Source organism: Brienomyrus brachyistius, chromosome 23, assembly GCF_023856365.1.
Source record: "Brienomyrus brachyistius isolate T26 chromosome 23, BBRACH_0.4, whole genome shotgun sequence".
Taxonomy (NCBI): domain Eukaryota; kingdom Metazoa; phylum Chordata; class Actinopteri; order Osteoglossiformes; family Mormyridae; genus Brienomyrus; species Brienomyrus brachyistius.
The window spans coordinates 3949312-4216198 of record NC_064555.1 but is presented as its reverse complement, the minus strand read 5'-3'; the positions used below and the strand labels follow the sequence as shown (position 1 = coordinate 4216198).

Sequence of the window (266887 nt, the reverse complement as noted above, 5' to 3'; positions counted from 1 at the left end):
AGGAAGAGATAGGTGCTATCGCTTGGATTCGCATTTGTATAGACGTGTTGATGTCCTGCAGATGGGGGGGGGAGGGCGGGGGGGGCTGACGTGCTATCAGGCTTCAGCGTCGGCTGGAATCCACTCAGGTAGCTGTGAGACTGCCAGCACAGAGCTGTCCCCCAAACAGTCTTATCTCTTAGCTGTTTATCCAGAAAAATAGAGTTAAAACACAAACACAGACACACAGAATCGCATATGATTTACAAACTTATGGTCTTTCGGTTCACTGTCCCTTACTAATGCCAGGGTCCCATGGCTGGGTAGAGTGACCAACAATCACTTGGGCGACTATTAGCCCCGATTGGTGGGCGATGTCCGCTTCCCAGAACCCTAATCGTGAGTCGCGACACGGTGCATCCCGAGACCTCGTTAGTGTCCGTGAGGAACTCGGCTCCGTTAAGGGCCTTTTAAAGGCCTCCTTGGCTGGGGGAACCGTGGCCTTCAGCTGGGGGGGCTCCTAATCTCCCCATTTCTTTTTTTTTTTTTTGTACTTTGGAGTCAATGGCTCTTTTTCTTGGCTGCCCAGATTTCATGCCTGAACACAGGATGACATTTATATCCAGCAAAGGCCCCTTTGTTCACCCTTCAGCAAGGCCAAGTGACAAGCATCACCAGCCCAGGAGGGAGGACTAGGGGGAGGGGAGGTGGGAGTGAGAGATGGGGGTTTGTGGTCAACAAATTAAAAAACAGGCAGGGGGGGGGGCGGTTTCTCCTGTGTGATTTCATCTCCTCCAGCAGAGGAATGCAGGTGCAGTAGGAAATGCAGTTATGTTATTATACCAATGGTAAATCGCTCACTTAACGGCCACATTTATTTTTAACTGAAAACATATGTTCCTGGTGTGGGACCCTGGTGTGGGACCCTGGTGTATGACGGTCTCGATACCACATCCGTGCCCCCCTGTCTGCATAGCTACAGTGTTGCCATGGCATCTCAAATTCACGGTGGCCTGGGGCATTACTTTACTAACACAAAAGCAGCCGCCCTCCTCTGTCAGCTGTTTTCTAGGAAGTCATGTGACCCAAGGGCTTACAGATTGGGCCACTTCAGCTCAATCCCCCTGTCCAGCCAACTTGTTCACCATGACTGCAAAATGTCAACATCTTACCTGAGTCACTTTGTTCCTAGTTTTGTGGAAAGAACACAAAAAAATAGTGATTCAAGAGAGCAGGAGTGGGAACAGTCAAAGGTGTTGCACAAACTTGTGAAACCCATTGACCACTGATACTGATGCAGAATGTAATGTTTCACGGATGCTGTTGTCCAGAGTGATGTACAAGGGGGAAAGTTTGGGGTCAGAGAGATGGGTCATCCTTGCAACACACCAGGAGCAGTTGGGGTTAAGGGCCTTACTTAAAGGCTTTCATGATATGATTGCTCGGCCGACAACGGGATTCAAACACACAACCATCTGGACATGGGCTTGGATCTCTTAACCTACTGAGCTGCACTCCACTCCCGCCCAAGCATTACCATTCTCGGTTGAACTCACGGTATGTATCCTTGTATTCATTATAGGCACCTAAATCTGTTTGCGTGACCGTTTAAGCAAAAAGTCCTCTGTGCATATGAAGAACATATTGGAATTTACCGCAAGGGCCGCTTCTGTCATTGTTTGTCACTTATTATTACTCTGTATGCAAAAGTCGAGAAAAAAAACATGCTGCATATTCATCCAGTTCACGCTTCGCAGCAACTTAAAGGTGACCCTGCATATCTTATCAAGGTCACGGAGCATGACGTGTCTTCAGATTGAAACGGTAGCCTGCCCTGTCGTTACGTTTTTCACGCTTCAGAAAAGCGAAAAAAAATTCAGTGCGAGTGAAATGCTTTTGTTATGATTCTGCTCATTAGAGTCAAGAATTCCAGGGTTCGGCTTCGGTTTACTGCATGGCCTGATCATTCAGGACTGTAGCCCCAAGTATTTTAAGCTGAGCCCCGAGTATTTTAGTCCTGATGACAGCTGTCCTTCAAAAGCAAAAAAAGTCAAGGCACGGGTAAACTTGACTTAGCCCAGGATCTTTTCAATAGCTCAAAACTCCCCTGCTCTTGTCATTCACAACTATGGCAAAAAATGAAGTAGATTGGCCACTGCTGGAGCCAGCTCTAGGGTATGCTGTCCTCATTTTTGGCTCGGAGGGTTATAGGCCTTCATGGCCCTGATTAGAAGGTCACCAACTTGAATCCTATGCTCAGAAACCCTTGAGAAACGTTCTTGGGCTGCTGGATGGATGGATGGATGACTGGCTGTGTCCTCAGACCCCAAAGTTCACTCCTTATGGCTGTATGTGAGTGTATGCCTTAGAAATGGAGAGAAGGATGGGATATAAAAAGCACATTCCAATCTACCTGTCCTTGTCCAAATGGCACATAAAGCTTAATTTCATTTTAAGGCAGGAGATGGAAACCTTAATCTCTTACAAATTATGCCATCAGCATCTCTCACCGGCAATCATGCTCATGATAGATCATCCATCCATCTTCTGTAACCGCTTGTCCTATTCAGGGTCATGGGGAGGGGGCTCCAGAGCACAAGGCGGGCAACAAACGAGGGTGGGGTGCCAAACCATTGCAGGGCAGACTCCTACGTGTGGAGGACACACAGGCAGAAACTCATGGTGCATTTGATTATCTTGATGAAGTTGCAAATCTGCGTGACGTCACATTCAAACAATCTCCCGCTCCAGCCGCACATCTCGGAACAAACATGGCTCCCTCCACGAACTCGCCGTTGTTGTTGCTTTGCAGTATTTTAGCAGATTTGGTGCGAGACGAGATTCTTTTTTTCCAAGAGACAAACAAACAAGAAACACGAACCAGTCAAATCACATTAAAAGCTTTATAATATTTTCGTAGATCCATAGCGAAATTCTCACAAACAAACAAAAGACACTAACAAGTCTGGTAAAAATCTGATATCGCATGTTGGGATACTGTTTACAGTCATGGTATGGTATTCTCTAAATCGAACACGTGCAATTGCAATTCTAACTATTGATACATTTAACAAAATAAACATTTTAAAATATTTATAAAATATAGTTACTGTTGACTGTGTAAGACGCCATGTTGAAATGATGACACAGGGAAATCTCGTATAACAAAAATTTCTACGACATCAACATCGGAACAGGGGTGTGTTTCTGACAGGAAGTGACGTTTTCAACACATTTTCATGACGTTTTCTACGACTTAGAGGTAATCGAACGTAGGAGCAAACCCAGGTCCCGCAGGTGTGAGGTGACGGTGCGACCTACCACACCACCATGCCGCCCTGATAAACAGAGGAGAGAGGAACGGGCCATGAAGTCAGCATGTGCTGAAGGTATCAGTGGAATGCGCACAACCTCGAATGATGCCGCATAACAGCCATGAAGATGTCTTCCCTAATTGTCCCTCTGGTATTTCCGGCGAGCTTCCCGGGATTTATCCCGAGGCTAGCCAGACATTCCAGTACGTTCTTACTGTTTTCATCTTGTCATAGTCGGTTGACTGTTGTGTAGATGTATGCATATGTGCGTGTAGCCTTGACACTAATCGGCTGGTAAACCCCCCCCCCCCAAAAAAAAAAAACCAGGGAAATACCAACTTAAATGTCTTTTTCCTCTTAAAAAGGAATAATAAAATAACATGTGGAGTGAATTTTGGAGGCAGATGTTTAAGATGGGGAGAAAATCCACATTAAGCTCCGGGGGGGTCTGTGAGAAGATTGGGTCAGAGGTCAGTAGGGCTCTTTGCCTCGTCCTTGAAAGCACGTTTGGGGCCCTTCGTAAAACAGCCGGCAGGATGGGCACTTATGTTCAGTTAGCCACCCCTTACCTTAACGTTAGCTGCTCACCCTGTGCGGCTTTTAAAAGGAAGGGAAGCTGAAATTTGCTGAAGGGCTGCGCCAATCAATTATTGTTTTTGACGTCTTTGTATGCGTCAGATGTTGAGCGATGGGTCAAGTCGAAAGCGAAAGCAGGACATAATACCTGCTTTGTCGCTTTTGACGTGGTACCTGAACGTTTCTGAAGCATAACCAACATGGGAATCCCAGGGAAGATTTAATATTTCTAAAACAACCCCCCCCCCCCCCCTTTGCTGCACTCTCTGCCAGTGTCTTTCACTTCCTCTTTGCTCAGGAGAGATTTCTTGTGGGGAAATTTCGATGGAAATTCACAGAAAAGTCCAAGCGAAGGGGGTGGTGCTGGCGAGAGATCGGCGTGGCTGAAACGTGACGCGGCACGGGAGGTGCGACCTTATGGAGGCACATGCTCACGTTCACTGCTGCACCGGAGCAGCTGCGACCTGCGGTTTCATAACAGGAGCGGCGGAAGAGAGTCGGGTGCCGCTCTCGGGTGGGGGGAAGGCGTCCCCTTGTTTCAGTGTCAACGGCGTTAATATGACCCCGGAAATGCATCTTTGCTTCTCCAGCGAGATCGTGCAAGATCTGGAGGTGGATTTAACGCAAAGCTAGCCAGAGTACACCCACCGAGTCCACCCTGATGTTTCACCTATTTATTATAATTTTTTTGGGTGAAGTGAAGCATCATCTTTGAGGCTGCAAGAGGAAGGCTGGCACTGGAGAAGCAAATTCGGACGGCTCGATCCTGCAACCCGGTCGTGTAAAACCGTGTAAGATTAGTGCGAAAGACCAGCGGGATGATGGTGGGGGGGGGGGATGAGGGGGCAAGGGGGGGTAGATTCAGCCCTGATGAAAAACAGAGCTGCTTACTTACAGGGGACCCGGGGTGGGGGTGAGGCAGCATACATGCATGCAGCCCCCGTGCAGAGCAAGCTTCTGGGCATGAAAGTCGTCTTAACTAGGCCAGTGCTGGTCCCCCGGCTGTGTCGGGGGGGGGGGGTGTGGTTTCATGTTCACCAGCTGTGATCTCCCACCCCCTTACCCGCTCTTATAGAAAAGTGGCAGAGACAGTTTGTGTCTCACCCCCCACTGACTCTTTAACAACTTGGGTCCCAAGGCCCCGGTGGCATGAGGGCCGTGCTGTGGGCGGGGCAGGCAGGGAGGGACAGGTGATCGCGCTTTAATCCCACCGCACAGGCCCGCTGCAGTACCTTCCTCTTTGTCTCAGCTCCAGTCTCGAATCCTGTTCCGCTTTCCTTCTACACATAGTCCCTGATGCTGGAAATGGGGGTTTTGATTTCATGTTTGTTTCCCTCATTCAAACCGGTCCCTTCGTTTCTGTATAAACTCTTGCCTTGCGTCGGCCCTGTGCTGGTACCACATGTATGTATTTGACAGACACTTTTTATCCAAAGAAGTTTTTGAGAGCAGGGTCAGACAGTCTTTGCTGCCATTGGGGGGTTGAGAGCCTTGTTCAAGGGCCCAATGATGACATCACTCTGTCAACCCTGGGATTCGAACCAGGCACTTTCTGATCACAGGCATCGGAAGTGAGAACCAAAATATGTACGCTGACCTCAGATTCCCCCAAACTATAGTTACAGATTATAGGCTATGACCCATTTTCTCTGGCAAGCGTTTCTGCACCTGTGATCCACAAACACACATTATATGATACCACAGAATTTGTGCTTAATAGGTTGGTTGTGTAAGTTAAACGAAACATTTATTGTACTACTGCACAGTAACAATGCTGTTTGATGATTATCTGTGCAAAGATGCAAAGGCCTGATCCCATCAGTCTGCAACGGAGCTGCTCTGGGTGTGAAAAAAATGTGCTGACATTCACTGTTTTGAGACCGGTCCCCAGAATCCTCCGGAATGTCGCCTGCTGCTGGGATGTGGGCCGATTGCCATGAGGAATCACGCTCTGGGAATTAGAGAGGGAATCAGCTGGTGCCTTTCAGATTCCACACAATTTGACCCGTGGCTTCTCTGCCAGCCCAGTACAACCTCATTATGCTTTGAACGGGAGGCCTGAAGGCGCAGAGCCTCTTCGCTGGACTCCGCGTTTACCCAGCACATTTTCTGCGCATATTTGCCGTGTTAGGACCCAAGAAATGTGACATGGGTTAGCGCAGAGCACCTAAGAGAGCTGGACGCTTGTTTGGACCTGCTTGGCCTCCAGTTTCCTCAGTTTCAAAGCAGACAAACCGAAGAACACGAAATCGACACTTATTTTGCTGGTTTTTAAATGCTTGTGTCAGCATTTGCTGCGTAAATAAAAAACAGATCTGGCACCCAAAAGAAGATCAATCAGCTGCCTAGGTTAGTGTTGTAGTGACAGCTGCAGGCTTCATACATTTATTCCTATTTACTTTTGCTTAAAGCGACATACAAGTGATGCAAATAACACAGTAATAGTCAGAAGGTTGTTGGTTCGAGTCCCAGGTGTCATAGACTTCAGCGACACACCTGACCAGGATGGCCCCAGGACATATGTGCTTTGTAAGCTGGATAAAGGAGATTAGGAACAGAATATGTAATTCCTAAATCTGAAGATGGTGGGTTTTATTCCTGAGACCCCTGTGTGGTTAGATGGTTCATAGGAACCGGACTGGGGCAGGACGGCGGAATCAGCACAATCGGGGAGCAGCTGTTTTAAATGTAGCTGGTCCCTGTCCGTCCATCTTCATATGGAACAGGGAGGGCAGTCACAGGGGTCTGGGTCTTAACGGGCAGCACTGCTTCACAGGTCAACACCAGTGGCACCTCGGGGGGGGGGGGGGGTTCTGCGTGTCCACTGCAAGCGTGGCGACAGCAAAGAGGAAGAGGCAGCCCAGTGAGCCCGAGTTGCCCGGTTAAGAGGAAGTGTGTGTTTTGTTTTCCTTTGGGGACAGAGGAGGTGGATGCGGCCCAACGCATATCCTCCTGTGTGTGAGGATGTGAGAACCCCCCACGCAGGTTTGGGCCTTCTGCATGAATACCTTGTTTACCTCTGAGATATGGTATCCGCACACCAGGAGAATTCAGAGATGGGGGTGGTGCGGTGATGACAGGAGCCAGGCGTGGCCTGCAGGACAAGCGCCTCCGGTGTTCGAACCTCGCCAGCACGTGTTGCGTCAACATCGCCGATAAGAGACAAAGTGCATTGTGAGTCTGAACACCTTTGGTGTGGTGTGTGTGGGGGGGGGGACTTCACCCTGACTTTCAGTCTGACTTCCCTTTCAAATCTGAGTGCATTTTACCTCGTTTTTGCTCCCCTGAGTCATTCTGAAATGCTACGGTGTGGGAGCGGAGTTGGAGGGGGGGTCATTTCTCGAAATGCAATTACATAGATCACGAATCTTTACAGGAAAACACTGTTGTGACAGACATGTGTCGCAGGACCCCGGAGGGAAGTGAGCGAGGCAGAAATGAGGCTCATTTTCATGCCGTTGCAGTAACACTGGGAAATTAGGGGGATGCAACACAAGCCCAAATCTTTTTTGTTTTTTTAATCATCTCCTGTGTGGTGGAGCTGAATCTCAGCTGATGACATCACACTTGTCACAGCAACTACACCCCCCCCCCACGCCTACTCCTGGCGCTATTCCGAGCCACGTTTCATGGTTGCTTTTTAATTTCACCCCCCAGTCGCTCATGCCTGTGAGGTCGGTGCTGCGCCGGAGAGACATACTGCTGGCACACTGACCCACTAATGCCACGGCAACGGAACACTGTTCATACACACACACACACAGGCACACACACACACACAGGCACACGCACACACACAGGCACACACACACACACACAGGCACACGCACACACACACAGGCACACGCACACACACACAGGCACACACACACACACACACACAGGCACACACACACACACAGGCACACGCACACACAGACACAGGCACACACACACACACACAGGCACACACACACACAGACACAGGCACACACACACACACAGGCACATGCACACACACACAGGCACGCGCACACACAGTATAACACATGAACAGCACTAAAAAAAAATATTAAGAATATCAATATAAAGCTAATTTTGGAACAGAAATATGAAGCACATCTCATAGATCAGACAAACAGGAATTTCTGTTTTTAAAAACCGTATATTAATTAGGTTGAGCTTTTTTTTTTTTTACAGAACATCATACACAGCAAATGGTTGTCAGCTGAGGACACAGTAACCGTCATCAGGGACGTATGTCTGCATGCCTTGGGGGGGGGAGGGGGGGGGGGTGTGACATCACACCTTCCGATACACACCTGAAATGCCAGACAGAGGGGGCACTGGCGAGCAACGAGGGCCCATGAGGCATAAACACTGCTGTGGAGCGCGGAGTGATGCTGGGTTCAGGCTGGGGGTGGCGGGCCGGGCTGTCGCCAGGGGCTGCCGGGGAGGTTAATTACCGAGCGGCCGACTGCCGCCTCCCCAGATAGCGGGTCATGCCCGGCGTCTGCCAGCCAGCAGGGGGGCCCCGTGGCGGCCGGCTGCTCATGCAGGGAGATCAACCTGACCCCCAACCCCCGTCCCACTGCCATCTACAGCGTCTCAATCTCAGTCCCATACTTCACCTTATTTCTCTCCCCTGAGTCTCTTCTTCCTGTTCCTGTTCCCCCCGCCCCCCCCCCACCCCGATCCCACCTCCCCCCTGCCCATGTCACTTCCTCCCCGAGTCCTCGACGCTTCCTTAACCCCCTCGTCTCCGCCGGTCTTTCAGAGCTGCTTTCCACCACAAAGACACTGAATTACTGCCTAAGGGGTAATTAGCTACAGGTTAAATCCTGCTATTCAGAAGGCCCCCACCCTGTCTGCCTTCCTCAAGAAATGTAGGGAAGTACAGTGTGATGGCCTGCTAGATACAGACGCTAGCCCTTTAATCAAAACACCTTCAGACGTTTGGATATTTTTACTGCATTTCAGCTCAAGCGCTTTGCCCCAGGGTGATAAATCAAGGGCTGTAATCGGTATAGGCTGTGACCCCACACCCACCTGGTCTTACCACTGCGATCCATATATGTTGACTCATATATACTTCATGACTATACCTGCTCTAATCTAATCAGGTGACTGGCTGGTTAATCGGTGGGATTTGGATAGGATACGTCAGCAGGAAAGCCCGCAGAATTCCGGTGCTTTCCAGCTTAATCATCATGACGGGACAGACACAGGCGGCAGGAATCAGCTCAATTGGGAGCTTGCGGATATGGCAAAGTCCAAAAAACACTGCTCACCAGACTGCAGTGACCGGGGAGGAGGGGGTGATAAGGCTGGGGAATCCCAGCGTACCGAGGGAATTTTGATCAACAAGTGGGCGACAGAAATCAGCCCCTTGCTATCATCCATTGGGCGGCAGTTAACTAACCTGGCCCATTGCCCCATTAAATGGCAGTCATCCATTTATCTCTCCAGAGATACTTTGGTTTAGTTAATGTTTGTTTATTATTTGTTTCAGAATTTCCCCCTGGGATCAATCAAGTCAATCGGAATCTTATTGCTGTTTTCAGGCAGAATCTTTTACGTCGAAGGCTCAAACAGGTCCAGCCTTTGGATTGGAATCTCTGGGTACGATGAGGTCACACATGGTCCCTGCCAGAAGTGGTAAAGTGGAGGGACGGGGGACGGGGGACGGGGGAGGCCATAAACAGATAATGATCACCGACGCAGTTTGCAGGGATGTCTTTAATTACTTGTGTAGAAATTCTAGAAGCTCCTCTCCTGAAGCTAATAACTTACACTTGCACAATTATATTTGTCGATGTAAATCAGGTTAATTACATCTGGACAGCAGCCTTGGAATCGTTTTATGACCCTAAACCATGGCTGTGCTTCCAACCTGGTGAAAAAATCGTTAGTGCCCTGAGGCCATCTTGCAATGTCAACATCGAGGCATGGGTCACGTGATCAGGAGGGGTCTGATGGGGTGGAACCGGTTTTTCCGATATATACGCAAACTGACACTTTGCATCGCAATATCAGCTTGCCCAATAGATAACATTGCTCCTGATGGCTGACTATACGAGCGTTTCCCGACTCGCAGTAAAGTGTCTTCCTCAAGGAAGGCTCTGTCGCGTCGATGCCCAGGGCGCTTCCCTCTCGCCCGCTGTGAGACTCCAGACTTGACTCAGCTCTTTCTTCTAATAGTTCAGTCATACTGCAGTGGGGGAAAATGCAGTGGGGTGGAGATCACAGGCTTAAGCCTCAATACCTATGATCGGAAGGTTGTTGGTTCAGATCCCATGTTTGTAGCGTAGTCACATCCCCATTAGGCTCTTGATCAAGGTCCATAACCCCCTGAAAATGCTTCTGCTTTTCACTTCAGTATCAGCATATTAAAGACTAATGAATTAATGAGCAACGGTACCATCAAATGCTTACGTTCGACTGTGATGACAATGAAACTATTTGCATGTGTTGTGAGAGCACTGACTCAGAATGTGAGCAGGTGATTAGCGCAGGTCCTTGCTGAGATACGGCGGTGGCAAAGGGCACTACCCATCTGGCATACAGGAGCTGGGCAGACCTCCTGTGCGATGGTCCATTCTCAGTGACAGGGGAGCTTTTCAGTAGAGTCCTCCGGGTACCTGATGAAATCATGCTTTGTTTGCTGTTTGTAAATTAACGTAGGAATCCCTTAATTTTCACATGTCACATCTCACTCGCCTATGAAACACATACATACCTCGGTGAGAGTGAAACTTGGGTTATAGCACATGGGTAGCCATTTATTAGATGTTTCTGCAATATTTTTTACCAAAGGTATGAGCCACCTTGGAGCCAAGCGTAGAATTTCTCAATCCATTGGCTGGTGCATTATCCATTGTGCTACAAGTACCTTTGATGAAAACCAACACTACATGAGTAAAAATCTAATGCATTTAAATAATCTTCAACATACATCTTTAGGTCATCAGGTCATGTGGGCATATGGTGTCAAACTGTAATCCTTCGAACTTTTTCTTCTAACATAATTACTGTTTATCATTTTTGTTATTGTCAGTCGTCGGTGATCACGGTCGTTTCGGTCCGTCTTTAAATTTAGACCAGAGTGAAACGGAAAAGTGCAAAGATTGTGGTTTTATCGCCTCGCTTCCTCCTCAGTACAATGATATCTGTTGTTAGCAGTGATGCATTGAGGCAGGAAACAGACCGCAAGCACATCAGGGAAACTGCCTAGTAACTTTGGAAGCAACTGTGTTATAACCAGGACCTAACTTCCCTTTGAAGGTGTCTGTAACGGCGCAGCTTTCAAAGATGGGTATGTAGGTAGTTCAAAGGCCACACCATGAGAAGATTGTTAAAATTCCTAGTTTGAATCTTTTCTAAGGCCAAAATCTGCACTTCATTAGCAGGCAGTTAGTTGACCCTTGTGGCTGCATAGTCACTTCCTGTCTTACTCAGAATCTTATTAGTGATCAGCTGCCCTGCCGATGTGTTTAAGACGATCCTCCGGGCTGAAGTTCAGCTGCTGCACGCGCCTCCTAGTCTTCGCGAAACACGTGAAGTGCGATGAGTGGATTTCAGGCTAAAGGCCTCGCTAGTGAGGAATCAGCAGCTTTAACTGGATCGCGCTCACCCTGGATGCAGTGATGAAACATGGGCCTGAGATTAGGCCCTCGTACCCCTAAGCATGGCTTTGTGGTCGGTCACTGGTCTGTGGGCCAGAGCGTCTGTGGTGACGCCAGACGTGCAACAAAACACCACTGACACGGCATTAGCGCAATGCTAGTCTTGTGCTCTCTTTAAAGCGCTTGTCTTTTAAGCAACTGAAAACCTGCGTGCTTCTATCCTGGACAATGGACTCTAAAGCGCCTTTTCAGGGTGGGGGTGAGATACGCCGAATGCCCACCATGAACCGCGAGTCACATCATGAAAACACTTAGTGGCGGCTAACGCTACATGCTACACCCGGAGCCAGGCATGTCCCTATCGCTGGAATCTACCTGCCGGGCACGTCTGCAGGCACTTAGCCAATAAAGAAAAAAAAAAAAAAAACCCTGACAGCCTCCGCCGAGTTGGGGAGGAGATGATGAAAAGCAGCAAGGTCATTAGCGGCCCTTTGTTGCGGCAACAGGAGGTAAATGTGCATGCGGGCTGGATAGGAGCCGCAGACTTGTGGCTCCACACTGGCCTTTTTGTCCTGGGCAGCCGGAGAGAGTGAAATCTTCCCGAGTAGCTAAGGCATGTTTGCACTCAAGCACAGAGGGGAACACCTGGCAAGCCGCATGTTACACCTGAGCAGCCCGCCCCGGTGCATCGTGGGTAGCGCCACTGTCTCGCATGGGCATTGGCAGGATCTGCTGTCGCCCACCGTGATCGGAAAGAAACGGGGGCATTTTAAAGCCGGGACGGTCTCAGAGAGGAGGTGTGTTTATCTTGGGAGATGCGAACGGTGTTTGCCACCCCCGCAGCTGGGCTGGTGGGTACTGGTCGCATCCTGTTTGCGTTCTGCCGCACAGGGCTGCATGGGTGCACGCTGAGGGCTGCAGTCGCTGGTTCATCACTGAGTGGACCCAGACCGGTAGCTCTGTACCACAAACAGGTAACAGCGGTAGGGAAGCACGGGCCAAAGGAACACGCCTGACATCTGACATGCTTTGAGGGCCAAAGGTTGCAGCTCACGCCTCCGTGGTGTTTGCCATAAACACCACGAAGATGCATGATGACTCATTTATAGAGTGAGGTATTTTTAGCCCGATAGATTATAAACTACACATAAGGTTCTGTGATTGGTCGCCATGTGACACGACGTGTTGAGATTGTGGGCAGGGTTCCGCTGCCATCCAGCGATGCAGTGTCGGCTTGGTAACACTGGCCCCTGTGTTGAATGGGGACAATGCGGGTGGGGTGGGTGGGGTTTTGAGTTACAGCCTGACAGCTGCCAGGGGGCCCTGGGGGCCTAACGGAGGGGCCGGTGTTGCCGCACAGACCAGCTGTTTCATTCTCCCCCCACCCTCCCCAAGGAAGGCAGTCGCTACTGGATCGATTTCACTGTCAGCCCTTTGTGTATGCGTGTGTGTGAGTGCGGGGGCGTTTGTCTCGATCTACACGCACGTGAGACAGATGATCAGCAGGGTGTACGGTTTCCCTAAGTGAGGTGTGTGTCTTGGCTATTTTGTTCCGTCACTCAGATGATGCTATCGCGAATGGTGTTTTGCAGAGCAACTTTTACATGCGGCAAAATGCGACAGCATGCATCCAACACTACGCATCTTCCTCAACGCCATTCAGGATCGGGCTGGGATGTGACTCACAGGACAACATGTGTCATGAGCCTGATTCGGCCGTGTTCGTCATGTGACACAAGGACCTTGGCGGCCTATACCTAATAATTGCTTTGGTGGCTGCAAGAGGAATTCAGAGTCCATTGGTACTGGTTCTGTGCTTGTGATATCGCAAACATTGAGTGTGAACGGCTGCTTGAGGCCGTCTGCTGATGACCAGCGGCCTTGGGGCATTCACACCGCTGGAGAGAGAGGGACCTCGTTCACTGGATGAGGGCCTGCTTACTTGATTTGGAAACTGGCTGAAAGGAATCTCACTGCCACAGGCATTAATTGAAGTTAAAGACACAGTTTATTATGCAGTGTAAAACTTAAACGGATGTAAGCCGTTAAAAACAGGAGCAAAGGTCTTGGTGCTAAAAGCAGGCGGGGAACTCAAGTGTCTTTGGGTCCCTGTTAACTGCATGGGGTGGCAGGGGGGAGAGAGACACAGGTCACTTCCTATTGGTCATTATTGGTTTGCATTTCATTTGACCAAAATGTTGCTGGCGACAGCACATGGTAAACCCATGTGGGGGGGGTGAAGCCTGAAACCAGATGGGTGGTAAATTCCAAACTACTGGGGAAAATTGAAAGTTAGCTCAGATTTTGTGCCTTATCTGACATTAGAAACTTTATCATATTAACTTCATCATCTCTGACTCATTCTGAATGTTTTGTTTTTTGTGGGTACAGAAGTCAGGATCCATTTCCAGAAGCACTAGGAGACCTGGAATGTCTGATAATGAATAAAAAGGCTGAGGTTTTCACTTTTTCTTCCTGTGCAGCTACATTCCTTGAGTGAGCCTGCGGTTCCGATATAAGGGGGGAGCGGCGGCATCGATCATGTGACGCGTAACACTCTGATTGGTTAATCAAAACAGGCTGCCGCATAGCAATGGGGAAAAGACTCATAACCGGCCATTAATTAGGGACAGGACTAAAGAGACGGCATGATGCCTGGACTTTCAGGCCGCCGAAGTCACATGACAGTGCTGTGATGGAGCAAACAAGCAGCTACTAACAGAAGACTAATTTGTTAAAAAAAGGTAATTATATCTAACGAGGTGCGAAGGTGTTGACTGACCCTAGAAACACGGAATCCTGTAAATGGTACAGCATGGAGTTAGAGTTGGGGGCAGATTCAGGGGGGTGGGTGGCAAATGCAGAAGGTAAAGCAATCCCCCCCCCACAGCCCCAACCCCAGCAGGGTTAGGGCCCCCCTCTCCAAATGCTATAATAACACAGCAAGCAAGGACTTCTGTTGCTTACTGCTTATTTATTTAGCTGTCCCAGACGCCAGCGTGCTGTTGAGTGAGAGGATGCATCGTGCTCAGTAACCCCCCCCCCCCCCATATATTTTGTGCTTTGCTGTTTAGGTAATCTGCTTACTCAAGCTCTCTTTAAATCATTTGTGGACAATCTTAGCTTAATCGTAGATGAACAAAGTTATTCAACTATAAAACCACAACAGAGACTTTCTGGGACTCAAACCAACAACTTTCATGGTTTCTGCTCATGTCCTTAACCATCATATTACCTGATCTCAACCTACTGAGGTCTGGGACAATGTGAGCCTCTAGCTATAGGTGTTTACCTTAGAGACAGAAAAAACAAGGCCCAGAAGCCCCCCCAGTCAGTGGTATTTACCGTCTGGTGTCAATCACGGCCTGGCTTAACTCGATGGGAGCCTACCAAGTAGCCGGTGGGAGGGGGGTTCAGCCTACCCGCTCACCACGGGGGTCGGAGGCTCAGTTCCGCTGCTGCTGTTTAACTTTCCTCCTCCTCTTCATGATGAGCCAAGTGAGAAGTCGAGGATTAAGCAAGGAATTGTTATTCAGCTCATCCTCCGACGCCGTAAAAGGGGAATGATAATTAAGGCTGAGGAGGGACTGTGAGGGTGGGGGGTTGGCGTCGCTGACAGGAGACACAATTCGACCTAATTTCGGAAAATGCTTCCTCAACGGGCTCTCAGAGAGCTAGTATTTCGAAGGTCCGATGGTACGTGTTCAGTACGCAGGTATCTGCTGGTAATCCACCAACGTAGAGCTAATGCTGTGGTGACTGATGGGGACATCGAAGGGTACGAGTGGAATATATCTACATTTGGTGTGCGCTGCATAATTCAAGATGTTCGTTTCCAGTCTTCCCAAAACAAACTGAAGACAGAAAGACAATGAAATAATATCAGCCTAATATCAGCCTAATAATAAACTGCTATATGAAGCCAAGCCAGAGGTGTGACACATCAACAGAAAGACGTTCCTACGGTGTCAACACTGCCCACACATATTCCTGTTTATACGTTATGATATTTACATAAAATAACAATACCTTCATGCTTCTGTTTGTAGGATTAATATGAATCCTTTACTACCATGAAATGGTGCATCGTTGGTTTTCAAACTGGCGTTTTGGTGGAGCGAGTTACAAACTGTGTTTTCTTACAGGGGAATTTTTAATTATGTTTTTTTTTTATAGTGCTGTTGATTGACTGAATCACTCGAGGGGAAATGAATTAACTGCTGAAGACTTCATGTAATTTTTTTTCCAGTGGAAACAAATCAAATTTATTCTTTTCTGAGAAAAATCTGTTATGGATAAAAAAAAAAAAAACTTGGGTTTGAGGATACAAATCACAATGGTATGAGATTATTGATTTTAATTTAGATTAATAAATCTTTTAGCTACTCCAGTCTTCAAGCACTTAAAAGCTATAATAAAATACATTCTATTATTCGTTTAAAATGTCAGCAGCAACAACAATAGTAAACAAACAAACAAATAAGTAGAATTGTTGTGCGACTTTCTATCCTAGGTGAGTTACTCGTTCTTTCAGCTTTGATTGGGAGATAGGCGACTTGTCGACTAATGCATCCGTTTCATGCAATTAGAGGTTTGACTCATTTAATCAACAGCTCACAGTTGGATAATTAATTAAGAGCTCGGCACCCGCAGTGGGCTGCGATCTCTGACGATACTGAGATCTTCGCGTGAAACTCCGAACCTTCCAGACACGCACTGTGCCCTCGTAGACACGAAACAGACCCTGCAGATGCTTATTATTTTGCTCACTAAAACAGCAACATAGAAAATATGAAGTCCATGATGTAAAGCACATGACTACAATTCAGCGAAAATAATCCCGGCGTGGTCCCGTCCAGCAGAGCGTAAACCTGTTAGATCTAAATGAGTTCATTTTGGGGTAAGTGGCTGAGAGGCAGATCCATCGCGACGTCGATAGGCTGTGTGTTCCTATCGGATCCGGTACTGATGGGCTGTATACTGGCCAGTATCGAACAGCTGGGTTAAGTACGGTCATTCTCTAAATGATGACATCGTGCTTCATAATCCCACGGTTATGAACCACTCTGAATGATATTTTTTGATTTTAAGACACGCATGCCAGGACCAAACTTCAAACATTCTAAGTGACTCCTTTCTGGAATGTTTCAAGGAAATCGACTGAGTTCCAGCATCTTTTCCACGTGTCTGCAATGCTTTAGCCTACTGTTACAAACTTCTTAACAGTGTAAGTTTAATGAGACACAATGATGATGTAGAGAGCTGCAATCTAGCATTTGTAACTGAGAAGTGAGACGACAAGCACAGCTGTGAAAAATCACTCATCGAAACACACGAGTGATTAATAAAGAAACAATTCTTCCTTGTAAGAGACCATGGGGGCTACGCAGTGATTACGCAGATGGTTTTGCGAAACTAAAGTTTTTTTGCACACAGAGAGTTCGGCTCTTGTACCTTTGAGTTAAAAACCCAGTAAAGTACCCAGGTGCGTAAAAGATTAATATTTGCATAAAGGAGTCGACTGAAGGACACCAGAACATCAGCTGCATTGATTCTCCTGGTGCTTGAATGATCATGATCTGGGAGCTAAGAAGAGGCCCCGCTGTTGTACCCTTATACGACCATCTGAAAAGACATTCGATTAGGGACCGTCCCATTCAGTAAACCTGGAAAAAACTTTCAGCAATGTGAGCCACATGAGATAAGAAGATAGCAATAAGCATTATATGAATAACTTGGTTATGCGTTGCAAAATGAGCGTGTTTATATAACCTTAGTGGACATTAAAACATCTGATCAGGGTTTATCGTAGCCATGAACTGGAAAAGTGGATGAATGAAGGAAAGACATTAGCAGAACTGACTTTGCGGTGACCCTGCAAGGTGATATATGCTATTTGTGAGTATTTTAATGTTTGTGGCTAGTGGAGGTGGCGTCCGTGAGGGTAAGATGCCCCCCAGAAGCTGTCTGTCCTGCCTGGTCACTCTCGCAGGAGCAGCCCGTCTGCACTGATAGCTGAAGCCCGCCACCTTGGCATCGCACATCACTTTTACGCCCCTCGGCGGGGGGTGGCGGCACCTGCGTCCCGCTACAAATGCGCTGGGGGGAGGGGGGAGATAATCACGGGGAGCACAAATGTCATTCTGAGCAGAGGCACAGCTCGCTTGCCTGCATGCGACGTGCCATCCACGGTGCGACCACGCCTGTATGAGGGGGACCCCCGCCCCCCCCCCCCCCGCTGCCTTGCTGGCTAAGCCCCGCCCTCTTTTAGCACTCAGAGTGCATTAGGTTATGCACACAAATGCTATATTCAGGGAATAAAAACAAGACAAATGAAGAATGGGGGTCTTGTCCCCTCTGATTAGTTTCCCTGTGTCTGCTGACATTGATCCTTTGTCTGAAATGTGCTGCCTGAACATTTCTCAGCTATTTGCTGAATGAAATGAAGATTCACATGCGGTAGGTGGGGGGGGGGGGGGGGGTTTAATGACATAATGTTAACTGGTAAAAATGTCAGGCTGTTTTGTGGAAGTCGGCGAAAACTGGGCCTTTTGCAAATGATCGGTCTTCTTGTGGTTGTTGTCTGTGTCGTATTAAATTTGGCTGAAATGGGGAAACAAAATTTATATAATACGACAAAATCTGCTCGTTTGACACAAGTTTTCTTCCAGATGGCTGTGGCTGATCAGTAATTTGTTGCCTGAGGATTGTGTGACTCTGTGCACAGTGAGCACAACGGCTGCAGCAGTGAATGATCAACATTCCGGAGTTACACACGGCTGCGGTCTGCCTTGCATGTCTTTGGCTGGACTGCAGCTGAGGAGAACTTAAAAAATTATGAAATACTGCGGAAATCATCTCCAGAAACTGAAATGGTGAATCCACAAGACCAAACAAGCTATTGAATTCTGCCCTAGAAAGCAATTTCTGCAAGCAATGAAAAAACACTGGACCAGGAATTATTATTATTTTTTCGATTGTCCTTCAGGAACCATAGCTGAAGCTAGGCTTCAAGCCCCATTCTTTAAATAGTTCTGTAGGTCTCACACTAACCACGCAGTTGATAAACTCCACAGTATAATTTCGCCAGATAGTATCAATAAACAGCGCCACCCTAGTGGTCAAAACTGGCAATTACTGATTTTTACAATGGATTCCAATAGGTCAACCCTAATGGGTAATGGTGGTTAATTAATGGGAGGAAGTTGCAATGCAAAAAATAATGAGGTTTACTAAAGCTCTTAGTCTCTCATGCATGACAAGAAACATAGCAAATCTCCCATTCATCCATCCCTCCATCATCCATAATATGTTATGTGGTGGTGGGGCTCATCAGCAACAACGATGAGTCGGCGTACAGAGACGAGGTCCAGCAGCTGTCCACGTGGTGCAGTGAGAACAACCTGTCGCTGAATGTGGACAAAACCAAGGAAATGGTTGTGGACTTCAGGAGACCTCGCCCCAGCCACACACTACTCAGCATCCACGGTTCCGCGGTTGAGATGGTAAAAAACACCAAGTTCCTGGGAGTTCACATCTCAGACGACCTCCCATGGACCACCAACACCACCTCCATCCCCAAAAAGGCCCAGCAACGTCTCCACTTCCTGAGACGGCTTAAGCGAGCCAACCTCCCACCTCCCACCCTCACCGTGTTCTACAGGGGCACCATAGAGAGCGTCCTGACCAGCTGCATCTCCGTCTGGTTTGGAAACAGCACGGTTTCCGATAACCGATGGCTTCAAAGGATCGTCAAAGCAGCTGGGAACATCATCGGTGCGTCTCTCCCATCGCTGCAAGACATCTTCAACAAGCGCTGCATCAGGAGGGCCTCCTGCATCGTGCTTGACTCCTCTCATCCTTCACACGGACTCTTCACAGTCCTCCCATCTGGCAGACGCTATCGCAGCATCAGGACTCGATCTTCCAGGCTGCGGGATAGCTTTTTCCCACAAGCCATTAGACTCCTGAACACACTTCCCCCCCCACACACACCCGGACTGCGAACAAATTGACTCCTGCACATCTGCACTTTACACACAAACTCTGCTACAAGCATTTTTGCACTTCTGCCACTTATTTACACATTTTCCATATACAACTATTGTAACCTCTGTTGTAATAACTATTGTAACCTCTGTCTTGTATTGTTGTATTGTATTGTTACATGTCTTTCTCTCGTCTGCACTGAAAAAAAACTGGAGCCACGTCATCTCGTCTCTCTATGACTCTCTTTGACTAACTAGTATATGGTTGTTATTATTATAGCTGCAAAGCCTACTTGAATTGTATCAAAGTGCTCACACATCTTATTTCAGTTTCATTATGTATTTGGGGAGCTGTGAGCTTTCGGGACCCCAACAAATCTCAGAGGGCCAGTAAGGGGGGGTCTGCATCTGCCTGCCCCCTGGATCTGCTCCATCCACCCAGCGAAGATGTAAATAGGAGACGTGATGGAACGGAAGGGAGGCAAGCAGGACTTACAGCACGGCAGAGCTGTCCTCCATGTCTCATACTCTGTTGCCACATCCCTCTCCCCCCGCTGGGGTTCCACCCCCCCCCCCCCCCCATCTGATGTTTAAGCCCGCTTTCCTGTCCAATGTGCCATCTTACGCACGGTAGCGTTCACACACCTCCGGCAAAGCCAATCCTGTAATGGCAGTGATGTCGTTTTGTGATTGATTGGATTTGTGGTGCATAGATGGCAATTTCAGGGAAGGGGGGTGGGTGAAAGTGGGGTGGGATGGGGGGGGGGGGAGCAGGCTACCATCTTGGAGCTTAAAATAAATAATAGCCCCCCCCCCCCCCCCCGCAAGGCCTTCTCATGCATTGTAAATCATGTGTGGTGGCCCTTACTCGGTGTGTCACCCATGCTGCCCTCGCCTGAAAGCTTTCACCACCCCCCACCAATTCACCATCGATTTAGAGGGGAGTCGCTCGTTACAGCAGCAGCAGGGTTAGGACAGCGGGTATCTGTGGGGGGGATTGACCTTGACAGCTAGTGACTGGCTAAGTCATGTGGCCTGGTAGCAATCCCAGTAAACAGAGGAGGGTGGGGGGCCACCTTTAAATCTTAACCCCCACCCCCACACCTTAGAATACAAGTACACCCGTTACTTGTCTTTGTATTCACTTGCACGCCATTTCCAATTGCATTTGTGGGGGGGGGGGTTTAGGCGGGGGTGGCGTTTACGCTGCAGGCTGTGACCACGAGGGGCCCCGCAATCAACTCCATGGCACAGGATCGCAGGCTCGTAGCGCGCTAATGCTAATCCGTGGCACGCCTCAGACATCTTTCACAAGTGAACGGGAAACACTCCTCGGAGGGGCTGGGGGGGGTCATTCACAAGCCAGTGTGTCTGCAGTGATGCGCTGCAATTACTTTCAAACAGCCAAACTCCATGTTAAAAGGTCAAACACTGGGTTGGATAAGCTTGCCTGTCCTGTGCGACTCGGTTTAGCAACAGGCCCATCTTTGGGGTTGTGTTTTTTTTGGGTGGGAGGATAGAATGTTTTATACCCCCCCCCCCCAGAAAAAAAAAATAACTGTACACTAATTAGTTTAAACAGTGTGTTCTCGTTCATTATCACTAAAATGAGACGCCCAGAGCCAAGGCTTACCCTCCCCTTTCATAAAGCTCTAGTGACGCTGCTGTTTTGCGACCAAGCTAAACCACAACAAACAGCCAACACATGGACTCGGGCTGTACGTGGCGGCCGTGTCATGGCAAATAGGATCGCTTCCACGCCGTCTGTCGATCCTGAGCAGGGATTTGGCGGATCTGGAGCAGAGTCGCTATCATCCCCCGGCATGGAGGCTGCCGCTTCCCTCGGCTTCCACGTGCGCTGAATTTTAATGGCCAGCGCGACTCCGGCTCCAGGCAGCGGCTCCCGTTTGGCTGCGGCCGGCTCTCTGTTTACTTCACAAGTCGATTTGCGGCGCTTAATTCGCGGCAGAGAAACCGCGGACCGCTCACCTGAGCCTCATTACGCTGATATTTACTCGCTTGGCAGACGATCCGGCGGCTCTGATTCACACATCTTAAAACGCCGCATATTCTCGCCGCTCTCCCAGGCTGCAGTGCTGCCTGCGTGCTGGGAATCGCACCCGCAGCGTCGCATTAGCAAACCAGTCTCTGACGAATATCACCTGCGAGTAATTAAGCTGCGCTGGAGCCCAGATTGCCACTGAGGCCTCAGCATTTGCTTAAACATAAATGGACACTGAGTACAATAAAGCGAAATGCTTTGCGTAATATTTAAGTGGGAGGAAAGGTTTTATTTTTCCATGCACCCATCCATCTTCTCCAAACTGCACCCCCTCAGCTTTGGACATTTAAGGTTCATTTTACTTTCATAATGAAGGACTAGAACTGAAGAAGAAAGCTTGAGATATTACTGACAGCAACACGCTGTTGTGTTTGCGAGCCTTTCTGGGGATTCTCAAGAGGTACTGTACTTGTTTAGCTGACACTTCTATCCAAAGTAACGTACATTTCTGAGAAAGGGGGGGTCAGCCAGTCCCTAGAGTGACTGTGTGTGGGGGGGGGGGGGGGGTTAAGGACCTTGTTCATGGGCACAAAGGTGAAGTCACTTGTGCTAACCCTGTGATTTAAACCGGTGACCTTCTGGTCACAGTGATGGTACCACGACGTGACTATTGGTAGAAAATGACTTTCGGAGGTGGAGGACACCGTCTCCGTCATCTCGATGGAGAATTTCATGGGAAGACATGCGCCTCCATAATGTGAGAACCCTACTTCCTCCCCCCCCCTGAGCATTCCTTCCTTCATGGCGAGGTTTGCTTGCCTGGGGGGGGGGTTCCTGTGTTTGTGGGCCGTGTGTCCTTGCCTGTGGCGAGCAGGTTGAGTTATAGACGAGACAGGAGCTTGTTTTTGGTTTCGGTCCTGCCTTTGATGTCTCTTGAGGTGCAGCCTGACCCCCATGGAGACCCCGAGGATGGGAGCAGAGAGGATTTTGGGGGATGAGGAGGTGGCCTGGCTCTCAATACCATCTTTGAGAAACACTCGGCTGATGAGACATGGTGTCATGTTTGTTGTCTGAGCACGGTAGGGTGACCGGCATATAGCTGGCTGTTGATTTAGGTGTGTTTTCTTCTGACCAGGCTTGCTTCAGGTCCTCATGGTTTCCAGATGGAATAGATTCCCAAATATTCCAGGATATGTGTTCCTTTTTATTTAGTTCCTGGCTTTGGAAACAACTGGGCTGGATATTGATCCTACATGAAAGTAAATCCCAGTGTCTGCAGAGAATCGGACTGTGAAAATACCCCAAGACAAAGAAAATATGTTTCTTTCACATTTCCTCGCAAGGAAAAAACATCATGTGAAATCACTTCTGACTGCTCAAACCATCCAGGTCTTGAATTCCGTGAAACGAATCGACCTGTGATTGACTGCATAGAATATTAACCAGTGTTGACATGTCTTGCTTGCTTCGTCCCTTTCTGCTACTGATCTGGGTATTAGTTGAAACTGACTGAGGTTGTCTGTGTTTTGTGGCTTTCATGCTCTCTTGCAGTTCCAGATCCTGGGAAGCTTTGGATGGAAGTGGCATGATCTCCGAGCGGGTGTGACCTAATGTTGGTTACGAGTAACGTCACAAATGAACCATACTGAAAGTTCCACAGGAAATGATCTCATCGAAAGTCACGCAGTGCGTTTTTAGGTAAGGTAATTATAACAAGAAATTCATAGTTAATGCAGTGCATTCTGGAAGATGTACTGGTAATTATATGCGGCACCAGTTTGTGCTCATGCATGTTCCGTCATGTTGTCAGGCTGGGGAGAGGCGTCCCTTATTCCCAGCAAACCAAAGACCAGTTCAGTTTGCAAACAGCCGCATCCCTCCCCTTGCAGCCAGCCCAGTTTTTCCTGAATTACGAAGGGTGCGCATTACTTTTGGGCTGTAGTGCTACAGTCTGGGTGAAGTGAAGTTGAGGATATTGTGTTGGGGGGTGGGGGGGGTGTCCTCTGGGCCTCCTTTTGGCATTTCCAGGCGGATTTTTACCAGCAATTTTCCCGGAGAGCCAGTGGCCCCGCGATCGTGGCGGGAGGGGATGCCTCGGGGGGGCGGGGGGGGGGGGGGGGGTGTATGGTGGGAGTTAGTCCGAGGCCAGTGTGGGAACGCGACGGCTCCTGACCCACCCCCAAGCAACACCGTTGCTCTTACTCCCAAGAAGGAGGAGGAAGGAGAGGATACGTGGTGGGGGGGGGGCACACCCCACGGGGGCCAGTAGGGAATGTGGGAACTCTAGAAGCGATGGGAAGCGGATGAGGACCATTCCAAGGACGTCCCACATAAAGCCCTTCGCTGACACATGACACAACAATAAATACTGAAGCGTACTCACACACAGGCAACTCCCACTACAGCTTCATGGCTCTGTGTTCCCTTTATAGGACGATAGTAATTTCTATGATCCATGATGCATATTAAACACTTATAGTGATTATGAACAAGCTTACTTGATAGCGCAACCCCTCCTTCCCCCCCAAGTCAAGTTGCTCTGATGGAACATTGTGTGCAGAGACAACAGGACTACACTAATCAGGAGATAAATTAAGTGTTCAAAATATTCTGAGCCATTGTTATGCGGATTCCTATTATGAAGGAAAACGCGGAGGTGAATATGTCCTTTGGTCAGGAACGCATACCACTGGGCAGTCCATCGACCAATAGCACGCGGGAACGGCCACATGCTGTTATACGATTGGATTTAATCCAGCGGGACGGGATGCTGCTCCAGTCTCAGAGCTAGGGATCGATACGCATCCATTCCAAGGATGAAATTTAATCACAATCTACTGATTTATGCAATTCGATTATATCAAACGCATCATTAAGATCAAGTTACATCTGCTATTTAAATGAACAAGGATAGTGTTCGATTCAATGAAGCCCCCCCACCCCCCCCCACCCCATACAAATGTGTGTTGCGGTTGAGGTTCTCCGTAACATAAGCCTTCGAAATACAGCTATTCCTCCCCCATCTCTCTCTCTCTCTCTCCGGCTTGCAAAAATGAATGGGCGGCATCCACAGCCTAGATCATTGCTATGAGGATGCCATGGCAACCACGGTAGAGCTCTACTCCTGCTCACGTATGTAATGAACGTAATGGATAATGGATCGAGCCTGTGTGTGTGTGGGGGGCGGGTCGGGGGGGGTTGCATGTTGTGTGCAGTTAGTGAGGAGCGTCGGTGGACGGCAGAGGGTTGGGTGGGTCGCCAATGGAGGTGGGTCAGTCCGGATCTGCCAGAAGGTTATTTTTGGAATCCATGCGGTTCCCAGCTCTGCAGCACAAGCTCACCCATCACCTTAGCAACAAAGACACACACTCCTCCCCTGTCACAGGCATCATGGAGGCTGCATCTCTAACCTGGCATGGTAGCATGCAGCCATGCCTTTTGCTGGGAGGGATGAGGGAATCCGCTGAGGAGAAACGGATCGGCCATGTTCATCCTGGCCCCCATCTATTGAGCACCTCCCTCCCCAGCACCATTCGCGCGCAGCAATATCCGACATCGGTATGTGTCTAGGGGGTGCTGGGGGGGTTCGGAGATATAAACTGAGAAAAGGGAGCAGTAGGATAGAGCACTACATCTCCATGCTGTGATCCGTGGAGGAACATGGGGAGGAGAGCCGGGGGGATGGGAGGTCATTCTCCTACTGCAATTCCACTGCATTCCCAGTGAACGTCTTTGGCACGGAGGATGGGAAGGCGAGTGATGGGGTCTATCTTCCCAGCAACAACCTGAATTCACCCTGATGCCAGATCCCCACTCCCAGCCGGGGGGGAGTGAGGTTGCCACTCCCCCCATCACAGCAGCTGTTGCACATTATCTGTAGAGTCAGACTACGCCTCCGAGGGCCCGGTTCACTAATGTTACCGTGTCACGGCCAGCGTGGGCGTCGCTGACGGTGTCACGCCCTACTGGGGCTCGCGCCGCTAGGCTAATTAGCAGATGTTTCTCCGGACATCTGAGCTGATGGGCTCCCCTGGGATCTTCTGGCATGTAGCTTAGAGAGTCTGCTGACACACAGGGGGGGGGGTGGGAGACAATCTTAAGACTCAAAATGAGGAACAGACACAATTCTAGGGCTATGGGTGTTATGGTGCTGTGGGGGGGGGGGGGGCGTGGAATGATTGAGGAATGAAAGAACGATGACACTTATGCTATGACAAATTACATTAGAAGCTTTATCGCGATCACTAGTAACGGCCACGTGAAGATCCCTCTCTGTCCGCAGGCGGAGCGCGGTGTGAAGCCGTCATGAGACTCTCCTATTAAGGGGAAGGTTCGGCTCACACCGTGAGAGCTCTGCTTCCACCTCGGTCACCCCCTCCGCACTTGCACATCACCTCCAGAGATGGTGCTGGAATCTGACTTTAAAATCAGGATTCGCAGCTGGATTTGCCTCTGTAGGCTAAGAAAACACATTTCAGCCACGAAAAATATCACATACCTACGTGATACCTACTGGAAAAACATTCAAAGCCATATGGACTGAGGGGTATCACGGCATTCAAACAGTGTAAACATGCTCATTTATATGTAATAGTGAGGGGGCAGTTAAACTTAATGATTGTAACCATAAACACGTTTGTATGCTCAAACTCCACATTGTATAGATGGTATAATTCAGTCTCGGTAAACCACATAACGTAACCACCGCAGGTCATGATTTGAATATGCTGTATATTGATATGATTTGAAAACGTTTTTGCAATTATGTGCTTTAACTGGCAAAGCCACAAAACGTGCTAAATTAAATCGGTTTCCCCCTTTTCTGGGGAAAACCCGGCATGGTTATCATCACTGCAGAGGGGCCCGACGCAAAGCCAGAGAGCAAACAGTCTTCTGTGGCGATTCTTGCAGGAAATGCCATTGTGGCCCAAACCTGCCCAAGTCCAGGAATCTCAATGTTCTACAAAACCGAAGTAACAAGACACCCTGCAAATAATCAGTTTTATATGGGGGGGGGGGCACTGTTTGCACTGTATGGCTATATAACTATTACATTCCACTCAGCTTTGTGGTAGCTACAGTTTAGCTATGGAGAAATGTTGCGAGCATTTTAGCCGTTAGCCTTTAGACCTAGAATTTAGCAATTACCTGTTAGCATTTAGCCTAGCCTCCAGACAGCCATGAAGTCTTCAGAGAACCTGCCTGACTGCTGAGTGACTCTGGCACCCACAGGAAACGTAAATGTCGACCACACAGTCTATGCTATGGTGATCCTCTGCGCGCCTGAACAGGCCATTCTGACATAATAGCTGCAGAGGATATGACAGAGAGATGACATTGATCCATACAGTTATATGCCCATTACTTAAGGCCCTTTTGCTTGGGACACAGTTAGCGAGTCAACTGTTCCATACTGTTAAGCCACACATAGATTCCTCTGGCAGCTGTATGGGTAGAAATGCGTTATATTCACTGTTCATTGGCATCCCAATTCTACTCCATTTTGTTCATTTTCCGAAGGTAAACATAAATCAGGTGTATTAAAAGCTCACAATGAAATCCCTGTGCCTAAGTCCCCTCCCAGTTAAATCTATAAATCATGTTCTACAAGCCCCTGATTGGTCCTTTCCGTCTTAAAGAGATGGCAGAATCTTTGAAATAACCATTTACTGATTGGTCAGCTTCATCCACATCCAGGCTGGCTAAGGCATGGGGTGATGTGTGGCTGTAGACTAGTGCATTGCACATCCTGGCACCAGCGCAGCCAGGTCACTTTGGCGGCCTTCAGCCATGAACCCTTGGGATGCGTCAGAGTTCAGTTCTTCAGTTTGCATTTCCACAAGAAGGCGGCATAGGTATGCAGATGTGTGAGGAGGGGTGTGTGTGTGGGGGGGGGGTCAAGTGTGAGGGGGGATCTGCTTAATCCAGCACGAGATTGTCCTGCAAATATACAGGCTTTATGTGACCCTCACAGCGCTGGAGAGCACAGCCCTGCGGGGGATCACATAAAGCCTGTCTATTTGCACAGAACTCTCTAGATTACCATCACTGCAATGCTGAAGATTGGGAGGCAACATCCCTGAACTTCCACAAAATTCCACAAGCTAAGGGATGCTGAAGTCTTGAGGGTGGGACCACACACCAGGAAGCTCGGATGAGCCAAACGATGACAGATCGCTTAGTGGCAATTACGTAACTTCTGAGGAAATGGACGCCGAACACTGACATCCCGTAAATCCAGTCATGAATGGGTTTTCTTTCCCTCTTAAATACGTCCATCGTCCCTCACACAAAATCATGAGGAGTCCTGTGGACCTTACGGTGGTTCCTTCTACAGAACTCAGTGTAGAAAGTGTCCTTGACATAAAGGTCGCGTTTGTGTTTAGCGATTGGTGTACTGGTTAGCATTGTGAACTAAAGGTTCCTGTTCCTGGGTGTAATCTCAGGATCAGCATTGCCGTAGCCACCCCGAGCGCGATCCTTAACGTGAGTCTCTTCGGTAAACCATCCAGCTGGATTAACGGATCAGAATCATCTCTATACAAGACGGGTGACTCATTGAGGCGCTAAGACCTCGGGGGTCCCTGAGGACATGGTTACACTTAATTCTCACTGCTGTGAGATCTCAAAATGAAAAAGTTTCTGGCCTGAGGACTGAGGATTAGCTGAGTGTGTGCAGACAGAGATTGGAGAGCACGCCATCACAATTGGACCAAACAAGTAACCACTGCAGTGTCTCTGATTTGAATAAACGAACACTTATGAGACCAAGACACTTCTAAACCTAGGCTGTGCTATGAGTATTCCAGTCTCGTCCAGTTTTTTTTTAAACCATGCTAAATTGCAATTAATGATTCATCTTAGTGCACTTTTCCTATCATTTCTTCATCCATCCATCTTCTAACCACTGGAATAGTCATAGTTATAATGGGACTTGGAGCCGATGCCAGGCAGCATAGGGATCATGGGGGGATGGTTTGCCTGTGATCGGAAGGTTGCTGGTTCCAGTCTCAGGATTGGCAGAATGGTCTTGACATTCTTCTCTTAAGTGAGGCCATTAACCCTCTGTTACTCCAGGGACCACTGACCCTGCCTTTGTTTCAGATAAGAGCTACATAAAATAAATAAAAAGCAGATTTAAGATGCCAAACCACTGCAGGGCACATACACATCAGATGTTTTAAAACAGACTGTACATGTGAACTCCACACGCACCAGATCAGAGATTCAAACCCACAACTCAGGAGGTAACACTGTTGCTCGCTGAGCCGCTCAGTCGCCCTCCAGCATCTCTTCTCCCTGCTGCATGTCTTTTGAACTAATGATCCACATCCGTTTCTCCTCCCATGCGTGCATCTATCTATATACCTCCCTTTAGTTCCCTGCATTTCCTTCCTCCCTTTTTTCCTGCCTTCTTCCTCCCTCGTTTTACTCCTTCAGCCTATCAGAGGGTCCCGGAGTTGACAAAGCAAGGCTAAATGAAGCATGTGCCGACGTGCGCTGACATGGGCTCCCTCCACCAGTCCAGCCCAGCGTCCTGTTCTTTTCCGGTCACGGACACACATCCCAGTACATACGCCAGGACCACCATCCCTGTGGACACTGACATGCCTTCCTCACCCCCCCATGCTAAACCCACATCTCAACATTCCAGCGGATCAGCTGCTGAACATCGCTTACAAATTGCCATGAACTTTGGACAAGTATGTTTGAAGAACATCAAATCGATAGCATTTCTGCTGATTGTCAGGAAACATCAGGGAAATGATGGAGAGGAAGTGATGGAAAAGGGAAACTAATAACTCTGAATTAGCATTAATAAAAACTTCTCTTAGTTCTGTAAATTGTTACTCCTATGAAACCACCAGAAGGCCACGTGTGCAGTGCTCTGGGAAGTACATATAAAACACACACACACACACATACACACACAGGTTTGTAATTATGTCTTTGTGGGGACTCTCCATTCATTTCTATGCGGAAAAACTCAAATCCCAACATGACGACCTTAAACCCCCACCCAGCCCTGACCTAAACCCCCACCCAGCCCTGACCAGCATTTTTAGTTTTTGTGGTTGCATTCATAGATGTTTGTGGGGACCTGAAAAATCCAGTCCCCTCAGCATCAAAATATCTGGTGTGTATCACATTGTGGGAGACATTTGGTCCCCATAATGTAATTTAAACATAATTTTAACACCTTTATTCATACACTCACACACACACGCATACTCAACCTACTCTTGTTTACTGTGTCTGTAATGACATCATAGGCCTTGTGTGTGTCACTTTATGCCATTGGGGAGGCGTGCAGCCATCTTCATACACACACCCCCCCCCCCCCCCACTCCAGTTTTCTATTCATATCTCTGCAGAGACTTCCCCTTGACTCTGAACCAACAACCCAATCGGCGAATAGCTAGATGATATCGATAAGAGACTAAAAAAACCGACGCCTTGTGTTTATTGCTAAGCTAGCTATGTTCATAAAGGCTGCCTTTTACCGCTTAGCTAAACGCGTCCCCACATGTGCGGAGATGGAGACGCACAAACTCAAACTCATTACGGTACAAACGCAGCTGAATAAATCCAGAGAATCCGGGGGGTTTAGCCTGGCGGGGGCTCAGTAAACAGACGCCAGGCAGCCCAGTTAGCTTAGCCAACGCCTCCGTCTCTGAACTCACATTCGGTTACTTTGTGCTGATCTTACAAAAGCAGCATGACTCAAATCCGCTCAGTCCTTCGGTTATTACACTTTGGACCAGAAGTCCGGTTTCGTCAGAACGTGGCCCCACGTGAGTATGCATGTGAACAATCGTGGGTCTGACACACCCAGAGGCTGCAGCCCGGGGTGGCGGGGGGTGGGGCAGGGATGGGGGGGGGGGGGGGTGGTGGTGGTGAGGCATTCCACGTGCCGTCACGCCGTAACAGAGATAACAGCCCACTTGTTGTTTGTAAACGCCGGGACCTGAGGCATCCCAGCTATGGCTGCGTCTGCGCAGATAAAGCACACTGAGCGCAGACGCTGCACGGCTCGAAGCTGGAGGAACGTTTCTCCAAATGCATGGTTTTGCAGGCTTCGTGGTTTGCATTTAAACTATTTAAAAAATGCATGTCTGGCATTAACCGAACAAAAACGAGCTGGAAAACCGCTGGATGAGCAATCTCAGATTCCCCGGAAGTACGTAGGTATGGTGGTGATTAAGGACTTAAAGTCTGAAGCCAGGCAGATATCGATCAAAATCACGGTTTCTTCATCTCCTTCAGATATATGATGCGTGGGTCGTACACTGAGGTGAAATATCAGTCTCGTTGGTCAAGGCAGTGGAATGAAACGAAAAGTAACAAATAGAATATAAATATTCATATAGAAATGACATACTAAGACATGGACAAAAGATTGCTCAAATTTGGCATTGAATTAGACGAGCAATTACAAATATATTTTAGTTTCAGAGTAATACTGGATTTACACTGCTACACTCTCCATCCAGTGATCATAGCCCACATATGCAGCTCAGGGTCACGGTAAGCCTGGAACCTACTATCCCAGAATGCACAGGGCATGAAGGCAGGGAGACGAGGCCCATTGCAGCCGGGGACTGGATTCAGCTCCCCCCATCTGACCCCAATGGCCCTGCCTACGATAAGCAGTTAGCAGATGGAAGGATGGATAGGTGTCATGCAGATCACGAATCACTGAGTGTGATCCTCGTGGAATGATATGCTGTGTGCTGGGTTATGACTTGTCATCGTGGAGTGATTCCGGTAAAAAAAACGATGTAATGGTTGAGTACGTGGCGTTACTACAGTATAGGCTGCTGCAGTATTTCACACATGTTGATAAAGGGAATTAGTTTGACTAATTCAAAGATTGAGTCAGCCATCTCCGAATGATCAACTGGGGAAGTCGTCTTGGACCTGGAGATGGCCCAGTTAGGGGGGGCTGCATGTCAAGGGGTGTGGTTGAAGCAACTTTTGGCCCTTTTTGCAATGCCACCAAGAACCAAGTACCTGAGCCACACTGCACTGATAGGGCCCTGCCCATACTGCACTGATAGGGCCCTGCTAACTAGCAGGGCTGGACGCATGTACAACCCGAGCTGGCTGTGTTACCAGGATCAGGCCGAAATTCAGGGAGATACCGGTGTTATGCAGTTAAATCATCGGAAGGTAAAAAAAGTTATATTCTATATATTTTTCATTATTAGTAGTATCGCACATTGTGTACCGGTGCATTCCCGATAACTCAGAACTTGAAAATTTCCGAACTCCTACTTGTACTGTAGAACAGCTGAATGTAGTGAGTTTGAAATGCAAATGTATGTGAGCGAATGCTAATTCCACTGACGTTTGATGCTAACCTAGTACAGCAATTCTTACAGACGTGCTAACAGATGTTAGCACATAATACGTCATGATGTACACTGTGTGAACAGGAAATAAGTGGCATTCGGTTTTATGTTATAACATTTTACTGTCACTCTCCAACACCGGCAACACCTTTACCAAGCCAACACTCCTGTAGCGGAGAACCAAAGCGAGCTGAAACCGCGCTGTAACTAGCCTCTCTTTGTAGTATGGCTCTGGTACGGTTCCTGTTCGGTAGTGGAAAAGCACCATAAGTCCCTGGCCTGGGAAATTCTTGAGATGGGCCCGATGAAGATTATGCCCTCCCCTCAGCAGCTTAGTTAGAGGTGAGCACTTGGCTCTCATTCTTAAAAGTACTGGTCTGCATGAAGCCGTACATGCGGTGGATAAGCAGGTTTCCCACGATGCCGAGCATGGTGGGCGTGGCTCAGCACAGAGACGGGAGCTCGGGCACGTAGCAGCGTAGGTGTGTGGAACGGCTGAGCGGCGATGGCAGTGCCACACTCCCGGTCAGCAGGTGGGGCGCCATGCAGATACCATCGTTCCTAGAGGCGCCATGATAAGTAAATCGCACGGTGGGCCGGCGTTAACATGTGTCTGCACCATCCGGGGAGCTCACCTCGGGGCCCGGCCTGGCCCCTGTCCCCTGGATCTGGCCTCGATTCTAATCGCCCCTCCGTCACTTGACCCATCTGATCCCTCAGGTTCACAAACTGGTTCCCGGCTGGCTTTCACCAGTTTATTCACACATCCAAAAGTGAGTCACGCGCGTCGTCCCCAGGCTGGAGGGGCGCGTCCGTGGGAAACAGCCCCGATGTCCGAGTGACGCTGGGAATCCGGGCTGCTGGTTCCACCCCTTTGCCCCCCCCCCCCCCCCCCCCCCCAGCCCCCTGTTCCTACACTTCCACAGGAAACCCCGCAGATGTTTGCCTCACCCCACCCCAAAAGCTTCCTACCCACAGTGCAGGAAGTAGACCCCTGCTCCCCCGCTGACCCTCCCCCATCACACATGCCCACCCACAGCCCCACGGTGGACACGGCTTGGGGCGGAGGGGTGGGTTGTCTTCCTGCACGCGACAGCTCTTTGAGGGGCTGTTTGTGGAAAGCAAAGAGCCGCTCGTGCAAATTCCTGGGTTTGATAAGAAGCTGTGGGTGGGGGCGGCTGAGGGGACAGATAGAAACTTAAAGGAATGCACCCCCTTATCTCCGAATCCTTGAAGATGCATTCTGAGGTTTCAGGGTCCTCTTGCTCCTGGGTCTGCGGGATGCTCCATCACTCTGTGACATCACGGGCTGTCGCCCTAATGCTGATAGGAAACACTTTCGTCTCTGTATTATAATGCTCTTTTATCTGCTCTGTGCTTCAAAGCCGATATGTACGGACTTTGTTTTCCTGTCATCATGTCGTCGTAAAGATCAAAGATGCTGAGCTTTGACAGTGACGCTGAAGTCGCGCTGATGGATTTACGGGCCGCTGTTCTCACCGGGCACAGCCGCCCCGTTTGCGAAAAGATAAACATAAATCTGATGGAAATATGCGTAAGAAGGTCAAGCAAGAGCGAGCGCGAGTTGCATAAAGTGCTCATCTTTGTTGGTAAGTTCGTGGTTGATTTTCGAACCCGTGTCGCTGATGTGGGAGATGCACAGGTTCGCCGAGGACTGTAAGGACGTTTCCTCTGTTAAACTATAAACTGTCGTTCGCTGCTAAGTCTGCGCTCTTGCCTCTTCTTGGGACAGACAGATCACCCTCATGCAGACACAGTTCTCAGAAAATGGTTAAATGAATATTTGATACAATGTGACATTCAGTCACACAGAGGACATAAATCCTGAGATAGTCTCGGAGTGCGACCAAACCGCACTTTGTTTCGGAGTGACTATCTTTGTTTTGTTAGGATATGTAACTGAAAGGATTCAAAAGATTTCAAAATATTTAGGTCTGGGAATTTCGTCCTGGCTTGGCCCAGCCCCCCCCCACCCCCCAAAAGGCAGCAAACCCCAGAGCCTGTAAAGCAGGACTGCAGATTGCCACGTGCCACAGGGATGCTGCTGATGGTTGGGTACCTGCAGCCATCCATGGCTTATCTTCAACAGCCACCAAGTCCAGGGGTTACGACCCCCCCTTGTGGGGGCAGTGCTGGTGGGCGACGAGGTGCCACCGTGTCTCAGACGTCATGACGGCCCCGCAGATGTGATGGCAGCGACATCGTTTCCGTAGATCGCAGTTAGTGGTTAATGTCCTGCCGCTGACCGAGCCTCCATCAGCGCAGAGACACGCGTGCCGCTCGTGTGGCAACAACTCCTGAGGATTGAAAGAGCTCGCAGCCTGAATGCTGGAGCTGCTGGGTAGCAGATGCCTTAGTCGGCAGACGTTTTAAAAGCTGAGGAGTTTTTTTGCTATCCCAGATGCCGGGAAAATGATTTTAGAAATGGTTTTATTTAAGCAAACAAACAGGGACACTTTTAGGAATGGGCCTGGTTTTTGAAAATGATGTGTAGATAGCATCTGACCTGCCTGCTTGTCTTCGAGCGAGTGGAGGCAGGATTATTCTGGGCACGGCCTGCGTCATCAGGACAGGATGCTGGTTGAAAGGCCTGAGCCGTGCAGCCAAGTACCCATGCAGTGAGGCACCCATGCAGCCTCATACCCATGCAGTCAGGTATTCACACATCGCCATAGCCATGCAGCCTCACACCCATGCAGCCCTGCACCCACATACCCATGTAGCCAAGTGGCCTCACACCCATGCAGCCATGCACCCACATACCCATGCAGCCAAATGGCCTCACACCCATGCAGCCATGCACCTACATACCCATGTAGCCAAGAGGCCTCACATCCATGCAGCCCTGTACCCACATACCCATGCAGCCAAGTGGCCTCACACCCATGCAGTCAGGCATCCACACATCCCTGCAGCCTCACACCCATGCAGCCATGCACCCACGCATCTCAGCAGCCATGCAGCCACACACCCATGTAGCCAAGAGGCCTCACACCCATGCAGTCACGCACCCACATACCCATGTAGCCAAGAGGCCTCACACCCATGCAGCCATGCGCCCACACACCCATGCAGACAAGTGGCCTCACACCCATGCAGCCATGCACCCACATACCCATGCAGACAAGTGGCCTCACATCCATGCAGCCATGCACCCACATACCCATGCAGCCAAGTGGCCTCACACCCATGCAGCCATGCACCCACATACCCATGTAACCAAGAGGCCTCACACCCATGCAGCCATGCGCCCACACACCCATGCTGCCCTGTTCTCATGCATCCGTGCTCCCACATCCTGAGACAAATTCACCTGAGGTCGGTTCCATTGTTACACCGAATCATATGTTCAAAAGGAATGTCTGGACTGTAGGGATGTAGCTCCGCTCTGTCTCAGCTCTGCTTGGGTCGAGCAGCATTTAGTCTTGTAATCTTATGAAGTACTCAGGTATATTTCTGAGAAGATCCTGCTGTAACTAGACTAGTCACAATCTGTTTAACTTCAATCTGACATCTCAGCCCTGTAGGAAGTGTTGTGAGGTCCTCGGGTTTCAAGCACACAAGTGTGTGGCTAAGTGAGTTACGGAACTATGCTTATGATCAGGAGGTTGCTAGCTCAGATCCCTGAGTCAGCAGAGTGATTTCAGTGTTGGGTACCCTGAGCAAGGTCCCTAACCCTCAGCTGCTCCAGGAACCGTCTCACCCTATTTTCGCAAAAGAATGTCTCAGTAAATAAAATGGGTTAGTATTCTTTGGTGCACACAAATAACCACCGTTGTACAATTTGGAGCTCATCTGTAATCTGCACCTGAACCTTCATCCAGCAGGTACTGGCGGTGGAGAGCGAGCTGTGAGTCACAGTGAGGCGAGCCAGAGGAGGCGGTGGTGGGGCTGTCGCAGATCTGCCGCGGCAGCATCTCCCACCCGTCTGCACACAGAGGAAGTGAGGGCACATTCCAGGCATTCCTGCACCAGACTTCTGGAAGTTGTCCTCAGGGCTCCAGTGGCTCCCGGACGACAGTTTCACCAGATTGTAACACATGATTTTTTTTTTTTTTCAGGTCGCAAAACCATGTTGGTTTTGCATCCCGGATCTCAGATTACATATCAGGAGCGTGTGGTTTTGTAAGAGGACTTACAGCATTTAAACATCAGGATTAATGTAATCGCTTTATAACCTAATATAGTTTCATAAAGAGCTTGTGAGAGAAAAAGGACATTCTATTTCCTGAGTATTTTCTAAACAAATACAAACAAGCTGATCCATTTCGGAGGGCTGGCAAAGAGCTTTTTGTCCGCTTTTATTATCTCTATTTTTCTAGGCCTCTTTCCTTCAGCGGAGCTGCTCCTGGGGTGGAGGGCATGCATTCAGGATGAGTCCGCCCCCCCTCCCCCCGCCCCCACCCAGGTGGTGCTGTTAACACCCCACAGACCTGCCCTGTCCCTGTGTCCCCAGCTGTGTGGCCATTTGTCACCGAGGGATGTGACACATAAGGAAGGGCTGCTTTTCACCACACAGGAAAGTGAGGATGTGAGCTTTGTGCACCCCCCCCCACCCTGCTCAGTTTGGGACATAGTCAGTGAAAAGGAGGGTGAATCTAAACATCTAAAGCTAAAGCTAAAGAGTAAAACATAAAAGCTGCAATGTAACCCTACAGCCTCAGACTCGACCTTAACCAACCTGCCACACATCATAATTATGCTCAGATAGTAGCATCTCAAACGCTTTACACTGGTAAAACACCACGATGCCCATGGTGCTGGTGTGGAGGCCACAGATGTCCCAGCTTTCCAGAACCTTCCTTTGCGGTGAAAAGATTACAGACTGACTTACAGTCTCTGACTCACAACCTATGCAACTCGCACCGACTCGCACATACGGCGAAGATTTTTTAAAAGGATAACTGAAATGTATGTGTAAATAAATTTAGGGCAACAGTACACCCAGCAGTGCCTCGCTACCTAGCGTGTGCTCAGTGCTGTGCGATAGTCATCATGGGACATTACTGTCCCCTACGGCAGAGCGACCATCCCAGCCTCACACACATCTCCCAGTCTCATTCACGCACCTAAAAGTCTGTGCGATCATCCTATTCCAACAAATGTCTCTTTTGACATATAAGCTGTCTGCTGAAACGGGACACAGTCGTAAGTCGGGGACAGTGTATATAACAAAAAGAACAAAAATATGAGAGGCCTAACAGGGGAGACTAGGCCCGGCAATGGGCTGGTGTCAAGGGGGAAGATATCTGGTCCGCTGTGATGTCATTTCCTGCCCTGATATAGGGGTGCAGGCCAACGTATTAGATTTTTTCTCCCGACTCCCAGATCACGGTGCCCCTACATCCCCTCTGCGGGTCATCCCACCCCCTTCGGCCCCCCGAACAGGAAGTTCTGGGAAACCAAACAGGCTGTTTGTGGTCTCCACTATTGATTCAACACCTGCACCAACACCCAAGGATGCAGATGGTCGCCCACCAGAAACCCCTCCATAAAAGACAAAGAATGGCCTTGGGCGCTTAACCTGGGCACAACTGCCACAAGGGAAACACTGTGGATACAGTGTGATTATATACTTCAGCCTCTTTTCAAACTCCTAACTACTGAATGGCAAAAAAATGCATTAGCCAGCAGCAGGGCAAATAAAAGCTAAAAATGATGCGCAATGGAGGGCATCTACTGCAGTCTTGAAAATGGGCATTAGTCCATTACAGGACACACTCCCACAGATATATCCAGCACCAGTTTCAATTCACTAAAGCCACAGGCATTTAGTTGTGGGAGGAAAGCAGTTTGGATGCAGGGAGTGGATGAACTGAGGGCGCAGTGTATGTCTCTGTGGGTTAAAACACTATGTCCATGATCGGAAGGTTGCTGGGTCATATTCCAAGGAAGGCGGAGCAGTTTTGCCATTAGGACCCTTGGCGTGACCCTTAACCCTAACGGCTCCAGGGACTGGCGGACCCTGATTTCACAACAAAAAAAACAACAGCATCTGACAAATAATTGAAATATACACTGAACAAAAATATAAACGCAACACTTTTGTTTTTGCTCCCATTTTTCATGAGATGGACTTAAAGATCTACAATTCATTCCAGATACACAATATTACCATTTCTCTCAAACATTTCTCACAAATCAGTCTAAATGTGTGATAGTGAGCACTTCTGCTTTGCTGAGATAATCCATCCCACCTCACAGGTGTGCCACATCAAGATGCTGATCTGACATCATGGGTAGTGCACAGGTGTACCTTATACTGCCCACAATAAAAGGCCATGGGAGCAGAAACAAGAGTGTTGCGTTTATATTTTTGTTCAGTATAAAACTCCACTAGCACCTGGCTGAGGACAAGCACTTGTGTAATGCAGCTCAGTATTATAAAGCTCTACAGTCATATTCATGGCTAAGTTTGGGTTGGAAGGTCACATCACTACAAACCCTTTATCAACCCAGAGCAGTAATTACTGAGCAGGACAGGCACCTACTGTATCGATTTATTGATTATATTGACTTAACAACAGTGGCCGGTGGAGTGATTTGGCCAGCAGAGATAGAAGTGGAATTTAATTAAGCAGGGGAGACAGCACTGATGCTCCTGATGTTACTGTCTGGAGAGCAGAGTGGCAGTAATTCAGCCGTAGAGCATCCAGACCCCCGGCCTGTAATGGCACCGTGTAGCTCGGCCAAGCAGGTGCGCTGCTGCTGCCAAGGACATTTTAATTAGATTTAAAGACGTGTTAGGAACTTCACGGGTTGGGAGTGAGCTTGATGTTAAAGGGGCCCTCGGCTCAGCCTCTGATCTCTGCAATCCAGTCTGGTTCCAGTGTTTGGTCTCAGTGTTGAAGGGACCAGGTTCTGTTCTCCAGTCGGATAGATTTCTGGCCATAAATCCCAGAATTCTCCATGGATTCTTCATGCCCTGGAAAAGACCACAAGGCAATTGTGCTGTTTTGTAAAAGTCACAACCTCGAGTACCAGTCAAAAGTCTAGACACAGTATTATCTTGTGAAGAAGAAAAGAGATAGATGACAACTCTGACAGATGACCTGGTCCCCACAATGCCCCCGACATAAACCCCATAGAGCTGGTTAGAGTAGAGTAGTCAACATGTGGCCTGAGGTTGTGGAAACTCCTTCAGGACTGTTGGAGAAGCGTTCCAGGTGGCTACATCTGGAAGCTGATTACAAGAGTGCAAGAGTCTGCAATGCTGTCATCGAAGCCAAAGGGGGTTATATTCCCTCGAGGCTTTTTACTATGTGGTGAATAACTTAGATAGATTGAATATTTATTAGGCACATGAGCAAGGTAGGTGGAATATGGTTCGGGGACAGTATGTTAGACGCAGTATGATATATACATACTGTAGGCCCCAGCTAAAATTAAGACTAATACATTAAAAACAGGTGTGTCCAGACTTTTGACTTGCACTGTACATGTAAAGAACCTAGACTGTGACCTTAAGAGGTCAATCAGTTAGCTTTCAGTCAAAAACCTGCATTTCCATTGTTTAGAATAGTCCTGGAATCTACTCACAATATCAAGTCTTAAAGCTCCTAGTTTCAGAAAACCACGTGACCCATTTCTGGGCATCCTTCCATCTTTTTCCCAGAGTGCTGTAGGGCAGTAGGGGACTGCCCCAGCTTTGCTGGAGACCACGGGGCATCTGCAGCTGTCTAGGACGCTAGGAGTGTCTAGGAGTGTTTGCGTGTAACGTCACATATCTGAAAGGAGACCCTTGCACAACCGAGGTCCGCTCTAAGAAAACGCCTGAGACGACAATGGGGAGAGTGGCAAACACAAGGCATTCTCACGCTCAAAACGCTTTAAAGGAATCACTGCTCAGCAACCAAATAATTCTCTGAGGAGCTCTATTCCACCATACTGGAATGGCCCTCATTTTTAATTTGGTACGGTCCAGACAAGCTGCCCTTCCCCTGACCACAGAGGCCCTCTGTATCAGACAGGGCAGCTGTGCCGTTGGTGCGACGCATCCGTCCTGGGCTCCCTGGCAGCTGTGCTCCAGATCTGCACCTCCAGCTGGATCGCGTCCACCCACAGCAGGTGGAGTCGTCCCGATTAGCGGCCAACCATCAGACTAGACACCCTGAGCAGGGAGGGGCTACAGAAGGAGAATATAAGGTCTGGTGTCTAGAATTCGGCTGGCAAGACTTTACTTTGGAAAGAATTTGGTTATTCGTCGTTATGAGTAATTGGTTGATTACTAATTGGTGGATTTATTATTTGTATATCCACTGACATGGTCCCAGAACATGCAAATAGGTGAATTGGTACCTTTGAATTGTCCACAGTGTGTGACCATGTGCCCTGGGGTGGGGGGGGTGGGGGGGGCGGTGTTTCCCCGGATAGCATTCGGCTCTCTGTGATAACGGTAATCAAAGATGATTTTGATTGGAACACTTTACTTGATGGGGCGCAAATATTTAGTAGCGGCTCAGTTACTACTGAAGTACAACTTATTAACAAATCATGAACAAATATAGTTTCTACTTGAGATAAGACGCGTCACGATTCATTAATGATGAACAAACATGAGATCAGTACCTTTCTTGCGTTATTCGTGACTTGTTCCTTCGGTAGTTCCTAAGTAGTTCCTTCAGTAGTTCCTAAGTAGTTCCTTCAGTAGTTCACAAAGGTTTACAGAATTTACAGATATAGTAACTAATATGGCAACTACTTGAGAAAACACGTGTCATAATTTATGAATTAAAATGAGATCAGTATGTAACTAAGAGTTTGTGGTTAAGTAATAGTATAATGCTATATTATTTGTACCCCTTTGAGTGAAGTGTTGCCCTTTTGATTGCTCCAACCCAAAGATATCAGGTCCTAAAGACACGCTTGAATACAGAAAGATACACACCCACCTTAAACAAGCTCTCTTACTTATTCCAAGAAACATAAATTGATGGTGTCTGGCTCGACATCCTGTTTTTGTCCCTAGACGTCTCAAGGGTTGAAGGGGCCTGTGACCAAAAAAAATCGGACTCCCTTCCTGGTTGACATGCAGCTCGTCAGTATTGGGACGACTGGGGATTTGACATGGAGCACAATGGGAGGGATCAATACAAATTGGGTTTGCCTGCCCCAACCTGGATACACACTCAGTGGGATTATGGAAAGTGGCTGGGCCATCACAGCTAAATGGGCTTTCAATGCAGAGTAAAAGGCTTATCCTCTACTGCTATTGTTTTGAAGCAGGGTTCATACCAATGTGTAGGTGGGAGCTCCAGGTCAACATATTAGCATATGCTGTTATCAGCAAGGGAAAAAAACACAATAGAGGTTAAGGAGCCAACCTTGCAAAGTGAAGGTTCCTTGCATAGATCCAGAAAAAGTGCTGCTTTGAACCACATGGCACATAATGTGAGCTGCTCCGCTAAAACACTCAGCTGTTCCAAAAAGTAAAACTGTAAGTTTCTCATGGTGCAATTACGATGTTCGCAACGGCAACAGCGATATACACATCAAACCCTACTGAACCAGATCCTTAGACTTAGAGCAGCTAATGTCTTAAGCATTAGTGGAGTTTAACGCCATTCAAACCATGCATTTGCATGTGGCCCCTGGAGTTTGGGGGGGGGGGCTGTTGGCCACAAACTGTTGCTACACTGGGGAGAAGCAGAAGGTCCCAAAGTGACTGTTGAGTAGAGAAGCAGGACACTCACCCCTGGACTTACGGTCTCAGAGAATCACTTGGGATTATTACAGGTTGAAGAACACAGGTTTCCCCTCAGAACAGATGGGCGAGATCAATAGTGCCCCCCAGTCCATGTGGAAGCCTGGAGGGGAAACACTTTTATCTCCAATTGGCCACAGCACTGGAAATGTTTGGTCCCCGGTTGCCGCACTCAGCACAATAAAGAAGCAGCTCTGATCTCAGGCAGATGATTGGTCATGTAGAACAGAGGGGCATGTCCTGCAGCTGACGTGAATCAGTGAGGTCAGGAACAGTTAGGGTCAGGATTGCGGTTAGGGTTTAGTACGCATAAAGAAGTTTTAAAGATATCAAACTCGGCTGATTTTCAGGTGGGCATTTGAAAGACTGTAAGGAAAATAAAGACCTCAAGTTGGATATCATAAAGACTTCAAACTGGATTTCATAAAGACCTCAAACTGGTTCTAATAAAGACCTCAAACTGGATCTCATAAAGACCTCAAACTGGATTTAATAAAGACTTCAAACTGGAACTCTGTACTTATAGATATAATCTATCTATCTATCTATCTATCTATCTATCTATCTATCTATCTATCTATCTATCTATCTGTCTGTCTGTCTGTCTATCTGTCTGTCTGTCTGTCTGTCTGTCTGTCTGTCTGTCTGTCCATCCATCGGAAGCAGGTGATAAAAGAGGATGCCACCATGGCAGCTTGTCGATCCACAGCTTTCCCAGGCAGCTGTCAGCCTTGGCACTGTGCACCCCCCCCCCCCACCGACCCCCCCCCCCGGAGTCGGACATACTCACGGTGACAGATGCAGTGGTGTGGATGAGAGAGGGAGTGGGGGGGGGGGGGGGGGGGCGGGGTACATAATGCTTTTATTCAGCGATGAATCAGATGGGATGAGGCAGCGGGTACAGCATTGGCCAGCAGCTCTGGCCATATGGGTGGCAGTGTGTGAGGAGTGGGGGGGCAGGGGGGGGGGGGTGAAGCCCCTCAGCACCCATATCGGGCAGCTGCTTCATGTGCGGATGAGAATACAAATGGCCTGGAGGTTCAGACCACAATGGCCACCCTCTCCTGCCGCAAAGCGGTGCGCAAACAGCCGCAAACGAAGGAGGCTCAGGACAGCAGGGCATCTGCATCAAAGGGTGATCCCATTACACAGCCTGCAGGGGGGGCAGGTGGGGGGTAAGAGGTTACCTTTGAGACTGAGCTCCTTCTGAACACAAAGTTATGGATTTGACTGACGCACGGCCCCTCCTGGGCCTGATGTCTGCGTGCAGCACTGTGTGTTTATTCTCAGCAGCCCTGAAAGCCTTATGGCTGCCGCCAGCCTCCCCCACCGTCGGTGCAGCGGCCTGTCAGAGCACCATTGTCTCAGCAAACACGGCTCCGTCGTCTCCGCGTGCCGCTTCCTCTCATTTGTTGTTGTTGATTTTGCTGCATTTCCCCCCCCCTCTCTTCGCCTTGCAGCGCCCATCTGCTCGTCGCAATCAATGCTTTATTTTTAATTCATCTCCACAGACGCCATCTGGTCTCCCGGACCCGACGTGTGATCCAACACCATTGCGGAGGGTCGTCCTGTTTCACGTAATTAGCTTATGTGGGATACCTGTTACTGTAGTCGTCTGCCAATCCCCACGTTCCGTGATCACCTGAGAGAAAACCACAGGGGAATGCTGGGTAAGTGGCGAGAGATTAGGGAGAGCCACTATCCGGATGTCTCCCGCAAGTTGGCACTGGGTGGTACCAATGTGTCCACCCCCCCACCCCCCACCTCTTTGGTATCTCCTGGGCAACTATGTTATGTCATAAGTAGGGCAACCCTACTAGTTAATGCCAGCCTCTGTGACACTGCATCCGCCTAAGCCACGCCACGGAGCAGACCACTGCAGCTGTGCAGACCACTGCAGCTGTGCAGACCAGACCAGCTGTGTAAATAAAGCCAATTTGGGTGGTGCCTGTTTGCAGATGAATAATGAGACCGGGCCGTTAGTGCAGGATCCTCACATCCATTAATTTTTTATGGTGGACAATTCAGGGCAGTATTAGGAAGCAGTATCTGTGCTTTTCAGTCAGTCTAATCAGTGTACGGATCCGGATGGGGCGCTGGGTTGTCTGAAAGTGCCTTTCTGTGCACCCCCCCCCCCACCCCCCAGTTTTCGGCCAGTTAGCGGGAGGTGCTTTCGCAGCACCTGTCTGGATTAATGTGACACGTAGCGGCCGACGCGAGCCGTGCTAATCCACGGGGATCCCTTATTACCGAAGCAGGAGCTCCAGCGGGCCCATTAATCTCCCCGTCTCCTGTAATCTCGGAACATTTGTGCAGTATCTGGCCTTAGCGTTTCGGGACCAAAGTGCATTTATCGAGTTAGTGTAATGTGGTCTCCCCCTCCTCCGGGCGGGTGTCTGAATCTCCCAAATCCAGGCTGCGGACACTCAGGCCTGGGCTTTTCCAGCACGTCCCGAAGTCCAAAATACGGCCACGGGGGCGGGCAGCCGCTGCCAGCTTTCCAACACAATGGTATTTTTTTTTTCCCACTACGAAGCCGAAAACAAGGATGAACAAGGACGAACCGGAGCAGATTTATTTGTTTTCCCATTATAATCCGGAAGCCTGATCAAGCCGTTGGCTGCGAGACGGTGGCTTGTAAGAAAACTGCAAAGGAGTAGCTAAGTTAAAATAGTTAGTTGCTACAGCATTGACTAACTTCGCTACTCTAACATCCAAGTCAGTTGTATACAACAGCAAGCAACCCTACTATAAGAAATAGAATGTGAATTAAATCGGATGCAACCAGAACAGTCTTGTGCCTAGATTTAACGTCAACGGCATTATTCATAAAGCATATGCATGACAAAGGAGACACACTTTATATATTTCTGACAACCTTGTGACTGGCACCTCTAAATTGCCCTCTACAAATTCATGGAAACTATTAGTTCCCTTATTTGTCATTTGCACAAGCAACCTTGCGATCACAGACACAGCACACAATGTACTACTGCATAATTTTATTACACAGTGCAATCTAGTTAATACCGCCCTGATTTTTGGGATATCCATCCATCCATCCATCCATCCATCCATCCATCCATCCATCCATCCATCCATCCATCCATCCATCACAGGGTTTTCCGGTACAGGGCACAGAGGAAGATCATAGATTACCAGACAAAAGGCTGTAATGTGTTCCTCCCTGGACACTCTGGTGTGGTTAAAAACCGGGTAAAAGGTGCAGACTGGTCTCTATCGAAACTTGGTCTCGATCTACACCCCTTTGCGTTTCATGAATGAGCAGCTCCATCGTCCCCAGAGCCCGTCCTCCCCCAGGAAACAGCCGCATGTGGGTATAACCAGCATTCAAACGGCAGGAGCGTCCCACACGCTGCAGAGCATCGCCGTCCTCCCACACCGTAAAAAAGCGTCACTATCACAAGAGGCTTCAGCACATCTGAACACGCTCGAATTCTCGCCCGCCAAACACACCAATCGGCCCAGAAAAGGCCCTCATCCATTTTTGGGAGCGCTTAATTAGATATTACCATTTTTAATCACCGGAGTCACGGCTTTAATTAAATTAGAAGCAATTATTCAACTTTATGACGCCGGGGCCAGGCAGGTATGATAATGATACCGGCTTCAAAGAATTGAATTTGAAATCAATCTGTTATTAAAAGGACTGGTCTCAGAGACTCGGAAACATTCTGTGTTTTTAGTCTGTCTTCCAGCCTTTAGATGTATAAAAAATAGCTCACTTCTCACAGCGTTATGTCTGAACAAAGGATTTAGGAGATTTATTCAGCGGTAAGGAGCGAAAGCCTGCAGCCCGCACAGGCAGGACCCCGCCGGCTCAATCGTTCGTGGTCCCCTCACTTATTTTTGTCCCTCTGTTGTCACCGTAGCCCGAAGTTCTCGCCGGGAGCAAAGACAGCTCTTTTTCCACAACATGGCCTCGTTTCCGCCATCTGTGCGACGACCCATCTTCTCCGTGGCCCAGGAAGTAAGAGATTTGGGAAGGAGTCGCGTATGTTGTTTTGAGTGTCCATAACCCCCCCCCCCTGATATCCACCCAAACTGCCCCCCCCCCCCCCAAAGTGATCAGTATCCACAGGAGAAAACAAAGGACAACCTTCATATCACTTGCTCTCCAAAACACCTCCAAACAATGGGAGCCATTTTCCTTAACAGGTGTTGGGCAGAAGGTCTGTAGGTGTGTGGGGGGGTCACTTAATGGCCAGTGAAGGATTTATGGTCCAGCAACCGTGGCAAAGTGGTCACAGCGGCTTAGAGTCCACAGCAATACATCTGCATCTTGTCGTGGGCTTCAGGCCGCCAAAACAAACAGTGACAAAAGGGCAGAGTCCTGCAGAAAATAATGGAGTCCAGCTGCACTCACGGCACGCGGCTCGGGGGCTGGATTTATCGTGGAATATTTCAGGCACTTGGGTTCAGGACAAGTACAGTGCATGGACACACGGACAGCCTGCTTTGGGATTGTGTGAGAAGAACCTTCCGGAAATCCCATGTGCAAAGCAGGGAGTCATGGTCATTATCTAAGCTCAGGGTTTGGGGTAGTTAGAAGCAACACACTGGGATGACTCTTGGTCATCATGCTTTTAAATCACCTGCCTGCTAACAGGTAATAAATCCAGGGGCGGAGACAAGTGGCCTCTTCCAGTTAAGGCTGGGCGAAGCCGTTTAGCGGAAAGCTAAGCTAAAAGCCCAGTTCCTTAGCAACGACTTGGGTCGTTCTGCTATTTGCTAAGCAAATACTCCAGTTAAACGCCCTGCCTGTAGGCCTGTGTCTCTTGCAGCTGTGTGACATGTTTGCGAAGCCAGTTTTCTCACAGGAGCAGGTGATGAGTGACAGACGGAGGGCTGTAAGTTACTGGGCGACGCCTGGGGGGTAGTGATGCTCTCCAGGTCCGTGATAAAAGCGCTCAAGGTCAAACAGCTAGACCTCGACAGCTCAGCCCGCTGGGAAGTGTTCCCGCTGTCTGGCAAGTTAGAAACGCAGAACACTTAGGTAGCAAGAACGAGTGGAATGCAAAGTATATTTACGACTAACGTGGCTGTGTTTTAAGAATGATGGTTAAATTATATATTTCCATTTTGACGTAAATGTTGCCTTAACCCCCTTCCGCTCATAATTGAAGGTGTCCTACTCTGAAGGTCCTTCAATTAAACATGCTGCCGACCGCTTGCTTGCACGATTATCACGTCGGTAGCAGTTCCGGGATGATCCGGCTGACCCGAGTGATAGAAGGATGACTTGGGGTCTTCCGTGTCCCCCAGAGGGAGGTGAGTGCTGACTGGGTCCTCTGCAGGTATATGACCCCCCCCCCCCCCACCCCATGTATGACCATATAGCCTCCGTCGGCTTAAAGCGACCACACTCCTCCATGGACTTCCTGTTACGCCTGTGACCTTTCAGTCATGTGACCCCCTCCAGCCCATAGGGTGACACATGGCAAGTGATTGACAGCATGCCTTGCTTTGGCTTTCAAGGAAGCAGCGGTTACAATAAGTTCCATCCAGAACAGCATGCTGTAAAACCAGGAGGCCACGATGTGGGCTTCCCGGCATTTTAGAAGCGTTTTTCTCTGTAAAACACTGTGTAATTCCAACATAGATTATCTATTGCGGCTGCCAAGTCGATGTCGGGGTCCGGCTGATGATCTGCTAGATCTGCCAGATGGTTTTCCAGCGAGAAAAAAGCATAAAACATAAATGAAAACGAAACAACGGCCAAATACCGAAAAGTTATTTTCTGATGCTTTGTAAAGAAGAGCATTAAGTAGCATTTTTTTAAACACATCTCCGCAAATATGCAAATCACAGTTCGTATAGTAAGAGCTGCGATTTAAAATATGATCACTTCTTCATTATCGTATATTGAACTTTCAGAATGAACAAGAAGGGGGAAACGATAGTGAAAATAATTTCTGCCGCTGTGCATGCAGCCTGAAGGTACATGAGGAATGTGTAAAGGTACACAGATAGTTCTCATTCAGTCAAATGGCAGATGATTACAATAATCTAATCTGGGCGGCATGAATGCCCCTCTGCTTTGCGCTGTGCTGGGCTCTTTCTGACCTCAGCGATCTGCACCTAACAGCATTCCAGCTTAGCCGACATGCTACCACATTATCAACTCAGCCGGCACGTTCTCGTATCACTCAGGCTATTGTGAGGGAGGCGTCTGCAATCCCGAACGCCGAGGTAAATGAATGAGCCGCAGACAGCCCGCCATTGTCAGAGTGTTCATAATTGAGAATCGTGTGCTGTGTTTACTAGCAGGAAGCCCAGCGGAACAGTCACAAGCTGACCATGTTGTCAAGGGGCCGTGAGGTTGTGAGAAGTTCACTGACAGCCACAGACATTATTTTGGGCCTGAGTGAACATTTAAACTGCTCTTCACCGCTTGTCCCCTTCATCACTGTATTCTGGTGTTTTTAATGCTTGGGAAAATCTCTAAATATGTCTTGGAGTGGTAAACATGTTATTTCCCAGAATGGTGAACCCCCCCCCCCCTCCTTATAAAGTGTTTCTGGGAAGATTTCATATATATTTTCGGGCCTGGCAGAGGGTCAGACCTCTTTACGTTTTAAATCAAAGCTCCTTTCAGCTTTAAAGAGGTGCGAAGGAATTCAAGTTAGTAGTATCTCTGTAGTTTTTACTGGGATTGCATGGAATCACACACTCCGATAACTTGACAGAGCCTGACACTCAGAAAAGAATGTTGGTTTGAGCCCACGAACGCGGATGGTCAAGATGACTAAACAAGAGCTGGCACTGCCCAATCGATCTGCTTATCCTTCTGGGTCGTGGGGGGTCCAGAGCCTATCCCGGAAGCTAAGGGCACGAGGCAGGGAACAACCCAGGACAGGGGGCCAGCCCATCGCAGGGCACACTCACACACCAGTCACTCACACACCAGTCACTCACACACCAGTCACTCACACACCATTCACTCACACACCAGTCACTCACACACCATTCACTCACACACCATTCACTCACACACCAGTCACTCACACACCATTCACTCACACACCAGTCACTCACACACCATTCACTCACACACCAGTCACTCACACACCATTCACTCACACACCAGTCACTCACACACCATTCAAAAGTGATTTGTCACCCAGGGTTGCCACCTGTCCCTTATAATACCGGATTGCCCTGCACTGGAAAATAAACTGTCGCATCCAGTACAATATTATAAGGGACGGCTGCCAGTGCTACTGTCATGTCTCATCGTTAGTGTTATTGTCAATTTGCAGCCATGCTGCATGATTTCAATCCACTGGATCAGCTTAATCTGGAAAAAAAGAATGTCAAAAACACTAAGCAAGTTAGTTGTGCCGACTGGTGGCAATTTGCTTGTTTAATACCACCGAGTGTCCTACTTCCTTCGACGTGTCCCTTAGTCTTCACATTCGGGGCCGTGTTAGAAGAAAGAGGGACTTCAGGGCACTGACTACACTGAAATGACTGCCAAATCTCCACATGCCATCCACACTGTCATCGCCGATCAAGGGTTAAGCCTCATGCCTGTCAAATAGGAACAATTCCCTCAACCAGTCCGGTGTCAGCTTTTTCTGCACACAAACTGCGACTGTCATGATCACAGTCACTGGACGAGTAGCTGATATGCCAAGGAACCAGGAGCTACAGCAGTTAGCTTAGCAACAGAAGGAGTTTCGAAGAGTTAGGAAGCAAAAGTTGTAAACTCGACTTTTATCCCTGTCTAATCGTGTGTCAAGTTTGCATGATCTCCTTCTGTTTGCAAGTTTCCTCTAAATATTCCAATTTCCTGCTGCCATTCAAAAATACATGGTTAGGTAAATTGCTGTGGTGAAAATGCATCCCCTCCGGAGTGCCCCCTGCCTCATGCCCTGTGCCGCCCGGGACAGGCACCAGGCTCTCTGGGATCCAGTGCTGGATAAACGGGTATGGAAGATGGATTGATGAAACGAAAATTGTACAATTAAGAATAGATCTCTGGCAGAAAAGAGCGAAAGCCTGTGCGATGACATGATGGAGAGGATATGGTGTGGGAAACCAGCCGATAGCGGGGACATTAGTCGGGGAATGAATTCGGAGGTAACATTAAAAACAAAGATGGCATTGAGGAAGAGGACTGTGCTGCAAACATCGAGTAGTATGAGATGAAACCGGCTAAGAGACTCATCAGGAAATGGGAAACGAATAACGTGGAACTGGAGTTGGTACATGAGAATGGATGCCAGATATCAACACAAATATCGAAATTGTCAGAATGAAGCTCCCCTTCGGCAGTATGGCCAGAGCCGTCAACCATTGCGGGAACTTCAAACGGGCATTCAGGTAGAGGCAACCCTGCTGCTGTCTGCCGGCACATGCTAGTCTTTCGCCCTGTTATCGGTGTTGCTGTGAGCTCGGGATGTTTTGGCTACATCCCCGTGCTCCTGTTGAGACTACAGCACGCAGCCTTCAGTGGGCAATCAGCAGATGATGGTCCGCAGGCCGCTATTGTGCCCCGAGCTGGGGCTAGGCAGTTCCTGTTGGGTCCTGAGGAAACATGAACATACTCTACTGAGTTATTACCAGCTAAGCACCTCCTTTTGGTTGCAAAGTATTAACAGCCAGGGGGGTCGGGCGATTGGGGTTAAGGGCCTTGCTTAAGGGCCCAACACTGAAATTATTCAGTCGAACCCTGGGTTTGGAGCCAGCAACCTTCTGATGACAGGCATGGTGCCATATCACAGAGCCACAGTCCACTCTTAAGGTTCCTTTTCCCAAGAGGAATGTACCAACATGCAGAAGTCCAGGCCAGGTATTCACACTCGCTCTCTGTGGGAAGCTTCATGAGGTATAAATAATCATGTCAGCCCATCATGCTGTCCTTCTCCAGATTCCGCTAGACGGGATTTGTACAAACTGCCAGCCAGCATCCCAGCGTATTAGGATTTCATGCTTTCTGCAGCTAATTGGCTGCTTCAGGGCCGACTCCCCAAGTCTCCCCCCACAAGCAGGCTGATCCCCAGACATCCTGAGGTCTGCGCACATTGTGTGAGGATCGACGACCTCTGATTCCTTGTGGCGGTGTAGGCACTCGCATCGCCGGATTATACAGATAAAGGTCGCCATGGTGAAATCGGCGCGTGGAGGAGTCTGTCACGTTGCTGGCTTCCAGGGAGCACTCGCGTTAGGGATTTCTGCACGCCTCAGCCTTCTGGAGGAGAGGTTCTCTGAGGAGGAGCAGCTGCATTTCGATTGCTGACCTATTTACATCATGTGACGTGTCATACGCCTACATTGTGCACCAGAACAATACCTGTTTTTATGCCATATATATATATATATATTCAATTCTCAGTATTTCTAATATTTAAACATAGAAGTTTAATGTCTCAGTGGAAAAGGGTGCAGATATTGCATTGATGTTGGATAAATATTTCCCCAGTAATGACTGAGGCCTGAGGTACAACATTGCCTCCCCCCACTCCCTTCTTGGACTTGGAACAGTCCCCCTTCTCAGCCCTGCAGGTCTGCACCATTTTTTCACCTCCGGAGGTACAAGACCAACATGGGGTAATATTCTCATCTAAGTGGTCTGAAGGTTCATGAGTAGCTTTCCTCTGGCCTTTCAGTGCGACCCCTTCTTATCTGATGCTGAATGGAGGGATTATGCCCTGTCTTTACGCCCCCCCCTCAGCAATCTCAGAAAGTAACGGCCACGATTAGCCACTTGTTTGTTTTTGCCCGTTGTTCTTTAAGCCCCCAGGTTCTACTCTGGCTGCAAGGGGTGGCCTGCTTATGGGCCTCTACCCCGAATGAGAAACAGTGCTTCACAGTTCAACAGGTCATACAAGGATAAACAGATTAATATTATTCCGAGCTAACAGACTGGCTCCGACGTCTGTGCTCTGACATCTGTGTCGTTATCGCTTGGAGCGAAGCACTTGACCTGCTGGGTTCCACCTGGTGAAGCAGATAAAAGATGGCTCAGGTGCTGGTAATTAATTAGGCGCCGTACAGCAAAATGCAGGGGGTGTGGGGCGCCTAAGTGGGTTAGGCCTCCATGTCTGCGATTGGAAGGTCATTGGCTTGAAACCTGTCTGCACCCAAACAGTAACATTTGGCCCAGGCCCTTAACCCGAATGTTCCAGAGGTTCCAGGTAACTGGCAGGCCCAGTTCTTATAAGCTTTACTCCCACTTATACGTGCATATTCGTCTTTAAAAAGGAGAGCATGATGGGATATGTGAAAAGGAGCATCCCAATGTACCCGTGCCCATGAAAGTCATTTCATTTTGATAGAACCATGTAAGACGCTGCAGGCTATTGTTGTCTTGAAATAATGACGAAGTCCTTCAGTCACCTTGATGCAGCTTCCAAAAGACCAGGATATGTACCCAGAATTTGCCTCAGGTACAAACCCGACACCCATTGCTTCATTCTAAACATGAAATGGCCGCCCAAGTCCTCGGTCCAGAGGAAGTCTTGTAGGCCTGTACAGCAGTCGCCAGTCACTGAAACCAGTCAGTACTTCTGTTAAATAGACCCAGCTTCTCGCAGCCAATGGGTCACCAAGTGCCTGGCGACATAAACACCTGACAGGCAGCATCCCGACATGGTGCCTGGCCTTGGCCCTGATCGGCAGAAGCCTTTTGTTGTTTTGGAGTCCCACCGGCGGACACAGGGAATCACAGTGGATGAAGTCTGGATCTCCGCCAAGGCACCAACATTCACCCCCCCCAGAAAAGGAAGGAAGAGCCAGAAATATATGTTGGGAAGATTTTTGTATGTCACAAAAAAAACGTTGCAGCCCTTTGCAGGGAGTGAATGCATCAACAGAAATGCAAGCAGCAGCAATATCCAGTGAGCAGATGACAATAAGCCCATACTGTAACGGCAAATGGGGGTTGTATCCATATTTATTTGTATCATTTATCGTACTGATAAGTATTGGTATCAGTTCATTCGCTGTCTGCCTGTATTGTACATGAGTCACTGGCGAGGGTCTTGGCTGAAAGCCAACCTATAGTTTGAGGTCATAAACCCTGTAAACCTTCCCCTTGTCCCATGAATATGACTCTTTCAGATAAGCCAATATCATATGACACTGACTCAAAAAAAAATTATCACAAGACCGTATGGTACCGTTTGGGTGCATAATTAAGTCTTATGCAGAATCCCATACAGCTGCAAAGGTTACAACCTCTGTCCCAAATTTAAAGATGTTGTCTTACAGGACTTCAGATTGGCTACTGTAATATATAATATAATCTCTTTTTTCGACACATTGTCTTTGTTTATATATGACCATACAAGGTATCTAAGCCTGAAAATGAATGAACTACAGAATGAGGCTTTCAAGACCCTGGTAAGTGGGATTACTATGTGGATTCAATCAATGTCTGATTTAGACCAATGACAATCGATAAACCAGCAACCAATGGGAAGCGAGTAAGACTGGGCGGTAAAAGACAGCACACTATTATCACGATCATTATGGATTCTAGAAGCCTCGTTTCTCTCATCGCTACCTGGCATGACCCTCGATTTTCTGTAAGCATTTCACATCCTGTAATGGTAATCAGAGCATTCCAAGAGTCAGCCCCTCCCTGCCACCCCCCCACCACAAAATACTGGCCTCCAGTTCCTGTTTAAACACAACTGGCTAGTTCCTACAAACAGGCCGCACACCTCAAGTCCCTAGAACGTGATCCGAACGACACAGGTCCCTTTCTTCAGAGCTTTAACATGAAGGTCGTCGTCATGCACACCATCTACACGGACCTTGGAGCTTCCTCAAGCAGAACAGCAAACGGTGAGTCGTCCCACCATAAATTCCCAAAGAGGCTTTCAGGCCGTTAGCGAAGCGACAAGGGCCCCACTCCAGAGACACAGAATGACTCCATTATTTTCTTTTCGCGGCCTTGTTGGCTAATGAAGACCAACTTACCCCTCGCGAAACTCAAACAAATAGCCAGCGAAAAAGGCAAATAGACAGACAGACGGGGCTCCGTTTAATCCGCTGCCTCGGATGCTTGTTTACGTCTAAGCAGACGGTCTGAACATTGACATGCCAGAGTGTTCGCTTACACCTTTGTGTTTGTCTTCCTTTGTGCGGGTTCATTCGTTCATGCCAACATTGTCATGGGTCATGTGACACAATTTTACCATTCCGCTCACTCCAGTGTGGTATGTGGACAACAAGAACGTGCCACGTGTTGAGACACAATGCCACACCTGCAGTACTTCTAAGGAAAGGAACAGAACCAAAGTTTACAATCCTCTGCTGCTTCTAGATCATTAAAAATATTTGATTTCTCATCCCCCAAACGAAAACTGTGTCAGAGTCCCAACCCGGAACCCAGCCCCAAAAAAACATGTCACACTGCTTTCTGCCAAGTCCCTTGAGGAACTGCCAGCGTAATACTCTCTATCGGCTCTCCAGACGCCGATCGCTATTGACGGCTTCATCAGAAACCCCTCGGCTCCAGCGTAAGCCAACCGCCCCGCGCTTTTCTAAGCACCAGATGGGTGGGTACAGTACGGGGAGTAAGATAAGGAGCGAAGGGCTGTCACTGGCTGCAGTTTGTGTGAGGACGTCACCTCTGGGGAAGAGAAGCATGTTACTCCTTAGGTCTGATCCACAGCACCAACGTAGGCATCCAGTGGTATTTATTTGGACTCTAAGCCGGGTTGGGGGTCAGATCACTGGCTAAGTAATGCGCAGTTTCAGTGGGGTTGGGGGAGGTATTGACCAGTTGTTTACAGAGGTTGTTTGTGTTGCATCAGCCCTGGCGATCCAGTCATTTGTGTGTGTGTGTGTGTGTGTGTGTGTGTGGGGTTAGGTTCAAATTACAATGTGGGGACCAAATGCCCCCCACAATGCAATAAAAACCTGTTTGACATTTTTCAGGTCCCCACAATGATCTGTGAATGCAATCAAAAAAATTAAAATGCCAAATATCTCGTATTTTGTTTGGTTACTTATGGTTATGGTTAGGGCTGGGTAGGCAGAGTCCCCACAAAGAAATAAATACAAATCTGTATGTGTGTGTGTGTGTGTGTCTACTCCAGTTATTTTCCTAAATGAGACAGAGGGTTGCAGTGAGGTGAATGTTGGACTCACCACTTGAGTTTGCACTGCATTCCACACATAGCCATTCATAACCTAACTGACATGCACTCAAGCAAATTTCCTTCCCTTTTTAAATGTCTTGCCAGTTTATACAATTTCCAGTATCCTTCAGTGTGCTTCAGTGTTGTCACTGCAAGACGAAGAGAGAGAAGAAGTACCGATTTATTTCACAAAGCTAGCCTGCGATGGATTGTAATTTTTCCTTTTCTTGGGCAGAAAATGATCTCAGCTGGTCTATTAGTTTCCCTTGGATGACACACAAATTTTTCTCAACAGTTAATATGGTACTTTCCAAACCATGCATCACAATTATCCAGATTTTAACAGCCTAATCTTAAGATGAGACAACATGATTTGTTTTTAAAATTCCATTAGATTCCACATATTTCAGCCTTGCTCTGAACCTAGAAATAGCATTAATTTTATATTCATTTACTTGCTTACATGTCTTTTGACAGCTTACTGTACCGTTTCTGTAACAACTTTCTGTCGAAGATCCCAGAAATCAAGTGGTCAACCAAGGCCATCTGCACTAATATGTTTACCACATGTTGTCCTGTACATGTCACATGACACCAGTGGCCAATCAGCACCATGCGTCGGCAGGCACTGGGCGCAGAATGAACACACACCGCAGGGAGTCTCTCGGCACAGCTGATTGGTGCAGGATGCTCCACTGAATGTCTGGGCCAGCAGAACATGGGCTGCAGAAATGCGAAAGCGCATTTCCCGTGGAAGCTGGAGGAGTGTGGGAAAAAAGAAAGTGTTAGTTATTACTGCTCTGCCATTCATACGTGGCTCTCGGCAAACCCTGGGTCCTACTCTCCCGATACACAGCCTTCAATATCACTGACAACAAGAAGATTTTTGCGGTCCTACTGTACAGAGATGCATTTACATTGATGAGTCGTCTGGTTTCAGGCATCAGCTTCTTTTGGGGATTTTTTAGGGGGGTGGGGGGGGGGGGTGTGGAGGTTTTCACGAAGCTCTGCTTCTGAAGTCTCATTCAGGCGATACAATGGAGGCCCCATCCAGCTGAGCATGCTGGGAAAGTAGCCCCTAGCAACCATAATTTTAAACAGGCCATTAGCATGTCATTTCTGCTGAGAGGTCAGGACCACTTCCTCTATTTACCCTGAAACTGGCCCAAAAGAGGGGCCACTGTTTTCCCCACTGCATGATCACGCTAACAAGTCTAAGTGTCAGTAAACATTTTTATGGCGGAGGTTTAAAACCAGCAGGACTGCCTTATTAGCGAGCGTCTGGGGGCACACGTGGGTGTCAGCGTGTAATAATTTATCCTTCTCTCTTTCCTGACCAAGTCACCTCTCCTCCTTTACGTCCCCCACCCTTGGACACACACACACACACGCACACACACACGCACACACCCGTGTCAACATTATTCTGAGTCTCCTTCAGTAGACCCAAATAAAACAACCGCGAAGAATAACCAAAACATGGACTCGATGGCCCTGACTGAAGGTCACCTAAGGTTCGAGCGCAGGAGGATGCCCTGGAAGGAAAATAAATATGGTAATATAGAGGGTCGGGGGGAAAGGGTGGGGAGGGACCCTCACACAGAGGCAATTTGCTCCAGGTCACAGCTTGGACCTCAAGGCTCACCCCATCACTCTGAGAACCTCACCTTCACTGCAAAGTACTTCTATGTTTTTACATATGGAACCTAGTAAACTTTGATGCCCCTTTCATCCATCCACTCCTCATTCCTTCATTCCCGTCTCACTCAGAAAAACAAGGGATGGAGTCCGGACGGCGAGCTCCACCCCGGCCGTGTGATCCGAAGAGCGTCTGAGAGGAGCTCCATCACTTCTTCTGTCCTGTAGAATCCTCCCCTCCTGATGGAAATCGTCCCAGTGGATGAGGGTATTAGAGGCACCGTAATCGCGTGTCAGAAAGGAGGGCATCCAGAGGCAGGATGCATGGCCCCAAGCAGCTGTCTCAAGCTACACTTGACACACAGGCTGAGAAAAGAGTCTATAGAAGATGAAGATGAAAGATTCACAGCAGTGTTTCGTCCCCGCTCACCCTCGACATTTTTACAACTTCAGATGAAACATAACATTCCGGTATACACTCACGGCAACCTTTTACAGAGTACTGACTCCGAAAGAGGGCCTATTCACAGGGGGCCTCTGTATATATGATAATAATAAGAGATTTCTGCAGGGAAGCATTTGAACCATAGTCTAGCAGGAAACTTTAAGAACAGGCCATGAAGACGCAATCCACATCCATGCATGTCTGACGCTCCCTCCACAGCATCTCACAGCATCTTCACACTCCTTCCTAATTTACGTCTTAAAAAGGGGGTGGGACCAAGCGACCTTCTGCAACGGACATATGTACCGGCCAGTAAAATCCTAACTAGTGGCAAGTAGACACATTGTTAGTAAAGACAAGTCACAGTGTCCAAACGCTTTTAACAACTGAATTGCTGCAATGTGGCAGAAAATGATCTATCTGTGATTTAAATATGACATGAGCTAATCGAGAGGGTGGGGGGAGGGGGGGGGATGTGGCCCCTTAAGACTTCCCTTAGAATGGGGGCAAGTGTGACTCCCCCCTCCCTCCACGGAAACCACAGTTTATTTCCCTGGCTGTCGAAAGATCTGCAAATATTTATGGAGAAGTATTCCCAACGCAGGATGTGCTTAAATGTTAGAGCATAACACCAGGCCGCAAATGCCAGGAGACATACAGTGAAACACAAGCGAAGCGCTGTAACACCTTTCCAGGGAAAGGGGGGTCCAACGTGTGACAATTCTGCGGAGCATAGTGACCTTCGGATGACAGGAACAGATGCAAAGCCCGCAGAACCGTACACTGGCCCATACATCCAAAAGACGTCGCCTCTGACCCAGATGGGACTCGAACCCACAATCCCCAGCTCCGGAGGCTGATGCCTTATCCATTAGGCCACTGGGTCACTACATGCCCCCCCCCCCCAGAAGAAGATGTCATTACTGAGACGTTTAATGGGACTTCATGATGAACAGTGATGCTGATCATTCTTCTCAACTTGCTCCCTACACATATGTGGGGTTCAGGATGCAGAGACCAGCTTCCTTATAAAAAAAGGAATAAAAATTAGGCTGGATGCTCGTTTGGCACGTTCTGCTTTGTTTGTGAAACCTCCTTTTCCGAATACAGATCAATTTCCGTTTTTCTTCCCCGCAGGGGAACTGAACTAGGCGGTTTGCCTTCTTTTCAGCTCACACCCTGAATAAAGAGCGTACCGTTGTTCTTGGAGCGGACACACAGTCTCTGTTTAGCAGCTAGACTCAGCTGAATCACCAGCACCCAATCTACACTACACATGCTAAAATAGGATAATCTACAGCCTACATGCTAATATGGGCTAATCTACAGCCTACATGCTAATATGGGCTAATCTACAGCCTACATGCTAATATGGGCTAATCTACAGCCTACATGCTAATATGGGCTAATCTACAGCCTACATGCTAATATGGGCTAATCCACAGCCTACATGCTACAATGGGCTAATCTACAGCCTACATACTAATATGGGCTAATTTACAGCCTACATGCTAATATGGGCTAATCTACAACCTACATGCTAATATGGACTAATCTATAGCCTACATGCTAATGTAGGCTAATCTACAGCCTACATGCTAATATGGGCTAATCTACAGCCTACATGCTAATATGGGCTAATCTACAGCCTACATGCTAATATGGGCTAATTTACAGCCTACATGCTAATATGGGCTAATCTACAACCTACATGCTAATATGGACTAATCTGTAGCCTACATGCTAATGTAGGCTAATCTACAGCCTACATGCTAATATGGGCTAATCTACAGCCTACATGCTAATATGGGCTAATTTACAGCCTACATGCTAATATGGGCTAATTTACAGTCTACATGCTAATATGGGCTAATTTACAACCTACATGCTAATATGGACTAATCTACAGCCTACATGCTAATATGGGCTAATTTACAGCCTACATGCTAATATGGGCTAATCTACAACCTACATGCTAATATGGACTAATCTACAGCCTACATGCTATAGAGTCGATGTATAGCACATATGCTAACAAGCCAATATGCAGCACATACGCCAATAAGAGCTAACCAACGGCGAACATGCTAAAGCGCTGATCCACATCGTCTCCTTGGCATGGTTTCCTGTAAACTTGCAGTTGGATGCTAACGTAAGCCGAAGGTTCGGTGGAGACAATATTTATAGAAAATGTTAATTTCAGGAGTTGAGCCTGATGAAAGGCACCCACAGCTCCCCACAGCTCACTCACTTGAACTGTTAATGAGATCTGTTTGAAATGATAATGAAACTAATTGCGATGACACTTAAAAAACAACAACAAAAAAAAGCAAAGACGCAGCCCCATTTAATGTCTGTACAGGAAGACAAGAAACAACCAACAAGATGGATGGATCATCACAACAATGAACAATCCTGAGGATCTGAACAGAACATGCAGGATGAATGAGGTCCTCATGGTCAGCTCTGGGTGACATTGTCTTGATAGCACAGCAGCAATAATAATAATAATAATAATAATAATAATGATAATAATAATAATAATAATAATAATAATAATGGGTGGCATGGTGGTGCAGTGGTTGGCACTGTCACCTCACACCTCTGGGACCCGGGTTCGAGTCTCTGCCTGGGTCACATGTGTGTGGAGTTTGCATGTTCTCCCCATGTCGTTGTGGGGTTTCCTCCGGGTACTCCAGTTTCCCCCCACAGTCCAAAAACATGCTGAGGCTAATTGGACTTGCTAAATTGCCCATAGGTGTGCATGTGTGAATGGTGTGTGAGTGTGCCCTGCGATGGGCTGGCCCCCCATCCTGGGTTGTTCCCTGCCTCGTGCCCATTGCTTCCGGGATAGGCTCCAGACCCAGTAGGATAAGCGTGTTGAGAAATGGATGGATAATAATAATAATAATGATAATGTGTTGGGTCAGTGCCCAGTCCTGGGTTATTCTCTGCCTTGTATCTGTAGTTTCCAGGATTGGCTCCAGACCTGCGTAACCCTGCATAGAACAAGCAGATATAACAGATGGATGGATTGATATTAATATTAAAATGTAGACATAGAAACAAACAAAATACATATGAAAATAGTGAATATGCATAAGAATATGCATCGTGATTATGAGACGGTTTGGGATAATATTAAAAGATTTTTGCTTTCTTTTTTCATTTTTTGTGCATTTCGGCAGTAGTAAATGTGATGAACATTCCATTCTGACGAACAGCAGCGAGATTCCGGGGAATGGGGCTGGTGCTTAATGCAGTAACCCGGGTTAGAGGGTTAGGGTTAGAGATTAAATCCTGAGTACGTTGTTTAACTTTCCATAGTACAGAGTGGAAAATTAGCTATGTTCCTAATCACTGTTTATTGGATGCACTTTAAAAGGTGTTGGATTCTCCAGTAAAAGTGGGGCGGCAGTGGTGTGGAGGAGGACGTCCGCAGGGGGAGAGGCAATGCAGTGCTGAAGAGGCACTGTGACAGTGCCGCTGTGGCCAATGCAGTGAGATGATGGAGCAGCAGACCAATGGCGTGGAGACGGGTCGGCCTGGGCGAAGTGTGGGACAAAGGCTGCTCAGATAAGTCCGGAGGAAGGGGGGGCAGGCAAGGTCAGCACACATCCTGGAACGGCCCGGCACTAGACAGCGAGGGGAGGAAGACGGGCCCTGGGCTGGGAGTCCGGGGGCTGGGGCGGGTGTTGAGGCTTGAGGCAGGATGGAGAGGGTGGGAGTGGAGGAGAGAGGGACGTGTGTTTCCCTACGTACGCGAACGGCTGGAGAGCCACAGGGGACCTGGGGGCCGAATACCGACCTGAGAGCAAAGTCACAGTCATCCCTGCCAGATTCCCGCTAAATGTTTCATCACGGGTCCGTTTAAGTGCTGATCCCGCCCGAGGTGCACGGATTTTCCGGTCTGTCTGTCTAACCCCGCATGCGGAACACTCCGGTTTATGGGGGGGGTGGATGACCCCTGACAGACAAGATGTTTTAATGAGGAAGTTCGGCACCAGCAGTCATCACGATGTTACAGTCGTCGTAGCGCAGAGTTACATTTCGGAAATCTTTATTTGTAGGTTTTATTTTGTTTGGGAGGTGAGTGCATTTTGTATTTAATATAATAAACTAGAAGGGTGTCTGAGATAAGTGGTAAATTAGACTGTTTGGACAAATCCCAAAGCTGGCGGGTAACTGCCTTCACTGAAATCGGAACCCAGCTCATGCGAGATAGCGGACAGATATGAGCTTTTAGGTAGCGCCCTTTCAAGGCCATCCGGGCACGAGATGTAATAAATGAAGCCTGTGGAAATAGTAACCAAAGGCACCAAGCGATTATTTGACTTGTTACTCTGTTCTGCTTCATACCAGCTTATGTAAACAGGGTCAGCTGGCCACATCTCCCCAGGGAGACTCTGGGAGATCAGGGGGCGGGGCAGGAAATTGCAGGAACATGTCAGGGGATTTGGCAGAGGTCAGAGGTCATGGGTCACCACATGAGGGCAGCAGTGGCATGCATGATGATGGGGAAGATGTGGCCCGTCCCACCGGACGGTGGGACCAATCACGTCACAGGGTTCGTTTGAATCCCACGCGGAGAAGAGGGAGTGTTTCTTCTAATGCTCACCGGATGGGGCAGGTTTACTGTTCCCAGTAAGACGTGAGCTTCTCCGGCAGACGGGTGACGACGTCACGGCTGGCAGACCCGCCACGCATGGGAGAGGCGGGGCCTGGTCGAGTGGAAATGGTGACGTGCCTGGTCGCAGTCCCGTGGATTTTCCATACTCGAAGGAGCATTCCTATTTTCAGCCCGACTGGGAAAAAAGACACGCTAAACTGCGTTTTTATTCGTGCGGACAAAATGGGGTCTCTGGAGTCACATGCTTCCCTGCTAGACTCGGGGTGCTGGATACGGACCTGGCTTCTGTACTGACTGCCTTCCTTGGAGACATCAAATGAGACTTTAGGCGTAAGCAACACGCTGACACACTTAAAGGGACGGCACCTCGCCTTAAAGGGACAGGGCCCATACTGTGTACGTGAAAAATAAACAGGGGAAAAGACAACGGGGAACCATGAAAATAAGACAATAACAAACTGCCGCATGCACTCCATGCTGCCATGGCCGTTCTCCATGTTTTTTGTGGTCAATGAGACACGCAGCTTTAAGTCTAATTGGTTAAAAGTCGATATTGCTTTTAAATCCAGTATCAACCAATATTTACTGTAGGGCCGAGTGATTCCTGAATATATTTGGGATATTTGGGGGTTCTACTCCAGATCGCCTGCGTCTGGGCATGGCAGATCTTAGTATCAGACCCAGAGGACCTGGGAATCTACCAAGCGAATATGAATAGGAAATCTCCTCATTAACTCTGTATTTTCTTAATTATTATTCAAGGCAACTGTGATCATCGCTGCACAGCGAGTTTTAGTAACGTGTTATGTTAAGCTGATGTGCCCAAGGCAATACGAACTCACCAAATGGGAATTCGCAGTGGGAGATGGAACCAGGAATAACATCTGGCTGCGGAACAGGAATTCCCGATCGGGAAAGTCAGCCTGCTCAGACAGGTATCTGCTTCAGGATCTTCCTGCTTCTGTGGAGCGCAGATCATGCATTTAACATGGGTGGGGGATTAGGCTCTAGAGCACAGGGGTACACAAAGAGAGCCGATAGGAATATCGGAATTTACTTATCGGAGTCCTCGGAAGATGACGGGAATAGTGGTTCGCTCCACTGGGAAGCGCGCCAGCCCTGTAACTGACGGCAGGGTGGACCTGACTGTGGGGGGGGAGGGGGGGTAGAGCAGTGGATGTCACATAAAAAATGTATGCAGCCATGGGGCACCGGAGGACAACACCTTCCAAAAAAAGGAAATCAGTAGTGAAATAAGGACAGGAAAAAATATGTCAGCAGTATGTGCATTTCCTTCTTCAGAATCGTAAAGGAGCGAGAGGCGAGATCCTTACGCTCCATTATTCATCACCGAACGCCATTGATTAAGTCTGGCCTTGGTGTTGCCATGGCAACAGCCGGTATTCCCACGTGCTGGTCTGTTTGAGCGCGTGGATGTGGCTGCATGAGCCCAATCCTCATCGTCCGTCACTGGTCAGGAGGTCAGTCTACCTGTGGGGCGGGGGGGGTCAGTCTACCTGCGGGGGGGGGGGGGGGTCATTCTACCTGGGCCCAAGGATACGAACCAAGGGGGGGGGGGGGCTTGCGAGACGATCCAGTGGCTGACGTTGACCTAGTCACAATGCCATAATCCTCCTGTGAGCAGCAGCATGACAGGGGGGCTGTATGGAGAGAAGGGATGTGCCGTAAATGGACACACACACACACACACACACACACACACACACACACACGTGTCAGTGTTCCTATCTAAATGTGGATCTTCCAATCATTTTTATGGGAAAAACCCTAACAACGAGAACCCTAACCCTTACCCAACCCTAACCTTAACCACAAGTAACAAAGCTACATTTTTAGTTTTTTGATTGCATTCTCAGATTTTTATCTACTTGAGGTTATCCAAACAGCAACCTGAAAAATGTCCCCAAAAGTAAGGAAGTTTCAGGTTTTACCACATTTTGGGGACATTTTGGTTCCCAAATGTGATCTATGCAAACCCCCCCCCACACACACACACATTACACACACATGTTTGTATTCATACGTTTGTGGGGACCATAGTTTCACTCCTGTGGGCGAAACTCTAATCCCAATACGACACCTTTACCCCACCCAGCTCTATCCTTCCCCATAAGTAACCAAACAAAATACAAGACTTTTGGCATTTTTAGTTTTTTGATTCCATTCACAGAACAACTGAGTTTCCTCTTGTGGGAATCCCTACAATGCCAAAATAACAGGTTTTTATCACATCAAATGTCCCCACAATGTAATATATGCATAACCTCCCTGCCCCCCCCCCCCCCCACCCCCACATACACGCATAGTCATCTCATATACAGACAGTCCAAATTGCTCTCCAGGGTCAGCTGTTAGCCAGAGCTTCATCCTATGAAAGAGACCTATTCTGTACAACGTAGATACATTCCTGAGCCACAAACACAGCTGCAGTGAAGCTCACATTTGTCCAGAACAACGCAGAGCACTGATCATCTCGGGCGATTCTGTCCTCTGGAACCTTTCGCCGGGACCCCTGTGCCTCTCTGTGCCTGTGGCTGAACTCGGGATGGTGCGGCACAGCTCGCTCTCTGTCTGGCAGATCTGGGGTCAGTCTCTATCCATTAACGGCATTCCCTGTCATAGCCTGTAGGGCGGCGAGGTTGAGCATTTGTTCTGTATGCCTGAGGAGACAGGGAGGGGTCAGAGGTCACATTTTCGGCATGCTGAACCGAGTCACATGGCTCCCTCTGTAGCCTGTTTTGTGCCACTGGAGACGTTAGCTTGTATCGTTTTTCTGTTTTTCACCGTCCCACACCATCAATCACAGCCTGGCCGCAAGCCGTCATGGCATCAGCGGCAGCCCGATGTCTGGACCGATTGGTGCCTGCGGACTTCAGGAGGGACGCGCTGGAGCAGAGCCGAGTCTGGGGGGGGGGGGGGGGGGCTGTCACGTGTGCCGTTCCAGTCAGATAAATCTCCATTAGGTGCTAATGAGGGTGGGGAATTCGGAGGGTTATGCCATGCCAGTGGAATCGCGTGCCGAGGGGAATACAGGGCTCAGCCCCCCCCGGCACATGGATGCTAATGGGGGCTTGGTTCCTGGTTCTCGGGTTTCGCTTTTGTTTAGTCCCCCTGTGGTTGAGCCGGTGAGATGGGCTCCCCCGTTCAGCCATTTAAGAAACCATTAGGATTCCCTCAGGGCCTGGGACCGATAAGGGTGGTAGGGCAGGGGTGGGGGGCATGACGGAGGGGGTGAGGCACCGAAACTGGTCCAGGTCCCCCCCTCGGCAGGCACAAGGGGGAATCTCTGCTCAATGTCATGCTTCATAGCATAAAAACAACAAAAAAGGCATTTGGCAATTTGTGTTAACCTAGAAACAACAAAGACCTATGAAAAAAGACAATATTTGTGTTTGTGTGCATAAAACCTTTGCTGTGAACGGACTGCTTCACCCATTAGACAAATTAGGCCAATTAGACCCTAATATGCATGCAGCGAGTGTGAGATTATGGACCCTGACTAATTTTGGATATCAGAAGACCCTGAATACTTCCCTCAGTACCTGCCCTGGTGAATGGAACATTCCAGGTGACGCTGGGCGCTGGCTGGTGTAGCGGCGTCAGCGGGGGGGTCACGTGCTGGAGGGGTTAGCTGATGTTCCCGTAAGGATGGCAGTCAAGCTCCCGTTAAGCCTCAGTGTGCAGGGATTTAGCTGGTCTCCACAGCGGTGACATTGCCCCCTCCCCCCGGGAGTGTTGGCAGCGACCTGATTGGCTCCCCTCGTCGTTAGTTTAGCAGATCCCAAAGCCTGGTGTTCCATGATGGTCTTGGGCCCAGATTTGGGTCGGTGCGGCCCGTTATGCTTCTGGGTATAAGCAGCAACAGCGGTGAAAATGAGGCCTGCACCGTGGCGTCTGTATTTATCAGGCGTGGTGCTCTCTGCTTAGCAGGGCGAGAGCGGCCTGGGGGTGTTTCCTGAAAAGTGACTCTCTTCCTCGAAACGACCCCTTTCCACTCCCCCCCACCCCCGCCTTGAAACATTTGTGCAAAACATGAAATATTCAAGGCCCCCACTTGTGCAGACGGTGGAGCTCCTTCCCACAGCCTGCTGGGTAAGAAAGGCTGTGTCATACGCAAAAAAACGCCCCCGCTTACCACCAGGTGGCGCCAGACTTATCACGGCCAACCCGACCCCTCAGATTTCTCCTCCCCGACAGGCCGTTGGTTCATTACAGAGGCCCTGTCCTCGGAATAAAAGGGGAGGGTGGGTAAGTGGGGGAGGGGCATTGTCTCCCACCACGGGGCCACTGTTTGTCAGCTGTCTCCTCCTATTCGGGTCACTCTGGGAGACGGCCAGCGGTGGTGAGTCGAGCCCCCACCCCCCGGCTTCCTTAAGCCTCTGTTTCAGATGCCGGCTGACCTTGATACGCCATGACAGTCACTGTGGCCCCTGCTCCTCAAGGTCCTGGAGCTCGGCTCCCTGCCCCCACCATCATGGCCCCAATACCTCTCCCTTCCCCACCACCACGCCTCTGATCACATCAATAATGCCCCCCCAGGGGGGATGCCGGACAACCCATTAGGTAACATAGGCAGCTGCTTATGCTTACGATTATGTTTGCTGCCTTCTGAGGGGGCGTTGACTTAGCAAGCTGATTTTGCTTGGACGGGGTGGGGGGGCTCTAGCAGTGTAAGCTTGCCTATAGCCCCACATGGGCTTTGAACAGTAGAGCATAGACAAGTCTTGATTATTAATGCGTCTCACACAAGAACAGTCAGCCGACTCGTGAGTGCCTCTAGTGGCCGAACTGGGTGTTGTGCCGTTTGTGAAACTGGGATGCACACGCCTGTCATGTTTTCCTGCCCGGCGCTCATCAAGCTTGAAGTCATCGTTTCTCTCTGTGCATGATCCAGCTATTCAGCACTGACGCCCCGTGACGCCACCCTTTGCGCTGCCTGTCAAACGTCCCGCCATTACAGGTAATTGGCTTCGGGGACGTTTCAGTGCCGTGTGACGGACTGCGGTTTGATTGTGGGGAGATGGCGGGTCGGGCCGATGGAAACCCGATCCCCCTCCCCTTTGTGATCTGGGAAAGATGGATCCAGATCAGGCTGTGAAACAGGGTCTTCAGATCTCGGAGCATCCCCCCCAGGAGAGAGAGAGAGAGAGAGAGGGAGAGAGAGAGAGGGAGAGAGGGGCGAGAGACAGTGGGAGAGGGTCTGTTTTCACATTCCCATCCTTTACAGTGATCAAAGTGCAGTCAGCATGAGAGTGCAGAGACCATGGGGGGGGGGCACAGGGTTGCACTGGTCTGCTGTAGATGCGGGCCGTGTCAGCCTGCGCATCTCTGCCAACATACCAGGGGACCTGATAAACTGCCATCGTGCAAAGAATCGCCAACACTGAAAATGAAACCTCTGCAAACAAACACGCTACTGGCGCTTGGAGAGAGGCCAGCACTGGCCCAGTGGGAGGCACTGCAGTCTCGCACCTCCGCGCTGTGTGTGTGTAGTCCACGTCTTCCCCCATGTTCTCTGGGGTCTGCTGCACGCACTCTAGTTTCTGCAGTCCAAAGATGGCTCTAAATTAGCATTCTAAGTTGCCCGTAAGGCGTGTGTCCAGTGATGGACTGACATTCTATCTGAAATGCACCCCAGCCCTGGACTGCTGGGGATGGGCTCCAGGCTAAGGGCTGGGAAGATGGAAGGAGCTCCAAGCGAAACATCTGCCAGGTTTAAGAGGCTCCTGCAGTCCCTGAAGTTCAAATTCAGCTTCAGAACGTACCTCCCGACAATATGTGTTCTCATGACCTCCGCCTTTCGGCTTGCGAGTTGAGGCTCTTTCTTTAACCTGGTGGAGAGCATACCTTGTCGTTCAAGGTGAAGAACTGGCTCAGAGAGACTCAATATTTCTATCTTCAGGTCTCTAGCACCGCACATGACCGGCTTGATTCCTGTCAATGTGTTCCTGTGGTCCCATCTCAGCCTTAGCTGCTCAGCATTACAGTAACTGTCCATGTAATAGACCCCTGGACAGCCCTAGCAGAGGACAGATAAAATCATTCACAACAGCTAAAATGAGACTTGATTCATAGGGACATCCTAACGATGTGTGAATGAATTATCCGCAGGACCGTCTCTGCTCTTATTAACTGGCTGCAGTGGAGTTATTCTGCGGTTACTCATGCTTATCTGGCTTGATTAACCTGGCAAGCAGCCTACGTTTTCATTGCTCTGTGTTTTTCGTTTTAGCCCTGAATGCTAAAGTACATTCGGCCCATCAATCCCCACAGCTTTGCTCGCATGTTACACCAGTAAAAAAAAAAAACCTCTAGCAAGCTGTCTTCTCATTAAAGTGCCGGGAGGTTGGACAGATATAAGCCCGAAAGCATCACAGTCAAATTGAACACGGAACGCATTATCGAATACACACCTACCAGAGTTGCTAATTGCCTGCCAGTCATCCGGTCTCCACGACTGGTGACTCTGGTGCAGACCAACGGTGATGCACAACAGCAGTGAGCAGAAAGCCAAGGGGGAGGGGGAGGATAATTAGTTTTGTGTTTCCCTGCCGAATTCCTCCGAGGGTCCCTGGGCTGGTCAGGAACCGGGAGCAAAAAGGGCGTGATGCTTGGCAACCATGTGATATATTCTTATAACTGAGGATTTTTTTCTGTACAATTGTTCTGATAGTGTCAGTAATGTGCGGTTAATTTAAAATCCCTCTGAAGGCATGTGTACCTGTGTGTCGGGGTGGATGTGATAGCTCATCATCATCGCAAGGCCCAGCCAAGTCACCAGCCACATGCCATGACCTCATGAAGACTGTGGGCCCTGGAGCCTAATTGCCGTCCATGACCTCATGAAGACTGTGGGCCCTGGAGCCTAATTGCCGTTCCATCCTGTCGTACCTGGTGGGGGTGCTTGTGTTTACTATCACTTTTTACATTTTTAGCAGGTGTCTCACCCACATCATGACACGGCTGGAGCTGAGGGATTCTCGCAGCCCCTGGCTTCTTCCTGCAGCTTATCGCCGGCATTTGTACGCCCCGGGAGCCTTCTTGTCCCGGTCAATCTTATGTTCGAATGAATGACAACCCTCACAGGCTGAGCAGTAGACAAAGCGTCACATTCACACTCAGGGGATGGAGCGGGGGGGCAGACAGAGGGAGCCCCATCCGTATTACTTGATTTTCATTTGATGCAAGTTCCTCTCCTAAGATCGCATTTACTTTTAGCCTGAACGCTTAATTTCCCTAGACAAGAAGAAAACAAAGACCACTGCCTCTGAGGCAAGAAGTGCTATCAGATTATTTATATATTTTTTCTGGGCTCTGTGCTACAGTTGAATAACATCAAAACATGGTTTGTCGTGACACTGAGAGACCTGGGGTCTCTCCACAATCTGGCAGGAAGACGAGCTTTCTGTACCCAATCAAATTTCGGCAGCACAGAGGACGTGCCGGGATTTAATTGCAAATCATTCCCACACTGAAAAAGACCAGAGGTTGAAGATCTGGCAGGAGTCAAGTGTTGAGACTCCCACAAGTTCATTTCTCATGCGATTGCTGCCCCACTCAATGGGACGTCGTGATCGGGGAAAAAAGACACCGTTTGCCGCATGAATCTGAAGCACCTGTTAGACGGCGTCTCGCATGCAACAAATGAAGGGAAAGAAATTGAAAAAGCAGCATGCGATTCTCTGGTAGCACAAATAGGAGCCAAAAAATGTCAGTTGCTCTGGAGAGACCCGGCAAGCGTTTAATCTTTTTTTATATTAGCGGAGCTTCTATTTTTGCTTTCCAATAATGTGCTGGGATAAGGGACACTGTCACCTTCCCTCAAACATAAATAATTCGATGCGCCCGATTATTGCGCATCAGCTGTTGTCATGGTCACGGCCAAGACTCCCCAGAAGTTGCCGGGGCAACCGTAGTGAAGCGTCATTCTGCTTCCAAGGGAACCCATCGCTAGAATGGGAAAAAATGGATACATCAAATTACAAAATCGCCTCTGTGGCAGTTGGCGTGAAAGAACTCGACCATCTGCATGTCATGACAAAATACAAGACCTCCGTTTCTATCTCCCGAAGACACATACCCATATTCATTAGCGTACCCGGGTACGACCAGCTGATTGTCTCAAGTCTCTGAGTAGACAACTCACTAGTGTACTTCCTGCTATAGGCGGCTTGTCAAGATCCATTTTCTCCTAAGTAAACGATTAACCAACAATACTCAGCCACTGAGGAAGGTATCAGCGACCAACAGATTGCCGCTTAAAGTCACTAAGGAGTAAGGATTTTGTTTTCATTTTGTCACTGTATCTTTGCCGTCCGGAGACATTTCACAGCAATCTCAGGACCGCTGGGAATCCGTTGCCTGCACAGAATGGGTGCCTCACTGCCCTTCTACTGCCTCATCCCAAATGTTATTATCTCTCGCAAAGCTGGCATATTTCAGGACAAGTCGATTCAGTCGTCGGCTCCTATCTTCCCCCCACAGGGCAGATGAACAGATAGAGTGTTTGTTGTGGGAAGACACACACAGGCAGGGACAGACAGTCAGCTCTGCTGTTCTGTTCACCAGGTCAGTGATTCTGTCCCCAATGACTGTGCCTCGGCTCCCCATACTGTACTGTCCTATATTTCGTATTTAATCATACAACAGTAGGTGTTTTTACTCTACTTCCAATAATCTTGTAGGGGCAGATGGCGACCTTGTAACCCAGATCGCTGCCCGTATGATGGCTTGCGATGACGCTGGTGGACGGCTGAGGCCGACGGAGACCCAGCCTATCATCCGGGGTTTGCCCTCTAACCCCGGTGAGACACCGGCAGCAGCTGAACTTTGCGAGCGTCTGGAGAAAGGCTGACACATGGTATCCATAGCGATGTTGGCCCACTCTGCAGATGTACACTCAAGAGCTCACCTGGACCTGAGAATTTATTTGCTCTGTACAATAAATCATTTTTATTATTAGACAAACCATGTCAGTGTATTTAAACTGCGGTTTCAGTCTGGGAAATAAAAGGAAATTGCAAACCCATATGCTGCATGTCCTCCTGTAACGTTTGGGATTCTGTTTCTCCAAACGGTCCTGCACTTTAGCCCCCTCGCCTGTTTTATTGCACTGGGTGGTTATGGGTAGGCGTTGCTCCATCTGGGTGACCTCCGGAGCACCTCCGCCCCTCTCTGAGATCACCTCAGTTCATGCTCGGTCCTTGGTGACCGGGTGGACTCCAAAAGCACCGTTCCACGCTGGAGGTCCAGGTGCAGGATTAGGGTGCTGTGTGGCTTTTCCAAACAGCACCCAATAGCCCTCAAAATGGGGAGCATCTGACCCATAACTCTTATGTGGTGCTTTTGGTTTCCTCATCACAATGTTTTGCCTTTACTGGTTTCCATAGATCTGTATGCTAAATCGTACTTCCCAATGCTTCTCTTGAGCATTGTCTACCACTCTTGCAGTCAGGGGATCAACACATTATCCAGGTGTGGCTGAACGCCTCACTTGATCAGCGTTTCTTTGGTGACCTCTAGCTACATCCAGGGCTGTGGCTCCCCCCCCCCCCCCCCAGCAAGTATGAATGCGACACATGATCTTTTACGCAGGAGAGAAACATTTGCGGAGTCAGTATCTTTCTGTTTAATTATGAGTGGTTTGCGATGCAATGAATTCCCACATGTCTTTGGTTTGTTTGAGTGACAATGTGAGAACTGGCACTCAACTGCGCACAGATAATCGAGTCCTAGAGGACGTCCGGCCTGCGGCTCCCGCTTTCGATGGCAACCCAACACTCATCGCAGCGTCACATTTTTCATTTAGGTGCTACATCTTCCACAGTGCTGATGTGATACAAGATGCACCTTGTGTGGCTTCAGTTCCAATGGGTGTGATGCCATCCAACTGGAAAGGGGGTCGGCAGATCTACAGAGAGGGGGACAGTGAAGCGAGTCTGGACCTCAAGGTGGTGGTAGGGAGGGAGTAGCCATGAAACTGACACGTAGGACATGCAGCTCAGAAAAGTCAGTCCAGTGCGTTGAAAAAGGTCATGAATCACACATCAAAGGAGGTGAAGAGACCACACTATGGTGTATACACCGTTTACTATGGACAACTCCGCTGTCGCACTGGCTGCACAGCAGGTAAGGGGGGGTGGGGGTCGTCCTATGAGATGTCCAGATTTCATAAACATGAGCAAGGACTGAGTTTCTGAGAGTGGGATCAAAAATAAAATAACACTGGAGAATAATCCAGGTTTTTGGGTGTTGTTCACTCTCACACTAGCCTGATGAAGTAAACTTAAAATAAAGGACAGCAACACGTAACTCAATAAACAGATGAAACACATTTGTTTTCAATGTGTTTTCAATGCTTTCATAAGCTCAACTGAATAAATAAACCATTTACTCCGAGGTTGGACCGTGTAGGTTGAAATTCGAGAAATCGCTTTCACTTTCACCAAGAGAGTGGTTGGGGGAGGTGTGTAGCTCAGTGGGTTTGAATGCTGCGGCTGTGACCGCAAGGTCATGGGTTCAAATCCCAGGGTGCGCAGAGTCTTTCCACCATTGGGACCCTTAGTAAGGCCTGAATCCCCTGATTGCTTCAGACATGGTATCTCAGAAACAGTGTTTTGCATTGGATTAAAGGATGTGCTGCATTAATGTAATGTTTGGGTATCTGAACATGGACATTGTGTTTAAGGTAGTCAAGCTCAAACTGAGGTGAGGAGTTGAAACTTCGTATGGGGGGGCTGCATATCCAGGTGTGGGGAGGAGACCTTGGCAGGCTATAAGCTTTACCTTTTGGGGCTCGGGAAAGGTGATATAAACCCTCACCACAGGTTAGGAGCAGAACAAAGAGCAGCAGGTAGTGAAATATATAGGCCTCGGGAGGGTCTATCCCCTCATCTCCGAAACACGCGGGGCACACCCCCCGCAGACCGCCTCCAGGAGCAGACTGGCGTAGGAGGGCCAACGCCCACGCCCCACCTAGTGTATAACCAGAGCCGGCTCGTCCTTGGGGTGGAGGTGGGCCGATGTAGCCGAGATACCTGAGAACGGCGGGGATGAGGTGTGAAGGTTCTGGCAGGTGCTTTGTGTTACGGTCTTGTGGGAGGTACATCCCTCTAGGGCTTGTTTAGTGCTAGAAGATCTAAGTACTTCCTAGAGGAGGAATCACTGTACTTTCCACTACTGTAGCCCTGTACCTGTGTTTCCATGTGGACATTAGGTCCAAGCCCCAGACTGGAGAGGGGTCGGGAGCCGGTTGACGTACAAAAAAATTGATGTCCGACAGCCGAATCCTTCTGGGAAAGATTGCAGAGAAAGAAAAAAAACCAGATTATTTCTTGCAGAACAGAGGGTGGCCCAGGGCTGAGGGCTGGGTGTCACAGAGTAAGTGGGGGTATTATTTCTGAAAAGCAGGAAACCCTTCCAGAATTTCCACAATTGTGAGTCTGTCTTTGTGTTCTGGTGGTTTTTCACCTGGAAGGATGGCTGAGGAGAAACGATAGTTTTTTTGGTTTTTTTTTTTGGCCTCGAAAGCTGATCGCAAAAGCCAAGGAATGCTGGGATTGTTCATACTGAAAATGAGCTCCCAAGAACGCTGGAAGCGCTCTGCATCTCTATGGTAACAGGAATAAACGCGGAGGGGACTGGAAGACAGGAAGACACAGCACTACAGCGGGGAGGGGGTCCCGCCCATCGCTCTCAATGTGGTGTCTATGGTCGATATGGTTCCTGGGTCCCATCGTTTGCTCGTTCGTCAAAAGAAGATCCGCCGTTATCCATCCACCAACAACCACGCGTGTGAGATGTCGACATGCTGTGGGGGGGAGGGACGTTTGGGGGGGTTCTTCTGGGCATTGAGAAAAAAAAACAACGAAAGCGACAGAGGAGTGTGTGTGTGGGGGAGGGGGGGCTGCTGGAGAGTGGGAGGTAGGTTATACAGGGAGTGTCGCCATGGTAATATTTTTCTTCCTCTCCTACACACTGTGAGCCCCCAGTTCGAGCTGTGGGAGTCAAAGTCAGAGCCTCTCCTTGTCTCCCCATCAACTCCACTCCAGCCACATCAAAAGCAACCTTCTCCCCCCCCCCCCCCCCCCCCCACAAACTACACTGAAAATGCATTAAAATGTATTTCTGATTAGCATAACCGTGCACACACAGTCACACACCACAGAAAATTCTGCGGAAAGCACCTAACAAGCCTATATTCAGGGGGTGAAATGTGGAAACCCCCTTGGGATATATATATATATTTTTTGCAACTAAAAAATAATGGCTTCTTGTTCTTTTTTAAGGAAAAAAAAATGTCATTGTTTCTGCGCTGAACTCAGTGAGAGATCGGCGGCCCCAGGAAGAGCAGGCTGTGGCCTGAGACGGGGTTCGCCAGGGTGACGTGGACGTCCGCTTTGTTATGTTTTACGTTTACAGGCGCGAGGGACAGGCGTGGAAACGGACCATGCTTCACTAGCTCTCGGCACCTCCCAAGCACGCAGGACAATGTCGCCACCTGCTGGTCAGGCTCTGCGACGGACGTGCCGAGACGGCCGGCTGGCAGACAAGGCTGGCGCGCATGCGCCCGTTCCCCAGACTTTCTGCCTGCCAGACGAGGCCCATTGTTCAGAAATATTACCGTCTCCGCTCACTTGTCTGAGCCAGTTCATCATGCACTGGACCCAAAATGCATCTTCATGCATGGCGACCGACATGAAAGAGGAACAGACATTGCGAAGCAAATGTTTGTCTATTTCATGGTTAACTTCAATTTCCTGGAGAACAGTACCAACCTGCAAAATATATATGTATATGGTATATGACCTTCAGCCATTTAATCCCTCCATTTTATTTTTAAGGGGCTTGTAAAGTGTGTTTCAGCAAGAAAGACTTAAGAAAATACATAATTAAATTAATCCTTAAGCACACTCCTTAACATGCATAGACATGCATTTCTTACATATATCCATGCTTCCGTCTTCCATACTGCTAACTGAGAATAAGGTCACTTTAAGCCTTTGTCAGAAAGCAAAGCGCAGTGTTTCTCGAGTCGATCCACAGGGACGCCCAAACAGTCTGCGTTTTTGTAGACCAGGGCTATGCAAACCACAGTCCCTGAGGTCCAAGCCCTGCTGATTGTGTAGCCTTCCTTTACCTATGGGCCAGGTGTGAAGCCTCTGACCAATCAGAATCAGTAATTATTACACTAACTACCTGGGAGAACTGAAAACACGGCCTGGATTTGGAATCGAACCCTGTTTGGCAGTGAGCCCAGAGGGAGCAAAAATGTGGACCGTCTGGGGGTCCCTGAGGAACGGGCTGGGAAACATCCGGGGCAGGAGTCCGAGGAGGAAGTGGACGCTCCACATGCACCATGAACCTACAACCCTGAAGGTGTGAAGCTACAGGCAGAAAATTATGATTATTTCAATCCCTCCACAACGCGGGTATCTACCCACTGCCGCCTATAGCTAGACCTGACCCCGGCTAGGCCTTCCTTGAAAACACTGTTTATATAATATATTTATGAGTTAAAATGAACTGCCGTGACCGATCAGAGTCAGCCGTGCGTAAAGGAGGCCGTCTGAAGAGAGGACGTGATTGGCTGCATCGTTACCGTCACCGGCCTGGAGCGGCGGAGCTGTAACGGGGAGAATCATGGTCAGAGCGGCCGGACGAGGCCCTGGGGAGGTCTGAGATGTGGTTTTAATGGCGGCCATCATTAGGGGTGTGCAGTAACACGCTGCAGAAGTGCCCATAGCCCGCCGTACAGAGCCAGCAGTGGTCAGGTGCAAAGGGATGATTTATCTGGACTGGAAATATATAAACAGTGTTTAAGCGGCAGGTGAAAGGCAGTTGACAACAAACCCCTGCACCCCTACTCACATGTGAGCATTCCATTTTAAAATATGAAATAGTATAAAAGAACATTTTCTGCAAGGAAGTATTGATTTCCCTGTATTGAATGAGTACTGTTATTAACACTGAATCAGGCTGTAATGGTTAGATTGACCCCCCTGGCTACGTCTGGCACAATTTCAGCCCCCCCCTCCTCCAAATAGCACCCAATCTCTCCCACACAACTGCACCTAAAGGTTTCATTTTTCTGGCAGGAAAATGGAGTATGGATGGAAGGAGATGTTTATTGTGTTGGAATTCATTATGAGAAATTGCCAAGAGGGGCAGGGGGGGTTGGGGGAGGGGGGCAGGCCTGATTCCGGAACTGTTCCGGACCAAGCCTGTAAATATCCGGGGAAATGCTGTCCAGACTGAGTGCTGTGAGTTTTTTCCCAAATCTGCCCAATAAATATTGGATTTAGGCTCAGGCCTGACTTGGTTTATCTTAGAAGTAATTAAAAGAAACACATACTGAGTCATGAAGTAGCTCTTCCCCTCTCTGGAAAGCATGGGAACTCATTTCTGGCCCCAGCTGAATCGTCGCCACGAGTGTCAAAGATGTTATGCAACAGTTTCCTTTGTGAACATCTTACATTTCAGTGTTTACAGTCATCTCAGGAATGCGCTGCGTTCTCGCGGGACCAAGGTCTCTAAGTGAATGTTTGTGGCTTTAAAACGTTGTGTTACACTCCCGTTTGCATTTATTTTAAAACGAGCTACTTGTCTCTCTCTAGCCAAGAAGACGAAGACCATCACTTCTCCAGAAGCACCATTTAAGCTAGTCCAAACCTGACAAGAATGGCTGTCGGGATTTTGGAAGCAGATTGACAGACCAGCAGAAACGTGTAGTGTCCAGCGGGGGGTCCGAGGTGCCTCTCAAAGTCATCTCCCGGGGTACGAGCTTTCAGGATGCCAACAGCACTGCTTGAAATTCATCTTGAAGGGAAGTGAAATAAAACTTCTTAAGTCTGTAGCCGAATACATATTAAACCTCGGAAAAAACACGCCAAGTAGGATAAAAGGGAAGACCAAACATTTTTGTTGACCTTGATGGTAGGAGAGGGCTGTGCCAGTGGATCTGCAGGACTCTCGACAGGATCAGGCTGTCAGCCAAGCAGAAAATGGAGCTTCAAAAAGACAAATGAAGATATTCCGCCCTCCATCTCCCAGCTGAGCTCCTCAAGCTGCGACTTTGGCACTCCGCTACGGGAAGGACTTCCCAAAAACGGGCCAGTTGTGCATGGTCATAGATAACCCCCTCCCCCCCCCCCCCCCCCCCCCCACATACACACACACCCCTCTTTGATGTTCTTTGGGGCACATGAGAAATACAGCGTTTCCACGCTTACGTTCCTGTCAGCGATCTTCCTTTTTCAGAGCTTTCCGGTGATATAAAGGATTTTGATCTTTTGAAATTCACTTACAGCATTCCACCACTAGATGGCGAATGAAGCACCCGATAGCACTAAGAGTGGAAATACAGCAAATCCGGCTCCAAGAGGACGGGCTTTCGCCAGAATATGCTTTTTCTGTCTGGGTCCATCAGTGACATGTTCATTTTTTGTAATTACTAGGTTTAATCTACTTTTTTTCCTCGTCGTCCTCTTCATCTCTTACTGCCAGGTTTTTCGAAAAATCTTTTCCAGTGCACTGGATCTTTTAATAATAAGATAGCTAGTCGTATAATGTGTTGTGTAACATTATTAATATTCATTAATTAAAAAAAAACCCCGTTCTCTACGGAAAATAACCGGTTACACGTTTTGAATGAAATCACTCGTTTCTGTCTATTCTATCTCTGGTTGTAGTGACGGTGCTGTGTAACTTATGCAAATTTATCCGACATTTAGTGTAGGGAAAATTCTGACAGCAGACTTCTTAAATTGTCTGAACTTAAAATTTACTTTGTCTCCTGTGCTGCAAGCAGTACACAAACAGACGGCAGTCTATAGTACTAATGAGCAGCATAAATATTCCCAGACATCCAACAGGGCATTGTAAGCAAATAATGGCTCATGCAGAATATATTTTGCATCCCAGCTTGAATAGTCTTCTTGCATCTACTTTACTCCCTACAAGTTCGCCCGTTCTGTATTATTTCCCAAATACATCACAGTCTGAATGTAGCCTGAATGTTCTATGCTGGCAGCTTTGCATCAGAGGTTTGTTTCTGCATCAGGTGGTCAAGCTGTGCATCAGATACATTTAACAGAGGGTAAGCAAGATGCCTGTCCCCCTCCCCAGGTGCAATCATTTAACTATGCCGAAGGATGTAGCCAAGCCAATCCCTTTAAAGCATTAAATTAAAATCATCTATCCATCCATCCATCCATCCATCCATCCATTCATCCATCCGTCCGTCCACCCATCCGTCCATCCACCCACTCATCCGTCCGTCCATCCATCCATCCGTCCACCCATCCGTCCATCCACCCACCCATCCATCCATCCATCCATCCACCCACCCGTCCGTCCGTCCATCCATCTGTCCATCCATCCGTCCGTCCATCCATCCATCCGTCCATCCATCCATCCGTCCATCCATCCATCCATCCATCCATCTGTCCGTCCGTCCATCCATCCAGCTCCGGAAACCCCTGCCACCCTTTAAAACTCAATTTCTTAAAATCAACATTAATTTCTTAATGAAATAGAAAATAAACGAGAGGCATGGACCAGCCTGACACACATTCATTTGGAAATATGATTTTTGGTACCTAAAGATTTTGCAAGTATTCCCTGTGTGTTGCAGTAACAAACTCCAGCACAGCTGAACATCAAAGACCATCGGAGCTGAAGAGGGAGAAGCCGTAGTGTTCAGAGTAATATGGACCAGAATAGTTTCTTAGGGAATCCAAGCCTGAAGATCAAATTAGAAATAATGGCATACATTTGTGTGGCTCCATGTTTAAGCTGCATGGGCCGTGGTGACTCACTGGTCAACATTGTTGACAAGGGAGGGGGTGGGAGTGAAGGTTTTTGGCGCCCCAGTCAAAAAGTCCCCCCTCCTTAGATGTTTTAAAACCTAAATAGACCGCTATCAAGTAGAGCCAGGAGTTGGTCAGCCTCTTCTAAATAAAGAATCCATTTTTTAAAATCTAATGTAGTGACTGTTTGTGGTCACCAGGGGGCATCACACTGATGCATGGTTTGGATCCCACCCCGACTTGGTTAGTGTGGAGCTTGCATGTTCTCCATGTGGGTTTCCTTTGGGTACTCAGGCTTCCCACAGCTCGAAAACAAGATGTGGGTTAAATTGGTTTCTCTATATTTCCCGCAGTGTGCGGATGGATTTTTAAGCGGTAACCTCTGATGCATTTACATACACTCAGGGACTGCTGGCTAGGGATGGAAATATCTCTCTGTTTTGTTCTCCTCCTGCCTGGAGCTGGAAAGACGAGTATCGCTGCTTCAATCGATTTAAACGAATGCAGGCATTTCTCTGGACAATTAATCGGGACGTGGTAGCAGTATTGCCTTGGCTTGACTCCTGTGCAAATCAAGCGTGTGGACAGCTGTGCTAGAGGATGGCGTTTAACATAACAGTCAAGCAACACTCTGAACTCCGACGGCGAGTGCTAGAGGCGTAGCAGGGCAGTAAGTGTGCAGTATCGCCGGGGATCACACTCACACTCAGCGGAATAATCGATGTGCGTTGAGGAGAAGACTCTCTGCGATATGTTCACTGCCTCCATGATATTCCCTGCTGACAAACGCTTCACTTCTCCGGTCCTGGGGGCGCATCAGTTTTATTGGATTTGGACCCCAAATCCCTCATCCTCCCACCTAAACATCCAGGGCCAGAGGAGCTGCCACACTGAGATGGAAGTCCATGGAAGTCGCTAATTGACTCACTGCTCAGTGTCGTCCGTGCATGACACCATCAGCACCACCAGAACTTTCCATAAATGTTATTTTAGGGAAAGTAAAGAATGCAGGTACTGAGCACTATTAACCCTTATATATGGGCACAACTTCTATATGGGAAGTGAGCAGAGGTGGAAAGTTCAGGTCCAGAAAGTAAAAATCCAGGCCAAGATTTTGTTTCAACCAACCAGCTGGGTTCTGTGTAACTGTGACTCTTTATAGTCAACTGGCTGGTTGAAACAAAATCTTGGTTTGGATTTTTACATTCTGGACCTGAAATAGCTGCTTCAGGAAGCGTGTGGTTCAGAGGGTTTGGCCGATGCGCCTGAGTCTGTCGGAAGGTTATTGGTTTGAATCCTTTCGGCATAGTAGTTCCATCCATTGGACCCATAAAGGAGGACTTTAATTCTCTCCCAAACAACAAAAAGGTTGCATGGGTTGACTCTGACTTTCACCTCTAAACCTTAGGAAAAGGAGATCAGGTTGGCATCTGCAGAAACTGATGGATTTTGATGTATAAATGGAAAATAAAGTTTCATTGGAAGTAGTAGATTTTCATTTAAGCGTCTTACATTTTTGTGAATCTGCATAAATCCAACTGTTCATTCCAAATAAAAGTCACACAGAATATTAACATTTTTTTTTCATGAGGTACGTGAAATGACCTGCATTTAAAAGATCCCCCAGCATATCAGCAGATCGGCGCTGCGTCGTTAAATCAAATTTTGTACACAAGCAAAACAAACAAGCAGTTAATAGCACTAAAACGACCCTATTTTCATGAGTTCTGAGGTTGTTCTCGATGTTAGATTGCAGGCTGCGTCCATTTTCAGCTCCGTGTGCAGACTAGCTTTTATCTGGGGCAATTAGGCTCATCAACAAATGTTAATTATGCACTAAATGCTAACATTTTGACACTTTATTCAAAGAATCCTCCCCCAATGTGTCCTTTGTACATGTAAATGCAGTGTTTGTCTGTACCGCTGCTATTTATTAGTATTTCTTGTTTGCTGTTGTACTTACTGACTTGCATTTATTTACTGCACAGCCTTTGGGACATAAACAAATGAGAGCGTCATTGAACTCCGGTCACACGCCGGTTCGCTGTCACCACTGTCGTTTACAAGATCTCTGCAGGTTTTGCCAAATGCAAGTTTCCTGTACGTTGTCTTAAAATAACCGTGACTAATCTACCCCTTGTCCCCCCTTCCTCCAGCGGTCTGTATTCAGCTGGCCATTTGATGTCGATGATTACGATGAGGGTAAATGGATTACAGTAGCAGGAGCCTGCATTCATCATGTCAGCGTATTCGGGTCAGACGCACAGGTATAACTAACTGCCGTACTGGATCACGACCCGTAATCCGCCCCCCTGAGCCATCGGCATCCTGCCGCCAATCAGGAGACTGGCATCCCAGTGTGAGGTCGTGTCCCAAAGTCTCCTGGAAAAAGTACAGGTGAGTGAGTAGAAAGTACCACACACACACACATACACACACAGACACACACACACATATGCCCCCCCCCCCCCATTACGGCTGAAATCAAACTGCCAATGCTCCTCTTGGCCGTGACAGGCCTTAGCCACGTTCAAAAACTTGAGCAGATTGAAAGCGTGCTAGCTCCCCCCCCCCCCCACCCCCCCCACTCTGATATGAGAGGACTTTGAAAGCCAGTTTCTTTTTTCTGTAACTTCCCGACACAGTTCTCCCGGTTCATCTTGTCCCGCTTGCTTTTGTCACCTGCCTCAAGCAGAACCCCCCCTCCCTTTACTCCTTTCCAATCAGCATCCCCCCCGGATGCCAGCTGTTAACCCCTACTGGTCAACTGACATGGCAGTCTATTGGTCACAACAATGGCCGGGCCTCTCGTGTCGACGCCGCCTTATTCGTTAGCGCTAACTGCCTTTGTTGGCGAGCCTTTATCCAATGGATCAAGGTTACTACGAAGAAAATAGCTTTTGAACTGACGCCAGGCTAGGAACCCCATCCAGCCCATCCCGGCCCCCGGCAGCCTGACATCCGAGATCCTGTGACCCACAGACAGCATGCTAACCCATTTTTCCAGCCCTCAAAAATCTAAAATGATGTTTCTTTTAAAAAAGGAACAAGTGGCCATTGCTCTCTGAAAATTAATGATTAGAAAAAGTACAGTTTTTTTGTAGTGAAACTGAGTAGCGCATCACAGGCAAGACAGTCATTCCCGGGCATCCTTGTGCGAGACACGAAAAGAGTTTATTTCCAATTTGTACAACCTTGTTAGTCTAATCTGATTAAAAATTAAACATGAGAGATTAGATGTCTTCCTTTAGAGTGCAACCGAAACGCTTGGATGATCTGGATGTGATATTTGGCTAATTTGGTGGCCGGGGCGATGTAAATGAGCGACGTCTGGAGGCCTCGCGCACGTTGACGTGTCTTGCCGTGCCCCTGCCACTTGTGAAGCCTTTTGATCTTCAAGGGGCCCCCTGCTGGCCGCTGATGACCCCAAAGGGCCCGATCGGGTTCCCTTTGTCATTCCAGCCATTGTGAGGCCCTCAAGCTACAATGGGCCAGGGGCCGGGTGCTCCTCACAGCTGGTCAGCAGCGAAAGTGGAGCATCACCAGGGACGGGACGCCCCCCTGGCCCATGAATCTTAGCCCAAACGGCCGCTAAACGGGGGAATAAGTGGCCCTGGGATAGATGTCCGCGGGGTCCGCCCGCTCGAGGGGGCCGCCAACAAAAGCCTTTTTAACCCTTCAGCTCGTTTCCAGGACGATGCTGACAGGAAGCCATACGTGACGATTTACCGTGGGGATGGCGGAGCGCCGGCTGTGAGCGTGGGGGAGACTGATGCGTATAAGGAACAGAAACACGAGGAAGGCGTGTATCACGATAGACCTTTAATAAAAAATGACATAGCTGTACAAAAACATGGCAGGACATTCTCTACGTCTCTCTGCTGGCCACAGCTCACATGACAGCTCCATAGCAGCTGTCCTCGCGATCATTCGGCAAGAACAAATCCAACATCAAGAATTTCAGTGCACTGTATAATACAATATACATACAAAAAAAAGTAGCGGGCTTGAATCTGATAAAGAAAATACACAAGTGCATTTAGCTAAACATTTTACTGTAAAGGTCGCATTGGCTTGAACAAAAACTAAATTAGAAAATCTGCAACATCCCACACAGTTAGCAAAATGTAGTTCACAGCAAGGCACCCAATTTCCGGAGAGATTTACAGGTCCGTGTTTGAGTTCTTTCAGGGATTCAGCTTGTGTCCATTTTACGGCCTGCTCTGCGATGGCCAGACCTGGGACTCGCCTGCTCACTTACCTATAGATAGGCTGGGCAGGCTGTGTATGGAAGTGGAGGCAGGCTGGCAGAGGGAGCACGGGCAAGGGATGCTGGGGAAGTGCCTGAAGGAGCCAGACATGTGGCTCATGTCCTTCAGGGGGTTCTGATGAGGAACGCGGAAGCCTGGGAAGCTGGCGGCGGCCGGCGGTGAGTGGACAGAAGGTTGCGACGAAGCCGAGGAGGGCGGCTGGAGCAGGGGCGGCGTGCCCGGCAGCGAAGGCAACGACTGGGCCAGTGGGAAGAGCGGCAGCGATGGAGGGGCGGCGGGCGTGCAGCGGGCCGTGTGAGCCGGCCGACCGGCCCCGTACACGTCCCCGACCAGCTTCCGCATCTCCTCCAGTGAGCTGGACAGCATGAGGATGTAGTTGCGCGCCAGCAGCAAGGTGGAGATCTTGGAGAGCTTTCGGACGGAGGGGCCCTGGGCGTAGGGCATGACCTCCCGCAGGCCGTCCATGGCCTGGTTCAGGTCGTGCATCCGCTTCCTCTCCCGACTGTTCACCTTCAGTCGCAGGTCCTGTGGGTCCTCGGGATTCTCCTTGCTGGACTGGGCCTGGCCTCTGGACTTCCCTCTGCTTGGAACCAGGGATCCACTCTGGGCTCCTGGGTCCCTGCAGTATGCCTGCAGCATTTTGGCGGACAAGACACCTCCAGCCTTCTCCATCAGGTCTGGGGAAGAGGAGCGGCTGGAGATGGAGCCGGCATCAGAGTCCATCTCGGCGACAGTCAGAGGCTGCGTGTTCGTTCCTTGGACCTTTCGACGGGCCTTGCTAGGAGACGGACGTGGAGTGGGGGATGACCTTCTTAAAGCTTGAAAATGGGCCCTGGAAAGCAGCCGTATTTTTGTGTGCGTGGACATCAGAAGGTGGTGTGAAGGAGTCTTTTGGTCTTGGCCTCATTTATATCCCACCCAACACCACAAAGGAACAATGAGCTGCATAATCATGCAGCTCCGACCACAGCCAATCAGAGAAGGGGACCCCGCACCAGGCTCCCTTTAACATGGCCCAATACCTAATCCTCCCCAAGATAGTTTAAGTTCCACATTTACACATATATACAAAAAGGGCAGCTTGGAGGCAGACTGTAGCTCTAATTATAGAATTTTCTTGACTCCCGCATATTGTAGTGGGCGGGGGGGGCGGCAAGGGGGGGGGGGGGGGGCGGCAAGGGGGGGTGGGATCTGAAACTTTTGCTAGCAATAAAACACTTTGAATCACTTAACAAGGGGACATTAGCGTTTAATGTTACTGTTAGGGACAATGCAGCAGTTAGACCAGGGCTCACACCAGGCCATCGTTCACATCAAGTGAAGTTTAAAGATTATTTAAGGTGCAAAAAAAAGACAAACTAGTTACATGGCTAATTCCAATTAAAAAAAAAAAGATCACATGACAGCAAAGAGGTTTAATGAATATTAAGACTATTAATCAAGGTTAGAGTATAACACAAAATTAAAAATGTATATGTTAAAAAGATGTAAAAAACATTATAGATAGATAGATAGATAGATAGATAGATAGATAGATAGGTAGATAGATAGATAGATAGCATCCATCTTTTAAGGCACAGTTCAGTAAATTTAGCTGAAGGCCTGCAGTGTTGTTGTTATATTTTGGGTGTAAGCCGTCGTTACTCTATCCTCCCCTCTTGTAAATCCTCACCACCTCCTTGTTTCTCGTTCCCTGGCATGCGACAAAGGAACACGCCGGCCCCTTTTCCGAGAATTTATTTATATCACTGACCAGGCTGGCGTGCAGGTGCTCGTCTCGTGTGTGAAATTAACCTGGCGGAACTTTCCAGAACGTGGGTCTTGACGAAGACGACGACAGCGTCAATGAGGGCCGCCGCTGGCATGACGTGGACATTCAGAAATGTCTCAGTGTAAATGGAAATGTTTCGCCTTGAAACCGGTCATTGTCTTCAGCATCAACAAATTTAGGATTGATTGCGCGTTTTCGGTGGTTAGAAAAATATGGGATTGATTGAATCACGTTTAGAAAATTGACACACAACTGCTAACAATTTTTTTTTTCTATTCCAGGTGGCAAAACTGCCTTGTTGACATTTGAAGGGATTTTTTGTTGGGGGTGGAGGAGCTCGGTTAAAAGGGTACTTAGCAGGGTCCTAAGAGTTAACCGACACTTCATCACACGTCTCTTTCATCATTTCGTAAAGTTTAATCCCGTTAACTAACTAAGCTGTAGTTACCGTCACTGCTTAACTGCTTAAGTAGCGTAGTGTTGCGGACTCATTAACATCAGTATAATAAACCTTAGAAGAATCCATTGACACTGTGGGGTGGGGGGGGGCCGGGGGGGGGGTGTTTAACGGATAAGCCTACGCGTTGAGTTCCTTTATCACGCTAAAGGTTACAGTAGTTTAAGCAAAGGGCTTCGGGAGAGTGTGGGCCGGTCATTCAAAGAGGCTAATGGCCAAATCGGGCCCAGGTCTCAGATCTCCTTGACGACCACTGGGATGCTGCTTCCTACGTCCAAAGAGTGACAAAGTGCAGAAAAAGTTACGCCATCGAACGGGAATTAGAGCATGTGATACGATAATTTTTCTGCCTAAATAAATATGCCCAGTTTTTAAACACTGCATAAATTACTAATAACTGCATAATAGAGAGCATACATAATTTAAATTTAAAATATATCCCAGCGATAAAATGATTTCAGCCAAATCTCTAATGTAACTCTGACATGTACAAATTTGCTCCAGTAAATGCATGTCATAAAGACAAAACCCTGGTTATTTAACAAAGTTAGACAGAATATAGACTTTTTTTGCTGATACAGATACATACAAATATAGTATTTTTAGATGCACAGAGTCTGTAAAACAAGCAGGCGAAACACTCTGAGGAACATCAGCTCTCCAGGATAAAACTGATTACAATTTCTGCTTTATTTCTGATCATTTAAATGGCCAAAATGGGCTTTTTCGCCATGATGCCTCAGAGTTCTGGGTGGTCTGCTATGTGCAATTAATTATGCAGAAAGCCTTTTTTCATTAAGGTCTGGGGGCTGTCTTCATATCCTTTAATATTCTCCATCTATTAATCTCTGAACCACTTACATGGGGGGGGGGGGGGGTTACAATTCCAGGAAGAACAAGGCGAAGAAGAGGGAATTCCATGCCGCTCCATTACAGGGTACAGACACACACACACACACACACACACACACACACACACACGTTGGGTATACCTATTCTTATAGGGAACGCTCATTCACTTCTATGGGAAAAATGCTAACGCTAACTATGACAACCTTAACCCCCACCTTGCCTTAACCACAACCATAAGTAACCAAGCAAAATACAAGAGTTTTTGCATTTTTAGTTTTTTCATAGCAGTTACATAACAGTTTTCATACCCAGAAAAAAATGGATATTTATCACGTTAGGGATAGGCATACCCGCTCTCTCTCTCTCTCTCTCTCTCTCTCTCTCTCTCTCTCTCTCTCACTCACATACACACACACACACACACACACAGCTCTCCAGGTGTGAGGCAGCAGAGTTAACCATCATACCACCTGCATCACCCCACTTTCGCATGCTCTCCCTAATCCATAAAAACCACTGAATAAAAACATTCAAAACCACGCACATCGACAGAGGATATGTTACCTTTACACACATTTTAAGAAGCAGGACAGGGGGACGTGCAGGACGGATCGAATGAAGTCAATCGATCGCGGCCTGTTTATGAATTCTGCTCCCGCCTGTGCTGCTGACTTCCTGCTAGTTTTTCCCCGGAAATTTTTTGACAGAAAGTCAGCGAGTGAGAGAGAAAGGAGGCTGGGGGCCAGCTGGAGAGGTCAGAACACGCCGGTCGCAGTGCTCTCTGCTCGCATTCAAGATTCAAAGTGTCTATTGTCATATGTACAGTAATTACAGAAAGCTGCATTTCTCTGTGCAATGAAATTCTTGCTTTGCCGTCCACACAAAAATGAGAAAGGCGGCATTTGAGAGCGGAGCGAGCAAACACGTCTGCCGGGGGGTGGGGGTGGGGGGGGTGCACCATCTTATTCCGCTGGGCACCGTCATTCTAATACTCAAATCCCGACAGGCTCCCCCTTGCGACTCTGAAAAATTATTAAGTTCGTCCGTTAAGCTTCAGGCAGATTTTCCTTCCGGATTTTTCTGTGTGATTCAGTGACCTAGACGGTAATCACACCAGCACCAATGGATTCGACGGAGTCCTGACAGCAATGCCAATGCGCATTCAGACAGTTCCAGAGTCACTTCCACGTTCCCGTTAAATTTCAGCCGATACCATATGATCGCCTTAAGGACCATTAAACCACTTCCAGAGGTCCTTGGGGTCAAGGGCAGGAAACAGCCACTTTGCGAAGGACGCGTCGATTAGCGATGCGCTAATTGTAATGGAAATACATATTTTGTTACGCATAAATTAAGCATGAACCAGACGCGCTGCCCTTTGTGGTTTCCGCGTGATTTTTTTTCATGTCTGCCCATCAATCTCCCACGCTAACGACTTCAGCATATTAACGACCCTCATCTATTAAACGAAAAATATATACATATATATCTCCCGTTACGCCCAATCGCCCGTTTATCTTCAGAAAGAGCTCCACCTAATTTTTACTTTATTCAGTTTTATGTATACATTTATCAGGCTGCCAGGGGAACAAAGGGCTTAATTACATATTCATACTGGATTTAAATGCCATTCCAGACTAAAAACAGGAGTGGGTTTCAAACGCTGCCCTGCATTGTCCGGCGAGAGTCTCCAAACATCCCTGGGCCTTTATTCTTATTCATTTGTTTGAACCGATTACAGGCCACACAGATAGACACAGTTTCAATTCAGACCCACAGATCCGGGCCTAACCTCCTAACCCAGCACCCCTACACCACTTTACTCACCGCCGACTGTATTAAATGTGTTTATCTTTTCTTAAGTCAACCACCCCCCCCCCCCCCCCCATCCGCCACCTCCGAACCCTCGGGGTCTGGAAAGAACGGGAGGGCCGTGATCAGATGGCCAGTGGATGGTGTTAGATCAAGGGAGCCATTGGACCCACTAAACCGCCGAGTAAACAATGACTTGTGTGTCACTTGGGTGGTGGGGGGGGGGGGGGATTCTGATGCTGTCTTTGAGCTTCTGTCTGATGATGATCCCTTTTCTCTCCATAATCTTAAGCATCAGTAACAGAAAGAGTGACACAAAGGGAGCCGAGATAAACAAATAAATACCCCACCCCCCCATTCTGGAGGAAGCTGGATAGGATGCCTACAATCCACTCTGTGCTGCTGCTCTGAGCACTAAAAGGGCTTATGATTTGTGCGTGTGCATGTGTGTGTGTGTGTGTGTGTGTGTGTGTGTGGTGGGGGAGGGGGATGGTGATGGTGTTCACAATTATACAAGGAGCACTAACAGTTCAGTAACTTTCCCTTTTCATGCGTTCCCACAGTGTCTTTTAATGGTTAAGCTCGTTCTTCACTGTGACCGACCCACCCCCCCCCAGCTGGGAGACAATCATTTATTATAGAGGCGGAGGAGCGGGACTCAAAAGGGGACCTACAAGAATGGGGCTCAAACAGAAGGCGGCCCATAAACAGATTCACTACAGAGCGCTTCCTCACCATAAATTACACCCTAAGTACCATGGAGGAGGGTGCGGATGGGGGGGGGGGGGTTGCCCGGGGCTGGGGGAGGACAAGAAGCAGAACAGCCCACTTACACCAGTCAGACATATTTTCACCAGAAGCAAAAAAGCCCCTAGGACAGCAGTTGGGATCAGAATCACCTTGCCAGACATTTTCAAGAACCATAAACAGGGGGACATGTAAAAGAGCCCCCCCCCCACATCTTCACATGCAAGGAGTTGACCATCTTATAATTTTTTTGTTTTTTGGCCATACAAAAATTCATAGATGGGCTTTAACGGTATGATCTGCCCCTTTAAACCGAACGTTCGGCTCGCTTTTCCTTCTAAATGACCGCTGTCAGATTTTAATCGTTTCATCCCAGGCCAGCGCCCACAGTAAGCAGCCTTAAATTGGCCGATTGAGGTCTCTGGAGGAAAGTCCATTAAACCTCGGCACCAGACACTGGTTCTGAGAGCACTGACACAGGCAGGACCATGAAGAGACAGACAATCCATCCATCCATCCATCCGTCCGTCCGTCCGTTCATCTGTCCGTCAATCCATCCATCCATCCATCCATTCAACCATCCAGATGCCTCTCCCAGGAATCACAATGCAGAGCACAGCCTGCGTGAGACACCACTCCACAGATCACAGGGCTCGCTCACACGCCAGGAGATTTTATAAATCTGCTGTGATGGTGGGGGCACATTGCACAACGCTGGGGGGGGCAATCACACCTAGAACACTGGCCCTATTTCATATCATTAGCAATCCATGCAGAACAAAATGTTATGTGACGTACAAATAAAACACAAAGTTTTTTTTTTAGTGTTAAAGCCTAAAGGAAAGTAAATAAAAACATCCTCGTGTTTTTGTGAAAGGAACGGACTGTCACCCATTAGAAGTGGCAGGTGGCTGTTCTGGAATAGTTTGTTTTGGGGGGAGAAATATGAAGCGATTTCATTTACGGGGCGTGTCAAACTGGCATGGATGGGTTTCGGGCAGCGGCCGGCATGCTGGGCACGACGGCTTCGCATGCGAAACGTTTGCCGACGGCAGGGGCTGTACTGGCAGGCATGGTGCGGGCCGTTAGTGCCGCATGCAGGGGCTCACCGCGGATCCTGTCGCCATGGCCACCCCTGACAGACGCCCATTTCCCCCCCCGCTCAGCCGAGCGCCTCAAATTAATTTTATCCTGCGACAGGGAGCCTAAGGTGAGTCGCCCTGATCTCTCTGGCTAAATATTAAATATTTTTTTTTTTAGATAATAAAAGAAACATAAAACTCAGAATTAAACACCAGTCTTTTTACCCCACCGGTCCACTCCATAGCAACCCCATAGCAACAGCAAAGAGACAGTAAATCCACGCGCCATTGTGTGGGTCACACTTCTGGAGCATTTGGACACTTACTGATGCCCAACCGGCCCTTTGACTTCCAAGCTGCACACTTCTGCACCCCCCGCCCTGTGAAAAAGAAAAAGTCACCACGACAACCAAACCCTCCCCCCCCCCCCATCCCTGCACACCCCTTCCTCCTCAGAGGGAGAGGACCCTCAGATCTGAGCCCACAATCCCCCAAAGGTCCAGCTTTTCTGTCCCCCCCCCCAGCGCTATTGTCAGTCGATGACCCCCCCCCCCCACCCCCCACCCGCAGCAGTCACCCCATCTGTGGACGGGCCTGACATATGCCCACTCACAGCCGGCCAGTCAACAGCAACCCCTCTTTGTTTGTTTGACTGCACTGCTGTTTATCTGCAGCTACTCAATGTTGACCTCGAGGTCAGAAAAGACAAACCATCTGTAGGTGGACTGGCATTGTCCCCCCCCCCCCCCCCGTAGTGTAATAATTAACTAGCCCCCAGTCCCCCGTCCCTTTTCTGCCTAGCGTGCCGTGCGTGCAGGCCAGTCAGCCCTCAACATAATACTGGTTAACACATGACTGGAGTTATTGTGGCACTTTTAAGTGACTGGAGGAAATTCGGTAGGCCTATTCTGATAAGTGTGCCTGTGATTTTATAGCCTCAAGCCTTGTTGGTCAATAATAAAAGAGAATTCAGGCCTTAATGTGTGGAAGCCCCAGCCTTTCCTTTCAATCTGTTCCCTTAGCCATGAAGGTGTTTGTGTTTTACACCTAATATTAACCTAAAACCCTAAATGCATACAATGCCTTCCTTTAATCACACACAAAGAGCTAATAAATAAAAAAAGATTTATTTTTATTGCTTTTTCCCCCTTTTTGACTTCCCTCCAAAGCCGTAACAGCAGCCACTGACAGTAAGTGAATCAGATCCTCAGATGAACTTACTCACTGATGAGCAGCATCTCAAAATGCCTCCACACTACTAACACACGAAGGACCGTCACACATATCAGTAAACTGCCTACGAATTCCGAACTATATCACATTTCCGTGGGTGAAAAATCGTTTTTAGAAGATTTGTAGTTTCTTGTTTTCTAAATGCATACTGCATAATTATATTAACAGATAAAATACATTTTTAAGCATAATTATAGGCTGTGCAGGTCACGTAGAATAAGTATTTCAATGAGCATTAGTTAGAAATTTTAATTCTTTACAAGGATTTGGTCTCGTACTGGGGCAGGTAATTCAACACTTCCAACATTTACTAGCTAGATTCACATAATGATAATGTTGTTTTTGGCCAAATGTCCATTGTAGTATTCAAAATATTTGCATTACGTTTACATTGCAGAATGTGGTTATGCTGCAGCGTTTATGCATTTATTGTCGTAGCTATATATTGTCATAATTGTACTTATTGTGTTATTGAAGCACCTTCATTTAAATTTGTGTTCTGTGTATAAGAAGGACATGCAGAGTAAGTTTTAACGGTGTAACTGACTGTTTACAGTGCGTTATGACAATAAACTCTCTTGAATCTTGAATTAATGGTACCGGCCAGTGATGCATATTTGTGTTTACGTTTGCAGAATGTATAACAAAAATGTTACCTCTCAGTCACAGTGTCACTGTAATATACTGCTTATATACAGATACGAAAAGACGCACACAATGCTAGGCTGCTGCATGCTGTATGGGAATATCTCTGTGTATACAGTCATGTATATTCACCATTCCTCTTCCTCCTTGTTATATATTCTTGCACAGTGAAAATATATCTATAGATTTGGGAAAAATAAGGACAAGGTGAGTAAGGACGAGGTGCTTTATTGCTTTAACGGTGGAGGGGCAGATGAGTCACACAGGTATAAATAATAAATGCCACAATACTAAAATCCCCAGGGCCCCCGTCACTGTGTGGATCACTGACTGTCACCTGTGGGCTGTGGGACAGTGTCGCCACGGTGATGAGCCCCCCCTCCGGCCACTCATATAAGTGGGCTAGCATGGCACAGGGTGTATAGGATTTTTTTTTTTTTGGGGGGGGGCGGGGGGATTCCTACCTCTGCCTCTTGCACTTACTTTGCGATGGAAAGGGTGGGCATTGGGGGGGGGGGGGGGGCGGTCCCGCTGCTTAGCACCTTAAATATGAATGTGCTCTTTTTACGAGCCCGTAAATGTGGCCAGGGCTGAAAGGTCAAAGGTTACACAGCCTGATTGTTCTTGGGGTGGGGGGGGGGGGGGGCAACACAGCATGGTGCAATTTTATTTTCAGCAGTGCAGAGAGGTACAAGATGGCATTGGTAACGTTCATGTAATCTTTATATAATGTTAGAGAAACGGTTGTTTGGAACACCTTGCCGATCGATGGCGACGGCAGCGGCTGATCACTCTGTGGTGACTCAGACTCCCGAGGCATGGGGGTTACATACTAACGCCTCTTAATTAACGCTGTTAGTCCCTTTATCATTTAGCCTCGTTTACAAGATAACTTCCTGTTTTTATGAACTGAAGATGTCCTGTTAGGAGAGTAATCGGGCACCAGGCATAATCTGCTCCTTACCGCGGTTACCGGACATCGCCTGCAGTGCGAGTGTCACTTGGGTTTCTTTCAACCACAGAAGCCTTTCGCCTGATTCTCTAGTGGCAAGATGCCCACTAAAAAGCCTGTGTGATCATTTAAGAGACTGGTACAGGTATGGGAGAACGTGCAGTCTGCGTGTCTCATAATCGTTCACTGTTCACTGTTCACTGTAATCGACTGTTACTGGCCACCCCCCCCCCCTCCAGTCAGGGAGCTATTATAGAGGATGCCCCAACTAACAGGTTGCAGAAGCCTGGATTCCCTGGCAGTGGTGGTGGTGGTGGTGGGGGGGCTCCTGTCTCTCTGGGCCAAACAGCAGCCACAAAAGGACCTCAGGAACCTGAGGGCTGTAATCGGGGGGGGGGGGGCGGGGGGGGCGGGTACACGAGGGGGTATGAAAGACAGGCACACATGTCATTGTCTAGTTACCAGATCAGTTCTGCCTTGTTAGTATTGGGGCAGGCAGTTGAAAGGGAGGGGGGATAAAACTGGACAGCAGGCGTGAGCCTACATAAGAGCAGTCAGGGCTGAAAGCCTGGCAGAAGATGTACGGCCTCTGTGTGCCCCCCCCCCTCCCGAAACAGGCAGGATTCAGGATCAGACCTGACGGTCCTTTGTATCCCTACGAACCATGATGGATGAAGCTGTCCGGAGTGACGTGGGATGAGCGACGTCCAGGATCGGGACGCAGGACCATCAGACCTGCTGTGGGTGATGGAAGTGCTGGGGGTCTCTTTCCAGGTCAAGGCAGCAAAAAGCAACATCTCAAAAGCACCCCCCCCCCATCCTGAAGCGAGCAGCAGGGGACACCAAAAAAACACCCTGAAAAATTTCCCTTAATAGGCAGCCAATAAAATTAACATATGCAAGCAAGTTCAACTTCCTGTCCTTTTTTCTCTTTTCTGTTGCTGACTCCCTTTGTTTGTCCCATTCGGTCATTTAGCAAAATAAAACGAGGCCGCAAAAAGGTGCGTCCCCCCTTCGCCTCTCCCCACCCAGATTCACTTTTATAGATGCTCAAATCTCCACAGAGCCTGAGACCAAAGGAGATCAGCTTCTGATTGGCCCATTTCAGGCTTCGCCTCCAACATCCACATGACCGCCCGCTTCATTGGCGGCCTACGGGGACGCAGTGTGGCTGCTCGCCAAGGCCGGGCTGCAAACCGGAGTGACCAGTTTTCAGGCAGTGGCCAAAGGGGTCAGGCTGGGAAATTAAGCAGAAAGCGACCTGAAAGAATTTAACGCGAGGAGCCCCCTGATTCCGAGCAGGAAAAATTGCGGGGAATTTTCCGTAATCTGTTTCGTCCAATTGCGCCTTTCATTCGTCAAACCCTCACTGGCCGTTTCTTCTTTTCATCAGCAGGCAGAGAGAGGAATGAAATAGTTAATTTCCGGAAAACATCCAGGGAAGCTGTTGCGCTTTTCCCCTGACCGAGCCGACGAATATTCATCAAACTTTGAGATAATCCTGAGGAATCGCATTAAGTTTCAGCGGCATATCAATCTGTCTCACAATGCGCAGCACATGCGACAAATCTTTATCACTGCACGGCAGCCACATGCGACTAATGGCTGAGCCCAGGCTCTGAGCAAATCACTCATAAATAATAGATACATATTTCTTTTTTTTCACCTAAATCTTTCTGACATTTTTTGTGTCATTTCCTACCAAAAGCATCTTTTATTAATGGAGATTTTACTGAATATATTGAATATTTTGTTAATGAGTTCATTAAAAACTAAGTAGTTACTGATTTAGTAAGGTGACAGGTTTTTATGGAGGTTGAAATGGGAAATAGTTACGCTATGTCAATAGTTAAAGATAGATGAGAGGTAATCCGGGTTGAATTAACTGCTAACTTGTGTGATATGTTGTGGTTTCTTACTTGGGACGCGCTAATCCGCTGGTTTTACTTCAGTCATCACCAACCCGAGAGTCTTAACAGGACTCAGACCCTTACAGTGGATCCACAGAGCGGTGCTGATGACTGGGATGGGTGGGGCAGTGGGTTTCCACCACACTCAGAAGGAAATGACGTCAGAGCCGTTCCAGACCTGCGTCAAGCAGACCCCCCCACCCCCGTCCCAAGGGGACATAGAAATCGGGCACGCGGGATGACGCAGCAATGACGTTCAGTAACTCTTATCGCCAAAATCTCTGACGTTCAGCACTTTCTCTGTTCACCTCACCTCCAACTGCTTTTGAAAATCCTAAACACAGTCAGGGGCTCCGTGTAAAAAATGATAAACGACTGCTGCAAAACTGCAAGGATGTAATCGTTCATTCACCCCTCCTTGGGCGTTTAGCCAAGGTCACGGCGAGCATGCGGCCCGTCCCGCAAAGTCTCACGGGAGGGGGTCACCCCGGGCGGGGTGTCAGGCCGCTGCTGGACACACACACCTGCGGCCGGCTTTGCGGAAGCTGCTCGTCTCACCGCAGAAGCAGGTGCAGGGACACGGAAAACAGCGCAGCGGGAGGGATGTGACCCCCCAGCTCCGGAGGCGTCAGGGCGCTTCTCACTAAGCCACCGTGTCACCGAAGTGAGTCACTAACGCTCGCAAAGGGCTCGTGTTTCTCGGTCTGATGTGTGTCAGGAGTGTTTTTCTGGCAGCGTTTGTTTATATCTCGGCTGCGTTTGCACACCTCCAGTACACATGTTCCTGTTTTCCACGCCAGACCTGTCGAACAGCCCGAGGGCGAGTGTGGCCTCGCGGTCGCGGCGGTGTTGCCGTGGTGACATTACCGCGGGCGACACCTGCCACATCATTTTCCGTCTCCCTGATGCTTGTCGGATCGGAACAGTGCAGAACCTTCGTTTCAGCTCTTTCGATGCAGGTGTTTTCTGGTGTAGCTGATCTTCTCATCCAGACGATTATCCCAGTTGCACCCTTTATCCGACTGGTTTGGGTTGAGAACCTTGCTGAAGGATACGCTGCTGGGGTATTGTCCGGGACTGAAGCCAGCGACCTTTAGGCTGTGAGTCTGTCCCTCACTACTACACCATCTGCCAGAAATAAAAACCCTTGACGGGTCCCACAGCACATGTGGTTCACTCGACCCTGTGTTCTTGACACAAAAAGAGACTCTCGTCATCAAACGTTCACTTCTTTTTGCCCTTCTATGCTGTACCCCCAGGTCCTGATGCTCTGATAGCGGTAATGATGTCCGCATGTTTGCCTGGGGCTTCAAATAAGAATGCAGGGGGCTGACCAGCCTGAGCTGAAATCCGAGGCAGTAGTAGTAGGAGGAGGGCATGAGATTGGGGAGGGGGGGGTGTAGAGATGAGAGAGGTGGAAGAAGAAGGGGGGTGCGAAAAAGGCAGCCAATTACCATTCCCTGCTAACAAGCAGCTGGGCAGTCAGTGGCACGACAAAGATGGACAGAACATCTGGGCACGGTGAGTGACCGGCCTCATTAGGCCTGTGGGCAGCTTCCTCCTGCTTTCTTCTCGCCCCTCCATGGTGTTCCCGGGATACAGGAAGCAGGAATGCTGCTGTGCGGACGCTAAGCGCTTCGGCGGATTGTAGCAGGGCTAATTTCAGCCGTCACTCGTCAAGTCCGACGCGGATGGCGAAAGCAAGTACGCTTGTTTCCAGGTGACCTCAGATATGCTAGACCGATGTTGCTCAACCTAGTCCTGGGGTTCCCCAGACAGCACATGTTTTTGTTCCCTCCAAGTTCCCAATATGCCTGCACCTGGTATTCAGTGTTGTGGGACCTGGGAGGGAGCAAAAATGTGGACCCGAAGATTGATTCAGAAACTAGACATTTGACCAATTAAATTGTTCTCTATGACTTGCTCTAGTCTGGTGGGAAAGAGATGCCTGTGTTGGAAGGGTGGGGGGGAGAACAGAGGAGGGAAAAATTGAGGAGGGGGGGTCATATTTTAGCTTCGGCCAGGGCAGTAGGGGATGGAATTGGGCGAGGAAATCAGCTGGGAAAGGAGATCCTGGCATCAATGTGATGCATTCTGGGATTTTTACAGGCCATGGATTTGGACCATATTGCTTAACATTCTCCCGGGAGCGGAAAAACACAGAGAGAGAGAATGAAACAGGACATTACATCCTTCTAGAAGAACAAAAAGCTAAAAAAAAAAGCAGCAGCCCCCCCCCAGGTTATGCATCTGACACATTCCTGTCGGTTCCAGGTTTCCAATTCTCCCCGAAAGCAGCACTTCTTGCTGACAGCATAAGCGGCCTCGGGGGGCCCGGTTGAATAGCTCGCTCTCCCAAATAACCCCGAGAACAACCCCTGAATCACAACACCCACGGCTCCCAGAGAAATCGGCTGGAGCCGGCCTCATCCCTCCCCGTCATCCAGAATCCGCACACTCCGCGCGTTTCTCGCGGAGGCAGATCGCACTGTGAACGGCTGGGCTGAGCCCACTAGACGCCCACGGGCTGTGATCTACCCCCCCCCCCCCCCTTATTTTCTTTTTAAGGTCTGGTCTCCTTTTTTACTGTCCTGTGGAAACATCTGGATCCATCCCACTCTAGTATCCTGAGGAGCCGAGCTTGGGTGTAGGCCTAGAATATCCTCGGACGGCGGGGCTGTACCAGCCAATGCTTTCGATTTCCCTCGGCTCCTGAACTGGCCACTCCTGTGGCACTATATCCCATAATGCCCAAGAGAGAGAGATAATAATGCCAATGACAGCTTTCGACGTAGATCTTCAAACTTCCAGTCGCTTCTTCAATCTCTGAAACCTTCATCTCCTTCCTACAGGTGATGCGGAGCGATTCTGTTTCCAAGGTGCCGTCGTCTGAAACATAATACGTTACGATTTAACCAACATTCATTGTCTTAGAAATGGAACCACACACAATCCAACCATCCAGGGATGATCTGGAGAGAAGTGCTCTAAATAGCGCCCTCTGTTTGGTAACAAGTGTTAAATCAGACGTCCCAGAGGTGAATGACACTGATTATACACCATATTTAACCAGCTGAAATTGTCTGTAATGGGCCTCCTTGAATGAATTATGCGCCAAAAGGATTCTTGATACAATAACTTCTCGTGCCTTTTGAAATTCACCGTTTCAAGCCGCAATGAAAAGAGTGCGACTGGAGCGGGTCCATGACCACGTGCAGAGTGTTGCCCTCCCGCAGGCCTCGAAGGCAGGAGGATTTCCCGCTTGTGTATATCTTTCTTTGGTGATATTGAGCCCCAAGGGGAAGCCTGCAGGACAGCAACACGGCGAGTGATGTCGCGTTGTGATCCCGGGACGTGGGCACCATTAACCCTTGAGAACACTGAGACCCAATGCGCTCAGCGGTGCTGTTTACCACTTACCACTTGGGGAGCCCCCTGCTGGCCACAAGCAGTCACTACAGTAACAGGTAAATAAATGCATTCCTTTGAGATTCTTTATTTGCGTTTTGTACATCAGTACATATGAGTCCTTGTTTGCACCATCCAGCCACTATGGTGTAACATCCAGCAGTGTTAACACAAAACGAAGGCATGCGAAAGACCCACAAAGCCTCAAAGTGAGCATGTATTTGTGGGACAAATATATAAATCAGATGAAAGGACTAAAACAGAAGATACGGATAAATAAATTATAAATATATTAAATAAATGCAAAGTAAATGAAAAAATTGCTTATATAAGAAATATCTCCTAGACATTATTTAGGAGATGCTGAAGCAGGACGTTCAGCTAATGAGCTAATCTTCTGACTCAGGGACGGGTGGGTTCGGGGGGGGGGGGGGGGGGGGGGGCAAAGTGATTTTAGTAACAACAAAGCTGTTCCAGCTCATACCCTTTCCTTAAGAAACTCACTCCATGCTTCTCTAAAGCAGCCAATCAGTGCTCATTATAGAAAGAGGTGTATTTGACGAGAATGAGGTGGGGGCTGCGCACTTAGATACGCAGCCGTTCGAGGGCCAGAGGGCCTGTAATGTGGAGGCATCACCCTGAAACCGGACTGTATCAAAGACCGCCTGCTTTTATCTCCACATTATATACGCCAGTAGGTCGCCAGTAAACAGGCAGGCTGTGCAAATCCTGCCTTTCTGGCTGGGAATATATCAAAGGACTATTCACGCCCGTCAGCCGAAATTTACATGCGGTCCGGACGCATTAAATCAAGAATGTGCTAAATCGCTTCCATCGAAATGAACATTTGCCCCAGAAGCCTGAAACCTCCACGAGCCGCGTTCATAAAATCCAGACCGGGGAAAAAGAACGGACGAGCCCGCAGCCAATCATAATCCAAGTGGTAATAAATTAAAAACATCTTAATAATAAGTGTCGTACAAGAAGCGATCCACGGAAAATAGGCTTGGTTACAACCTGAAGCCCCGTACGTGATTTTGTCCTATTACCGAGTACAAGGCCAGGCATAAAGGCAGGAAGAGTGTGGAGGAAAACGAGGACGGGTTCGAGCTAATTAAAAATGCGGGAGTGGGGATATTGCGTTACTCTGTGGCAGCCATGGCTTGCCGAATGAATAATGGATTCAATTTGTTGTTAAGGCTGGGAGCATGAGATGAATGCAGATGAGTACGAATGTGACTGTAGTAAGTCTGGCAGTCCTTCACATTGTGACTGGTCATAACCCCCCCATCCTCCCCTCCTGCCCTGTCTGGGGGTTAAGCTGGTCTGGTGTACCTCAGCTTTGTGCGGTGATGCACGATCGGATCTCCTCCTCCTCCCAGTTCACCTTCGTAAACTGCAACTATAACATAACAGTGGCATTTTACGTGAGTGGATAACTATATTTATCTATCATGTCAGACCATGTGATGCACGTAAAAGAATGATTTCATTAATCATTCAAGCATAAACTGTGGTGTAGAACTTTATAATCCAAGGGATTACATAATTCCTTTACAAATATCAAACTTCAGCTATTAAATTGTTGTGCTGGGCAAAAAAAATAATAATAAAAAAAAGAAATTCAAATCACATTGGTTATATGCTACCCAGGTGATTTTAAAATGTGAAACAAGCATCGAGTATTAATAAATATGCACAGGTACGAGAACTGCGAACATCATCAAACTTCTTCAGACCCTCATTGGTTGTGATGCCCCCCTCCCCCATGGTTTTGACCTCACCTGAAGCACCTGAGGTTCCTCACATGAATACTCCTGCAGGGAGGTCATGTAGGATGTGCCGCCGATTAGGTCCGTCCACGCCTAGAATATGGGATCTAAAATTGCAAGGTTGCAAACAGCTTGGGCCTGCAGAAATGCAGTGGCTGAAATCTTATATATTCAGAATGTTACGGGAGAATCGCTGTGGTCTCCTCAAGCACCAAACTAATGAAAAAATCCGAATGATGATGAGATATATCTGTACAATCGCAGGGAAAGCATGCTAAGCGTGTAGGGGGAACTCCTCAGGACTGCAACCCCCTCGAAAAGGAGATTAGAGAGATTTCAGCAAAGTGACACGATCGCGTATGATTCCGGGGGATATAAAGGTATGTAAAAATTACGGTAAGTAAATAAGGTCAATTCTGCTCAGTGCCTTATAGTACATAACTGGAAAATAATAATGGAAATGGTTTAGATGGTGGTGGGGGTTTGGAACCAAGATGCTAGTGGTAATGTAGCTTGCAAGAAGCGATTTGTTACATGGTGGAGGCCCAGTATGTGATTGCTCTATTACTGTAAGAGCAGGGGTAACAAGATCTGGCTTCATGACAGCGACGATGCTCTTACACACATCCCGATGTGAGATCCTCAGCCACCCCCCCGGTCCGCCGCCCTCACGACCCCAAGTCTCGGGACCGACCCCTCGCTTGCAATTCATAAACAGGTGAGGCGGCTAGAGACGACGGTTCCACTTTAGAACATCGCCTTGCTCGAGCCATCACTGACTCCACGGGAGATGCAGAAACTCATCAGCACTTTAATCTCCTCCCTCATTGATTATGGGAATATTGAGGCTTTGCTGGGGGAATCCATCATCGGACTTTAGCTGGTGCTTCTGAACGGGCCCTCCTGAGACCAGAAGAGCGGGTCACATGGACCCCATCCGGAGCAGAGCCCCACGGATAGAGGAGGCTCACGCCCTCGGTCCCCGGGTCCCCAGAACTCATCAAGGGATAGCCCCGCCCCCCAGTCTTTAGTGGCCGAGCTCACTTATAGCTCCTACTATTGCGAATAATTGTAATTTTAAGCTTTGGTTTGAAATGAATTGTGCTGTAGGTGACACGTTACATAACCACGACATCATGTTGTAATGAAAAGTTCACTGTAATCCACTCGTGTACTGGAGTAAGTGGTTATGAGAGATGGATGGACGGGCAGCAGGTACCGATTATTATTATTATTATTTATTATTATTATTATTATTACTATTATGATGGTGCTCCATGCTGGGTTGTTCTCTGCCTTGTGCCGCAGCCTCCGGGATAGACTCCGGACCTCCAGCGACCCTGAAGAGGACAAGCAGTTACAGAAAATGGGGGGATAGGTGGGTGGGTGGGTAGAGATTATTATTATTATTATCATCATTAATAGTAGCTGTAGTAGGATTAGTAGGAGTATTAGCAGTAGTAGCAGGATTGCTGCTGTTGTACGGCTGTTTGGAGGCTGGTATTGGTAGCTGTGCTAGCAGTAGTAGCAGTATTAGCAGTAGTAGCAGGATTGCTGCTGTTGTACGGCTGTTTGGAGGGCTGGTATTGGTAGCTGTAGTAGCAAGTAGTAGTAGTATTAGCAGTAGTAGCAGGATTGCTGCTGTTGTATGGCTGTTTGGAGGGCTGGTATTGGTAGCTGTGCTAGCAGTAGTAGTAGTATTAGCAGTAGTAGCAGGATTGCTGCTGTTGTACGGCTGTTTGGAGGGCTGGTATTGGTAGCTGTAGTAGCAGTAGTAGCAGTAGTAGCAGTAGTAGCAGGATTGCTGCTGTTGTATGGCTGTTTGGAGGGCTGGTATTGGTAGCTGTAGTAGCAGTAGTAGCAGTAGAGTAGCAGTAGTAGCAGGATTGCTGCTGTTGTATGGCTGTTTGGAGGGCTGGTATTGGTAGCTGTGCTAGCAGTAGTAGCAGTATTAGCAGTAGTAGCAGGATTGCTGCTGTTGTAGGGCCGTTTGGAGGGGCTGGTATTGGTAGCTGTGCTAGCAGTAGTAGCAGTAGTAGCAGTAGTAGCAGGATTGCTGCTGTTGTATGGCCGTTTGGAGGGCTGGTATTGGTAGCTGTATCCCATCTGGTTCTTCCCTGTTGTCCTAATCATCACTATCCTCACTATGACCAGTAATCATTATGGGGTAGACATTCATTGCTTAGCAACACAGTGGTCTTCTCCGGCCTCTACAGAGAACAGATCGCACAGGGGGTGTGGCTATATATGTGCTAGGAAGCACTTTCCTCCAAACCACCCCCCCAGCCCTCAGCAAATGTGTACATTAGCAGACAGAGAGCTGGGGACACTGATGTCTCTCCCCCACGCCCCCCCCCAGCAGCATCCTGCAGCTCATTGCAAATCGATCAGTCTCAGTGCTTGTAAATGACTATGGGCACACATTAAGAGCTGTTTAATTCATTGTATTGCAGGGATGGGTCTGAATCACAGGTCTGACTGTAACTCTCTGCTCATTCATCATTGATATTTACAGGATGATGTATTACTTGGGGCCGCACTGCGCTCACACATGCAGGCCAGGGAGATGAGGTGGGTGGGTGGGGTGGGGGGTTCACTTCTCAGTCCTGTATGTCCATGTGTTCTCCATGTTTGGCCCCCATGTGAGATCTGGTTTCCTCCCCCACCCAGTGACGCGTGGGGAAGTGAACAGACATCTCTAAATTGTTCGAAATATTCTTATGTGTTTGTCAGCATTTGTGCCTGTCCATTTGTGTATGTGTGTGTGTGTGTGTGTCTGCCTGCGTATGTGTGTGCCTGTGTGTGTGTTTGTGTGTCTGTGTGTGTGTGTGTGTGCTTGTGTGTGTGCCTGTTTGTGTGTGTGTTGCGCTTGTGGCATAAACTGGCATCCTGTTCCCGCTGCCTCATGCCCTGTGTTTCTGCAGGTTGGCTGCAGGTTCATTATGATTTTCTTCTGCATAAGCAGCTGTGGGATTTGGATGGATGAATAGCTGGATGGATGGATGGATGGATGGATGGATGTTTATATTTATTCCTGATGATGATGATTATATTCCCGAGATGGCTCTAGACTCAAGGTGACCCAGTACTGCATAAGCAGTTATGGAAGATGGATGGATGTTTTGGTTATAAGGTCACATGGTGAGTGAAACCGGCAGGCATGGTGGGGGGGTTCGGGGGGGGGGGGTCTTATCAGCGTGTGAACCTGACGCAGGCAATGCGGCTGCCATCGGAGCAGCGGTCCTGTGCTTGGAGTGACCACAGCAGGTTAACGACGGCTTACTACCCCAAATTATGAGCATTGTGAGATTTAAGTAGACAAGACGTACGACACAGACGGTAAAGGCTGTGAAATGCGAAGGTGTTTCAGACACGCCTCTCGACTTCCTAACAAACAGCGAGCGGGATGCTGACGCTCGGCAGATCATTCAGACAGCACCCCTGGCTCAGCTAAAACTACATTTTCATTTTTAATGCTTGTGATGTTCAAATAATTAGGGATGAATTATTAAAGCGCTTTTGTAATTCATGCAGATTTGTACTTTTTACTATTGACGCAGCCGTGCAAATGGTCAAATTAAACGACGTTTAATATGCTTTGAAGAGAATCTGAGTGGAGTCACTTTCCATGACGGCAGTAAATCATCAGTCGTGAATTCCGGGCTCGAGAATTCCTGCCGTCAGTGAACTGTTACGCAGAGGTGGGAATTTGTTGTCGAGGAGGAGGTGAGGGGGCTGGTGGTAAAATTTGTTGGGGGGCCAAATCATTGCACATCATTGCAGTTCCGAGGGAGGTGTGATGTCTGAGACCAGGTGACCCCACCCAGGAAATTGGAAAACGTAGCTCAGTGACTTAATGGATCTTGTCTTCATTTTATGGTTTAAACCAGGAACATCAGCCAGGGCTCTGTGCTGCCCTGGGCAGGTCATTTCAGGCATTTTCCTGGGGGGCCGAAGGGTACTGTATGTGGGCCGGCATATTTATTTTGGGGAGCCACAAAAATCCAGGGTCAGTTTTTAATCTTAGTCCAGCCCTAATTCTTAGCAAAAAGCATGATCTTCCAAATAAACAGCAACTTGCCAAAATCTGAGTAGGTAGAGAAAAAAAGTTCTGACGCTGCTATGGGCGATATTTTTTTGTTGCATGTGAAAGAGCCGCTTTCATTAGTCAGGAAGGTTCCTGTTCACAAAGGGAACCGTGCAAGAGCTTCGAGCGACTGCTGGATAAATATCTGAACAGGTTTGGTTAATTTAGTTCAGTTAATGAGGCCTCATTTAGGGACTGATTACAGCGTCATAAAGAGTCTGTGTTCATCATAACACCGATACATGGAAGAAACAAACCCCCGCCCCGAATAATTCACTCACTCCAAATTGAAATCAGAATTCAATCATGGAGCTCGATAGAGCCTAATTAATCAAAAGCTAAGCTGGAACACACACAGACTGGGGGAGCAGCTTCCCAGGGCACTGTTGGGAACAGCGGACTGAAGCAGGGGTCTCCAGGGCGCCCCCTGTGGGCAGTGCGCATGCTGTTTTTCATTACACCCATTTCCTAAGGCCTAATTGGCCCCATTACCAGGTGACCAGACACACTATGTCTGCCATACATGGAAATCACAGTATTTACAGGGCATGAGATGCAATCAAATGCAGCCATCAGATGGCCCCCACATGCGGCATAGTTACCATAGAGATGCAATTCAGGTTCGATCCTGCGACCTGATTGGCGGAGACAATGTTATGTCCTGCAGGATGTTATTGGTGGACGACAGCAAAGCCTCTAGGAATAATGAAAAAGAAAGCACCCCCGAAATAAACCTGGTGATGGTGGTGACGTCGGCTGGGGAGAAACGTCTCCGACGGAGAGTCGGGGGCGAGTTCATTAAATGACGGCGGTTGTGCGTCTACATTCCCGCTCACACAGCGTGGACACTGTGTTCCAGATGGCCTAGCGAATCTCCATGGAGACTGCTGAGGCAGCCGCCAGGCGGTGGGCGTTCTCAGCTCCCTAAGGTGAGAGCGAGCGAACTCACCCCCCCACACCCCCCCACCGCCTGATGAAAATGTGGGACGACGTTACTCACCCCCACATGGCGAATTAATGAATAAACACGCGAATGAAAACAAACGGGCGCTCAAAGTGCAATTCTACAATTTGGTTTGAACCGTGTGATTGATGCCCCCCCCCACCAGTAAAATATACCGAGCAGGACCCCTCTGGAAAATTCTACTGGGAGCAGTGGACCTTGGCGTTGCTGATGGAGTCTGGACCTTGGGGAAAATGAATTGACTAACCCTGCCCTAGTTAGACCTCCCCCCCCCACCTCGCATGTTAGAACCAACACCCTACTAATTCCACTTTCAGCCCAGCCTCCTGAAGCCAGTGTACAAGAACAGCAAGGCGGGGGGGGGGGCCACAGTGACTCACATCATGTGCTCTCCACAGCGAGACAATATCCACCCTGGGTTACCCCCCAACGGAATTAATTACAACTCTGCTTACAACAATTAATTACGACTGTAATTTGGAGGCCGCGCACATGACTGACCCACGCTCGTTATGCCGTGATGAGAACTCACATCCTCCCGTCCGCCGTTAAAATCACTGTCCCTTTATAAAATTTATTCTTACAGTATTCAGCATAAAGGAATGCAAAACTGAAGGGTGCCATTTTCGGAGAGACCGTCATGTTCCCCCTGCCCCTCTCCCTCTCTTGTTACCACACAACACACAAAGTGGCCATCGCTGCCAAAAAGCCACAAACTAATAGATCCCTCTTCTCTCTGCCATCCCCCCCTTGCCCCCCATCCATCAACATGAGTATGGGGCTTCGCCTTGTCATTCATTATGTCTGCTTTTCAGGATTAACGATAACCTCCAGGATTTATCCGTGCCAAATTCCCCAGGGTCGTCTCCCTTAATCAGTAATCCATCCGCAATCTCGCCAAGCGTCTAGCCGGCTCTGACCGTCGGTTCCTGCGAGTGGGATTCTGGGTTCAGCATCAGCTGAGGGACCTGCAAGGTACCACTGGCCCACTCCGGTCTCCAGTTCTATTTAAGATGTGATTCTGTGGTGTCCTGCAGGTCAGTGCTATTCCTGTCCATGACTTCTTGTCTAAAAAGCATTTCTAAAAGCTAAATCAGTTCTTGGTAACCATGTGTATATCTGCTCTTCTTTCGCCTTATTTTTCCAATCGATGACATCATAAGTTCCCCCCCGCCACATGCTACCCTCCCCTGCACATCTCCTTTTCCTTTGATGTTCCTGCTGGTAGAGGTGTGCTCCTTCACTGAGTGATGTCACACTGGGAGGGTCACTCACTGGATTTCACCCACAGACCCCGTAGGAGTCCAGTTAAGAGTAAGAAAAACTCTGTAGGTTGACGGAGGGGAGGGGCAGAGGTGTTTCCAGGCTTTTTTAAGGTGGGGGGGCCAATCGGCTTTCAGCTGATGCATACACTCTCGGGGATGTGAACATGAACAGGAAACGCATAATCCATCCCAAGTCAGTCTGAAGTTGGCTTCAGTTTTAAGTAGAAGCACAAAAAACTAAACTGACATTAGATCTAAGGAAGGGTAACAACTGTGATCATGTGACTGAACAGGCCTTCTTACAATTATGGGCAATTTCTATTTTATTAGCAGAACTTCCTGGAGCAAGTGCCCAATAGTGAAATTCAGGTTGTGGGAATTGAACTAGCAACCATCCAAGCACAGGCACAGCACCTTAACCCACTGTGCCATGTGTGCTGTTACTGTAGCACTTATATGTACTAGTAGCATGTGGGATTTCCTTGAAATGCAGTCTGAGTGATTTAGTGTGTTACCCAACATAAACATCTGCTCATTTATTAAAACTTCTGGAGGTTCTCGGTACGTCAGATTTCCTGGGCAGAATATTTGAGATGGGGGGGGGGGGGGCGGCGGCTGGTGAGATTAGCGAGGATGGCTGTCTGAGAGACTGTGTCTCACAGAGACAGATTACTATGACTCGAGACTCCACCTTGTGCTGTCGCTACCCGCCCCGATACATTAATCAAGTCGGGATCACGGGAGAGCTGGAACGCTGAAGATCCGCCCATGACTGGCGTGATGGGAAGGAGCCTCCGGGAGAGCAGATTTATGCAGAAGATGTAGAGCGTGTGTCGCCCGGGGTTGGTTGGCACGTCTGCGTGTAGTTTCACCATGGTTCTACCAGGAGGTGCCGTGAAGAGATGAGAAGCCCACCCAAAGCTCCCATGACGATTTTTCTCACATCCCTCGTTGACACAAGTGCTGACTGAACGTGAAACGCAAACAAATAAAGGAAACAGGGCATCAAGTAGCTTCGGTCTGTCATCGGCTTGTTAATGAGGTGATAACGTTACAAGGCTTTTCGCTAACTCAGTGAGAGAGCCTGACTGAGACGATAAACTTAATTAACCTCATCTGAGAAGGAGCAGATGCTATCCGGGTATTTTGGGATGTTTTTCTGCAGACGAGGTCCACACAGATGTAATCAATGCAGACGGAGTCCTATGGAGGAACTGACATAACGTGCTGTTTCCGTTTTTGATGTTAATAATCATGCAAATTGCAGCCCAATCCCTGCAGTCTGAGAAGTGTGTTTCTTCCAGATATGTCCGTCCTCAATACTTGCCCATCCAAGTAGGGGCAGAAAGTTCTGGAATAAGAGGCCATGGAAAATAGTCCTAGCTCTTCTCTGGATGTTGACAAGCTAGACCAGTGTTTTTCAACAAAGTGATCTGGGCGCCCAGGACTGCCCACATTGGGAGGGGGCTGGAATGCGGACTGCCTGCAGGTTCCAGAGGACTGGGCTGAGAAACGAGATTTGCGGCACATGCTTGGATGGTGGGACTACAGTGACTTGGCGACCTGGGCGAAGTTTAAGAGAACAGTGAGGATGCACTGACCCAGGACTGGATTCAGACCCCACGTCCCACAAAAAATTCATATGTCAAGGTAATGAAGGTGAACCAAGGACAGTTACCAGGTGTAGGACTCATTCAGGTAGTTAATTAAGCAGGGTTACCGAGTCGAGTGGAGGATCATGCAGAGGGTTAATGCCTTCTGAAACTGTAGGACTGAACTCCAGGGTATAAGGCATTTAAGATGAACAATAATAGCTTCCCAAGCATAAAATCACTTCAATATGCATATGAAGGAGCTACATACCCCCCCCCACCCCTCACCAGTAACTTGGGCTACATGAAAATAAAGCGGGGAATTCCTCATTGTCAGACCAAAGTCAGTCTCTGAGACAAGAATATACCTTCGTCCCTTTGAGCTACCAGGCCCAATGAGTAGGAGAATCACCGGCAGTGAACCAGCCGGAATCTCAGCTGCTGCTTCTGAGTGGCACAAAGTCGGGGCTGCGGCGGCGTCATCTAGCTGTTCGTCTGCCAGGAATGTTGTGACGGGAACAGAAGAAAGGGAGACGGCCTTGAGAAGCGGCGCGAGGCTTTCATGTCCGGCAGCCGCGACACCCACGCTATTACGGAGCTCTTAAAGTGCTATTTTGACTTGAAGTTCCGTTTAACGGACGTCTGCACCTGAAGTGTGAATCGGGGCTTGAAGACTAACCCATTCAATTTGGGGAAAATCGGATATTTATCACGTTATGGGGACATTGTGTCCCCATAAGGATAGGTATACACACACACACACATCCATACACACGCGGAAACCGAGAAAACTCTATTTTACAAAAATCGGTGACTGCTATGAAAAAACTAAAAATGCACAAACTCTTCTATTTTGCTTGGTTACTTATGGTTATGGTTAGGGCAGGGTGGGGGTTAAGGTTGTCACAGTTAACGTTAGCATTTTTCCCACAGAAGTGAATAAGTGGGCCCCATAAGGACAGGTATACCCTACATGTGCATGTGTGTGTGTGCGTGTGTGTGTGTGGACTTACGTGCTTTACTTAGACAATCCCATGTCGCTGAACATTCCCACCTGAGGTGACAGTCACCCCCAGACAGTGCCATGTTACCCCCAGACAGTCCCATGTTACCCCCAGACAGTCCCATGTTACCCCCAGACAGTCCCATGTTACCCCCAGACAGTCCCATGTTACCCCCAGACAGTGCCATGTTACCCCCAGACAGTCCCATGTTACCCCCAGACAGTCCCATGTTACCCCCAGACAGTCCCATGTTACCCCCAGACAGTCCCATGTTACCCCCAGACAGTCCCATGTTACCCCCAAACAGTCCCATGTTACCCCCAGACAGTCCCATGTTACCCCCAAACAGTGCCATGTTACCCCCAGACAGTCCCATGTTACCCCCAGACAGTCCCATGTTACCCCCAAACAGTCCCATGTTACCCCCAGACAGTCCCATGTTACCCCCAAACAGTGCCATGTTACCCCCAGACAGTCCCATGTTACCCCCAAACAGTCCCATGTTACCCCCAGACAGTGCCATGTTACCCCCAGACAGTCCCATGTTACCCCCAGACAGTCCCATGTTACCCCCAGACAGTCCCATGTTACCCCCAAACAGTCCCATGTTACCCCCAGACAGTCCCATGTTACCCCCAGACAGTCCCATGTTACCCCCAGACAGTCCCATGTTACCCCCAGACAGTGCCATGTTACCCCCAAACAGTCCCATGTTACCCCCAGACAGTGCCATGTTACCCCCAGACAGTCCCATGTTACCCCCAGACAGTCCCATGTTACCCCCAGACAGTCCCATGTTACCCCCAGACAGTCCCATGTTACCCCCAAACAGTCCCATGTTACCCCCAGACAGTCCCATGTTACCCCCAGACAGTCCCATGTTACCCCCAGACAGTCCCATGTTACCCCCAGACAGTGCCATGTTACCCCCAGACAGTCCCATGTTACCCCCAGACAGTGCCATGTTACCCCCAGACAGTCCCATGTTACCCCCAGACAGTCCCATGTTACCCCCAAACAGTCCCATGTTACCCCCAGACAGTCCCATGTTACCCCCAGACAGTCCCATGTTACCCCCAGACAGTCCCATGTTACCCCCAGACAGTCCCATGTTACCCCCAAACAGTCCCATGTTACCCCCAGACAGTCCCATGTTACCCCCAAACAGTCCCATGTTACCCCCAGACAGTGCCATGTTACCCCCAGACAGTCCCATGTTACCCCCAGACAGTCCCATGTTACCCCCAGACAGTCCCATGTTACCCCCAAACAGTCCCATGTTACCCCCAGACAGTCCCATGTTACCCCCAGACAGTCCCATGTTACCCCCAGACAGTCCCATGTTACCCCCAGACAGTGCCATGTTACCCCCAAACAGTCCCATGTTACCCCCAGACAGTGCCATGTTACCCCCAGACAGTCCCATGTTACCCCCAGACAGTCCCATGTTACCCCCAGACAGTCCCATGTTACCCCCAAACAGTCCCATGTTACCCCCAGACAGTCCCATGTTACCCCCAGACAGTCCCATGTTACCCCCAGACAGTCCCATGTTACCCCCAGACAGTCCCATGTTACCCCCAGACAGTGCCATGTTACCCCCAGACAGTCCCATGTTACCCCCAGACAGTGCCATGTTACCCCCAGACAGTCCCATGTTACCCCCAGACAGTCCCATGTTACCCCCAAACAGTCCCATGTTACCCCCAGACAGTCCCATGTTACCCCCAGACAGTCCCATGTTACCCCCAGACAGTCCCATGTTACCCCCAGACAGTCCCATGTTACCCCCAGACAGTCCCATGTTACCCCCAGACAGTCCCATGTTACCCCCAGACAGTCCCATGTTACCCCCAGACAGTCCCATGTTACCCCCAAACAGTCCCATGTTACCCCCAGACAGTCCCATGTTACCCCCAGACAGTCCCATGTTACCCCCAGACAGTGCCATGTTACCCCCAGACAGTCCCATGTTACCCCCAGACAGTGCCATGTTACCCCCAAACAGTCCCATGTTACCCCCAGACAGTCCCATGTTACCCCCAAACAGTCCCATGTTACCCCCAGACAGTCCCATGTTACCCCCAGACAGTCCCATGTTACCCCCAGACAGTCCCATGTTACCCCCAGACAGTCCCATGTCTCTTTTGGTAAATTTAAGGGGAATATTGGTTGGAGTGGGGAGAGGGACAGAATTTGAACACAAGGGCATTCAGAACCTCAAAAAGGGGGAGTTTCAATCGTTCATGTAGAAATCCCCCCCCCCCACATGTGGTTGTCCCCAGATAACCCTCAGGTCCGTTTTGTCCCCCCCCGCCTCATCCGTGTGTCTCCAATCTTTCAGGAAATGAGGAAGAACACTCCCAGGAGAGCAAACAAGAGGATATGACCTCTCTCTGTTCTCCTTTGCTAACTCCCCCCCCCCCCCAAAGTGTTCGACCCCCCCGCACCCACATGTCATCCTCAAATAGGGGCCTAATTATAAAAGACAAATTGAGTAACTGGAGAAATTTTTGGAGCGCTGATGCAGAGACAAAGGCTCCTTGGGTGGAATCTTATCCGTGAGCAGGGACCCCCCCGGGAGCAATCTGACCCCCGGCTGCTCACACGCTCGCAGATGTCCCACCCACCCACAGGTGACATTCCTCTATGAGACAGGTGCGTCAGCAAATGCGGCGGATGAATTACCCAAAGTGTGAGCCAGGGGATCGCAGCTTCCTTCTTCATCTGACACTTCAAAGAAAAATCAGAAGAACATGCTAATTTTCTCTTGTGTCCTATTTCAGCACCGGTAACAATGGAAATCGCAAAATGGAGAAGATGCAGCCCTGACAGGTGCAATGATGTTGTGCCCTTGAGGATGGTGCTTAACCTGAATTTGCGTAAAATATGCAGATGCGTACATGGGTATAAATGCTGTTGGTGGATTGAAACGTCTTAGCTAAGCAAAAAAATGTTATTGCGCTTCTTGTAGGACTGGAAATAACATAAACTGCAGGAGAAGTTTACTATGTGGAAGAAATGTGTTTGTGGATAAATAAAGAAAATACACATTAAATTAACATTCATGAAGGAAAAATAGGGCTTGGTGATTATGGGGTAAAAATAAAATATGAACAAAATTCTGTGGAAAAGTCGTTAGGTAGAAATGAGCTTTGCATTTTTAAATCTGTTTCATACACAGAGTTGAGAAATGGGTTCTCAGAATATCTGTCTTTGAGTAAATTTTTCAAAAGAGCAGTTTTCCCCACTGAGATGCAGCAGCTGTCTGAAGGACTGTAGCTTGGGGTGGGGGGGCTCGGGGGGGCACTGAAGGAGAGAATCGGCAACAGTCTCTGTATCCATCCCCCGCCCCCCTGCTTGCCCGACTTCATCATATGACACATTTGGATGGATGGATGGATGGATGGATGGATGGATGGATGGATAGATAGATAGATAGATAGATAGATAGATAGATAGATAGATAGATAGATAGATAGATAGATAGATAGATAATGACATCAGAGCTCTGATTGCCTGGTCTGGCTATCGTTCCCAGATATATCTTGAAGCCAGACCTTTATGAGAATATGTTTGTGAAGTCTGTGAGAATCGGAAGCTTAATTCGTCCCCCCCTCGCCTCACCCCCTCAGCTCGGAAAAAGGATTCCCCAGCCGTCTGGAAACGTCCCTGTCCGGAGGTATCAGAAACCTCATAGTCACGGTGCCCTCCTCCCAGAGGCGTCATCTCCGCAGGAAAAGGAGCCGTAGAAGCGAGGTGCCTGATGTATTCCGTCTCCTTTGGCCGTGCGCCGAATCCCTAGGCTCTCCACATGTCGGAGTACGGCAGCGTCAATAACGTCCGCCAGCTGACGGCATGTTATTTTCCCAAGCTTGTGTACAGGTCTGGATTTCCTACTTTGCGAGGTTTCTCTCAACAAGTTTAATTGTGGCTCGCTTTAGCGTAAAAGTACTTAAAGGGGGAGGGACTAAGCCCATATCCTGTATCAAACATGCACACCCCCATTTTATAAAATGAGATGCTTAGTGCCACACAGCTGCACTGCTTGCCAGGGACGACAGTGACACATTTGTCACTGTGTCTCCAGCACTGCAGGGCATTCTCACTGGCATATTGGTATCCAGTGTGTGCGCCGTCCTCTTCACTGCAGCAAAACAGCTCGCTTAAGAGCCATATACAACCGCTGGTTATTGGCCTCCTTCTGTGAGGGACAGACCCCAGTGCGGTCAGATGGAGAAGAAACTGGTGACCGTAGCAGCTGTCTGATTAAACAGGCGCTAAAAAATGGTGTTGGACGGCGGATTGGCTTCGGGGCTGTAACTGGTCCCGTAAGGGGAGCTCAGGGGATTTGGGAAGGGATGTATAACCGGAGTCTGTGATACCATAGTGCTGGGGGGCTCAGTAGTGACCAGAGGCACATTAACATGGTCAGAGGCCTCTGGGCTGCTCGAGTTGTCAGATGCCCCCCCCCCCCCCCATCTGTAATGTGTGATGTTCACGGGTGCAGCAGGTCTGACATCCACCTTATTAATACTGCTACAGATAACTTGTGCAGCTGCTAGCAGGCAGGAAGCCAGCGTTGTCCTGCGAAGGGCCAGTTGCTATTAAACACGTGCTTTTCGGTGCTTTTCGTCGGGTAGCTCGAGTGTCGAACTTGCTTCAGTCGGACAATGAGATGCCCTGATTGGCACTTTTGGATGGATGAAGCCACCTAATTGATGTTCCGAACACGTTGCTTAAGTCAACCAATCAACAGCCAAACACATTATGATTGAGTCACTCACTGGCAAATAACTACGCTGGAAATTTGGTCAAATAAGGATAGTTGAGACCTTTTATTGACAGAGGTAATATTCATGGAATGTTCTATTCTCCAAGATCCTGGTAGAACCCTCTTGGGTCTTGGAAATTAGAGGTATGTAACTAGTGTCGCCCCCATGTGTCCAGTTATAAAAGTGCTACTCTCTAGCACCATCAGACCTTTGTGATAAATCACTCCAAGAGAGCGTATTGAATGGAATAATTCATAGGAATGTATAGTATGTCGGATATAAAACTATAAAATATATGAATGTCTTAAACCTGGAGCAGCCAGGCTTAGTTGTTTAAATGATGAGCAAAATCCAATTATTCTTCTACTGTGACCAGTAAGGACTGATACAGGGGCACAGAGGTCCTGGATTTTGGGAAATGAGGTTCCTCTGAGGACTGGAATCCGAGGAGTGGCTTGGGGCAAAACCGGGTGATGTGAGTTTTCAGAGGCAATTGTGTTACTGTGTGAGTAAAATGAGGACAGACTGTCAGGGACGCGAGTGGCAAGATGAACAGGGCTGCGTCTGCTGCTGCTCCCTCCAGAACCGGGCAGCTGGGGGGCAGACATGGTGGGGGCCACCTACCTGGGAAATCGGGGTTTTCTAACTACTTTTCAGTCAAATCCTCAGGAGATTTTCAGATTAATGTCGACGACGTTGTCGATTTAAAATTCAAACAGGTAGGTAAAATATGGCGATAGTTTTCTGCACTGGTCGCCACTGGGTCGGGAAGATGCAGTGCTAGGAGCAGCGAGGATGCTGGGAGGAAGACTCAACGGGTGCACCCCGCGAAGAGGATCACATGACTCATTCGAAACTCTAACTGCAGGCTGCCAGAAGGTAGAGAGGGATACTGGCTCCAGGTAATGCTCCGGAGAGCTTTAATCCGGTAGCTGGGTTAGCCTTCATCTTCATTCTGCTGGCTGACAGTCGCTTTCGGTCTCGCCTTTACGCTGCATTTACGTGGCTGACACTTCATCAGAGAGCTGCACAGTGTGTGAAGCTCCCATTGTGGGAGTAACAGACTCCGCGTTAACTCTGCAGCCGGAGAGGCAGACCCGAGTCGGTTTGTAACACGTTAGCATTAGCGGTTAGCATTAGCACAGCTGCCCTTATCTCCATGAGCCCGCTGCCTGCCTTACGGGTCAAACTTGGATGTCTTTACCACATGCATGTCCAGCTCGATCCCTTCCCTCTTCTTTCCTTCTCCGCTCTTTATCATCCCAACAGCCGACTGCAGGTAGATGGCCATCATTCGGCATGCGGCTGTGAGCAGGACATCCTTCTCGTGGCCCCTGCCACGGGCCCTTAATGACTTACTTTGCTGACAGCCATTATCCAGGCAATCTGCTCTCCAGTCCCCCACCCATGCTCTGTTTTCTCATCCCCCCCCCCACCCACTCTGGTTCACTGTCCTTCTCATTCTATCCCCCTACCGCTTTCACCAGAAACATTATGGGCTGTCGCCAGCAACCCCCCCTATGTGACTATGGAGGGCCTTTCACTGCACCTGAGCCTTACGGGAAAGCAGCTGCCTCTGATGCTGGCATGACCAAACGCTTGGGAATTCAGCCTGGGGCTGGATGGAGAGAATCCAGGGTAAGGAAACCAACCACAGAGGTAGTGAGTCGAAGAAATGCATTATGGGTTATTTATAGCATCTTTTACAGAAGATTAGCTAGAGAAGGAAAAAGGTAGTCCTATTCATTTCATTTCAGCCACTTAAATAAATTAAGTATGCAAAATAGAAGTGCGGAACACGCCCTCAAGGTCCATTCCCTTATGGAACAGATTACGTTTGGAAACTTAGTCTGTTACCACGGTTTCCAGCTACTGGAAGAAACAGTAATACAGTTTTTAAGGCCTTCCATTATTGGGTTACTTATAAGAGGTTTTTAATCCTGACTTTCTTTACAACTTGATGTTTCCTTTTTCATCGGTACCGCCGGACATTTATTGAAGAAATTCAGGTTAATTAGCCGAAAGCGTGAGATAACGACTTTGTAATACTGTAAGGTATTTTTGCCATTACAGGAAATCAAGTGTATTATTTTGCGAGGGAAATTTCCAGATCATTTGCCTCCGACTCCATGGATTCTAGTGTATAATCTCTCAGGTTATTAATAGCAGGGTTAGTGGGCCGTTTTATTGTGTGTGTGGGGGGGGGCGGGGTGAGTGATGACTGACGGATACAATGGAAAAACCTGCTTTCGAAGCCATATTTGCTCTCCTCGCCCACAATCGCAGATTCTTCAGCAGGCAAAGGTGAAGGCGTTGAAAAAATTAATCTCCCAACTAAATCCTTCTGGTGCCCCGAGCCATGGAGGAACATGAGGACTGTATTCGTGTCAGGCACAGTTTGCCGTGGGGGAGGGGTGGGGGGGTACGTGATTTGTGCCAGGATGGCGGACAATGCAATCACTTCGGACGCGCAAGACCTGAATCCAAAGCACCGAACCTGCGGCACGTGCTGTGAGGACTTGAGTTAGGCTTAAGCTACAAAAGATCACAAAGCCTCTCAATCCTCCATCGCTGAGACGGTTTATAGTGATGAAAGTTTGGTTATCTATGCCTAGTTACGCATATATGCACATGGAACACATTTACCCAGAAGTCCACAGGGTTCTGCTTTTTCCGCCCCCGTACAGCTGTGTCTTTCTAAAGGAACAAATTTGGGTTAAGCACCCCACAACAGCTGGGCCTCCTCTGGGACCTGAGCTGGCAGCTTACTGGTGTCACGTACGGTGATATCATTATATGCTCCATTTATTTGTCTCTGCTGTGGTGGACTTCCAGCTGTCTAAATGCATTGTATGTTAAAAGGAAGCGTGACTTACAGTGCTCTCATTGGATGAAACATGGAAAAAGATAATAATACTGATATTAACAACAATAATCATAATCAGGAAGGGGGGAATAGCACATAGACTGTCACAGGCTATAGCCTTCATCAGCACTCCACCCCACCTTGGGAAAAATGGAGCGGTTAGTTAAATCGGCAACACCTGAGTGTCCCTGCTGATGTCAGCCTAGAGCCCCCAGATAAGTTAATCCACCACCAAAAAAAAAAAAGAAAATAATAATTCAGAAGAGAAATGCTAATGAGTTGTAGCAGAGCGGGTGTCATAGCTGCACACCCCCCCCCCCCCAGGGCTTGTGCTGAATTCCCAGGTGCCGTTAGTGTGTCCACACATCACCGAGGCTGCGGCTGTTGCATCGTTATGAAAAGCAGAATTATGAAGAGCAGGATTCAGCAGACAATACGGCAGGAGTCACGAGGTAATTCTGCAGCTCCGGGGGAGAATCTAACGCTGGGGTTGGACAAACATGGAAAGAGAGAGAGAGAAATAATTCAAACACATTGCAAAGCTCTTTAAGAAGGATCTGTCCCCTTGTTGGCAGACACGTGACATGCGCCCCCCCCCCCCATATCTAAAGCTCACATCATCAATACCAGTGGGTATCTCAGCTGATGCCGGTTGCCTTCCCATGCACATAGCCCCATCCACCAGGGGGCGTGTGTTTTGTTCCCACAGCTGCATCTGATGCCCCAGGTCATGTGGCAGAGCGAGGGGGGGGGTGCATGCTACAACAGAGGTACCTCTCCTTGCATCCCTGATGACAATAGGTCTTATCTGAGCAGCACAGATGCAGCATGAGGCTGCTGGAGTGGGGGGGGGGGTTGAAGGAGCTGGTGGCTACTTGGCTTGGTGGGGGTACAGTGGTGGGGGTGTGGGTGGTGGGGGCAGCTTTGTAATAAGGGTATCTGCAGTTGGAATGCACGCAGAATGCAACCATGGCAACAGGCTCCGTGTTCTAATGCCTGCTTCGCGTGTTAGATCTTTGTTAGCTCTGAATACACAGTTTATTCCCACAATGTTCCACAGAGGAGGTGCATGACCAGCGTGGTGCTGGGTCTCGAATCCCATCCCGGAAATGCGAGGAGAAAGTTCTCCTTTAGCTGCCAGGTTTGGGTTTCAAACACGCTTTGGAGAGCACTATGCTGCCATGAAGTGTGGGAGAATGGATGCAGAATCGTGCTTATGAATGATAGTATGGAGGAGGAGACTATGACATCATCAGCTAATGATTTCAGACGGATGACCCCACCCTAATCCCTGAACAGAGGGAGAGTCAGTCTAAAACCCCACCTCTGCAGTGCCACTGTCTCCACACCCTCTCTACCCACAAGCCACCCCAATGCTTTCTTTACCTGTAACGCCAGTTGCACATTAAGAACAAAAGTTTTTTTTTCCCCCACAGCTTGCAGCTTCTCCTCTAGGGGGCGCAACACGATGATGGATCACTTCAATTATGAGGTCATGATATGAAAGTTCATGGTATTAAAGCTGGCGCCTAGCATTAATTTCAATTCCGTTTCCAGTTCATTCATTATACAAGTTCAAATCTATGCTGTCAAAGTACATTTTTAAGAACGCACCGGCCTGATATTTGCAGATGGCCAAGGCCTTTTTCCTGCAATGGTTGAACGAGCAGTTTCCAAGCAGGGTTTAACTGAGGACACCGGGAGATTTGTGAACGGGTCAGAGAGCTAAGAAATGAACTAGCAAGGCTGCAGAAGGAAGGAAGTCACTGAACCACGATCGGCAGACACAGTCTTCGGATTTTAAAAAGTCAAAGCTTTCTATTTGCTGTTCAGATTTATGGGTTGGAATTTTACATTTGCTCAGTTTTCCCCACTAATGCTAAACCCTCAAAAAAAAAAACAATATCCCTGCCTTCAAACCTTGTTTCACTTTAAAGTTGCACCAAGTGCCAAACTGGTAAAGGGATCGATATACATTTCTGTGCAAAAAGTCTTATGCAGTCAAAGAAATGTTTAATACTGTATTTCTGGCCAGTAAGTGTATACTTGCTCAGAAAACAAATAAAATAAAATTACAACATGTTAATTCCGTTCCCTGCAAAGTTACTGACATCTTGCTGGATGACTGGCTGAGGGGCAGCTCAGTCATTTAGCCATTACATTGCACCGCCAGCTTAATTAATTAATGAAATTAGTTAAATGACTCAGTGAGATATTGATTAGCCAGACAAGGTGGGGTTAGGGTCAAGTCAGAGAAATGCATGGCTGTACTGGATGCTAGGCACAAATACCGAGGTGACGTTGTAAAGTAGCTAAGCTAACGCAGTTTCACCCAACATCCTCATTTGAACATCATTTTCTTTGACTGTCTAAGAGTTTTGCAATTAATACGCCACCAGTCAAAAGTTTTTTCACGCTGTAGGTTTTTACCACTTTCCCATTTATTTCATAAACTGCAGGTCGTTTATTCTTGTTAAGCGCTGGAAAGTTGAGTGAACAGCTATAAATGAGTATTTAAGTAAAAAAAGTACAAGTTTTATAACATGGAATGAGTATGTAACAGTGCATGTCTGACATCCTATTAACTGGTTGTGTGGTGATGACATTGTCAAATTCTAAGCTGTCCTTTAAATGCACCGGTTAACTGTTTCATCCCATGAAACAGCTGAATTTAATATCCCTTGTAGAAAAAATGCCTCCGATTTTCTCTGCTGTGATACCTGGAGGTTACTTTGATACTTTTGACATTTTCTTGCTAATAAAAGTTACTCAAATGGTGAACAGACAGTACATGTATTCTAAAGAACACTGAGCAGGTTTTTAGTGAATATTAATTGAGTAATATGCAATTGTAGAAAATCTCAGTATGTGCAAAAACTTTTGACTGGTGGTGTATAAACATTTATTTCAGGCATTTTGCCAGGCAGGAAAATTACAGGTTTGCATCCATCCATCCTCCCAGTTGTCTACATGCAGTGAGAGAGTCCCCATCAGCAGACCTACAGGTACTCCCCCGAATTAATTTATTTACTGAGCACAGCACCGGACAGAGCAAACCGAGGAGGCCATGTGTCACAACCTGAAGCGTATCGTAGTAAACAGAGTAAACAGGAGTACGGGAATAGAGAGCCTCTCCACAGGACCTGAAATCTGACTAGACCACCGACACGAGCAAGTAGTCGAGCATGTCGTTCTCGGCGGCAGTAATGTCTCTATTTTCACCAGCCGGGTCCTAGCTGTTCTGCCGGCAGCACAGCTGGCTATTATAACCAAGCTGAAAAATGGAGGCGACATTCCAGGAGGTACCACCAGGGGGGGCAGTGTTGGAGGCCAAACCGACATGCCTGGGCCATAACAAAAGGTTGACTTTGTTTTTAAAGTCTTACGGTAGCATTGGAGCCTGAAAATGAATGTCATGCTTCTGGATGGAGATAAGAACCGTTTGGTTAATTATGTGTCAGAAAAAAGAATAAGGAACGTCTGCATTTCAATAACCCCAATATTCCTAAGATAAGAACTCTTGGGGAGGCTGATTCCAAGGGGCCCTAAAAAATTTGGAGTATAATTGGGTCGGTCTGGGTTAGGGGCCCAAAATCTCTGGCGGGGCCCCTTCTCTTGGGGACTGGTTTTCCAATGTATTAATGCAGCTGTTTGTTTAATCATCGACAACAGATGTCAAAAGTTTAGTTGATGCTTTCTTCCTTATTTTATGGAGGGCAGTTGAAAGACAACCCCTGTGAAGCAGAGTTAATATTAGCTGGGAGATGAAGTGGGTCATTGTGTTAGGAACTAGGACTGAACATGAACGCAATCCCTCCGCGCACTCCGCATGCGAGGAGGACGTGTCACCGCCATTGCGTCAGACCTCGGCTCCGCCCCAAAGGCCCGGAGTAAAACGTCTCTCTCGGCCAATCAGAAGCTTGCGTCTCTCTGCGTCTTGTGGATGGAGGACCAATCCTGAGCTCAGGAGGGCAGCCTCCACCAACCGGAAGGCCCACCTCAGCAGATTTTCCAGCAGCAGGTATCTTACTGCTTTGGGAACCACGAGAAAGTGTTTGTTGCCTGGCAGCTCATTCAGCTCCCACGTTTTCTCTTTTCAAACCTGAGTGTTCCTCCCTGATCCGATTCGGCTTCATTTCATCGTCCACATGTCTGGTTTTCCTGCATGTCCAAAACTTCGAGAGAGGGTCCGGACATCCCAGATGTCCCAAACAATGAACCATCCCTCACGCCTGCCTGTACACGAGTCACCAAAACAACAATAAACGATCTTGCAGTAACACACAGACTAATTTACTGCAAATAAAGAAGGGAAATTCCTCACATGCTTCCATAGAAAAATAAATCAGTAAAATTGCTCGGATTACTTCCCATTTATATCTCCGTGGCTGGCCGCCTCTGTGAAATGAAACAAGACCGTAATGTTCTCTCTTTCGACACACTGTAAAACATAATTATTAAAGGCATTATAGTTGACCTTACTGTAGCATGCACACTTCTCATGACTTGCAGGGCTGTTTGTCCCACCTCCACGCTGATTCTTAGTGCCATATTTTCTGAATTTTTTACTTTTATATTAACCTTAAGTGTGGCTAATGGGGTGGGGGGGGGGGGGGGGGTGTGCGGGAATAGTGGGGGGCTCCAGACTAGGAATTCCACAACTCTTCAGAAGTTGGAGGTTTCTCAGAACCCATGTTAATCAAAAAGCACGAACATCAGGGTAATCTCTGCTTTTTTTCTAATCTAAATTTGCTACACATCAAAGGACATGAATAAAATATTTTTGCTTCCAGAGCTCCGGTTCTGGATTGTACCAAAAATGTGGAGCAAACCACCGCACAGCTTCAGGGCTTTAATCCGGGCTCTTCTCCTGCTAACCCCATATCCTCCCGCTGTCTAGGCTAACTGCCGCCTCAGAGTCGCCCCCTGGGTGAGTGTGCCCATGACGGGGCCTTCTGCTCCAGTACCTGGCTCTACCTGCCACCCTGTGCCTTCTGGGGCCCAGTCCAGTCCGTGGAGGCAGCAAATGAACACCTCCCATGTTCTGACTAAAATGGGAAAGGTTATGGCTTACCCTGGTAATAAAAGTTATTTGCATATTCTGACCACAAAAAGTTACTCTGAGATTCCATTCTATTATTTTTATATGGAAATTAAAACATTTTAATGAATAAATAGGATATATAACAACGTTTTTAACCCAAAAAATGCACCACCCGTTCTTTTTAATACAGGTTGCATGGTAATTCATTGACTCTGGGTTTCTGAGGTCCAGGTCTATGCATCTGTTTTTGTTTTTAATGTCCTGCAAGGACTCCCACAGGCCAAAGGCCTGCAGTTCAGGGCCTTCAATTACCACACCGGTACAGTAAACGCACTTGTACTTGATACAAAGGAATCGTTATCAACTTGGGTCAGTAATTCATTTTTCCTTTGCCCCAATGCTTTTACTTTAGGTTCCCGGGATGATTGTGACTGGATGTAACAGCACAGCCTGCTCTGGCTGGAGAGGACAGCAGTGAATACGGAATATGACTTTCTCTGTAGAGGAGAACAAACGGATGGCAGTGACGAGGGGACGCTGCACAGAATGGGGATTTTATTTACGTCTTGGGTTTAACAAAGTGGGGGGAGAGATGCCAGCACAAAGAGTCTGTCTTCAGCCAAAGTGGAGCGGGAAGGGAAACAAAATGGAGGCAGGGATTGTAGCAAGGTGTGGGGGCGTTTGGGTCTCCCCAGAGAAAGCAGAGAAGGGATTATCACCCCCCCCATCCCCGGTGTATTACAGCTGCATAATGCTAGGAATCAGGGGGGCTCAGCAACAGGGAGAATCCAGGTGGGATGAGAGAAATGTGCGGGGGATCCGTACAAGCAGTGTGTGTGTGTGTGTGTGTGCGTGTGTGTGTGTGTGTGTGTGTGTGTGTGTGTGTATTATGTTTATATTACAATGTGGGGGACCAAATGTCTCCCACAATGTGATAAAAACCTGTTATTTTGACGTTGTGGGGACCATTTTTCAGGTCCCCACAAAGATCTGTGAATGCAGTCAAAAAGACTAAAAATAACAAAAGATTTTTGTTTGGTTATTCATCGTGAAGGTTAGCGCCGGGTAGGAGTTTAGGTCGTCATGTTGGGGTTAGATTTTCCCCCATAGAAATGAATGGAGAGTCTCCACAAAGAAATGATTACAAAAATGTGTGTGTGTTTGACCAGCAAGGCCCTGACGTTCTGTGACCGGACAGCCCCCCCCAGGTGATGCCGGCCCCCTCTCATCAGCACTTGAGGAGGGTCCCTGGGGCCATGCGGCCCAGTCGGGGTGATCCTCTGATTAAATGCGGCAGTAGACACCCAGTAGGCATGACATCATCCATATGTATGTTACATAAATGCCGCTATTTCGGCTCCGAGGGCCCCTGGAGAGAAGCACACCTGCTCCATGGAAACACTGCCATGAGTCCCCGCCCCCGGCCCCTCCCACGATGTGGCAGATCCCGGACTAGCCCACCACGTGTTGCTGCTTCACAGTGTACAAGAAAGAACTACGTCTGGGGAACCGCCGGGCGAGGAGGGGTCCCGCATACGGGGCCTGGTGCCCGACGGTTCCCCTTCATCCCTGCCTGCCGATTTACTCCCTGCTGAAACAGGTTTCAGGGATGACGAATGCTGATGTATCGATTGCGTGGGAACCTAATGTACCACAATGTCAGCGCAAACCCACAACTCAGCCAACAGCCTGGAAGACGTATCACATCCCAGACCCGGTATGGTCCAATCCCTCAGTTGGACCCAAATCTGGGCAGACCCCTTCAAGGGACCGACTAAGCCACCGAGAATGGCACCGGACTAGAATCTAAATGAAAAAGGAGTGGGATTAAATATCGGCTTTCGAAGGTTCCAGCTTTTATAGCGGAAGCCGTTGTAGTTTTTGTTCCTATGTGCATATGTGCAATTATATTAATTGAATTAGCTGAAATAATGACTTACTAGTGCGAAAAGCTTGAGGTCAACTGATGCCCCTAGAGCGGTTAGGATTAATGGCCTTGCTCAACGACCCAATGGTGATATGATTACTTTTCCAGCCATGGGACTTGAACCGATGACCTTCCAGTTACAGGCACAGATAGCTCTGTCACCTCAAGTCAACTCTCTAGGTTGCACACCGTCCCAATTAAGCAACCACAGGCAGTCCCCAAAAACGTGCTCCCGGACCTAAAGTGTCTACACCGACCCCTGTGCCGCAGAGGGACATGTGGAATAAGGGACCTGGAGAGTGAGTTTGAACCCTGGAGAACCAGGCTGAATTATTCAAGCTCCGGCTGCAGCCAGCAGGTAGTGGAGTCAGAAACAGACGAGAGCTTGGGAATCAGTCCTGTGACCGTAACAGGTCTGCCTCTGCGACCACATATCAATGTGCTGACCTTATTAAGGAGATCGTGACATTCGCAGCTGTGGTGGGGGACGAGGACATCTGTCACCTGTAGTGACATGCAGTGTCTGTCACGCACTATCAGTGCATAAATATACTGCGCATCTCCGTGCCACTGACACATACGGTCTGTTTTGACACCTCACTTCCTGTTGGTTAAATGTCCCAGAATCCCTGCGAGTGTTAGAGAATCTCCCTGGAGAGGCTGTAGTTCATGGGAAAGACACGTTTGGCCTGACCGCAGCCCACACTCGGCCTGCAATAAAAACCTCATCAGTTAAAGTCAATAAACATTGATATGTGTTTAGAAGACTGACTCAAGAGTATTTCTGCCCCGAACAGCACTGTTTCGTGTGGATATTGAGGACAGGGGAGGTCAAAGACCTCTACTCTCCCTCACCCCCCCCCCCCCCCACGCACAGGTTATAATGGATGGGATCTTTTTAATGTCGCTAAGCTGTAGGCACCAGCAGAGAGAACATTTAGGAGCACATTCTGGGAGCTGTTAATCTGTCTGTCTGAAGTCATTTTTCCTTATAATCCAATCACTGCTTTAGGGCCAGTAGACCGAGGTAATAATTACATCTGTCGGTCGTCTAAATAGAGAATGCTAACCACTACTTGTTTATTGATTATTTATGTAAATGTTTACAGAAGTATGCCGCAAGATAATCGATATAAATATTTGCCACGTCCAGTCCTTTCCTTTCAACTTTGGGGTAGAATTTACCCCAGCTAAAGTGGAACTGAGTTCAGTTCTGTTAGCTTACAGGGACGTATTTTGTTCTGATGATGTTTGGATCACTTCACTAATTTTTTGTGTGGCCTGCGAAGTACACGAGGCACATTTATTTATATCGTTATTATTCAGCTGACTGCCGGATGCGCGCTTTGAATGCAAGTCATTCAAGGGTAAATACGGTGACGTTTCATTCCAAACAGCTGGGCCGCTGGTATTTATGCGAAGGGCGGAAAAACCTGCGCGATGCGCGTCGATGCTGATCCCCGGACTGGGAATCGGGTGGGATCGCATTTATGAATCCTGACAGGGAGCGCACGCCTCATTCCGCAGCAGATCGCTCCTCTCGGGCGCCTCCTCGCACATTTCGCCACAAATGCGTACGGCGGAAGGGAGGGGGGAGGATAGCATGGATTTAATACCAGGCTGTCTGCCCGTGGTGCGGTACTCTCGTAATTGACAGTGTTTAAACGTAATAATAATCATCATCATAATAAAGCTACAGTGTGCCTCCCTCGGACGCTGTCCCAGGTACCGAAAGCCCGGTATGCCTTCCTGCGGCAACTCAGCGAGTTGAGACGGAGCGCCGTTTTCAGTTGAGACGAGAAGACGACGGGTAAGGGGGGGGGCACACTGACGCAAAGGCTAAATAAATGCACGCCGCTGTGGGTACATACAGCGTTAAAGACTAAATGGGATCGCACGTCCTCCGAGCAGAATGTAAAGGCTGTTTAAAGCATGGGGAAGACTGACGTGCCCTCCGCTGTACTACTGCCGCTGCTGCTGCTGCTGCTCTGCCTCGGCGCCTCCTGGGTTAATGCCGGTGAGTTCCAATATCTTTATAATCGGGATGCAAAAATTGTAATTATAATTGTTACACGTGCGTCGTATGCATATTTCGAGGGCACCGACGTGGATCAGCTCTTCTGAAGTTGAGCTCCCGAGACACATAGGTATACCCTGTTTATATAATGCATTGATTTTTCTGTACATATATCGTAAATGTGTTTTAAATAGGAAGGAGCGGATCGCTGCATAACGTTGCAAGTTGGCATACAATTAGACAAATGAGACACGCAGCTGATCGTTTTTTTCTGCAACACCTCCGCTACGTGTCAATGCACCTGTCGGGCTTAATCGCGGCCAATAAGCGGCACAACTTTATTATTTTTCGCCTGTTTTACTAAATAGATCAACAGTATTTTTGGTCTAAACCCCATATGTGGAATAGAAGCGATGTTTGACAATCTGATGCACGGCTTCTTTTGGAAGTTAATGCTATGTGTGATAAAGCAGACCTGGCTCTCACGCCATACTGAATTATGACAGCATATATTTAGAGAGAATTTTTTTAAAGCACAAGTTTATGAACAAGGTATGATATTTGGCTCCCCTAGTACAGTAAACTCAAATAGCTGGGCTAGTCTTCAAAGGACTGGTCAGCTTCAAGCTCCTATTGACCTTCGGATCGATACAGAGATCTAAAGAGAGAGTAAAGGTTCCTCCTTTACTGTGTAAAACGCGTTTTACAAAAGGTGCTTTATCAAAAATGGTTCATGTTAGGACAAGGATAGGTAGAAGGATAGCAGGGAGGGCTCAGCGCCCCCCGCTCCATGATAAACTATCTGACAGCGTGGCACAGATGCCGTATGCCGTCGCTGCTTTGTCTCCGTCTATCAGATACTTATTGCATTTCATGTTCCCCAAATTCATTTTGTTTCCAGGAAAATCATGGTCGTTTCCCCCCAAAAGAAAGCATTAAATTCATTTTCCAAAATTATGTTTTAGCTTGTATAATACCAAGGACATTTTTCGCAAATTAAATCAACCCTCGATTAACTGACGAACCGGTGTGTCGATAGAAGTTAGAGGTGGATTCATGCGTGAATTACGAATTACTACAAATGCACGTAACTGCCGTGAAGAAATGCTGCATTTCTTGAACAAGTTAATAAGGTAAATCAATCCCACATGCTTCTGATAGACGTGTAGGCCTACAGTTTCCTGGCCTTTCTTGTTACAATTCAAAACCCGAAGCTGGTCAAATTTCACAAATGACGGCGGTTATAAAGTTACGACTAAACTACAGATAAGCTACATGTATTGCGTTTTCTAAGCAACGTACATTTATTTTGGTGTACACTGCCCGTTTAACAGCTGTCGAAATAATAATGTGATTTTGTAAATTGTAAATAGGGCTTATTTGTAACGTGATGCAACCGTTTCACAAATGTTAAAGCTCAAAATGTCAAAGCATTCTTTCATTTACATTGGCATGTATTTAGCTAAATATTGTATTCATTAATAATCATGTTAAAATCTACACAGTGGTTAAGTGAGAACAGCTAAATGAGGATATAATTTTGTTGCAGTCGTTACGCCAAAATATGCCCCTTATGTTGTCTCCTATAGCTTGTGTGACCTTGTACAAACGGAGCATATAATGTTGAAAATGAATATTTAAAATTGAGTGGTTCTCCCATACTTGAAGGTCTTGTTTTGATATAAACGCTGGTCATTTAGTTATGAAATTTTCAAACTAACTTGCTTCAACAATCTCGCATCACGCTGCTAATGAAAGCGAAGCGCCTGAGACGGACGGTCCCCATCAACATCTTTGATTTTAGCGTTTCACGGTTATCAGGCTCATTGAAAACCAGGCTTTTTTATCACTTGGTTGATTCCGAAAGCAGACGTGGAGTCTTTAGTGACTTTGGCGTGTTGAGCTGAGGATTAAGCGCAGAAACACATCGCTTTGGCTGTCGGTTTAATGGGTAATTAAAGGGTGCACCACTGGGAGCTTTATTTCCCAGAAGGTGTGTGTACTCATATACTGGTAATAATTGTAGTATTATGGTTACAGAAACATAGTTTAGTTCGTTTTAACTTGATTTATTTTTTGTTGTGGTAGCTGGGTAGCATGGTTCTTTGCCTATCTATCTATCTATCTATCTATCTATCTATCTATCTATCTATCTATCTATCTATCTATCTATCTATCTATCATCTATCTATCTGTCTGTCTGTCTGTCTGTCTGTCTTTATTTTTTTTTTATATAATTTTTTAAATTGTGAATGTATTTATTAAACGTGAAAGACAGTGGTCAGTAATGATGATGTGGTCTTTATTAGTGAAGTGGTCTGGAACTCACTGGATAACACTTCCGAACGCCCACTGTCAGATAAAAGAGTGCCTTGTTCTGAAATTGCTCGAGCTATCTCGGGGGCAGACCATCCTACGAAGCATCTTACCAGATGGTTTTTAAAGACGGCGACAACAACTGAAGGCAACAGGCAGCAGGCTGCGTTATTTCGCCGAGAAACGGCAAGAGAGCATTCATTTTGTCGGATGAAAGAACATTGTGCGATTTTAGACTCACAGAGACATGGTCACTGCTTTTCACTGTCTTCAGATACGTACATCGGACATATTTCCTTTCCAGAAGTTTTTGTAGCACAATGAAATATTCCAAAGACGTAAGCAACTCAAATGTAACTACATTTTAAAAAGTTTAGGAAAACGTAATGTTTTATTAATTCAAGCCATTTCAGGGGTGTGGGTTTGTGTTATAAAACTAAATTATATCTCTGATTGCACAGCGCTCTCAAAGTCATTCTTAGGAAAATAAATGAATGTGCTGATCATTTTAGAAGAAGCGCTCGCACTGCAAGGCCCGCGTTCCTTTGTGCAGCACCAATCAGACTCCAAAGAGTGTTGCCCGGTGAAATTCATGGCCTGTGAAATGCAGAGAACGTTGCAGTTAACCACACACACACGCACACTCAGTGAAGGAGGCGTGATTCCCTCAGAGGCAGCGTGCCAGTCCATCAAAACCAGGGTCCTCCCAGAAGGCGACAGAAAACCAAATACCTCATTAGGACTCCTACATGCAAATAGATGTTTGTAATATCCCACATGCACCTGAAGGGGGGGCCCAAGTTTCCGATTTAATGGCACTGCCCCCCCCCCACACTTCATTAACAGACACCCACCTCAGAGCCGTAAATGGAAGTCCAAGCAGAGTGACCCAGGGCACAGGACGTAGCGTGTAAAGAATCCTAGATCAGATTTACATGTAAATGGTTCTTTCCGGGGGCGGCATGGTGGTGCAGTGGTTAGCACTGTTGCCTCCCACCTCTGGGACCCGGGTTCGAGTCTCTGCCTGGGTCACATGTGTGTGGAGTTTGCATGTTCTCCCCATGTCGTCGTGGGGTTTCCTCCGGGTACTCCGGTTTCCCCTCACAGTCCAAATACATGCTGAGGCTGATTGGAGTTGCTAAATTGCCCGTGTGCATGTGTGTGAATGGTGTGTGAGTGTGCCCTGCGATGGGCTGGCCCCCCCATCCGGGGTTGTCCCCTGCCTCGTGCCCATTGCTTCCGGGATAGGATCCGGACCCCCCACAACCCTATAGGATAAGCAGTTTGGAAAATGGATGGATGGATGGATGGTTCTGAGGTTTGAGAAGGTCTTCGTAACGCCTGGTCCGAATAAGGTGTTTGGCAGGACTCAGGGAGCTGGTGTTGGTGACCGGCTTCAGTTTCTGCTCAGGACCCGCATTGAGATTGGGGTAGGGTCAGGGATGTAAGATTGGGTTAGGGTTGGGACATTGTGTCAAGGTTTATAAGGTGGTAACATTGGGTTAGGGTCGGGGACGGATTACGGACCGGGCCAGCGGGGCCGCTGCCCAGGGGCCCTTGATGTGCAGGGGGCCTGTGTGCAACACTTATCAACAATGTATTTTCGTTTGTCTATTTTAGAGGGCCTACATTCTTTGATCCTCTGCCTACAAGGGCCCCTGACCCTATAGGGAGGGTGTTTGGCTGCCAAGGGCCCTTGAATTGTGGTGGTTGTGGTGGTGGTGCTGGTGGTGGTGGTGGTGGGGGGGGGCGGCCCTCGCGAACGTTTTGCCCAGGGGCCCACACAACCCATAATCCGTCCCTGGTTAGGGTTATAACAATCAGTTTGGGTTGCCACAGCAAATAAGGGTTGTATTACTGGGCGAAGGGTTTCACACTGGGGAAGAATGGTGGTATTTGGTCAGGATTTTTACACTGAGCTAAGGCTGCAGTATTGGGTGAGGGTTGTAACACTGGCTTAGAGTTATAACACTGAGAGCAGATTCTGCAGAGGGAAACTCCTCTCATATTAGCGGAACGATCACGCTTGTTCCCTACCGTCCACACTCATGTAGCTCTTAATTAACGCCGCCTTTCTGACAAAAAAGTCGCGATTTGTTAAACGTAAAGAGAGCAGCCGTTCAGGCTTACGGTGGGATCCGTTTCCCGCCCCGCCAGGCTGCCAGTGCTGCAGTCCATTTGCCGGACCATTCGTCTCGAAAGCACTCCGCAGTGGACGCAGTGGACTGCGGGATGCTTGCGGCTTCAGTCACGCTCGCTGTACGGGAGCTGGGCGCCGCCCAGAGATGCGGGGAAAGTGCTGGCGAAAGCCAAGCAGGCTAAGGACCCCAGCGGGGGTGGCGGCCACGCCCCCACCTCCAAAACAATGGTCATGGTGTTCCACCCATGTAAACCTGAAAGCATGTTCCCTGTCTGTTCTCAATTAAACAAGTAACTGCTGAGGCGGTTTTACTGCTTCTCTAATGAAGTGGCAAAACCAGAAAGAATTACCCCCCCCCACCCCCGAAATTAGTTTGAACCCCCCCCAGCAAAATCAACCAAAGGAGACCTATCAGTAGCATTAACTCATGAAATTTATTTTCTGGCTATAGGCCTGGTTACCATTTATCTGGCTCCAGAGTTTGGCTTATTTCAGAGATTATTTTTCTGTATGGTGGGAGCAAGACGGCGGGGGGGTTCCTAAGAGGGGGGGTTAGACCATCGCCAGCTCATGTCCATGGGCCTCTCCCTCGTACGGCAAGAACTTCCTGCGGGGAACAGCGGACGCGGCCCAGCATGCCTCTGCGGCCAGTACGGGAAGGAGGCGGGATTTCTCACTGCTCCATTGACGGAAACAGCCCACACGGCAGTTCCCACATGCGTGGGAAGAGCATGTGTACCTTCCCCAGGCCAGAAGCGTGACTACAGGGGAGGCGGTGGTCCCTGAATCCTTCCTCTCATCTTGCCTCACATCACTGAGGAAGTAGCATCCTGCCCAGTGGGCATGTTCAATAGTCAAAACCAGTATAGAGAAGCATGAATTCCATGCTGGTCAGTGCTGGTTTGGTGTAGCTGGTGGACCAACATAGCTGTACTGGTCTACCTGCACATGAAGCTAGTCCACCAGCAATATTTCATTAATGATGTTAGTCTACCAGCTCCAAAATACAGCATATACTGGTATAACCAACAGGCGTTATACTGGTCATGCTGGTGTTTTCAGCAGGGTGATTCCACGGGTCGGACTCAGTATGGGGAAGGAGACGGACGAATACCTGCATTTAAGATACCAACACGGACAACAATATTAATTACTTTTCCCTCTAAAGGAATTTAATCAGGAGTCATTCTCACGGGAGGCTCCTTATGAATCGTAAGAGGTTCCCTCGTCTTCCAAAGCATTCAAAGGAGTGTCGTGGGAGGGAAATAAGAGAGCATCTTCTCGTGGCTTGATTGTTTGGGTCGGGAACACGTCATTCTTGCACAAGCAGCTCTCCGTGAAGTGTGTCAGCGGTTCTGATCCAAGATTCCAAAACCCATCGGTCACCGCCTGCGTGCGGCTGCCTGGTCACCTAAGGAAAACTCTCACGCTGAAACCCGCTTAATTAAAATCCATCTATCGACGTGTGTATCTCAACCTGAGTGCTACACCATGTGTTTATCTTAAAACGCTGCCTCGTTTTCAATTTACGTTTAATTGCTGCTCGGGTTTTAAATTATCTTAAACTGGCACATTGTCTTTTATCTCAAATTGGCGCACTTTCATTTATTGCAACTTTGTACGTTGTCTTTATCTTAAACGGGAGCATCCATGTTTCATTTTCAGCCCTTAGTTACCTTTGGGTGTCCAGGAAAGGCTACCAGGTTCTCCAGTTGAGGCTGTTAGACAGGTCAAGCGCACCATCCAATGAGCCATGGCAGTGCTGTGTGAAGGTTCTGGTTTCGGTGCCGTTTGCCTGCCCCCTTGGACAGAATGTCACATGGTGTGGCAGTACTCCTGGGTTTTTTTAAATATACCGCGCTTTCCTGCAAGCCGCCACGGAACAGTGTGCGACTGTTTGTGCAATTTAAGTGGTGCGTTTGAGGTAATCTTACTTCAGGATAACCTAACGTACTTCTCACAAGTGTTGTGAGAGTGATAAAATGCTTCTATTGGATGTCTCTGCAGAGATCTGCTTTTCAGATCTACCTTTCATCTTTTCATGTGATTGTAAAAGATCTCAGGAAACGTCAAGGCAGTATGTATCATTTATGCAGTATTTTTTATTTCCCTGCATCTATTTTAATGACTCTAATGCAGTTATTATATGAGAGGGTCCAGTGACTGAGTGCTAAGGGAAATGCAGTGTGCTGTACTTATAATTCTATATTTCAGGTCCATTATTCAGACCAATATTTTATTGTAGACAAATACATTTTGTTGGTGTTGCTCTTAGTGAATTTTGCTGGGGAGGTCGGTGGTATTTTTATGACTGGGGGGGTGGAAGAAAACTCATAATTTTACTAGCTGGCTACATGCCTGATCACTGTGGCAGTAATGCTTAAACACTTCCCACAGTTATTCTCAGTGTTGATGCTCCTTGGCGGTTGCTTAATGCTCTTACCTTGTGCACTGACCCCTAAGATAAAAGCCTGGAGGAAATGCAAAATTTTCCACATGCATATACAAAGTCACACCTTCATGTTTATTGTTGCCCCCGGAAGTTCCAGGTCCCGGAACCCCGACATCCGGTGCAATTCTTTAAAATGCAGAGCGTGGCTTTGGCAGCATACAGGAGATGTTCTGTTCTGTCTGTTCGCCAAACCAGCTTATCGTAAAAGAAAGTAGGGCATTAGATTTCTAAGACGTGTGAAATGGAACTTTGCTTGATAACACTTGATGACAGACGTGCCGGGCGGCAGCTCGGGACACTCCCCTGTGGAGACCTCGTCCGCTTTCTCAAAATACACGCTGAGCTCTTTGACCGCAGATCGCAGCCATCTATGCTACAGACAGAACTGCTTGAGGTTGAGTAATTTAAAAAAATATATATAGATAACACTTTACTTAAAGTAGTCGTGGGTAATGCATTATAGATACCTTCATAATACATTATAATGCATTCATAAAGCGTTATAAACATGGCTATATTTATAAAAGGCATAACACATTACAGCCATGTTTATTATGCATTATGAATGCTCTGTGAAGCCCTCATCTATAATGCACAATAGATACTTTATGATGCATTATGGTGACGGCTTTAAGTAAAGTGTTATAAAAATATAATTAAATAATGAGGGGAACAAAACCACAGAATGTTTCATAATTCAGTTGCAAAAACCCAGGCGTCTGAACTTCTAACAAAGTGAGTAATATTCTTTGTAATTAGAACGTAACAAAAACTTAACGACGCATCATTAACACTCCAGAGGAGCTTGTGATAATTACCAGAAATGAAGAAAATGAAATAAGCACCAATAAGCATGTGAAACACATTAAAAGTTTTAATTGGAAGCTGATATGCTACAGATTCCTGCCATGGACGGCCAGCCGAGCCGTTTGCTTCCTGGAGATTCTGTCAGCTGATCCACAAACAGGTTAATGGTAAAGCCACAGACGAGCTCCCCCCCCCCTCCTGGCATATCCTAACCCCCCCACTGTCTTAGCTGAGTGGGCGTCGCCTTCCTCCATTGATTATCCAATCATGCGACACCCCCTGTTTCGGCAGCCTGCCCGGGGTTTGATTTAGGTGGATGAGAATGGGGGCCTTATTGTGGTTTAATGGCGCATATCTAATGAGGCTTTGGGGTTTTCTATTGGTCGAGGGGGTAAGTTTGGTGTGCAGAAGAGAATTGACAAAATATGCTGTCTGCTCACATGCTGATTAACAGACATCCAGCCATCCATCTTCTAGGATCTTATCCCAGGAAACAGGGCATAAGACAGGGAGACACTGGATGAGATGCCAGTCCTGCATAGGACATTCAGCAGGACACGAGCTCTCTGAATCACATGTTTCAGACTAGGAATTACTTGAAACGCACACAACGTACATGAAGAAAGCAGACATCACACACATTGGAGCAGGAATCCAACCCACAATATATATATATATATATATATATATATATATATATATATATATATGTGTGTGTGTGTGTGTATATATATATATATTAATGTATAATTATTTAATGACATAAAATGTTTACAAACTTTTGTAAGCGATGCCTGAGATTTAGAGGACACCTCAGAGTGACTTTGTAAGAAATTCCGGCTTTTTCTGGGAACCTCCTCCAGGATCAAACACACCCTTCATTTCTTGCTTCAGCGACTCTCATCTCATTGATACTGTTTAGTTTCTCACTGAACGACGGCAAGTTAATGAGCATGTGCTGTCTAATTAGCGTCTTACCTCGGGGAGCCCCCCCCACGGCTAAAAAAGCATGAAATCAATTTCCCTCTTTAGCTAGTTTAGCGTGTCCCCCACCTTCCCAGTTAAACCAGCAGCTTACTATTCACTTCCGTGCGTAATGTGGCGATATGATAAAGAAGTCTCTATTTTCCTACTCGTTTTCGCCGCCCCAAAAGGAGAGAGCACGCCAGACGACGCCACCCTGAGAATTTCACCCAAGGAAATAACTAATCCTCCGCTAACAGAATCAGGCGAGCAGGTTCGATATACGCCCAGACAGGAGACGCGATACCACTTAACATAGTACTTTTATTACACAGTAAACTCTAAAAACACAGCAAAACACAAAACCTTCATCCGAAAGACATCAAATAGGGGCCAGATAAAGTGGGGAATAGATGGTCAAGGTGTAAGGGCTCCGTAAAACAAAAAAAAACAAAAAAAAAAACAGGCAAAACTCACTCCAATCCAAAGGAAACCCACACAGCTCACACATGACGCCAGGCACCCCCCCCGCCTGACACACTAACTCCACATCAGCCAGTTCCCATGCTAAAAGGACTAAACACGCTAAAATGACCCACCACGTATACAAGCGGAAAAAAGAACGCAATATTGTCAGAAGAGAAAACTAAAGAATTCACATCAAACACCAATAAACTTAGCAGCGTTCTTGCATCCGTTAAATCATCCAGAAACCATCTATTAGAAAAGTAAATACAGTTTATGTGCCACAGCCAAGAAAAAGGGCAAAGCCGATAACTTTGTCAGTGGGGTGCATAACACACCGCAAAAAGAGGTATATTCTACAATACTCAACAAAATGACAGAAATGCCTCTAATGTAAATCTATTTTTTTCTTTGTGTTTAAAATGATGTAGGTCTGCAAGGATACCCAACATAGTGTATCGTGATTGCGCTGAAAAATGGATATGAAATGTTTTTACAGACTATTTTTCGATGTAAAAGTTTTTTCGTTGTTGCTTTTTTAAACCAGACGACGAGGCACCGCATATTTTATCGGAATTATATTCTGACACACAATGACACTTTGTGTTAACGTATATTTTAGGACGTCCGGACAAAACACCCAAATGGTCGGCAGAGAAACGCAGTAAGAGCGCTCAACCCACTCCCGTAAGCAGTTGCCACAGCATTCATAATTGGCCTTGGTGCTAATTAAATAAGGGTAGTACCCTAACTGTCTAAACAGAGTGCTCCTTTCATGGACGAGTACCCCGCTTCGTCCGCTTCTCAATGAATCCCTGGAGTGGCGAAGGGAAGGGTGGAAATTAAGCGCAGCATTGCCATTACCGCCACGCCCACTCGCGGTACTGTGCGCTTTGCTCCGCATCCTCGCGTTGCTCCGTCCCCGCTCGTGGCTGCGAGAGACTCGCGGAGACGAGAATCTGGGTGTTTCCAGCCACTGGCAACGTTTTAGATGCATCTTGAATTACTTTTATTATTATTATTATTATTATTATTATTATTATTATTAGAAAAGCAGTTTGTCATACTCGCCCTTTTGTACACAAATTGCAAGGCTTCGTGTCCGTAAAAGACGCTCAGAGATTAATCACGTCGTCACGCTTACTCATTTAAGGAGTATTCGTATGGTTTTTCAAGCCTCTCCATAGACTGCTGTGTTGGCTGATCACGTTTGGTAGCGTTTGTTTTAAAAATTAAGAAGCGTTTTGATTCTTACTTCTAAAAAAAATATATATATATATTTTTTTTAATGGCAGGTGGTATAGCCAGGACTAAATAGGGGAAACAGCGAGGGAGAGTTAAGTGCTAATGAACAAATTGTCCAAATGAGGAAGGAGTACCATCGGACCAGCCATGACCCCACATCTGGCTAAAATATGACCAGAATTAGCACATACTGGTTCTTGGATCCTTAACCAGGCAATTGCCCCACGTGTTATTTAGGTTCACCACTGTTAACCTGACAGAGCAGATGGAGATGAAGTGGCTCTATTGCCAAATGAGCATCGTTCTTGTGTCACCTGTCTGCTTTCAGATAGTCTGTCGGCCCCCCTCAATGTGACGATCCGGGCCCTCAAGGTGAACTCGGCCGTGGTGACGTGGGACATCCTCGATGGCGACCCCGTCATCGGCTTCGCCATCACCCAGCAGGTAAGGTGGGATCAGGTGCAGTGCAGTCCTGAGCAGATGCTGGCCCACCTCCACCTGACAGCCACCTCACATCTGAAGGTCACTGTACGATACAAAGCCTGGAGCTACGCTACACACCTGCAGAAATAGCTGGGGTTGCCAAATGTTATCACAGACGCTGAGGTTAAGCTGTCTATCCGCAAAAAGACCGAGGTTGCCCAATGTTATCACAGACTCTGGGGATAAGCAACATAACTACAAAAAAGTTGGGGTTGCCGAAAGTCATCACAATCTCTGGAATAATGCTACACAGTCACCAAAAAAACATGGGGCTGGCAAATGTTACAGGGAAATGTGGAGTTATTCCACAAAAACCGCAGGTGCCAGATGTCAGAAACTGTAGTGTTTCTCCACATAACCACAAAAACTGGGGCTGCCAAATGTTATGAGAAACTGTAGGATTAATGCACAAAAGCAAGGGCTTCGCATGATACAAACGCTGTAAGATCTTTTGCTTCCTCTGTCTTTATCAAACTAATTTATGTATGTTGATGCAAAATGCTGGTCTGTGTGTGACCGGTGGCAGACTGATTTCCCATCCAGGTTATCCCCTCTCTCATGCTTTTTGTTGCCTGGGATAGGCTCCGGGCCTCGCTCTGACCCCCACCATAATAGAAAGATACATGGGGATATTAACCTTAAATTTCTCATGATATCGTCTTAGTTGAGAGACAGCGCGACTGAGCTGCGGTGTGTCTGCTGTTTTCAGCCCGGACCATGAGCAGTCGTGTTTATTTCCAGGCTGATCTGGCTGTATCACGCGCTGGAGCTTCCTGTCGCAGGTGCATGACGTACGGCACACGAACAAACACACGGAATTAGCGAACGGTATAATGTCGAGTTAGACACGCCGCACTTGGACAGATAAGCACTCGTCATAATGCCGTCATTAAGCTAATCTCTTCCCCTGTGCAGTGGAAACAAATTCCCTTGTTGTTTTTCTGCTCCTGTGCACGAGTAAGTAAATATTTACTAACCGAGTTTGTTCTTGGCGGTATGAGGACACCGTATCGGATGGGATTTCAGAGTCGGCCCTCCGCGAAGCGTTCCCGACTCCCACCGTATTCACGCTAGTGGCCCGAACCCGCCCAGCGCCTACGAGTTAAGCCGTACAGGCACGCCCTGCCACCGGAGGCGATTACCCAGATGTCCCGGTGCACGCAGAACCTGAGCCGGAGATGAGATAATGTCCAGCACGGTTTCGCCCTTGTGAGGTCGTCCGGCATGATCCAAATCCATCAGGTGTGCATGCTGCTTTGTCCCTGACTTCTCCAGCCCGGTGGGCTGCTGGGGATTTGGGGAGGGGGTATCCAAAGCTCAGCAAACCCACAGGAAACGTGTATGTAATTACCATCTGGCAGAACAGAGAGCCATTACTCATTGTCCCAGAATTTTATACCTACGGTCCCTTCGGCTAGGAGGCGATTCGTATGTGTGAGTGAAACAATGAGTATGTGAACAGCTGTGAGTAGGCGTGTGCGTTGGTCCGTCTGTCTGTCTGTGCCTTTGTGTGTGGGCGTGTTTGATGGAATAACGCGCTGCTTGTGTGTCCATTTGTGCTGAAAAGTGTCTCTGCATTTACATGCGTGTTGCTGCGTGAGTTAGTATACATGCGACAACGTGTGTGCCCACGTGGGCCTCATGATATCCCCCCCCCCGTCTCTCTGGAAACAGAAGAAGGATGTGCGCATGCTGCGATTCATCCAGGAAGTGAACACCACCACGCGCTCCTGTGCATTGTGGGACTTGGAGGAGGACACGGAGTATATAGTGCACGTGCAATCCATCAGCATGCGTGGCACCAGCCCTCCCAGCGATCCTGTGCTTTTCCGTACTCCTAGGGAGGCCGAGAAGCTAGCATCGAAGAGCCCAGGTAAGGTCTTCTCTGTACATCTTAGAGTGTTTAGCCCCAACCAGCCCTACAGATCTTGTCATCCAGTAGACCAGGGGTGACCAATCTTATGCAGAAAGTGCCACTGTGTATGCAGGTTATTACTGCAACTCCCTCACACCTGGGTTTGAACAGCTGGCCTAAAGGTTATCCCCAAAACCAGCATATACACCAACACTTTACGGATATGATTACCCACCCCTGCAATAGACTGTATAGGTCTACAATCAACAGCACCAACAGACCTTACAGCCCTACAGTCCTGATATCTAGCAGACCCTATAGCTCTACAGTCCTGACATCTAGCAGACCCTATAGTCCTACAGTCCTGATATCCACCGACCCTATAGCTCTACAGTCCTGACATCCAGCAGACCCTATAGCTCTACAGTCCTGACATCCAGCAGACCCTCAGCACTACAGCCCTGATATCCACCGACCCTATAGCTCTACAGTCCTGACATCCAGCAGACCCTATTGCTCTACAGTCCTGACATCCAGCAGACCATATAGTTCTACAGTCCTGATATCCACAGACCCTGCAACCCTAACAGCCCCTAAATCTCTGTTTGAATTGCTTAATTGGTGGATAATCTTGTCCAAATTTACCTGTAGACATCCTATTATGAACTATAGGTGATCCTAAAATCAGTTATTTTTGCCTGGTTTATGTGTAACTGATGTTCAGCTTTGCATCCTGGATAACACGGGCGCAGGACTCCGATTTTGATACCCTGCATTTTATAGTGAGTGTTTCAGACCTGGGTTGTGATCCTTTAATGTATCCATTCTGTATATTCTCCTCATTACATCATATAAAAAAGTCTGAAGTGTAAGAACGCGTTTAACGCTGTTTAACGGACTTATTAGGTGTAGCATTCCATTTCTCCCCCTCTTCTTCTCTTCCATGCTTCCGTGTTCCAACAAACTGCACCCAAAGGTAAGTTATGGATTTCTGGATTTTATAAATCAGCGTGCTTCTCTCTGATCAGCCTGGGTTTCTCCACTGTGGGGTTTTGGGGGGGGTTATATGCCTGTGACAAATGGGTGCTGTGTTTGCAGTCCCCAATGGGGCCTCACCAGGTCGTTTTACAACCTGATTAGCAGTGGCGTTTAAAATATGTTACTTGACTTTTTCGCCATTGTCCTCTCCTGCTGTCTGCTCATGAGTTCATTGTTTTGCGCCTCGAGCTGCTGATTAGGGTCTGTATGCAGTAATGGGCTTTTTAACCTGCCTCAAGGAAAAATCTTTATAGACGACACTGAAAGCTGCAAGCATGAGGCAAGATTGTAAATTAGTTGTGTGGCTCGATGAACTAGGGCAGTGTTTCCAAACCCGGTCCTCAGGGACCCCCAGGGTCCGTTTTTTTGTGGGAGTTCGGAGGGAGCAAAACTGTTTAGGGAGCCTCAAGGACTGGCTTGGGAAACATTGGGTTAGGGCTCTGTGCCTGTCCAGAAGGCTGTGGGTTCAAGTCTCGGGGCTGGCAGAGTAATCATATCGTCATTGGACCCTTGAATTGGTCCTTTAACCCCAGCTGCTCCTGAGGTGCCAGCTGACCCTGTGCTCTGACCTCAAAGACGTCTCTCATGGAGAAGCATAATTGGATGTGTGAAAATGACCCCGTTTACCCACGGAAATGAAAATCCTCTATTCTCAAAGGTGTACATCAGCGATGATGCAAAAATGTCACTGAAATATTCAGCTGTCAATATTTGTCTATGGATGTTATGCTCTGCAGACGCATTGACTGGTTATTCTATCTGTTCCCCTTAGTTCTTAACATTTATTAACAATGAAATATTAATAAGTATTATAATATTAAGGGCAGCAAGAGCAGAGAGCAGTGACATCCCACATCCTCCGATTTCGGACAGAAGCTGAGGCCCTCTCCGTGTCACCCCCCCCCCCCCCCCCCCCCCACTGGGCGACACCCCTCAGAGGGGTCATTCTCAGCTTTAAGGTTACAGGTCTCGCCAAATAAGGTCAAACAAGCTGAGCGAGAAACACATAAAAAAAAAATGAAAATGGGCTCACGTCGAGCGGAAAATGAAACTTTAAACACTGCCCAGCCGTGTTTTGTTGAATATTTTATGCGTCAGTCTGGGGCGTCAGCATGAGATGAATCAGCCAAGCCTCAGTTTTCCTGTCCTCACCGTGTTAAAAATACGAGACGGTACTTGATTGGTTTGTTTATTTATGGGGGTGCAGAAGCAGGCACGGCCCCTGAGATAGATTCAAGCAAGGACACTGCTCTGTAGTGATGTCCCCCACCTCAGCACCACTGAATTTGCAGCTTGTAATACTAAAAAGGGGGGTGGGGGGTTATTAGCCAGTAAAACCTGGAAATTGTTACCTTGCTGTCTAACTGGGGTGTAGCCTTTGCAGAGATCAATACGTAATCACGATCCAGTGGATGCTGCATCACAGCCATTAGTGCGTTCGTTGGGAGCACGTTCGTGGAAATTGCCCTTGCCCTCGTTCTGCGCCGACCTGTTCGCCGTAGTTCTGCAGCTCTGACACGTTGAAAGTGAAGGACGTCTGTTGAGGGGTTATGAGGTACCTGTTTAAATCGGCGAGAGCGGAGTCTGATTCCAGGAAAATAGAAACACACACAGCAGTTGACGTCAATGGGCCACGTCATGGCATCTTCTCACCAGATCTGAAGGCTGCCTGGGCCACTTAAAAGGGTCCCAGTTCACAGAAGCAAGATTTTCGATTCCTGCATAAGCTCGGCTCAAATAATTAATAGAACATGGAGCTTAATGACACAACCTTCGTATGTTGAAAGACAACCAACGTCTCCCTTCATCTTGGATCTATTGACCTCCGTTCTTCACAAATCTGTCACAGCGACTTTAACGCACTTCAGAAATCCTCTAGTGCCTGAAAGTACCGTTGAAGGGTCACTTGAGATATATAAAGTGTAACCATCTTCTTGTCCTTTGCATTTATCGTTGTGGATTGGAGTGCTGTGACTCAATGACTGTATGCCAGAGTGCTTATCGACATTGAGGGTCATTCAGAAAAGTTCATAAACTGCAGTGAAACTACAAGCGTAGTTATGTGTTTTCTATATATTACTGAAGATTTAATGGAATTACAATTTCAGTTGTGGCATGACATACTGAGGTCTTGGATCTTTTAAACTGCATCTCACATGCTTCGGAGAAGCAACTTTGCTCTATATGACCCTGGTGGATTGTCCCACAACCACTACTCACTTGTTTATGTTCTACTTTTCAAGAAGGACCTTGGCCTCAAGCTTGGGAGCATTTTACCTTAAGGGGGTCAATCCAATCACACAACCAATAAGCCGTTATGAAGCCGACTGTTTTTGCTTCACTTTTATCTCACTTAACACTATTCTGAGTGCTAAAGGCAGAATGTTCATTACTCAATTCATCCAGCCATCCATTTTCTGTGACCACTTGTCCAGTTCAAGGTCACAGGGCATCCAGAGCCTATGGGAATAAGGCAGAGAACAACCAGATGGGGGGGCATCACAGGGCAACACAGGGCATCACAGGGCAACATAGGGCATCACAGGGCAACACAGGGCATCACAGGGCATCACAGGGCAACACAGGGCAACACAGGGCATCACAGGGCAACACAGGGCATCACAGGGCATCACAGGGCTACACAGGGCATCACAGGGCATCCAGAGCCTATGGGAATAAGGCAGAGAACAACCTGATGGGGGGGCATCACAGGGCAACACAGGGCATCACAGGGCAACACAGGGCATCACAGGGCAACACAGGGCATCCAGAGCCTATGGGAATAAGGCAGAGAACAACCGGATGGGGGGGCATCACAGGGCAACACAGGGCAACACAGGGCATCACAGAGCAACACAGGGCATCACAGGGCTACACAGGGCAACACAGGGCATCACAGGGCATCACAGGGCATTACAGGGCAACACAGGGCATCACAGGGCATCACAGTACATCACAGGGCAACACAGGGCAACACAGGGCATCACAGGGCATCACAACCCATCTCTCATACACCTTTCACTCACAGCTGTGGGCAATTTGGTAACTTCAGTTGACCTCACCACGTTTTCCGACTGTGGGCCGAGAACTGGATACCTAGCGGAACCCCTACGAAGAACATGCAAACTCCATACACGTGGAACTCCGACGGAGACAGAGCCGTGAGGCAGCAGTGCTAACCAGTGCGCCACCGCGTCACCCCTAGTCAACACATTTATGGATATTAATTAAAATTTTTTGGATCTGCTGCATATACATCAGGAAAAAAATTAGATTTTTTTTTCTTTTGTTCGTACGCAGGATTTATCTCAGACAGGTTTGTATGGATGTGGCTCGCTAGAGTGTCATTATCGAAAAGACTGAGAGGATGGTCAAAACAAGCCGACTAGATTTTTCTCGAGATGAAGGCAGACCTGTGGCAGGGCTGATAGATACGTTCTAAAGCTAGAAAGGAGCGTCTATTAATCACTAGAGGCCGGTTCGAAACCTGGGTTTATACACAGGGTTGTTTGAATATGCCTGAAGATGCACTCCGACTGGCCTACCGCAGTGTATTACTGCCCCCCACCCCCCTGCCGTCCGGCTCCATTAAGGGCACAGTGTTTACCCTTTTCTCAGAGGTATGTAGCATCCTCTATTGTGGGTGGCAGAGGAAAATGAAAATGTGAATTTGGCTCAAGAGGGTTGTTCAGAAACTCCTCCAATTGCAGCACAGCACTAGAAGTAAAAATGGCTTTTTTTTATAACCTCTTAATTAAAACCTCAGAAGTTCTCTTTTAAAGTCGAGGCAATTTCCTCGTGTGTAGATTAAAAACTTAAGGCCCACATGGAATCTGTGCCGTGTTGATTTGGTCCCGAGATCCATGACAAAGATAGCAATAAAAGGAGGGAGATTGACTTCTTGTACTTTGCCAGTGCCAGTGCACTGTCGTTCTCATTATGCGCAACTAAATAGTTGATTGTACAAGTCCTGGGGTCATCCTGCCAGCAAACGGCAGCATCGCAGGCTGAGGATGAAGATAAACACTGTGAAACAGGTCGCCTGCTTGTGTTGCCCCACGTACCAGAGAGGGGGGCCTCGTCTCATATTCCCGACAGTGTTTTTGAATTCGCTGTCGTACTTCCTCCGCAGGTGCGCTGGTATCACGCCAGATGGAAGCCAGGGAAGGGACAGGCCAGACCCTGGGGATGCCCCCCCCCCTCCCTTGAAATGACAAAAGATTAATGGGAGGTGTATGAATGAAGTTTTACACGGGGTTGAAGGCTGCCCACGTTTAAATTTCTGCCTGGTTGTTATTAAACATGCTCTTGTCCTCCAGACCTCTACGCCACCTACAGCATCTCGCATTATTTGAAAGCTGAAAGGGGAAGGAAATAAGGGAAGAGGCTCAATGGGACCTTTAATCCAACACGCTTCGGCTTCAGGATGTCAGGCAAGCCGTCCGGCCCCTGGAGTAATAAATAGCAGGGTGCTGAGGTGAAGCCGGGCAGTCAGTATCACTGAGGAATGGGCACCATTTTTCTTTTTGCAAAAGTTTTCTGTTCGAAAACTTTCACTTCCACTAGAGGGAAATCTGTCAGCAGAGCAAATTAACGTCCTAGAAACTACGGGGGGCACATAAAGAAGAGGGGAAGTGGCGGGTCGCTGGCCAGGATTGACGAGGGCACTAAATCGGCAGAACCCTTTGGCGACCTCTGCGGACATCAATCCCGGTGCCGAGCAGAGCGAGCTGCTTTCGGCAGCTGGGGGAACCGCAGGAACTGTCAGCCGCTGCCGAAGGGGCGGCTCTCGCTCTCGAGCCTCTTTAAACACCCCCCGCCACCACCTGCTCACCCCCCCCGCCCCCCATGGTACTTTGTCAATCCGCAGCTTCACAGGAACCCTGTTGGGGGGGGGGGGGGGGAGAGAGAGATCAGGAAGTAAACATGCCATGGTAGCACAAATGTTAGCTCGATGGCACAGGATGCGGCCTAGGGGGCGCCATAAGGTCACCTAAGGGGGGGGGGGGTCAGAGAGAGAGAGAGCGGGGGCAGGGATCCATCAGCACCACCAACATCACCCGTTAAATCATTATTCAATTAATTAGATGGGCCTGCAACGTCCTTGCTAATTTAATACACCCTGCGTGTGTGGAGCATTAGACCCCGAAGAGCAGAGCATCGATTGTTTATTTTCACACTCGTATCGATTCCCTTCCCTGCAAACCCCCCTGGGGCATTGGGGGGGGGGGGGGGGTCATTGGACTGTATTTCATTTCAGCTCTGCCTAAGATGTTACAGGTGCAGTTCCACCAATCAGCTGATCGGCCAGCTCTGTTGGAATTTTTACTCCTTAACTGCCCCCCCCAAAAGTAGCGAATACTGGGATTTATAGCATCTGGCTTTCTATCCATCCGTCTGCCCATACATCCGTCCATCCATCCATCCATCCATCCATCCATCTATATCCAGTCCAGCACCTTGATGCTAAACTCTTGTATAGCCAGATACTCTTGGTTACCTGAACTGCATGATCAACACACACACATATGATAACTCCATGCCTCCTTGCCTCTGTCATATGTTTCCATGCGACATTCTGCAGTCCACCCGGCCTCCTTGCCTCTCTCGTATGTTTCCATGCGACATTCCGCAGTCCACACGACCTACTTGCCTCTCTTATATGTTTCCATGCGACATTCCGCAGTCCACACGACCTCCTTGCCTCTCTCGTATGTTTCCATGCGACATTCCGCAGTCCACACGACCTCCTTGCCTCTCTTATATGTTTCCATGCGACATTCCGCAGTCCACCCGGCCTCCTTGCCTCTGTCTGATTATTCTCTGCGACATTCCGCAGTCCACACGACCTCCTTGCCTCTCTCGTATGTTTCCATGCGACATTCCGCAGTCCACCCGGCCTCCTTGCCCCTCTTATATGTTTCCATGCGACATTCCGCAGTCCACACGACCTCCTTGCCTCTCTCGTATGTTTCCATGCGACATTCCGCAGTCCACACGGCCTCCTTGCCTCTCTCGTATGTTTCCATGCGACATTCCGCAGTCCACACGACCTCCTTGCCTCTCTCGTATGTTTCCATGCGACATTCCGCAGTCCACCCGGCCTCCTTGCCTCTCGTATGTTTCCATGCGACATTCCGCAGTCCACACGACCTCCTTGCCTCTCTCGTATGTTTCCATGCGACATTCCGCAGTCCACACGACCTCCTTGCCTCTCTCGTATGTTTCCATGCGACATTCCGCAGTCCACCCGGCCTCCTTGCCTCTCGTATGTTTCCATGCGACATTCCGCAGTCCACACGACCTCCTTGCCTCTCTCGTATGTTTCCATGCGACATTCCGCAGTCCACACGGCCTCCTTGCCTCTCGTATGTTTCCATGCGACATTCCGCAGTCCACACGGCCTCCTTGCCTCTCTCGTATGTTTCCATGCGACATTCCGCAGTCCACACGGCCTCCTTGCCTCTCGTATGTTTCCATGCGACATTCCGCAGTCCACACGACCTCCTTGCCTCTCTCGTATGTTTCCATGCGACATTCCGCAGTCCACCCGGCCTCCTTGCCTCTCTCGTATGTTTCCATGCGACATTCTGCAGTCCACCCGGCCTCCTTGCCTCTCGTATGTTTCCATGCGACATTCCGCAGTCCACCCGGCCTCCTTGCCTCTGTCTGATTATTCTGTGCGACATTCCGCAGTCCACCCGGCCTCCTTGCCTCTCTCGTATGTTTCCATGCGACATTCTGCAGTCCACACGGCCTCCTTGCCTCTCGTATGTTTCCATGCGACATTCCGCAGTCCACCCGGCCTCCTTGCCTCTCTCGTATGTTTCCATGCGACATTCTGCAGTCCACACGACCTCCTTGTCTCTCTCGTATGTTTCCATGCGACATTCCGCAGTCCACACGGCCTCCTTGCCTCTCGTATGTTTCCATGCAACATTCCGCAGTCCACACGGCCTCCTTGCCTCTCGTATGTTTCCATGCGACATTCTGCAGTCCACCCGGCCTCCTTGCCTCTCGTATGTTTCCATGCGACATTCCGCAGTCCACACGACCTCCTTGCCTCTGTCTGATTATTCTCTGCGACATTCCTTAGTCCACCCGGCCTCCTCGCCTCTCTGCTTGCCGCCTTCACATCTCGCCTCCACACATCCGCCCAGCTGGTTCTTGTGAATCTGGATACCCGTGCTGGCGATGAAAATGCGGAGGACGTGGCCCAACGCTCCCCGGCATTGGCCGCCGTCCTGCGCAGTCCCGTTTCCCAGCAGAAATCCATTGATTCCTTCCCCAGAGAAGCACAGACGCCTCAGAGGGTGCCTCGGTCAGAACCAATCAGCCTGAAGCCCCGTGGTGTGGGGCTCTGGATCGGCACTTGCACGCGCTGGGAGACGCCATGGCTGCGTTTTGGCTCCGGTTAGTAATTAAGGCGTCCTGAAGTGCAGAGGGAGTGCAAATCAGCGTGGAGTTTGGCGGCCACACACCCGTGTGTCATTTTCTACCCTTTGAGCACCTTTACTTCCCAGCCTCCTAATTAATGGCTCTTGGCCTGCGTTTTTTTTATGCACTGCTTTTGCGTGGAGAGCGAGGCGGAGAAGCTGACATTTTCTATGGAGGGAGGCCCCGCTTGTCTCTCTCTCTCTGCCTCACATGAAGGAAAAGTTCTGCGTTCTGCACCGGAAGCACAGCTGCCACGGCAACCGGCGGTGTTGGAAGCGGATCCCGGCAGTCTTGCGACAGCGGCCTTCCCCTCTATGAGAGTGACAGTAAAAATAAACAATGAAAACAGCCCCGGTGTGTTATTGCTCTGCCCTCTGGGGTGGCTGGGAATAACGTAGATGCCTGAGGGGGGGGGGGGGATCCCAACAGAGAGCATGGCGGAAGCGTTTTGTTAGACGGCGAGACAAAGTCCTTCTCGGTTTTACGAAACTTTCCAAGCGGAGGTTGGCGACGTGCAATAACCCGGGTCGACACGAAGGCGGGACCTTAATCTGTCAGTCTGCCCCAGCTGCTCCTGTGATACAGCAGCGGCCTCCTATAGGGGGCGCCCTTTCCTATGTCTTGGGAACAGAATTATGAAGTGAGACACAGAACAACGGCAACGAGGGGCCCCCAAGCTTGAGCTTGGTAATGAACAGTGGAGATGCACTCAAATAACTATATTGTGGAAAAAACACACCCCAGTGCACTGCAGTCCCATAATGCACTGCAGGTCCTGAAATAGGAAAGCCCGTGGGTGAGTGTGACATATTGAGTGGCGTGGTGGGTCAGATTCTGCCTGACAAGTGAACCCTAACCAATCGATGCCATTGATGGGACGACCACATGAAAATTTTATTGGCCGACTGTTCTATCCCTATCGGTGAGTACTTTCACCCAATGGGATGCGAGACGGAAGATTCTCAAGGGCACTACAGCGGAGACTGCCCTTGTTCCCTGCACTGCCCACACCGTCAGAGACACGCAGTGATAACCGCTCCGAGTCCGACATCGTTTTCCCACAATAAGGGGGGTTGTTCAGATACAGACCTGCCCTGAAGCGGAATGCAGTGAACTGAGAGGTCTTATAGGGCGTTTGGACAGAGATGGAACATGTATAAGAGATATTGGGTGGGGTACATTTCGTGTGGGAGGGGGATGGCACCTTTAACCCCCCCCCCCCTCACTCATATGCAGATTAACACCTTCCGGGACGTGTTTGCCTTGGGCATTTTGATGCGCTTTGAAAATAATATTTCTGCTTAGCATGAAAGCAAAGCATCTGATTGGCCATTCCCACCGTGTTAACTTCTGCTCGCTGTGACACTGAACCACTGACACTGCCCTCCCAGAAATGGGCAGCAGGTGACGTGGTCGTTAAGAGCCAAGTCTTTGCAAGCTGCATTTTGTTGGCCCATGTGGCGATCTTTACTCAATATTTGGATAAAAGCATTGAGTTCTGCATCTAAATGCAAAAGAAATGGAAACATGAAACACACAACATCGATTCATTCTGTACATGCAGGGAGACTTTTTGAATGTTCATTTTTTGAATAGTGATCCAGTGAGAGGGAAAAATCGGGTCAATTAGTTTAATCGCAGTGAAGGGAGGATTCGTGTCCATTGGAAGCAGATGCCTGGGACTGAACAAATGCTGCTATTACTGTGCTAAAGGGGTCACATTGTGTTCTGTGGTGAAGGCTGCCACCCCCCAACCTAGTCCCCCACCCCCACACCCCTTGAATGCAGTCAAAGGCCCCAGCAAATGATGCACATGTGACTGCGTTTTCGAAAGACTCTGCTAAAAACTCCATTCGAAGTGTCCTTTCCATATGCCCACCCAATAGCCTGCCTGCCCCCCGCCCCCCAAGGAGGCTGCAGGAGCGATGGAGCTCACAATCCGGCCCCTGCTGACTGCTCCTGACAGCTTTGTTCACATCTACCTGCCCCCCCCCCCCCCACCCTGATCAGAAATGGTGACTGGAAACATAGCTAGCAGAGTTGAACAAATTGGAAAACTGGACACTCTGTGGGTTCTTTGTGACTGGATCGCATCATGGTGCCGTGAGACCTGCTGTGGGCGAGGGGACAGCGAAGCGTAAGATCGCGGAATGATGAGCAGGGACGTGACGTGAGGTCTGAGAGGTGAAAGACAAACTCAGGTGCGTGTGAAGTAGATGAATGGGCTAATGACTGAACTTCACCCTGGGACACGCACACACCCTCAACTATTCAACCGCCAGTTATTAAACACTTTTAATGTCTGTAACCTTGGTCAAGGACACCACCAGTGCACTGATCCAAGAACTCAGATTTAGGTTATAAAATAACCCATTAAACGCTGCTTTTTCCATTTGAGACACTTTGGCCACAAGACAGATGGACTTACAATTAAAAGTCTGCATCACTTACATTAAATTGCTTAGCTGACCTTTCTATCCAGGGCAACTTACACATTCACACAATTATATAGATGAATATATTGCTGAATCTAATCTGGCTAAGTACCCGACTCAAGGGTACAACAGCAGGACTCACTTGGTACTGTAAAACTTACAGTAAAGTGGCTTAGCAAGTTAGGACTCGGAAGGTTGCTGGCTCAAAACCTTTGGTTGGCAGAGTGAGTTCACTGTTGGGCCCTTGAGCAAAGGCCCTTAACCCCGAGATGCTCCAGGGATGAGTTGACCCTGATTTCTCGAAACTGTCTGTCGCTTTGAATAAAAATGTCTGCTAAATCAATTAAATTCGGTAACAAACCTTAACCACTGCCTGATGCTCTGTTTAAGGTGGACCACATGCTGGCATTATATAGGTGTGTAGGCTGCTGGTTGTTACCTTCTCCATTCCACCTTAAGCCCAGTGAGCAGGAAGTTTGGGTTTGTAAGGCAGGTTTTGCCCCAGATCTCTTTGGACTTTACATGCTCTCCCTATCTTGTATGGGTTTCCTCCGGCAGTCCAAAAATATGCAGTTAAGTGAACCGGCTCTCTAAAATGCCATAGCTTGTGGTTGTGTGTGTGTAGGTTTTTGGTTGTGTGTGTGTGGCTTGTACACCATGCTGCTTGGGATAGGCTGCAGGCGACCCTGTGTTGGATCAGAGGTTAGGAAAGTGTTTCCCAATCTGGTCCTCGGGGACCCACAGCCGGTAAATGTTTTTGCTCCCTCTAAGCTCCCTGCCAGACAGTCCATATTTTGAACTGGGAGGGAGCAAAAACATGGACTGAATGTGAGTCCTCAAGGATGGTATTGGGAAACACTGGGTTAGAAGATGGATGGGTAGATGGATGAACAGAATGAAGAGAAGTGGAATGTTATTACCAGACTGACACAGGAACAATATCAGAGCAAAAACATGCAAGTGTGTGACTCACACCAGGAGCACTTGAATCTCTGGAATCAGATATTTACTCTGTTTTCATTAGAAGTTCAAAGGGTGCCCCATCTCTGAATATTATTTGAAGGACCTTGAGATGATCTTCATTTCTTCCTTCTCCCCCTTGACAGATGAGGTGACCATGGAGGAGGTGGGACAGGCCACTCAGCTACGGGCGGGAGAGCTCATCATTATCGTCGTGGTGCTGATCATGTGGGCAGGTAGGGACGCCGGTGGATACTTCAAGGGGGGGGTTCTGCCGTAGCCTTCACTCACAGGCGACCTCAGAGTGAAACGGCGGGCACACTAGATATCATTACGTGCCAAATCTGGGTTTCAAAGCCTGCCACAATCTACAGGGCGCGGTAAGACACAAGGACCGACGAGCGATCACCGGCTAGTTTATGGATGATGACTCTTACCTTATGGCCGTTACGTGGAATACGCAGCCGGTAATGCGCTTGTCAACAGAGACCTCTCTCTCTCTCTCTCTCTCTAGGAGTGATCGCCCTCTTCTGCCGACAGTATGACATCATCAAAGACAACGAACCCAACAACAACAAGGACAAGGCCAAGAACTCGTCTGAGTGCAGTACTCCGGAGCACCCGACGGGGGGGCTGCTACGGAGCAAGGTATAATCGGCCCCCACTCCCCCCTACGCCCCCCACCCCGCACCAAGTCCTGGGCAGGTGAATTATGAAACAATCTTTCTATACCCCTTACCTCCATCCTATCATTTCTCTGAAGTAACAGTAATGGCATGTCATCTGCATGCCCCCTTCTCTTAATGACACCCCCCCCCATCATCAACACACAGAGCTCCCACAGACAGCCTGGCAGCTGCAGCAGATCCGGACACGACAGAAACACTGTGGGAATGTTCTGTGGTGTCCGGAAGCAGCCCCCCCCCCATCTCCCCCCGCGTCATGCCCACCTATATCACTAGACTCCTTGGGGGTCGCTGGATGAAAGCATACCTCTGGAATGTCCGAATCGAGCTCAGGGCAGTGGTGTTCCTGTCGCTTGTGTGTGTGTGTGTGTATGTGAGTTTTTCTTAATCCCAGCTCGGCTGCTATTTGTTTGGTTGTCATTGCGATTGGCTGACAGTGTACTAGGTTGGCATGTGATTGGTTAACAGTGTGCTTGGTCGGCATGTGGTTGGCTGACAGTGCGCTGGCATGTGCTTTGGAAAAAGCTTGGTCGACTTGCGCCGTTGTGCGGTTATAAAATCAACAGAATGACAAATCCACTCCCTAACATAGAGGCAGGAGCAGGACAATAATATCTCCATGAAAGAGCGTCGATTAAGCTGCTTTTGTCATCATTGACAAGAACATTTTTTTCTGGGATATTTATACATTTTTGGGGCCCGAAGTCTTTGCAAAACTCTCAACAGTGTTGGGGAAGTTACTCACAGAAGGAATCCATTGGTGGAAAGTTCGGGTCCAGAAAGTGCAAATGCAGACTAAGGTTTTGTTTCAACCAACCAGGTGAGGACAAAACCTCGGTCAGCATTTGTACTTCTGACAAGGCCCAAAGCCCATCATGGACGCATGAGCACACTGTCCTCATGTGACAGACCTCTGGAATTTAACTGCCTTTTAGGTGCCATTTCTACAGAGGACTCAGGGACCCTTTACTCCGGGCTCATTTGGTCTCACAGTTCAATGTCATTTTTCAGGGTGGCCTGCGTGGGGCCTTCTTGGGGCCTCCGTGGGCAGATGCCATGCTCGGCCTCGTGCCAAAAGCAGCCGGGGGGGGGCAGCCGGGGGGGGGCACCCGGCGTTCCAGCCATCCGGCTCAGCTGCTGCAGAGGCTGGCAGGAGTACCGAGCTCATAAAACATTCATACATACAAAAGGCTACAAATCCACAAAGCCTCCAATCCCTGCAATAAATGTTAAACGTGAAGATAGTGATTTAAACAGCAGGGGATTCTGACACATTAATGGAGTAATACTTAATTTAGAGCACTCTGTTTCCGTCATATAAACCTTCTCCCCACAGCCTCTTCCTGTTGGTTCGGTCGAGCCTTTTGTTCTACTTGATGGGGAGAAGATGAACATTATATGTAGTAATTTCATTTGTCTCCTTCTCTTTCCAGTTCCCCAAAAACAAGCGGAAACCATCAGTGAACATCATTGAGGTTTGACTGGTCATCTACATGCTAAAGACTTTATAACAAAAAAAAAAACAAAAAAAAAAAACAAAAAAACCATCAAAGAACATAAACCGATGGGCCGAGTGCCCCTGTGCATGCTGGGAAGAGCCACAGGATCGGATCGTCGTCAGATCATTCCCCTGCATGGTAGACATGACTCTGGTCGTGGGGGCTCCGTGCCAACGGTTGCAGGGGCTCCAGCTTTTAAAGAACTAGAAGGGATGGTCCTTTACACAGAGTCCACCTCCACGGTCCAGCACCACAGCGCAGAGCTGTATCTCCTAGCATGCAGGAAGAAGGCACCAGCTTGGGTTGATGGTGGTTGGGCCTCTCTTTGTTGCCTGTTATTCCACAGCGGATCAGTCTATGGGGTTGGGTTGCACCAGCTCCACGACTTACTGTAAATCCGTCCCCAACAATCTCTTAAGCGCAGGGTTGGTCCAACTCGCTCCCTCTCAGGGCATCTGTAGGGTTTGTCCGGGGGACTCGGTGGTGTCCTGCTCAGAGAGATCCCAGCTCATCCTCCTCCCCAAATGAGCGTGTGCGCGTGCGTGCTCCAGTCCTCTGTCGGGCACTATATCCCGCTATATCTTTCGCCAGAGGGTTACGGCGGTGTGATATTTCTCACGTCGAGATGAGTCTGATAAACACATAATTGCACAGCACTCGCAACGTCTGTCCGTTAATCCTGGTTATTCCCTTCATTTGTACCCTCTTACCGTTGATTACAATAATTACCGCTGACAAAGATAACTGTTCCATCCTGGGATGCGTTTTCAAACCGTTTATGTATTTAAAGGTGCCTTCCTCCAGGCATCGCCTTTCTGTCTGTTCCGTCTCCTTTAATGAAGTCTGACAAACCCAGTCGCGTCAGTGTTGCGTTTCCCAGCAGGGAGCTGGAGGTCAGTTATTTACTTACAGCGAGACTGAACCGGAAAGGAAAACACCAACAAAACAAACGTTCAGGCGCTATTGAGGAAAAGGACTTTTTTGTATCAACTCCGTAGGGGAGAGACATGCCTGTAGTCATCGTCAGGCGGGACTGATTATCTCCGAGCAATAACTTACAGCGGAGAAGAGCGGGTGACCTGGCCCCGCCCCCATTGACAAAGGGCCGCCAGCATCCTGCGTCCAGTCTCTGGCCTCTCTTTCTGCTCTCCCAGCACACACTTCGCAATGGAGTTCCTAGCCATTAGGGAGAAGTGCCAGCCCTCAATCAGACACAGACAAAATTTGTAAAAATGTTGTTTTTTATTTAATCACCTGCTTTTCATCTTTTTGTACTTTTCTCTGAGATGCCCTTAAGTGTCAGGCTGCTACCGTCCACCCTGCCGGATGTGGGACATGAAGCTGGTTTGCAGTATGTCTATGAAAACATGCAGTATGTTTTGTATATTTTCCCAGCTTTGTACAGTAAGAAGCCCGGGTGCAAAGGCTTATGGGGCACCTCCGTCGTCAGTGGCGATGCTGCCTCCCGTGGGGCCGCAGCCGTACGGATGTGTGGGCCTCCTGCAAACACGGCACTACTGTTATTCATCTCTACAGAGCCGCAGTCTGTTCACCGCCGCTGCTGCCGCTAAACCTAATGTCACTTAAAAAAAAAAAAAAAGCATACAAAGCCATTCTATGCTGAGAAAAAGGCTGAAAGCGCAGTAAGGTAAGAAGACACGGTTGGTCTGGCAGGGCAGGCTCCATGATTGGTCACAGCACAGTGCCCCTGTCCCCATCCTGAAGGATTCTGGGTACTATCGCTGCTGGGTTCCAACGCGCCGTCATCAGGTTGGCTGGTGACAGACGGCTCCCCCGGGCTTCACACCGCCACACTCCTGCCAACCCTGTCCACATCTGCAGCTACGTCTCGCCCGCCCACCCAGCACTCAGCCAAGATGGAGTATTTCTGTTTTTAACGGCTGATAATTAACCTTGGCTGAGCGGGGAGGAGGCAGCCGGTGACATGAGAAATAGGCAATATTAATATTCCGGTCCTGGCAGCTTATATAAGCAAAGTGGAAGGTGGTGGTGGGGGGGGGTACATGGTTCCAGAAATGAATGATGACTTTCTGCTGCTAGGAGTTATCCCCCCCACTCTGAATCCCCCCCAAGCCCAATGCTTCTTTGCCATGTAAATGACGAACGCTTTAGAGTGAACGCAGGCTGGACCTATGAAGAAGTATGACTTATGCGGGCGGCGTCTGCATGACGCTAATGCGAAGAGACAGTGGCAGACATTGGCATTTGACCAAATGGTGGTGAGGAAGGGCTCTGCTGTTGTACCCCTGAGCGGGGAGCTTAAAATTAGTGTCTACAGTCTGTCAAGCAGCTGAAGTATAACGCATCTTGTCACCTCGGATTTATTATTCTGCTAAGCAGCTAAAACAATTTAAATATAACCCTACAAACTCAATAGCCCCCATCTTTCAGCTTAAATGTTACTGATGAAAAATAATCATGACCCAGTTCAGTACATCCTTTGATTACTGTCATATTCTCTGCCATTTTATTTCTTAGCACTTGCAGCTTTGCATACATGCTGTATGTCCTTAAGTGGGTGTAGCAGATTTCACAAAGTACTTATTTCACCTTATTTCTATATGTGTTGGTAGCACTTGGACATGGGATTTGTAGTCTTTTACATTTTCTGCACCAACCCCCCTCCCCCCTCCTGTCCTCATGCTCATCAACAGCATTCCAGGTGCACCCCACCAATGGATGTTTCTCAGACCACTGTAACTGATCCATGACCAATATAACCTGCCCCCCCCCTCCCCCCATCAGTTCTGCTCATTACTGATGTGCGTTTTAAACGACAGCTTCTCAGCCACCATGTTAAAAGGTCCACAATCCCCCCTGGGGACGACGTTGGTGACATATTAATCTGCACGTGGAACACGACATGCTTTATTGCAGGCGGGAGACACCAATTGGAAGCTGAGAATCCAGCGTCCTGTTCTCCGTGCCCGTCGTGAGGGTCGACGGTTACCATGGCGAGGGAGAACAAAGAGACCGTGGGCAGCGAGGTGCTGACAGAGAACCGTCCCCTCAAGATCGGCGAACTCTCATTTTGCTTTGGATCAAAGCAGCGAACGCACGCACAGACCTGGACTTGCATCCCAACAGCGGAAGTCTCGACGTTAGTGATCCACAGAAAACTGTGTACCTCTGAAATGGTCAGACGATAACACAACCAGAAACAAGACTGTTTCCAAAGACACGTGGATGTCTGTGTGTGTGTCTGTGTGTGTGTGTGTGTGTGGGGGGGTGTTTTGTGTAAAGTATACAATTTATATTTAACATACGGAATTCATATTAACTGCTGAAAGAGGGCCAGCATGGTTCTGTATAAATAAGCCCATATGGTATCTCTTTAAAGAACTGCGTATATGCTTAATCATGTATTTAACTTCAATTTAATAAAGTTATCCGATATTTTCAATGCCAATCGCATTTTCTTTCTAATTTGTGTAATAAGACAGTAAATCGCCTAGTTTAAATAATCACTAGGTAGGTGATTAAATGGTTTGATGGAGAAGTCAGCAGAAGAGGAACAAGCTTATTCTCAGCCCTGGTGCCATTTCAGAACGGTATGGAATGAAAATAGATGAAGTTTTGTCACATACACAGTTTTACTAAGTACAATGTGCAGTAAAATGCATGGTTGCCGAAGTCCAGGGTCTCGTATCACAGAGCTGGATAGCTATACAACGTATGTAAACTGTACGTCCGGGTTGAGGAGGTTATTGGATCGTTGGTTGTGCAGGTTCTAGACCCTGTCCTCATTAAGGATCCGCGCTGCCAAGTAAATTGCAGGTTTCGGGATCGGCGAAGGTCACGGCGGGCATTAGTTGGGAGGGCACCTGCATCCGTGAATGGGATCCCAGTCCCGGAAGAGCTGCCCTTGACACGCTGTGGGTGGGAATCTGTCACCGTTGGCGAGATTCGGCCGTTCATTTTCACGGGGAGCAGCGGGTCTGTGCGAGTTCATCTGCTCAGCGTTCCTTTGGCAGCTCGGAAAAGCGTCCCTGACGTGTCATTCCTTTCGGGGGGGGGGGGGGGGGGGGGCGAACAAAAGATCTCAGTGCTTTCTCTTTCGATGGATGGTACGGCATGGAGTGGGAGCCAGAAGCTGCGTACTATGTGAAGGTTCGGCTGTCTGCTGTTTGGCTACGGAAGCGGCATCAGATGTGCTAATTCAGGGACGGATGGGCCTCTGACAGCTACCAAGTCTGCCTCTGAAAGCGAGGTAAACAAGACTGAGTCAGTCACCCCGGAGACTACAGAAACACGTTCGGGAGTCTGTCACGATTCCGACAAACACTGGTACCCATTAAACTCGGCCCGCTAAAGTTCGTAGCCATCAATCGAGTGGAAGTTATACCTTTAGGGTAGCGCATATTGCAGCTATTCGGGGACAGAAAGGGTGGGTTCTGGAAAGATCCAAACGGGCCACCTGTTACATTCATTAGCTACTTTGCATCTTTCGTAAATGTCAAGCAATAGAGAAGCGTAATATGCAGTAAAAGAGGCAATGATGCAAGTGTGATTACACCGATAGAAGGTAAAATTTGCAGTCTATCATCACGAACGGACAGAGCACATTCTAGCATGTTGTAAGCTACTCCTTAAATCAGTTGATGGGTTGCATTTCATTATGCCATAACGTGGTCTGAACTCTGTCTCCCGATTTATGATTTTTTTTTTTTTTTGGGAAAATCAACAAGCGTCCCCTGACCACCTGGGGAGATTCTCCTCAGTGGATCAGTGACCACACGGGCAACCAGCGCCCCCACATCTCAAATATAACACTGAGTGAAGTTAGTCTTACTTATGGAAAATCCGTAAGGCTCAGCAAGATGCTAATATCACTAACGCTGATACTGCTAAAACTATCATAAACCAGGAAACAAGAAAAGCAAAGAAGCTATGCTAAAAAATAATAATGACAAGCTGCAGGGGGGCAGCGTCGGCCATATGTGGCCCCCAGGCTGGAGCCAGGGGCCCGCAAGCTGTTTGACTGTCGCCCAGACAGGTGTCAGTGCTGTGCTGACAGACCACCATTCCCCGGCGCTCTGCGTCGGTTGGTGCATGTACCTCCTGCTGCCAAACTCACTACCCCATGACAGGCCCTACGACCAGCCCCAGGCGCAGAGATGGAAAATCACTCTCCCTCCAGGAAGACGCTGTGGAGAATCGCTTTTTGGAGGTGCTACGGGGAGCATTCGGCAGGCGGCGGCGCTCTCAGGGAGAAAGACGTTTACCGTTCATCCTCCAACCCTGGCGCTGTGTCATTGGCCTTTAAAATGTCAGACGCACCGAAGACTTTTCCCAGTCAAAGACCTTTCACAGCTTAATAACACGTCCTTAAACCCTCAATGACGGGCTGATCATGTTCATAATCATAAAATCGCAATCGTAACGAGGTCCGATACGAAGGTTTTTGCAATGCGTCAGCAAATACAAATGAAAATGTGTTTTTAAAGAGGATCCCTTTATTATTATGGGGTGTATAAGCGTTAAGGTTTCAGCTCAGGTGAATCTGGTAACAGCGGGGTCAGCTTAGACCCCGTTCTTGATAACCATCCTAAAGCCAATGCTATATCGTTTACTGCGTGATAACATTTATTGAAGCCTCAGTGGCTCAGCAGAGGAACTACCATCGACTTGCGAAGGGCATCTAACCTAGATTTACCCGGTACACTATACTTCATGTACTGTTCTGTACCTTATTTTTTTACAGGAATATTAAGGGAAGACATTAAAGCAGTGTGATGAAAAAAGCTATTACAAGAAGGGAATGTAGGGGTGAATATTAAGCAAAATTATTCTTATATAACAACCATTTACCGAATGAATTATCCTCTCGCCTTTCCTGCACCAGAACTTGGTATTTCACAGGCTTAAGTGCATCGGTCTCTGCTCTCAGAATGATTTAACCCCCCCAGGAAACATTCTAGCATTTTGGGAGTAGTAACCACAAAAAGCACATCACCGTGCCAGGCTTTCAGAGTTTGGCGTTTGCCCCGGGCTACATCGTGAATTGTGAAGGTGACTAGAAATAAGGGGGCCATGCTTAACGGAAAACTGGGGTGGAGGGTCTCGCCTTGGTGACAGCGGCGTAACAAGGCCCCCCTCTTGGGGTGGGCAGAGTCAGTTGAGCGACAGTAACGAGGCGATCACTGAAGGAATTCTGTCTATTAGCCTCACGGTCGGCAAAAACAAGATCTACCTTTCAGCATCTGGAAGGAACTGATGAATATGGGGGTGGTCAGAAATTTTAGGTCTAGAAACTAAAAATATAGATACATCCACCTCTGCTGGTGTGTGGGTCAGGGGGTTAGGATGCGGTGCCTGTTCAAGTCCCAGGGTTGGCAGTGATTTCACTGTTAGGCCCTTGAGCAAGACCCCTAACCCCGAAATGCTCTAGGGACTAACTGACCCTGCATTCGGAGAGAGACATTGCTTTGGATAAAAAGTATCTGTATTAAACAGTAAAGGTAGGAAATAGCTCTGCAGCTCCGCTCATAAAACGGTTTCCAGCAAAGATTAAAAGCACTTTAGGTTTAAAATCACACCAATTTTTTTTCCTAATGAAAAACTCAAAAGGGAAAGTGTATTGTTACCAAGCACTAAGATGACCAGAATCACAGTATGGGTTAGGGTACATCTGACACCCATAATGTTCTGGAGATATTTAACTCAAGAAAGCTGGGGGGGGGGGGGGGCACTAATTGACAACTTGTGTTTTAGTACCGTACTCACCCCTTTAGGTATTTCTATGGTATAAATATCACAGGCAGACACTGAAGCCCTGACTGAGGTCTCTCAAAAGGGAGTGAATGTCAAGTACAAGGTAACAGTTGAATATTTTATTTACTCAACTATACAAGGGAAAGGCTAATGCTGTAATAAGCAGGTACGTCCAACACCACAGCAGCACGGCGTGACGACTGTGTGCAAATACTGCCCCCTGGAGGGTGAAACATGCATCGCTCAAATCGACTTCAGTGTGGACTGCCGATATCCAACTAAAACAATCCGCCAGTGGGCTCAACAGCGCCGAGATAAGGGTCTGTTAAGCGAGACAAATGACTCAGAACCAGACAGACAATCATCTCAACAGTCGTTTATTACAATTTACAGGAATACATGGCCCACGAAGCATTAACAAATTGACTTGGTGCCAGCAAATAAATAAAACCAAAAAACAACCATGAGACGTCACTCATTCTAAAAAGACCTGAAGCAAGAAGAGATACACAGTGGTGAAAGGCAAGAGGCTCGCTTCATAGGAACATCCCCATAACAGATCACACAGAGCTCTTCAGAACCACAGAGAGGGAGTAGTAGCAAGGCCAGTGAATAACGCGTCTGCCAACATGTGGCTCTGTAGCAGCAAAACCGGCTGACCGACTCCACCCAGCGGCAGCTCGAAAGAAAGCCAGGCTGCGGTCTCGCTCTTACATGTACACCACGCATGCCAAGGAGGACACCCAAATAACCCAAAACACCAGCCAGGCAACCACAAATCCCCCCACCTATAGAAAAGCCACCCACAATAAATCCAGGCTCCACTCCCTTAAAGCAAAAGGAAGAAAAAAGACCAGCAAATCTGGCCGCAACGTGGGGGGGGGGGGGGGGGTGAATTTCAACAAAAGAGGTTAGCAGAAACACTTAATCCTCCCCCTTTCACCACAGCTGCAGGAATGTTTGCTTCACAGAAGCTGGACTGGAACGTAACCCCTGTGGAACGGCTTCGCTATCTGGGTTTGTCCTCGCATCAGAAGGGGAAACGGCCCCCGCACACCCAAGCTCAGAGATAAGTCACGGTTATCCTTCAAAAAGCGAAATCTTAATTCCACACGTTTCAGCTTTAGATCCTTCCGGAATGGAGCTTCATCCTCACGCAGAGATAAGAGCATAATCATCCTCCTCAAACATACACCGATAGCTAGACTGACACATACATTTATATATAAAACAATGTCATGATACGCGGTATAATTCTTTTTAACATAATAGTGCAAACTACCACTTTGGCTGCGTGTGTCACCTAGAGGGGAAGTGGGCAATGCATCGCGAAACATCGTTTAAGGTGGCGTAATACTCTATTACTGCTTTGGTGGACGAGTCCTGGCACCAGCCTGGTATCCAGTCACCCAGCTAAAGCCCACGCGCATTCAGCGAGGGGGGGCCCTCCAGGGACGACCGGCCAGTTGCCCCCACGCGGTGCGGCGTCAGAACCCAAACAGGTCGTTTCCATCACTTGCATCCCAGCCGGAGGGAGACCACTGCAGAGTATCGGCATGGAGATCTTCGGATATCACCCCGATGTCCAGGACCTGGGGGTTCGTGCGAGACTCGGCGAGTCTTGCGGGGTTAGGGGGAGATTGACAGGGCATTAGAGCCATGATAAGAGACACATGCGTATAACCATGCAGGGATATTTCAACAGCACGCCGAGCACGACTTCAGCACAAAGCAAACACTCAGGGCACTTAGTCGCCAAGGCGCAATGGGGGGGTAAAGAAAAGTACCATTTTACAGCAGTGACTGGGAGCAAGTGTCCAACTGGGGGCTCCACTTAAAACACTAATAATATGTTATAATGTTTATTTTTTTGTGCTTTAAGTGCTGGCAACATTAAAACCGAGAACACAAAAGCCAGAGATGATTGTGTGGACGACGGTGATGATTATGAAGAATGCTGTTCATATTTGACAATGTTAGTCACGTTAAAACTGAAAAGCTGTTCGGCAGGAGCACGGCAGATCGCACTCATCTCGCACCAGAATTCGGGAGGCGAGAACTTGCTTCCAAACTCGAACTGCTAGTGGAGGTTAACCGAAAAGGACCACTGGTCACCCTAGTGCCAGGCTTTACTACCAGGATTCTGAATAAAATGGAATCATGAAATTAGTGCAGCATGGATAAACTGGTACAAAGACCACCCTATAATGTAATGGTAGGTCTGTATTAGAGCCTGGGCAATCAGAGAGAGGCACGACATTGATGGGAGGGGGGGGAATTCCAGACCTCTGAAAGAAGTATGGATGGATGGAATACAAGCATCAGAGAGGGAGGGAGACGAAATGAAGGAAGTCGATCACATGACCTGGCTCTGCACACAGTTACCTGATAGCGAACCATAGAAATGCCAACGTGGGCTGGGAATGAACAGAAAGAGAAACATCAGAAGATCGTTCCGCACATCACAAAGACGTTCTGGACATTGGCAGCGGGCCCAGAAGCAGGCAGCCCCCCCCCCCACGTCCTCCTGGAATATCGAAGACCATCACAGCAAAATGAGTGATGACTGCTTTTGCACGTTTAGCCCAGCTAATAATGGACAATATAAAACACAAACCCATTCTGATCAGGGGAATGATAATGATCCTGAATTGGGGGGGGGGGGGGGGGAGCGGGGTATGGGGGTTCAGGGCCAGAGGAGGGCCCGACAATGCTCAGCGTGAGCCGCCATTAGAGAGGACAGAGATCATTTATCCGGCGGGCGGCAGGCAGACAGAATTCATCATTATCTCCAAAAATGGGCCCATAATGACGACAGGCAGGGTGAGTCAGTGAGCCCAGACAGCCCCAGCTTATGTCCAGACATTCAGCACGCAGGATTGCCTAAACCTCTACCAGGCAGCACAGAAACACGTATATATATATATAGTGCATTTACACATCAGCACGCCCCCTAGTGGATGGGCCCTTCCTCTATCAAACCACTCCCAGCACTGAAATCAAACTCATAAAACCAGTAATCTATGTACTGCATTCCTGCTCATTCGATCCCATCAGCCATTTGCACAGCTATTTTTTATACTTAACTACTATCAGTGTCTCACATATTTATATTCTATTACCGTTTCCACTGTGAACAAAAAGATTGAAATTCTCAGTTTATGAGCCGTGCATCATATAGCCGAAGATGAGAGAGACAGACACTTTGACTTTGAAAGATACTTAGACGGGAAGTTGGAAGGCGGTTCTGCCCATTTCCCGTAGAAACTCCCTACAGATGAACACCGGGTGGCCAGCAGGTGCCGGCGACTGACGAAACAGGCGGCTGGGACAGGCGTTTCAGCAGCAAACAAGCCACAAAAACCAACAAAGGGGCCCCCCCCTCACCTGGAGAAGGCTTCATCGAGGCCGTCGTCGAGCTCCTGCGAGTCGAAGGAAAAGATTTGGTTAAGTGAACACACGAACACACACACACACACACACACACACACACACACAATGACCTAAACATCTGGCAGACAGTTTACCACAGAAGGATTCTGTTAAAATATTTAGGGAATGAAACAGTATTGGACGTGTATACAGAGAGCAAAAGATGTTGAAAATTAAACTGAAAGGGACTCCAGCTTGGGGCAGGGGCTTAGAGATGAGGGTGTGTATGAATGAGGGCTTTGCTTTGCAAGAGCCACATGATCAGGAATCTCTCACTGGAGGTGGCAGGTCAGACACACTGCACCCAGCGCAGAGAACAGTCACTGACTAGTCGCTCAAAAACACATGTAGGAAAAAAAGACCAGAAAATTTTAACTGCAGGGCAACTCAAGGCAGGAGTCACTGGATTTACAGTCAGGTGAAATCGGCACATCGCAGCTAGCAGAGTTCAGGCCGCAGTGGCCCGAGGCAAACGAGAGGCAGGTTCCTCTGGGGCGGGACCAGGACGCTCACCCACAGCGTGTTGTTGTTTTCCATGTCTGTGCCGTGCACCGCGAAGGGGTGAGCAGAGTCGGGGGCCGCGATAGGCAGGTCAGCCGGGGGGCTCTCACCCAGGTCCAGTAGGGTTCCAGTTCCAGTGTCCCCCTCTGCCAGGGGGCAAGGCTAATGTTGATACACAACATCAAAGCAAAGCCAAATCCATTCCGGCACAATCTATTCTATACCCAGAAAAGGGTTCAGGAACACAACATATGGTGATTGGGTCAAACCCCAGCACCCCTCCCCCAACCTTTTCATTTAAAGCAGCGTAGTCCCCTCCCCCCCCACCTCTTAAGATGGCACACGGAAGCCACTTATCTAGCAGGTTTTTTTTTTTTTTTATTAAAATAAATAAATAAATAAATAAATAAATACATACCTGACAGCTACAAGCAAAACCAAGACAAGCTACGAAACAATGATGTTATGCTGTTAGCAATGACATCAACACTGCCTGTGCCAACTAGCAGACGGCGGATTGAGGGCAGCTGCTGATTATTCTGGCAGCCACTCAAGGGCAAGAAAGGGTAGATTCTTGAGTGGTTATATTATTTTATATTACATCTCATCTTCATGTAGATGGAACAACCAGTACGTAGAGATGCACAATATACGGGTTAATATACTTTAAAAGTTGTAAAAGTACCAGCATGTTTACATTAATTCCATTAAGTCCGACTGTACATCTCTTTGTTTTGATTTTTTGAGTGTAACGTAATTCCACTAATCCGAAAATCTGCACTAGCAAGCTAAACAAGTTCCGCTTTTTCTGAATTAAAATAAATAAATCCTCTTATCCTTGTGCGACAGTTTCTTACTGCGATGTACTTTATATATTTAAGTTATAAAAATGAAGTCCCCCCCCCACCACTGGCCGCTTTAGCGCACATGTACAGCGATTCTCTCATTGGTTGCATGTAGGAGAGATCAGCGGCGGACAGGTCCAATTTCCAAGACAGCATGACGCGAGGTTGCGAGTCAAAGCTCAGCTCCTCACACAAAACAGCGAACGCCCAACGCTTACATCAAAACCCCAGGGTGTGTTACGGAGGACAGTGGAACACACATGTGGAATGTCATGAGGTCCGTCCTGTTGCACTTCAGCCCACACACCTCTAGAGGGCGTCTGTGAGCACACACTCACCCCTCCCCTTCAGGCTGAGCAGGTTGAGGGACCATTCTGACTGGGAGCTGCTGGGCGCCTCGCCGTCAGAGCCAGACGCTGCCCGCTTCCCATTCTCTGTGTGCGACAGATCAGCTGTGAGACACGACTGTGCAGCACAATCACGCTGCCGCTACGGAGCCAACAGCACAACGCCGACATTCTCGTAATAAACATTTATCGCCGCGTTTCAGCGCGGACCACTGTTCGTTACATTGATTCCATCATTTTGGACAACGGAACAAGTAGGAAAAGCTATTAGGAAAATCAAAGTATCAATTACTAAATACCACAGCGAGTGCTCAAAACAGAACTCGGTGTAGCGCTAGGAGAGAGGTGACATTCCACCGAGAAACGGCGACTGACACGAGAGAGAGCCTGTGGTTCAGGCGGTGCAGAGCATCACTATAAATAACCCATCATATCGATGATCAGACATCGGAAACAGGCAAAGGGGCTCTCGCTCCTTCAAACTGGAGTATTCCGAGCCCGTCGCCCAGGCAACAGCATTTCTCGTTTCCACGGCAACCAAGCGCACCTTCTTTGGCGACCTGCCAGAACTCGAAGGCTACTCTGAAGGCTTGTGCCACCGTCAGCGTCACAGCCTGGGCCTGAAATGAAGATGGAGGAAGGGGGGGTGGGGGTGGGGGGCGGTGCAGACCAGCAAGCATTTCAGTGGGTTTGATGAACTACCAGCTACTACAAATCTGAAAATTCAAAATCCCAAATCAGCTCAATGAACAACATCTTAGACATTTAGGATCGAACCAATTTTTGACAGGCCCACTGCCGCCCCCCCAACAGCATTGCGTTGCCATGGCGACGCTCACCACTTTCCTCTTGGGACAGAGGTATGCGTGACATGCCAGTGTGTCATTCTGCTGGCTCTGGGCGATGTAGGTAAACACGCGGTCATGGTTCTTATCCGCAGCGCAGTACGATATCCTGTCAGAGATGGGGGTGGAGATTTTAAACAACAGTTCTCAATCAACCCCCCCAAAATCCCCTGCTATCACTGTGGATGGTCTGGCCAGAAAATGAAACTGCTACATCACTCCTGCAGAACACCCCCTTCACCCCCAACATCGAGAGTGGAGAGCGCCCAAAAATCCAGCAATAAATACCCTTAATGATGTATTCATTCAGATTTCAATTCTATAAATTTGACGGACCAAACCACCTGTAGATTCCCGTAATTTTAACGGCCAACATTCAAAAGAAGAGGAGTTCATTCCATGATGACAGCAAATCCATACCTTTTGTTCATTCAAGAGCACAGGGACAGGTCGAACTGATTAAAAACATGCACTAAAGGCTGAAGGACAAATAATATCAACGTTACTGCTCTAAAGCAATAACAATATTACACAGGTATTTACAAACTATTCCGAACAGCAGCAATGCTGCAGGGAAACACCTGCGTCCCCATGCCCAAGCCCAGCTCCAGGCCACGTGGAGAGACAGACAAGGCAGCGTGAGATACCTGGGTAGCCGAGGAACATGGTCAAACATGCCGATTAAACCACAGGACGCATTTTAGGGGCAAATTTGAGGACGTTCGTAGACAGAGTTTCTGCTCACTAGATCAGTGGTTCTCAAAGTCGGTCCTCGGGCCCCGCTGCCCTGCTCGTTTTCCCGATATCCCTGCCCCACACAAGCCCCAGCTGTCTTTCAGCTTCTGATTACCTGGATCAGGTGTGTTCAGTCAGAGTGTAGGGCAGGGATAGCTGGAAAACAAGCAGGGAAGTGGAGCCCGAGGACCGACTTTGAGAACCACTGGATTAAATTCAAGAACTTCAGCAGCACTAGCAGGGTGGTTTTAACCCAATAAGCAGATAGCATCAGGTCAACCTGGGAGGCAGGAGGTCATGTACAGCACGACCCTCTCCCAACTGCCTTGAAATTTTTCACATTTCAGTTGCCCCAGGCAGCAAAGGTATATCAGATAGAGAAAAACCACCTTTAAATCAAGTAAACCAAACGTCTTGTGAAACCCTCATGTTGTCTGTAAACTCAACAGCTGTTGGTTAATGTTAGCAGCTAGCATGCTAACATTAACCAACACAAAACAGACCATTTAGGAGCCTAAAATGCGATTGGTTAGTGTGGTACAATAATCCAAGAAAAGAAAAAAAACTGCGATACTCTGTCAGGGGAACCATAAACCTACCGGGAATATTTTAAATTACATTTCAAAGTACTGGTCTAAGATTTAAAATCACTCCCGAAGACATGAATACAAATCAGACCAAGGTTGAGGAGAAAGTCATTTAAAATGTATTAATGTTCAGCCAAAGCAATGAATCTTTCACACAATTTAACTACTGCTGTGTTAGAAGCCAAAATTAGACCTCGAGTTCTAGTCAGTAATTGCTTTGGCTAAACATGATCATTCCAGTGACCCTGGATAAGCATTTGAAAAACAGATGGATGTTAGCCAGCCCATACTGAAAGCTACGAAGGTTACAGACTCAGATTGAGGTCACTGTCACCACAACAAGAGTGATGAACGCCAGGAGCCGCAGACAAGGAAACTAATACAGTCACAATATTAAAACAAGCCGACTACATGAACAGCATAGATGACCACGGACCAGAGTGTAGGACTGGGATAGGCAACTCTGATCCCGGAGTGCTGGTAACCAGCAGGATAGAAAACCTAAGCCTGTAGGGCTCAGTATCCAGCAGGTTTGCTTAGGTTACCAGTCTGCACCCTAAACTGGCTACATTAGCGACAAAGCTAATGCATAGCAACTTTCAGATTGAGGGGCTCACCTATATATGGAGATGTTCTCAATCAGCTGGTTGGACAAGTTGTCATACAGGACAATTCCACGAGGGGAAATATTTAATGTCACCTTCTGGAGTTTCTTTCCACTGGCTTTAGCCTGATGAAAAAGGGTTTTTAAAAAAGAAAAGAAAGTTCAAATATTCACAGAAAAGCAAACCAACGCAGCCACTTACTGCAATCACATCTCAAAGACCACTGACACACGCATTAAAGAGCACTGCTGAAACCCCCGCATCTAAAAAAAGGCTGCAGAGTTCAAGAAATAAAACCCTTATGCGAGTTTCCGCGACAGGCTGGGGTGCCGGGCGGTTTCCCGCGGTTCAGACGTTAGCGCTCGCGTTGCGGCTGACGTGGGGAGACAGCCGACAAGCTAATTACTGCTGTACTCCACGAATGAGAACGCGACAAGGACTCTGGCTACACAGGATAAATCATTCAGGTTCAAAGCAGTATGAGTGTACGGTTCTAGGGTCTCGTGACCGGACTGACATACCAAAGCCGGATGAGTGGGGGAGGGGTCATCAGTCCATCTAATCACCCACGTATGACAATCTGAAAAGAAGGACCTCCCTACCCAGTAATCATTTTCCCTGCCCAAATCCCACATCAAATGGTTATAAAATTTTCCGCCCCACCCAAACCCCATTTCCCATGGCTGAGGGAGGGAGGGGGGGGGGTCATCCTCTCAAATACCATACTAGCTGTTTATAAAAGCCAACAAGACAGACTAACGGTTCATGAAGGGACCATGTCACTCTCCAAGGGAGAGAAAGAGCGAGACTCACGGTGGCCATGATCCTTTTCACCGCGGTGGCCGACAGCTCCTCCCCTTTCGGCTCCTCCACGAGCGTCATGCCCAAGTACTTCAGGCGAAAGACCATGCCCTCCAGGAGGGTCTCCCGCGTGTCCGTCCAGTTCTCCGGAAGCTCTGCGGAGGAAGGACATCTTCAGAGAGTCTGCCAGCTCGGCTCCGTCCCAGACACCAGCCCCCAGCCGTGCCCTTCCTGTGGCTGGTCCCAGGACCAAGCAGCATGCTGAAGAAACCAGTTATTCTGACATCTTTGCTTCTTTTTGGACTTGGAGGTGAAGGAATGTACCACATCTGGCAGGACTTTACCTGAGAGCTCTCCCAGTGGAAGGAATAATTAATTGTAGATTAGGCAAATGAGTAGGATTTAAAACAAAAAGCAAAACACACACGCTTTCATCGTTTTCCAAACATTTTTTCCAGCCCAGGTTGATGGGGGTAAATGTTTCACGCTAAGGAAAACAAAACAAAACGCACAAACGGAATTCGGGTTTATAAAAAAGACAGCACCAGTTAAAACCAGAATTGCTGGTCGATATCCGAGCAGTCTTGGAAATTCATTCACGGCAGACAGCACGGGACACACCCTGGTTCCCAAACACGGAGGTTCACAAGCTCAGCTCAGAATCCCCCCCCCCCCACACACAGGACAGAGTTCAGTAGAAGACCAGGTCACAGCGGGGAGGCCAGAGCCACAGTAAGATGACAGACAGAAGTAGAGCCAGAAGACTGTAGCTAGCTAGCTGGTTAGCAGATCAGGCCACTCCGACATCTCATAAAATAAGGAATGAGATTTAATATTTTGTGTAGTGACTTTGTGGCCAACGGGGGGCCCCGATCCTCAGAGGCTCCATACAAATTTGAGTGCCGGTAAACACTGTCGCTGCTGACGCCTGAAAACACCAGGGGAGTAAATTACTAAGAACTTCAAAATAAACGGGAGACCAATCAGGAAGCTAGAAAAAGCACAAGTCAGCAGACCAGCTCAATGGGGGAGGTCCGGCCCAAGCTGGGGGGCGGCTGATATCCATTCGGAAACGGCAGAATCCACAGCTCCATGGGAGTGACAGGAAGCTGCAGCGATTATTCTAAGCCCTCAAAAGCAATCCTGCCACCCCACAGCAAAACACAACACACACACACCTGTGTATTGGCCTTCACCAATATGGGAGGGGGGTGGTTAAGCAAGCTTTCATTAAACAGGCTGCCCAGGGTTGGTTCCTGCCTGCGCCCGATGTTCCCAGGACAGGATCCGCCTGCCCCCCCCGTCCCCAGTTGGGATTGAGTGGTTACGGTGATGGATGATTGAAATGGCCGATTGACACACTACTAATTACACCAAAAAGTGCAATTTCATACCCACGTCTCCAGAGAGAGACCCACCCCCCCCCCCCCTCCAAGACAACAGCGAAACCACAGCAGCAGCATCACACTGACGTGGAAATCCAGGCAGGAGTAGCGTCTGGGCGGCTGCGTCAGGAGAAGGGAAATGTTAGCATTCTAGGGAGGGCAAACCCCCCACGTCTGCCTTTATGAAGAGCCCCTATTTAGGACAGTCCGTAAACCACGACTCTGAGAAAGATGAACTTCAGAAGTAGATTTTCTTCTTATACTAGAAAAACAACATGTAAAATGCAAGGCATCAGAAATCACAGCAGCTTGGGGAATCTCATGCACAAGTTAAAATATTTAGGGTCTGCGAGCAACAAGCCGCACAACCCTAACATACACTGCCCTGGATAGTGACTTGGAACTGGTCTAGCAGCACTTTGGTAACGGACACCTGTTAGAACTACACACAAGTATCCGACCAGAGGAGGAAGCCTTCGGCACAAACATACTGCTCCGGTTTCTGACAATTTGGAAAAACACCCATTTCCAGCTACCAGAACTAAATTACCCAGAAGTCCACTGGGACCCATCAGTCCACAGTGCTCAGACAGCTGCAGGGAACCTCCCTGGGCCTCGGTTCTGGTTAAGGTGCTAGTGTAGCATTCAACAAACATGACACTTTCATCACCAAAGGACAAAAAAAAAAAAAATATATATATATATATATATATATATATATATATATAAATAAATTTAATGCAGGATTGGTGCGTCTCCAGGATTAAGACAGAATCACTCACTTTAACCTGAGAAAAATCCTCAAAGACAAGCAGATAAAAAAAAAAGATGATTAAAAACCAGGTTGGGCAACGCAGGTCCAAACAGTCGTGGAGCAGAGTTGGACCAGCAACAGAGTGAAGTTACCCCCCCCACCCCCGCGGGAGCGGACTTCAGAAAAGTATAGTGTCTCCTGACAGAGCCCTGAACACCAGGCCACTCCTGCAGCACCAAGCCTGTCATTTTCAAAACCACAGCCATCAACAGCAGGCAGCAGCAAAAAATACAGGTGGGGGGGGATGGGGGGGGGGGGGGGGATGGGGACTCCAGTTAACTCTCAGGGGAATGCGAGTCAGGACTCGCTGCAAAACATGTTTAAAGAAATTGCAAATAACCTTTAGAATATTTCAAAAGCAAAATGACACAGATCAGATTTACAGAGGTTTCATGTCAGCATTGCTCACTGATACATACAAGCATCACACTTAGTGGCTGGACAGAAGGGCAAAAAGAAAAACAAACAAAAGTTACCAGATATAAATATGTTGATCTACCATTTCAAATGTGCCCACAAGTCCAGATGGGCTCCAGTACATCATAGCACACAGACCTCTATCATAAAGGCAGACAGTCAGCAATTCCAGACTTTAAAGATCTTCAGGAACAGGAGAAAAACAAGACCCTCCTTCCCACGCAGGATGGGGCAGAGAGACGACAGCTCGTGGGGTCATAGCCTCAAGTGATGGTCTTTTACCAGGTAACTAAACATTCGAGATGACTGAAGACCACTGCATGGATTCTCCTACACCAAACAGCAGGGTAAGGAAATTTAAATTTGCAAGTCACGTTCTTAGGAGTGATTTTTTTTAGCCCAAGGGCCATGGTTCTACAGGCTTTCAATTATCAGCTAATTTAACTCACAGCGAACTTTGGCTTCCCATTAGGGAATTACAGACCAAGTCGCTGGAAAGAGCAGGAGACCACAGCGCAGGAGGAGTAGAATCATCCACCGGTGCACTGAATGCAGAACAGAACCCACCACATAAAATTTTTCCATCTGTAAAAGAAAGATATTACAAAGATAGTTACATCGATTTCCATAAGTTTTATGGTAGGCCTATATGCAAAACGGACAAAGTTTTTTTTAAAAAGAGCACTCTAGTTTAATCAACAGGCGATTGTCTTAAGCAAACCACGGATTTTGTTTAATGCTGGGGAAATATATCCCCCCGAGGAAGGAAGACTACAAATATGTCATCTCACTGTTTAAGAGACGCTGGAGAGAAAACCTGACGAACAACGCAGCAGTCTCCTCTGATAAGACGCGTTTTTTAGTATTACGTTAAAGACCGGTCGACCCACGCACACAAAGTTGGGGACATGACTTGCCACTGCTGGCAGTAACGCTTAACAACATTAATTGTACCTGAGCAACGTGAATTTTACTTAATAGTGCGGTTTGGCCTTTCCCCTCTCAACACCCCGAAGTACTTAGCGAACACGTTTGTATACTAAAGTGCATCAAACGCTTGCTGTAAAGTGCTACTCCTTCGTATCATCATACTGTCTAATTTGCTTTCTAAACGGGCAAGGAAAAAAAAGGCAGATTTGGATATCCAGCAGCGTACGCAATGCATTTCCCCGCAGATAATCGCATTTAAAGAGCTATTTCCTGTCATTAACTCCCCACATACAAAATTCCCACTTTTACATGCCATCAGGTGGTATCAAGTAAAATAACAGGGACCGTGCACTTTATTAAACGTCTAAAACGCGTACTGTTTTATTACTCCTCTCCTCCAAAACACTCAAACCAGCGGATCAGCGCAATACGTGCTTAACAAACGCAAAATGAAACAATTGTATCAAAAAGGCACAAAGAAACAAATCGCAACATTTCCAGTAAATGATTTAAAACGAAACGACGTACTTTTGTGTTTACCGACGCCCCATGATTGTTTCGCAAGACTTGGACTCCGGATAATCGCCCTGCCAGCCGATTTTAGGGCATCCATACTCAACGGAAGGGAGGGGGATCGTCCAGCAAGCTCCGGCTTCCCTTCCTCGCAGCCCCAAGCGCTCCTTCAGATGCCACCCTCTCTGTCCTCCCTTCAACTTTCCTACCCCGCTTTAAAACCGCGGGGAGGTACGAGCCAAAGGGGTTATTGCGTTTCGCCCCGATGGGCGGCGTTAATTATGTAAACCATCCGGATCCGGCGCCTCCCGCTTACAACCGCAGGGGCTGCCGCTGGCAGGTAATGGATGCGCTTGGTGACGCTGGAGGCATGTGGCCAGAACGTTTGTCAGAAAAATGCTTTTGTACCAGTACAAAATGTGATAATCTAAACACAAATCCTACGTGTGTTAGCTTTGTAATCAGGACAAGACCGTCGGCATTCCGGTATTCTTTTTCCAGGGCTGCGTACTTACATCCTGAGTCATACAGGATTATGCTAAATATGTAAACAACTGCTAGACAGCCTACATATAGAGGTTAAATGCAGTAGTGGTTCTGTAGGGAATGGAAAAATACTTTCACTTTTATTATAAAGTAAGCAGTATCGAAGCGTGGTAAATCCAGCACAATTTAATATTTTGAGACTCGATATGGCATAAAACTGTAGTCGAGAGATGAGATTTGGAAAGTGACGTCGGATTAGATCGTTGTGCGCCACCGAACACCGGCGGGTCCCGCATACTGGAGCCCTAACGAAATCGGAACATAACTGGATCGGCCCGCGTCGGGGGCCCCAAACCTCTCGCTCACTGCCTAGAACAGCTATCATCCTAAAACCAAATAGTACCAATAATCTGCCTTTATTTTGGATCCGTGGTTCTGCTCAAATCGCAGACCTATGAGACCTTAGTCCTAAATCCACAGAATTTTTACTCTTCTCCCTTGGTCAGTCCATTCAAACTCCTCTAATTATCTTGTCAGTAAACCCTCATTTTCTGTATTCTGATGCTGCTCTGACAATAGGGGTACAGCTGGAAATCTTGGGCCTGGTAAGGAAATGTCACATTTTTATAATTATTTGTATCCAAGGCCCCCTGTGAAGTGCTGGGTCCCCTGAATCCAAACCATACAAACTAGTGATTCCCCTACCTGACATACAGTAATACTTACTGTACCCCCATTGAGCTGTAAGCTAATTGCTGAATTAATTTCCAGTAAAAAAAAAATATATAATATATATATATATATATATATGTGAAACTCATCGTTAAATCAAATGACTTTATAACATGCAACATCCATCCATCTTCCAAACCGCTTATCCTACTGGGTCGCAGGGGGTCCGGAGCCTATCCCAGAAGCAATGGGCATGAGGCAGAGAACAACCCAGGATGGGGGGGCAAACCCATCGCAGGGCATACTCACACACCATTCAGTCACACATGCACTCCTACGGGCAATTTAGAAACTCCAATTAACCTCAGCATGTCTTTGGACCGTGGGGGGAAACTGGAGGAAATCCTACGACGACATGGGGAGAACATACAAACTCCACACACATGTGACCCAGGCGGAGACTCAAACCCAGGTCCCAGAGGTGTGAGGCAACAGTGCTAACCACTGCACCACCATGCCTAATATGCAATATGAGTAATTTGTAAGGTGGAGTTTTTCCAGACTTAGAGCTGCTGCCTTTGGACCGTCTGTCCTAATGCAGACTGACAAGGCTTTCATTTTATTTTTATAGATACAAAAAAAAAAAAAACCCCACAGGTGGCCAGTTTGCCCATTCGTCAATTAGTGAGTTTGCTGTTTCTGTGATACTTTTGGTGAACTCCAGGGTATGGCTTAAACCACACCCATCTTAATTTTAGAAAATGTTATGCTGCAGGCAGAGCAGCAGCAGGTGGGAGGAGACAAACTGGCGCGCAGACACACAACCCCACACAGGTCTACATTTATTACACTTTATTATATAAAATTTATTTAAATAAACGGACTGAAATCAACTTCTTTAAACTTTAAACTGATGGCAGAGCTGGGAGTGCAGGGAAGAAAAAGATCGGATTACGTTTATAATCTCCTTTTACAGATGCAGAACACCGAGTGTGTAATTTCTTGCTCATGCACACATCCCTAAAGACGTGGGATTGTCTGACATCTGTCATGCTCCGGCCCGTATTCTGTGCTGTTTAGCAGTCGAGTTAATAAGTATGCTGGATGCACGGGAGATGTAACAGATGACACGATGCACGGATTTTCCAAACAGCTTGCATCACCTGCAAGGTTTTCTGTTTAATTTTTCGTGAACCCCACAGCGAGAGAGGACAGACAATGCGGCACAGCTCATTTCAGAAGAGTTAAACGTGGCCGTGCATCGGTGGACAGAGAGGATCTTTTTCCTTCGGCGTGGCAAAATTCCAGGAACCCGAAATGTCACTACAACGCATAGTGTACTTCTCCTATGTAAGCACCCCCCCCCCAAAGAGAGAGGAGAAAAATCAGATTTCAAGTATGGCAAAATGTACATCAATCGCAGGATATTTCCGGGCAATATTGTGACACACACACACACACGCACAAAGATCTAATCCAAACAAAACCTACAAACTACTTGGTTATGTCTTAGTGCTGATGTTATTCAACCGGGAAATATGTACCGCAATGTCGAGTAAGAAGTGCGCCCATGTAAGGGTTGATTACTTATTGCCTTTAGAGTACGTTTTGTTGCCCAAAAATTTCCTTCAATATTAGTCTTAGCACCTTATGAACCATATTGACATCAGAAATCACTGAAAGGACAATCGTGGAAACGTAATCGCAAAGGAAAGTGGAATTTCGATAAAAACGAGGCATTCACTTGGAGGAGGATCTCTAAACTAGCAGACGGCGATTCTTCGTGTGGTGGGGGAGGGGGGGGGGGGCACCAACATGGTTGGTGCCGCTTCCTATGGTCATTAATACAGGTTGCATTCTCCATCTCCGGTTTTCTTTCCCTTTTGAAAAGCACGCCTTACTGGGTGTGATATCAAGCGAAAGGCGGAACGAGAGCCGCGTCCTCTGCTGAGAAGAGCCTCTGATCAATAATCTAAAATGTAAAAGTGGACGATTCCTAAATCAAAGGGGGGGGGAGACCGTATCAAGGCACTGGATTAACAACAACCAGCAATATGTAATCTTAAGTTTTGTCTCTTAAAAAAAATCATCCTGGTACTCTGCTGTAGTATAATATTCCTGGAAACTCTGCTGTTAAATTTGGTCCAGTAAAGGAAAAAAAAAAGTGTTTAGTGCAAGACTATTTCTGCTAAATCCAGGCAGTATCTTTTTTTTTTTTTTTACTTTTGCATCTTCTGAACCGACAGAGGAAGGACACTGGTTTTGACATCTGTTCCAAAAGACGAGGACAGCTGTGCCTTACCTTCTCAGACCTCCTAGAGCGTCTCACACAGACGTCCCTGAAAGGGACGCAGATCTACCGTCATGGCCGCTTCCTGTCCTTTGGTAGTACACCTTCAATACAGCTTTTTTTTTTTTTTCTTTAAATAAAAAGAGAGCCAGCGGTACCTGGCAAACAGAAGAGGTCAACACTGTCACCACTATACTGACGGAAAAATAAGAGTACGGATGGGACACACTGAATGCACACCCCCCCGCTCGCCTCCGCGGTGCAAGCCCAGGACTTCAGAATACTGTAATGACACAATCTCACCATAAATATACACACGAAAACCACCCGATTCCTTTGTTTTTCATTTTAAGTTCCTGGCGTTGAATGGACTTCGTACTCCTGTGTGTAACAGACTCACTTAGAAGTAAAAGGGGTGGGAGGGAAAGGAGGCGGTAGAGAGCAATGGAAGAACCAACATACAGGTGATTTTGCATCGGCCAAAGGGAGGGGAAAGGGGGGGGGGGGGGGGTTGCAACTTCTGTGAGGTTTTCTAATTTTTTTTTTTTTTTTTTTTTTTTAAACAGGGGAAAAAACCCACACGACAAGGAACAAAAACATTGAGCAGTTCTAGGCGTCGAGGGACCCTTTCCTCTCTTCCATCTTAACTACGGCACAGTCACACAACACAAAGTCTTTTAGATCAAAAGTCAAAAAAAAAAAATAAAAAAAAAAAAACTTCCACACACGTCCATCTTCAGCATCAGAGGGGTGGGTGGGTCGGGGGGGGGGGGGGCTGCAAGGTGAGCATTCACTTCTTCAGGGGCTGGTAGACGGACGCGTTGGGGTCCAGGCCCGAGGGACCGGTGTCCATGAACTTGGAGGAGTAATGTGGGGCCACGGTGCTCATGTTGTTCGCGTCTGCTGTGTAGGCGATGCTCGGCATGACGGCCATCACCTCCGCTATCTTCTGTTTCAGTTCCTTGATCTCCTGGTCCTTCTGGAGGATCTGACCTGCGATGGGAATGACGGGGAGGCGAGGTTTAGGATCTGTGACTGTCGCATGGAAAAAAGAAAGGCCATCCACCCACAAGAAGCGTGGGGATCTTACCTATATACAGCCGGTTTTACTCGTCTGTACATTTTAATATGTGAATGGGGGGGAAATCCCATCCAGTGTTACTAACAGGACCCACTCTGCCTCCATGCAAGTCGGCTCCAGCCACCAGAATCCGTGATACAGACAAACCCAGAAACGCATCACACTTGCTCGACACTAAAATCAGTGTCGCTTCTAATCTCCACCTGTACGTCAACATATTTACGTTTTACTTATCTGGCAGACACTTTTATCCAGAGTGATGTTTTTGAAAGTCAGTCCCTGGAGAAACTGGGAGTTAAGGGCTCGAGGGCCAAACAGTGACATCACTCTGCTGATTCTGGGATTTGAACCCAGGCCGCTTCACCCGCCGAGCCACATACCTCCCCCACAAAAAGTTTTTTTTCCCTTAATTTAAGCATTACAGTAACTCTATACAGACATCGTCCTGTAGATAACCCATTGTACATCCGCCCCCCCCGACCTTGAGCGATCTCCAGCTGCCTCTTGGCGTCCCCCAGTGCAGAGAACAGGTCCAGCTTGATGCGGGTCTCCGCGCTCAGACTGTTTTCCAGGTGCTGCGTCTTGTCCTGCATTGCCGAGAGCGCGGACATCAGCACCTCTGTGTCCTTTTCGTTCTCCTTGTACTTCCGCAGCTCCTAGAAGACGTGGTGGGGGGGGGGGGGGGGGGGGAGAAAGAGAGACATGGAATGGCAGGTCAGCAGGGATTCCCCACGCATCTCCAGGACGACTGGGCCCAGTCAGTGAAGATGTCTCTGAAGACCCAGCGAAAAGTCTGTGCGGAAACTCTGCTGTGTGCGGCCTGCAGATATGGATCCAGGGCCAGGACACCCTGATAAAAACCACGCTGGAGAAACAACATCCAGAAGAAAAGGAGAACCATACCGACCCCTGTGGAGAGGCAGGATTTCTGGGTCCAGTAGCACAGACAGGAGATACAATACAGGTTATATTTAAAAGGACAAACAAATACATAAAGCAAAATCAAAAATAAGAAGCACGCAAAAGAGCGTCACGCTATGGTACATGCAGTGCACACGACGGCAAACACACACCCCCCCCGTGGGAGAGCGGCGCCGCTCCGGCCCCAGGGCGCGAGGCTCACCTGCGCTCTCATCTCCAGCTCACGGATCTGCTCCTCCTTCAGCTTCATGTCCATGCTCAGCTTCTTGCACTCGCTCTCCAGCTCGCGGATGCGACTCCGGAAGGCGTCTGAGCACTCGCCCCTGCCGGGGGGGGAGGGGGGAGCACACCGTAAACTTTAATACCAGCATGAGATGGTTCTGCTGCTGCTAATAGAGGCGCCAACCAATCCTGACCCAACAGCGCCACCATCAGGCGTATTCCTGTTTTAGCTCCCTTCGCTATTATAAGATACGTTCTCTCTACAGAACGCCTGGAAGTTAAGCAGTCTGCTTTACATTTTATGTTTTATTTATTTCGCATATGTCTTTATCCAAAGCGAAATACAAGCAGAGCGAGCCAATCACTGGAGTAACTGGGGATTAATGGCCTTATAAAAGGGATTTGAACCGATGACCTTCCGATCACAGACACCCACTGAGCCACTCTGCTTTACTCTTGAAACATTCCCTGCCAAGTTAACCCCGCATGGCCTACGGGGGACACAGGTGCATCGTGGGTAGTCTCCGCACCTGGATGCAGCTGCCAGCGCTACGGCCCGGGCGGCAGTGGCCTCCTCCAGCTTCTTACGCTTCTTCTCCTCGGCCAGCTGCTTCTCAGCAGCCAGCCGGGCCTCCTGCTCCGCCTTCAGCCGCTTCTCCAGCTGGCTGATGGTCTGCTTGTCCTTCTGCTTGGCCTGCACGGCATTGTGGAGCCTGCAGGGGGGGCGGTAGCGATAAGGTGAGGGACCCGGAAGGCGTGACGTGATGCAGGCGTACCGGCCCGTGATCCCGTGACCTCACGCCCCCCGCCGGCGGCCCTCACTTGTTCTGCAGCAGCTCGTTGTCCTGCCGCAGCTGGCTGAGCTCCGAGCGCACGCTCCTCTCCGTGCTGCTCAGGGAGCCGATCTGGCTGCGCAGGTCCTGCTCCACCTGCCGACTCGCCTGCAGATCCGCTTTCAGCCTCTTGATGTCCTGCTCCAGCCTGCAGGGAGATGGAAATGCATCAAAAGGTTGACCTGCCAGCTTAGTATTACCATTATGCATAAACGCTGACAAATAGCTAAAACAAATTTATGCACAAGAACATACACTTAAGCCATTACCTGCAACTTCCTAATCCGATTATAAGGGAGAAGAAAAAAAATGCTTAAATGCACTCCTTCCCCACTAGATGGCAGCATATACTAAGGAGCGAGATCCACGGACATGTTTGGTCGTCAGAGAAGGCTTGACACAGGAATAGAGGTTTTCACATTCTGCCATATTAAGTAATCCCTCCATCCTCCTTATCCAATGAGCTGCAGCCAGCCCGGACCCCATTCCAAGTAAGCACAGGGCAATGCTGTATGGGATGCCAGTCCCCCACAGGGCAGGCACATGCATGCACTCGCGCACACACTGGATAATTTCGAAAGACCCTCCACCTCCTTTCTTATGGTGTACCCTGTACAGTGGCATGGTGAACCTGGCACCTGTCCCAGCAAGTACAAGACATGAAGTTCACCCTGGACTGGATGCCAGCCCACTGGGGGGTACACACTGCCTCTCAGAAAAACACGTCATTTACAGATACTCCTACATCGATTCACATCTTTTTGCAACATAAACTGCTCTCCATTATATAAACAGGGATGCCGAAAAGCCCATCAATCACACTTCAATTTAGCGATGCCCTGTACAAGAACTTAAATGTAAGGCCCCGTTTGTTATACAGACAGGGTCCAGATGTGTCCTCACATTTTCACCAGTCAGTCATCCATTCCGTCATCGCGCCCCATTGCCAGCTGCTGCCACTTATTTCCAAGGACATCAGCCCGACACAATGACTGACCGCAGCCTCTGTGTCTGACTGACTGGCTGCCAAGCATCAGAGCAGCGCGTCTGTTCTGGGCCCGGAACGCCGGGATTCCCACTACTCCCAGTGCTCGCTGCCGAGGACAGCCCCCAGAACGAGGAGAGAGAGAGAGACGCACCATCCCAGTCCCAATCCAGACACGGAGGGAGCACTGGGAGACCCCACAGTCCCACACAGAACATGCAACTGCGATCTGCTTGCCTGAATTTACAGTGTAAACGGGCAGTGTAGTGTGAGGACCCCACGTTTGCAGGACATCCACAAACACCTGCACACTTACCTGCGAATCTCTCTACAAGTTAAAGAGGGAAAAAAAAAAAAAAAATCGATTGGGTTGTGCTGACAAATTTCAAAGTGAACGCACACAGCGTGCAGCGTAACGAGCTCATGTCTCAAGCACCTCTGGTGAGTCAGTTTTTTTGTAGAACATCTCATGACGACGTCCTGCTGATTGCACCAGTGACTGAAGTTTCATACAGAACGTCTGCAGTCTGTTCCTGCCCAAGATCTACTTTTATAAGAATACCTCAAATACAGAAATATCGGACCCAAAGTACCACAGAACACAATCCTGTCATCTCCTGGATCCATTTTCTGACTCTCTGCATGCCTCCTTTCTCCATGACTCACCAAACAACCTTTTGAGAAGCCGGCCTTCCGCCCTGACTCACAGCGAGGGGGGCATATCTAGCATTACTGCATTTACCTTAATTACCGCGGCACTAACTGCGGTCCAAGCGGCATCCGGGGAACGCAGCCCACGCCGAGCCCCCCACCTGGGTCCAGACGCGTCCCGCTCTCATACGGGCGACATTCATGGCAGCGAAGCCAGAACACTTTACGTTTAACCTCCCCAAGCACCATTACAGATGCTCTAAAAATTGTTTCCGGCAGGGAAAAAACCGTCACACAAATGTCCTTTCATTAGAAATGGCTGATGGTCTGTTTCGTTTACATTTTTCTAAATCAACTAAAAACATTATCACCTCATCAGTGTGTCAGGTTCTGTGGTCTAAAGGAAGGAGTTCAACAACCACACAAATTATCACCGAAATGCATCTTCATTCAAACTACGCGGCTGACAGTTAAACCAGCTGAAATATTTAACGGAACATTACTGGCTAAGCAAACAGAAGCCTTTAGTCCTGTGAGCATGTGGGATTAGCGTGCTCTTGAGTTATGATGCAATTTACAGTTATACTGTAGTCAAAACACGGCGATTAACATCACGATGGACAAAGTTGATGAACAGCAAACCATAACAATCAGGGAACAGTGGACAGAGCAGCCAGGTGGCCATGCGCGAGGCACACAGGAGGGGGACGGCGGGAGGAGGGGGACGGCGGGAGGAGGGCGCCCCCTACCGTACGAGCGCCTCGGGCTTGCCCAGCTGGTTATTGGGTATGCAGTTTTCCATGAGGTCCCTGTGGGATGACGGGCTCTTCCCCGGGAACTTCTGCTTCTTCTCGCTCCTGCTGGAGGTCGTGGAGGTGGGCACGCTGCCGTTGGTGGCGCCGTGGCCGCGGGGCGACGAGTTGCCCGGGCCTCCCGCTGTGTTCTTGTAGTTCTTGGAGGCGCTGGCCGCGGCGTCGTCCTTGGCCAGCAGGCTCTCCGCGCTGCCCGCCAGCTCATTGTTCAGTCTCTTGCTACTCAGGTGGTTCTCCATGTACTCGATCTCCTGCAGCTTGGACTCCACCGTCTGCAGGATGTTGTTGTTTATCCCCAGGCTCTGCTTCTTGCTGTCCCTGTCCTTGCTCTCGCGCCCCTTCTCCCTGTACTCCAGCTCTGGCAGCGGAGGTGTGACCTTCCTGCCGGGGGCCCCATTCTGGGTCGTGGGGGGATGCTCTGTGTCGGAGACCCCTTTGGCCGCCGTGACTGTAAGGTGTAGAGCGGGACGATTAGCATGGGGCTTTGGGCCAAACTACAGATCCGTAATGTAAATATATATACTGCCCATAGCTGGTGAAGTTCATAAAACAGCCTATAGGTGGAGCCACGGGAGACAATCTACACACAATTCAGTCTGTACCTACGGCTGCAGCGATTGGATGAGTCATAAACCCCCCCCAATTTAAAAGAACTCTCTAGGATCAGTGTCCTACCTCACCCATAGTAACCTCAGAGGCCCCATGCACATGCATGTACGCTAGCCAGCCTCCCTCCCACCTCCACCACCTCCCCCCCGGGTACCGACCTTCCTCAGCCTCCCGCTCCTGCCTGTGGAGGAGCTGCTGCTCGGGGGGCAGCGCCTGCTGGAGCAGCTGCATGTAGAACTCGTTCTCCTTCTGCACCTCCTTCTGCTTGCGTAGCCGCATCTTGTAGCTGACGTAGCTCTTGAAGCCGAAGCCCAGCGTCACCACGGGGTAGCCGATGCTGGGGAGGGCGGAGACGCGTCAGTCAGCGAGGGTGGGAGGTGCTTAAATTAAAACCTAAACTGGGCCCGTGATAGATTAAGGGTGGGGAACCCAGAGGCCTTACCAGTTGTTCGCTCCTATACACCAAGCCCATTTCCATGGACCCTTTATTTTAACATAAACAGAACAGCAACGCGGCTAAACATGACCACTGAGACAGTGACCTGCCCATGATTTGTTTAAAGAAAGGCCAGGTGTCAGAGTGCCTCACTCAGGAAAGAGAAACTAAAAGAGCATGCTGAGCAGCGAGCACTCCGCACTGCACACGGCTAGCGGGCAGCGGCACTCACCAATGCGCCGCGAACGGTCGGCACAGGTCCACATGGAAGTTCTTGAGATCTTTGAAGCGGATCGCTGCTTCGATGTACACGAAGAGTATCCAGAGCGAGACCGTGGGAAGGCACACTCCTCTTTCTAAGCATCCAGAGCGAGAGGCAACACCTTAACAGTCGTGCTATGGTCTCCCGTGCACGTCTACTCAAGAAAAAAAAAAAAAACACTAGGGTTCCTTTAAAAGATTGCAAAACTGCATTTCCAGCCGCCTAAGTTTCCCCATCGCTGCAGTTATTTCGATTCTTATCGGCAGGACAACACGGTGGCTCAGTGGGGAGTGCTGACACCCACCCGGACTTGGATCTGACTACTACCCCCCAGCTCTATGCACCCCGGAGAGCCTGTGGTTTATTCCCACATGCTAAACACAAGCGGATTTGGTTGAATCTATAAACCGCTCCTGGCTTGTGTGAGTGAGTGTGTGCCCTGCCGTGGACTGGCATCCCATCCAGGATGTCTCCTGCTTTACTCTCTGTGCTGCCTGGGACGGGCTCCAGTGCAACACCTGGAAGATGGATGCATTGCCAGGATGTAGCCAAGTGCTACATCACTGTGTCACTTAATATCGACAGAATATTGCCATCCACTTGACACATAAGACGTAGGGGAAGAGGGTGGGTTGACTACATCCCAAATTAAACCACGTTCCTTGTACGTGCCACATGTAACGACCTGTCTGCACAACGTGCCACATGTCCTACGTCATAGCATCAGGCGTGGGCTGTCCGCGAACACCAAGAAACGTGGACACGTGCATGACAACACACTGTGCCTCTGCATACATGTACTCACCTGTGTGCCACACGTACTGCACCCACACGTATGTGCTGGCGGCGAAGAACAGCCACTGAACGGGGATGAAGAGGAGGCAGATGATGTCCGACGTGAAGGCCACGCAGACGAAGAACACAGAAAACGCCTGCGGGACAGAATGTTGTCACATTTCGGCTGCGTGACACCTCATTAATCCCCCCCCCAATAGAGAGCCGAGGAATGGCGAGTTTTACGTTAAAACTTTTCACACGGCATGACAGTGAGTATCTTTCCTCAGTATCAGTGCTGATGACTGGCAGCTCTGGGCGGCCCTGCCCTCAGTGTTTCATAGTCTCCTCCCCTCCACAGTCATCACAGTCGCTCACGCACATGCGGTCACCTGGAGCGACCCGGCATGGGTCTCACAGGACTGCCCGCCCTGCGGCTGCCCGCCCTGCTCTCACTTCACCTTTCGGGCGGCGGAGGGAAACTCACCAGCCCCTGGTACCTGAAGGAGTCGTACACGCTTCTGATGAACAGCCAGAACGGCCACAGGTACTCGAACCTGAATTCCAGCACGAAATCCGCCAGCAGCACCATCGCCCACACCACCAGGAACTTGAGGTACAGGAATGTGCTGGGGAAGGGGGAGAGAGATGAGGGCTGGGGGTTGGCTGGTATCTAAAGGCACCAGGAAGGTTGAACAGCATGAAACATCCCTATAACATCAGTGGCACCCTATTAACAAATGACTAATACCCAGAGTGAAAGGCCACATCACAATCCAGAGAGGGAGAGAGAAAAGACAGATTCATTCAGAACCAAAGAATACAGGACCACAACACTCCAGAAAGACACAACAAACAAATAAAATAAAAGCACAGGTGCCAAAGTAGTTAATGACACAAAAAAGACAGTTATACCCTTGAACAAAGGCATACACCCATCCAGTAAAAATTCACAGCTAAACTTAATGGGCAAAACTTAGGTTGAACCCCAAGCAACCAAATAAAAACAGCTTGGTTCAAAGCCAGTGAACCGTTTCACATCTACAACATTTTTAATAAGACCCAGTGCACTTCATATCCAGCAACCCTAAGACAGAATGATAGATATTAACTGGTGGCACTACAATAGATTTACACATAGATCAATTAAGAGACATAATGAATAACCAGCATTAGATCATCCACAGTAAATCAAAGAGCCGTATTTTAGCGCAATATTTAAAATGGAAAATACTGCCAGCTGGGCCCAGACAGTATAAACTTGCTAACAGAGATCAGCGTTAAATGCAGCCTCGAAGAATCGAGCTCTTCTTCCTGCACCGTTTCACGTGCGAAAATAACAGCTTGTTTTCAGTGAATTTTTAAGCTGCATATGACAATTCCACAGCGTACGGGTCGCGTTCACGGCTCCATCCATGCACACCTCGCCAGTATTGTTCCGAATATCATAAAATGCAATAAATGCAAATAGATTAGTAAGAGACCTGAAGGAACAGACACCGTTTATAGACGAAAGCGCCGTTTTAAAAGGGATTCTTAAGAAACAAAGGAGTGCAACGGAGTTAAATAATTGAGATTTTGTTCAGATCTGAAAGCTATAAGCAGCAGCCTCATGAGAGGCTGCGCTTTATCCGAGTCCCGGGCCGCGGTTCGGGCCCCTCCTCCGTCCACGCAGCTCGACCAGCCGGCCGCCGCTCTCCCGGACGCGCCGCGGCGGACAGGCATAACGCGGACAGACGCACCACCGGCCTTCCTCACCGTACCTGCCGTAAATGCCCTCGGTGATTCGGTTCCGTTTTAACGGCCGCCGGAGTTTGCTGCAGTCCGCATTGCGCCGCTTCATCCTCCCCCTTTTAGCTCGGGCCTTCTAATTTTCCCAGTGGGCTCTTCCAGCTTTTTCCCCCGAACCTTCTACTGGCGCACAGGGGGGAGGAAACCTACGATACAATTTTCAATAAAAACGAGTCGCTGTTGTTATTAATTCACTGGAAACAAAGAAATAAATAAAAACACTCCACACAAGACCCTCCTCCTTTCTTTTAGCGCAGGCTCCATACGCCGCGACGTATTGCACAAAAAACACTGTGCGACAGTCTGTCCGACCAATCCTCCTCAACGTACGAGACACCAAATATGATTGATGTAAAAAGCGACTAATCAAATTACTTGAACCTGTGTCATTCATGCAAAAGGGTGGGCAAACGTGGCGTGAGCGTCAGCGACGTCAGCCAATAGCGGTCTCAGTAGGCAAGCTGGGCGTCCGTCGCTGACCTATGGCGTGCGGGGGGAGGAGGGACGTCGCTGCTGGAAGTCTTCTGGTGCTATTTTTGTTCGCGGCTGAAGCAACGCGGAGCTGCGTTGAATATACGCCGAGTAAAAATAAATACATCGATGAGGTGCTGGTGCGCGATCACGCTGCTAGCTATTATTAGCGATAAATTGACCACAAGAGCAGACACCCCAGTTAACAGCAGGCAACAGCAGACAGAATTTACAAGAAAGGAAAGCCCCAATAGTTTCCTCTCAATAAAATTACGTTACAGACAATAGAAGCCATGATATAACCATCTTCAAGTCGGAGACATTGGCTAAACCGTTTAAGGCAATTACGTTTCGTACATGTATGGGACAGTCATAAGATTTTAACAATAAAAGAACCTCATCCAGGTTTGTAAAATTCACCAGAAATGCCACTTAAGAAAGGATTTTGTATCTTTATTGTTACAGAATCTGCAGACAAAAACTAGGAAGGGGAAAAAGTCAATAACATACTGTTGGTAACCACATCAGGTAGGAAAATGCCAGACAGCTACAGAGTAAAGTCCATTTGGTCTAATGTTCCTGCTACTACCCTGTGCTAAGTGGGAGGAGGCAGAGAACAGCTCCGCTGGGACCAGGTATATACACTGGTTAGAGGGTTCAAAGACTGTACATCCTTAAGGGATCAAGACACAATGGAAGAGGGACTGGGAAAGAGAGCAGAATTCAGTGAAAGAACTACGAATGAAGGTAGACTGTACATACATTATTTATTAAAAAAAAAAAAAAAAAAAAAAAACAAACAAATCGAGGGCGATCCCTACCATTGAACCGTGTTTGGCATCTTATGACAGTGTGGTCCGCCACAGCGGCAGGTGTGTGGTTAAACACGGTTTTAAAAAAAGGAAAAAAAAAAAAAAACTGGATACTTACACAAACAAGACTGTTTTACATTTACCATTCTGTGTAGTCAGCTGAACGAAAAGGTAGACGGATGGCAGAGTATAAATATTTGTAAAGTAAAACACTGGAGACTGAGCTACACCAGGTTTATCTGAAGGAATTTACCACAGGTAACAGAAGAATACTTCCCATAGGTTAACCTGATGCTGTAGAATGTCTCTCAGCTTGACATCACCCTGACAACACTAACACTGCCCCCTCCTCCCCCCCCCCCCCACACACCACCGCCCGCACCAACCCCAGGCCTGGAAGTCACTCCCTCTGCTCCATCTTCACTTTGGGTGGCTTTAGGAAGGTTCTGGTGTTCTTCTCCTTCTTGGTCTTGCCTTTGGCCTGGAAGTTTCTCCAGCTGTCCACTCGCCCATCCCGCGATTCCTGGGGGGGGGGGGGCACAGAACCTTAATGCTACCATATCAAAAAAACAGGGGGGACACACACCAACCAGTGCTCCCCACCCTCCTAATTCGTGAGGTCCATTTCTTTCACAGGGAAATGCATTTAACAAAATCATTCGCGGCCTGCACCTCAAAGTGCTTCTGCCACTCCCTCTCCCTCTTCGCCTTCTCCTGCGTCTCGATCTCTTCCTCCCGTTGTCTCTTCCTAAACACACAGATCACTGTCAGATGGGCGCCATGGTCCAGCTTGCAAATGCTGGGCAATTCTAAACTACAACTTCACAGACCTGTAAAAGTTACAAAAGTAATCAGGTAGGAGTGTGTTAGTACAGGACACCGCAATCTGTCACTTCAATCTGCAACAGTTAAGTTAGCGATTCATAATCCACCGGGCCACCCGCTCCAGCTGCTCTCCCGACTGAGGTGCTAGGAATTGGGCCAAAGGAGGCTCTCTGTTGCGTCTGACTTGTTATACTGGCAGGACAGACTAAGGGGAATTCTACACGAGCGAGTGTTCTGCTGGCTCTTGAAGCTGGAAGCTCATTCATTGCGAATACTTTGGGCAGCTATAACTGAACAGCTACTGTGCTGCCATAAACACTTTATCATCATTTAATTAAAAAAAGCCATTAAAGAACTGCAAAATCCCCTCTTTTAACCACTTTCTAGGTCTCAGGGGAGTCTCCCTCAATCTCATTTCATTACCACTCAAATACAGGCCTCCCCTTTCCCATTAAATAAGTTCCCCCTCCCTTTGTACCTCCATGACATTGTGCACAGCAACCGCTTCAACGTCCCATTACTGGTCATGCCGAGACTCTTTATTGGCCACAAATTGCTCCGCCCACTTCCTGTCTTCATCGCACGCACGATCCATCTTTCATTCTCAGCAATTGTGTCGACGCTGCAGACATACTGCGATTCAGTCAGCGGGTTCCTGACTTACCTCTCATGCATCTCCTTAGCTTCTCTTTCCTTCCTCTTGATCTCCAGCTCTGCAAACAACTTCATCGTCTGCTTGTAGACGGCCTGCTTGAACTGGAAGTAGTAGACGCAGTCAGAGAGCAGACCTCCGCTAATCTCCACACCTCTATTTTTAACACGTCATGTAGGCCCCACCAGACGCTTGGCGACAAACCAAATAATATTTGCCAGTCAGCTAACACATGTCATTCATGAAGCATTTTCTCATGTGAATAATGAACCAGGGTTTCTCTCAATTATAGCCTTGATACGACATCTTGACATGAACGGATTTCTTGAATGGGCATAACATTTTTTGAGGGGAGGCATTGAATCATTTTGTCCTCTTGGGGGGGGGGGGGGGTGGGTGGGCTCGGGTCCCTGAACTCCGATGCGAAGTCTGTTAAGTTACCAATGATTGGTCAAATTTGGTCTGTACCTATTGGGTGGGCTGATGATTCATAGGAATCAGAATAAAGACTGGAGCCAGTACTGATACAATTCAACCAGTATTACTGAAGGAAAAGGAAGAGTGGGCCGTCATTTCCACCGTACCACTTCGGGGTCGTCTTCCTCCAGCACTGTGGACTTTCCATCTTTCTTCAGTTGCTTTCGCTTCTGACTCATCTGACATCACAAAAGAGGAGAGAACCGAAACGCATATCGAATGTCAGGAATGGACTCCTTTACATTGTGGGAAATTCCATTTTAGACCAAGAGGCTCGAGTCTAAAATACCGCCGGGGGGGGGGGGGGGCAAAGTCTACACATGTAAGGACGACACAGAAATTCACAGGCAAGCTGGATTTCCTACGCCATTTTCCCCAGCATTATGATGTACAGACATACACTCACAGTCAGAGGTTTCTGCACAGACTGAGATTTTCTACGTTTGCATATTACTGACTTAACATTTACTAAAATACACTCACTTCTTTGCTAAGAAATACATTTACACTATGTTCACAAAGTAACTTTATTAGCAAGAAAATGTCCTATATTTGATTCCTCAAAGTAACCTCCTTTATCACGTACAATAGAGAAAATTTGAGGCAGTCTTTCTATAAGGGACAATAAATACGGCTGTTTCATGGGATGAAACACTTAATCAGTGCATTTAAAGCCCAGGGTTTGACTATGCCATCACCCCACAACCAGTTAGTAGGATGTCAGACATGCCCCGTTACATATTCTTTCCATTTTATGAAGGAAACTTGTTAAGTTTGACTTGTATTTTCATTTATAGTTTACTCAACTTCCCAATGCTTAACAAGAATAAAAAAAATGTGGAGTTTGCGAAATAAAGGGGTTAAGTGGTAACCTGTGGTGTGCAAAAGCCTTTGACTGATAGCATATTAACGTCTCAGGTCTAACCATGTGCTCGATGTACTCCTTTCCTGCATGAATCACGTCAACAGCACGTTTCTTCTGCTCTTGGTCTAGCAGCAAACGGTATGCCTTATCCACGGCTGAAGAGCAATCAAGAAAATCAAGTAAATTACCCGTGAAGCAGAATCATATTGGATGCCATAACAGGGCAGATATTATCAATTACAGTAAAATCCAGTTATAACGAATTTAAAGGGACCTGGCCAAACAGTCCGTTATATACAAAGTCCGTTATATCCAGAGTTGCTGTACGCCCAGAACACAACTACAGGATACCATTTACTCATGCCACACCCCAGCAGAGACACTTGTGGTATAGATTATTATATTGTACATGTAGTAATCTAACTTTACTTGAACAGATGAGTGACTATTAACAATCCCGACTACATATCTGCGTTGGATTTCACCGGCATGCTACACGCCTTATAGGCGGAGCCTGTATGTCCGTTATAGCCGAACAAAACTACAGCTAAAAGCGGCCCTGGGGACAAAATTGTTTGTCCGTTATAAGCGAAATTGCATTATATGCGAGTCCGCTATATCCGATGCTTTTTCTGCATGTTCTTAAATACGCGTGGTTCATCATCCGTTATAGATGATATTCCGTTATAACCGTATTATCATAATTCCGCCCAAGCTTAGTTGAGATCATGAACTAGTTAAGTCTGTCTTTGTAACAGAAAACATAACTGCAATTTTAATTGTTCCATTTCAAGATTATGTAGTACAGCGTTTGTCAAACTTATTTGTCCTGGGGACCAGTCATGTCAGGTTTTGGGGCTGCAGGGTCCTGCATAAACGACTGCCCCCAACCCCCCACCCCCGCGGATGCGTATCTGGATACATAGATAGATAGATATTATTTCTATAGATAGATAGTATTACTATTATTATTATTGTTGTTATTATTATGCCTGACCTGATCTGACTGAATTTTGATTGGTGCAGAAGCGAGGCTCAGTGGACCGGCAGGAACCCTCTCACGGACCACCACCGGTCCGCAGCCCATAGTTTGAGAAACACTGATGTAGTATATGATAAAAATCTGCGTAGTTTACCAGTGACGCTGAGCTCTGCATGAACTCTAAGAGCCAAACGACAAACTATACTTCTAGATAAAATCTATTTGGCTATAGTTTATCTGGGATAAAGGTAACTAATTTTTTGTTTCATAAATATTGCAATATTTATGGCAATATCTGACCCCTCCTCTAGCAGTGCAGCCCTAGCGCAAATTGCTTTGGCATCTAATGAGGGAATAATTAGGCCTACAGAGCTCTATATAAGACAGGCACTATACCTTCGAAAGCTTTCTGAGCCCTGTCTGCATCATCCTGGTTCTTGTCAGGATGAACCAGGAATGACAGCTGGAAGAAAAAAGAAGTTTCAAAATATTGATCCAGGTAATATAGCACAGGGAGTATGACAGAAAATGACATTTATACTACGTCATAGCAAAAATGAAGCAGGACATTGTTTATATACCTGCCGAAACCGCTTCTTTATCTCTTCATCTGTTGCGTCTGGGTCGATCTGCAACACCTGGAATATGAAAACAACAATTACACACGCACGCGATAAAAGTGATGGGTCAAAATATTCAAGAATTAATTTAGACATACGCAATCAACTTTGACCATTTTGCTTAAAGCCTTAAACCATAGACCAAAGAAAAGCACACGCCTACCTCGAATGGATTCAGGTTAAAATAAGACGCCCCGGGTCTTAGCAACCTCTCTATCTGCTGTTTTGGGGTGAAAACAGAGTCTCTCTTCTCAATTTGTTTCACCTGTATAAACACAGAACAAGATCCATCAGTCTGGACAAAGCGTGAAAACGAAAACAAGGTGCTGTTTCTGATCAAAACGATACGCAAAACCGGATACTAATGCGGAGTACCTGGTGATTATCGAATACATACAAAGACATATCTAACCGCGTCCCTTGGCTGCTTATTACATTTAGAAATCACACGCTAGCTGTTATGAATTACCCAGCAAATCGCAGAAGCCTAAACTGATCGCACGGCCGTATCTGGTCGAGTTTTCAAAGCACGCTCCATTGTATTTTCTTAAGGCCTAATAACATCGATCCCTGAGTCGTACTTAACAATACATCGTGAGAGTCCAGTGCCCGACCGATGCCGGATTACTTTATTATCACTCAGATGTATAAATCCACGGATTCCCTGAGCTCTTACCTCTGAATAAAACGTCTGAAAAAGATCTTCGCTAGCGTCACTTGGAGCGCCAGCTTCTCCTCCATTCGCCGCCATTTTGGCTCAAGTTACGGTCACGTGACCGTGTATTTAATCACGTGAGCTGCCTTATTATATTCGAGGCAAGTCTGTACCTGCATCTAGTTTTCTGGAAGAAAACCCACATCACTGGAAAAAAAATCACTTAAAGTAAAAGGTAGATTTGCTTAAAATCTTTCATATCTATAAGTGCTTTTATAAATGACGTCTACTTACTGTTTCTTTACTGTTTCTTGTATTAATATTTAAACTAAAATACTGTTCTGCTGTGGAAATTGTGATCAACATAATTATATTAGGTCATGACTACCATTTGCTTACCATAACGAATCATACAGCTACTTTGCTATATGTTTTGCAAGAAACGTATTTTAAAAACAACCCCAGAGCATCCCAATTCTGGTATCGCAGAGTAATTTTATTTCAGAAAATGACTCATGTTCAAAACAAATTTAATCAGTATAGTAATACTACCATATTACACCGTTGCTCCTACGATTAATAACAACCCATAACGAAAAGGTGTGAAATCGCTATTAACAGCAGACGGACTTTCTCGTTGTCCCGCTGTATGGTAGCCTGGTCACGTGATTCTTAGACCACGCCCACACGCTATTTGACGGGAAAGGCTTTGAACCGTAGGAAAGATTAATTAGCTGACAATCACGGACATTTAAAGTCTTCTGAACCGACTGAGCGATGCATCCTGATTTTTTTAAAATTTTCTTTTAATTAACAGAACGATCAAGTTCGTAAGAACATGCACAAACGAAAATAAGATGTTTTTGGTTGACATTTTTAGTTGCTAATCTTTTTTTTTTGCGATTTTCATTCATCAAGAATTATACTTAAGCTGCAAACAGCAGCGCCCTCTAAAATGTGTAACTCATCATCGAAAAATGTATTACTGTTACCTATTCAGTGGCTCAGGAAGACGTACTGTATATTTTTATACAGTTTTAATGTTATTGAGTTGTCCAAGTTTAAATGATCCGATATATATATACGGTATAAGGAAATAAAAAAAAACGCAGCATACCTGTTTAAAACTTTATTGGCAATTGACAGCACTTTAATCATTTGACAGTCTACTCATATCAGATACAATCTGAAATTCCTGTTGGATAAAAATATTCTGTACTGTGTTATACTGTGTATCAAGTGCAGTTGACATTCTGTGGAAACCAAACCGACAATGCTCTGAGTTGACTGTGGTACAGCCAGACAGCCAACTAGTTGTGTTCATTGCTTAAGTGACAAGATCATAAAGGTTGTAAAGTAAATTCAATAATAATAAAATTAGGCATTTACATGATATGCCACTTCCGGGTGGGCTGGTGACCACAAACATGGAATCCCTCAGTAAGTTCACAGACTTTTCTGGAAGCTGAAAGTGACTGGCATTCATCCCTACCAAAATAAAATTCCTGGAATCCAGTCCTGGAATCGGGACTCCATATTGTGGGGAAAATCCCCTTTTCCTCCCCTGAAATCAGACTGAAACCAGAAGCAAAGCAGGTGGAGGGGTTAGGACGGCGACCTTACCCAGCAGTCCCCATGACCTCCTCGGACATGAAGCCCACATCCACACTGTGACACGGCTGGGCGGAGCCTTCGAGACACGCATTCCTGATAGTCAGGTGACAAAAGCAAGGGGTTAACACACTTTAAAGAAAACAGTTCCTGGGGGCTCTCTTCTTCACCCAGTATTCATACCCCAAGAAATCTTAACCCTCCGCATGCCATAACTAAAACCTTCACAAGGGTTCCAATTCAAATGCGGTGGACTGGTTTCTAGAACGTTAATTCTTCATACCTGCTGAAATACTGAACTGGTGGAAAATTTAATTTCACAAAAAATTTGTGAAAAGAGTCTCTATGTTAAATTTTTTGTGATTATTAGTGTTCATTTGACATAATAATGGTACCTTGAATATTTCAAATGGCCAGTACGTTTATATTTGGGGGGAGTATGTCGCATGGCAACAGAACACAGGATCAGCTTGCTGGTTGGCAGACTTGTACAGCAGCTCTGAATACTGGAATCTTCACTGTGAAAGATTTATTTGAAGATCTGATGCCCCTGGAGCCCACAACAGCAAAGACCCTGAGACATGAACAGAATTTCTGATCTCAGACTTATCGACACCGTCATGGCTTCTTTCTGCCAAATCGAGCTTTTTAAAGGTTAGAGATTTCAAAATGAATCAATTTTCATTTACATATTTAGCAGACGTTTTTGTTCAAAGTGAGGAAAGTTTTCGAGGTCAGAGAGCAGGATCGGCCATCCCTTTAGCAGCTGCAGTTAAGCGCCTCGGTCAAGGGCCCAAATATAATATGATCACTCTGCCAGCTATAGAGATTCGAACCCACAACCAAGACACGGATCCCTGAGTTGTACATCACCCCTGCTAGTAATGACATCTGCACCATTAAAATGTTCTCTTAATAGAAATCAATGTAACACACATTCCTTCAGCACTGTGGACTTGGATGCACCCCCCCCCCCAGACTCCCACAATCCTAGAAAACAATGGATCAGGTTTAAATCTTCTTTGTAAATAAACACAATTTAAATTAAACTCCTTCTGAGCATTACCCACATATTGCTTATGCATCTTATTCATGATTCAAAATTTGTAGAAAATGTCAGAAACATTTCAAAATCTTAAGAGCAAGACTCCAATTTAAATGCAATGTAAGACCTGTAATCAGAACTCCTTCACTCAGGATGCGGAAGCATAATGATAAAAAAAAAAAAAAGACATTCTTTTGGTTGCTGGATGAAAAACCTGATTGGAGAAATACCTGAAATTGCACCAGGTCCTTCCTGAGCAGGGCCAATCATTCTGTGCATTTGGGGTTTCTTTATTTTTTTTAATTACCAGACCATGAAGCAAGGAGACTCAGCCAATCAGCACGAGGCCCATCTGCCTCTGAGATTACAACAGCTATACCTCCTTCATGATGACTTACGATTACAAACCTCTTTAGGATCCTCAGAGAGAAGGGAATGTTATATATTGTAAGGATAGGGAAACCATTTGGAAAATTCATAAATCCAGTCGCTGGAGGGATAGGGACACCTTTTATGAGCATTCATCTGATGAGCGTATCCAGTAATTATTAGGAGGTGGTGTTCAGTTTTCTCTGACAGACCCAATCATTCATGGAAGATTGTCTAGTTGTATTAAGAGTAGGCCTTTTCCATTCTGAGTAACTTTACCCCAAGAGACAAACATTTTGACTCTAGCCTGAGCCGGGGTCCGAGCTGTAACGTGCAGGTGTGAGGAAGAGGAGGCAATCTTTAGCGGTGAAGAGGTAAACCAGCTCACCCTTTCGGAAGAACACAGCTGAGATGTGTTCCTCACGCTAGCGCTGCCCCTCTCGCATCGCCACCTGGGTAAGTTGGAATAAAAGGACAAGCTTAAACACAAAACTATGGAATCTGTAGAGGAAAAGACTGCATGTTCTCTTATCTTCACTACACGGTGACAGATCGCTGGGCTTTCAGTGCACCGGAGGAACATCTTGCACCATCTTGGAGATTTAACCCTTTGGTAAATGGGCCAGGGGTATGCTGTTTAATTTCCCCAAAAAATTTAAGGGATCAGACATTGAGCCAGAAAAGGTTCCCAAACTGATCCACCTTGTAGATGCCCCAGGAAATTAACCATGGTGATACAGACAGGAAGAGCTCAAAAATACATTTTAATTTACTGACACTTAACCAAGCATGTTTTTATTCCTTATAATCAAGGTGTAAAGTACTGATCCTATTTCACATGTCTGAATTGCCCGTTTAAGGATTCCAGAATCTCAGAAAATATCCATTCTATGAAACTGCTCAAATAAGTTTTCCCAGGCTTGAGTTCTACAAAACATACAACCACAACAGCATACTTAATGCTGAAGAGCAAAGGGTTAAAAATGCCTTTTATTCAGGTGTTACACGTATTTGATCATCTTTAGACTTCTGAAGATTTCCTTTCAGATTGGTCTGAAGAAGTTCTGCAAGGTGGTACAATATCCCCATTCTGAATTGAGTGGTCGTAAAATTAGCCAAAAACATAAAATGCCTTTCATGTCACTTATAGTAAATTGATTGGATCACTTACATAAGTTTTCCCCATCTGCAAACAGCCATTGTTGAAGTAACTGAAAATATTTTAGGACACAACTGAATTGGAAGTTTCTGGTAACTAAATTTTTGGTTGAGTTTTATTGAAATGTAACAATCAGAAGTTACAAACATGAAAGAACACTGTGTCACGGCTCTTTACGCGGTTCAAACCAAATTCCAAAAAAATGTATAGATCAGATTTTTATGAAGTTATATGAACAGTCCTAAAACCCAAAACAATTTTAAATCTACCACTAAGCAATTTTATAGCAACTGAAATACAAATATTTTCCCCCAATTTATGCTTTTTCTCTCCTTGGATTATTAAAGCAAACTGTGAAAGCACTGAAAATAAATGCCTAAATTCAAACCTATATACACAAGCATATTCCTCCACCGCTCAGTATTAGGAGTAGGGAAGGAAATAAGCCCACGATGGGGGGTGGAGGTTGTGTGGGGGGGGGGGGGGGGGGTTAAGCAAGGGATCCAACAGGACATTCATGATTCATAACATCTTCACAAACCTTTGAAAAGGAACGTCCACCTTTAAAACATTAAATGCTGGCTTTAAAAGAAAACATGAACACAAAAAAAACCATAAAAAGTGGTTGTGTTTAGTCAGGGGTGTCCAGAGTAAGAAAGCGGTTGGGAAAAAGTTTGACAATCATCTTCAGCCCAATTCATACCTCCGGCCAATCGAGCGGCCAAACTTCGGCGAGGACTCTTTTGTGGGGTCTTAGCATTCGTTTGTGTGTGAGGGATGAAAAACGAAAGCCAAATCGGAAGGTGCTGCCCGTCTCCTTGATTTGTCTGCCAAATACACTTAACTTGCGCCTACTTCCACTGCTGGCCATACGAATCGTGAGAAAACTCCAGGTTGTCATTACTGTAACCATAGTTACCGGAATAGTCGGCGCCCTGCTGTAGGGGCTGCTGGGCGATGGGCTGGGACCCCCAGTTCTGCTGGCTGTTGGTCTGTCTCCGCTTGGAGTCCGGCTGGTTGAACACGTCGGCCTTCCTCTTCCCGCCCACGTTGCCCCCTCTGTTTCCCCGAGGCCCCCTGGATCCTCGGCCCCTCTGCTGCTGGAAGGGTGATCCCCGGCCCCCCCGCCCCCCCCGGGGCACTCCTCTTTGGATGTAGGCTCCCCTCCCCCGTGGGGGTGGGGCTCCCCGTGACCTGGCTGGAAGAAGGCTGCCCCTCCCACCCCTACTGCCCCTCCCTCTCAAGGGGTAGCCGTCGTCGTAACTGTAGTAGGGGTCTTCATAGCCGCCTCGGTAATCATGATAGTCATAAGTGTGATAGTCGTCATAGTAATCTTCACTGGTAAAGTAGTCTAGGGGGTACGGGTAGCTACCCCTGCCCCCGCGCCCTCTGCCTCTCATTGGGGGGGGCATGCGAGGGGGTGGGTAGTAATAATAATCGTCGTACCTGAAAGAGAGCAGCGACAGCTCAGCTTGAAAGAACTTGACAATATAGTCACATCAGCTAGGATCTGCTATTGATCACACAGTAAGAGGTCAACAGCAAAAGCTAATTTAAGCAGGACTGCTGCTCGGCGACCTGACAGCTAGTGCATGTTGGGAGATACGGCAGATCTAACCGTCCATACGCAGCCCCTCGAACAGAGGCACCTCCCCACTGGGAATCCATGGAATTTGGTAATACTAGTAGTAGTCTTTGGTTCATATGAACCAAATAAACCATGTTTAGTAATGGTGCAAAACAATACTAAAAACATGTTAATGTCTTATTTTGAATAAGCATTTAACTGAACAATCTGTTAAATACTTAAAATATTTGTTTAAATTTCAGGCACTTGGATATTTAGTCAATTTGTACTTTTTCTAAGAACTGAGTATGACATAAAACATTGTGATTTCTCACAGCCATGTCGGCCAGCGCTAATCTGTAATGGACTTTTCTGAGAGCCTGACTAAGTCCAGCATGCTGAATGAACAGACCACCAGTTTCAACAAAGACCCTCGACTTGGCGCCCTCCTTACCCTGCGTTTCTGCCAGGTGGTCGGACTGCCTGCCGTTCCTTCCTCTTCTTGTCTGGGGGCTTCGCCAAGACGATTTCAATCTCCTCTCCCTCCAGTGCCTTCCCATTCATTTCCGCCATTGCCTGTAACACGGTGCATACCGCCTGCGTGAGGCTCCGTCGGGGCAGCAGGACAAGGACCCGGCACCTCAACCACAGGGCCGGTTTACCTTCATGGCCGCCTCTCGGTCCTCGAAGTGGACGAAGGCGTAGTCCTTCAGCTTCTTCACCCGCTCCACGTTACCGAACTCTGAGAAGGTCTTTTCCAGGAGCTCTTCCGTGACAGATGTGGCCAGCTTCCTCACGAACAGCACCTTCACCTGGTGGAGTACAGGCCTCGTCACCCTAATCCCAACCCTACTCTCCAGAAACATTCAAACACTGAGCTCATTAAAAAATAAAGAAAAACCTAGAACTACTCTGAATGGACCCAAATTAAACACCACCTCCTAACAAAGTTGACACAAGATTGCTGCTCTATCAGTTTCAGTTTAGAGAGCCGAGTACCATAATTACCCCAAGTCTATAATAATAATACCAACTTAACTCCATACGGCATGTGGTTCTGATCTAACCACCCATCTACTCATGTGATCATACTGCCTCCCCTGCTCAAAAGGAAGCAGCGGCAGCCCACCTTGGCCATGACCTCCGGGTCGGGCTCCTCCACCGGGTCGGCCCACTCCACAGTGACTGGGCTGCCCCACACCTTTACTTTGCCGCTCATCAGCCGGCGACGGGCCTGCGCAGCCGCCTTATGGTCCTCGTACTCCAGGAAGCAGAAGCCGCGGTTCTTCTTCTTGTCGTCCGGCTGGTGGTAGAGGATCACCTCCGTCAGACCCTCTGCAAGGGAGCAGGCAGATGTTCACACGGGCAGCTGGGTGCCACAGCCCTAAGGAAACCAGCGGCATCACTGAACGGCCACCTGCCGCTTCGTGTCGCCATGACTGGCAAAAACACCAAAGTTCCCCCAACCTGTCACTTTGCTGAAGTCCTCCAAAATGCTCTCTTTTGTTTTGTTCTTTGGAATAGATCCAACAAAGAGGCGGTTGTTTGCTACGGAGATGCACACGCCCAGGTACTTGCCAGGGCGGATTTCATAGTTGTCACACTGAAGAGAGACAAATCAAACAGCGGGTGATGATCCTCTCATTCTTTTCTTTACATTCCTATTCCTGACGCACGTCTCGCAGCTCCACTGCTCTGACTGAAGCGCCACATTGTTGGGGGCGGGGGGGTCTTTACCAGTCTGACTGCCTCCTGCGCATCGTCCTTGCTGCAGAACGTGATGAAGGCATATCCTCGGTTCTGGCCCGTCAGCGGGTCCATCATCAGACGCAGGTCCCAGACGGGACCCGCCTTCTCGAAGAGGGGAACCAGCTCGTCCTCGTACAGGTCCCGAGGAATCTTCCCCACGAAAACCTGTAAGATACACTTGACTTGATATGCAATGCATGTCAATTCCTACTCTGATGAAGAACGACCGGAGAATTCAAGCATCTTATACAGCTTCACACAGGCATTCGCCCTGCTCCTTTGCACAGTCTAGTTCCTCCTTATTTGTCTACCTGGAAGGCTGAGTGAAACATCACTCCTCCAATGTGGAATGACTGATCATCCGCCCAACCCCAACCCCGCAGCAGGATGAACCACCAGGCTACCACTGTTCTCCAATCTGTCAGCCACTAAATTATTTCTGTCCTGGGACTACAGACTTTTCTAAGCCCCCAGCCTCGGAAGGTACCTGGCACCCAGCACCCAGCCCCCCCCCCCCCTACCTAAGACTGAACCTAAATCCATTTGTTGGACTTCTTTCAGAGACTGAAAACTTTAAAAAAAACTTATTTTTTAAAAAAAGTTACCAAAGTATGACTGTGGCATGCTGTTATTTTAGATGGAAAAATAAGTTCAAATCATCATAAATCATACTATGTGCATTTTGTTGTTTGAGACACAAGTACAGTCTGGGAAGCTGTTAAAAACAGCACAGAGTCTCACAAGCCTCAACACTGCAGAGATACTAACAAAGCAAATGTGAAAAACTGTCTCCGGTTCTTGCCTCAGTTCCGATTCCAGGCTGTGATCCTTGAAACGCCTTAGCAGGCGGGGGTCCACCGTACTTCCTCTGTCCAGTGGTGACATCCAGCGTGTACCCCGTCCTCTCCAAGAGGGCCTGCGGGATGATGCAGCAGCACCAACACTGTTAGGGGACCGACAGCTGCAGACAGGCTGAGCCCCAGGGAACATGCAGGAACACCTCAGTGGGAGCTGTAGAAGCCATACCCAACACTGGCTTCTCATCACCACTCAGGCTATTCTTGTTGCAAAGACGGTCTCACCTTTATCTTCGATTCATCGGGCCCCTTTGTGGACTCCTGCACCTTGCTCCCCTGCTTCTCTCTCTGCCTGTACGTCTTCATGACACCACACAGAAAGGCACTTTTGTTCTAAGAAAGGAAAATTATTAAAGCAATTTTTAAATGACTAACAAACATAAAAAAATGACGTTAGGGCGCTTTTGCACTGCACGTACTTTTGGTATGGTACTGTCAGTACTTTCCCTTTTCCACTTATTACCGGTTGAGTACCAGTACCAAAAGATATAGTAGCAAAAGTGCCAAACCAGCTGGTGTATTTGGGTACTTTTGGGTGGAACTCGAAACACTTTCTTTGTTATGCAAATAACCTGCCTCAACACAATACAACCAATGTCTTGAAAAAGTTACGAACTCAGAAAACAACAATAACTATTATTATTATTTGAAATTTATCTGGATGGAATTGTAATCAGGATGGCATGGCCAGCATTTTACAAAGTATTTTATTTGATATACTAGGACAGCACAGTATTGGAAAATTATCAAATAATATTTCGGTGTTTATAAAGCAAAAAAGGAGTTCAACGTAAATTTCTCACCTGCACATGGGACAAGTCACTTTCCTTGAACTGCTGCAGGACCGCAAGTGCTCCATCCTCGTTGAATTCCCTTAGGGCATCAAGAGCTCTCTCATCCAGGTCTGCGTACGCCACCAGCCCTGGGAGGGTCAGCGTTACGACTTTTCATCACAAGAATGATGTCCGTTCTCTGGATTTGTGGTCTTGTAATCTCTCCAGCCACAACAAGCCAAGCCCCCCATTTTCAAGTTTTCCCACCAGGGAAAATTTCAAAACTACTGATGCAGCGATCGATCAGCCAGTGATCGAAATGGGCCGATATTCAGCCTGACCGGCCTGACCTGTGATCGGTCTGATCTGATCGGCCGATCACTCACACGTATTTCCGATTACAAACCGATCTGGCACATGTGCAATGAATCATATGCACACTTTTAGACACGCGAAAATGTCCGTCTAACCCTTCTTCTGTGCAGGTACATTTCAACCTCTCTGAGATGCCCAGCAACAGAGGTGAAAATGCCTTGAACTACTGGAATACCAACAAAGATTGTTTCCCTGCACTTGCCCAAGCCTACTTCTCTACCCCATGTAAAAAAGTTGAGAGTGAGCGCTTGTTTAGCTTGGCTGGACATGTGATAGATGAGACGAGAAACAGAATTTCAGGTGACAAGGCAGAAATGCTTCTGTTCAAAAAGAGAACCTTGCCATTAATGCTTAAATAGTGGTATTTTGTTTTCTTAATAGGATGCCAAGTCAAAAAAGGTGTCTTGTTACATATTTTTCTTTTATTTGCTGCACCTATTATTATTTTAAAGAATATATTAATGTTTAGTTGTAGCTGCGGAATTACTTGTTTTAGTTTAATTTATTTGAATTTGTAAAGCTTGATAAGAGTTTGTTATGAAAATAAAGTTTTGAGGAAAAGAAAATGTGATTTTTGTATGCATCTGCTGTTCTCAGGGCAAAAATCGGTATGGGCCGATCATATATATATATTTAAAAAAAAATCAGTAATCATAATCGTCCAAGAAAATAGCAATCAGTCAATCCCTAGTCAAAACCATGCTAAAAGCAGTATGGCACATGCCTACCCGTCAGGAAGATGTCATTCAGCTTCTCTGCCACTTTCTGGGCAAGGCCAGCGTCGATGAGCTTCTGACAGTTGTCTGCCTGTGTCGCGCTGGTGTCCATAGGCTCCTCCTCCTCCTTGGCTGTCATGGGGCTGCCGTTCACCTCGGCGGCCATTCTGCAACTACACCCGCCAGGTCTGAGTGCTCATTCGTTTCACTCTGCGTCACCTAATTGACTCATCAACATGACCTCACGATTCAGTTAAAAACAATGCACTTATTTAAAAGACAGTCTGGGTTTGTTTAGCAGACATGCACATGAGTGCAGTCAAGAGGAGCGGAGATAGAGACACCAGGCTCTTCAGTGCACCAACGCGGCCATCTGTGGAGAAACCAGGAGAATGACAAAAGCGGAGAAGCCCGCCTGCTCTTTACGGCAACAAAAACAAGTGGAAAGGCCTGCAAGCTGTCAGCTGTCAGAAGCTGAATAACTAGCATGCTGTGCACCATTTTTAGATTTCCACTTCTGATGTCTCCCGGGAAACTGCTGCACGTCTCTGCTTTGGGCTTGAAGCAGAGCTTAACTTATGCTAAATCTTAACCTGTTTTATCCACAACAGCTCTGCAATCAGCCAAACATAACTAACCAGTATCGAGTACAGTTCACATGCTAATCAGCAGACAGCCTGCAGAAACACCTTTCCTAGAACTGCGGCATAAAGGAAGCTGAGGGCCGGTCAATCCACTGAACCCCGACATCGGCGCTCTGCGTGATAATGCAAAAGACGTCATAAATATGAGCACTCCCTTCGACCAATGCATAAACGGGAAACGTTATACCAGCTTCAACCCAGCAGGATCTGGCTCACGGCAAATTGGGGACACTACACAAAGGCACGCAAACAAACGCTGAATAAAGGGGAACTTACGGGTCAAACTGCGCCACCAAGAGGTTCACTGTGAAAACGCAGCAGCGCGGCAAAACAAGAAAACAAACCTTAGCCAGGGCGACGGGACGTGTGTCACGCCCGAAGTTAAATCGCTTAAACTGGCCGTGAGGTTACTAGTAAGCGCCATAGGACAATACCGAAACCATAAAGCGCCCTGTAACCGCCGCAGACTACTATAAGGCTTCAAACCCACGTTATGGTGTCCCGCCCCCTGTTTTAAAAACTTATACAATGATTTTAAAAATAAGCTTATACAGCCGTTGGACATGTTTCAAAAACCATCCCACGGTTAGTATTAAATCAAACAGCTAGTTAAGCCAAGACCTAAACGGCCGATTGCCTTTTTTTGTTAGCATTAGCTGGCTAGCTAAATAACCTGCCTGTACCGGGCCTGGATAAATTCCTTTCTTAGCTGAAAAGGGAAAAAATAAAAGACGAGTTCTTACCCCCACTTTCACAGAAAATTACCCGTTGTTTCAGATGGCTTTTTCCGAGCTTAATTTTAAAAGCACCGTATTATTAGAAAGTAATATTAATGCGGAGAAAGGCGTATTTGGCTAAGTTATATCCACGGGAACGCAGCACGTAGCGCGCTCAACTCGACTCGTCACTCGTGAACGTGCACGTAGCGCGTACAACAAAGGGCTCCCGGCCAACGGTTACCAGGGCAACAGCTCACAAGCGGGCAAGCAAAGCAAGATGTCATCATTAGCCAGATAATGTAAGGATTGTCCAATACGAATGTCACTTACCTGTCCTCCTATTGGACAGTTTCCACGTTAGCTTAAGTTATTATACAGCTAACCCGGAAATTATGCTTCGTGGAATACCCCCCTGGATCAGCACGCTGTTATTTCAGAGTAACTCCGTTTTAATTTACTGCAAGATATAGCGCAACATGACAGATCATAATTCACAGAATAACGCATTTGAATGTGGAAATGTGTTTTGTTAGTTTGAAATTAAGCATTTACAAACTGAAAGTAATTACAGAATTAAAGTGTGATTTAAATACTGAACTGGGAGAAGCAGCATTTCGGAAAAGTATTAATGCAACAGATAATACTAAAACAAAACATTAAACGAAGGTCAGTATTATGGCAACTGTAGTTAATGCATAACTGTAACATATGTAGTTAATACAAGTTCAGCAGTACAGGGTCCCAGTGGTTCTGAAGCACATGCCAGAAAATGATATGGGTAACCCAGCATAACCAGTATAACAATGCAAACTTTATTTATGACTTTTTGATGGTATCACAGCAGTGCCCACTGCAGTGGCATATCTACTGAGCGTAACATTAGTTTCATAATTGCTGAATAAGCAGATGTCTGACAATGGTGATTCAACACATTTATTTTTTCATTCTCGATCAATTCCGCTTCAGGCTAATTCATTTTGTCCGACTCAACTTCTGCTAGAATATGAACTAAGACAAGCAATTTGTTTTCCAATTAGGCGTACACAAATCTATACAAGCTGCACAGAATTTACAGTGTACCCTTCCAGTAAAATCATGTTTTTCCCTTCCTGAGAACTTTTCATGGGCTTATCGTTAAAACAAAAATTTGAAGTATATACAAATCAAGTGTGATTAAAGTAGCTCAAGGAAGCACTGTGGGTGGGGGGCTTCAGTCATCGTGCTTCAGCTTCTTGATCTTTCCCTTGTGACGGTCGATTTCCTGCTGCAGGCGCTCGATTTCTTTCTTGTGGTGCTCGATCTCGTCCTCATGGTGCTTCCTGAGCGTAGCCAGCTGTTCCTGCTCCTTGCGCCTGTGAGAGGAAAGAAGGGCTCCATGCTACAGTGGACAGAGCAGGACTGTGGGGCAACCTGGAAACTTCTAGAAGCATTTTAAAGCCAGGACCCATTTTCTTCTCAAGTTATAGGAAATAAAGTTTCATCAAGGCTTTTGAGATAGATTCATTTACTGATCATTAATATTACACCATTATTTTACAATGCAAAAGGACACATTTCACACTTAGTGTAAGAAGGAGAATGTAACAGAAATTCCTTTTCTGAGAGAGGTGAATATCCACTAACTTGAAGTATCTCTCCTCCTCGGCCGCCTGCTTCTTGCCAAAGGCTCCTCCGGCCTCTCTCACAGCACCTCCTCCTCCACCCCCCTTCCCTGCTCCTTTGCCCAGCTCGCCGAGCTGAAGTACAAGAATGACAAGAGCACCAAAGGCTAGTCACCAACAAACAGAAAAATCGAATAAAACAATTAAAGGAGACAGGATTCCTGCAGATGTCAAATCCTTATAAAGGAGGAAAATTAGTGACATTTTCACCCAAAATCTTTCTCCCCCAAGCAAATCTTTCTAATCACCTGACAAACACAAATGATAGGGATTGGTGGTAAACAAACCAATTATGTGATGACAAATAATTAACATTTACAGAATGATTCATCTGGCCAACTTTCATTGTTCTCTTTGGTACACAGAAGTACACAAAAATAAAAGAAATTGGAATTAAATGTTCCTATTGGCAAGATTTCTTGGTATTTTCCTTTTGAAACTAATTCATCATACACGTGTGTCAGAATATGTTTTTCAAAACAGGCATTCTGAATTTCAAAGGACACAATTTAAATATTTTCATTTCCATTCGGATAGACTTCTATTTCACCTGAAACCAGAGAATATATGAATTATTCTGCAGTTCTTGCATTATCAATTGTATATTTGGTTATATATTTAATGCTTGTTTTCTTTGAACATACATTTGTTAACCTAAAATCTGTAATTAGATATCTAATGTTAAAACCTAAAACATTATAATGAAAAATGTATTGTTACGAGAAAGCAGAGTTTTTAAAATGTCAGATTTGGCCTTCCACAAAATTATGTCTGGAAATAAACACGCTGTTTATCAACATGGTTTATAATTAACTGGCATTATTAAACAAATTGGTTCTCGGAAAATCGTCCAGACAGTTGTACATGACCCATGAGTCGGATCTTAATAAACGATGGACCCGGATCCAAATCACAGTTCAGCTGCCTTCAACCTTCAACCAGTCGTAGTGAAACCTACGGCTTCTGAAGCCCAAAGCGAGTGGGACCGAGCACTACCTGCTTGCTCACAATGTCAAGTAATGAATTAAAATAAAGTGGAAAGTGGTTTAAACTATATAGTGGTTGACAGCATGAAAAACAAAGCCTGTCACGGACAGGATAAACGGGACGTCCTTTTTTGGTGTTGACTCTCATTCCAGATTATCTTAATTAACTAGATACAAATGATCTGTCCCTTTGTCCCACAACACGAAAAGAGAGAAATTGCAACAGGGCGACACCTGAAACGAAATGACGCAATACTGCCCAGATAGCAACTTCAGCTACTTTACCACAATGACCATAGTATGTCACACCACAAGGCCAAGCAATCGATCGTGACCGGACACTACCTGGTCCGATGACATCCTTATCTGGGAAGTTATGAATCCCCTAAAGTTGACCCTCAGCAGTCTGGACATCGCGCAAGAGTCAAAAAATCACTTTCTGTCGGAAGACTCCTGCGTCCTCCAATGTTTTGAAATACAGGAAACGATGGCCAACATTATGCTTACACGGAGTTGTATTCTGAAGGTCACGGTACACTCGTAAAATCTACAACACGGGTTTTCAATATTCCCAACTCCAGCAGATACTAACCATACATAATACATATTACGGAAAATTCTAAAACTCGCGTGAAATATTTATTATGGTTGTTTATACTTGCAAATTCGGTTATTTTTAACTCTGCAAAAGGTCATGGTCGGCTTTCTCTAGAGAGCAGAAAATCGTTCCCGAACGAAAGATGGCAGTTTGTCCCAAGGGAGGTGGCCTTTATTGTTACAAATAACATTTTAAGGTTATTGGTCTCAGTAGCATTTCCATTGTTATTCAACTGATTAATCTGGTTCGACAGTGAGTGACATCAACACAAAGGAGCTATATTGTTTCTTATAAGTGGGATCAATCAATCAATCCATCTATCATCTTAAAGAATATGTGATATTCAACCATTCTCTGAATATGAAAAACTAAATCGATGAAAATGTGATGTTTTCAGGATATTCTTCCAGATGTTCACACTCATACTTCAGATGTGTGAAAACCTCTGAAGCAAAATAGCTGATATTAAAAGTCGCGTTAAAAGTTGCCCAGCCAGCACACGGGCTCCAGACACACCTGCAGGGTGCTACGAGTTTTAGACGCGGCTTTTGCCGACCGCTGCTAGCACTCAGCAGCGAATGTCTAAGGTTTAAAAAGGATCGTTTGTGTGGCCAAAATGTCACACTCCAGTGGGAAATATTGACACAATTGTGAAATGGCTGCAATAGCCATCGCCGGGTGGTCGCCGAGGCCTACATGTTACAGCTGGAGTCTACAGCTGTGGATCTGAAGATCTGTTGGTTGTTACTTCATATACCACATTAGCCTGAACAGAAATCAGGGTTGCTGACTTTGGTCAGATAGCTGGATTGAGATTTTCAATGCGAGATACGCACACGCATTTAGAAATAACAGTTGTATTATCTTGTAAATAGTATGTAGGGTTTACAAACTAAGCCAACGCTCTTGATGTAGCTGATGCATGAGAGCTGGCAGCCATGAGAAATTGTAATGATAATTATTATACAGCAACTACTTGTATAATTGTTTTAATAGCTTTGGGCCTCAGGTGTAAATGAATTAAATGGTATTCTAAAACGTGCAAGATCTTGTTTGTTATACTTACATCATCGGCATAGTGTGTCCTACGATGGGATGGGGATCATTCCTGGGTTGTTCCTTGCCTTACGCCCGCAGCTTCTGGGATCAGACAAGCGGGTACAGAAGATGGATGGATGGATGGATGGATAGATGGATGGATGGATGGGCAGCATAGTATCTCCTTTAAAACATCTCTTTTTTTTTCGTCTAGGAAAACACAGAGCGTGAAATTTTGACAAAATATGTTACCCTCATTAATACAATGCCGGAGTAAAATCTCACCTCACCATGAAATTGTCACAGACGTCTATTTCTCATAATAACGTGTCAGATTAACACGTTCTAAATGAATCACCTATTAGGCATACTGTGCTAATGACGTTTTTTCCATTTGTGTATAAATCCAAGATGTTTGCTAAATTAGCCATTATGGCTGATGCTGGCAGAGGTCATGATTTTATTTTTTTGTCAATAAACCCCATGGTGCCCTGCTATTAATGGGTACTAACAACTTATCCACCCTGAGTGCTCCTCGGTAACGATTATTATTCAATTCCGATAGTTTACGATAGTTTTAATAAGGGGAAATAAAAAATATGCAACTGGAGGGCGGCCAGCAGGGAAGGGGGGCACAGGCGTACGGCCAGACGCCCTGAACATCCAAATGCGAAAGCGCAGGCTGACCATCACCGAAGGCAGCCTGTTTTAAAATGTATAAAACGCAAATTAGTGAAGATGGTGGGAAGTGGGCTGGAGATTAAGCCCCTGGAATTAACGTTAAAGCACAAAGAAAACATAACTTTGGAAAGCATTACTGCTCATTAGAGATCACGTGCCCCACGAAAGTATATCATACTGGACTCCTGTTGCTTCTAACTCCTTCCTGTCTTTTACGGCGCCCGTGGCTCAAAGTGAGATATTTTAGCCTGAAATTGTTGACACTGGTTCTGTCAAAACCTAGACACTATGACGATTTCGTCATATTCCAATACTCTTTCTTTGTTAAGCCTAGATAGACTGTTAGCTCATCTGAAACGCATTCTGTTGCGAAACATAACAGTTGCCATTGCTGCTGTAGCAGTTCAGGTGATCGGCCAGGTGGTGGCAGTGTTTGATAAGGTAAACCTGCAGGACCGTCACTGCATGGTATCGCCATAAGCTGAGCGAGAATGAGTCTCTTCGCTCGTCTAATGCCTGTCATAGACTTGGTTCCGTCCACCATGGTTGATTTTAAATCGACTTATCCCCGAGTTGCTTTTACATGTACCCCTGTTTAGAGTTTTCGGAGAGCAAGTAAATACACATAAAATGACAGGATACATATCTGTATATTACTGTTTTACAAATATAAATGACATTTAGGAGACTGGAAATGCTGTAGTAAGACATTAGGTCTCCTTTATTATATTCATGTGTTGCTATAGCAAAGCGTATCCTGGCAACCATGAAGCTTAGCAGTGAGAAGTTGTGCAGTGTGGTACCGGAAGCCAATCACTCCCTATCACCTGTGCTCTACAGTTTCCTACACAAAGGGAGCAGAGGAAAATATCTGACCTTAAAACGGTCTACTCATCCTAAGTCTCTGCCTAACTGAAAGCAGCTCTCTCCTTGGGGCAGGAACTGAATTCTTCTTCTTCATTGAAAGGTCACATTATCTCAAAGCTGCCACTTTTGTGATGTTCAGAGAGGGTCAAGTTGTAATCTCACACTGAAAAGCAGCAACTGACATAACTTTGTACATTTTTCCTTACATGCACCTGATATTTCTCTATATGGCAATGGGGGGGGGGGGGGGGGTAATTTAACCGATTTGAAGTGGTAACTGAAATCATAAGGGATAACTGTAACACGTGCTTTGGTTAATTCTAGATTTGCATCAAGGTGTTAAGGTCAAGCTAGATCATCTGATCACCTGCATTCCTAAGATACTAAGGTAAGCAAACGATCACTGGGACTAAAGCTTATGATTTCACAGCTTAGTTAAATTGAGAGCTCGGTTGGAACAAACTTCTGCAGACTTTGTGGGAAGTTCACATTTTATTTGTGACAGTATTTTAATTATAAATCACGCTGATAAGAGCAGATGCAGGCAGCGATCTGGACAGCCAAACTGGAATGGTGCCAAAACCACTGTACATTTGCTTATTGCTTCGATGTTGTTCTTCCTTACACACATTTGGCTCCTGTCTGCATAAATGCTGCTCCCAGAGATCACCCATTAAATTTGCAACATCCGGTTTGCAAAGGCCACTCGCTTGGGCTAAAGCACGACATTCCTTTGCATGTGACACAACAAGTGCCCTGTCGCATCATAACCATTATCTTTCTTTCCCAGAGCTGGCCCTGGGCTCCACAGTTTGCCCTGAGTCAGTCTGCAGTTATTCAAGCATTTTGCATGCTGTGTCCATCTCCATGGTGACATTGACGTTGGAAGGAAAGCTGAATTCTTCCAGCATTTCCATGGCAACGCCGATAATCTTAGTGGTTCCGGTTGCCACATTCCAGAGAGAAGTTCAAGTCCCTCATTAATCTTTTAGAAGTTATTTAGAAGTCAAATAAAATACACATATTTTAAAAAGACAATGTCTTAAGTGTGTTTGGATAAAGACTATAATGTCTGTGAAATGGGGGGGCGGCATGGTGGTGCAGTGGTTAACACTGTTGCCTCGCACCTCTTGAACCAGGGTTCAAGTCCCTGCCTGTATTCCATGCGCGTGCATGTTCTCCCCATGTCTTCGTGGGGTTTCGGGGGGGCTCTCAGGTGTCTTCCCCTGCAGCCCAAAAGCAGGCTAAGGTGAATTGGAGTTGCTAAATTGTCCACAGGGCATGTATGCATGCTGCAATTCATGCTAGCACCTTGCAATTCATGCATGCACCCTGCAATTCATGCATGCACCCTCTCATGGGTCATTACCTGGGATGGACTGCAAACCCCTGCAACCTTGCATATGACAAAGCAGATATAGAAAACTGATGGACAATGAAGTGGACTGCTGTATATTGGTCTGTAATTGAAAAACTTTCATGATACATGGCGGATTTTATGCCAGGCATGAGCACAAAATGCAAATGCATAATAAAACAGACTGTTTTTCTGGAGAATTACATGCCGTGATGATTTTATATATATAAAATAAATCTTTCGGTAGGTGTTGCATTCAAATTTTCACCTCCAATGACAGACAAAGCACGAGCGTCATTCGGAAAAGCTGTCCGCTGTTTCACATGAGGACATTCGCTGCAAACTTCTTAACAAGCCCCTAGCAAAAAAAAAAAAAAACACCCACCAGTCTTAGACGATAATTAAATGCAGAAATTGAATTTGGTGAGAGAGCAGATTATAACACCACAGGCTGCCTGAGGGAGATTATAGACAAGTCCCATATAACACTTTGTCAGGAGCCTTTCATGGGAGCCTTTCGTGGGGCGGGGGACCTTCATAATCTATGTGATGTTCTCCATTTAAAACATGTGATGTTCTCCAGTTTTGATGTTCGGGGTGCATGAATGTTCCCTGTGAAGTTTCACGCATCCATCTTCCTATCAGTTACCATGGGGTGATGATGATCACCCCAAACAGCATAAAAAACGTACACAAATTAGTTTATATAGTGTTCTCTCATTCATTTTAGGCGTACATAAATCTCTAGTGAGTCAGTCCATGACTAGTCACTTATACTAATATACACTAATTAACATCTCATTGTTTCTTGGTGTTTTTAAATTTGAACTTGTCATTCCTATACTTAATGAATTTCGGTTTGAAACGGTGCGCTTATGTTAATAATTTTGGTCAGTTGGGGGAGCTACCTTGCTGATATTAAATCCGATCCCCTTTCGTTCTGAAAAAAAGAAGACTCATCGACACTCTGTTGCGTACTGCTGATATCACAGCTTGCTCGACTTCAAAGTAAATAGCCGTAACTTCTAGCTATTAGTTTTACCGATGACCATGACTCATAAAGTCCACTGTAAGAAAACATGTTTTATTTCATTCAAATAAAAAGTAGAGCGTGGGAGTCCTTTCTAAACAGATCAATTATACTGACATGCTAAGAGAAAGGGAGAAAAGATCAACACCTTTTTAGTCTTGGTGCAATTCTGTAAGTGCCAATTTTCAGACCTGGAGTCTCCCTCATAATTGTTTACCTCTATAAAATGCGTAATTGCTGTAAATGAAAGTTAATAACCAGGCGCTAATTACGCCACCTGAAATCGAGGCTCTATCCCATAATGATGCCGTGCACCGAAGCGCAGAGGACGGGACAATAAGGCAATCTGTTACTTGGGGTTTCGAGGCCAGGACAACCGATAATTAATCATTCAAGACACCCATCTGCGCCCACTTTTCTGCGCAATGAAAAAAGAAAATGAAATGCATATTAAGTCAGATTTAATTTTGATTATCTGTCGTTCCATGAATAAGGTTTGATCGCACGTTAAGTGGATCATTTCATAACTAGATGTTGTAAAGGTTGCGGGTTTGATTCTGCAGGGTCTCGGTTAATCTGCGCCTTTTACCTTCAGGTTCATGCAGCCCAGAAACATACGGAGAACCGGGGTGTTTAAGATACCCTTAGTGCCGTGCACGTTCCTCTTAGTAGGATATGTACGTGTTTCTATTAGTGTGTCCTATGGTGGACTGGCATCCCGTACAGAATCCCGCGCTTACTGTGACTGGCTCCAGATTCACTGTAGCAAACATATGGATAATAGTTAGACTTCGTACTTTTTTGTTAATCGTTTTGAATTACTGTCTCATAGCAACCAAAAAGTCAAACTGAAACAAGGCAATAGTATTTGATGGGAAGATCACAGAGCAGTTTAAATAACAAATACAAAATGTTTCTAGTCAATCTTTCTAAACTAATTTGGAAAATTCCATCCCTCCTCCCTTAAATTAAAAACTGAAACATAGTTTTACAGCCACAAACATGTTTGGGTCACCAAACTTGCCATTTGTCCAAACTGAATTAATGATATCTAATATCTATATGTCCACCCACATATCCCTCCATTCTCTTTTCCTCCTACCAGGGTCTGGCTGAGCCTGCATGGATCCCTGAATGTCGCATCAGTCTGAAAGCAGGTTACCCAGGAAAAAGCTCAACAAGATTTCAGTTCAGTTCTATTTATTTTTATATAGCGCCTTTTAAAGTCGCCCCGAGACACTTGACTAGAGTGTGTGGAAATCCATTACTACATCATTTATACAAAATGGTGCATGAAATAGGAAAAGGAAAATAAAGAATTAATTAATTAATCAATCAATCAATTAATTTCAGAAGATGCAAGAGGAGAGGAACCAGGAACTCCTTAGTAAGGAAGACAAAACAATCCTCTGGGGGTCCAAGGTCAACCAGCTGCACATCCCCCTCCCCCCAGGTATGCTAACGTTATGGAATATAGTGAAAATGTGCCGTCTTTAATGACGGCAAGTCATGTAGTGCAGCTCCATCAGTGAGCCTCTTCTCCAAGAGGGTCTGTGTAGGCTGACAGATGACGGGTCACACCCGCGATTGTTCACTAGTGTTTCTGCCCCCATTGCCGGCGGCCTGCGTGACAACTCTCCTTTCCAAAGTGACATTTGCCTTTCTGTCATTTGCGTAATCCTCATATCGTTTCCATGACAATAGTCTTAAAATACCTTAAACTGTGGATCGTGTTGTTGTTACCAGCAGTGAATTTTACACGACTTTTACATGACAACACCACAGGACGCTCTGCAGTTCTGCCATATTCACTGGAGAGCTTGGCAATCTTAATTTACCACTGACGCAAATGTTGCTTTTTGTGAAGTACTCAGCACAAGCTAATAATTATGAACTTATGAAGATAATAATGTATAAATTATACACTGAATATTTAGGGGAGAAAGAATCAGAACCTTTTTAACTGTAATTAAATAAGTACTTAAGTAAGTATTAATTTTCACACCTGGTGCAGTATTTTGTTGCAGAATATCGAGGTTCTCTTGTTAGTAGATGATTTCTCAAACATTCCATTTTGAAGCATATTTGTTGGGGAAATTGTCATCATTTGAGCCAGAGAATGCAGTATATATGCACCTTAGCACCCTCTTCTTAATTGACATACAAGCACATACTGGTGAAACGACATATATTTTCACAATATAGCAGAAAACACAAGGTCTTCCCAGTGACCCTGACCAGGATAAGCAATTAGAATGTGTAGCGATCCAGGGAAACAGCAGCAGGGTGACGGATAATCAGGAGCGGGATTTATTCTGGGGAAAACAGGGAAGCACAGGGAAGAACGTTAATGCCAGATCTGGGGAAACTAACTCGGACGCAGACTTAAATATGCAGGACAAGCCGAGAATTACAGGCAACACGCGATCACAATCGGGAATAAACACGAGGTAACGAAGGGGGCGTGGCACACGGGAGGATCAGACGAGCAGACCATGACAGAATGGGCATGGATGGATGGCTTTTTAGTTTAAATTAATTTAAAATGTATTTTTTTTGCATGCCAGACACCCCATCTCAATAGACAATCCAATAATAATCCATATTTTTATCCCACAGTGGTTTTCTGCAAGTGCCCTAATAGATTTGGAAGCATTATGTGAGAAAAGTGAAGTTTACAGGCTTATTTCCATCAAATCTATCTGAGGCTGTCAGAAGCTCTTTAAAAACAGAAAATAGACTTGGGTAGTAAGCAGGTCTTGGCTAAATATATCAGATTGGAGGACATTTTTAAAAATAAAATGTCATTTAGAAGTGGGACATTTTATACATTTAATGGCACTTTGATTACTATGTCTATGTTGTTTGCTTTGAAAGGCATAATAATAATTTAACAAATACGAAGCTTGTTTATTTTCTGGTTCATGCCACTTCTTGGCTATCAGACTATTTAAGCATCTGTGATTGTTTCTTTGTAACGTTTACGCTGTTGAGTGGGATTTTGTATATATATATATATATATATATATATATATATATATATATTTATATAAAAGAACCTATTACTTCTGTGTATATTGCTTATTCAGCCTTTATTTTTGTTTAAGGATTTGTTTTCCTTGATGTTATACTTGAAAATAGACAATAATTGTTGTTTGCTTGGTTATAACGAAGTTCCCCCCTATATCCCGAATGTCTTTCCAGCTAATAGCATTTCCGGATAGTTCCTTCATATGTTCAACTTGTTCACTGCACGTTTGGTGCTCCCAGTCTGACGTGCTTTTAAATATGGAAGCGCCCTGTCAGGTGCCCTCTGCTTCCTGAGAGAGGCCACAAGGTGACAGTGTTTCAGTGCTGGATAAGGAGTTAGGACAGGTCTGTGACTTTACTCCGAAGTAAAGTGCTAGCAGTGACCGTTCCAGCCATAGTAAATATTTACTTCACGGCCTCCGGGGTCGACTCTGTCCTTGACTTGTGTACTAACACCTTGCTGGCTTTATAGCGTGTCCCTGGGGTAGTTCTGGGGTGGCACAGTGGGAAGTGGTGTTACCTCACACTTCAGGGGTGAGGGTTTGAGTCCCACTTTTGCTTTGTGTGTGTGTGTGTGTGTGGTCATGCATGTGTCACATTTTGGGGACCAAATGTCCCCACAATGTGATAAAAATCTGTTAATTTGACCTTGTCGTGACATTTATTCAGCTCTCACAAGGGGAAACTCAAATTTCTAAAAATCTGTGCATGCAGTCCAAAAACCAAAAAGTCAGTCAATGCCAAAAGTCGTTTATTTTGATTGGTTACTTATGGTTGAAGTTAGAGCTGGATAGAGGTTAAGGTTGTCATAGTTGGGATTAGGGTTTTTCCCATAGAAATGAATGGAGAGTCCCCACAAAGATATAATTACAAACCTCTGTGTGTGTGTGTGTGTGTGTGTGTGTGTGTGTTTGTGTGTATGGAGGTTCTGAGTTCTCCAGCTTTCTCCCACAATCCAAAGCAGGACCGGCCAATACTATTGGCGCCATAGGGGGCCGCCTAAGACACCGACTTCTGGGGGGGGGGGAGGGGTTGCCAGCTAATTTCACTTTGCATCTGATGGGGGGGTGTCGGTGCTGATGCTGATGGTCGGCTAAGGCAGCTACTGATCCAAAGACATGCAATTAGGTTAATTTGTGTTTCTAAATCGTCCATAAAGTGTGAGTGGGCCGTGATGGACTGGCATCCCGTCTGGGGTGTCCCCGCCTGCTGCCTGGGATGGGCTCCAGGTGCCCCAAGTGACCCTAAATGGGATAAATGGTTAGAATGTGCATGCAGTCCTTGGATGCCCTCATCCATGAGAGAGGAAAATAAAGCAGATGATTAGCAGAGGTCACAGTGTGACACCTGTACAGCAGTGATACTGTAAGAGGCAGGAAGCCGTATGGTGGTAGGAGTTAATGTTTGGCTATGGGACCCTGCGTCACACACAAACAAACGAGCAGGAGTTACTCGACATTAGTGGCGATTCAACATGAGTCATCACCCTTACAGTAAACGTTGCTGCATTTAGTGCCTGACTAATCAGCTCTGGGAGATACTATACAAAAGCATTTAAAACTGAACCCTGTGCAGGATCCCCTTGGCAGACTGATCAAGAGGGGCCTGGATGTTATATCGCATTCATTTACCAGATTAATCACCAGTCAGATCAGTGAAGTGATACAATGTAATAATTCAAAAAGGCTGTCTAGTTCATTATATAGATATTTTATTGCAAATTATACAGAGTCTGCGTTCAGGAAAAAAAATAAAGTTACAGTAACAGAAAATAAAGTATATAAAAAAAAACCTGGAATGGAAATGATTCAGACAAATACTTCTGGAGGGGAACATGGTGGGGAAATAGATATGGGGGGTAATTTTGGGGACTTTGGCTGGTTGGCGGGGGGAGTGCGATGGACGGTGACCTTTTGGCACACGACAGTTTATTATTAATATAACAATATTATATTCAATTACCCAGACAGGACAAGGGACTTAAAAAAACATGAAACACATTTAAAATGCACTTTGAAGGTGCCTATTTCCTAAAATGAATCCTTTTGAATTTCCATTTCGCTATAACAACAGTTTGAATGTTATTACTCACTTTTAATGCAGTTGAACACACTGCGAGTCACAGTTTTAATGCTGTGGAGTACACCATATTCACACAGATCGTTTCATAATAATCATTACATTTTCTGTAAAATACAAGGAACACTCATTTTATTAAAGAAATTCCCTTTTTTTTTAATGATATGAAGTTGTCCATAGTTGAGAAGTATCCGGCTTCGCAGCGCCGTCGATCTGACTGTCGTGCTGATGTTTGTGTGAGACGGAGGTGTGTATCCAAGCGACTCAGAGGCACTCAAGGCAGTGTGTCAGCTGACAGCCACAGTCATACAAAATACATCTCTGCAGTCTTACCAATCCCCCCCACCCCTCAACCCACTCCCCCAAGTCAGCTCCAGGGCAACACTGCATTCCCACCCCCAGGCTGAGCACTGAAGGGAGATCACAGGTGATGTGGAACCCGTGAGCAGGTCCACCCTGAACAGGGCTGGCGGCTGGGAGGGGGGGGGGGGCTCATGCATGTCCCCACAATGCACAGTTCCCCTACTCAGCTAAACAAATTTTTTTCAGATATACGACAAAGACATAATGAGCTGCAACCATCTGCACCCTTTTTGGGGATTCGTTTATGTTTTTTGTTTTTTTTTAACATATCAGACATCATACATATTAAAAAAAAAAAACAGAGAAATGGAAAGATGTAACAACAATGGTAATAATAATAATAGTAATAACAATATAATCTTTGTCATTATCCTTGCAGTAATAATAATAGTACAAACTTTAGTATCAATAACAATAATATTAAGTCCAGGTCTGTGAATTACAGTCCCTTTCAGAAGCTTGTTCTACACAGTCAGTTTAAAAGCCTTGGCCGATAGGGGTCTAGTAACTGACGGGACTTTGGGCAGTTCCACTAGAGGCCACACGACAAAAGCAAAACTGCCAGTAGGGGGCGTCCATCTCCGAACCGGAAGGCATTGCGAGCCACGGCGGGGGTGGGACCCAGGAGAGCGTCCGCAGCAGGCTGTCCTCGGAAGACACCACCAAAGAAAGCTCCCGGGGGGGGCGGCCCGTTGCCAGGGGAAGCCCCGCCCCTCCGCACGATGGCGGCCGGAAAGGAAGAAGGTGGAGCGGCCGGAACGCTGGCCAGCACTTCGGAGTCCACATCAGAGAGCATGAGAAATCTCTCTGTGGATCGAAGCCAGAACGGGACGGAACACAGCCCCACTCCGGCACAACTAAACATTCCTATTTTCCATTTTTCCCCCCGTTTTCTAAAGAGAAGTTTGGTTATAGTTCATGATACCAAGCTGGAAACGGGTTCCGCCCACACAAAACGTGGGACTCCGCTCTCCGTCTGGTTCCATTCTTCCCGGCCTGTGCTTTCAAGCCAGTGTGAAATGAGGAGAAGACTCTAGAAGGGAGGGCGGAGCTCGCTCTTCAGACCTCCGTCTGCAGGTCGATGATCTCCTGACCCACCAGCGGAATGGTGGCGCTGGCCTTCTCCCACTCCACCGTCTGGAGCTCCAGTGGAGATGCCTGCAGCGGCTCTAGCTCTGGGCAGACCCAGGCGGGGGGCGAGTGGGGCTTCGGGACGCCCTCCCAGGCTCTGTCGCTGGGGGTCTGTGGCTTGTCCTGTTGCGGGGGGGGAGACAGGAGACGCATTGGTTGAGACATGAGTTTCTCAGTAAATGTATCAAAAGAGCTAAGGTTCTTATCTAGGGGTCTTAGCGACTATAGCTCTGCATAATACAAACCAATGCGTAACTGCACAAGAATGCCCAAGACCAAAGGAGAACAATCTCACCTCCATAGCAAGGCCAAGACCACCAACTACGACCATGACCCCTAACTGCTAAATGAGATTACTACATTTTGGATTCAGACTGAGTGTGAAAGGGGCTGGTGACCCAGTTCCTGCAGCTAAAGAGATGCTATTGCTGCCCGTGACAGATGGCAGCACTGCTGGGCTTGGGCAGGGTGGGGCATGAAGACCCAGCTCTGCACTAAAACTGGGCCAGGCTGGCATGTTCCAGGTGCTACTGCTACACTTCCAGGACAGGGGCAGCGTGAGCAAGGGGGTGGGTACTTACGCTGAGATTGGTCTTGTCACTGCCTCCTGAGGAGACGCTCCATCTCTGGACGGACTGCGGGTAGGGACAAACAGAGCAGCTCTTTTAGAGAGATGTCCAAAGGCAAAATCTTATTTATTGTGGGACATGAACTAGCAGCCTTTTGATGAGGAGTCCCTTAGCCACTACGCCACCTCCTGGTGACTCATCACAACCAGCTTTTGGGTTAAATCAGAAACTTTAAGTAGCTCAGTGGATCAGTGTGTTGGTTTCTGGTTGTGCGGTGCTGTGTGTGCCAGTGCAGTGCCAGTGCAGTGCCAGTGCAGTCCTATGGACACCCACGGCCCTCACCTTGCTGTCAGAGGGTGGTGACTCCCGTTCCTTCTCTGCATGCTGCATCTTCCTGTTAAGGTCCTGGAACATGTCCTGGTGGCGTTTCCGTGTGTGCATGACCTTCTGCACGCAAGATAAAACATGCAAGAACACAGCCACGGTCACCGTCCGTCCAGCGTAAAGAGCAAGACAATCTTAACATCCTATTTAAGCCGTTACTTTTCATAATATTCAACTAAATATTAAATAACGAAACACATTATATAAGATGTTCAGTATGTATTTTATTTTTATATTTAGAGGTTTCATTTCAAATGTACTACACACTAATGTGTACGTACTCTAAATTCAAAGATCAATTTCAAGTTCAAATGAAAGAAGTATTACCTCAAAGTCTAGCTCTGCGTAGCGGGACTTTGTTCTCTGTAAAACGAACATGGAAAGAAGGACATTTAATATCCATGCATGCATAAAACCATCCATCCATCCATCCATCCATCCATCAATCATCCATAATCCTTTACCCAGTAGGGTTGAAGGAAACCTGGAGTCTACCCCATTTACTGTTCAATTAATCTTCATAATGTCAATTTGCATTGATTTATAGAGAAATGCACCTCTTCTAAAAGGAAACTTCCTACAATGGATGAAAGTATCCGTATTATAGTTTGGTTTTCCTCTGGCTTCAAACTATCTGTAGTACTCGTTGGTAAAACAAAACGAAATATAACTAGGTGGTCTAACTATGAGCACATGTGCGAAAACCATAACAGGAAACCTGCTCTATCACCCTGAGCTTTAAGAGCAGGAAACGGACCCGATCTGCCTCCCAATTTCCTGCCTCTACGGAGCAGCACTAATCTCACTGGCCTCTGCTAATGGGCTCTCGTTTCCTTGGCGCCCACTCAGGCTGTATTCGGGGGTCACTAAAAGGTGCAGTAGGGACGTCCTTCATAACCCCTTATCCAGGACAGGATCATCGGTAATTTAGAGACACTAATTCTCTATGTTCAATAAACCTACAGAAACATGGAGGAACACATGCCTGCCTATTACCATTATTACTATTATTACTAGTAGTAGTACTGATTTTCTGCTTGCTCAGTGACAGTGCGGGATGTTACTCTTTCTGATTAGTATAGGTTACTTGCTCCCTGGGTCATTGTCACCACTCACGTCTCTCGACACCACACATGCAGCCCGTGTCCTCTCACCTCCAGCGAGCTCATGGACAGGCTGGAGATGGTCTCGCTCTTGGTCATGGAGTTAACGGAGTCGCCGGCGTCACACAGGCTGCCCGTCATTTGCGACTCGCTGGACAGGTTGTGCAGGTTTTGCACCGGAGAGTCCCGCTCGGAGTAGGAGACGCTGACGCGGTCGGAGGGCAGGCCAAAGCCGGACGCCGGCTCGCTGAATGGGTTGCTCAGGTGCACGAAGCGCGTCTGGGGAAGCTGCTCGATGCTGATGTTGTATTTGCCCTGGTCGTCCTTGGGCTTGGTCCGCAGCGTGGAGGTGCTGTTGGGCAGTATGACGTAGCTGCTGCCGTCGGGGGCCCCTCCCGGCACGGGGCCGCGGCCCAGCTCGGCGTCCAGCTGCTTGAAGAGCTCGCTGTCGCAGACGTAGACAGAGTGCCCCCCAGAGGCCTCCCCGCCGGGTCCCCCGCGGCTCTTCTCCCTCTTCAGGGTGAGCGTGTGGCTAGTGTAGTCGGGCACGGAGGGCAGGGGAGCCTTGGCCACACTACCGGGCAGCGTGTGGAAGGATCCCTTTGGTGCGGACATTGATGGGGGAGCGGACTTCTCATCAGAGGGGGGCATGGGGCGTTTTAGGGTGCCTGGGGGACAGAGGGACACGCAGTGAGAAGCTGGAAAAAAACCTTTCAGCTCTTTCATCGATGAGACTATCAGGTGTACGATTTGTTACAAAGAGTTATAGCGATGCAGAGCAGCACTGGCGGGAGATGCCAAAGCACGCAAGTTTGAGGGGAAGAGGCTCACCTGTGGTGGACTGAGTGTCGCTTTCTTTTGACTGCAGAAAAGAAGAAAAACGAAAGCGCAAGGTTGTAAGCGATGTTAGACTGCAGGCAGTAGGATTAACAGCCTCTAGGATAAAGAACAGCCATGTTTCAGTTCTTACCATGAGCTGGGTGTGGCCATTCTTGTGGGAACCGCTGCCGTCTCCATTTCCGTCGTCCTTACGGTCAACCACACGACACTTAACTGCTTCCTGAACCTACAGCGGCGTGAAGGACGAGGTCACAAACACAGACTGCACACAGCTTAGGTCGCATCCTCCCCAGCATCTTTCCCAGCTAGATTTATCTTTACGGCTAGTGCCAACTGCTAACAACCCAGCCATTGTTCTGGGCGCCATGGAAACGGGCAGAGATCTCTAGGATACCTCTCTGCGAAGGATGCAGTGCACCATGACGATGATGAAGCCCTCCAGCGAGTCAAAGACAGCAAAGAGAATCTGGAACAGGGCTGAGCGGCGGTCGGTGATGGCCAGCACGGCGGACATCCAGGTTAGGGCTAGCAGGGGCAAGACCACACATGAGCTCCACAGCGACGCCCTGCAGGACAGAAAGGGAATAGCGGCCTCAGACATTTTTTTCCTTTGCAGGATCGATCAAAATCAAAGGTACGGAAGAGAGAGAAGGTGGGGAGGAAGAGATAAAGTGTCTCCCAGACGTACCCAGCCCGTTCCTTCAGTTTCACGTCGGTGATGCCGTCTTTGGACACAAGCTTGTTAAACACCAGAATACCGATGATCATGTTCACCTGTGGTAGACAAAGAAATAACATTCATACGTTGTATTCTTCCACATTACTAGTATTACAGTATGAACAGCAAAGCCTGTGCAAACTACTCTTGGTTTTTGGCGTCGTTCTATCAACAGAATCCAGTGGATAAATGGAAAATGCAGCCATCTGTCTTGTCATAATGTGGAAAAGCAATGGCAGAGCCACATGGCACCATGTGACACGGCGGACGTACCAGGACGACGGCAGCAGCGGGACCCACGAACGAGTAGAGGAGACCGCCTTCCAGGGACAGCCAGCAGCTACGGTGAGAGAGAGGGGACATTGTGAGACACAGACAGAGATTTGGGGATGTGAGGCAACGTGGGCGGATCAGACACGTTAGCATCTAGATCGGACGCTTACTAGTTAACGGTGCCGTAGCCTTTCGCTTTGGTGAAGCCCACTGACACGGCGACCACGAGAGCTGGAAGACCTGGGAGAGGGAGCGAGAGAGGGAATGGCGTTAGAAAAAAAGGGGGGATGGAGGGAACACTGGAGGAAAGGGGTAGAAGATGAAGGAGGCGAAAAAGAGGAGCGGCTCCTTACCCCAGCCCAAGCAGAGGAAGCGCTTGCGGATGATACGGTTCCTTAGGCGACCCGTCACGGCCATGTACGACTGCCATGCCTCCGTCAGCACCCAGCAGAAGGACGACAGGAAGAAGAAGTGCAGCAGTGCAGCCACCATAGTGCAGCCCAGCTGTATGAGAGAAGGAGGGAGGAAGCTGTGAGGGGTGGGGCAGAGGCGGAGCAGTGGGAGTGGCTTGTGCGTAACCGGGCGGAGCCAGGATCAGAGAGGAGCGAGTAGGTACCTTGCTGCGGGCCTGGGTCTGTCCTACCAGGATGAGGGCATTGGAGCAGATAATGGAGAGGCAGAAGTTGATGAGGATGACAGAGCGCTCCGAACGGATGTACCTGGAGGCAAAAGATCGGAGGAGGGAGAGGGTGAGGACCCACTGAGCCTCCTCAGATAAATGGCTGATCGTTCTGCACGTACTCCGCGCTTCCCCCTCTACCCCCCGTTCCTCGAAGAGCGGGCAGGACGTACCTCCACACCGACACGTAGATGATGATGAGCAGCAGGAGCGTGAGCGTGGACACCCCGCAGCCGACGATCATCGTCACCGAGGGCAGCGCTGCCTTGTCCATGTTCTGGGGAGAGGGACGCGGGGCGCGGTCAGAGCCACACGGATGCGCAGAGGTGGCCTCTTTGCCTTTCTGGGTTACCGCTTTCCCAGAAATAGAGTGGGCCGGCCCTGTGCAGTCAGCTGACTAGCACAATTAGGCCGACGCTCCGAAGCAAGGTGACTTCAAGGTGACCGGAACGAAAAGCAGTAATGAAACTAAGGCTCCCCCAGTGGCCATGGTTAATAGGGCAACTAGTCTACCGGAACGCAGATCCCGGACGCCCTCCTGTCCTCCGACGGTTTTCCCCACCCTCCGGCCTTTGCTGAGATCCTGGAGGAGTGTGCGCATGCGTATGAGGCTCCCTGGGGGCTTCGACCAGTCCTTCGGCCACCACCCGGCATTTACCATCGCCTCGCCTGAGCCGCCGATTGTAAGCATGCACTGGGCTGCCTGCCTTCAGTGCCTATGATTTATCTGCAATGCATCCCATATGAAGGAAAAAAAAAAAAAAAGAAAAAGATTATGAGCGCCATGGAAACTGGCGAGCTGTCCAATCGGAGCGGGAGCAATGCTAGGGTGTAGCCAATAGGAGCGAAACCCTTAAGGCATGGGTAAAGGCTGCTGTGTGAGGCCAGTGGAATTTGAACAGTTGTGTAAATGGAACGGGGACATTAAAGATGCTGGATGCCGCCACGCGGCACATATTCATCAGCATGGGGGTGGAGTTTAAGAAGACTTTGCTGATCTTTTCCCTCTGCCCAGTCACACCGAACAAGCAGAGCTGTAGGATCTCTTGTAAACAAGCAGATCAGCTTGTCAATCTGTCCGAACCTCTGCTGAGGTCGGACAGGGTCGCTTAAGCAGCAGTCTGTCTTCTCCTAGCTTGGTCCTGGCGGGGGGGGGGGGGGGGGGTGCCTGGGAATAGCTGTCCATGCCTGCCCCTGTTGAGCTGACACCCCGAGCAGCATCGACGCGGATGTGCGTAAGGACTGGCGCACGTGTGTAGGCGCCTGTCAGCCCAGCCAACCAGAAGCTGCCATCAACCGCCTAGTCTCCGCACCCCCCCCCCCCCCCGCTCACCCTGTTACTAGTCTTCCTTGAAAGAAGTAACAAACACCCACCCACATGGAGCGGATGACGCACTACTCTACGCAAAACCTGCCCCCTGTCACCGTGCCCGCTTGGCAGTCATGTGCGCCGGTCCTCTATCAGACAGCCGCCGTCTGACCGGAACTTGGCATCACCGTGGCGACGTGTTACGAGAGTGGTTACCGGTCACTACCCCGCTGGCATCAAAGTGGCTGGGCTGCGGTCAGGAGAGGAGCCGTTGTGATATGACCGTCCGCAGATATGAAACCGGGCGATGGGATTGTGTACAGCGCCTAGTGCGGTCACACTCAAATAAAGCACATGACTGCTTTGCACAGACTGGGGGGCCGGAGGGAGGCTCGCTTTTTAATGCGACCTCCATCTTGTGCTGCTTATACCCTTCCCCTCTGCAGCAGGATGGAAGGTAGAAGGCAGCAGAGATGTACGATCAGACCTGCACACCCACAAAATGATGTCATCCGCTGTCTGCTTGCACATTACATGCATTGAAATCACCTACGCGCTGCTGTATAGAGGCAACTGAATTTTACTTTATCCTTAACCCCTCATCTCCAGGTGCTGGGGTCCAGAGGTATCCTACCCACCATACAAAGACCTGTAGCCCCCCGCCCCAGCCCCCCCCCCCCCCCCCCCCACCACCCCCAAGTACATCAGCTCTGTTCTGCAGATGCAGTTACCATGGCAACCAGGAACATCGTATTTTGGTAGTCAGATAATAACATACCATTGTCATCTCACACAAAGGTAATGAACCATCCCTCAACACAGAGGAAAATATAAATGCCAATTAGTTACCTCTAGATTTCACGGATAAAAATCCGAAACGGCCGTTCTTACATGAAATGACACACGGTGCTTATATGCGTAAATATGCCAGTAAATAGCCCCCCAAATTATTTACTATTTATAATTGCTGCCAAGAATGTAAAAGCAACGGTGCAATATATATATATATATATATATATATATATATATATATATATATATATATATATATAATAATTATTATTATTATTATTAAATCGTAACCTATATTTATCGTAATACGTTTTTCAATTTGCATGCAAAGAGGAATGAAGCAGTAATTCCTAAATTCCTATACGTTGCCCGCTGCCGCAGCCTTCACCCGAATGAGTAAATGGTGTCTACTGATGTACCGAAAATAAGGACAGAGGGCTGCGACAAAGCGAGCGGGAGCATGCGGCATGCAGGCACTCACCATGTCTGGGCTGAGCTGCGCTAAGATGGCGAAGGTGGAGAGGCGCTCACACACGCATTTGGTCCGGTGTGCGTCGAGCGGGACCGCTCTGCAGCTCCGCGCAGACCAGGAGCCGAGCAGCGACGAGCTGCGACAAGGAGAGCGGCGCGTTAGGCGGGGGAGGAGGGGGGGCAAAGCGGCGCCGTCGGGCGGGGGGTAGGGGGGGAGGGAGAAAGGGGGCACTGGGGACCGGGAGACAAGCGGCGGCGAACGGGGCGGCGTGTACGCGTGCGGTACGGCTGGCTCGCCGCGACAAAATCCATTACCCCACCGTGCAACAGTTTCAGAAATCAATATCAGACGCAAAGCCTCAGAAATATACCGCTTTGCCCAATACTGTAAATAACATTAGCTAGAAAAACAATAATGACACGTGTCGAATGCAGTTTACTAAGACTGGCAATCAAGACCAGGGAAAATGATGTGTAATTTCGCCCTAAGACCTATTTATGTTTTATTACATCTGGGCTAAGCATTTTAACCTTAATCGGTATAATAAAAGCACGGAGGGGACATGAAAATGGACAACGGGTGCTGTGTTTTTAGGTTCATGAAAAAAAATATCAAGAATGGCTCAGTTTGAGGCTGCGGTAGGAAGGATCTGTTTGAAGGGCAGTTTGTAGCGGTCTGGCATTTTTCTTGTGCGGCTAAAGAGGGCGGCAGGCAGGCGTTTCCGTGGCCACATAAACTTTCAGAGTCAGTTATTGGTTTTTGTATTATTTTTCTCATCTAGCTTTTGGTCCACAAATTGCTCTCAGGGAAAGCTATAGAACTCGACAATAAGTGATATTTAGCAACCGCTGGTCCACCACGACAGATAAGTAATAAACTGTTGTCAGTGCAAGAGCATAACTTTGGGTTGAACATTGGAGGAGTTGAGGTCTCCAGCCATTTAAGGGGATCCACAGGATCGCATTGGCTTGTTTTGAGAATTTGGGGGGTGGGGGGGTGGGAGTGCAACTCCCCCCATAATTTACACCCATGGGTCCAGGGACTAGTGGCAGTGGAGTCATTCCTCATCTTTTCTCTTCCACTGGTGGTCCTGAATGGTTCTGACATGTGGGTCAATGGGAAGGCATGGAGACATCGGCACCATTAACAAACACTGGAGAAGCGTGTGCTCCTCACAGGTCGCAATGAATTATGACCCATAAATGGTTAACGGGGAGGGTAATTTACCGTGCCCTAAATCCCTGCCCCAAATAATCTCTTTCCAACCAAGGAAAATGAGTTGATCATTACTTCAAATTATATTCACACCTCTAAGAAAATCTCACGAGTCACTGATGAAGTCATTGACTTCACACTGACGGTGATATTTTGGAAAAACGTGGATTTCTCGGAAGCAGGGAGCACGGGGCTGTGTGTTTTACATTTTGAGTCAATTTATGAACAGGTTATGAATTTATCAGACTTTGTATTTAATGTGTCATGCGTGCATGGTCTAGACATTGGTACTCAACTGAACGACTAAGCCGATGCCCACAAGGCATTCTGGGAAATGCTTTTGAGCTCCAACAGTGATGAGCTCTGTATATAAATCACTGATGCAAAGATTTGGCTTCAGTGGAGGGAACCATGCCTGGAACCATTTGAAAGGAGGGGGGAAGTTCCACTGAGGAGCCGGCAGGGGATGTGAGCCATTGATAATTACAGCTGGTGGGGGCCAATTCCAAAATACCTGCCTGCCGCCTCCGAAAGCGCAGCGATCTTCCAGAAAAGCCTTTTCGGCATGGAAACCGGCGGCCCTAGCGGATGTGCCGGCTGTGGCCATTTGGAGTTTGAAAGCTCTTTATTCATGCTTTACATGTTCATTTTTAGCCCCGGAGAAAGAGACATGCAGGGAATTTGGATGCTTCACAGCTCTGCAACTGAAGTATGGATGCAGGCATTGATTATTATAATTTTTTTTTGTTCCAAAAGAGTTCCAGTTTTGGTTAGACCTTAGGGTTTAGGGATAGGTCTGAAGAGCACTGACATCAATAGCCCAGGAAGGAAACAGATTCTGCCCTTGAACCAGATAGAGAGTGAAAAAGAGGCCAGTGGTCCTCAAACCCAATAGGGGGCCTTCTGTAAAGTGTGGAGAAGGATGAGAGATGGACAACAAAAATGTGGACCTACCTTTCACTTTCATCCCAGGAGATACAGGTCTGGTTGGTGGTGCTCTGTATGGAGAGGAAGAGAATATCAGTCAGATGGTCCTTCTCACATAGTGATAGCTTTCACCTTTGTTTACAGAGTATTCACATGGCCACTGATGTAACGGCATGCAGATTTAGGGTGGGGGCGCCAGAGAACTCACATTGTAGGCGTGGGCAAACTCAATCTCAATTGGGGAGGGCAGAAAGTCTGGGGTGGGCCTGACTGTGACAGAGACCACTTTGGAGTTGAGCACAGTGGTGTTCCTGCAGCGGAAGAGTGGAAAATGAGGTCAAAAACATTAGCTTGGTTTTCTGTTTGTCTCTCCTTTAACCCTCATCCAAAATGTAAATATCTTTAAACAATGTTTAGATTGAAATTTTCAATAATTGCAATTATTTCCGCAGGTCAGATCTTCAGATTGCTGGTAAACATGATCTCACCTCTGCAGGGAAAGGACACTGCCCAGGTTTCTGTACAGGACAATTCCAGTCACATAGGAGCCGTTGATTGCTTCTGGAACATTTAAAAGAGCACAAAAAAATCATTTAGAAGCAGGTTTAGGAGAAAAAGACCGATTATTACCGATGATGAGAAAAAGGAAGAATGTACAGAGGAGTTATGGGCATGTCCCAGAGTGATGGTGTGATTGTACATCATCTCTCCATGTGGGATTTGTACCTGGAATGGCTGTTGACACGGCATTCTGGGTAATGGTGACCTTGTCTTCTGATTTCCTGACCCACTCCATCATTCCCCTCCAGCCCCTCACCGGGAAATTAATGGCAGAGGTGACAGTGGCTGGGCGCTTGTGAATGCTCAGGACTGGGGGAGGGAGGTCAGGTGGTCAGAAAGGCATTCGGCCAAACAACAATCCATTGACAGCATCGATCACATCATGATATTGTCTTTGATCGCTATGGAGCGAATCGCAGGAGAGTGTGGTCTGCTCGACCACATCCCGATGTTCACTTGCACAGGAATCCCACAGCACAGAGACCCAGAAGTGGCCAAAGACTGACCTAGATTATCTGTCGCTTCATAAGTGTCCTGGAAGTCCTCCATCTGCAGGCCAATGACTTCAACGAAATCTTCAACCAGGCGGAAGAGCTCCTTGATGTTGGGCACCAGCTGGTGTGGAAAGAGCCCCAGAGTCAGCAAGATATGCAATTATTTGTCTTCCATACTGAGAAGACTCCATCTAACTACGAGGTGTTGATCAGCCTGCGTCACTCACCATCTGAGCCTCTTCCCATTTTTCACGGTTCTCTTCCTTCAACAAGTTGCTAATTGAACGGGCGAAGTTCTGTAAGAAAGAGAACAGGAACCGGTCCAGCTTTAGAGAGCTTAAACTCAGTGCTTTTGTAGAAGTCTGAGGAAAACAGTCATCCCACACAAAAACTGCTCCCTGTGAAACGCGCACTTGGATGACCTGCTAATGTTAAATTTAACAGAAAGAACATTTGGTGAGATGAAACTCATCCTAGATAAGTATTAAATACCAAAACAACACGTGACTTGTTTAATTTTTCCAATTTCACTCTCAAGCCTTTCCTGCACTCACTGTGCGCAGAAAATAAACTGGCCACTTCTGGCAACGTTTTAGAACAGTGTTTCTCAGTCTGCTCCTCAGGGGCCCAGAGACACTCCACGTTTTTGCTCCCTCCCAGCTCTTGGTAGGGAAATGTCCGTGAGGGAATTAGGAGGAAGCAAAAACATGGACTGTCCATGAGTCCCTGAAGGCCGGGTTGGGAAACACTGTTTTAGAGGATTGTTTGGCTCCTGAATGTGGACGGACCTGCACGTCCACAGCGCTCGGACTGTAGCTGGGTCCCTTGAAGAGATCTGTCATGTTCTTCAGGATCTCGATGATGGCAAGCAGGTCGCCACTGTAGGTGGTCCCGTCGTCAGAAGTGGCCTTCAACTTGGCAAGTACCTCGGAGATCCCATCTCCCTGCATCCCCCTCTGAGTCCTTGAGAGCTGGTCACGTGTCTGAGGAGAAATGGTACCCTGGACGTCACTTAAACTGCTACATGCACACAATGCTAAATACTTATCCCATCCATACATCCATCCATTTATCCATCCACAATTCCATCCATCCCGCTTCCAAACAGTAAAATATTCTGCTCAAAGTGAAACATTCTGCTTACCAGCTTCTGGAGGTCCCGGTAGTCATTGGAAATGCACTTGATGTAGGTAGGCCTCTCCCAGAATGCAACACCAGCCTCGTTGAAGGTGCACCGTCGGAGAATCAGCCCTGTTTCAGGGTGCCAGACTCAGATAAGGCTACAGTACATGTAGGGTTATATAATGCTGTGTTGCTACTATCCCTTGGGAGGCTACTGTTCTAGAACTGTGTTTGTGTGGCGTTATTTATAGTAGTATTTCAAAAGCAGCTGCTACTCTTTAAAGCCTTTATATGTAAACCGTTAAAACTTGTATGGTGAGACACACAGTTATAACATATTAGTCAATGGTACAACCTTCGGTTCTTTAAATGTTATGCCCCCTGCTGCCCCATGGGATGGTGTCAGGTGGTCTTACCGGAGGCGTTTGGGGGGCAGTGCACGGCTGCGGTGTCGCCTGAGGGGGTTTTCTTCCAGATGACATCAGCAAAGGTCTCTTCACCGCAGATCTCATGGGGCTCTGCCGACAGAGGGACACGAGGTCTTTCAGAAACAGCGGTCAGCTACGAGACGGAGGCCAGAGACCCCTCTGTGTCTCAGTCCAAGGAGCTAGCTAATGGTACGACAGGCCTCACGCAGGTTGTCAAATTAACATACTAGCTTGGTTCCAGCCCACACTAACCTGTACCCAAGTCAACCCTACACACCCTTAAACCCCACTCAGTGCTAAGACTGCTATTAATTTATAATATTAATGCTATTGATTTATAATTCTTGCTAACACAAGGGGGAGCCTGTAGGGCCTGTTAGATGCCAAATAGCCACAGCTATAGGGGGCGGAGCTTCAGATGCAAGCCACACCCCTCACCTGGGCATCTCTTCTCGTTGCACCTTCGCTGTTCCTCACGGTTGCCTGGGCACGGCACTCCGCCGAAAAAGGGGCCACTGCAGAAACGGCGTCGCAGCTGGCTTCCCCCGCCGCAGCTCCGGGAGCAGCTGCCCCACGAGCCCCAAGGCTGCCACTTGCCATTCACTGCAGAAGGGAAATATTCACGCACCCGGTCAGCCTCAGCCTGTCCAATCAAGGCTTTGCTTGCACCTGTCATGTGACCCGTTCTAACTGATGGATGGGTCTTACCTGGGCAGTCGGCCAAGAAGCAGTTCTGCGTGTCCAGCCAGTCCCCGCGGCATTCGGCGCCCCCGTAAGACGGGCCATTGCATTCGCGTGTGCGCTGCATAGTGCCGTTAGAGCAGGTGCTTGAACATGAGCTCCAGCGTGACCAGTCAGTCCAAGCGCCATCCACTAGAGGGAGCCAAACATAAGGAAATCTCAGCGACAAGAATGGTTTTTACATGTACTGTCCACTAGGGGACAGCAGAGAGCAGTCAACTGTTTTTTGTTTTATATTACTTATCAGCATGGTACATCATCAGTATTACAGCAGTGATTATGGCTATTAATATACGATTTAGAAAGTAATAAAGAAGGGACTTTATGTACATTTCGTCATATTAGCGACTTGCTAATACCTATTCATCATATCGAATGTTGACAGCAAGGGGTTCAGGAGCTATGGACACTCACCGGGGCACACGGCGATGTTGCAGAACTTGGTTTGCTTCTCGGGGCCGCTGCAGGGGTTTCCGCCGAACTGTGGCTGCTTGCAGGTGCGGGAGCGATCGCGGTAACCACGGCCGCAGGTGGACGAGCACAGGCTCCATGGCGACCACTCGTCCCAGACTCCGTGCACTGTGAACGGGGGAGGGGGGCAGGGGGCGTTATTCAGGCAGAAGAAGACACACGGGGCACTGTACAGAACTCACTGACGCACCGTGGGCTGTCCCACACATGCAGTGCTGTTGTTTATTTCTCCTTTATTAATGTGCCTGGGTTTTCAAAATCAGCTTCGAACGGCTTCTGAACGCCCACAACGCACAAGGCACACAAGGAGAAGTGAAGGAAAGGAGGTAGCGGGGGGATTTTACTTGAGAGGAGTTTAGGGTGGAGTTTGGGTTATATGGGGGGAAGGGGCGGGGCCACGGACAGAGGACTTACTGGGACAGGCGGTGGTGTTGCAGGGGCGGTTCTCACGCAGGGGCCCGGAGCAGGGAGCACTGCTGGAGGAGGTGGTGCAGAAGCGGGTGCGAGTTTGCCAGGCCTGGCCGCAGGTAGCTGAGCATTCGCTCCAGGTGGACCACTCGTCAGTCAAGGCATCTACTGTGGAGAAGGCGAGTGAGTTGAGCGATGGGTCAGTCACCAGCATGGTGAGGAACCCTCAACCGAAATAAGAAAGTGGTTCCATGCCATGGAGAAGCTACACCCACCCATCACCCAACACCACCTACAAATCATGTGCTCCAACTTCTATCCTTGTGTTTCCCAAATATCCATCCCCAAACCCAAGTATAAGCTGTTCCTCAAAACCTTCATGAATCCACGCGTGGAACTCCCTTACCTGTATGGGGTGCCAGGTTCCCGTAGCGGGGCGTGTCGGTGTTCTCGCGCTTGCGGCTGTCGACGGCACGCAGGGACTGGCTTCTGGAGCGCACTTTGCCTGCAAGTTGGCACAGTCAGGGGTCAGCGAGCTTCTGGGCATGTTCAACTTCACAGACCCACCTTCCGGCACAGGACACCTCGCTCTATCTCCCTTCCAAAGGCGCTTCGATATCCTCATACGACTATGGAGCTCGTACAGTCGCTTGCAATTTCAAATGAATGATCGATTCATAATTACATCCGGGGGGGGGGGGGGGGTCTAAAATCATTGGCAGCTTCTTGTTGTGTTTTGGAGGTTCTGTTCTGGACTTATCCCTCTATATCCAGGGACATCTGCTGCGCCTTCGATCCTCCCTGTCCCGCATACTATCGATCATCCCAGCAGACAGAGCAGATCGGCGGCGCCCGCTTCCCCAGGTAGCAGCAGTGCAGGGCTGCATTTAGAGGCACAGTGGCCATGGCAGGAGCCCCATAAACCAGTGCCTGCAACCTTTCAGTACAGGGCACTCGCTGCAGGGGCTAGTCTGCACTCCAGCCGAGTACTGCATTACCAAGGCTTACAGGGGACGGCTATTCATCAAACTCTAGTTCTGATTGGACTCTGTTAGCGTCTGTGCTGGAATGCGGGGAGTATTGTGTCGACCAATTAGGATTAAGCTGCATTTTTACTCATTTCCGCGCACAGGCATACCGACCCCCCTACAGGGACTGGTTTCCAGGCAAATCTACAGGCTTCACATATGCTTGGCAGAGACTCACAGACTGACAGAATTACAGACAGAAAGGCAGGCTGATTTACCGATGCAGGGTTGGGGGTTGCAGGGGCGACCCTCCTCGACCACCCCCTCACACAGGAACCCTTCTTCCAGGTTTGATTGACAGGTGCGGCTCCGGGTCTGGGTGCCGCCCCCACACTCGCTGCTGCACTCTGACCAGCGGCCCCAGGCGCTCCACCCTCCTGGATCACAAGAACCAATCAGGCTTCGTGAGAACCACCCCCCTCCAACCCTCAACACAGAAGATGAGAACATCCAATAAAGTCACACAGATTAGTCCCTGAGATACTACAGCACTAACACACTGATAAAAAAAATGTAATACGACCCACTATAGCCAGCAAAACCTGCACAAAGACCCTCAGATACCCTCATTACTTGAGATCTCTGACCTTTACTCAGGTAATAATCCCTATATCTTCGTCTCTTGCCTGCTTAAGGCTGAGCGTAATTGCATTTTTTTAAAGTAGGGAACATTTATTATCCTCATTTGCAATATGATTTCCCTAATCCAGCTTTTTCCTGTAACATATTCTGATCATTTTCTTTTTTTGCAGGGGGGGGGGGGGAAGGGTATTAAAGTCACAGGCGACAGATGCAATTAATGTTAAATTATGTTACCTAGAACATTCAATTCAGGGCAACATTATTTGTTATTAAGCTGTTCCAGGTAATTGTTCCAGTATTGAACTCTAGCGTTGCACAAAAGCAAACCGAACATTGGGATTTGAGGCATGAACTTGCAATATCGACCTGCATCAGAATAAGAGGGAGAATGAGTGTCCTAGTGAATGTGAGTGCTGCCACCTTTAGGGCAACATAGGTAACTGCATAGAAAGCACTGGAAAAAAGGGGGATGATACTGCAAAATTATCATGCTAATTCACAGATCAGCATGCGACTGCAGCATACTGCCACATAAACAGTACTTTGACAAAAGGGAAATTCGGTTTAACTTGGTAATTATCGTCTTCGTTCCTACAAATGCATGCCAGTCCATTCTGGCCGAGGGCTTGACTACATTTTGACTGTCTCGCCACCTGTTAGGCTTGAAAAACACTGTGTGGAGCCCCCACCCCTCCCTGTTTGCACTCCTTCAGCCCCAGTGAACAAGCAGCGCCGGCGGCCGGCGGCGTCGCCGGCATACCAATGAGCCGCCGTGCACGCACCTGCAGACACACGTGTGCATGTGCTCACACACAAGGGGAGAGCAGCAAACACGTGAAAGAGGAGGGAAAAGGAGACTAAATGTGGAGCAGTGTAGCAGCGCTACTGCTGCGCCACCTGCTGTCCCACCAACTAAAGTTTCAACTGTGACGCAAATCCTTTTTTTTTCCACTTCTCATAACTTCCAAGCGCCCAGGATGCAGCCTGTCGCCATGGTAACCACGAGTGCTCCGCTTCCATTTCCTCTAACAGTTCAGTTCTGTCATGTCTACCCCCCCTTTCCCTACCCTTTGCTGATGGTAGCTATGAGGGACCTTTGTGAAACACCCCACCCCCTCCCCGCGCTCCCGCCCCCCACCACCAGTCGCTCTTTGTACAGCGCTCTTTTCAATACCCGTGGTGCTCCTTTGGCTTCTTTCAGCTACATCCAAACTGCCCAAATGTCCAGTCAATAGGCTGCAGGTGATGTCTAAGTCACGCGTCTCCACCCGAGATTACACAGTGCTGCAGCCTGTGTCTATTAGGCTGTAGCTGAACAAGTTAAGCATCGCGCTAACAATGCAGATGTCCTGAATTCACATCACGTTGTGACCCTTCCATCTACTCTATGTCGCTTTGGATTAAAGTGTCAGATGAACATAATGTGAATGCATTTACTAAATTATTAAATAAATGCATTTGCCAGATTTGTCTGGCATCCCTGCAACTGCATGTAGGCAACTGATCTTTGTACATTCTCCAGGTTCCCCAGAACATTCTGCACATCTTTGCTGCACCCAAAAGCACCCGCATCGTGGACTCTGACATGGCGTGTTATGAGTGGAGGGCTAAAATTTGTGTTAACAAAGCAGGGCAGTGTTAATTTGAGAGGCACTAAGCTGTGCTATCCCAGATATACGCACCCGTGATCTCAGCATCGCGGCCACTCTCCCGCAGGCCAGGGTTACACTTCTCGAGGTAGACACCTCCTCTGTAGCAGCCGTTGGACTTGCGCTGAGGGGTCTCCCAGCACTGGCAGGGGGTGTGCATGATGCCGCAAGGGTTAGAGTTGGTGCTGGTCGCCAGGCAGGCCTCCAGCCACTGGCAGAGCATCTGACAGGCTGGCATGCTGGGATTGCGGTTTCCCACTACGAGGTACTCGGCCTTGAACTCGTCGTCCCCCTCAATGAGTGCAGGCTCCTCCTGGGGTAGGATCTTGCGCATCTGGAGAAACTGCTTGTTGGACTGCAGGAAGGCAACGGGCGCAGATGCGTCACACAGCTTCACCACCTCGTCGAAGCTCTCCATGCCCAAGAAGGTGCGGGACGTGTCAAGGAAGGAGTCGAACTGGAAGGTCTTGAGTCGGCGGGGCTGGCAGGACTCAGTGGGCTTGGTGACCTTCACAAAGACGGTGTAGCGCCGGGGGTCGGGGTTCTGCAGGGTCCAGGAACAGGGTGCGCTGGGGAAGGCCGTGGTCGAGGAGAAGAAGCCAAAGAAGCGACCCTGGACCAGGGTCACACAGGTTTCAGAGGCAGGTCCGGACGGGGTGCTGGAGGCAGGGCCGAGCAGGAGCAGGGCCATCCAGGTGGACAAGACGAAGGTCGGGGTCATGGTTGTGGTCCGGGAAGCTTGAGGTCTGAGAAGAATGACTGAAGATCCAGGCGGGAGGGAAACTCCCAGTGATGAGCTAATCTCTCCCCCTCTCTCTCCTTCTCTGTGCCTCTCCTTTACTACAAATTATCTAATTGACTTCTGATGATTTAATGGACTCTTGGAGGTTGGTTCTGTTGTTTGAAGAACCTGACTCGGTTCTTCACAAATTCAAATGGATGGCCAAGTTGGTCGTACAGCTAGCCCTTGATTACTGTAGCTCTGCGGGGTTAGAAGAGACAAAAAGGAAATGAAATCCAGAAGAACATCTTACGCGGAAAAAACTCAACCAACAACAGGGCTGGTTCGGGAATTTCTGAAAATCAACAATGCTTTGTTCCGCTCTGCTGTAAGTTGGCTAACCTTGGCTGGTGAGACACGGCCTTGATTGTACAAGAATTAATTGAATTGCTTACTTGTCTGCAGGAGATGGGTGTAGACTTATGGACATGTGTAAATTATGAACAAAACTACAGGAAGGCAACCCCCAATCTCCATCCAACAATCACAGCACAGTCCTACTCCCACGCTACGAACCCAAGTCATCAAGTGACTCATTCACAGTTGGCTCAACGGCATGTCTATTTCAGCACTTGGCACGGCCGCTGCAAGGGACAAGGGCTGGCTTTTCTGTTTTGGTTGAGAAGGGGAAACACTAGATGAATTTCCATTGGGTCTTTGGCAGGCCACACCCCTAAACCCACGGCCAATACCAGGCTTCTGTTGGGTTCTGGTTGGTGACCGTGTGTTCCACCTCAACCCTCCTTCATTCTGGTCCATACTTTGTTCTGAAATATCTGTAAATGCTTTTGACACATCATCAGAAGATTAACTCTTTCACCCCCTTGGAAGGTTTCAGGAAATAACATTCATTTTCCCCAATGTTGTTTTTATTCTTTTCAGTTTGTTCTGGAACCTAGTTTGTAAAATAAAATGTGACTGAATGATTTATTTACAGAGGCATCCACTAGATTGCCCCCCCCCTCCCCAAAGCAACATCACTCCATATTTTAGCATTTTATCTATCCAAACTGAAACTTGCATCTAAGACCACAGCCTTGGAAAATAGGACCATCACTCTTCCCTCAGCAGAAGCCATAATTTGCAACCAAATGAGTGCCCCCCCCACAGCATGGACTGGTTTCGCTTTCACTGGTTGCCGTAGTGGAGTGGAGAGCCCGGAGACCTGGTTGTCACGTGGAGGACCTCTTCATCCACGTCCTCTCAGCACAAGCCATGAGATACTGGTGGCAGGTCGCTATGGCAACGGCTGCCTCACCGAGGAGAAGAGACGGCTGATTGCTCTAGGTTGTGTTGAACCTGTTTTTGCTGAGATGCACATTTCAGAAGCGAATGGAGTGGGGGGGGGGGGGGGCAATATCTTACCCGTCTATCACTTTCTACAGATTATCATCTCTTCCTGAGCTTCCACAAAAGCACTTCGATCTCCTCCTGTTAATGTCTGCTGATTGCATAACGGCTGCATGCACAGTTAATTTTTTTTACAGCCATTACTGATATAGAGATGTAGGCTGGCATCTGGCTGAGAGTGTGAATGACTCTGCATTGTTGCTTTCTTGCGTACAGACTACTGTATGTTATGGCTCCCCATGTCTGGTTAATCGTTTCCATTAACAGACTCAGGAGTAAAGAAAAGTCGGCGCTGAAGGAAAATGTGCCTTATAGCAGACTTCATGCACCAACACTGCCTTCAGCTCCTATTTGTGTTCCCTGTGCTGCAGTTGGCGGTCTCCTTGTTCCTTCATTTCCGCATCTATCCGAGTCTAGTCTTTCTTCTCTTTGTTTGGCTCCCAGCTGGGGTCCCACGTGGAACCCGTGAGCCCTAATGAGCAGGGTATACAAGGACCTCCTGATGGTCCGAATTTCCTGAGATCCTTTACCTTGGATAATGTGTGTTCCCCTACATTGTGCGACACTGAATAGCGCTGTTTGTAACGTCAGGCTTCTGTATGCGGATGTGGGAAACAGTGTTTCTCCAAAAGCCGGCCCCAGTCAAAAGAACACTATTGTCATACAATCTCAGAAGACCGTTGTACGTGTTCCGTAAGATGGAATAAAAGCGCTACGTGGGTGCGTGTGACGCATACTGTAGTAAAGAAATGCGCCCCTCGCAGCCAATCATGGTGCGCCTCACGCGAGGAAAATCGAAGCGTAATATTTACCTATTAAAGACGAGGTACTGGTTTATTAGCTAGAATATAGACACATTCTCGCAATACTTCCAACCCCGTGGTTAACGTGTCATTCTAACAGGTCAAAAATGTAGCGAATATAACTAATGCAGTTTCCCAACATATATTAAATTGGCATAAAATACTGTCATGCAAATTTGAATAGATAATACAAATGAATATCTTGTACGAGGTTAACTGTAATAATCCGACTGTGGATGTTCTGAATTTAATATGCCATAATAAGCAACAATGATTGGAACAAAAAATATGGAAAACGAAATATGTTACATTTAAACACTAGTAACTAAAGCTTTGCTGGTTATTTAAAATATTCCTTCTTACGACATACGAGGTGAGAAAAAAGTAGCTAAACTGTGAAGTGAAATTCTATCTGAGATATGCAAATGATGACGCTTTCGTCATTCAGCAGCGGAGCTCGAGGTGTTTTAACAAGTCGGCTTCACTTGGCTTGTAAGCAAAGTCGCGCACGTCCTCATGATGTACGAAGCTCTGCGCCTCCAATCATCGCATGCGCACTGGATGCCCGCTGATGTCAGTCGGCTGAGCGAAACATTGTAAAGACTCCTTATATGGAAGCCGGAACGCATGTTGTGCGCTTCCCAGACAGACCTCCTAACACTGAAACAAACACTTAATATTTTTAAGATGTTGATGTATACGTGCATTGTCTATTACGTTGGGCGTAACTCTTGGCTGCTGCGGTTTATTCTCTGAAAGAGTGGAAAATTGATATTCCTGCGATATGTGTTCAGTAGCATTACCAGTAACGTGAGTTCCATTTGAGTTCAGTGGGATTCGGTATATTATGCACCAGAAGCAAAGCTGATGATCTCTTAATAATAGCATCACTATTGCTGCAGGATTTTACAAAACTCAACCCACACTGTCATACTAACTCAATGACTCTTTATACTCTTTATAATAAAATCTCTGATTTCTTTGCAAAACCTTCTCTAAGCAAATAAGTGCCCCGATTTAATTTCCTTTTTGACAATCTGCAAATCAAACCCGTTTAAACGCATTATCAACACAAGCACTAGACAATTTTATGTTTTTTTTTTCTAGTGTGAGGACCGACATGCATGACGCACATTGCAAATGTAGATTGGTGCTCGTATGTAATGCAACGCTTGAATTGGAATATCTACATCTGTGTGTTCCTCTGAAAATCTTTTAGTGTTATTCACGTTTGCTACAGTTAGATATAGTCTGAGATCGGTATAACTTGGCACTACTTGTGCGGGATCATGTTACTTATGAATTCATACGCTTGAAACCAATCGTTATTATAAAGACTGATCCAAAGACCGCTCCAGATGATATCTTTTCAGATATCTGTTATTTCGTTGCCTTTGCATTTTTCCAATGAAAACTTGCAAACATCACGCTTCGGTTTCTGTGTATCTGAGAGTGCAGATTGTGATGCGAGTTTCACCGCGATCCTCAACTGGATCACCTGAAAGTCATCTGAAAAGAAATGCATAGAGCAATTGCCGTAACTGGAAAAGCCATAGCGGTAAATTTGAGAAATTTCTTCTTATATGAATGTGCATGTATTTCACTTAAGCACGTTGAAGCGTGATCCTTCCTGCAGAAGCGCTGGTGTGTGTTAACCATACCGCCAAAGGTACCATGGACAGCGACACATACAAACCGAAGCACGAATCTATTTTGATTAGTATGGCTGCTGTTCTGCAGACACTTACAGTTCTAAAGTTGTTCTTTCTAAAAGGACATTATTAAATCCATCGGACTGAGGTTTTGGTCTGCGTAGAGGTGACTAGACATTGAATACTAACAAGCAAGACATAACAATAAAACATAGCAAGACAAACAATCAGATGCAATTTTTCAAAGAGGAAAGTAATATTATGGATGAAAATGAGCTCCTTAACAGATGCATTTTACAAGAATCATTGATAAACGAGCAGCATTCACCTGCAGCATGAGTCTGCGTGCATGTGGAGTTCGAAACAAATGATGCGCACACACGTGTTAATAAAAGTATACTTTACCTTACCTTTAGAATGCTGGTCCCTCTATTGGGTCTTCCACGGAACCCAGGTACCTTCTAAAGCAACCAAAACTCCTTGTGCTTGATTTTGCAGATTATTCAAAATTTCTTCAGGAGAGGCATAAAATAAAGTAAATGTACTGTGATTTAAAAACAAAAAAAGAAAAGGAAAGTTGAGACCCCGCTTGATCGGACCAATCCCAAGCTTAAAGGCTGTATCAGCATCCAGTTATACACGCAAGTAAAACGATTCTAATCGAACTCCGAAGTTTAGTACCGACTTCGTTATCCTCTTACTCTGGTCGAAACCAAACGCGGCGATTTGCTTTAGCAACGCAGCCGACTAGAAGCAAAAGCTGTTTGGTTCATTTGCTCTTCTGCACACTTTCGCTGGTACTTTTAACTCCGGCTTCAGAATCTCCTTGCTGTTCGTGTTTGCACTCCAACTGGATCGAGCCTTTGAAGCTTTGGAGGCTCGGGCCGATCGCATATATCTAGTAGTCCCCCCCCCCTCGCGTGGAGTCGGGGAGGTGCGTGGATCGCACACATAATTGTATGAGACATGGCGAGGATGGGAGGAGGGCGGGGGAGAAGCGAATGTGTGGAGAGAGAGAGAGAGAGAGAGAGGGAGGGAGAGGGAGGGAGAAGCAGAAGGAGAAGAGACGATGTAAGCGCAGAACTACGCAGAGATGCACGCAGAAGCAGGGAACCGGAAAGGAGTGCGCTGTGATGCATAGCCAGTTCTTCTGGGGGGGAACTTTATTCCCTTGCACTTTGTCTGCGTTGTCGTCCTTACGCTTGCAGCGTCTTTTAAAACATTTCTTTAAAGAGAGGATGCAGTTGCTGAAGAAGACTGTTTTTGCATGAACTGCATAAAGCGCTCGAACTTATCAAGGCATTGATGTAATGAAATAATAATAAAATACTTCGCTGTTTCCTCGAACTAAAGACATATCGGAATAACATGCATTGTGTTTAAAATGACAATATGTGAAATATATCCTAATAATAATAGTCATAAGTATTATAATAATAATGCAAAAGACCGTATTTATTTTGCATTCTTAACTGGTGTCAATGCAACACTGCACAGTACACATGGGTATAGAAAATCTATAGATTGACGGGTGACGTGGGTGATTAGCGATTTATTAGAGAAAGATTATAGGCGATGCTGTATGATTCCCTAAATGATTTTTTTTCGTACATCTCCCGATATCGGTGGCGAGGGACATCTTCCAATTCAACTTGTCTTATACTAAGATTATGCATATTGCGGTGCAATGAAAGCATGTGAGCTTGGTGCATACATGTGACGGAACGGAAATGCTTCTGGAGACTTCCAGGATCTCCCTGGTGTGGCAGTGTGGGCGGCTCTCCGATCACAGAGCGTCGTGGGCAGAGGAGCCTCGGCCGGCCACTGAGTGGTTGTCTTGGCTGGGTTTCTTTGGGGGCTGCGCTGCGTGTGGCTCTGCGTTTTCGTTTTGAAATAGTCATTTAGACCTATGATTAATGCTCCTTTAAACACGATTCGACAAGGAAGTGAATAATCGAACGTGATCCGAAATCACCAGGCTACAACTTAAACAAATTGCGTCTGTTTCTTAGTCACAACTCACTCTTGAGTTGCCCAGATAACTGACTTGCTGAGCCGTCGTTGTACCAGTACAAATAATAATAATAATAATAATAATAATAATAATAATAATAATAATAATAATAATAACAACAACAAACTCTAGCTACCACCGATTTACAGGATTGGTCTGAACCCTGAACAAGGTAATAATGTAAATTCTAAGTATTGATGGACAGGCTAAAACAATAGCAAAGAGTATTAATGGGTAGACGAACTTTAGTGAGTAAGATGTTGAGAGTTCACAGTATTGAGTTTCAGACTCTGCGTGATAAGGTGCTGTGTTGGGCACAAACTGGGTTGAGTTTGGACAGAGGACAGATATTACTCAGTGTGTTAATAGACTGAAAAATGTAATGCAGAAAATGTTTTGTATTGAGTTGAGTACAGACTGGGGGATACTTTATTGAGCATGGAGTACAATGGTGTAACTTTGGGTTGAATATTGGGGGGGGGGGGGGGGGGGGGGTCCAGGGGGTTGTATTGGCCAGTTTTAATTATGGATAGGGGGTTAATACTCCCCACCTCCTTGAAATTTACACTCATGATTGAGTAGACCACAGGTAGTATTGGGTAGTGTGCATATTGTATTGAGTACAGTTTGCTGTAGTGCATAGACCACAAGCTGGATTGTCTATAGGTAGACCAACCACAGACTGTACTATGAGTGCAGTTTATGGTACTGCATGGCACAGAAAGGTCACTGGCAGAGCAGCCAGACCAAGCCGTGCTGGGTTTTATTTTGTGCCTATATGTTTTCATACTATGTCATAAATGAGAAAAAGAGTTTAGTTTGGTGAAAGAACCATCACTTCTTGGCACGTAAAGGGTCAATGCAGGTAGCAGAGCATCCATCTGGCTCTGAACTGTTAAATTCACAGATGGCTGTTTTATGGCACTTTGGCCCTTGTGGGAAATGCACGAGTCGGTTTAGAGAGCAGCAGTGCCTTGTCATCGTCGGTGAGGTGGGAGTCTCGGTGGGGTGTCATCCAGGTGTTTCGCTCAGCAGACACCAGCAGTTCGCTCCTTGCTGTCGTTCGAGAATTTGGTCACATGTCCAGGAAAAAGGGGCGGAGAATGCCGGACGAGCAAAACGTGGAGGGGGTGAGCCGCCCCCTCTCTCCAGGCGCATCTGCTGTGGGTATGTATGAGCGGAAGAGGAGACGGAGGAGGCTCTGGGACAGACGGGGATGTCGGATTAGTCATTAATCGCCGGAATTCTGGGGCTTCGGAGACCTGAGCCTGCATTGTTTACGGAACAGCATGCCGCCCCTCTGCCTCTGTTTCTCTGGTCAAAGTCGTCCCTCCAGCTCTGCTTGTACCTCATTTCTTTATATGTAAATGTAGTTATTTATTTACTTATATGGCATCTTTAGTTATATGCTGCCTTAAATGTTAATGGAGGCAAGAACTGTATTCCATATATGCCGTATAGATTAATCAATTACAAACTTTCCTCCAAACTTCTGGGACTGACTCGGGCGTTATGTTATTCCCTGTTTATGCAACAGAGTCACCTCCAATTTAGCAATTCTCTCAAGTACATTGGGTGAACTAACAACCTTTCCCCCTCTCCTGGGTCTCGAAGGTGTGACTGCTCACAGATGCAGGGTAACATGGCAAGTCATGGTGTTAGAGAAACTGCTTCTCAAGCCTCAACCATGTGCCCGTGACACAGAATACGAGCCCCTGGAATTGTACTTTTTATAAAATCTTGGTGCCAAGGCGTCTGGTGGGCGTAACCCTTTCTCCCGCAGCAGGAGTGAAATCTCTCCCGTGACTGACTGTGGACCCCAGCTTCGCCTTGGCGAACACCAAGGCTGCTGCCGTGGAATCCCCGGGGGGGGGGGGGGGGTTGTCTACCCAACAATAACGGCGGATAATGGGAGGGCACTGCTAAGACCGCACCAGCTGTGACTTACAAACAAAGTCTCGTCAATGCATAAGACCTCGCTTGGAGACAGCTGCTACAGTACTGGGTGGGTTTACCGTGCTTGCTAATCTTTTATATCCCATAATATTATACTCAGCTGGTGTTCTTTGTAATTTACGTGCTCGTAACACCAATTCAAAACAACAGCTACTAACCTGTGTTTATGCTGCAAGTCTAGTTGTACCCCATGAAGCAGTATTTAATATGTGTTTTACACACAAGAATTTCCGTTCAGTGACAGAAAGCGTATGCATTGCAACCAGGACAGGTAGCGCGCTCAGCTAGCAGGGAGCAGTTACTGTTGCGTCCCACATCTCTGGGTAAGCGGCGTGTGCATTTCTGTCCAAGTGCAATGCTGCAGTGTGGCCTCCAGAGGGAGCTGTTTCGTGCAACTCAAGCCCAAGGACCAAGAAAAGATAAACTATTTAACATGATACCTATCTCTATTCAAGTATAGTCTTTGATTTTTTAAGTTTGGCCTTTTGGATATACAACATCTGGTATGATGACTCTGGACTATGTTCACATAGGCGGCAGCAGATTGAATTGTGGGTAATCATCTTATCTTCTCATAAATCCCAATGGGGGAAGCTGGTCACCAGACCTGAATTGTACCAGTGAAAATATCTTGCGATATACATGAATAAAATTTTGATTGGGTTTGGAATTGGTTCAGGTAAATGCGCAAATGACTGATTATATATATAAAAGTAACTAATTCCCCAAGGTCTAATGCTTCATTTTTCCAGATTAAACATGAGATAAGCCTCTAGGATTTTAAAGAAACTACAAGCTTAGTAACACCTCAGCTTATACCACCAAATTATATAGATTTGTGCTCAGTACATTGTCAGTGAATGGGAAAGACTATGAATATTAAATGGAATTTTGGGAACTGGGGTGAGGGGACATAAATATTTGCCTGTTTTTCCAAACATTTTCCCCAAATTCAAGGTGCAGTAAAAGGCTACGTGCTCATCATGCCGCACATCTGAAAAGCGTAAATGTCCAACATTTCGGCTGTATAACTTGAGACGCCCTTTCTTGTCGGGGGGAGAGAGGCTTAGGGTGGGGATGGTTTCAATGTATGATTACCTATAATTTAGTGCTTTAGCCCTCATTTCCCACAGCGGTCATTTGGCAGCACAGTGATAAGTGAGAAGGGATTCAAACCACGAGGCCCATTGTTACAGGGGCTGATCGCGGGGACGAGAGCCGGCAGGAGCTTTGAAGCGGCCCGATGCCCACGCTGGCCCACATACTCCTACGGGCTTTCTGTCCTCAGTGCAGCAGGGAGCACACTTGGCCCGGCCTGCAACATAAAAGCCGCACTTGCGCCTGTGTTTACCCTATCAAACGAATCTCCAGCAACTCAAGCAACAAAGGGTCTTGATGTTTGTTTTTGAGGACAAACTGGAGATACATGTGATGAAGAGGAAGAGAGGGAGGCGGGATCAGAAATATGGGGCTTTTGGGGGGGGGGGGATTGGGGGCACTGGATAGAAGATAGAATGCAAGCCGTACTGTTTCCTGTGGATCCAGCCTCCTTAATGCTTGGGACATTGGTGCCCTGAATGTGGTCAGCAGGTGCCTTTGTAACTCAAATCATCTTGTGACCTGATGACCTCTCAAAGATTATCCAGATCGCCTGGAGGGACCCCACCTTCAGGTCCCCTCCAATGAGATTTCCCCCTGCGTGTGACCGGAGCACCCTTCAGGCTGAACAGCCACACTGTGCAGTCACAGGGCCCAAATGTTCAAAATCACAATCCTCAAACCTCTTTTAGATCTAATTTGTAGGAAACCCTGTGCCTGTGGGTCTCTACAGCAGTATGCAGGATGGAGCCTAATCCCTGAGGAGAATATGGGCTTCAAACTCCACTCCTTTTGCCACCATTTATAGATGTTGCCAACTGGTATTTCGATCAATGTCACCTTGACAATGGAAACGACAAAAAAACATTATCATTCTGTGCAAATCAAACAATAATTTTCTTTTTGCCAAATAATATGTGAGATTTTGTAACTTTGCTTAGAATGGAGTGCAGCCCAGTTAATCAATAATTGTGCCGCTGGTTTGAGATGGAAATAAAATAGCTACCGCCCAGGTTACGGTTATGCAGAAAGTAGGGCTGTGCGCCTTCAAATATGGCTTTTGTATAGACGAGGATTAAAAGGAGAGGCAACCAGACAGTTTGGCTGGTTTCCAGTCCCGACAAAAAGCAACAGGGTGGACTGAAGGGAAAGATACAATCTATGGAATGAAAAAGCTATGCAGTAATACTTTACCTTTGCAAGTTAAATGATATGTGATATTAAATTAAAAGAAACACGGAGGACTGATGGGAGATTATCTCCTTCCACCCAGCTTCTTGGTAATCAGTTGATATTACCAGGGGCAGATTAATGCATAAGCTATCATAGGCCATAGTCTAGGGCCTTGGCAACCGTCAGGACCCCACCCCATCTGACGAAACATGGAAGAGTTAGTGTTCATGTCCATGTCAGGTTAAAGCCCACAGATAAGTTAATCCATCCCTGGGTATTACCCAGCTTATTTTTTATTATGGAAAAGATAGTAGAGAAGCAGTTGAATTTGCATTCATATAAAGTCTACAAAGAAACGGAAGTAAATACAATATCCTGGTAGGAACAGAAGTTATAGAGCAGAGTGGAACAAGCATTCAGACAAAGGTGAGGAAGTCAGTGCACATTGAGAAAGCAGAAAGCGCCAAGGAGAGAAAATAATGACCACTGAAGGCGAGCCTCGCTAACTCTGCGGTCGACATCCTGATGTGGTTGCCATAGCTGCCAGGTTCTCACAGGGCTTGACAGAGGGCAGGAAGGGGAGGGGGAAGTGGCTGTGGGAGGGGGGACGGGAGGGTAGGCTCCGACTGGATGTGGGTACAGAGTTGGGGACAGCAGCCACTCGTGGGTTAATTATTAGCGGTGCTCGAGGCGAGCCCTCTCCACTGCCTCACATCTTGCCGTAGAAAAGAAATTAAATAATAATCCCCTTTGGCATGTCCTTGTCAAGCAGGCAATTTTTTAAATCTCAGGTCCTCAGAAGCTGAATGAAAGACGGCACCGTCGAAGCGGATGGGGGCAAATAATAGAGAAATAGGTTTGCAGACAGCAGTGCGTGTGTCTGGAAGAAAAACAACACAGAACGGACAGATGTCCCCTGACTGACATCGGAAATGAGCCCAGCTGTTAGCTGAGGTCGAAACTTTGCTGAATGGTTCTTTTTTACAACTCCAGCTGGTTAATGGCTGAGGGCCTGAAAACGTGAAATGCTCGCTAGAAAAGGGGAGAGCTCTGTAATGCCTGATGTGCACTATCATTCGGTGCAGCTGGTAAGAGATAAAGTAGTGCAAAGGAGCAATGTGGTAGGAAAGGCACTGATCTGCAGCCCTGATCCTAGAGGGGGCCGCTTTGACAGGTCACCCGGAAATTGGAGATAAGATATACCCACCAGGCCAGCAAAGTTAAGCCAGTTGGCTGAAGTAGATGAATGGGGCCCTAGGCTGGAGGAGATTGGGAGGGGTAGTTGGTTTCACGCTCTGATGTCAGCACGACTTACACCTTGATATCCGCCACTGTCCTCGGGGAAAGATGACGTGGTTGCTGACCTGCGCGAGCATGCCCGCTGTGGAGTCATAGCTTCCTGGGGGTGAGTCCAGTCACACCTCCGGCTCCCGCTCCACAGACACATTAATCTAAGGGCTCAGGCCTCCGAATATGAATGTGACCAGATTGGAGATCTTCAGGATGCTGGATGGTGCCTGTGGTTCGGAGGACACAGGAGAAACGGTCAAAGACTAGCCTGGGTGCCTTTTTTAAATTCACTACATCGCTCATGTGCTTCCTGTTGTGGTTCCTATTCACCTGCTAATGAAAAGTTTCCCAAAAACATATAGGATTTGGGGAAGTAGTAGGTTTGTTGAAAGAAAGGTTCTTCCAGGACCTCATGGGTGCCCAGTGCTCACTGCAGGCGTCATATTTATGTAATATCAGGCAATAGCAGGCTCAGTCTTGGCAGGTTCTTGCTTATCCAACCAGAGGTTGTCACAGATCTGCTTGCTTCCTTGCCAAAGCTGACGTACAGCAACAAACGATGATCCCCAGATGTGATGTATCTGAGCTTGTAAGCTTATATATGCCAGATTGATATCCATCCATCCATCCATCCATGCATCCATCCATCCCCCATACCAGAGGTAGGGATTGAAGGGGGAGGGGCCACTACTGCTGTACTGTAGGGTGTGCTGTAACCAATCACAGAATGCAATTCTGACTCCCCCCAAACTTACCATCTGAAGCAATGGCCGTCTGAAAAAAGTAAGGAGAGGAGGGCTTCTGACTGGACCCCCATGCGTGCGATGCACATGCATCACTCACTATACACATTAACCCCCTGGTGCTGACAACATGCAAATTCTCCTCCCCCATCTTGACTACCTGCAAAATGGGTCCCCTCTCTACCTCTGCTGCCTCGGGCTTCTGAAGGCCAGGGCGCATTTATGAATAATGCGACGCATTGTGCAGCAGCCAGCCTCCCTGCTGCATGGCCGCATCCCTGTGACTTCACTTCACATTGCTTACTTTCCCCTCACATATTCGCCTTGGAGGCTGAGCGGGCGGCTTGCTGAGTCACTCCACGCGCGCTGCTCTGACTGCTGCCCATATATGGGCAGGCAGGAAGCGCATCGCAGGGACAGCGCGGGGCCGAGGAGGCAGCGCGTGCAGGAGAGAGAGAGAGAAAGAGAGAGGCAGATGGCCCCTCTGTCTTGTCATCGCCTTCCTTAAGGGGAAGCACTGTCTGTAGGGCCACTCTTATTCCTCAACGGTTTTTCTTAGTAACTGGCTCAGAGATCCCCCGTGCCCAGTGTCTGATTGTGACGTCACGTCTCCGCCAGTGAGGGGAAGGTGTGAAGCGGCTTATATTTACCATCCCCTGCTCATCCATGCAGCCCACACGCTACATTGCATTGCTTTCGTGCTGTATATCTGGAGCGGATCCCGGTCCACGGATCCCGGTCTGCGTCTCGGGGGCGGTGCTTACGTGAATGGTGATTCTTCCCACCCGGCTGTCCATTTCGTGCTCCGACACCGGTTCCGTAACTGCGGATCTTCCGCAGACTTTGGAAACTAGTTAATGCAACCTGCGTCCTTTACTTGGGTGCTTCCACTACCTTTCAGAAAAATCTAAATCCCTCACTGCCAATACATATCTGATAAGAGCTTCTATCATCCGCCAGTCTGTTCATGAGCCTGATGCTTAGCCCAGGAGGCCGGGAGCACGAATCATTTAAAGGTTAATTAAAAATTGGGCATGAATCTTTGTACAGACCTTTTATCACACTTAAATATGTAACTTTTCATTAAAATATATCATTTATAAATCAGGAAAACAACCAGCCTGCAGATCAAGGGTTGAGTTTATGATTCAGACATGGGAGGGAGACCGCAGGTGCAAGTTTGATCTCCCACGTGTCCACAAGACTCGTCAATAGAGGTACTCGAACTTATGTAGATTTATCTTTCCGGAACATTCTATTCTCCAAGAACAGGCTGTGGGGGATATTTCTTGGCTTTAGCTAAGTAGCGTATATGCAGTTGTGTGATGGGATTACCGGCGATTAGACCCATGACACAAATGCTAAGGGCCGAATGTGCTAAGTTTGATGATCAGTGTGCATGATTCGGGGCAAGACATTTACGCAAAGGCGACTACGGGAACAGAGGCGTGACCTCACCGTGTGGTGTGATGTCACCGTCGATGCGTTTGCAAGCCGCTGAATCCACGCGCATACATTCGCTGGTGACTCAGTTTTAGTAAAAGGCGCGTGACCGAATCACGGGTCCGTTCTGCAAATTACGAACTTGCCGTCATGAATCATGGGGGGTGGGGGGTGGGGGGGGTAACAAAGTGATATGTGGGAAGGCAGCGACAGGACACTGACACGGGACGCGGCACGGTGCATTCTTGGGAATAACAGGAGATGGCCGAGTATGCCTCATACTTGAATAGGCATGTTACCGCGGTAAATTAGTGAATGAGCCGAGCTGGCTTGTGAGAACGGAAGTCACTTTGAAATGCAGAAAATGTGAATGTTCCAGGTATGAAAAATACAGCAAATGACATCTCCCCACAGACACACACACAGGCTACAGAATGTTCCGGGAGTATTCAATACTTGATTGCGTACACAACAGCCCTTTCTAGATAACAGTGAGACCGCCGAACCCCTTGTAAGTTTGCCCTTAGTGATGGTGACTCACCCTCATTTCGCACTATCAGGCTGTCAGGGCAAACATTCAGCGGGGCAGCGCCGCCACAGCGTCTGCGATGCCGGAGTCGCCCCCCGGCCGCGGCTAATGGCCCATCTAACAGCGGCAGAGCAAGGCCGCTCCTTTGAGAGTGCCGTCAGCTTTCAAACAGACATTTAGTACAAGGCTACAGGGAGGCTTTGCTATGCAGCAGAGAGCACAGCGCAGGTGAACATCCTGGACAGGGTGTCAGTGCTTTTCAGGGCACATGCACGCTCAGACACACTAGTGCACCAATGCATGCAGCTGCATGTATCTGGATTGCGGCAGGAAACAGAGCAGAGCCACCTCAGATGGGGATAATATGTAAGCTTCACTCACATTGAGCAGGGGCGCGATTTGAACTCCGAACCCAGGAGGTTCAAAGTCAGCTTGCTGAATGAATGTGTGAAAGGATTAAACAAAAACCGTGTGCACTGGCCATCACTATGGAAAACGGTTCCTTCACAGACCACGTCAAGCTAAAGGGGGTTCAAACTCATGACCTTCTCAGGTCCTGTCGGGTGCTGCCCCCACGAGCCTGCATCTTGTAGTGCGGTGTGCTGATGTGGATCCCCTGCCCCCGCTCCCCTGTCAGTACTGTTGGATTATGCATCGATGGCTTGGAACATCCAAATAGCACTTGCATAAATAATTAATGCAGTAATTAAAACCCAGTTAACGACCTTACTGGGTTGATCCCCGGTTCTTTTCAGTTCACGCTAATGTGTCATGGGTTCCGAACTTGCTGGTAATGGAGGTGAATACTTAGCGATAAGTATTTTCCTTTTGCAGAATGGACGTCGATTTTCAGATATGTCAATGGGTTTTTTTTGTTCAGTTAACCCTGAATCCTGTCCTGCAAAGTGGTCTGACGTGTTCACGTTATCACCGGAAGTGTACGTCAGTTCACCGCAGGCCGGAATGTTCCGGAGTCGACAGGGTTTGACCGGAGCTCATGACCCGTGTGCCTGCACCACGAACGGACTTCCCAAGCATGCATGGAATGCTGGGATTAAAAAAAAAGATCTGAGTGCCGACTGAACAACAGATGCAAGCATCAAAACGCAGGACAAAAAAGGAAAGAAACAGAGAGATTAAAAAAAAATAGTAATGACACGAAGCGGGAGTTCCGGGACATACGCCATGGCAACCCCGTGCGTCACTGGCGTCTCCATGCACTTCCACAGAGGTAGGAGGTGAGAAGGGGGAGCGGGGGGAGGCTTGATTCATGAAGACTCAGTTCAAGTTCTTTCTGTCCTGTGGCGCAAAAATGGATTAACTGCCATTTCCTGAGCTGTGGTGCAAATCCCACCACTGAACTGTCACATTCAACGTATGTCCTTCACCTCAAATCGATAAACAAGCGGATCTAATGTCCACCTGTTCGAGCTTCCCAAACACCCCACTGCCTGCAAATTCCTATGAGCTCCACACCGTCCCCACAATTGCAGGGTTCTCTGGGTTTTGCTGTCGACCTCCACAGGTTCAAAATCTACACTGCTAGTCAGAAGGTTGTTGGTTCTGATTCCACAGTCGCCTGTTGGCTGACCCCTTTTTCTCACAGATGTGTCACTTTTTTATGTCTGCTACATGAATTTAAATGTAAAATTCTTATTTTCATATACGGGACACATGGTTAACCAGATTTTTTGTGACTTATACCCCTGCAGGTCATTCTTTCTATATAGGTACATTTTGGTGGGTTGGTGGATAAATTTAATAAAGGGTGGTTTAGTTGGGCGATATTAGACTTGGAGGATGACCTTTGGAACCTGCCAAACCCGCAACTGCCGTCTGAGTTCAGAGGGGGGGCTGCCGATACCATGCCGGTCCTAAACCCTCCCTACCGCATAGTTATGACGGAATGACAGATTTCATCATAGGTTTGATCCTAATGGCAGGCAATCGTTACATCCTGGGATCAGAAGTCAGTAACTCGAAAGATCCAGTAATTCTATCAAAAACCGGAAAACAGGCACACGGTCCCCCGCTGAACGGATTCCTAACAAGCAGATCCTGAGAGGAAATGAGAAGATGCGAACTACACAGCCCCCGCTTCGCTGGGATGGCCACTGACCCTGTTCTCGGGCCCCTGGGTGGAAGGCTGAGTCAACGGAAGTGTTTAACTTCAGGCCGTGAGGCCAGGCGCCCGTGTTAGCAGGCCGTCGTCGCAGGCCTCCCGTCAGGTGTCCTGCTTCACCGCCTCCCTGTACGTACCACTCGCTGGCTTTTAAACAGCATCTCACTTAACGTGTCTGTTTATGAGCATCTGCCGCTTAAAAGCTATTTCCTGCCCCAGGTTGCCGCCACATTAATACTGAGAGGCAGCGCCAGGACATCTTTTAACAAGCATATTGGGGAACAGAAATACGGCGACTCACGCCAGTATGAGCTTCTGAGCGTCAGGGGGTAGCAGTACTGACAGGCCGGGTGGTTTCACACTGGCGTCTGTTTGAGCAGGCAGGGGTGGCGTCATGGTGGTCCCCTGGGGTTCTGGGGCTAAGACCTGCTCTAAGACCTGCTCTAAGACCTGCTCTGGCGAAAAACTGACTGGCTTCCATTTAACTTTGTTAACTTGATCTAGTGTTTGGCTCCAGGTTCCTTGTGACCTTTCCCTGGGGTGGTTTTGGTTGTCCCGTCATTAAATGTCACGCTACTCACTTAGCCTACGAATTCACCCTCTGGCACCATGGGGTAACTGACGATTCGCTGCCCCATGTGAGGGGTGATGGCGTTTCCATGGCATCTGTTGCCTTTCTATCTGCGCGTCGCCGCGTCGTCGCCCAATGGCCTGGCCGTGAGCCGTGCTGGCCACCAGAGCGGGTGATTCTGCAAGCTTTTCTCACGATGGAGGTCTGGAAGACTACTGACTTCAGACATGAATCCAGAATAGAATTTCAACATAATCACAGTATCCCTTGAGTAAATGAACAACACTCAAGTCAAGTCAAGTGGACTCTACTGTCATGCCGTCCTTATACAGGTATGGAGGGGCACAGAGTAACACCTTCCAGGACTCCAGTGCATCCAGTGACAAGGGGGGGGGGGGTATTTCACAGTACTTACAGTGCAAAAACACAAGACAGTATGAAATGGGGGGCTAGACAAAAGGCATTGTATAGGCAGTGCTATGTGCATGTAAATACCAAATACGGCTCATAACGTTTTCCCCTTTTCTGAGTTTCTGCATCGCAAATTCTCCAAACTCAGACTTGGGAAGTATTACAAAGCACGTTGAAATTTGGATGAGACTTCCGCTCCGGAGGCACGCCGAGGATACATTTTACGATGATTTTGTTGTTGCCATTTTCCATTTTTATCCGTGGTGAACGTGGGGTGTCATAAACGCCAACCAGGAAACCGAAGACTTTGTTTATTTATTCATTTTTAAATAGGAGCAGAACATTGCCCCCCCCATCCCCCCCCCCCCCCCCACCCCCCCCCGCACATGCGAGATCCTCTTTTCGGGCGTGAAAGTTTTAAATTTACCATTGAAGTCGGCGAAAACAGACCTGAGACACGATAAACAGAAGCGGCTCGCGCGCTATTACCGTTACCACTGACGTCGACTGACTGGGGGCCGCCAATGTGCTTCTGTGATTCTGGGGATATTGCAAGGAAACGTGGCGTATGAATGGATCAGATTTCATTTTTATTCAGTGGGGAATACAATATGATCCAGCTCGAACCGGAAATTGAGGACTGCTTGTTTTTTTTTTTAACTAAAGAGTTTCAGACGCATCATAATCAGGGGTTACGCTGGTATCTCCAGCCCCCTGCCCTCCAGAGTTACTTTAGTGTAGTGACTGTTTGTGGCCAACCGGGGGTCCCCAAAACTCAGGAGCCCGATTACATGCTTTCAAGGATGGTAAATGCTACCTCTGAGTACATTGATTCATCTGTTCCCTGGCTTCAGTGTTCTGCATTTCCCATGAATACAGTGAAAATGGGGGGGGAAATTGGAGTTACTAAATTGCCCGTAGGTGTGCATGTGAGAGTGAATGGTGTGTGAGTGTGCCCTGCGATGGGCTGGCCCCCCATCCTGGGTTGTTCCCTGCCTTGTGCCCATTGCTTCCGGGATAGGCTCCGGACCCCCCGCGACCCAGTAGGATAAGCGGTTTGGAAAATGGATGGATGGATGGACAGTGAAAATGTAAATCTAACCACTCATCCAGCAGTGAGCCCTGAGACCTCTCTGTAGGGAGCACAGGGTCCAAGGCAGGGAATATTCTAGATGGGATGTCAGTCTATCACAGGTGTGAGCCCATGGTGCAACATGACGAGCCACTGCACCCTGAAATGGTAAAGAGTACAGTGACACTGAAATCACTCCACTGACCCTGGGAGGCACGGAAAGCTCTGGAGCATTATAACACAATGCAATGATCAATGACATCCAAACTGTCCACAAAAGCGGAAGGTCTAAAGTGTACCCAATTCATTCTCAGAGGCTGCTTTGAACCCTTCACAAAGCCGGTTGTGATGGCAATACCTCACATGATTGAAGGAGAATATTGACCTCATTTCCTAGAGCAGATAGTCTCCCTGGGAGCAAAAATGTGGACTATCTGGCGGAGAGCTGGGCAGGAGCAGAAACATGGACCGGCTTTGGGTCCCTGTGGACTGGGTGGGAAAACACTGCTCTAGAATATTAATTCCAAAATTCTTGAAGTTTTCCTCGTTATCCAAGTACTATTATTGTGGCCTTTTAATTGTAAAATTATAACAGAATGCTAAATAAATCACCAAATGAGTGTAACCACCGCCGAAAGGGCGAGAACGTCTCCTTTGAAGGCGCCTGGGTGTGAACCATCACCTCGAAGGGAGTGTGAAGGATCAGATGGTGATGATGACGACACTGCAGTGTGAGGGATTTAATTAGCGCCTCCTTCTCCTTCTCATTCGTCTCCTTTCCCAGCCATGAGCCAGGCTGACGCGCTGGGTGTGTGGTGTCCTCCCTGGCAGAAGTCCAGCGTGCCGACAAGCGGACGGCCCAGGCATGCAGGGCGGAGGCGGGCTCCCCGGCGCCCCCTGGAGGGCCCGGTGGGCGGCAGTCTCAGATTCGCAGCCCCGCCCCCGCCATGTCCAGCCCCCCGAAGGCTGGTGGCGAGGTTTGAATCGATGCCACTCGCGATAAGCCTGTCGTGTGTCCTTCCTTGCCACTGCTGAGGAGTTATGAATGAGCGGCTGCCTCGCCCGTCCCCACGGCAACAATTCATCAATGGTCGCTATTGGAGACGGAGTCTGGTACCATGTCTGAACGCCAGGGAGGGCGGGGCTGGGGGCCTGTGGTCTCTATGAGGGTCATTTTCCTCTTGAAATCATGCTGACCGTCCTTTTACTGAGCCCTGGATGGCTGCACACACAGCAGTGCGGGCAGAGTCCCGGGGTCAGGTTCAAGCGGAGCTCGCATCTCTGCCTTCCGCCTTCCTCTCCTGGCGGTTCCCCTCTCTGCCGATCTCACCATCCCTCCTCTGACCCTCTCCGCCCTTACAGCCGCTCTCATCCTTCACCCAGATCGTTCCCGGGCGATTTCCTCCGAGAGGCCGACTTTAAGACGCCTCCATGGGGGGAACTCAAGGTCAGCAAACTGGCGCCGCCTGAAACAAGCAGCCGAACCACATCCGGTCATCACACTCCCTCTCCACCTTCAAGAAGTGCCTCAAGAACCTCGGAAGGCCTCCATCAGCCTAATATCACTCCATATTACTCGAATGTTCATAACATTGCAGTTTCTGATGAGTGAATAGTTGTCCTATTGGGTTCTTGCTTTATTCGAAGATGTTGTCTTGCCCCCCTTGCCTCCCCAACCCCCAAAATGTTTGCCAGTGGTCACCATTCTACCAAAGAATAATTAAGACATATTGTGCAAGCAAAGGTGCCATATCATTTGCTTTCTGTGGTGCCCCCCCCCCATGAAAATTTTGGGCCCAGCTGTCAGATTTCTACTGAAACTGACACTGTACCTGGGAGTTCACTGGAAGCTCAGCCTAGCTGCACTTATGCCTAGTCGACTCCTTGACAGCCGTATGTTTGTAATGTGCTGTTTGCCTATGGAAAGCCGTGTTAGCTGTAACTCACCTATAGAGCATACGAACTAGTTAGAACTGAACTTGTGATCCCCTGCAGAAATGAGTAAAAGCTGCGATGGCTGCGATCTGTATCAGCCTCGTTAGGGCATTGCTTCGGAGATAAGTGTAAACGCACGTCAACGTCCCGGGACGCGAGCCCAGCTCCCTACTGCTCTTCCTGCCCTTTCTTAATCGATGTGGGAGGATTATGTGCCACAGGGCCCCTTGTCATACAAAAAGTCCAGCCTGGGTTTCATCTCAGATAACAGATTTTTCACCCCCACTCCCCCCCCAGCCCTCGTTAATGCCAGGTCATTATGCTCGATATGGAAACGTATTTCTGCTTTGAGTCTCTGAGTCTGATGGAGGTGCACAAAACGAGCGGGTAATTGCAGTCATTTCAGAGCCGGGGGGGCGGGGGGCAGAGGGAGTGGACAGTTAGGCCAGATTATCTGCTCTGCGGCCCCCGGAACGCCACGGCCTTTGTGCCATAAATATCAAAAGCCACACGAGGCCTAGTCCCTCAAAGCTTCTCGTGACTCCGCCGATGCCCACGGTCCCCCTACGTCCGCCAGCAGAGCAACATCACGACTCACCCTTCTTTGTCACTGCTCTGTTTTTCCATCCGCACGTCCATCTTCCAAACGCTCATCCCAGTCGGGGTCGTGACGGGGTCTGCAGACTGGCATGCACCCGGTTTCCGGGGACCCCACCCAAAAAGGCACCCCACCCTGGGATATTTCAAGAGCATGTTTATGGCTAGTCAGTAGAATCAGAAGATCATAACTACCTAGTTGGTTAGCAGAAGATCCAGCTTCTACATCTCCTAAATAAGGAACATTGAATAATTAGTGACTACAGTGAGTGTCCGGGGCTAATTCTCGGGGCGGCCACACAATGCACGGTTTGAGTGGTGATAAACAAAAAGGATTCCATTTGGTTTTGTGTGTGAGGCTTGTCCTTGGTGGAAATGCTCATCGCGCATCTTATGAGTCCCTCTTGCAGGCCTGGAAAAACGTTTAAGTGAACCTGCAAACTCCACCCTCACACAGATCAGAAGAGAACTCAAACCCCCAACCCTAGAGGTCGAGGTGCAGGTGTTAGCTGCTCTATATTTTGCAATTAATTAGTTCCCTTTTTCAATCAGTCAACCTATCAACCCATCCATCAATCAATTAATTAATGTCTCCTTGGGCCCCCTGAGGTTTTAGACTGATTGCAGTTATAAAAATATCAGGCTGGTGTCAAGCTAAATATATTAGTAATTAAAACAAAGGCTTTTGAAACAGACGCCGATATGGTCCTGTAGTTATGACCGAAAGGTGCTGAGTTCACATCCCACAGCAGACCCCTAAGAAAGACCTAAAGAGAATAAATGGGGCACAGGAATGGGAGCGACACTAAACAGCATCAGTCTTTTTAATAGATAGATAAATTTAAATCAACCCTCAATAATGCTGAAATGATAATGACGGTCACTCCATGCTTGCGGTGACACTTGTCTTAGATGCAGTGGAGTTTGTTAAAAACCTTCCTCTAACACGTGGCTTTCGGTTTTGTTTTGCATAATAATTGATGCCTGGTATCATCAGTTAAACACTTAAAAGCAAAAGGCAGTAAATGATGGAATAATGGGGAGCTACATGGGTGCAGGAAGTGTGTGTGTGTGTTGGGGGGGAGAGGGGGTGCTCATTCATAAAAGTCCCTGTTCCCCGCCCGACATGATCAGATCGGCCCCCACAGTGACCCAACAGCGTACGGGATGCCGCGGTCCCCCGGGAGGGAGCGAGATCTGAGGGGCCCGGTGCGGAAAACCCGCTGCGATCTCCTGGGCTGTGATTCAGACGGGGGGGGATTATGTAAAAGCTGGTTCTCGCCCCACCACTCTGGTAGGGAAAATGGGACATGCTGGTAATGAAACAGTAATTGGGCAATTTGTGATTTTTTCTCTATTTTTTTTTTTGTTTGTTTTAATGCAAAATTTTAATGCACCCATTATGAAACATGTGAAAGACTTTAGTTTATACATATATGCTGAACAATACATTTATACAATTCGTCCATCCATTTTCCAAACCGCTTATCCTACTGGGTCGTGGGGGGTCCAGATCCTATGCCGGAAGCAATGGGCACGAGGCAGGGAACAACCCAGGATGGGGGGCCAGCCCATCACAGGGCACACTCACACACCATTGAGATACACATGCACACCTACGGGCAATTTAGTAACTCCAATTAGCCTCAGCATGTTTTTTGACTGTGGGGGGTACCCGGAGTACCCGGAGGAAACCCCACGACGATATGGGGAGAACATGCAAACTCAGCACACATGTGCTGGCGGAGACTCGAACCCGGGTCCCAGAGGTGTGAGGCAACAGTGCTAAGACACTGCACCACCTTGCACCCATTTGTACAATATTCAATGTATATCTGTATTTATATGCGTAAATTTATACACAGCCATGGTGGCTAGTTTCAAACCGAATTTATCAAGTTTCGAACATGACCAGGGAAAAGTCACCTTTACAGAAGCTGAGATCACCTTGGAGATCCATCAGGTAGGCAAGGTTCTGGAAGCCAGCATGACCAGGCAGCGGGTCCCCTGGGCGACCCAGCACGAACCCAACCCCGTACAACTGTTCTCTTTAGCTTTGCTCTGGTTGCCGTGGAAACCAGGACAGCTCCTCTTACTTCCTGTACGGTTTCCATGGATATCTCACCGGCTTCTGGTTCAATAATGGCTTTTCACACTCATCTGGAGATGGTCATTAAACGCTCATGTTCCAGCTGGACGCACCATTGTCCCCCAAACATGTTTCTGTGGATATGAACAAGGCAGGCTAAACCAATGTACCAATGACTGCCCCAACACACCACCCCCTCTCCCCCCCCACCCATCTGTTATTCAGTCACCCTCTTTCAACACCTGCAAACTGCAAACCTGTGCTTTTCGCTTTCATGGATTAGTTGCCGCAGAGTCTTCAGGTTATCAAACTTTAATGTCAGCAACAGTGACACGCATATCTACCTGCATTGCCTTCATTACCAAATTGTGCAGGAACTTAACTGATTACTCGAAAAGCCACGGACTTTGATATTTGGGGGGGGGGGCACCTTAGGGTAATACTAAAATTTACACAGGTAGGGGGCACCATTGAGGCTAACCAGCCAACATGACAGGAATGAGGGTCTGATGTCACTAACGGCCCCAAAGACACCTCTATCTCTTTCTCGACTCCTTCAGCGCTTGGTCATCCAACCTTTTGTCAGCGATGCACAGCGATCCCTGAGACTCCAGCGGGGTGTGGGATGTTCCGGAAACTCCGTTTTGGTTCATGGTCCGCTGCCAGCGAGTTATATCATTTCATCTCTTGCTGTCCTCTCCTCCCCTGCATTTTGATCATGTTCTTCCACAGGCATCGTTGAGCTATCTATAGATGGGACCACATTTCTCAGCAGGCGGGGAGGACGCGGGGGGGGCGCGGGGGGGGGAAGGAAGTGTGTGCGACTTTGCGTTTCTGTGCAGACCCAAATGTGTGTACGGCATGTGTGTATCTGATGCGTGTTCCCGGTTTGGTCTAGGCATGTTTACTCGACTTTGTATGTGCGAGTTACTACGCGTATGCGTGTGTGTCTCTCAGCGTCCTCGTCAGTGTGGGGGCCAGCTCGCACCGTGGGCTGGGTGTCACCCGGCCGTGTACACGAGCGCGTGGGAAGCCTGTTGGAGGAGCGGATGAGAGCCCACGAGAGGGATGCACCGGGGCAACAGGCCTAAGGATGGAACGCACTGGAGAGGGAGAGGAGGTGGGAGGGGGCGTGGAGGAAGACCCTCCCTGAGAGCAGCGGTGGGGAAACCCGCTGACATCATCATGCTGACTGGTGCTGCAAGACCGCAGCCCAGCTCCGCGCAAACTGCCATTTGGCGAGGTAAAGGTAGACTGTTGTCAGTGAGCAATATATGGCGTGTGAAGGGCTGAGCCCCACCAAACTCTTTAACCTTTTTCTCACCATAAATCTGACTAATCTGCTCTTTATGTGGTGATGAGTCTCTTTCATTGCCACCTTCCTACATTTACATTCATCTGGCAGGTGCTTTTGTCCTGCATGACGTATGAAGCAGACAGACGGCACGTCACTGACTCCTTATCCTTCCTGCCTCCTCTGGTCCCCTGTGCTCTGCTCCTCCCTCCCAGCTCCGCCAAGCCACCCAGACCGCGCAGGTACCAAACGCAACAAACACCTTTTTGCTCCCCAACCTTTCCGCCCCTTTCCCTGCCTCCATTTGTTCCTGCGCATGTCTAAATCCACCCAAGACTGTCTGACTATTCTAGGCCCTGCCCGTTTGTGCACATTTAGCAACCATTTCTTGGAGCTACACTTGCAGTTGTTGTTGACTTTAATTTGCAGGCAGGTCAGACAGACCCTGGTGTATTTGGGGGTTAGTGTATGGTTCCGCAGGTTGGGGCTCAGTCCCTCTGATCAGAAGGTTGTCGGTTAAAATTCTAAGGCTGCCAGACTGATGTTGCCATTGGGTCCCTGAGCATGACTGTTAACCCTTGATTGCTACATGCATGCTGACTGACCCTTTTCTGTGTTTTTTTTCCATGGGGATTAATAAAATGCCACCATTTCTATTTAAAGGTCTTGCTGAGGGGGCCCAACAGGAAAAGCACATGGTCAACAATAGATCTAGCAAGTCTACAAACACAGGAACAACATTTGGACCTTTGAGCCACATGCCATGAGAAGGGATTGAATGGTACAATGCTGCCAGTAATTCTGGCTCTTTAAGTTCACTAATTGCTTCTTCACAAGCGTAAACCTCATGACCTTGATCTGAAAATATCATTCTTCCTCCTTCTGTCGTACTGTAAAAGGCCTTTTGTGCAAAGTTATGGACACCGGGACATCCTCGGAAATGTGAAAGGGCTTCCGGAAGATTCATCACAGGTTATCTCGGCCACATGTACTTTTCCACTAACAAATAAGCTGACCTATTTTTACCGACTGGGGAATCAGAATGGTTTAATCCTCCGGTTGCGCACAGTGCCAAAAATACAACTCAATAGCAAAACGACAGCGTCCTTTGGTGTGGACTGATTAAGTGGATTTTTTTTGTCCATTTTACGGTGCTTACTTTGCAACACCGGAAGGGAGGAAGAGGGCAGGTTTTAAAAATTTTTAATTTTTTACAGTACCTGCAGAAAACCTAAAAATTATTCACCGGCCTTTTTATAAACCTTTTATTGGGCAAAGTTGTTATGGTAATTCAGACGTAATCCTGTAAAAAAAAAAAATTGTAACAAAAATCCCAGCCACACTCATACATATGACTCGTTACCTGCTCGCTTGTCGAAGTACAATATATTTTCGTCAGGAATTATATTTAGACGTTTTCAGGAACATGAGAGCTTTAAGTGTACGGAAGAAAATCCAGTGTGTGGTTTGAAGCACGTCAGCCTTCTTTGGAGTGTTCCCCTAATGCCGGTTCCTCTGACGTACTCTGCTCAGGGCCCATCTTTGGAGTGTTCCCCTAATGCCGGTTCCTCTGACGTGCTCTGCTCAGGACCCATGTTCTCCTGTCAGTGTCACTGCACTGTACTTTTTGTCAAATCACCGTACTGGGCCGCAGGAAGCTGGTTAAGATTAGTTACATGACGACTCATTCTTAAAGCTTCAGTGCAACCTTTAGTTTGGTTGGCGTCGAGATGATGATGATAATGAGGATGATAATATGATACAGAGATTGGCTTTTGTACCTTTGAGGGAGTCAAGCAAAACCAGAATTATTTTTCATGACAGTAACATGCACCTGTACTAATGGGTAAAATAATAATAATAATAATAATAATAATAATAATAATAATAATAATAATAAAGCCTAATTAGATAGATAGATAGATAGATAGATAGATAGATAGATAGATAGATAGATAGATAGATAGATAGATAGATAGATAGATAGATGTATTTATGCTTTCCTGTTACTTGTTTTTTTTTACTAGTGTGGTGATAGTTATGTTTAAGGGTCCAAGAGCAGGGTATAGCACAGAAGGAGCCTTAGAGGATGCTCACAGACCTCAGTGTTAAGCTGCTGCTGTACCCATGCTTCTCCCTGCCCCAACGGTGACGCCGGTACATGTGAGGTTCATCCTTCCTGGGAATGTTCATCACACTTCTTATCAGTACCTGTTACAGACCCAGTGGATTTTTTTTAACCTCCAAAATGACTTAGAAACAGCACATGGACGAAGGCTGGCTGGCAAAAGGGTGGATGATTATTGCCGCTGTGGAAGAGAAGCAACTTTAAATGGGAGAGAGCGAGTGGCCCATTATGGTCGTCGCAGAGCCCCGAGGGATGCACCACTCCAACCACCCACCCTCCAATTAACACCCGGTTAACGAGGCTGCCGCATGTACTCCTCCCGAACCCCATGTTCCGAGCGCTGAATGAGCCTCATTCTCGCCACACTGCTAACGGTCTGTCGACGCTGCGGGTTCAGGCGGGTTCCAGGGCTGGTCGAGGGGCTGTGAAACGATGACCTCAGAGATGGGGATGGCAGAATCAGTCAGAAAACACACACACACGCACGCACATGTTGGGTATACCTATCCTTATGGGGCCCACTCATTCACGCACACACACACACGCACACACACACACACACACACACACATCTGTATTTGCATCTTTGTGGGAACCGTCCATTAATTTTCTTTGGGCAAAACCCTGACCCCAACTATGACACCCATAACCCCTTCCCAGACCTTAACCCCTACCCAGACCTTAACCCCTACCCAGACCGTAACCCCTACCCAGACCGTAACCCCTACCCAGACTTTAACCCCTACCCAGACCGTAACCCCTACCCAGACCGTAACCCCTACCCAGACCTTAACCCCTACCCAAACCGTAACCCCTACCCAGACCGTAACCCCTACCCAGACCTAATGCCTAGACTTTTGGCATTTTTAGTTTTTTGACTGCAGGCACAGTTTTTTTTTAATTGAGTTTCCCCTTTCGTGGACCAGAAAAATGCCCCCCCCCCCCACAAGATGAAGAAAACAGGTTTTTATCACACTGGGGAGACTTGTGGTCCCCAGAATGTAACATATACACAACCAATATACCGACACACGCACACACACACACACACACTCATAACCACACACAAAACACAGCCGAAAATTGTTTGCAGGATGGTATCAAGCAGCACTCCTGCATAATGGGGTCTGTAAAAGTATGAATAATAAATAAACCAGTAAGGCACTTTATTCATAGCTGACAGAACCTGCCATCCTGAGTGAGACGTAAACATCCGTGGGAACGCGGGAGCTTACAGAAGCTGAAAGTTCAGCAACAAACGGAAATCAGAAAGTAAGGAAGGTAACGACGCTAAAGGAGTCCAATGCCGAAGCGCAGTGTTTCCCAAACTGGTCCTCCGGGACCTGCAGACAGTCCATGTTTGTGGTCAAAATGAGCAAAAATGTGTGGCAGGGAGTTCAGGGGGAGCAAAAACATGCACCGATCGTGGGGCCCTGAGAACAGGGTTGGGATGCATTGCAGGATAGGTTATATGCCTATATAAAGTCAGATAAAAAAAATTTAACTCCTGTTTTAATTAGGCCAGGGGCTGGGCAATCTTGTTTAACTACCTCAAAGGTACAAAAGCAAATCCTGGATGTTTGGACATGTCTTAGACCATCAAACACCGAACAGTCACTGACAACAGGTAAGAGAGTGAGCAGGAGAACCTACAACAGGTAAAGTGGTAGAAGAATGAACTGAAAACTAAACAGAACATTGCAGAAGGCAGGAACAGGAAAGGTTATATACATTAGTTACAGTATCAGTTATGACTATGTGACTGCAACCAATCTGTGACACTCTGTACTCGATAGGGCTGAAAAATGACTAAAACAAAAAAAACAAGCTGATAAAATGGTGCTTGTGAGTACGACACATTCCCTAAACAGTTTGACGGCATCACACATAAGCAACATCACTCCCACTTGGCCATTCGAGCACATTTTCAGGTGACCTGGTAATGGATTCCGAGGCGGACCATCGTGGGCGGGTGCAGGCTGCCGGAGTCTCGAGGACAGCCCGCCTGTGATTGGACGCAGCAGGTGTGATGGGCCCGCCTCATCACAGGCCAAAGAGAGGAGGCCGATACCAAGGAAAGCCCCCAATTCACCATAGCAACCAGCATTACAGGAATGACGTTACATCGCTTAACAGCCTGATTTTTAATCAGCAATGCTGTTCTCCTTGAACATACATGCCGGAACATTCCTCAGAAGATACCATGCCTGTTGTTTTATGCTCGTGCTTCTGCACGAGGACCGGTGGACACTGCTTACCAAACTGTATGCTTAGGAAAGTACTCTGCAAACATACCCAAGATGGAGATTATAACAGTCTTGGATTTTTCACAGAGTGGGACAACATCCAGCAACACGACGGCATAAAACCTCAGCGGTTTTTAATTTTCCCACTAATGTATCATGTTCCATTAATCTCTCTCTCTCCTGTTCACAATGGCTTTTCCCACACACCAGGATGCTGACAATATGTCCCAGCAGCGAATTAGAAACCCCTGAGCTTCTGATTGGTCACAGATACCAATTATGAAATCAGTCAGTTATCCGTGATTGATATTATTTAACAGCCTCCCCTGCACTTCATTCATAATAATGTTAGCTTTAGCACTCCATTGATAACTTCTCCTTGCACTGCGGATCAGGAGGGAATACTTTAGCTGCCTGAGCCAAGGCCTGCAGTACATTTTAATTAAGCAATTGAATTTCAATTATGGATCCCCAGAGCAATTAACACAATGGAAATGCATTTCATGCAGAAGCTGATCTGCAGTTTAATACCCAGGGGTTGTCGATTTCGCCCTAGAGGGCAAGAAATTATATGAATCGTTCAAAGATCGGCCAATTAGAAGGCATTTAAGGGTTGTAAGATCAAGTCTTCTTAAAAATATCCCCTTGAAAAAAAACGTCTCCATTTGCAAGTGTCTGTACCTTGCCGCCCGCACACATCCCGCAGAACTCATCTGGTGCTTATGTGACTGTCCCTCACCGTGAGAATGTTCCCCGGGGTGAGAAGGGGCGAGGGCCGGGTGTGATTCCTCACCTTTGAAGGATACACCTGCGCTGCCATGACGACGCAGCCTCTCTTCCGTCTCGGTCTTCCTGGGAACCGGCGAATCACAGGGCACCGGATAGTCATAATCGGATGGGTTATTTAGACGCTTGATCCTTCAGACGTGGCCCGAGACGACTGCTATCCGTGACGTGGAAGGTGACAGCATCTCGAATTGGGCATCGAGCTGGAGACCTGGGTACTGGGTGCATTGACATCCAGTTGTGACCAAAACACCTCAGGGCTTTTCTGTCCACTAAAGGGTTAAATAACATTGCTTAGAGGATTCAGAGCAGTGACTCCTCCTGTGACTTGGACCATCGACCTTCCCATTATAAATGCCTTCCCATAACCACTGTGCTACTGGATTTTAAATGAGACCCAAGGCTGAAGTATGGGCCTCTTGCAATGCAAACACACTCACCCTGCACAGCTTTGCTTTTTCCCTTCATTTAATAGCGGGTCATTTTATAAAAATGATACAAAATTATACAAAAATGATATTAAAATGTATTTTTCCTGGAGTGCACTAAAGTTCAGGATAATGGGAATAATTTTAAAGGTGGAGCAAGAGAGGGACCAGATGGCATGAACAGATCAGTGGTATAGAAACAGGCTGACATGGACAAGGCTTTGACCATCGCGCCCACTGCTGGCTGAGTGGTGTATTGCACAGAATGAGGGGCCCTGTGTTCTGTGGACTTCCTCGGTCAGGCAGCCGCTGCCTCTTTCAGCTTCTCTTCGCCTGCTCTGGCACGTAGGCTGTGCCCTTTTGGAAATTGCCCCCAAAAAAACTGTGCTGTCACCCCACCTACTACTAATAAACCCGTGATGTGCAGTAAGAGCGACAGATGGGACAGTGAGCGAAGCGTCGACCTTTGGATCAGACGGCGCGTGGCGAAAACCCTCGGGGAGAAATTGGCGCTGAACCCCGTCGCCGTGCTCCGGGTCGGTGTAAACGTGCAAAGTCGCTTAGCGAGGGCGTGTGAGAGGTAAGTTAAGCCAATATGCGCATGCAGACGCGGGAAGGCGGGCAAGTGCTTTTATCTGCGCCCCTGCGACGTGGCTGCAGAACGCGGTGAGGTCAGTAGCGCCGCGAGGCCGGGCCTGTCGTCCCGCATGCGTCTTGGCGCCGTGCTTGCTGGGTGTGATTAATGCCACATGTGCACTTTTCAGCATCCCAAGCCAGAATTCTTTTCATTTTGCTTATTTTAAGATGGGTGCGACACTCACCACGTCCTCTTCCTGCTCCCCCCAAAGCCGCCCTGCTTACTCCGAGCAGCTTTTTGCTTTTCTGACCTTTGAGTTGGGCTTCTGGTTTCAGGCCATGAAAGTTGCACAGTCTTCAGTCTCTTTCTCCTCCCGCCTTCCCATCTGCTGCGGCCAGACACCTAATTTCTCTGAGGCCTCCTGCACTAAGCATGGCACTGGGCTGAGTGGGGTATTTGAGCACCCATCCGTCTGAAGTGTGTCTCCTTCAGGAGGTCTCCAGTGAGGAAAGGGAGAGGAACCTGCCTGGGAACCCAGCTCATTCTTGGGGCTGGAGGACACATAGCTGAGCCTTCAGCTTCATCTGCAAGCAGTTACGTCCTCTACGCCAGCGATTCCCAACCCGGTCCTCAGGGACCCGCAGACGGCCCACATTTTTGCTCCCTCCCAGCTCCCACATTTTTGCTCCCTCCCAGCTCCCACATTTTTGCTCCCTCCCAGCTCCCGCATTTTTGAACGCGGACTGTCTGCGGATCCAGGAGCACAGGATTGGGAAACACTGCTCTAGGCCAAGTGGGTATGAACATGGGCGGTTTGACAGAGAAACCTCCTAAACGACCAGCTGTAATAATACTTCTGGATCCTGTATCACATTGTCTGGAGCAGAACACTGTAATCACCATGGATTAACCCTTAAAGGACTTAAACTGCTTAATCCATGTTTCAAATATGTGATGTTATGCCTAACCAACTCACCTGTGCTAGAACACCAATAATATATAATATTAGGTTCTGTTCCTATCTTGGTCCAACTCCCAGAACGCACACACATACCATGTAGTGCTGCCTATTTGGGGCAACACCCACTCATAGATCCACCCACCCATTGTAGCCCTGCCCACTTGTAGCCCCACCCATTCATAGAATCACCTGTAGCCACGCCCACTCGTGGCCACGTCCATTGCCCAGTCTTTCTGCTTTTAGGCAGGTTTCTCATCCACTGCAGCACCCTAATGAAGTCCCTCTTCCTCTCGTGGCTCCATCTGTCATCCAGCCCCAGAGTGAGTTTTACGCCGTATTTCTCAGACAGAGCACCCAGCCCCGTCTCTCTTAGGGCAATTACAACTCCTGCATCTAACTCCTCAAGATCTTTTCCTGAACATGGGCTGAATTACAGCCGTCTACCTGACGCTGGCCTCATATTGCAAGCTAATCTAACAACACATGGGCACACGCACGCGCACACACACACACGTACGCGCACACACACACACACGCACGCGCTCACACACACGCAAGCACGCGCACACACATGCACACACACACACACACACGCAGGGGGCAGCGAAAGCTCTGCCCTTTCCAGGTCGTCCCTGCAGAGATACAGCAGTTGCCCTCTCTGTGTTTCACGCCACCCCCGAGAGGGTGCAGAGGGAGGCTCACTCTCACAGCCCTGCATATGTAAGCGGGGAAATGAGATTGCCACTTAATGCCCCCCGCCCACTGTGGAGCAGGAGGAAAAGTGGACCCTGCCCTTTGCAGCCCATGGGGGTTGGGGTGGGGGGTGGCGTCGGGTGGGAGGCCAGCAATATGATTGGCTAAACACGGGTACCTTCGCTGCATCGTTTGTTATGGTAATGACCCACCCATAGGGCTGTCTCTGCTGCCACCCCCATGCCCCCCCCCCCCCAACACACTTTTTAAAAGCTTAGTCGTAATATAGGGCATCAAGGGATGTGGGGGATGGGGTCACCATGGAACCATAAAGTGCAGGTGATTCAGAGCCGGGGGAGGCAGGGGCTGTGGGGGGGTTAGTGAAGGTGGACAGCTTCATAGTCGGGGTGACTGTGTGGGGCTTCAGCTAGGGTGAATGGGATTTTGGGAGGTTGGGGGGGCTGTCTATCCAGACCTTTGAAGGAGCCTTTGATCCAGCGAAGGAGGGCAATGACGGCATCCTTACGCGGGAATGTGGGAATTGAGTCGATTAAATCACGCGTTCTCCCATTTAGGGCAGCTCCGCGATGCACGGGCCTCGTACGCCCACTCACGCTCACAAAGGCTCGCTGCAGACGCAAACAACCAAAACAATGAATGAGCAATTCTCCCTGGATGCTCGACCTCCCATGCAAAGCCTCTCTGTGCGTGCTGCCCAGCCCGCCCGCTGCATTCAGCGCTCCACGTTCCTCGAGGGGTCAGCTAATAAGCCCTTTCAGGTTCCCACCTGTCCCTCGGGCTACACGGACCCGGCCTGCAGCAACCGCAGAGCTCGTCCGTTAAGTTCAATTTGGGCCAGTAAG

At 47.9% G+C, this 266887-nt stretch overlaps 9 protein-coding genes, 1 long non-coding RNA gene and 1 other non-coding gene across 25 annotated transcripts; 3 read left to right on the top strand and 8 right to left on the bottom strand.

Moving 5' to 3' along the window:
• Positions 1–29918: 29918 nt before the first annotated feature.
• Positions 29919–36017, top strand: LOC125719237 (uncharacterized). Its single transcript, XR_007385042.1, has 3 exons — positions 29919–30258; positions 35664–35782; positions 35901–36017. It is a non-coding gene; the product is annotated as an uncharacterized LOC125719237 (long non-coding RNA).
• Positions 36018–57556: 21539 nt separating this feature from the next.
• On the bottom strand, positions 57557–57629 carry trnar-ccg (transfer RNA arginine (anticodon CCG)). The gene has a single exon. It is a non-coding gene; the product is annotated as a tRNA-Arg (tRNA).
• A 24826-nt stretch (positions 57630–82455) lies between these two features.
• Positions 82456–83196, bottom strand: olig4 (oligodendrocyte transcription factor 4). Its single transcript, XM_048993881.1, has one exon. It carries the CDS (start codon positions 83194–83196, stop codon positions 82456–82458), a length of 741 nt encoding a protein of 246 aa, XP_048849838.1.
• A 40853-nt stretch (positions 83197–124049) lies between these two features.
• LOC125719427 (fibronectin type III domain-containing protein 5) lies at positions 124050–154866 on the top strand. 4 transcript variants are annotated; one of them, XM_048994183.1, is made up of 7 exons: positions 124050–124448; positions 124550–124655; positions 135372–135487; positions 137201–137399; positions 149398–149487; positions 149766–149899; positions 151371–154866. In XM_048994183.1, exons 2-7 carry the CDS (start codon positions 124571–124573, stop codon positions 151416–151418), a joined length of 672 nt encoding a protein of 223 aa, XP_048850140.1. In that variant the 5' UTR covers positions 124050–124448; positions 124550–124570; the 3' UTR covers positions 151419–154866. The 4 variants fall into 4 exon arrangements, with proteins under 4 accessions (XP_048850140.1, XP_048850139.1, XP_048850142.1 ...); XM_048994182.1 differs by having other exon boundaries at positions 124050–124655; XM_048994185.1 differs by lacking the exons at positions 124050–124448; positions 124550–124655; positions 135372–135487 and adding an exon at positions 136179–136483.
• On the top strand, positions 143711–145612 carry LOC125719426 (uncharacterized). 3 transcript variants are annotated; one of them, XM_048994179.1, is made up of 3 exons: positions 143711–144319; positions 144371–145074; positions 145475–145612. In XM_048994179.1, the coding sequence occupies exons 1-3, from the start codon at positions 143988–143990 to the stop codon at positions 145513–145515; spliced, it is 1077 nt and encodes a 358-aa protein (XP_048850136.1). In that variant the 5' UTR covers positions 143711–143987; the 3' UTR covers positions 145516–145612. The 3 variants fall into 3 exon arrangements, with proteins under 3 accessions (XP_048850136.1, XP_048850137.1, XP_048850135.1); XM_048994180.1 differs by having other exon boundaries at positions 143711–144472; positions 144573–145074; XM_048994178.1 differs by having other exon boundaries at positions 143711–145074.
• Positions 154867–158532: 3666 nt separating the features above from the next.
• On the bottom strand, positions 158533–171201 carry LOC125719216 (low density lipoprotein receptor adapter protein 1-B-like). 2 transcript variants are annotated; one of them, XM_048993793.1, is made up of 9 exons: positions 170944–171197; positions 166882–167024; positions 166081–166193; positions 164136–164250; positions 163844–163916; positions 163288–163383; positions 162117–162250; positions 161559–161593; positions 158533–159791 (listed from the first exon to the last, which is right to left on the bottom strand). In XM_048993793.1, exons 1-9 carry the CDS (start codon positions 171026–171028, stop codon positions 159659–159661), a joined length of 927 nt encoding a protein of 308 aa, XP_048849750.1. In that variant the 5' UTR covers positions 171029–171197; the 3' UTR covers positions 158533–159658. The 2 variants fall into 2 exon arrangements, with proteins under 2 accessions (XP_048849750.1, XP_048849751.1); XM_048993794.1 differs by having other exon boundaries at positions 159649–160588; positions 170944–171201.
• A 2026-nt stretch (positions 171202–173227) lies between these two features.
• Positions 173228–184107, bottom strand: LOC125718660 (macoilin-1-like). Its single transcript, XM_048992596.1, has 11 exons — positions 183726–184107; positions 182450–182591; positions 181994–182120; positions 181159–181282; positions 180649–180827; positions 179819–180329; positions 177423–177581; positions 177131–177313; positions 176581–176701; positions 175939–176113; positions 173228–175369 (listed from the first exon to the last, which is right to left on the bottom strand). The coding sequence occupies exons 1-11, from the start codon at positions 183803–183805 to the stop codon at positions 175167–175169; spliced, it is 2004 nt and encodes a 667-aa protein (XP_048848553.1). The 5' UTR covers positions 183806–184107; the 3' UTR covers positions 173228–175166.
• Positions 184108–184656: 549 nt separating this feature from the next.
• Positions 184657–190280, bottom strand: LOC125718662 (dnaJ homolog subfamily C member 8-like). The gene is made up of 9 exons (XM_048992603.1): positions 190134–190280; positions 189621–189722; positions 189419–189475; positions 189234–189300; positions 187916–188010; positions 187098–187169; positions 186526–186617; positions 185709–185784; positions 184657–185559 (listed from the first exon to the last, which is right to left on the bottom strand). The coding sequence occupies exons 1-9, from the start codon at positions 190206–190208 to the stop codon at positions 185437–185439; spliced, it is 759 nt and encodes a 252-aa protein (XP_048848560.1). The 5' UTR covers positions 190209–190280; the 3' UTR covers positions 184657–185436.
• A 946-nt stretch (positions 190281–191226) lies between these two features.
• LOC125718661 (heterogeneous nuclear ribonucleoprotein R-like) lies at positions 191227–201900 on the bottom strand. 6 transcript variants are annotated; one of them, XR_007384862.1, is made up of 13 exons: positions 201721–201900; positions 200346–200506; positions 199273–199391; positions 198695–198802; positions 198415–198528; positions 197601–197777; positions 197331–197466; positions 196993–197198; positions 196526–196675; positions 196318–196439; positions 195216–195742; positions 192119–193589; positions 191227–191819 (listed from the first exon to the last, which is right to left on the bottom strand). XR_007384862.1 is itself a non-coding variant. In XM_048992601.1 (13 exons), exons 2-12 carry the CDS (start codon positions 200497–200499, stop codon positions 193558–193560), a joined length of 1845 nt encoding a protein of 614 aa, XP_048848558.1. In that variant the 5' UTR covers positions 200500–200506; positions 201721–201900; the 3' UTR covers positions 191227–192297; positions 193526–193557. The 6 variants fall into 6 exon arrangements, 5 of the variants coding, with proteins under 5 accessions (XP_048848558.1, XP_048848559.1, XP_048848557.1 ...); XM_048992601.1 differs by having other exon boundaries at positions 191227–192297; positions 193526–193589; XM_048992602.1 differs by having other exon boundaries at positions 193526–193589.
• Positions 201901–202487: 587 nt separating this feature from the next.
• On the bottom strand, positions 202488–204849 carry LOC125718663 (ATPase inhibitor B, mitochondrial-like). Its single transcript, XM_048992604.1, has 3 exons — positions 204689–204849; positions 203320–203432; positions 202488–203048 (listed from the first exon to the last, which is right to left on the bottom strand). Exons 1-3 carry the CDS (start codon positions 204755–204757, stop codon positions 202907–202909), a joined length of 324 nt encoding a protein of 107 aa, XP_048848561.1. The 5' UTR covers positions 204758–204849; the 3' UTR covers positions 202488–202906.
• A 9789-nt stretch (positions 204850–214638) lies between these two features.
• LOC125719548 (adhesion G protein-coupled receptor B1-like) lies at positions 214639–238717 on the bottom strand. 4 transcript variants are annotated; one of them, XM_048994423.1, is made up of 32 exons: positions 238274–238717; positions 233316–234264; positions 231270–231428; positions 230430–230528; positions 230030–230191; positions 229559–229723; positions 229112–229276; positions 228842–229006; positions 228392–228493; positions 227998–228104; positions 227642–227836; positions 227081–227149; positions 226866–226974; positions 226525–226668; positions 226287–226359; positions 226007–226109; positions 225826–225869; positions 223666–223792; positions 221257–221360; positions 221021–221123; positions 220758–220908; positions 220575–220644; positions 220405–220471; positions 220102–220187; positions 219808–219979; positions 219544–219639; positions 219405–219435; positions 218625–219241; positions 217798–217833; positions 217429–217533; positions 217099–217152; positions 214639–216640 (listed from the first exon to the last, which is right to left on the bottom strand). In XM_048994423.1, exons 2-32 carry the CDS (start codon positions 234001–234003, stop codon positions 216446–216448), a joined length of 4563 nt encoding a protein of 1520 aa, XP_048850380.1. In that variant the 5' UTR covers positions 234004–234264; positions 238274–238717; the 3' UTR covers positions 214639–216445. The 4 variants fall into 4 exon arrangements, with proteins under 4 accessions (XP_048850380.1, XP_048850379.1, XP_048850381.1 ...); XM_048994422.1 differs by having other exon boundaries at positions 238279–238717; XM_048994424.1 differs by having other exon boundaries at positions 230030–230188; positions 238279–238717.
• Positions 238718–266887: the final 28170 nt, after the last annotated feature.

What these genes read in the sequence shown, in the direction of transcription:
- olig4 (XM_048993881.1), bottom strand. Translation starts at nt 83,196, where the DNA reads ATGGACTCTGATGCCGGCTCCATCTCCAGCCGCTCCTCTTCCCCAGAC.
- LOC125719427 (XM_048994183.1), top strand. Translation starts at nt 124,571, where the DNA reads ATGGGGAAGACTGACGTGCCCTCCGCTGTACTACTGCCGCTGCTGCTG. An exon ending in GGTGCTGATCATGTGGGCAG is followed by an intron (nt 149,488 to 149,765) that starts GTAGGGACGCCG and finishes CTCTCTCTCTAG; the next exon opens with GAGTGATCGCCCTCTTCTGC. An exon ending in GGGGGCTGCTACGGAGCAAG is followed by an intron (nt 149,900 to 151,370) that starts GTATAATCGGCC and finishes TTCTCTTTCCAG; the next exon opens with TTCCCCAAAAACAAGCGGAA.
- LOC125719426 (XM_048994178.1), top strand. Translation starts at nt 143,988, where the DNA reads ATGCGACATTCTGCAGTCCACCCGGCCTCCTTGCCTCTCTCGTATGTT. An exon ending in CATTCCGCAGTCCACCCGGC is followed by an intron (nt 145,075 to 145,474) that starts CTCCTTGCCTCT and finishes AGTCCACACGAC; the next exon opens with CTCCTTGCCTCTGTCTGATT.
- LOC125719216 (XM_048993793.1), bottom strand. Translation starts at nt 171,028, where the DNA reads ATGGATGCCCTAAAATCGGCTGGCAGGGCGATTATCCGGAGTCCAAGT. An exon ending in GGGCGTCGGTAAACACAAAA is followed by an intron (nt 167,025 to 170,943) that starts GTACGTCGTTTC and finishes CTTCCTCCGCAG; the next exon opens with AGCTTCCGGAGAACTGGACG. An exon ending in TCTGTCCCAAGAGGAAAGTG is followed by an intron (nt 163,917 to 164,135) that starts GTGAGCGTCGCC and finishes TCTTCATTTCAG; the next exon opens with GCCCAGGCTGTGACGCTGAC.
- LOC125718660 (XM_048992596.1), bottom strand. Translation starts at nt 183,805, where the DNA reads ATGAAGCGGCGCAATGCGGACTGCAGCAAACTCCGGCGGCCGTTAAAA. An exon ending in GCAGTACGTGTGGCACACAG is followed by an intron (nt 181,283 to 181,993) that starts GTGAGTACATGT and finishes CTGGATGCTTAG; the next exon opens with AAAGAGGAGTGTGCCTTCCC. An exon ending in AGCTGGAGATGAGAGCGCAG is followed by an intron (nt 176,114 to 176,580) that starts GTGAGCCTCGCG and finishes CACGTCTTCTAG; the next exon opens with GAGCTGCGGAAGTACAAGGA.
- LOC125718662 (XM_048992603.1), bottom strand. Translation starts at nt 190,208, where the DNA reads ATGGCGGCGAATGGAGGAGAAGCTGGCGCTCCAAGTGACGCTAGCGAA. An exon ending in AGGAAGACGACCCCGAAGTG is followed by an intron (nt 186,618 to 187,097) that starts GTACGGTGGAAA and finishes TACTACTTCCAG; the next exon opens with TTCAAGCAGGCCGTCTACAA. An exon ending in AGTGGCAGAAGCACTTTGAG is followed by an intron (nt 185,560 to 185,708) that starts GTGCAGGCCGCG and finishes CCCCCCCCCCAG; the next exon opens with GAATCGCGGGATGGGCGAGT.
- LOC125718661 (XM_048992597.1), bottom strand. Translation starts at nt 200,499, where the DNA reads ATGGCCGCCGAGGTGAACGGCAGCCCCATGACAGCCAAGGAGGAGGAG. An exon ending in AGCCTGGAATCGGAACTGAG is followed by an intron (nt 197,778 to 198,414) that starts GCAAGAACCGGA and finishes TGTATCTTACAG; the next exon opens with GTTTTCGTGGGGAAGATTCC. An exon ending in ACCCGGAGGTCATGGCCAAG is followed by an intron (nt 196,676 to 196,992) that starts GTGGGCTGCCGC and finishes GTACTCCACCAG; the next exon opens with GTGAAGGTGCTGTTCGTGAG.
- LOC125718663 (XM_048992604.1), bottom strand. Translation starts at nt 204,757, where the DNA reads ATGTCCAGACTGCTGAGGGTCAACTTTAGGGGATTCATAACTTCCCAG. An exon ending in TAAGGATGTCATCGGACCAG is followed by an intron (nt 203,433 to 204,688) that starts GTAGTGTCCGGT and finishes CTTGTACTTCAG; the next exon opens with CTCGGCGAGCTGGGCAAAGG. An exon ending in GAGGAGGAGAGATACTTCAA is followed by an intron (nt 203,049 to 203,319) that starts GTTAGTGGATAT and finishes TTCCTCTCACAG; the next exon opens with GCGCAAGGAGCAGGAACAGC.
- LOC125719548 (XM_048994423.1), bottom strand. Translation starts at nt 234,003, where the DNA reads ATGACCCCGACCTTCGTCTTGTCCACCTGGATGGCCCTGCTCCTGCTC. An exon ending in CCGCGATGCTGAGATCACGG is followed by an intron (nt 231,429 to 233,315) that starts GTGCGTATATCT and finishes CTTGTGATCCAG; the next exon opens with GAGGGTGGAGCGCCTGGGGC. An exon ending in CCGCTGCTGCCGTCGTCCTG is followed by an intron (nt 220,188 to 220,404) that starts GTACGTCCGCCG and finishes TGTCTACCACAG; the next exon opens with GTGAACATGATCATCGGTAT.